The 288,358-nt window shown below is 41.2% G+C and overlaps 1 protein-coding gene across 5 annotated transcripts; it reads left to right on the top strand.

Annotated features, from left to right (window-relative positions):
- Positions 1–58,432: 58,432 nt before the first annotated feature.
- SEMA6A (semaphorin 6A) lies at positions 58,433–259,216 on the top strand. Of its 5 annotated transcripts, none has more exons than XM_048502849.1 (20): positions 58,433–58,996; positions 161,390–161,527; positions 165,433–165,550; positions 176,023–176,083; positions 178,336–178,398; positions 179,211–179,312; positions 181,925–182,015; positions 184,225–184,344; positions 189,823–189,911; positions 190,772–190,989; positions 196,692–196,823; positions 206,100–206,255; positions 207,594–207,770; positions 210,017–210,157; positions 210,269–210,349; positions 214,292–214,350; positions 218,800–218,820; positions 218,959–219,009; positions 227,320–227,484; positions 255,180–259,216. In XM_048502849.1, exons 2-20 carry the CDS (start codon positions 161,428–161,430, stop codon positions 256,367–256,369), a joined length of 3,135 nt encoding a protein of 1,044 aa, XP_048358806.1. In that variant the 5' UTR covers positions 58,433–58,996; positions 161,390–161,427; the 3' UTR covers positions 256,370–259,216. The 5 variants fall into 5 exon arrangements, with proteins under 5 accessions (XP_048358806.1, XP_048358808.1, XP_048358809.1 ...); XM_048502850.1 differs by lacking the exon at positions 58,433–58,996 and adding an exon at positions 59,437–59,568; XM_048502851.1 differs by lacking the exon at positions 218,959–219,009 and having other exon boundaries at positions 58,435–58,996.
- Positions 259,217–288,358: the final 29,142 nt, after the last annotated feature.

Genomic DNA, 288,358 nt, shown 5'->3' with positions numbered 1-288,358 from the left:
CCAGGACACGTCTCTGAGAATAATTAAAAAATACCTCAATTGACGGGAGATTGCTGGTTCTCATTCAATTTTGCACAACACCACACTTAGAGTAAGATATAACCAAAATGGCCTTCTGTCAGACTCCATTAAAACATTTAAGGGAGGAAGGCAAGGATATTTGCTTGCCCCAATGTTGTTCATTTTTTTACCTGAATGATTTGGTGGATTTCCTGAATAACTCAAAGTTCTATACTTCTAAAATGGAAAACCAGCACATCTCCATCTTGTTGTACACTGATGATGCTGTAATTTAATCTAGAACACCGGTAGGATTGAGGAGAGCTTTAAATAAGATGGCCCTCTTGTGTAATCAAAATCAACTGTTAAATCAACTTCCAAAAAACCAAAATCCTCACCTTCAGAATATGGTCCAAGATCAGAGACTGGCAAATATTGGACAATAGGATTGAACAAGTCCTCAGTTTCAAATATTTGGGGGATGGTATTGCAGGCTACAGGTGCTAAATCTCTTCACCATGACATAATGACCACCGCTGGGGAAAGGTCAGCTAACGGTATCTTAAAATTCTATACATCCCAAGGAGGCTGCTTGGTCCGGCAGCCGTCAAACTGTTCATAGCATGGGTCCTTTGGGAACTAGATTCTTTTCATTTAGTTCTTTGGTGACAGTGCAGGCAAAATTTCTTAGGTTCCAAGGATAACTTTCAATCTAGCAGGCATAGAGCAGTCTTAGGCACTCTCCAAAAATGGGACTCACTCCTCAAGCCCTCTTAGATTTGGGAATTGAACAGGCAAGAGTATTTGTCAAATATAAAAAGACAAACAGATTTAGCAATTTCTCCAGGGTACTTATCTCCGGAAAACTCAAGATATAAGGTGACCCTAGCAGCTTACCTATATTTTCTTGAAGTTGTCAGCATGAGGAGAATGTGCACACTGGTCAGATGCAATTCCCTGCTCTCTCATGTATTGGAGGGTAGGTATAAGAAAGTCCTATATGACATGTCCCTGCTCCCTGAAGGAAGTTGACTCAGTTCAGCACATGTTTTTAAATGTCCTATCTATGGCCGTTTCCGCATGGGCCAAAAACGGCGGCCTGGGGGCGGTAAAAACGCCGCCCCCAGGCCACCGTTCGCACAGGCGGCGCTGCTGAAACGCAGCAGCGCCAACCTGGCTTCCCTTCCCCTCCCTCAGGGCGGCGTCAGGCCATCCTAAAAAACAACCCTTTAAAGGGTTGTTTTTGAGGGAACTAGCACGATCTTCCCGGCGGCGCGGGTGCGATTTAACAGCACCGCCGGGAACACGCTGTTTCCCCTTCCCTGTCCCACTTACCTCTCGCTGTCGCCGCCCTGCTGGCCTCCTAAGTCCCTCCCTCGCTGTCCTCCGACCCCTGGAGGTCGGAGGGCAGCGTGGGCGGGGCTTAGGAGGCCAGGCAGGGACCAGACATTGAGGAGATTAAGTGGTGGGACAGGGAAGGGGAAGAGGCGGCTCATGAGTGAGCTGCCTCTGCCATCAAGTGCGGCAGCCCTGCTGAGGGCCGCCGCGTCATGTCTCTTGGTGCGAACGGCCTCCGCCCCCACGCCGGCAGAATTCTTGCCGGCGTAGGGGCGCATAGAGGCCTATGTGGAAACGGCCTCTGATAAGATATGTAATGAAACTATAGGCCCTGTGCTGGCCAGCTTGCATGGAAAGAATGACAAAAGCAAACTAGACTATTTGTTATTGGGCAGGGATCACCAAATTACCAGCACTGTAACTTGATTTTGTACTCTACTAGGCAAACTCTGGAAAAACTGGGGGACAGCTGGACCTTAAGAAGAAGAAGAAGAGGAAGAAGAGGAAGAGGAAGAGGAGGAGGAGGAGGAGTTTGGATTTATATCCCCCCTTTCTCTCCTGCAGGAGAGACTTAAGAGGTTGGATCATCATATAGTTCTTTTAAAGGCACTATCTAATGCTGGGGAAAGTATACCACAGAACTAAAAGGAGGCAAGGTTTTATATTTTGATTCAGAACATTTGTGATTTACAAGAATGGCTGTTTTATTTTATTTTTTGTACATTGTTCTGGTCATTGACTGTAAATAATAATTATCATCATCATCATCATCATTATTATCCATGTTGTCTCTCACATTCTGCTGTCACTATTGCACAGACATAATTATTTTTTCTGTTTAGAAACCTCATTCCTGGAACCTCAGCCATCTGCAGAGATGTGTTCTACTGAAACTCGGCCTGGAGGATTTTGTTGTTCCTAGAAAATAATTAATGTTTCAATCAGAACTCCCACGGTTCTTTAAGGGTACCAAAAGGACATTCCAACTAACTGAAGAACTAGATAACGGGTCTTCACTTCAGTAGGCTTTATTTTATGGGCATTTTTTCACAAATTGAAGAGACTTCTCTTGTGAAAGGCTGCATAATTTAATCTTCTCCTTCAGAAATGTTAATATCTTGCCTGGAGACAAGAAAAGTGAAGAAACAACAACTTAGAAAAAATCTTTACCTTCTGTGAAAATTATTCCAGTTAGTTATATACATTTCCATCTGTTTCTGTTGTCAAACAAGTGAACATCTGCATCCATGCAGAAGGCAGGCTGAAGCACCACCATTTCCTCTCCTCCCCCTTTGATCACATGCATATTCTCCATTTACCTGATCTTATCCCAACTATAAAGCATTTTTGCTCCCTGTAGCACACAAGAGGATTCCACCTGTGTCTGTGTGGCTCGTGCATATTGTTAGAGGTTTGAGTTATTACTTCATTGTAGTTTCAAAAGCCAATTTACATCTGCCAACTAACTATCCAAAATCACTGTTAATTTGTCTCTATTTTAAATAATGTAGTGAATGAAAAGCAAAATGTTTCAGTTGTTTTTCAATTGTAACTTGAAAGAAGAGTGCCTTCCTTGCAAAGATTTTCCTTTATGATAAATTAATTTTTAGAAAACCCAAAAAGGCTGCTAAAAGATGACTTTTTATTTCATTCAATATTTTCCATACTTGGAGTCATTAAAAGATAATGACATTTTGATGTTTTTTAAAAAGCTACTAACAATGATTATATCTGATGATTCAGGATTCAGTAGACTCTTCAACAATATGCTTGGAATACAGATATTGCTCTTCTTGGTGGATGAGTAGCTGATTCAAATTCTATGCATCTGAGTTTGACACAAAGTGTTGACAGTGTCACAAGTGGGTGTACTTTTCTATAAGTAAACAGCAACCTATTTTCTGAATGAAATCACAATGGCAGGTGCTACACCTCTGCACCTGTCAAGTTAAAAACTTGAAAAGCAACTTTGTGGTTGCAAACTTTCTTTGAACGTTCAGTGTTTAAAAACTGTTCCTAGCTAGTGGGTTTCAATTTTTTAAAAAAAACACACATTACCAATAGCAGCACTGCTGCCTCTTGACCAAACAACAGGAAATTCTAAGGGTTCATGTCTGGCTTTTACACACAATTCAAAACCAAATTAGAAAATATCATATTGACAAAAACAAATTAGCAAAACCATTTGCAATCCCTAAAACAAGGGATATTTGTCCCTTTAGGGGTAGAGATTAATAAATTAACTAATGAAAAGACAGCCTGAATCACTTCTGTTTGTTAATGTACATTTAGAGAATCAAATTGCTAAAATTAATGGCAGTTGGTCCCTCCAGAAATCTTTTGGCAGTGATCTATTTTGCATTGCTGTCAAGTCATCACAGTTGCATGAAGTAAGGCCAGCAATAACAGCAATGAAGGAATGGAATGACTCAACATATAATATAACTGGTACAGAAGCTCCTTTAACCAATCATTTCAGGGACAAGTTTGTTGATTCTATATAAGCATTTGTACTTGTCAATTTCCCCGTTCAGACAATAACTCACTTGAGGTGTACAAGGATTTTATTGAAGACATGAGAAAGACAGGAGAAGACAGTTCTGGCAAAAAGGCAGCAAAGCAGTTGATAATATGTTGCAGCACATCCCCACCCCCACATGTGAACCAAGACAGTTAGAAAAGTCCAGCCTGAAGGCCTGTCCAAGCCGCTGAGCTCCAAGCCCAGAGAAACTGATAAAGCAGCACCTGCAAATGCTAAAGCTCTCCTCAGCAATTCTCCCCTCTCAGCAATGACATCCTGAGATTTCCGCTCACTTTAAGACCCTCCCCCTGGCTTGCTTTGACAGGCCCGATGAAACGCTTTGATGAGTCGGGGTGCCCTGATGTCATCTGCATTCACCCACTCATTCTGTCCAGGTAAATAGCCTTTCCAGTACACCAGGTACTGCAAGCGGTTGTGATAGATGCAAGAGTCCAGCACTTCCTGGATTTCAAAGTGTTTGGCACCATCAATCAGAACTGGAGGAGGAGGAGATGGTGCTGGGTGCCAGGCGTCTGGAGAAGCGGCTTTCTTGAGAAGGCCATAAAGTGGATTATAATTGTTTATTTTGAAAAAGTGTGGTCATATTGTGTGCACGTATACTTTTAGATTTATTCACTTATGTTTAGGTTGTAGTACCTTTTATATCTATAGGATTGCACTTTTGGTAATGGGTACATAATGAGGGAAATGGCAGAGTGTATCGCGCTTCTTTTCATTGCCTGGTGGATAATAATACCAAACATGCCCCAAAAGAAAGACTCCCTGGACAATTCTCTTTGAAGTTGCAAAAACCTTGCCATGTGTAATTGGCTTTAGTTTGCAAAATATCAGAAGCATGGGAACCTTCCTGACCCATCAGGCAGATCATTCTACAAGATGGTGACCACAAAAGAGAATAATGGTGCACTGTCATTTGTTGATCTTGACCAGTTGCAAGATAGCACTTTCAGAAGACCCAGCTCAGATGAGTGGAGCTGTTGTGGTAGAGCACAGAAAGAAAGGTGGACCAGCAGATATACCTTGAATTGAACCAATTAACTGGTGGGCAGCCAAAGAAGTGATTGCAGAAAGGGGTTAATATATATGCTCAACCTAGCTGTGGCATTCATTTAAGCTAGTCCTGCACTGAGCTGGCAGTTGAACTAGATGACCTGTATAGCCCCTTCCAACTCTACGATATTATGGCATGGGCCAATAAACACAGGTGTTTGACAGTTTAAAAAAACCAATTGGATGAGGGGACTTCGCACAGATCCCACCCCTAAAATGAGTCTGCCTCGTGTTATTTCCCCAAACCGTTTTTTTTTTTAAAAAAAATCATGCTATTTGCAAGTCTTTTCAAAAATCCCGGGTTGCAAACTCTCAAGAACGAATGGCCGGGCAGGAGGCACTTTATTTGCCTCCATTTTCCTTTTATTTATTTCATGGCTTCATGGACATAGGTAAGGGGGGGTTCTCGGGTTCAACCCCCCCATTACATGTCTGAAGCTCCTCCCCCCATTTGTGTTTTTTGTATTTTTAAGTGTTGTTTGGTTTTTGGCCTACAGGGGATGGAGTTTTTAGGATAGCAGCACCAAAATTTCAGAGATTTGTTGGGAGACTCTCCTGATGATACCACCCAGGTTTGGTGAGGTTTGGTTTAGGGAATCTAAAGTATGGACTCCCAAAGGGGGTGCCCCATCCCCCATTGTTTCCAATGGGAGCTAATAGGAGATGGGGCTACATCTTTGAGGGTCCATAACTTTGGACCCCCTGAACCAAACTTCACCAAACCTGGTTGGTCCCATCAGGAGAGTCTCCTAAAGACACCCTGAAATTTTGGTGCTGCTAGCTTAACAATTGCAGGTACCCCCAAAATTTCCTCAGATTCTTCTTTTAAATCCACCCCCTTTGGCATAGATTTAAAGGGAGAATCTGAGGTCCCCAGTTTAAACATTGAAAGTGATGCTGTTTCAGTGTGGGGGATAATCCACCCCAAAACAGCATCACTTTCAATGTTGTTTTAACTGGGGACCCCAGATTTTCCCTTTAAGGTGGACTTAAAAGGATCTGGGCTCCCTAGTTTAAACACCATTGAAAGTGATGCTGTTTGGGGTAGATTCCAGCATCGCAGCAGCTGCCCATGGGGCCCCCCCGCAAAACTCAGATTTTTCACGAGGTTCCATTTTCCCTAGCTACACCTCTGCCCGGAGGGGAGGGCAGAAGGGACTGCTGGCTGCTGGCTGGGAGCCCAGCCAGGGGGGGCAGGGCTGGGGAGTCTGCCATCCATGGCCTCTGAGAGCTGCTTTTATAAGCACTGAGGCTGGGGGTGGGACTTGGGGAGGTGTGCCCCCAACCCCCCCTAAAAAATCTATACCTATATAACTGCATGGCTTACATCTGTGTAGCTATGCAGGTGCAGATGGTCATACCATGCAACATCAGCATGGCTGTGGGGGTTCATTTGTGCATGCCTGCGTAACTACGCATGGGTGGGAAGTAAATTAAAAAGAGAGACACATCTCCATTTGAAGGCATGACAGCAACCCAGATTGTTTCCGTGGGCTCCAATTGCTTCCTGCAGGGAAGCATGTGAACGCAAAAATAGGAAAACAGGTTACTTTATCCCGACTGCAGCCCTTTATACATTTGCTATGCAGAAAAAGCCTGTGATTCTACACAAACTGGAGACCTCAAGTTGACTTTAAATGAAGTCCTATGTAGAGAGCATTACAGTAATCGACTCTCAATATTACTGTGGCATGGTTTCTGCAAATGCCAATGCAGAAATAACCTATGTGTCAATTACAAGTTATATCTGACTGACAAAGAGCAGTGGCAAGTTAACTAGAAAGTGAAAACAGCATGCCTCAATTCCCTCCACTAATTTCATGTCTATTGTGCTATTCCTGGTGCTTTGGTACTTAAAAAAAAGTGAAGCTTCTTCAGTCTGTTTCCTGATATCCATCAAAGACACATTCCATATTCTAGTCTTAATAATTTTGAGGAGGCACACTGAAGTGTTTCACTTTACTTGCTGTGATCCAGCAGTCCATTTGTGCTGCTACAATGAAAGTGGTAGGTCAGCTCAACAGGGCTATGTGATTTTGTGTCTCTATTATAAATTCATTTATAACCTGCCTTTCTCCTCAAGGGGGACCTAAAACAGTTTACGTTGTTCTCCTCTCCTCCACTTTATCCTCATTACAACCTTGTTAGTTCGAGTGTGTGTGACTGCCCCCAGGTAAACCAGCCAACTTCTATGGCAAAGTGGGAATTCAAACCAGGATGTTCCAGATATTAATCCATGCTGTAATCACTACCCTACACTAGCTCTTAAACATAATTATCAAAATTGTTACTAGAGGTTTGTAACTAATTGAGGACACTCCTTACAACTAGTAAGATGTTATTTGAGTGAATTCTCCTGGCCTAAGTCTTCTTTGGCTTATACTCAAACACTTGTATGAAATAGCTGTGGCATCCAGGATTAGGAGTGCAGGGAAATTGGCATTCCTGTTCTAATGAGACCTATAAAATGCTGTGTCAATTTTGCTATAGCAGTGTGGGGGTCTTCTTATTGCAACCCAATAAGGTTTTGTAACTCTGAGCTGCAAGATAAAATATTCTGTTCTCTTACATTTAAACTCTTAAGAATTTGCTTCAAAACTTTTTAAAGGGGGGGGGGTCTGTAGAGCAAGTGCCACTGTGTGGATTCTGATTTGGCTAACACAAAGCACTCAGAGCCAAGATGTAAAAAATATCCTTTAATTTTGAGAAGTAAACATTTCTTGATGATCAAAACAGTTTTAGCTAATAGAACTTATAGTCAATCAATCAATCAATATTTTTTATGGTCATAGACCAGAACTTATCAAGTATAAAATACAATATCCACATTTACATTTCCAGACTAAAATTAGAGAATAAAATTGAGGTAACAACATTTCCAGTAGCCTATTATTTAAAACCCTAGTGTAAGCTCAAATTAAATAATATTTAAACAAGGTATAAAATTAGTAAGGTATAACAAGGTATAAAATTAAGGTATAAACAAGGTATAAAATTAGTAATCCAGACTCCATAGCCTTATTAACCTTTTGACAACTTTGTTCATGTTTTTTGACAACATAAGCGCTGAATTTTGCCACCACTCTGGTAATATTAGGGTTAGCATCTTCTAATAGCCTTTTCATGGCGCATTCCTCGGAGCCAAGAAAAATTGTTGTTGGGAGAGAGACAAACAAATTTATCCTCATTTCTTCATGAAGGGGGCATCATAGAAAGATATGTATCAGGGTCTCTATTTCCCCCATCTCACATGGACACAACCTATCAGCGTACGGAATTTTCTTATATCTGCCCTCTAGCATTGCTGAGGGAAGGACATCAAACCTGGCGAATGTGAAAGCCCTCCTATGTGACTGGATGTCCAAGTCATATAGATAGGGGGAAGGGCGCAGAATATATTTACTGGTTGGTTCAAGATTAAAATTAGGGGATGCTGTTATATCTTGTTGGCGGGCCATATCTTGGACTCTCAGTTTGACTGTAGTCTTAGCTGAAGATAATTCTTGTGTCAAGAGTGTCTTTTACAGGCCTTCCCTAACCTCACACATCCATCTAGGTTGAAAAGAGTCTTATACTATTAGAGGCCAGAGTCTTTTGCAGTTTGAATAAACTTTTAAGCCATTGATAAACTGATAATAAGAAAATTCTACCAACAACTTTCATTTGTCCCGTCTCTAGTCTTAAAAAGGTGTTCGGTACACCAGGTGGAACCTGTAGAATAGCTCTCAAAAATTTACTTTGGGTTCTCTCTAACGAAATTATCAGCGACTGTTTTTTATTGTAGTATACTCCATACGTAAGTTGTGTGAACTTACAGTCATCTGATAAAAAACCAATACTGTCCAAATCATGGTTAACCATAAAATAATAGCCTAATATGGTTAACAATAGTGTAGGCGCAGAAGAAAGAGAAAGGAAATAATAGTGTTGCCTAAAGGAGTTCTAAAGGAGTAAGCAAAAGCAAATAAACTTATCTGAAGCCCAAAGTAACTCTTCGTCAGGTAGTTACAGTTTATCAGTTTCTAGTTCCAAGTTCTAGCAGAATATTAAACCATCTCCACGGACATAACTACACACATACATTGAAAAAGCTTCTAGCCAACCTCCTCTGTATGAGACCTTAGTTAAACTGCCTAACTGCTGCAGATAGAATGTTCACTCTCTCAAAATTTCTCCCAGTATGCAATCTCTTCACAGGAAATTGGCATTCCTGTTCTAATAAGCTCTATAAAATGCTGTGTCAATTTTGCTATAACAGTGTGGAGGCTTCTTATTGCAACCCCATAAGATTTTGTAACTCTGAGCTGCAAGATAAAATACTCTGATCTCTTACATTTAAACTCTTAAGAATTTGCTTCAAAACTTTTTTATAAAAAGGGGGTCTTTTGAAAGAAGACTTTCCACATTTTAAAATTTAAGGAGAGCTTGCTTGCAATTACTATAGAAACTGAAAGAGAGAAACATTAAACTATATGATAGTAACAGTCAGCCAGGAAGAAAGAAAGAGATGAGAAGGGATGAAGAGAAAGACCAATATTACTGATTTGTCGTAGGAAGCATAGAGGTGCCTGTACAAGCATTATGTAAATCTACTTTATCATCCACATATTTAATCACTAAATGAGGTCCATTACTGCTGGGTTGGTAATAAAAGCTGCTGCATTAAAAACAGGACATGCAATTTAAATGTCAAAAACATGAAGTTACTTTCAATTTGTGATTTTTAATTAGGGTGTTGTTTATTTACATTTACATGGGCCTTTTCACCCAGCTTGGTTCTTAAGTGGCCAAGTGCAAAAGCTCCTCTCTAGACTATCCTTTGGGGTTATCCTCACCCCAAAAAGTTGTATCCAACCTTCCATCATATTCTTGGTTCTCTTTAATACTACAGCTATATTTATTAGGGAAACTGCTCAATGTCAGCTGAAGGTTAGCAAAGGAAGGCAACAAAACAGATGAATGCTACAAAAGTTGTGGGCAGCTTATTTTAATTCTGCTGGGAAATTTTAAAACACCCTGTGTTTTCATCATTCTTCTGGCAAAGGTTAACACATCTCCCAGTTTTACAAAGTGCCAGACTGCTAAACAGATCTAGCTATTGTCTCTGTGAATTCTGAAATGAATACTAAATCCAAGATCTAAGTCCACACATCAAAAGATAGTTGCAAACCAGGACATGAGAGTCTCTAGAGTTCTATGGGTTTGTTTGATTTATCAACAACATGAACCTGATCCTTTGAACATTTCCTACCCCAAAAAATTAATGGATCCCTTTGAAAGTGTAATTATAATGTGCTCCTAATTGTTTTTATTTAATTGAATTACTGCAGGCTGGGCCAGTAGCACAGGGCAATTACTTTATGATACTACAAGCTCAGAATGGCCAATATCTAAAAGAAACAATTGTCAAGTTAATGTTTAACAATCTGCGGCAGAGATTGAACACAATGTATTGTGTAGTTGTATTGACAACTGTGTTACACTATAACTGGGCATTTTAATGGTGACTGCATACATTACCTTGCCCCCTCCTCTTTTTTCATTCTCCTATCAACACAATGAACAATTACTTATACTGAAAAAATGTGGCAATTTGCTTGGGCTGTTACCACACTGCATATTATATTTTGTATTCTACAAAGAAACCTATATACTATTTTGAGAGCTTTAGAAAAGTAGTCTGAAACCAAGACACTAAAATAAGAATTATCATCTCCATTGCACGTAAGGGACAATACGCTGCATGCAAGCTGATACACATGAAGTTCTCCTCATGAGAATCTACTAAACCAATGGTCAGTCCCATCAGTTTTGATTGCACTGGTCACAAATTGCAGGTTGATAGTGGAAGGAGGACAATGGGAAAACAATGCTTTCCCAGTTGACCAAAACAATCATCTGTTAGTGGGTATGAATGCTGACCAGCTTTACCAAGGAGCATTACATTTATAGCCCATTTTTGGATTTTTTTTTTACATTGTGCTGCATCCTTTTGCAGAAAGCAAGCTGTTAGAAGTATAGAAGGCTGTATCCACATGCACAACAATTAGCTGCATCTGCTCAAGAGTGGCCTATAATTCCTGCCCTGATTTTAGGATTGAACACACAGACTGGGTCTATTCAGACATGAAAAAATCTATGATTCATGCCAACCATCTTCTAGAGTTCAAACAGAAGATTCAGCTTCTAAGCCACTGTTCAGAATACTTTGTCTGCTTTCATTTTCTATTTGTTCAGTACTCTTATCTCTCCAGAGGTAGAACAATGACTGCCACCATAGTTTGTCAATTCAGACCCCATACCAAACCATACTTACCACAAAGAAAGTTTTACAAATTACTTAAAACCATGGTTTCTGCTTCTGGATTGCCAGCCATTCATGGTTGGAGAGATGTTCTCTCCTTGAGATCTAAGTTGTGGAATCCTCCTTCTCCCAATGTTGTTGAACATTCATATACACTCTCAGGTGGAGATCATCAAGAAGGTTGAAGTTGGGTGCCACCAATATGCTGGTGGTGACACTCAGCTCTACCTCATGGTTGAAAAGCAACCAGTGGCTGGGATCTCTGCCTTGGCCTTGTGCCTGGATGACATGGTGGAATGGCTGTGGAAGTGCTGGCAGAAGAATCACTTGAAAGCAGGTCATGTGGCTGGGTGGGTTCAGGACTTGGTCTAGCCATCTTTACCAGTGCTTGATGGGGTCCACCTTACAGCATTGAATTCCATCAAGAGCTTTGGGTTGCGGCTCAACTCCTCTCTTGCCTTGGACAAACAAGAGCCTTGGACAAACTCCTCTCTTGCCTTGATCTTAGCAACCATTTGGATATCACTTCTATAAAAGCAGTAGCTGGACTGATTTCCAGGTATCACAAAGAAGTCTAAGGGCATGAAAAGGGCTGAAGTTTTCTGGCAAAGAGTCTGCTTCTTTGACATTTATTAGCACTGGTGTGGACATTAAAAATGTTCATGTCAAAAGAGATAATTACAGTTAAATCAAGTCAACAATATTTGTCATAATGTTTCCTCAACAAGAATAAATTATAAGCAGTGTCTGTGGATTTTCTCATCCAAGCTGCAGCAAGAAAAATAAAATAAAAATAAATGTATTTATTTAATTTATTTATATCTTCAATTTCTATATCGCCCGATTCCCGAAGGGCTCCGGGCGGTGAACAACACAATTCAAAGAACATTAAGCAGGAGCAAATCATACACAATACAATACATAAGCTCCATCCTATTAATCATCAATAAAACTTCTTAAAAACTCATATAAAACAGCGGATAACAATTAATAAATAAATAAACAAGAGGCATCCAGAAACCCCAATTAAAACCTACCCCAAGAAGGGGGACGGTGGGCCCCTCAATATGAGGGGGACCCTGATGTAACAGCGCCAGGGCAAAGAGCAGTGAGTGGGCACCATATCAGTGGCTGGACACTCCGAAAGCCCGGTGGAACAACACGGTCTTACAGGCCCTGCGGAACTCACTGAGGTCCCACAGGGCCCAGACAGTTGGAGGAAGGGTGTTCCACCAGGCCGGGGCCAGTGCTGTAAAAGTCCTGGCCCATGTGGAGGCCAGCGGCATCATTGAGGGGCCGGGGACCACCAGCAAATTGGCCTCTGCTGAGCGTAGAGACCAAGTAGGGATGTATGGGGTAATGCGGTCCTGAAGGTACAATGGTCCCAGGCCGCGTAGTGCCTTGAAGGTCAAAACCCACACCTTGAAGATGATTCGAAATTCAACCGGGAGCCAATGCAGCTGACGCAACACAAATAATTATATGATTCAAAACCATTTCTAATTGAATATTGTTTTATAATAACATGATCCTCATATCCCAGAACAGTCCATACTTATTCAAGAACATTCATATACATGCACCTTCTTTAGAACAAAAACGTTTCATCACATTTGAGCAGGGGCGAGGCGAGAGGGAACTGCACCCGGGGTATGCGCGCCCCCTGTACCCCTGCTGCAGTGGCACCTGTCCCTACCACGCCCCTGCCACGTCCCTGCACTGGCGTACACCCGGGGCATCGCACACACCCCCACACCCCGTTGGCGCTACCCCACTGCGGCATGGTTAAAAAGGTGTTAATAAGCTTTTTTAAGCTTAATAAACTACATATTTTACAAAGTGGGAATTTGTAATAACTTGCTGAGGGCATCTTATTTTCCACTCCCCCACTATTTCCTCTTTATCTTCCCTGAAATAACCACAACCTCTCCTTTTTCCCTTCCCATCTTTCCTTCCCTCCCACAAGCCAACCTACCTTTACCTCACCCGATCTTCATCTTTTCCTCCTGCCACACCCCCCCAGCAGTATTTGCTGTGGCAATCTATGGCCCAGTTTTGTGATGTCAGGTACACAGTGGGTTTAATTGCAAGGACATGAAGGGGCACTTCATCTTCCCCTGCTTTCCATTCCCCACACTATTTCCACCCAGTTGACAATCTCCATACCCTATTTTTCCCTGCATCCTTCTCTCCTCTCTGCCCCCCACCAATTGATCTTTTATCTGAGAGAAAGCATGGTGTAAGAGGCAGCATGGTGTAATGGTTAAGAGCAGGTGGACTCTAATCTGAAGAACCAAGTTTGATTCCCCGCTTCTCCACATGAGCAGCGGAGTCTTATCTAGTGAGCCAGATTTGTTTCCCCACTTCTACATTCCTGGTGGATGACCTTAGACTAGTCACAGTTCTTTGGAACCTTCTCACCTACCCCACAAGGTGTCTGTTGTGGGGAGAGAAAGGGAAAGGAGTTTGTAAGCCCCTCTGAGTCTTATTACAGGACAGAAAGGGGAGGTATAAATCCAAACTCTTCTTCTTCTCTTCCCTATCTTTAGCTATGCTTATTATTTATTACCTTTCTTCACAATGGGGAGCCAAAACAGCTTACACCATTCTCCGCTCCTTCATTTTATCCTCACAACTATCTTGTGAGGTAAATTGGGCTGAAAATGTGTAACTGGCCCAAGGTCATCCAATGAGATTCCACAGCAGAGTGGTGAATTGAACCTGGGTTTCCCAAATCCTGATCTGAAATGCTAACCACTACACCAGACTGGTTTGCATGGGGTGAGTGATGTTGAACAATAGGATGCAGTCAGTCCTGGGTGAATCATACAAGTCATGTGATAGCAAACTGCCTGGTGGTTGCTGACAGGCTTGGCCCCAATGAGTCCTCCTTACATGGCCAAAGGGTCTAATTCCTTCTTCCTCCCTTTACTGACAAAAACTAAACCCTGAAAGTTAGTAATACAGTGTGGTTGCCTAGCAATGGCCACTGAATATATTTGTTTCTTAAAGCTACATGTGTTGTTTCTATTGTTTTGCAGTGTTTTAAACTCAATATCCCAAATATTTTCTAAGTTTTCAGTTGTTGTTTTTTGCAAACCTGGAGTGTTTTTCAGGTTCATAGAAAGATCAATCTTGTCTCTTCATGGCGCTTTATATATCCACAGATTTGGCCAAATTTAGAATCAGATATATGCTAAATAGGAAGAAACAGCTATTTAAAAAGTCACCTGATGTGATGTTTCATCTATAAGGTCAAATATCTGGGGATTAATCAGAATGGAAAAAAATGACTTTATTTGGAATCATGAAACATCAAGGATAAGATTTATGGTGCTACAGGTTGGAAAAAAAATAGGTGGTTGAGCTGTGCCTAATATTAAATTGTATTATCAACTTGTGGGACTTGTATGGATCTCTGACTGGATAAAAAGTCCAGATCAAAGAATCATGAAATTAGAAACACAGGGCTTGAAAGTATGAATACATATTTATGGAGGGAAAACCCAGACCAGAAGAAAGGTTTGATTGGAAAAGACTCCCATGTAATATGGAGAGAAATTTGAACCAAAACCAGCACAAGACTGTCCTTCAATCTCACCTCTAAAATTTCTCATGAAAGCATATTACTACAGAGAGACAATATAGAACAATGATAACATAATTTATTTTAAAAATGATCAATTTGAAGGTGAAAATTAAATCATGACAAGAGATAAAGGATGAAAGAAAGAAAACACAATAGCCAATTTCAATTAATGTTAAGACATAGAAGAGAGTTAAAATCAGAAGGAAAAAAATGAGAGATATGACAGAGTTTGAAAAAGAACTTATCTCACCAAAACAATATTTATTTGGAAGGATATATAAGTTCTTGCTTAAATACAATAGTGAAATGGAACAAGTAAAAGTGAAATGGTGAAAGGGATGGAAAACTTTCAAGAAGAAATACTCTTCCAACAATGGGAGTGATTATTGCGTACATATATTAAATTTACTTCCTGCCAAATACCAAAAAAAGATATTGAAAATTAACTTTCCATTCTCTGCAATGACAATGTTATTATTACTGCCTAAGAATCTGCTAAAGAAACTGAAGGAGTTATGTTTGCATTTAACAACAGCAGCCAGAGTAATAATGGTAATCTGTTGGAAAGCTGAAAGATGCCCAGATATAGAAATTAGGGAGGAAAAAGTAAAAGAGTATGCTGCAGTGCCTAAACTAATGTACCTTGTAAAAAGACAATCTAAGTATGAGTTCAGTTAAAGGTGGGAATTGTATTTCTTGTATGTTGCTGAATCACTGAATTAAATAATAATAACAATAATAATATTAATAATAACCCCTCATAGGCATTCCCTTGTCATGGGGAAGGGGCTTGCATGCATCAATAATGTTGAGAACTACGCTGAGAGCAATGCTGTCTATGTTGAGAGCAACAATGTTGAGTGCTCTAGAGGGCTTCTTAAATTGACAGGGTCTAACTAAGGTTCCCTCCCACAGAATACAGTACAAAAAGCAACTAAACCCATTCTAACTAAGGGTACAACTGAGGCTTAAATATGGAAAATAGTGAGGGTGTCTCCAGGGGCATGATAGATTATAATGATAGATTATACCTTCCCCAGAGATCTGGTGGCAGTGCCAGTAAAGTGAACAGTGGAAAAGGAGAAACATACACTGGCTGATTATGTGAATGAAAGTCAAGAACAGGTATTGTTTGAAGTGAAGAACAGACATTTGCTGAAGACCCAGAAAACCAAACAAGAGAACAGAAAAAAAAATGTGATTCAAATGAGGACTGAAAGCTGGCACAACAAAGCACTGCATGGCCAATTTCTGAAGAAGATCAAGGACTAGGTGGACATCAAAAAGACCTGGCTATGGTTAACAGCTGGAACATGAAAAAAGAAAACTGAATCCCTGATTTTAGCCGCTCAAGAGCAAACCATTAGAACAAATTCAATCAAGGCCAGAATCAAAAAATCCTTGAATGGTGCAAGGTGCAGATTGTGCAAAGAAGCTGACAAAACTTTACATCATGTCCTCAGCTGCTGCAAAAAGATCACCTGGACTGAGTACAGAGACACAACTCAATGGCCAAGATGATCCACTGGAATTTATGCAAAATTTACAACATAAGAACATAAAAACTGGTGGGAACATTGTCCAGAGAAAGTCACAGAAAATGAGAAGGTCAAGATCCTGTGGGACCTTCAAATCCAAATGGACAAAGTATTGAAACATAAACACAGCAATCGAGGACCAGAAAGTGACCATCATTGACATAGCAAAACCCAGTGACAACAGGATCATTAAAAAAGAACATGAGAAAGTCACTAAATATCACAATTTGAAAATCGAGCTTCAGTGTCTATGGCACAAACCAGCTGACGTCATCCTTGTGATAAATGGCACCCTGGATGCCATTCCAAAAACACTGGGGCAGCACTTGGAAAATCTTCAAATTGACAAAATTAACATCTACCAGATTCAGAAGGCAGCCCTGCTGGGATCTGCACAAATACTATGCTGATACATTACAACTTCCTAGGCCTCTGGGTGAGGCTCAAATTGTAATAATCTGTTACGGCCTTAACAGGGGAAGGGGTTTTAGGAAAGGGATTCTCCACCAGCTGCTAAGAGTGTAACAGCACACTTTTAGGTTTTTAAGTAGCACAGGGGGATAAAACTCACGTTGGAAGCAAGAGGTTGGCTGAGGGGATCTTTGGGACTGTATAATACGGGGAAGGGATTCTGGCAAAGAATATTCCACAGAGGAACGCAAGAGTCCAATTGAGTTTAAAAGTTTTATATAAATTTAGTTCAAAAATACATACATACAGTAAGGCACAAGAGCACACACATTCAAGTTCTAGTATATAAAAAGGTTTGAAATATAGATGGAAGGATAGAGAGGGAATGGGGGTTTGCAGGGTAATACGTTACCTAACTATTCTTAAGAGTAGACGAAGTAGAAGGCAGGGATTCCACGCCAGCACAGAAACCCAATGAAGGACGAATTCGTGTCTCAACACTGACCAGACCAAGGGAGGTACAGGCCAGTAATGAGCAAGGTGCTCCAGGTGAACTAAACCTTTATAGGGTAGATCGTTCCTTGGCGGGAAAGGGAACCAATCAGAGTAAGTTTCGTTTCTGCAACATCTGTGCTGGATTTGGGGTGCTGATCTCGATGAGTCAGCTCACCTACTGCTAACCCCGTGACAATAGGGACAGAATTACATTGTTAAGCTAAATGAGGGAGGGCTGCAATGCTCCCATGCAGATTAACCCTGTAGGGTCACTGCCCAAGATATTGGACCTGAGACCAGCAGAGAAGAGGAGCAGTGTAGAAGAGCAGTGGGCCAGAAAGGGCTGAGGAGCTCTGGTTTTTCTTTACAGAGGCTTTTCTCAAAGACACATCTTTTAAACAGTGTATTTTAAACAGGGGTTTTCTCTTTTTTCTCCTTGTCCTGATTGGTGGAGGCTGCTGATTGGTGGAGGCTGCTGAAGGGGTGGGGCTTCTCAAATTTTTAAATCTTTTCAGTTAGTCTCTGGAACCAGCAGGTGTTTTACTAAATAAGAACATATTTTAAGGGAGAGTAGAAGGTATAGAAACCTTAAGAGGGAGGCGCTAATTAAAATCAGTATTTGAATATCTAAACAAAATTAGATATGAAGGCAGGAAGCCAGCAGGGGGATGGGGGCTTTCCAGTGTTTTGCACTGAGTGTCGCATGTATGACTATCTGCCACTAGGACAGAAGTCATGGGTGTGCCCTCGCTGCAATGAGCTCCTGGCACTCAAGGAACGTGTGCGTTCTCTTGAAGCCAAGGTGGCAGACCTGGTGAAGCTGAGAGAGGCAGAGAGGGCAACAAACGAGGCTTTCAGGGACCTAGCAGCTGGGTCGCACTCCCAAGGTGACATCTCTTCAGATGTCATGGAGAATGAGAGTCTGGGTGACGGACGGTGCCAGTCTGAGGTGGTGGAAGATGCTCCCTTAGATGGGACCCCTTTCTTAGCTGGTGGTCAGATAACCTCTCGCACTGAGGATACCCCTCGGGGTGGTGGGGGGCTCCTTGTAGTGGGTGATTCGATCATTAGGAATATAGAGAGTTGGGTTTGTGAGAGGCGTGATGACCGCATGGTGACTTGCCTGCCTGGTGCGAAGGTTGCGGATGTCACGCTTCGTCTAGATAGGCTGTTAGATAGTGCTGGGGTGGAGTCAGCAGTTATGGTCCACATTGGTACCAATGACATTGGGAAATGTAGCCGGGATGTTCTGGAAGCTAAATTTAGGCTGCTAGGAAAAAGGTTAAAATCCAGGACCCCCAAGGTGGAATTCTCCGAAATGCTACCCGTTCCACGCGCAGGGTGAGCTAGGCAAGCGGAGATACAGGGTCTCAATGCGTGGATGAGAAGGTGGTGTAAGGCAGAGGGTTTCAGCTTTGTCAGGAACTGGGGAACCTTTTGGGATAAGGCAGGCCTGTACAAACGGGATAGGCTTCATCTTAACCAAAGAGGAACCAGGCTGCTGGCGCTCAACATTAAAAAGGTGGCAGAACAGCTTTTAAACTGATCCTTGGGGGAAAGCCGACAGGAGCTGAGGTGACTTTGGTTCGGAATACAGAATCCATGGGGATGCAGACAGAGAGGGAGGTTTTTCTAAATTAACCACATACAAGCGAGGAGCATAGCAATGTGATAAGTGATAGTGTCTACAAAAGGCTAGAGGGCAAAACACATAAATCCCAGGTTAGGGACAGAGACAGAGTATACAAGTGTCTCTATGCTAATAGTAGAAGCATTCGACCTAAAATGGGGGAGCGGGAGTACAGAGTTTTGAAGGAGGACACTGATATAGTGGGCATCACAGAGACATGGTGGGATAACCAGTGGGATGCTGTTATCCCAGGTTACAGGCTCTACAGGAAGGATAGGACAGGGCGTATTGGGGGTGGGGTGGCCCTCTACATCAAAGAGAGCATAGTGTCACATAAAATAGACAATGCAGGGGGAGCTGATTCCTCTACAGAAGCACTGTGGATATCAATACCAGGGGTGAAGCATAGTTTAACATTAGGAATATATTATCGTCCCCCTGACCAAAGTGCACAAGAGGATTCTGAGATGGAAAAAGAAATTAGAGAGGCCAACAAAAGCAAAAATGTCATGGTAAAGGGTGATTTTAACTATCCCCACATAAACTGGAAAAATGCATGTTCAGGTCATAGTAAGGAGAGAACATTCCTGGATATGCTAAATGACTGTGGCTTAGAGCAGATGGTTGTAGAACCAACCAGGGGAGAGGTGATCCTAGATCTAATTCTATGTGGGACCCAGGACCTGGTGCGGGAAGTCAGTGTTGTTGAGCCGATAGGGAACAGCGACCACAATGCTGTCAGATTCAGTATCTCTGCATGCGAACAAGTGACAACTACTAATGTAGTTACATTTGCCTTCAGAAAGGGAAATTTCTCAAAGATGAGGGGGATAGTGTGCAGGAAGCTGAAAGGGAAAATCAAGAGAGTCAAAAATGTCCAAGGTGCTTGGAGGTTATTTAAAAACATAGTCTTAAAACCTCAGCTGGAATGTGTTCCACAGGTTAGGAAAGGCAGCGCCCAGTCCAAAAGAAAGCCACCATGGTTAACAAGGGAGGTTGAGGAAATTATTAGGAAAAAAAAGATGTCTTTTAGAAAATGGAAGTCCAACTTAACTGATGAAGAATACCAGAGAGAACACAAATGGTGGCAAAAGAGAAGCAAGTTAGCTGTAAGGGAGGCAAAAAAGGATTATGAGGAACACATGGCTGCGAACATCAAGACCAGCAACAAACAGTTCTTCAAGTACATCAAAAGCAGGAAGCCAGCTAGGGAAGCGGTAGGCCCGTTAGATGATGAAGGAACAAAAGATGTGCTAAAAGATGACAGGGAGATTGCAGAGAAGCTGAATGAATTCTTTGCATCTGTCTTCACCCAAGTGGAGGTGAGGAAAATTCCTGCACCTGAACCAAGCTTCTTAGGAGGCGAATCCGAGGAACTAGCAAAGATAGTGGTAGACAAGGAAGAAGTTCTGGCAGCCATTGATAAACTAAATGCTACCAAATCCCCTGGCCCAGATTGCATTCACCCAAGAGTTCTTAAAGAGCTCAAGCATGAAATTGCTGATGTTCTTACAGTAATATGCAACTTATCCCTGAAATCTGCCTCCATCCCTGAAGACTGGAAGATGGCCAATGTCACACCAATTTTTAAGAAAGGATCTAGGGGGGACACGGGAAATTACAGGCCAGTCAGTTTGACATCTGTTCCTGGTAAATTAGTAGAATCTATCATTAAAGATAAAATTATTAAACATGTAGAAAAGCAAGACCTGCTGAGAAAGAGTCAGCATGGCTTTTGCAGAAGCAAATCCTGTCTTACAAACTTACTAGAGTTCTTTGAGGGTGTAAACAGACATGTGGATAAGGAGGAACCAGTAGACATTGTCTACTTGGATTTCCAAAAGGCTTTTGACAAAGTTCCTCACCAGAGACTGTTGAGAAAACTCAGCAATGAAGGAATAAGAGGGGAAGTACTCCTACGGATTAAAAACTGGTTGAGGAACAGGAAACAAAGGGTGGGTATAAATGGGAAGTTCTCACAATGGAGAGATGTAGGGAGTGGTGTCCCCCAAGGATCCGTATTGGGACCAGTGCTCTTTAACCTATTCATAAATGACCTGGAAGTAGGGGTGGGTAGTGTGGTGGCCAAGTTTGCAGATGATACCAAATTATGTAGGGTGGTGAGAACCACAAAGGATTGCGAAGAGCTCCAAGCGGACCTTGATAAATTAGGTGAGTGGGCTCAGAAATGGCAAATGCAGTTCAATGTAGCAAAATGTAAAGTGATGCCCATAGGGGCAAAAAATCCAAACTTCACATACACGCTACAGGGGTCAGTGCTATCAGTCACAGACCAGGAAAGGGATTTGGGCGTCTTAGTTGATAGTTCCATGGGAATGTCAACTCAATGCATGGCAGCTGTGAAAAAGGCAAACTCTATGCTGGGGATAATTAGGAAAGGAGTTGATAATAAAACTGCAAGGATTGTCATGCCCTTATATAAAGCCGTGATGCGACCGCACTTGGAGTACTGTGTTCAGTTCTGGTCGCCACATCTCAAAAAGGATATCGAAGAGATAGAAAAAGTGCAGAGAAGGGCAACAAGGATGATTGAAGGATTGGAGCACCTTCCTTATGAGGAGAGGCTGCAGCGTTTTGGACTCTTTAGTTTGGAGAGGAGATGTCTGAGGGGGGATATGATTGAAGTCTATAAAATTATGCATGGGGTGGAAAATGTTGACAGAGGGAAATTTTTCTCTCTTTCTCACAATACTAGAACCAGGGGGCAGTGGCGAAGCGCCAATGGGGACATCCGGGGCGGCTTGTCCCGGGCGCGCCTCTGCCAGGTCACGTGGGGGGCGCAAAAACGCAGCAATGCCCCCTCCCCCTTCCCCCCTCACCGGCCGCTCGGCTCACGGCCACAGCATCCTCGCTGGGCGGGCAGACAGACTTGAGGCAGCCAGCAGGACCGTCTGTGAATGTCCTAAACAAAAGGAGGGGGCCTGAGGAGGAGCTCTCTGTGCCTCCCTTCACAGAGAGACTCTGCAGCCAGGCGAGGTGAGCCTTGTGACTGGGGGCGGGGTCAGGAGCCTGGAGGGCACTCAATCAGATGCAGCAGAGGGGGTGGGGTAACAAAGGGCGGGAAGTTGATAGAGGGAAAGCAGAGCAAGAGAGAGGAAGTGACCTGCGTTGTAAATAAGGAAGAGAACAAACGCAGCAGAGGAGAGACTGGAGAGAAGCGATTAAGGAAAAAAGACAAGGTAAGTGCTTAAGGCAGGGAGCAGCGTAGGACAGAGGCACCCAAACACCCTACCAGGGGCCCCCAGTCCTGCCACAGCTGCTGCTGCACGTGCTCTGCAGACTGAAACCTGGGAATGGATCGCCCCTTTACTCACTCAGGATGCTGCTGCATTCTGAGGAAGAAAAAACAGGGTCTCCCCACCCCTTTCTCTGGCAGCATCTCTAGGATTTCAAGCTTGCTAGCTTCAAGCCTTCAGTTTCAGTGGGTCAGAGGCAGCCAGGGACCCTGCATCCACTGAAGTTTGCTCCCCTCCCTCTGGGATGCAAAACAAATCCCCCATTTCTCTCCCGCCCTTCTGTCTGCAAAACAAACTTTGGCTGTAGTGAGGGAGGGCAGCTGCGGGGGGTGGGAGCAAAACTCAGATTTAGCACCGGCCTCCATTTTCCCTAGCTACACCTCTGAAGGTAACCCAGCAGGGTTCTTTCGCAGAGCAAGGATTTGAGCCTCTCTGATCCTGGTCTGACACTCTAGCCACTACATCATGCTGGCAGGAAGTCCAGAGAATGTCCTTTCCTCTCTGTTGGTCCTTTCTGAGGTTAAACATGAGTAGCAGTGCCATTTGGGGGAGAGAGACTATGGGGGTTCCTTATCCCTTCTGGCAGGGTCTGATGGATATCAGTCACAGTCTGATGGATATAGTGACAAACATGTTGGACTAGGACTGGACGAAGACTGGATTAATCCATTTGATTCATCACTTGGCCACAAAACTCACCTCGGGCCAGTTGTTCAGTGAGAGAGCACCTGCCTGGCATTTAGAACCACCAATCTCAAAGTGGGGCCTGGTCTTCAGACTGCAGTGATCAGTTCCCTGGCAGAAATGGTATAGACTCTATGATATACCATAGAGTATAGGATAAACAAAAATCCTACAGTGACATATTGGCACTGAGCTTATTCCCCTCCCCAAATTCTCCCAAGGCACCCCCACCAAATCTCCAGGAATTTTGTAAGCCAGAGATGGCAACCCTGTTTGCCTGAATAAGAATGCAGGCTCAGTTCCTGGCACCTCCAATGAAAGAATCTCAGTTAGTAGGCATTGGGACAAGTTCTTTCTTTGCCTGAGACCCTGGAAAGATAGTACTGAGCTAGGTGGGCCAATGAGTGAAGTAAAATGTATTGTGAATAGTTCACAGCACAGTCCTGTACAGAGTTACTCCAGTCTCAGCCTATTGATTTCATTCGGCTTCCGCTGAGGTAACTCTGCGTAGGATTGCAGTTTATGTCCACTCTCTTTATTCATTCATTCAGTGCATGTTTAGCCAGACATTCTTGGTTATATTGCAAAAAAAGCAGAATGATTTGCAAGCATCTGGGGACCAAAAAAAGAAGCATATATCAGGCAGAGAAAGTTTGTTTTACAAGACAGTCAGTTCTGACTGAGGCTGCATAAGATGCTAAAATGCTTGGAGTACTAGTGGGTGTGGCCTCAAGGAGGAGATCTGGGTTCAAATCCCTTCTGCTTGGCCCCAAAGTGCAGAGTGTGACTTTGGGCTAGCCATGGATGTCTCTGCCTTGCCTGCTCTCTAGTTTAAACAACATTAAAAGTAATGCTGTTTCAGTGTGGATTCCCCCCTTCAAAAAATAGCATCACTTTCAATGTTGTTTAAACTAGGCAGCCCTGGGTGTGTTCAGATTTGTGTGTTGGGGCATGTTCTATAATGTGATGGTGACTTTGAGATGACATGGTCTGGTCGTGGTGGGGTGGGGCGCAAAACTCAGATTTCGCCCCGGGCTCCATTTTCTCTAGCTACACCTCTGCCAGGGGGCATTCATTGAAAATGCTGGGGGAAAGAATTAGGACTAATAAAAGGAAACACTTCTTCACACAACGCGTGATTGGTGTTTGGAATATGCTGCCACAGGAGGTGGTTATGGCCACTAACCTGGATAGCTTTAAAAAGGGCTTGGACAGATTTATGGAGGAGAAGTCAATCTATGGCTACCAATCTTGATCCTCCTTGATCTGAGATTGCAAATGCCTTAGCAGACCAGGTGCTCAGGAGCAGCAGCAGCAGAAGGCCATTGCTTTCACATCCTGCATGTGAGCTCCCAAAGGCACCTGGTGGGCCACTGCGAGTAGCAGAATGCTGGACTAGATGGACTCTGGTCTGATCCAGCAGGCTAGTTCTTATGTTCTTATGTTCTTATGACCTGGGAGAGGTAAGGGGCTTTTAGGAGAACCATTACAAAAGGAGGGGGAAATGCAGAGTAGTAAGTATTTGCTGCTGACCTGTGTTTCCGAGAGAGATAAAGAATACAGTATCTGCTGGCAGGGTGACTTTCCATATCCTTTGTCCTTAACAGTTTCTATAGCAAGGTGTGGTAATCAAGCATGCTATTAACTTAAATGAGACCTCCAGGTTGCCAGGAGTAACTCATTATCTTAACTCAGCTTTTGTTAAGGTAGTTTTGACCTTTGGCTTGTGGTCAAGTGGCCATGCGGCTACCTACACCCAGAGAAGTGTTTTCCCACCTGGCTTTTGCCAATATGGTTTTAAAGCAAAATATATTTACTAATATTATTCTGGGGGTCCTTTGGGTCGTTACAGAATGGTCAACAACCAGCTAAAGAACTGGCAGCTGTGAAATCAACCCATAATAATAATAATACCAAAGGGGATTACATTTAAAAGCAGAGGGATGAATTGAATAGGTTGATATGCAAAGTTACAAGTAACTGTTCACTTGAATGTTAGGTGAGAAAGTAATATGAAAGATTTTGTCTCAAAACTGTATCATGACTTCATAGAATATTAAGATTCATTCTATTGTTATTAGTTTTTAAATATATATATTAGTTGGTGTTGCTTTTCTATATTTTTATATAAATGTCTTACTTTTGTATGTGTTATTACAAATTTTAACATGTACAAAAAAAGGAAATCGAATACATGGATTTATGATTTATTTAGAAAATGTTTCTACCACCTCTCCAGCAATCTGAATGAAGTAGCCTATGACAAAACCAATAAAACCCAACCAAGGAAGCTATTGAAAACAGCATAAAACAAATACTGACAAATACTTACAATGGTTTTCATAAAACAGTTCTCAGGCTAGCAGTAGACCATGAAATAGCTTTAAAAGATGGAATCCCACAATTAAAAGCCTGGATAAAAATTAATATTTTGGCATAGCACTGAAAGGAAAGTACAGTAGATGCCAGATGAGCCTCAAGGGGAAAGTCATTCTAGTGCATATGGTATGCAATATGTGCTACCACAGCATGTACATCAATATATGTATTTTAGCACCATGTTCTACTTGTATTATATAACCCTAAAGTTAAGAGGGAACAACTTGACCCAACCAATATTAAGATTTTCAGTCCAATTAACTTCAGCAGGACACTTCTATGAAATTCATAGGACTTGAAAGTCTTTTCTTTTTGGCTTTCTTGCCATTCAGCCCAAATGCAGCTTTGCAGTTGCTGAATCTCGAAGCAGGAGGGAGAAAACGGAGATAGCTTGTACGTGGCTTCACTTACTATGCAGACTATGTCACCCATTGTTACCAATGGTTGTTATATACTTTTTGTGAGCAAAGAAGTAGCAGGACATTATATATCTGCTGGTTTGTAACTGCTGAGGACTTTTTAATGATTGGTGAGAACTTTGCCCTACTTTCTGTTTGGAGAAGCTATCTTTGAACCAGCAGAGAAAGCATAAAGGAAGAGGCTTATATAGTAGACCAGTCTTTCCTAATCCTTTCACCAAAGACTCCTCAGGAAACAAAACAAGGAGTCACTTGTAAACCAGTGACAAGCACTATTGTTTAATGTATTCAGTTACTTATTAGTAGACCAACATAAATCTAGCAGAACTGTGTGCAAAGTCAGCAGGGGGGCCTGAATTCTGATGTTATTTTTCTTACTGCTGAATAAATGATTCCTACTATGAGCTTCAAGCTCTTATCCTCATTAGTATGTATGAAATGAGCAAAATTAGAACAAGGAGATGGAGATTGTTCTATATTTCATTTAATTAACAAGGAAAGGATACTGATTTCTGGGCAATGCCCATGGATTCCTGTTCACCTTTCTTTGTAATTAGCCATATAAATCTATCATGGCACAGAGATTTTAAAAGGTGCGCTTATCATTTACATTGCACTGGTATTCATTAGCCAGGCCTTTTCAACAACCTTCATGTTATTATGGGCTACCATCTCTAGGTGAAGTGGTGTTTTCATTACTGAATTCTTTCTTCCAGGAGTTTAAAACTCTCAGCAGTAAGACATGTTTTAGCACACCAGCAGACTATAAAGGAGAAAGAGTTTTAAATGTTATGCGTACTTTGGCGAATCATTGTCTAAGCCTTTCTGAATTCCAGAAAAATGATAATGGAAATGCAAATAAAAAGGAAAGAAGCTATTCTTGTTTGTGGCTGATTTTCCCCCTGTCTTATAATTCATATACGAAGAACAATTTGTGAACTGTAACAAATCACAGATTCAGTGCATTAAGAGCTGTTTTCATCCTAAATACTCAGCAGTTCATAACTGGATTCATAACATTTGCTTTCTGTTAAACACAAAGCACCTACACAATTGACCGATGGACATTTTTCATCAGAACATATCGGATGTCACTGAATAGCTACTGCTAGGATAAATTAAATATGTCTTTCATTAGAATTATAAATTCACTAGTGGGCCCGGCCACACGTTGCTGTGGCAATTGTCCTTCTCATCACAGTCCGCAATCCACACAGATGTCCATGCAAGTCCAATGATCCCCACCATAGCCTTTTGGGGTGGTCCAATGGAATCCCTCTTTCCCTTTTCATTGCACATTGTTATATGGCGCTGTCTTGTTTTTTTTAGTATAAGGTAACCCTTTCCATTCCACAACGGAACTGTCCAGAGTGTGAATCCCGCTGTCCATGAGGCTGGTTGACATGCACAGTCCTGGCTTGGGTAAGGCAGAACTGGGGCAAGCAGGCTATCCCCGTCAGGCAGCAGAGGCAGGGTGGTGAGGCGCTCAAATCGAGGCCAGCTCCCTGGGTTCGTAAAGGGCCACGTGCAAAAGAAGCGGTGTTGGTTTGCCCCCACCCTGCAGATTTTCTTAGAAAAAAAAGGCAAACTCCAGCTCGCTTTTAGTAAAAGAGAGCTGTGGCGAATACGGGTGAGGAAGTGAGTAAGTGGTGGTTGGATGTGAGGGAGGACAGAGTGAGGTGTGTGGGGATGAGCTGGATGTGTTTTGTGTGGTAGCAGTGGGTGAGGCACAGAGAGTGTGAGGGGGGGAACCCCACCTGACGTCTCACACGGCAAAGTGTGTATGTGTTTCACTTCCACTCATATTACCTAACAGTATTACCTATTTACTGTTTTCACTGCTCATCTCTGGCCATCTCTGCAAACATACTAAGGGCATACCAAGCCCTCAGGCCACAGATATGCTGCACAAACATTCTAAGGGTGACAGTTAAACACAACCAGCTTCATGGCCTGGTGCGCCAGGAAAAAGACGTTTTACCTGGCTCAGGTATGGACTTTCGGTGATTTGAAGGTCCGATTACCTGCCCGCAACAGGGAGGAACGTCCTGTGAAAATTTGGGGGTGATCCATCCAGCAGCTTCTGAAGGAAACCATCAGGGATAAGCACACGTTTAGATTTTATATATATAGATTGTTGCCTGCACAAATGTTCCCTAAAGCCATAAAAGAAGCAGCAGAGAGGCCCTTGCTGAAGAAATTTTCATTATTGAGAGATAATTGGGCCAATTATACCCTTTCTGGTAAGATTATTGAACAGATGTTGGCAGAGCAACTTCAGGTCCACTTAGATGACACATCTGCCACTGACCCATTTCACTTGAGCTTCAGGCCAGGTTTGGGCATGAAACAGCTCTGCTAATTGATTAACAGCTCTGATAATAAATCAAGGCAATACTTCTCTGTTAATATTTTCAGAAGTGTCTACAACTTTTGATCATTCTACTCTATTAAACTATTTGGCAGCCGAGGGTCATAGGGTTGGCAACTCCTTGTGGGGAAATTCCTGGAAATTTGGGGGTAGAGTCCAATGAGGGTGGAGTCTGAGGAGGGTTGATGCAGTAGACTCCACTCTCCAAAGCAACCATTTTCTCCAATACAGTTTATCTTTCTAGTCAGTTGTAGCTCCTAAAGTTCTCCAGGCCCACCCTGCAACCCTAGGGGATCTGTCCTCGAACTGTTTTGGTTATTTTTATCACCAAGCTTTTAAATATTTACAAGTATGAGATGTAGTGTAGTGATATCCCTCAATATATATCTCTTTATAGAAAAGTCAGTCCAGACTCAGAACCAGTGCCTTCATGCTGTGGTCCAGTGGGTTTGAAAGGAACAAGCTGAAACTGAATCCAGACAAAGCAGAGGCTATGTTGAATGGCTAAAGGGGCTGGAATATCATTAGCAAATCAAGCCCATGGACTTCACTTTCATCAAAGTGGCCAAAAAGGCTTTTCATTGCATTTAATTGGGGAAGTATCTTCTTTTCTAGATTTTATCATAGTGATCCTTGTATTGTTGCACATTACCCTTCCACTGGGGCACTAACAACATAGCCACAGTCAGTTACCCGAACATATTAAATAGCCTTGGCTTGCAAGAAAGGGAGATACTCATGGTGGAGTATATTGTCTGACACAATGAGTTGGGCTTTAGAAAACATGTCTTTCTGAAGTTTATTATAATACAATGGTAGCAAATTATTTACAAGGATAGGCAAGCATTCCCTGACACCATCCAAGTCCTTCTTCCTTGCTTTCTTCCCCTAGTAGCCCTTTTGATTTTGTCAAAAATTGAACTTTAGAATTAAATCTCAGCAGTGCATATAGCAATTAGCTATAATATTTATATAACATACTATAATATAAATTATTGAATTTCAGCTAAATTTCTGTTATCAGTATCAGTGGTGTAGGTCCCTTCTCTCTCTTTTGTTTAGTTTTCTGCCTAAGTTAATGCCACTTCTGCAGTGATTATAGGTGAACTTGCAGAAATTAAATTAAATATGATACTTATATCTTATATTTTTATCCTGCTCTTCTTCTAAACTGAGGATAGAGTGTGTTACTTTGTCCTCTTCTATTGTTATCTTCATCACAAATCTGATAGGCAGGTTAGGCTGAGAGAGAATTCTGGACTAAGGTAATCCAATAAGCTTCGTTATTAGGAATCTGAACTTGCTTTTTCCCAATCCAACTTCACTGACTCTTTTTATGATGTGTGATGCTGTTATAATATGAATTCAATAGAGTTTTTTTAATGGATTGGGACCTGTAGTTATAATTCACGCAAACTGAGAGTACATTATCAAATGTATCACTTATATGTCTGTAATGGTGCATAGAAGATACTTCAGTAGCATGCAATGTAATCCTAAGCAGAGCTTCATCATTTTAAGTCCATTGAAGTCAACAAGCATAAAAGGTGTAACTTTGCTTAGGATGGCACTGCTCAGGTTTGTAATGGGTTTTTGTACATCAGTCAGTTCTATCCTGTTCCATATTTCTACAGACAATAAGGAAGAATGCAACAACACAATAGTTCACAAAAACAAGGGAATGAAACTATTTTCATATATAATTTATAGTTTTAAAGGCTGATCACTTATCATATAAATAGTGCTGTCCCAATGAGTACACTTTGAGAATTAATAAAATATGTCACTACTCAAAAGGAGCAAACTAAAAATACATGGCTACAGATAAGGAGCAATCCAAAAATACATTTAAATTGCCTTACTATACACATTATCAATAAAAGATATGCTATGTTTTGTTTCTGTACCACAGCAGAAGATAGAAAACTGTTACTGCACATTATTCCCTATCAAGACTACAGGGGGGGAGGTCGGGCCCTGGGGCAAAATTCAGTCTTGGAACCATCCTTTTTGCAAATGCTGAAAAAGCAGATTTAACTTCATTTAATATCAAGGTAGTAAATGTTTAATACTTAGTATTCAATAACTGTACATTAAATAATAACTATTGATACTAGTTACCATAGTATCTGAAATCAAAGATGAAGTACTGGACAGGCACAATGCTGTGTGTCTATTAATCTTAGGCAATAGGCACAAACAAATACATCTCTTCTCTCCATTTCCCAGTGCTCGATCTTATCCCTAAGATACTAGTAGCCACTGTGTTAGGTCTCTAAATCTTAAGCCAATGAACAGACTCTGAAGCATCAATCAGCAGCATTTATTGATGAGGTAACAAAGGTACCATACTTGGTGAAAGCCAGTTCTGGCGAAGCTGGCATTCCCAGTCCCCATTATTCCCCACTGAAAGCCTCCCTCCTATTTCCCAAGAATTCGTGAAAAACAGTCTTTGGAGCTGAGACAGCCCCAAGATTGGTAGCAGATAATGAGAGAGCGGATGTAATTCTTTTCTCATGGGACAGAGGTGCCAAGGGAAGCCTAATTTTCTACAAAGTGTGCGAAGCCATAAAGAAAAGATCAAGGAAAGAATGCACAGATGGCAGTGGTTACATATAGCAGGCTGGTGACATATATCTCAGAGCAGCATTGGTTTGTTATTTCAATTGGTTACACAGAATTAGGAATGCATTTTAATCGCCCAGATAGCATCCTCCTGACAAACTGGTGTTGCTATGTTCATGCTAAATTTAAATTCCATTTTAGCTGTTGTATATACAACTGGATTTGGGGAAAAGGCTGCAATACAGATAAACAGTTGTACACTCACCCATGTTATGGCATTTGATATTGAAGGCAAAGAATAATTGCTCAATTTGTTATAGTTATGGAAAACTGGACAAATATAACTGGTGGGGGTTCTAAATCAACAAAGTATATTCCCCATTTACATCAAGAAATGCACCCAGCCATTCATTAGTGCTTATGTGTTATGTATGGCAATACACATCCAGATCTCAATTTGGGGTGTGTGTGTGTGTGTGTGTGTGTGTGTGTGTGTGTGTGTGTGTGTGAAAGTCTGTTTATATACCACACAAGTCATTCCAGATTTAAATGGGGATGTTCATTTTTTTTTGGGAAGTATTCCGGGACCTCTGAATCCCTCAGTACATTTTGGGATTTCAGCTGGTTTGGGGAGGGGGGATTCCAGAATTATTTGAGTATAAGTATTCCTTTTATACACCTTTTCTAGGTGGCTGTTATTCAACCACACTGCACTAAACTTTCAGGTGACATAGTTCTGTCTATCCACTATAGATCCACTTGGTTTTAAGTGAATTGGACAAACAGGTCCAATTCTACAAGATTTTGAACAAGGTGCCTCTAGCCATTCTACTTCTCATTTTTCCTGGGGGAAAAAACTTCAAAGAAGTCAACAGTCAACCACACAAAATCAACCACATACCAACATCTTCCAAATACAAACAGAATGAACAAGCTCAACAGAACCAAAGTCAAACCAGAAAATCCATACCAAACCAAACTTGTGAGAAAACCCTTTATAATGAAAACCCTTTTAGAAAAGAGAAATTTTGAGGCAATTCTCAAACAATCCAAGAGAATAGCACAAAAATAGTGCAGGAATCCCACAGTGTCAGTGTGTACTCCTCCTAGAAACATTAGATGTAGCTTTCCCAAGAAGTTAGGCTCTGAGACAGGTACAGTCTGTTCTTAAAGCACTCACTAATTTAACTCTTTCCTTAAAAGACACACTCTGAGACGTACATAGTCTCCTGAGAAACTATTCTTTTTTTTTCCAGAGACCTTTATTAGGCATATACAGCATGGGGACAAAAGGAAAAAGGAAAGAGTAAATCCAATAGAGAACAATGAAAATAGTATGAACAGAAGTCAAGGGAACCTAGTTCAAAGTGTGCAGCAAAAATTTGGCTGCAATTTCCATTATTTCAACCTTGGGATTGTTGAGCAGAAGAATCATCTTTGTGTTGGTAGAAAGCACAGAGAAACCAGTCGAGGTTAAGGCAGAGAAATCGGGCCTAAAGCTGTTATACTTCAGGCTGAACAGCAAAATGTGTTCAAGATCAGAAAGATAGTTGTAAAGATTGTGGGGATGGACCTGAATGTGTGAAAGTTGTATTTAATTAAGGAGGATTAATTCACATGAACCAAGGATTTGCAAAGAATCAAAATGGCTCTGTGTAAGTGACCAGAGGCCTGCATCTTACCAGCTTGCTAGCAGAGATGCAGGCAACTACAGATAACATCTTTGGAATCCTGTAACTACAGGTTACTATATGACAGAAGCCATATAAATTTTATTACCTTGTTTTTGTGGGTAAGGACCCACAATACGGGAGAGTTAAATCAATGTGATTAGTTAAATTACAAAGTGTTTTTCTATTTATGTTGAATGAACACATAAAGGATAATGAGTGATTTACATTTACTTGTATTTGATCATAATTCTATTGTCTTAGAATCGAAGGTATAATTGTTGTTAGAATATTTGTAAATCTTTTAAATGTTTTAACATTTCTAACTGGGAGAGAAAGGGATGTTTTATGATCTACAACTATGTAAAGTCAGAATGCTGCATTGCCTGGAGGCATAGCTCTCTCTCTCTGAGAGCCAACCAAGAATAACAGGTTATTCTTGAAGACAACAAGCTAGTTTTTATTGCTGCCCTCTGTATATGCACAGAGAGACAGCACGCACTAACAGCATGCAGCGTGTGACGTAGAATATAGGCTGTCTTTATTCGTGACCAGGAGTCAGATCTGACCAATGGAGTTTGAACATGCTTGTATCACGTGAGAGAGGTATGAACTATGATAATTGTGTGACGTGTGTATTTTTTTGTGTCTATAAAACTTGGTCCCTTTGTATCAAGGGTGTGCCTCTTGACCTTAAGAGGACACCCTGGCCAGATTCTTATGCTGTCCAGTAAACTTATCTTCTGTTTCAAAACTGTTTCTTGGGTGTTTGCTAATTCTAAGTTTTTCTTAAAACTAACTCAGCTGTGTAGGACCAGAGATTCGCTTCTGGCCCCACAAGATCTAACCACAATTGGTCCCCTTTTGAGGTCTGTAAACATGAAGGAAGATAAAAGGAAACTATTCTCCCACACAATCTAATCCTCTGGAGTCACAAACCACATCTGACTAGAATTGTCAGTTTAATGGGGGTTTCTGTCCACTCTCCCTTTCCATCTTTTACTCCTACTTTCCATCGGGCTCCTTTACCATTCCATGAGTCCTGATTGGCTGTTAGCTGCTCTGTCTTATCTTTTCAGCTTTTTAAAATAATCTGCTTCCGTTCTGAGGTTTGTTAATTGATAGTTTTAGACTGTTTATGTCTCCGGTTTATCTTACTGGCTTGTTTTAATATTGATAGTATTATTTTAACTGTAAGGAGCCTCAAGCAAGACTCTGATGAAGTAGCATAGAAATTTCTTAAATATTGTTGGAAAATGTCCACTGTTGATTTAGAATGGTTGCTATTTGTACTGTGTATATGGATAAGTACAGTTCCTCCATGAGTCTTTGGTTATAAGCTTAACACTGAGACTCAATAGTTAAAAAGAAAAGTTACAATTCCTCTCAACTATTTTATTATACCTTTCTGGATATGTCCAATTATTACCAGCACATAGTACAATGTGCATCACACTTCATTTCTTCTGCAGAAGCATTCAGGTTGGATTACACTTTATGGAAAAGCTCAATCATTCTCCCCATTCCGTCCTTTAAACATTACCATAATTTCTTCTGGAAACTGAATGGTTTTCATGGAAGTAGAGAGAAGTTGTATGTCAGTGACAAGGTCTCAACAAATTATGTGTGACTGCCATCTGTGTTCCTTTGTTGTTATTGTGCGAGAGTTTGCACTTTGCTATTTTCTGAAATTCTGTCTCAGTCCTCTTATTTGAAGAGGCCTTCTCCCAACTCTTCAAAGCTCTTTGAATTTACTGTAACTCCCCCCCCCCCCACAATTTATTTCTTCTTCTCTATCAAAGTGATGGTGAAAAAAACTCATTGTGTGAGTATTATTGCCAGGAACAAATTGTGATGGTGGGACCAAAAGGGAAGACAGATAAAGACATTTTCTTTAAACCATGGCAGCCACACTGTACTACAGGCTTCCCTTGGCAATACACACACACACACACACACACACAACTATGTAATTCTGATAAATTTGTCATACAGTGCTGCAGCCCTAGGTCCTCATGACAACCTGCCACAGAAAGCTATAAAGAGAGAATTATAGCAGCAAAATACACACATGTATCACAAACAAAATAGTATTGTGTAACCATTTCGAATATTAAATGCCATAAAAGACTCTCCCTGTCTTCAGGAGTTAAATCACTAAAAGCAGTGATTCTGATGGGTTCAGCTAATTTCACTTTCTTTGCTTTAAATTGAATCCACTCTTATTTTGATTCTATAATGGCATTTAAAATACTCTTATTATAATACTGACCCCTTGCAATACTCTCTGTTCAATTATAACAATCTCCCACTTTTCTTAGCCCCCCACAGCTGAATTTGAAATGCTGGATGCTATTTAAAGATCTGAAATTATGGTCTCCTTGAGCCATATGCATCTACTCCAGAGATTCAGACATAATTAATAAAACTCATCTTTCCTGATAGCTTCATTGGAACCTTGGTTGGATCAAATCCTGCAGAAACATCTTTTAAGGGAACAAGAAGGTTTCACAAAAATATATTTGCACATTCTTGCAAAGCATTATCTCCCCCCACCTCCCCCTCCCCACACACACATTTTGTTACTTTCAGTGAAAGCTCTTGACTATGTTTTTTAAAACTACTTAACTTCCAGGCATTATGTCATCCTCGGTTTCTTCATTTTAAAAGGTTACATCAAAGTTCCTGGAGAAAAATCTGAAATACTGCATAAAAAGAAGGGATAAGAATTTTGATATTTTTGGTCCAAATATGTTATGGCATCCCAAGCAACATTTTACTTTTCCAGAATACCAGTAATCAGGTCTGGAAAAATTCCAGATATATTCAGGAATATTCAGAGCTACATTTTAAGGCTTTTGGGACTGTTTTTCTTCAGTTTTACAGTTCCCAGGCAACAAGAAGTTCTCCTAGGCAGTGAGATCAGACCATAATCCTCTGTATCTCTCTGAGCATAAGAAAAGAAGATAAAAAGCAGACCTGTCATGTCAGCACTAGATTTTTTTTTTAAGTGCTTCTTCTGCTGCTGCTACTCTGGTCTCTGCCTTGGATTTCTACTGCCTGTTGCTCCCTGCCTGGGAAGACTGTCCTGTGCCTGATGGACATCTTCACTTTAAAACATGTTTTCATGTTATTCTATGTCTTTTAGTTTTGCCGGGGGGGGGGGGGTCACAATTGGTGGGGAAAGAGATAGCCCTCCCCTTTCTTCTTTTAAAAAGTTTTCCTTCATTGTGTTTTGCACCATTTTTTAAAGAGTTTAAAAGATTTGTACTGCTTTGTTGGTTACACTTCTTTTGGCTTCTTTTTACAATTTAATTGCTTTTCATTTTCATTGTTGCTAGTAGGTTTTTGAATTTTAAAGGGTTTGTGCTTTGTGGGTTTGTGCATTCCACATTGTTATTGTTTTTAAAAACAATAACAGGTGGAGAGCTGTGCTGGTTGGCAGTTGGAGAGCAAGATTCATACCTGAAAGACCAACTAGCTTTCCCACCTATAATCTTTTGACTGTCAAAATTATTTTTGTCCAATACTAAGTAAGGGAGATTTTACTCTCAAAAGCATATGCCTTGGGAATCCTGTTTGTCTTTAAGGTTCTACCAGTGGCGTGGGGGGGGGGGGATGGTGCCCGAGGCAAAACAGTGCCCAGGCCCTGCCTCCCGTGGTCCCCCCTACGAAAACAAAAATAATGTCTCCTGGGGGAATATTCAACTTTAATGTGGATAATGAAGAAACTGAAGTTCAAGACTTGGCTCTATAATCAACCAAAATGGAGACTGTAACCATGAAATCAGAAGGAGATCGAGACAGAGAAAGGCAGCCATGTAGGAGCTAGAAAAGGTTGTTGTGTAAGAATGTGTCACCTGCAACAAAGATCAAGATCATTATCCATTACTATGTATGGGCATGAAAGATGGACAATGAAGAAAACAGGCAAGGAGAAAAGTTTTATGGATACCATGGACTACCATGAGTTCTAGATGAAATGAAGTCTGAACTCTCCCTAGAAGTTAAAATGAGTAAACTGAAGCTATCATACTTTGGTCACATTATGAGAATAGAAGAGTTGCTGGAAAATACAATAATCTAAGAAAAAGTTGGTGGCAGAAAAGAGGAAAACCCAATATGATTAAGATTGACTCATTCAAGGAAGCTACTGCCCTCTCAACTGAAGACTTTTATGATGTGGCTACTCAAAAGAATAATATGTAAGGACACGATTAATAATCAAAGAAAAATCTTGGCAAGAAATTAAAGAAGGGAAAAACATCCAGTATACTTTTTATGTTAAACTATTTTATTAATATGACTATGAAGTATACAAGATAATAGATGCAGATCCATTCAAGTAATCACCCCAAATGTATTAATATTATTATTGCAGTCATTGTTATGTTTGCTCATGCTCGTTTGTTTCTTTTTAACTTTATTTCCCTTTCTTGTAACTTTTTATTGATAAAATAAAAATTATATGAAAAAAAGGAAGCCATAGCCTTCAGTTTGCAAGACCTGAGCAAGGCTGCTAACAATAAGATGTCTTGAAGGTAATTAATTCACAAGGTTGCCATAAGTCAGAAGGAATTTGAGGGCACTTCATACACATACATTAGTGATCACTATATTTCCCTGTACTGAGATCACAATTTTTTAATATCATGTTTCTTATGTTATAAGACTGAACAATCTGAAGTTCAATCTTCAGTCAAAACAAATTAGGATTGGAAAAAATTATCTCAGTGTGAATATCCACCAGGTAATTTTAATAAAATGCATATTTGCTGTAGACTTTTTGAGGTTATCATAAAGAAATGCATTGGTGGAGAATTTTTTTTGATGGATCAAAACAGCTTTTTAAAAACAAGCCACAGAAAATTAAGCGTGCTGCAGTAAAAAAAAAATTTCTACATCCATATCAACAGAGTAATGTGAATCCAGATGAGGCCTGGATATTTGCAGGATTATTGGTAATAAGGTCTGAGGGAAAGAGAGCTCACATCCATTTATTTCTGCCTATGTAAGAGTCGGAACATTATGCAGCCACCCCAGATTTTCTGTGCAGGAAGGCTTCTCTTCACTCTCTAATTCTCTCTTTCTTTGGTCACTTCCACCACTTAACAGATTTCTTTAGGTTTCCAGTTTGAAGGTTAGGACTGAGGCACATTCTGATATTTAAACACTGAGCTATGTTCACATCTCTCTACTGAAGGGACTAAGTTGCTTCGCACGTTAGAAACATGAGGGTTACTGCTGCTCCCTTCCTCTTCTGTTTGTTGTATAAGTGGATTGAACAGAGTCACAGACATGAGACTAGCCACAGTGAAAAATGTAGAGATGTTTAACAAGAGAATAAAAGGTGCACACAGAATATATAAGTACAACAGCCTGAACAAGAATAAAAATAAATATAAATAAAATGCATTCTTGTAAACCCTAACTGTATGCATATCACTACGGATGGTAATTAGACATAGCCAATATCATTCTTGAAACTACAGACATTTAGGAATCCAATACCTTGGTTTCAGCCTCTGTGATCACTTTGTGATCTTAACACCATGCAGTCATGGCTGCTTTCTGGACACAATATTGATTATACATTGTTGCTTAACTAAGTTACAGAGCTTTCAAAAATACTGGGTTGATGCTTATGGCTGGTATTGGACACAATTACACATGACAGTCACCCAAAATGTTTCAGCTGCCCAAGTACCCCATTAGCTTAAAGTCTTTATGCATTAAATATGACAAACATATAAAATCAGAAGTAGAGTTCTATTGTGTGATTTAGGCTCTATTCATCGCTTCTGACAAGCATGTGTGCTAGTAAATCATTTCCCCTAGCAAACATGTTTCTTGATAGACAGGGATGCATTCTGTGAAGCATTCTGTCTTGGCCTCTTTCCCTTTCCATTACTTGCTTCAGCCAAACTAAACAAAGCTGCCACAACAAAAGCATGCAGTGAAACCAGTTTGTCTGGGTGTTGATTTTGTGTATTTTTTCTTCCCATTCCTAAATAACCCATCCAGCACCTGTGTGTTTAATATTTGGGGAGTTTGTTTTCATCAGATGTCCAAAAGATGCACTGTGAGGAAAAGTGTAATGTTACATTACTAGTAGCATGACCAGCCAATATTTCCTACTCTGATTTCATGAATATGTGGCTTACAGCTCCCTACAATATGAACTGCTGGAGTTTTCAGGAAATTCTGGAGATTGACAGCTATATTAGTTGTCCTCTGAGTTCTTTGTGTGTGTTTTTGACATATTTATGTATCAACCTTTCCAATTGGAAAGACATGTTTAATTTTCTGTTTTTTTCCTCATTGTCAGAGCTTCTGCATCATCCTTATACATAATTCACTAAGGGTTAGGGATGTCCAACAGCAAACCCCCAGCCAATGGACACACAGGACTCACAAAGCTAGCTGAGCACCATGGAGGATCAGGACCCCTTTCCTTGTTCACAAGTTGTGCAGGGAAACAAGAAGGGGGGAACAAACCTATCCTGCCCTCTCCCCCACCCACATCTAGATCCCATGTTAATTTCATTTTAAATTTGGCCTTACTGCTAGTGAACACACAACAGGCAAAACAAGTGAAGACATTCCTCCACATAACTGCCATATTCTCAGAGAAATATTCTTATTAATAAGCTCTTTTTCCAGAATATCAACAGGGAGCCCCATGGGGCAAAGTGGTAAGCAGCAGTACTGCAGTCAAAGTTGCGGTCATGTCTTGAGTTAGATCCTGACGGTAGCCAGCTCAGGGTTGTCTTAGCCTGACATTAGTAAATTCTGTCCTTCTGAGGTTAGAATTGCTGGGGGTAAAGTGTAAAGACCTGGGGAAGGCAATGGCAATCCATTCCATAAACATCATTTGTCTAGTAAAATGTGATGTGGCATCACCAGGGCCGGAGCGAGGGGGAGTGGCGCCCAGGACAAGCATGCACCCTGTGCCTCCGCCATACCCCTTCCATGGCCCGGAACACCCCCACCATGCCCCGGAACACCCCTGCCATGCCCCCGCACAAGCGCGCGCCCGGTGCATCACGCACCCACCCCTATCCCCTTGGCACTACACCACTGGGCATCACTCTGTGAGTCAGTAATGACCTAGTGCTTGCACAAAGAACTACCTATACTTAAATATCAACAAAGTAAATTCTTCCCTTCCAAACACAGGAAAGAATTTCCCACAAGGTCACCACACATTGATAAAAGGTCACCACACAAGAACCTTGGGATCTAGCAGTTGTCTTCCTGGTTGTCAGAAGGAAGGAAGCATTGGTTTCAGGATGAAACTGACTCATGGACAGGGGTGCTCTTAGCCAGTGGGCAACAGGGGCAGCTGCCCTGCACTGGGGAATGCACATGGTGCTATTTCCCCAGTGGAGAGGTGCAGTTAACTAAGCAATGACTGCTCATGCAAACTCCGCCTGAAGCATGGGCAGTCAAGTGGTGACCGCTGCTCCCAGCCCTCTCACACAGGGTAAGAGCTGTCTCTTGCTTGGAACCCAGTGATGGGTAGGCATGGTAGGGGACCAGGCAGGGGCAGGAGTGATTCTGGGGCCCCTTCCTGGACATTTGCCCCAGGCATTAGAATCACTGTGATTTCCCTTTGCATGGGGACATACTGGAAGAGTAGAAAGATATGACAGTAGAAAGACATGATAGTCTCCAAAAGTTAGGGAAGAAACAAAAATAAGCTGCATGGGCTATATGAATAGCAACAATGAAGTCAGCTTCTTCTAGGGTTGCCAACCTCCAGGTGGTACCTGGAGCTCTCCTGCTTTTTCTCCAGACTACATAGATCATTTCTGCTGGAGAAAATGGCTGCTTTGAAAGGTGGACTCTATGGCACTGAACTCCCCAGGATCCACCCCCAAAATCTCCAGGTATTTCCCTATCCAGAGCTGGCAACTTTAGGGGAACTATAAATAAGAAGTAGGGAAACAATCTATCTTAAAAGTGAAACATAAACTAACGCACATACGTCACAGCTCCCACCACTTTCTCTTTCAAGCAAGAATTACAGAACTGACTTACAGTGTTTAATATTTGCCCAGATATTTTTGCTAGAATTCATAATTATCAGGATTCATTATCTGCTGATCAAACACCAAACAGCAGTCTTATAGCACAGACTAAAAGAACAGCTGATTTTTGGCATATTCCTCTAGAAGGTTCTTATCTTTGAAAGAAAACAATTATTTTCCAGATATTCAGCAACTGATTTCTCTAGGGGGAGGGGAGGGAGGAAATCATGTTTCCAATTTGATTAGCTTTACTTATCATATACGGCACTCCACGGAACAAACATTTATATCAAGACAATTTCGTAGCCATTGTCTCTTTGTTGCAGATTAAATTATACATAATCCCAAATTTTAACATCATTTTCAATCTTGTTTCAGCAACAGAGGAAAAACAAAAGTGAAATACTTGCAGTATTTTCTCACTATACAAACAATAATAGTTTCTTCTAGCTTCTTGACCAGCAACAGAACAGATTATTCTTTTCTAATCCAAAAATACTCCATAACAATAATAAAGATTTGACTGACAGTACCAAATTTGTCTGAAATTTGGGCAAAGTCTGGTATTTGTCTCCTATAGAACTGGCTTACATTGTTTCATTTCCATTTGTGTATTGCTTTCAGTCCTCACATATTAGGATCATCACTGAATAACTGCAGAGTGGTGGGTGGGAGGACAATTTTTAATGAAGTAACCCAAAGGAGTGTCTGTTCACTTAACTCTTTCCTTATCTGCAGTTTTCACCCATCAGATCTTTCTCTGATCCATTTTCTCCAGTGCCAGGATTCCAGTCATGTTTGTTGTGTCATAGAGGGGGAGGAAGGTGATGAGATAAAGTGTCTGAAAGGGAAGAATTAAACAACCCCAATCCTATACAACCACCATTCTCTGAAGCAAATTTTCCTTGCTTGCTGCTACTTTCCAACCACTTGGCAGCCCTGGGTGGGATTCTTAATTTGGGCCTAAGCATAAGCACATTATGTGTCCACATATGCCAGGTTATTCTGTGCCAGTTCGGCTGTATCACAAGATACGTGGATGCAGTTTGTTTCCTGTCATCCTCCTTCTAATTTTCCCCCCTGATTTGTCACAATAATGACTCAATCTTTCATGTTCTTTCCCACTTGGAATCATAATAAACCACCTGGTCCCAACATCCTCACCATAGTGAAGTACATCAGGCAGCAATTCAAAAGACACTTTCCTGGCAGTAATTCCATCAAACACTGTGTCTTACTTTTGAGTAGGCCTGTTTAGGCTTGATTCGCTTGGTCCATTAAAATCTGTGGACCTTTGTATACTCTTGTGATGGACTGTGGCTTCTGAGTTACTTATTCCTCATCTGACTTATCTTGCGTCCCTTTGGCTCATTCCGCACATGCAGAATAATGCACTTTAAAACTGCTTTCAGTGCTCTTTAAAGCTGTGCGGAATAGCAAAATCCACTTGCAAACAGTTGTGAAAGTGGTTTGAAAACGCATTGTTTTGCATGTGCGGAAGGGGCCTTTGATCCTTTTCAAGCCCCAACTAGCCACCTCATCATCCTTACATCAGTGTTTTACACACCAGTTCAATGACCGGCTGCCTGAACCTGGAAGTACCAAAATTGGACAGGAGGTCATAGAAATTAGTTTGTGAACAAAAGGCAACTCAAAAAGTACAATCCAACTCAGCATATTTAAACCCATTGATTTTGATGGACTGAAGCACTTAACTGTTGCCAGGGAGTTTTTATAAGTCTTCCATCTGTGTCCTATGGATTCTTTATTAGCTCCAATGGTTCCAAAGTGCTTGGCACTGTATCTGCTTTTTGTTACCTGCATCAGGTAAATCAGGATGGCCCAGCTAACCCAATATTGTTGGATCCTGGAAGTCAAGTAAGGTAGGCCCTGATTAGTGTTTGGACAGGAGACCAGAAAGTCCAAGTTTATTTTGCAAAAGTGCACTATGGCAAATGACCTTTGTTGATCTCTGGCCTTAAAAACTCTACGGGGTTGCTATACATGTCAGGTAAATCAAGACCCAGTTAGAACAGGGGTTGCAACAGAGTCAGTCCCTGCCTGTGCTGTAGCACGAGCCCAAGGATTGTGCCCCCAGAATTCCCATTAATTTCTCAGAAGATACAAAGGGAGAAAATATATTCTTGCATGTTGTTCTGACAATGGAAGTAATGTTCCAAGCCAGAAAGGATATCTATTACAGAGGTTCCTTAATAGTGCCCACCAAGTGTTTTTAGAAAGTGGAAAAGGCCAGGTAGGGCTTCTGCCTAGCAAGGTTTCTGAGTGGCCATTGGAGATCCGAACAACTGTGCTGATTTTTTTTAAGGTTGCTTTAGCAGCATTTTTGTCAATAAGTCATAAGAATCTCAACTGTATGACTGAAGGTTAAACTGTGGCAGCCACTGTATGATTGACTCTGCCTCCTGCAGCAGCAATTTTTTGTCACCCACTTCGTGGCTGAAACCAGCACACTGTATCAGAATTCCAAACATACTCAAAACATAGACAATATTGCCAACAACAATAATAACAACAAAAAGGAAAAAGGAAAAAAACAAAGTACGGTAAAACCTAAAAAAAATACAACCCATTTCACACCCTACAGAGAAAAATTAAAAAAAAATATTAAAAAAAGAATTCCAAAGATACCCACAGTCTCAAAGAGGTTAGGGACCTCTGGTGCCTCAGATTAAGTGAAAAAAGATTTGGGAGGGCCTCTATGTGACTCAGTTTATGTGAGCAACACAACTAATGTAAATAATTAATCTTATTTCCCGCTGGATTGGTTTTAAAACTGGGACAATGTAAATCTCTGTATCTATATTCTTTTATGGGCCTTACAGTGCCATCCTGAGCCGCGTTATAATATTCTGGCTCCATCAGCTTAGGAAGATGTCACTCTGCTTATGATGCACCACAAGCATCTTAACTAAAGGACCCCAATTTGGGGTCCATGGGCACCATGATGCCTGTCAACACCTTCTCTGATGCCCACCAGATATTTTAGGAAGTGGGTGTTTCAGGTGGGGCATTTGTCACAACACAACTCATAATTATTACTAACTGAATATTTTGACATCTAACAGCAGCAATGTGTTGTTAGCATTAACAGCAAAAAATCCTTATTTTAATAGTTATATGTAAAATAAAGACAAAAACAGTTCAATATAGATGTCTTCTCTGATTTACAAGTAGAATGACCTCCTGGAAATGAATCTTTGTCATATATTTTATGTATTAATGCATTATTTTATTTGTACTCTCTCTCCCCAATGGGCATCCAAAGCAGCTTATACTGTTCTCCTCTCCTCCATTTTATCCTCATCACAATTATTTGAGATAGGTTCGGCTGAGAGTATGCGACTGGCCCAAGGTCACTCAGCAAGCTTCTGTCGCAGAGTAGGAATTCAAACCAGGGTCTCCCAGATACTAGTCTGACAACATAACTGCAATTGTCCTGCACTCTACAAGCATAGTCAGGTCTCCTCTGCAGTAGTGCTCTCAGGCTTAGATTTTGGAGCATTGACAGGAGCTGGAACTGGAAACCAGTCATTGGAACACAGACAGGGAGGTAAGCAGGCTCAGCTACACTGCTGACAGGTTTTGAGCTCCTGCAGTTACACTGTGTTTTCGTTAAGATCCTGCAAAGAAGTGCTGTTCTCAGTGCATGGCTGTGGGATAGGTTTGAACACAGCATGCAGGCACTTTGACTCCTTTGGGCGTTTCCTGCACTAACTTTTTATATATTCTCCTGCTGTATCTTCTGCTTCATTTTCTTCTGGATGTACACCATTTCCTTTTTGGGAAAAGACTGAAGCAAAGAAAGTTGTTGAGTAGTTCTGCCTTTTCTCCATCCCCGTTAGCATTTTGCCATCTTCTCCATGCAGTGACTCTATCCTATCATTTTTCTTCCTTTTACTGCAGACATAACAAAAAAAAGGGCTTTTTTGTTGTTTTTAACCTCTCTGGCAAGCCTCAGTTCATTGTGAGCTTTAGCTTTTCTGACTTTCTCTGTACACATCCTGGCTATTTGTTTGAATTCCTCTTTGGTAATTTCCCCCCTTTTCCATTTCTTGTACATGTCATATTTGAATCTTAGCTCAGTTGAAAATTCTTTAGACATCCTGGTTTCCTTAAACACCTCTCATTTTTTCTCCTAATTGGAACTGTTTGAAATTGTGCCCCCAAGATCTCACTTTTAAGACACTCCCAGTCATTATGCACTCCCTTCTTTTTTAGTATTTTGACCATGGGATCATGCCCAGTAGATTCCTAAGCTTACTGAAATCTGCTTTCTTAAAATCTAGAATGCATGTATGACTATGCTTAGTATCCCCTTACCACTACTGTTTACCTGAAGACACTGATTCTGTTTCCTTGGAGACACTGATTCTGAGTCACTGGGCTGGTTGGAGGGAGTCATGACATCTATATGGTATAATGTGTATAGAAAAATATAATTATACTTCTACCTAGGATGTATGTGGTGTTTCTGTTAATATTGCCATTTTGTCAAAGAAGAAGTAACTGGATAATTATCTTCATACAGGTCACTTAGACACCATTAAAGTCAATGCCTGGATCCAGGTTTCCCTGACTAAAGCCAACATCTTCGCTATAACTGTAGATTGTCTACTTTATACACTTTATGTCAAAGGGAGGGAAGGTGTTATGGTATAGACTGATCCTGTTCGACCTCAGAAGCTAAGCAGTGTCAGTATTTGGAAAGGAGACCACAAAGGAAGACGTTGCAAAGAAAGGCAGTGCACCTCTACTTCTCTCTTGCCTTGAAAGTCCCTGGCTGGGGTTCCATAAGTCAGGATATCAGAACCAAATACCATGATATCAGAACTAATACCATGAATAAAGTAAAAAGGTATTCTAGGAGACCAACTCTCATTGAGTATTAAAAAGAAGGCACCACATATATTACAGTACAAATTATCTCTGTATCGTTCTAATCATACAAATTACCACCAATAAACATTTCAGCAGCATAGGAGACTTATGGCACAGTGGAAAAGTAAAAGAAAGAAAGAAAGAAATCCATTTAGAAGGATAAAAAGAGAGTTGGAATGCAAAGAAAAAGAGATGCCAATAAATAACATTGCAGATTGGTTCTTTGAAGAGAAAAATATGAAGGCGTTGTGATAGGAGAACAGGGAGGCAAGAAGAGTTTCATTTGTATTGTGGGTTGAAGCAGAATGGAAAATTTTAATGGGAAAGTTGGAGAGGGAAAAAGAGTCAATGCAAGTTTGGAGACAGGAAGATAGAATGAAAGGACAGAAAATGGATGGGGAGCGGATTACAAAAGAGCTTTAACAATATAACTTCTCACCACTAATAATATTTTTCAGGCAATAAGGAAATAGTTCTTTCAGTGTTTTCTTGCTTGGTCTTTTGAAATACTCCCAAAAGCTGATCTACAGTTAAGAGAACCCTATGTTTAAAAATATCCCATTGAGCTGATTTTCTTTTTACTGAGGGGAAGAGAGCAAAAGTCAACCTTGCCCATTTAAAAAATGTGCTTGTAGAAAAATATGCTAAAGGTCTGATCTTTAAATATGTGGTTATTGTACTTCAGGCTTTTAACAAATAGAAGCAGCATGGCATCTGAACAAGTGGTGATGGAAAGTGCCATTAAGTCACAGCTGACTTATGCCAATGAGCACCTCTTGAAAAATAGAATTTCTGGTGGGGCAAATGACCCAGCATCCATCCATTTGCTTTGCCTTTTCCTCTGTCAGCCATTGCAATTAATCTCATTCCCTTTTAGCACTGGGAAACTGGTTGCCCAAAGAACTATCAAATACTTAAAGGATGCTCACTGGGCCCCCACAGTGGCATACCTTGTTACTCCCACAGGCTCCCAGCTCTCTCCCTGACCTCCTTTGAATCCCCAGAACAGCACAAATCCGAAAGAACTATCCTACCTTCTGGAAGATTTTGTATTTTGATGAGCTGTAAAATCAGGAGTAGTTCTACATCATCACAGCGGTACTAAAATTTCAAATCTTCAGTGTCCAGATAGGTTAATTTTACTAATTGTCTGTGACATGGTTGCTATGGGGGCACTTGTAAAGATGCTGTTCTCAGCCAACTGAACCCTGGAGTTGGAAGGGGTCATTCAGGTCATCTAGTTGAATCCCCAACTCAATATCGGATCAGACTAGCAGGGTGGACAAACTGAGGCTTGGGAGTCACATGCGGAGCACACAATGTGCAGCTCACAAGGGAGCACACAATGTGCAGCTCACAGGTCTCCCCCATTCTCAACATATTCCCAAGTCTGTATGCCTCTGTTTTCCTTTCCTCCTTTCTTTTCTTATTAAATACATATTTCTTTCAAGATTGGAGGGGACAACTTGACTTGCTTGACAGTTGAGGGGCCTGTTCATGCATGGCAGCACACTGGTCTCTTCCAGGGATATGACTTGGTTTCTTGAGGAGTGTAGCAAAGTCTGGAGAGATAGAGGAGGCAAGGAAAAGGAGATGGAAAGGAGTAGGAAGGTGGGACTCTGCCCAGGTAGGGACTTCTGACCAAGCAGCCATGGCAATGGCTCTAGGCTAGGCTATAGAGGAAATGAATGTTTGTCCCTTGTCTCCCCAGCAAATGCTTCTAAGGTAAGAAAAGGAAAGGTGGTGAGGCACCCCCAGGTAAAGAACTAAGTGGGGGTGGGTCAGGATTGGTTCTGCTCAACCTAACCGGTCTCTGCTGCTCCAGTCCAGAAGGGTGGAGGATGTGACCTCCCTTAGTCAACTGACAGCAACATAGAGCAGGGATTAGTGATAACGGATCCTCCGAGGAAGGCATAAGGAACCTCCAGCAGTACTCTTGAGAGAGGGCTGACAGGAACCGTCATAGTCACTGTTTCTTTCTCTGCTCTTGCCACTTCCTTCCTTGGGATGGTTTTGGTCTGGAAAAGAGGTCTCCCTTGGTTCTTTCCTTATGCTTGGAAATCGCTGCAGAATCCTCACAATATACAAAATTGAAAGATAGGTGTGTGCTGTTGTTGCTGAGTTCCACATTCAGTTTCAACTTACTAAATGTAATTAGAGTAATCCATGACTTTCTCCTCTTCCTCTTTCTTTCTTCCTGCATGGTCCTCTGGATTTTCTCTCTTGGTGCTAGGCCAACCTATGGGGGGGGGGGGGACAGGACTGTTTTTAAGACTGAAGTGCCCCTACCTATTCTGTCAACCTTGCGAGGTGGCCTAGGATTGGAATGTTAAGATGGATTGCTATCCTCTGCATTGGCTCAGTATCACTCATAAGGACAGAAACTTGTCTAAACTAGCCTTCCACCAACATCAACTTGCAAAACAACTTGCCACACCTTTTCCTGGAGTGATTAGGAAAAGACAATGCCTTCAGCCTGGAAAGAAAGCTCCCATTCCAACTTCAGCCTGCCCGCTTCTGTGAGACAAAAGATATGTTAAAATGATTTCATCAAGAAGTTTCTGCCAGCCATTCTTACAACATTAATCTCATCTCCTAATTTATGACTAACCCCTCCAAAGACTATGACCCTTTCGCACAGCGGAAAAGGCGCCTCTCCACAGGCAGAAATTATGCCAGTGGAGGGGAGGGGGCCGTTCACACGGGAGCGTGCAAGCGGCCTCTGCGCAGAAGAGGCGGCTCCGCACGGATCCACCCCTTCTGTGTCCTCCCCCACTCACCTCGTCCTCCAGCGTTGGTCTGGAGGGCTGCAGGGACCTGCCCATGCTGCCCTCCGACCTCCAGGGTGGGTCTCAGCAGCCCTCCAGGCCGACGCTGGAGGACAAGGTGAGTGGGGGGATGGGAAAGCGGCGTCTTCGGCATGGTGCTGTTCGCACCACGCTGATGGGAAGGTGGTGCTTTCCAAAAACCTCCCTCGGGAAGGGAGGTGGAAAGCGGCGCCTTCACTCCGCTCAGGGTCGCACAGGACAGCGCTGCTGTGTTGCAGCAGCACTGCCTGTGTGAACAGCTCCCCCAGGGACCTGTGTTTTTCCGTCCCTGGGCCGCTGTTTTTAGCCCTGTGCGGAAAGGGCCTATGATTAAGTCAGCTTCCCCCTAAATCTAAATATTTTGGACACTCCTTTGCTTAGAACATTAAGTCTAAGAATCAAACATTAATTTTAAGTATCCACTACTTAAGTTAGATGACCTTCTAAGCCATCTGCTATTGCAGCTCTCTCAATAGTGTGGAATGTAGGTTGTTTTGACCCAGGTGGGGGAATGCAGTTCCTTCGTCCAGTAGTCTAGTGGGATGGGAGGGGTGCCATCCCTCCTTGGGAACTGGTCTGGTGGGGCGGGGTGACAGGTTATAGGGGGTGACATGGGGTATAATGATGATTGCAATATTGGCTATGCTTAGTTTTGGCACTAGAAGCCTAAATGCTCATTCCTGATGTTTTTTTCATAATAAAAAAATCAACTGAAACCAGGGTCTTGTTTCTGAACAGTCCAGAATGCAACAGCATCGTCACTTAGCGTGGCTAAATGGCCTGATCTATCTTATAAATTAGCTGCCAACCTTGCAGTCAGTGCCCACCTTTTACTGGACTGACCTCTGGTTCAGTTGCACTGCGTGCCAACTGAGTTGTACTGTGTGCCAACTTTTACCTCATATCTTTGGAGCTGAGTGCTGGCATTGAACTCTGCTTTCTGGATTCCTCCTTACGATATGGTAATTATAGTCTTTTATTATCTGAAAATCTCATTCTATCCCAGACCTATATCCTCAACACTACCTGCATCCTAGGACTGTGTGATTTCTCTGGGAGTTCTGATTGTAGATGTGATTGTACATTTGTTATTTTACTTTTTACAATAATATTGTTAAACTTTTACTCCTGACTTCTGCAGATTTCTTAAGAGATTTCTAAAGAGAAAAACCTGCAGATTTATAAAGAGAAAAACCTAACATATACACTGGTGGGAAAGATCTCATAAAGTTATCCAGCCTCTCGTTAAGCTAGGTCAGGGGTAAGGAACCTGCGGCTCTCCAGATGTTCAGGAACTACAATTCCCATCAGCCTCTGTCAGCATGGCCAATTGGCCATGCTGGTGAAACTGATGGGAATGTAGTTCTGGCTATCTGAAGTCCACCTGAAACTAGGTCTACCCTCGCTAATTCCCCAGTTCTAAAAAGGGCTGACCCCAGCATTTTGGGTAACACTCTGATGTTGATGATGAAGAGTGGGCAGTGTCCTATGGAGGTGGCTGTTCTCTTCTTGGGATCACATCCTTGGTTGGTTAGTTTAGTTCAGGGGGAAAGTAGCAAAAGCTGAAGAGATATCTTTCTGAAATTTTTATTTTTGCATAAGGATTACATGTGGATTACAACATACTGCTGTGAATCATTATATTCTTTAATGAAAGATGTGAAGTCGAATCCTAACAATCCTTACAAATCAACACCTGATGGAGCTAATTTGTATAACTGTGACATGTCAGCTGGATTTTAAATGACTCACAACAAATAGGGAGATATTTCTAGCAGTAATAGCCAATAACTATCCCTATTTTTCTCCATGTTTTTACCAGATAGTTAAGGTCTTGGACAAAGAAGTATCGTTAGCAATATCTTGGACAAATCTTGGACAATATCTTGGACAAAGAAGTACCATTAGCAATTTTACCCTGTTATTTTGTGGGGTCTCATTTAACGTTAATAAAAATTGCATACATGAATAATAATTGTATTTGTGTATGTGTATTTGTGTATGTGTATTTCTTAATATTTATACTAAGAAATGAAATGTGCACTTAATGATAAAAATGTGTGATATTGTTCTCAAATATCTGAAATGTATTTTGTGTGGTTCTTAGGTTAAGCAAGTTTGGCCAACCCCTGGTTTAGAGCAACCCTTTCAACTGTTCATTCAGCTGCTGCCTGAAGACTGTCAGTGAGGGGAAGGTCATCCCCTCCATAGGCATCTGATTCCACTGCTGAACAACCCTTACTGCAATTTTTTTTCCTAATGTCCAGCCAGTACTTTCCTCATAATGCATATCTATTTGTGTGAGTCCTATCATATGCTGCCAACATAAACAGGTCCTTGTCCTCCTCTAAGTGACAGCCTTTCAAATACTTAAAGAGAGCGGCAATGTCCCCACTCAACCTCCTCTTTTCCAGAGTGAATATTCCCAGGTTCCTCAGCTTTTCCTTATAGCGTTTGATCCTCACTGCTCTCTTCTGCACCTACTTCATTCACCTACTTCATTCTGTCCCAAGGATGTAGGTCAGGGGGGAGGTTCTCGGGTTCAACACCCCATTACATGTCCGAAGCTCCGCCCCCCACTTGTGGATTTTTTTTGTATTTTTAGTGTTTTTTTATTGTTGACCTGCATGGTGCACAGTTTTTAGACTAGCAGCACCAAAATTTCAGAGATTTGTTGGGAGACTCTCCTGATGATACCAGCCAGGTCTGGTGAGGTTTGGTTCAGGGGGTCCAAAGTTATGGACTCCCAAAGGGAGCCCCATCCCCCATTGTTTCCAATGGGAGCTAATAGGAGATGGGTCCATTTGAGGGTCCATAACTTTGGCCCCCATGAACCAAACTTCACAAAACCTGGGTGGTCCCATCAGTAGAGTCTCCTAAAGGTACTCTGAAATTTTGGTACTGCTAGCTTAACAATTGCACCCCTGACAGCAGGTACCCCCCAAATTTCCTTAGATTCTTCTTTTAAATCCAACCCCTTCGGCATGGATTTAAGGGAGAATCTGAGGTCCCCAGATTAAACATTGAAAGTGATGCTGTTTCGGTATGGGGGATAATCCACCCCCAAACATCATCACTTTCCATGTTGTTTTAACTGGGGACCCCAGATTCTCCCTTTAAGGTGGATTTAAAAGGATAATCTGGGCTCCCTAGTTTAAACACCATTGAAAGTGATGCTGTTTGAGGGTGGATTCCAGCATCACAGAGGCCACGGGAGGGGGGGGAGTGGCTCAGATTTTGCACCAGGCTCCATTTTCCCTAGCTTCGCCTCTGCCTGGAGGGGAGGGCAGAAGGGACTACTGGCTGGGAGTCCAGCTGGGGGGGTGGGGCAAGGGAGTCTGCCATCCCTGGCCTCGGAGAGCTGCTTTTATAAGCACTGAGACTGGGGGCAGGGCTTGGGGAAGTGTGGCCATTTCCCCAGGGATGGGTGTGGGCCCCACCCAAACCCTCCCCCATAAAAAATCTATACCTACGTCCCTGTTCTGTCCACATCCTTTTTGATGTAAGGCCTCCAAAACTGCCCACAGTACTCCAGGTATGTTTATCCAGAAGTGTATCCTCCATCCAGTAAGCATGCTTCCTGTTTTTTGTTACCTGGATGTAGAATTCTGCACTAGTCGTTGTTGAATTGTGTCTTGTTCATATCTACCAATTTTTTCATTGTGTTCAGATCTGGGTGGGAATCAGGACTCCATTCCCCCTTCCCCATGCAGATGAAACTCACCTTATCTGTACAAGCAACAAATTTAATGAGTCAACAATTCCCATTACATTTCATGCTGGAGAGGCTCTTTCCCCATGAGTTTGTACATGCCATTCTCCCAGGTCACCTTATTGGTGCTCTCTTCTCTGGTGGGTTTGAGGGCCAATAAGGTGGGCTTGAGGGCACCACTGATCATCCTAATCCAGCTCCGCCCAACTCCACAGTACTATTTTGTTAAAATCTTGCTCCAAGAACTGAGTTGTTCCTTCCAGTTCTGAACTTTGCCCTCCTGAAACATGGCCTGTCTTAATACTAGTAGCACCCCTTATCCCCACATCACTGCCACATGAACCAGCCAGCCTTGTTCTGCTGTTAGGACCTGTTGCCATACTTAACCCATAGGTCCTCTGTTGGTCACCTCACCCTGTTTGGTCTCATCTTCCCTGATGCTCCCAACCACTTTGTGGATACCTTTGTCTTCCCTATGTTGCAAGTGACAAAAAAAATGGCAACACTACAAGCAATGAGATGAGTGTCAAGGAAGTAGAGAACTGAACTAGCAACAGAATGTTCCCAATGTGAATGTTGTTTAAGAGTTAACTTTTTAAACTTGTTGTGATAATTATTAGATCATCATGATTTATATTTATATCCTAGACTTCTTCCCAGTGGGGATCCAAGGCACCATTGATCTTCTGTCCTCCATTTTATCCACAGAACAACCCCATGAGGTAGGTTGTGACTGGTCCAAAGTCTCCCACTGAGGTTCTATAACAAAGCGGGAATTTCAAACTGGTCATTCCAGACCTTATTACTTTATGCCTGTTCCAGACTTTCCATTGACATCATTATGACTAGAATATTTTGTTCAATTTTTCTACAAGCAAGTTTAAATATAACATCTTTTCTTTCATGAAAAAGATATACCTGGCTCAATGTACCAACGGCCCTTTCCCCACTCACCTTTGCCCGAGGGTTGCTGCGGGCAATTCCCGGCGCGCGCAATTCCTGGCGCGCGCCCGGCATCCCCACAACCCCGCGCTCTGTGCGGGGTTGTCAAAAGGCGCCATTTGAAAAGGCGCCAGAAATTCCGCACGTCGAGGGGGCGCGAGAGAAGCAGCGTCGGGGTGGCTGCGTTCTCGCCGCCCCTGAAGTGGGGAGGGCAGCTGAACCCCGCGCTACTTTAGGAGAGTAGCGCGGGGCTTAAGGAAAGTGGGGAAAGGGCCAACTTTTAGTTGAAGTCTATACTATATAAGGACATTCTGGTGTTATTTATGATTAATTCTGCAAAACAATTCACCACAGTCATAAAGATCCTAAAAAGTAATATTTATAGTTTGGAATGTATACCAGCTTTATTAATGACCATAGAGGAAGGCCATTTGGCTGAAACTCCTAGTCAAGGTTGAAACTCCTGGACCAACTCCTGGTCAGAGTTGAAAACTGGATTTTATGCCCATTTGTGTTATATTTGTGGTAATATGTTTGGAATAAAAGCTATTGAGGACCCCACTTGTGTTGTTTTTAACTGGTAGTAAAACACACACAATACATTCATATAATTTTAATTAATTATATAATTTTCATAACTGAATCATTTGGCCCTTTGTGTGGATTTATTCTTACAACACTCTCATAACTATACCACTTTCAGGGTAGGGTATACTAATTTATTCCTCTGGAGGCCAGAATGCACCATGGGGAAAAAATCAAGCTATTCAGTTCCTTCTCCTTTTTTATTTAAGTACTCTTACTAACAAAATGCATCCATCCTTTGCAATTATCCTGTTTGGTAACTTCTGTTTAAAATTTCCAATCAAAAGTAATATAAACAGTATATGAGTTCTCAATTCCTTTAGTTGGAAAATTACTCTAAATACACATTAAGTTTAAAATGTCTAGAGAAGAAAACACTTGAGCCAAGAAAAAATATTTTCCTTGTAATCTAGCATCATAGGAAGTGAATGAATTCATGTGTCATTTAGATTCTGAAATCAAAGCAGTTCTCAATTCTTGCAGTCCTTTCATTATCTAAAAGTGAAAGGCTGAAAAGCAGAACCATGCAATTATTTTAATTTTAATGCCATGCTTGTTGTAACCACACAGTCAATCTCTTGACTGCATCCAGTTCTTCCACTGATCTGGATCTGAAAATATAAATAATCTTTAAGCAATTGCACTTGTGAAGGAATCCACTGGAAAATAGATATCTTCCAAAGCACAACAAATTGTGCTTGTCAACACAGGTCAGTTGAGAGAATGTCAAAATAGAAAACAGTTTCAGGCATGGGAAAACCCCTGTGCCTGTGTTATGCATCTGAATGAAAACACCTTAAGATACAGAAATTATGAAGCAAAGTGCTTTTTAAAAGGCACTGGAATTTATGTCACATAATTTCATTCTAGTATTATTTTGAATTTTTCCAATGATAATTTCTTATCAAAATGAAAGGAGCTAAAAGGAATTGGGCAAAGGATTTAACAAAATACAGTAGAATGATTGTTGAATACAAAGGACAACGGAGTGCTGTGGAGCTACTCAGGGAACAGTGATACAGTGAGAGCACTGTTTGGAAACACTTGCACATTAGTGCAAGCAAAACAGGAGGGAGATGGTTCTTCTTTGTCCTACATGAATTCAGGTTATAGTTTAGCTCCTTCCCAGGACTTTAGAGGTTATGTTTTCTATCCCAATTTAAAATCATTGAGAAGTCTCCATGTGTTGCTCTGAATTGAGGTTCTTTCACAGTAGTTTGAATTGCTCCATCATTACCAGCTAGAAAACTGGAGGCCCAAAGTGTCAATTGGAATCCAGTGAAGCCTAGCTCCTGCATTTTTGCTCCTACAATCTTACAATTTTTTGCTCGATTGGAAATAAGTCTAATCAGAGATTTGCTTCTGAATAAGTAGTACAGGACCTAGCTTGCAAATCATTTTGCTTTTAACCAATTAATTGATTAACTATAGAGATGATTATGACAGTCCAACATAAGGCATATTTGATATGGTATCATAATCAAAATGAGGTAAACTATCAAAATCCTATCTTGGAACACTGGAATTGGTTTGTTTACCATTAAAATAACAGCAGAACCCTACCCTTTTTGAAATATTTTGTAGCAGGTAGTCATGCTGTAATGGGTTTTTGTTGGGGTTTTTTTTAATGTGGCATGTGTACGATATATTCTATTCTAAGCAACTATGTGTTAGTGTAAGAAGCTTAATGAATGAACCATAAAACATAAAGATTGATTACAATTTGATTGTTGTCAGCAGATAGATTGATTAACCCCAATAGCCAGGGAAGTAGACTTGAAGCAGAAAAGGAACAGTTAAAACATATCATTCTTCCCTAATTGCTTTGTCATCCAGGACAATTGTCTAGTAAATGGTCCACAGATCTGTGGCCATGGATTTCCCCACATCCTATAATGTAGTTTCTTGTAATTACTTAGGCCCCTTCCGTACTTGCAAAATAATGCGTTTTCAAACCACTTTCACAACTGTTTGCAAGTGGATTTTGCCATTCCGCACAGCTTCAAAGAGCACTGAAAGCAGTTTGAAAGTGCATTATTCTGCATGTGCGGAATGAGCCTTAGATTCAAATCCAAAGACCTGAAACATTACATTCCTGGGTGGAAAGTACTGCTGTATATGGAAAAATCCTGTGCGGGTTACCTAACAACGATGAGTTCAGAAGGAGGACATGAGGAAGAAGACATATTTGCAGCTTTTTAAATAATATATATTTGTAGAAGGAAGTTCTAGAAAGAAGGTCAAAGCCATAGCTACCTTTCTCCCTGTTCCTCTAGTGGCCTATGCATGTGGAAAAGCAGTTCCTGATTTATTCTTCCCCTATTCAGCTCACCTTTATGGTGACAGTGCACAGCTGCCCAAAAATTGCATGGTTGCAGTGCAGGTCTTTTGAAAACTGACATGATACTACCAGAGCATTTGCTATTTTTGTTTTGAATGATCAAGATTGGAGACAGGAAAATTATCTCTCTTTTGGATTCTCCTTCTCAAGGTGACTGCTCCATGCCTAAACTTACACATATGTGTAACTTACGTGACAAAGCAATTATGAGTGCTTCAACATATGCTAAATCTCCTGTTCCGAATCAACACCATTTTGGTTGTACAAATAGGTGTCTATTCTAATCAGTGTATCAACAGAAGATTTCCTAGGGTCTCGGATTTTAACAGTTAATAGTCTTCCCCTCAAAACAGATTATGGGTTGATGGACATAAATATGCATTACAGATCTTTTAAAATATGAAGCTTCAGTTTAAATCATCGTCACTGTTGTACGGATTGTGTTTTATTATCTTTAAAACTGTTGAAAGGTTCCTCCCTTCATTGTCTGTGAAACAATAAACAAGACATTGTCATTTAAATAAAACAACATTAAGGTAGAAGGAAACACCAGCATCTAATACTTGAAAAGTCAATATGTGCCGGTGCCCCTAATATTCAAATACAGCCACAGAACAAACAAGACAGCTTAACTTTGTTTCTCTAAGGGAAAGAGCTAACCCCGGAATTAATTTGGTTCATCTTTTTTGAAGCAATCCGTTTGCTCTGCTTAATGCTGGCAATTAAAGAACTTTTCTCAGACACAATTAACATGTAAATCTATCGCGGAGTGAGAAGTGCTCTTAAATGCTGTCGGAGGCGAGATGGTCTTTCTTCTTGTGCTCTCTCAATTTGGTCGCTGGGGGCGCTGGTGACGCTACTTATCTAAATAAGCAGCATTAGGATTAGCGGCAGCCTGTGGGTTTCCCAACCGGGAGAAAGGGGGGGGGGGAGGGGCTGGCCGGCTGGGAAACCAGGGGATTAATTTATTAACGCTGCTGCTGCTGCTGCAGCTTTTCACTGGGCTGATTGGCTCCGAGAAAGGGATGGATTAACCGTGCCAGTAGCCGCTATCAGGCTGAGATTTGGGAGAAAGGGGAACAAGAAAGGCAAAACTGATGATGAGAGGACCCGACGACGGGCGTGCCAAAGCGTCCCCAAAGAACATTGTAGTGTGATGTCAACTCCCGGGAGGGTTAAATTAGCATCCTTAAAAACTCAACAAAACAGCTGAGTGTATTATATATTGTGTGCGTCCAGAGGGCTCTGCTGGGTGCGCACATGCCTTGCCCGAATGCACCTTGGAGACAGAAGATGCCAAAGGACGGACTCGCTTCGGTAGTTGTGCAGAGCCTGCAGGCTGCCGCAGTCAGTCATACTTAGCGGGTCCGCTCCTGTCACCCAAAAAGTTATGGCATGTTGCTTTTCAATTGCTTTCAGCTTTCAGAGCAGCACCGCGGTGGAGGAACCCAACTTTGCTAGTTCGGTCACGCCTCTCGCTGTTCTCCAAAGCCTCACTAGTATGGCGTCCCCTTCTGGCCGAGGAAGAAAACAGCAAGATACTGCTGCGCCTCTCACTTTGAACCCAGCCTGGTTACGTAGGATGAAAATGTGTACGTTTTTATGACTCTAAAGGCGGGTAGAGATGAACGTGAAACAGCCGTGGAAGCAAAACCAGAAGGAAGATACATTTGTGTGTAGAAGTTAAAATAAGAGTTTCTGAAGGAACAAAACCAACTCGCAGCTGCTCAAGGAGCTGCATAATGGAAACAAACGCCTCTGTGGCAGCGTATTCTACACATGCAACAATCACGATGCACAACCAGGGCACCGAGAGTTCAGTATTTCCGTCCTAGCAAATTATTTAGGCAGGCCGGCGCGCAGTTTGCCTCGGATTCTGCTTGTCGAATACCCAGGTTACGTTTGTAAACATTTGAATGAGGGGAAACTGGGGAGAGATGGGTGCTGGAGGGTTTAAAAAAACATAACCTAATGAAATTTGGCTTGTTTCCGCAAGCCTGCTTTATTACAGGCGATGCGTTTGGGGAAACACGGTATCAGCTACTTGCCTTTCTTATATTCATGCAAGTGCTTAGAAGTGCTGCTTTGGAAACATCGTCTCCCGAGTTTGCGTCTTATTTGGTGGGAAAGGTGCAACGTGGTCATCGGAGGTAAGTGCAAGATGGCGAAACCAAACATTGGGACCATCGGATCAGATTTTCGTGAAGCATCGGAGTTCGCTGTCAATATTCCTTTAAGTCAGTGGAATCCCGGTTAAGGTGCGCAAGGCTTTTCAAGTATATTAAAGCCTGGTGTTGAACTTGCTGTAAAAAAATCACTTAGCAATTTCTTCGGCACATGTTTCCCTCTACTTACTAGCTGTTCGGTTCGTGTCGTTTGAGATAATGAAAATCTCTGCCTCGGTACAAGCTGGCTGAATTAAAAAAAAGACTTGGTACATCCTTTTAAACTTTTCCATTTGAGAAAATCGATGAACAAATCCCTTCTTACAGCTGTCTCTTGGAGTATTTTTTCCTTCCTTTTTTTAAAGCCTTTTAATTAAGCAGAGTGAGCTTGTCGTCGTGCCCTTTTTTTCTGGGCTCCATTCCACGTCTTGTGTACACGAACTGTGCGGGAAGAAAAGAAGAGGGTTAGAAACAGTTCCCCCATTTTCTGGACTGTGCCATTGGGTGGGGAAAGGCAGTTCAGTTGGCGAGTTCCTAATGCTTCCACCTCGTGCTTCCTCTCCCGCCCGCTACTCTCCACTCGCGAAGTGATTCGTTCCTTCGCGCGCCGATGTGGGTGTCGGTGGCAAGGAGGATCGGACGAGTCCGTTTCCAGAGAATCCAGCCCGGGATTTGACTCCGCCTCCAGCCCAGCCGCTTTCCAGTGACAGAAGAGTTGGGACGGAGGCTAGCAGTGGGAAGGGAGAGGCAGGGCACTGGGCGAGCTAGCGCGCGCGCGAGGGTGGCTGCTGCTGCTGCGAAGTCCTCCCCAAACACACTTCAATGACCAGGAGAGCTTGGGCGAGCCGCGCTTTCCTGCCGGGGCACGAGCAGCACCGCCTGCCTCGGAGGAGTTTGCCAGAGCCAGGCTCGCCAGCCCGGGGGGCTTTTGGCGTAGGGCAGGACCAGCCCCTGGAAGGAATTCTCGCCCAAGAGACGTCTGACGGGGAATTACTGGAGTGGCGTTTGCCGAAGGAACAACCGAGACTCTGGATCGATCCCCCCATCCCCACACCCACCCTACCCCCTTCTTTCCTCCCTTCGTGGAAGATGAACACATCGCATGTTTCTCGCGCCCAGTCGCAATACTGAAGCTGCCCGTGTAGTAATGACAAAGGATTGCAAAGGCGAGAGGGGATCGAGTTTCGCCGAGCGAGCTCCGTAAATGGATTACTAAATGGGACACTCCACCGGCTAGCCCTCCAGCTTCCCCGACGCGCGCACCGACGAGGTAGGCGAACAACTCGCGGCCGCGCGGCGTGCCGGGGCTGCGTGCATTGTTTGGGCTGGAGAAAGCTCGCCCGGCGAGGAGGAGCTGGGCTTGGCCGGGTCCTGCACGGCGGCGGCAGGACGGGGCGTGCTGGAGAGGCGCTTCGAGGCAGGCGAGGGCTCGGGCGCGCTGGATGCTGGCGCGGCCCCACTCCCCTGGCCGGGACTTCATGGGTGTGGGGAGTTAGGGGCGCTTAGGGGATTTCTGGTCAGGCTCTTCTTTACATCAAACTACCACCCAGGCGAGGACTGGGCGCATTTGCTGTCGTTTCCTTCAGGCTGGAAGCGCGCCCTCCTGTTATTCCCCCCCCCCTTTCTTTTGCTGCTGAGAAGGAGCTTGGGGCGACTTCGTCCGCCCGGGCAGTGCAAGAGGGGTGGTCGCCTGGCTTCAACAGACCCGGCGCCTTCGGTGATCTCCGTCGCTCGTCCCGTCACTCGGCACGAGGTTTCGTTGGGGGCGAGGCTGGGCGTGGAGTCTTTGTTTCAGAGACAATGTGATGGCAGAGGAGGAGAAGCGCGGAGGAAGGGACACAGGTTGGCTCTTCGGCTGCAGGGGCTGGCGGCGATGCTTCTTTGGGAAGGAGGGAAACTTAGGGCTGAAGGGGAGTCTCCCCACCCACCGCCAGGCCGACGCTTCCCCGCCCCGTTCGGCGCTCTGCCTTCTTGTGCCCACCCTGGTCCCTGAAGGGTGGTGGGGCTGTGTCTGCGGGCGCTTCCGCCGCCGCCTGTCTCCGGCTTTGTTTGCGAGGTTGGGGACAGGGGTTGACGCAAGCTCAGGGCTGCTCTCCCGGGGGTCGCGCCCGCTGTTGGGGAGAGAATGGGGGACTTTTAGTTCCCTTCTATCGGGAACACGGATGGGCTGCGCTCGGAAAAAAGATGCATGGGAGGGTGCGTTTGAGAGATATGTATCATATGTGGGAAAACAGGGACTGGTGCTGACTCCTCAGAGCCACTCAGCTCTGGCGCAGGGCAAGGTTGCTCTTGCTGCCTTTCATCGTGCACTGGCCCTGAGGGGCGCGCGCGCTCGGGCTACTTCTTTCTGTCTCGCGCCTTGAAGTCCCTCCTGCAGCCTTTTGAGAGGAGGAGTTAAGTAGCTGCTCCTCTTCCCCGACTCTCCTGGGGATTAAGGGGGGGGGTGTTTAAGGGCAATCTCAATTTTCACCTGCATCCCTCTCCCCTACCACTGCTATTGACCAACCTGAGCATGGAAGACAGCTTCTCCAAGAAGCAGAGAAGAAAACAGCAGTGGGGAGTGGTAGTATAAGTGGGAGGAAAGAAAGGTGATGGTAAATAACCTCTTCGAGTGAGTGTAAAGATAACCTGAGAGAAGGAAGTTATCAGTAGAAGACTGTAGAAGGATTTGAGGCTTGCTAAATGTTTCCTCTGGCTAAAGTTTAGGAAAATCAGAACTGGGAAGACTTCTCATTGTGTTTTGGAGATGCAGTGGAGGAGGAAAATAAATAATAGAGAAATGGGAGCCTCAAAATGATCACTTAGGAGAGCAAACTCCTTACTTTGTCCAGTCATGTGTTTAAATTTACTCATTTCAGCCAGTACACATTGGTACATGCATATCTTTTCCTGCGCCTGTAGTTTTGTCTGGAAGTTGATAGACAACTTTTCCACACCTCTTCACTGATCAGTTTGAGTCAAGAAGTAGTGATAACATCTTTTTTCAATGTAAGAACTCTGCTCTGGAACATCACAGGAACTAATATTAAATAAGAGCATTTATTTATATATTTAGCACATGTATTTACTCACATTGAAACCAATAAAACAAAACCAAGATAAACCATTAAAACAAATCAAGCCAGTAAATTAATAAAACATGTCAAACTATTTAAATAAAAAACCCAGTCAATAAAACAATCTAGACAATTGAGCATGTGCAGAGTGATCTTCCCTCACAATTTAAGTAATTGTAACTTGTTTCTATTTGTAGGGTTAGGGGAAAGATCCTCTGGTTAGAACTGATTACCTCCTATTGGTCTGAACTTCAAAACCTTTTGTGTGGAAATTAAACGCTAGCTCCCAAACATGCCATAATCACCTCTCTTATTGAGCCCTGGGGAATACAGCCAACACTAGGAAGACCTAGTGTTTTGTGAAAGGTGGTTCCAGGGTTGGATTGCACAGTGATATTTTTGTTCCCCAGGCCTTTTAAAAAGTGCTGACTAGATAGAGGGAAATACCCAGACCGAAGAAGGCAGGGTTAATGAAGATTCCCCATTAGAGAAGGAACAGTTTCTGGGAAGCTTCTTAATCTCCCTGTCCAGTGTGGATGTAGAATAGCAGAGGGGCCAGGGGGTTTCAACTACTTAAAATGAGCATGGCAGGAGGGGGCAGGGAAAGTTCTGGATGCTGGTGGTGGGGAAGGCTGCTGCTGGGAGGGATTTGAGTTGTGTGTATGCTGGGCAAGCATGAAAAGCTCTCAATTGAGAGTAATATGTCTTAAGTGCTCTGGCTGTGAATTTGCATGAGTGAAAGTGGGAGCCTGCAAGTCCCCATGTGTTGTTTTCCTTGCCTGCTGGTCTGTCGGAGAATTGGAGCAGAACTGAATAGGCTCATGGGAGAAGGCTGAGGGCTGCTAACTGATTGCTGCCCTCCTTGGAACAGTCACAACAGAACTAACAGTTACTATGCAAATGTGATCTGGGCAAAGGATTCTGGCTTATAAACCCAGGAAATCCAGTTTGGGCAGAATATGTTGCTGGAAAGTTTTAGGTTTTGTTAGTTAGGGAAATAGGTGTTTGCAGAGATAATTGGCTCACATGTCATTTTGCTTTGCAAAAGTTTAATGGAAAGTGGAGTATAAATCCTCTTGAGGATGAATGTAGAAGTCACCATCTCTTTTGGTTTCCAAGCATTTTTGAGCAAAAAGTGGAGTGTACCAGTTTTATGTAGTTGAAGTGTATTCAAATAATCAGTCATTTCCTTTCATAAAGGATATAATACAAACAGAACAGTGACAAAAAACCTCTCCCCAAATAGTCTGCTTTACAATGGCTGTTATAACAATTTTTTTTCTTCCTTGTAAGTCTAATTATGTATATCTATATCTGGGGTTTTTTTTACAATAAATCAGTCTTCTAAGAAGTGAATGGGTCTGTATAGAAACTCAGCAGATTTATACCTCTTTTAACGTTTTTAGTGCTATGACAATCAGTTTAGATGGGACCTTACTTTAGCAAAGTATATAGACATTATGGGGGGTATAGCAGGTCTACTCGGAAATAAGTCCCATTTTATTCAAGAACATAATGGAATGTACGCCTTTCTAAAATTTGCATGCAAGCATTAAGCAAGTTATATTACCTAGAAGTTATCAGCACAAATCTTAATCCGGCAAGTTTAATTATTAACCTAACATTAAATAAAATGGCAGAATTCTGTCTCCCTCCAGCTATTATTCTTTTATGTTCTGTTATTATTTGTCTGTGTAAAACAAATTGTTCAGTTTGTATTATATCCTTTATGAAAGGAAATGACTGATTATTTGAATACACTTACTTTGGTCTTGAAACTGAACGGCTTGCTTTTGGGTGTAATCACTTCATCACAAGTCCATTGATTTAATTAGGGATAGTTTAGTGACTAAAGAGACATTTGAGAAAAAGATAAATTTTGCAGAATAACTTATTTTCAAATTAGAAAGTTTTGATATTTTTCAAAAGTTCTTGTTTAGAAATACCACCTAATGGAAATTGGTGGATTGTTCAATAGTGTTTGTTTTAATTGGATGGGGGATGAGTGGAAGAAAGTCCAGTCACTTGAAACTGCTTAAAAGATTTTAAAAGTATTAACCATATTTTATATCCAGTAGTACTGCTGAAGCATGTGAGATGACAAGTGTGTAGTTCTCTAAAAAAAATAACATTGTGAGTTCTCTGTTTAGTATAATATGCTTTGGAATTTGAACTATCTCATTTCAAAATAGATAATTTCATATAAAGCTATAACTCCTAAAGACATTTGAATCTTCTGAGTAGACATTCTTTGAACAAAAGTAAATATTAAAACATGAGCTTTAGTATCAGTGACCTTGAGCCCTTCTTAGGATGATTGTGTACTGACTAATAGTAGTTTAATAACATAAGGAGAAATTTAAGGATGGGGCTATTTGTAAAAAGTTGTGTAGTGAGGATGAATATATAGGCGGCAGAAGAAGATTGGTCCACTAGCTTTCATAAAGAAAAACTCAAAGGAGCACTGAACTGAAAAAAAATTAGATATTCAGATAAGTTTTTGACACTTTGCCCTTAGTTTAAATAATAATGCATGTATTTTATGATTTAAAAGATCTTCCTTATGTGTTAAGACATTGTTCTTTAAAAAAGAAAAAACTTTTAAATAGATAAAGAATGTGTATTTGGCATCTTCAGCTACTTAATGGTAACAAAAGTAGAAATTAGCTTTTCAGAGGTTGAAGAGTAAAGCTATTGCTGTTCTGGGAGGGAGGGGCAATGATAAGGGCAAGGGTTTGTCTTCATTGATAAAAAGAAGACACCTTAATGACCTGTGAAAAATCAGAAATAGAATTGTGCACATTACAAGGAAGCATGCAGAAATAAACTTCCTTGTGTGTTTGGTAAAGGAAAGGGGAAATTTGTCATCTTGTTTTGAAAAGCTAAAATAGTCAGACACAAATACATATGAAAGGAGTTCACATGGTTTACAGCTGCAGAGACATGAAAAGGGATTTTATTGACCTCACCTAACACATCCTGCCTATTTGCTGGAAAACATTGCTGTGCTGTCTTGATGAATGTTTAGTGTACTGTAGAGGTGCTGAGCATTATGGTTAAAGATCAACTAAGTAGTCCATGAGAATTCAAAGCACATGGTAACCTTTTACATTCTTGGGACAAACTGATGCAGGCGAAGGCAGAAAGAAGAGAGAGTTATGTTTGTTATGAAATAATTTGTGATGACCCTGATCTTTCGAAGCTCATCACAGATGTTATTATCCATTAGAGTAGTTTCACTGAAGTCAATAGGACAATTTGGATCAAATGAAACAAGTCTTGTAGTATTGACAGGCTTAGAGCAAAACATTCTTGTTTAGTGAGTATTGTGAAACCATAATGATTTTAAAGGGATCATGCATTTTGTGTAAAAAACTAACAACTGCAGTGCATGATTCTGAGTGTTTCATTCTTATTGAAGTGTTGTTGAAAGCCACATCCTAATGAACCTAAAATCAGTCAGAACTAGATTATATTGAGTAAGTTTCAGATACTGTCTTAGCCAAGCAAGTACCTTTAATGCAGTGGTTCCCCCAGGGTACGTGCCAGAACATTTGGAGGTATGCAAAAAAATTACATAATGGGTTTGCTAATGTGGGGATACAATTTTAGGCAAATGGGTTGCCAAGGGGTATGCGAGTGAAAAAAGGTTGGTTGTCACTGCTTTAATTTGTCTAATGTAGAGTGTGCAGTGAATAAGTTTCATCTTTCCTCCAGCTGAGAACATAGATTTCCTCATCTCATAACTAGTATAGACAAGTGAAATGTCAGTTTATCACTGATACCTGCATAAAGTACCAAAATGTGTATCATCATAAGACCCTTCATCCCTGTGTTTAATCTGGCTCTTTTCTGAAATTCTTCATCTACATTTCCCCCAGAGCTTTTTCTGCCTTCATCAGAGCAAACCTAAATTGAGCGTAGGATTTCTTCACAGTGTCTTTAACTTGTGGGTTGTGAAGGGCTTCCAGTAATTAACTAATTAAGTTTCATAGCACCACTGCAAGATAGGTAAAAGATATACGGTGATCAGTTCACCTGTCAAAGAGATTCAGCTGTCTGTAGACTGACAGCTGCTGTTTGAGGAGCCTGCAGCCATCACAGGACAGTAACAACAACAGGAATCAGACAAGGCTGTGTTGTAGCCTGAACCAAGTTTATAAGAATAGAGGCTGTAGTGATCTGGATTCCAGTTGTAATTTATATTTATCTCAGTAAATTTTGAACACCTCACTGAAACTGTTTATTGATGCTAGCTGGCACCATCTTCTTCATCCAATAACAAAACTTCAACTCTGTAGGTCTACAACTTGTGAACTCTGTAGTTTACCAAATTTTGCTGGTAGATCACACTCACATAGTCAGTTCTGGTGCTCATGAGCTGAACTAGTTCCTGTTTTGAGCCATTTCCCCAAGTAATTTTCAGTTTATAACATTTTGAAATAACATCGCCCTACCTCACCAAATCCTATAGTTTAACATCACAGCATGGCATTTGTGGACATGGAAATAGCCTAGTTGATGTTGCTTGATAAGGCCCTGGTTTTGTCTCTTGCATCTTTCCACTAGCTGCAATGGTGAAATGAGCATGGTCAGCTCCCAAAGAAGTACATGGATTGAGGTCTCAATTATGGTCAATGGAAAGTATCCTGCCTAAATTTCTAGTATTCAGCAGTTGACTTTGAACATAAAATGTCAAGGGGTGATTCTTTTTGTTTGTTTGGTTTTTGTTTGTTACAGTTAAACAGTTAATCTTACTGAATATACTCAACTAATATATCAATTTTCCCAGACCTGAATAGCCCAAACTAGGCAGATACTATCAGATTTTGGAAGCTAATCTATATCAGCCCTGGTTAGTATTTGAATGGGAGACAACCAAGAATGACCATGGTCCAGACACAGAGGCTGGCAATAGTGAAACACCTTCAAATGTCTTTTGCCTTGAAAACCCCTCAGGGTCACCATAAGTCAGCTATGGCCGTTTCCGCACAAATGCGGAAGCGGCCGGGTCGGCGTACTCGACGCCGACCCGATGACGCTAGGACCGTCCGCACGGACGGTCCTAGAAAGAGCCGGGCAGCCGGAGCCGCAGAGCACCGGCGCCCAGCCGACCCAGCGTGTCCCTGGGCCTCTGGCACGTTGCCGAGGGCTGGGGACACGCCCCCTGGCCCTGTGTGCCTGCTCCAGTGGTGCAGGGCAGGGGGGCGTGTCCCCAGGCCTCAGCGACGCACCAGAGGCCTGGGGACAAGGTAAGTACAGGGAGCAAGGGGGGGAAGCGCCGGGAAGCCGCTGCCGTTCGCACGGCAGCGGCTTCCAGCCGGCGTTTCCCCAACAAGTGCACTTCCAAGCGAATGGCGGCCTGGGGACGCCGTTTTTGCCGTCCCCAAGCCACCATTAAACGCCCGTGCGGAAACGGCCTAAGATTTGATAACAAAAAAGTCACTTTATCCTGATAAAGTAGTTAAAATAAGTGGGTTTAAGGTGAGTTAATTTCAGTGGGACTAAACTTGCTTACATCCAAGGACATTTGGGGGGGGCAGGCAGCGGGTCGTGCTTAAAAATAGGTCAGTGGCACTTGTTTATCTGATTCGGAATTTTCTCGGAACCAATCTAATATTCTACAACAAAAATGTAGAAAGGATGTAATCTTGAAATTGATTATTGAAATTGAAATCAGTAGAGTGTTTGTGTGGGTGTGTTTACATGGAGGCCTATGAAGTGATCCATAGACATATTAACATACTTTTTAGTTACTGGCTTCCATTTATTTACTGATTGATTTGATTTGTATTCCGCCCTATCCCCGAAGGGCTCATTTGGGAGTCAGGGCACTGAATTACCTATGGTAGTCTAGAAGTTGTTATATTTGTCAGTTTATCTTTAAAAATACTTATACCATCTTTCCCCGAAAATAAGACAGTGTCTTATATTAATTTTTGCTCCCAAAGATACGCTATGTCTTATTTTCAGGGGATGTCTTATTTTTCTGTGTTCTGTTCGTCGGGCATGCTTCCAAGCAAAAACTTTGCTACGTCTTACTTTCGGGGGATGCCTTATATTTCGCACTTCAGCAAAACCTCTACTACATCTTATTTTCAGGGGATGTCTTCTATTCGGGGAAACAGGGTATATCATCTTTCTTCTTGGCTTAAGGTGGCTATGGGGGATTTCAGTTCTTTTAAGCTATTTGTGGAGCCAAATTGGGATGAAAAGTAGAGTAAGACAAAGATAGGCCTAGCTCTCCTGGAGATAGTAAATTTGTACTTAGATTGTACTATTACATTTCTAGATGAGACTTTTTGGGAGGAAGATAATTCAGTTATGAATTTTCCCACTTCAGTCTGAAATAGTGCTCACGACACATAAGCCCCTCACTGGGAACTTGGACATCAAGTATTGCCCTAGTATTCTGAAAGTGATAAAAAACAACATTGGAAAAAATTGGAACATTTGAAATATTCAGACTGTTGCAAAATAGTTATTAAAATATATTTATACAGAAAGTACTATTCTTGACAGTTAAGAACAGGGGTAGGGAACCTGCGGCTCTCCAGATGTTCAGGAACTACAATTCCCATCAGCCTCTACCAGCTTGGCCAATTGGCCATGCTGACAGAGGCTGATGGGAATTGTAGTTCCTGAACATCTGGAGAGCCACAGGTTCCCTACCCCTGGTTAAGAAGAATGAAAGCTGCTAATTCTAAATAAAGAAGCATAGGAAGAAGTGAAAAAAAGTGATGCTGGTAAAATCTGACTGCTTCCTAAAAACAGCAAGTGTATAAAACAAATAACTTAAAACTGGCTATCCAAGTGGTTTTTCAGATCCATAATTTAATTTAAACTGGTTTAATCAGCAGTTGTTATTCATAATGTGAAGCTTGTCATACACACTCATAGTTCAATAGTGTATAGAAAACACTATGCTCATTTAGCTTTCTTGAAGACTTTTTATGCATGGAATTTTATCAGCCTAAAAGAAGTATTCCATTTTCATATGAAATAATAATATTTTCTATTTAAAACCAAGTCCCAAATTGTATTTGTAGAGGTTGAAGCATGGATGGAAAATGATAAAACAGCTATTAACAGAGCTGCCAGTTGCTGCATCTCAAGAGAAAAGACATATGGTAACCCAACTGCATGCAAAGCTGACCTTTCTTTTTAAAGTATTGATAATAATAGCTATTCCTATGTACAGTATTTCAGGACAGATGCTTAAAGCCAAGCTGATTATTTTGACCCTCCCATTTCTGTTCTTTAGTTACCAAGCAAAACTTGTACTGAACTAAATCAGTTGTACCATACTGAAATAGATAGGATCCATTGAGTGTCTGTTTACTAGCCAGCAAAATAAGGCTGCTGGCATAAGTAAAAAAAACAACAACAGAATCAGGTGAATTCTATGTACAAGCTGCTTTCAGCAAATAGAGAAGGAAACTAAAGATTTTTTAATTACAGAGTTTAGTGTTGGACTTTTCTAGCGTAGGACTATGACTGTTATATTGATTGTGCACATTAGTTAAAAAGATTTTATTCCCTGCACTTTCTATCAATATTGCCATGACCACAGAAGCCTTGCAAAAAACTTCCCTGAAAGAAAAAATTGGTGCTAGCTGGTTAACTACATAACTACAGTAACTACATTCAGTTACTGAAATTTAAGATCTTGCCTCTGAATCTCTAATAAAACGTTAGAAACTTTAGAATACTTTGTCCAACATTCTTTCCAGTCAAGTAGCTTCTGAAATGGCAAAGTCTTGTAATTGTCAAAAGTGTTCCATTCTAGAGATTGTTTTCTTTGCCACTTGCATGGGAAACACCTTTTAATGGAGAGAAAAGTAGGGGAGTAGGTAGTTGTAATTTTTTTAAAATGAGAAAAACTGAAAACAATATTTTACTGATGGCTATCAAAATCTATTTAGTGATAGTTTGACACTGATGCTGTGCTAAACCTCTCCCATTCTTAAATTGCGGCCTAGTTTGAAACCGTCCTTGGTCTGTTCATCTATTAATCATGGAAGATGCTTTCTTATTCTGTTGCCATAGTTTCAGTGCCTCAGATAGCGTTGGGGTGCCTTGGGAAAGGCTTGAAACATACTAGGACTTGCAAGCCTTGCAGTTATTCTGGCAGTTGTAGAGCTCTTAAAGAACAGAAAACAGCTTCCAAACATAATTCAGGGCTGGATTAAAAGAGGCAACTTCTGGATAAGTCTCTCTGGACCTTGTTATGTGCACACCCAGCTGATGTTTACTCCAGGATTTGCTTCTTGCTGGTTAAAAAAATACAATTCAGAGACTTATGGTTGCTTTCATGTATTGCAGGGGAAGCCTCTCCATTAGAGCTGCTAAGAAATAGTTTAGTAAATTAGGGTATTTAGGGTTTATGGCGTGATCCACATAATTTGTTTTTAAAATGTCTTGAGTTACATGACATATTTTAACGAAAAAAATTGGTTTGTCGTTACAATTGTTTGTAGTTACCATTATTACCTTTATTTTAACCTTCTTTTCACTACAGTGAGCCACAACTGGTTCCCCAACGGGGTATACATAAAATAAATAAATACTAATACTGAAAAGTTTTTTTGCTTGATATACCAATGTGTCAAGCTTAAAATGAAAGGAGCTGAACTTTAATGTTCAGAGAACCAATACTATTCATTATTGATTAGAAACTGCCATTCATCCAGCATCCACAGTTGCATGGTATTAGCATTCGAACTTGTGGATACAACACTGTGAAGGACAAATGACATTAGTTTGCAAATGCGAAGATAAATTAATATATTCATATCACAGAACAGCCACCAGGACCATTTAGGAAAAATATTGTTTCAGCTTCTTTTGTTGAAGACCCACTGGTTTCCTTGAGATTTACTGCCAAAGTGAAGTTGACAATAGCCATAGAACCATCTCAGTCACATACAGGGTTAGGGTGGTTTGATGTGAACTCCCAAGTGGTATGAAAATGAGGGGTAGTGAAAGTTCTATCTGAATGAAAAGTTGTTGGGGGAGAGCAACTGTGGGCAGGTAATTAGTGAGGGGGATTCACAGGAGTGAGGGGGATTCACAGTCTCTTACCTGCATGCACTTTTTGATGTTAAAATAGAACCACTCTAGTCCACTTGTTTCTGAAGTCAGTTATGTTTTTAAACTCATGGAATTGCTGCTGTCGTATCTTATTTGACTCAGAGTCCAATTGAAATCAGTAAGACTTTTACAAAAACATAATGAACAAGAATAACTACATTTTCTTGTTGTCTTTAGTAAAGCAGCAATGTCAGGGATACCTGATCTATGATATTTATTAACATGTCTAAGTATATCCGAATTGTATCCCTTAATGAACATCAGCCTTAACATGATATGCTTTTTATATAGTGTATGCTTCTGCATATGATATTTAAAAATATTGTACAGCTTTGTTACTACAAAAATTATGAATCTGCTCCTTTCTCCATTGGAGTGAAGGCAAAATTCCCAGCATGAGCAGGTTTGGGGTTGGTGTTTTAGCAGACTTTATTTATAATATCTCAAGCTAGAAACAAATGTTTCTTGCCAGCTTAAATAAGACAGTTTCATAAATCTATCCGTTCAAGAAGAGAATTCTGCAAAGATCTATATCAACCATCATAGTTGATTCTGTACAATAGGATTGCAAACAATGTGAATATCACAGAAGCAGAACCAATCTGAAGAAGTGGTGAGTTTTTTATTTAAAAAAACTGTGAGTTGGCTATTTTTCAGTCCAGGATAAGCATCACAGTCAGTTTGGCATTTCATCATCCTGAGTAATACACTTTTTTAATATACTAAGTGCAGTCCTAAGCAGAGTTATTTATTGATTTCAGTGGACTTAGAAGAGTAATTCTGTTCAGTCTTGCATTGTGTGTTTATGGATATTTGCATTTATGTGCAACCTTGTGTCAAATAGTATTCAGCCTTGTCTTGTAAAATAGATATAAAGGCTGATAATTTGGGTTTCAGAAGCTTAGGATCAATTTCTTTTTGCATTTTAACTTAAAGCCCCCGCAATGAGACCACAAGCCATTCCCCAATAAGTAAAGAAAACCTCTGTTAGTGTATCGAGTATTGAAGAGACTCAGTTTGACAGCGAAAGGGATATGTCCTGATCACTTTACAATACTTGTAAGGGTGCAGGCTGGTTGTGCTAACAGAAAAGTGATATTAAAGAAAGCGTATCTTAGATCACAGACTGTAAAGGTTGCTTAAATTAATTCATTTGCATTTTCTGCTTTTAGAATTAGATTAGCCACAGGTTAGATATGGTTTCACTTACACACTGTTAAAGGAAAAAAGTATTTCTTGTGTAGAAGTAAGTATAATATATAGAATTTTAAACTGCACTGTTCAGACATAGTCCAAGTTTTGCCCATTGATTTTGTAGGGATTAAATTGGAATAACTATGTACTGTACTGCTATTGCCTTTAATTTATAATTTCTACGAGTACAACTTTTCTACAAAAAGAGTATTGTGAGCAGAGGGGCCGTGGCTCAGTAGTAGAGCATCTGCCTCGCGTACAGGTTCCCATGTTCAATCGCCAGCCTCTCTAGCTAAAAGGGTCAGGTGAAGGTGATGTGAACCACAGCCAGAGCTTCCCCTGAAATCCTGGGTGGTGACTGCTGGTCAGAACACACAGTACTGACCTTGATACACTGACTTGGTGTAAGGCAGCTCTCTGTTCTCATGTTCGTTTAAAACTGGGCTCCAAGTATGTTTCAATGAATAAAAGTTCTGTTAGTGTTAAAGAAGAGTTTTACACATGGGTTTAAAAATATTTCAAGGACTTTATTATACCTTCCCTCTCTTGCAAGAAGAACATATTTGGTGGAAAAATCATCCATTTCCATTTTCCAGTGCAGTGATTAAAAGTTACATGCAGTTTGGACAGGGAGAAAGAGAAATGAAATCTTTTTACCCTCCATCTTGCACTGCAGATATTAAAAGCAGTCCTTCTGCTTCAACCCTGCAGCTTGAAGGGAAGGAAGAACTTCCTTTGCAACTTCACAGTGTAGCTTTTTTGCTTCTTCTCCTGCTATCTTCAACTATTTTACTGAAGGGAGGTGAAAATTGGCCTCTGACAAATGGGCAGCTACACACTTCTTTGGCAGCTCTATGTAGATATACCTAATAGCTCTGATTGGCTGTCAGTCTGACTGTGTCAATCAAGAAAAGTCTTTTTGCTGACAAATTTAGAACAGTCTTAGCCAATAGCCAACCTAATGTGCAACTATTTACATAAATTAACATTTGCAAATTAATAACTACCTAGTGCTGTCTATATTACAGTAACTGGTCTTATGTTACTAATAAATAATTTTTCCATGTGAGTGGAAAAATATCATTTTTGATACAATATGATTATATGATATATACTAATAGTTTTAATAGTATTATTTGGTGACTTTGGTCAAAGTTGGAGGTATTTAAGCATCTCTACTATTGATTAACATTATTCTGTCCAAATAAAACCGTGTAATTGCAAAAATTTGATTTCCTCAATTTAAAATGTAAGTTGGGAACTTTATTATGTATATTGGCTTGGATCCCTCCAAAACGATCTGTGCAGCAAAGAACTTCATGCACTGAAGTACAACCCTCCTCCCTTTCCCTCCTTACAGCAGTCTTAAAATCTGTTCTTGGTGGATAGGGGACTTCCATGAACAGCGTGGAGGTCTTTGCTGTGGGGGAGGGGACATCAAAAACAACCTCCCTTGCACGTGCTCATCTGTTTAGAGTGACCCAACCCATAGTGATGTGATGATAATCATGAGCAGGGACAAACACGCAGATAATATTGGAATAGTTTTGTATTGTTTTGTGTATAGGTTTTGTAGCATGGATAGATTGACCATGAAATATATTTATATTGTAGTCACGTGTGGCTATTCCATGTAGAAATTGGAGTAAATTGGAATATGGCTTCATACTCCTCTTTACTTATTATTCCTTTGCTATTTATCGTATATATCAAAGGTCTCCAGCATTGTGCCTGTGAGAATTATGATGCCTGCCAACACCTTTTCTGGCACCTGCCAAGTGTTTTTAGGGAGTGGTTGGGGACAGGAAGCTTCTGATTGACTATTAGAGATTTGATTGGCTGGGCAGGGTTTTTTTAAAAAAATGTTTCTTTGGCGGCAGCTGCCACCACAGCACAAGGATCTGCAGTATGTTGCTGAAGTTAAACTGTGGCAAACATTTTTTGGCTGATTTTGTATTCTGTGGCAGCCATTTTGTTGTTACACCCACTATACTATATCAGAATTCCCAGTATGCCTACAGGCTCAAAAAGATTGGGGATCCCAGTATATATAAACAGGTTCTTAGGTAAAGATTGTGCCACCTAATGGATGTTTAAATGTACCGTTTGTAGGGACAACAAAATTAAACAAGACTGAAATACCTAACATGCTTCCTTTTTTTGTTCAGACGCCCATTAGCTCAATATTTGATTTATTACACATTTTCTGTCATATCCTACAAAGTCATTGTGATTCAGAATCTTGAAGTCCACCTAATATTATTTGAAGAACAGCTTTCCGAATATATTACACTACAGTGTTATAAATCACTAGTAATGTTCATCCCACCACTAGTGGAATTATGTGTACTTTTTAATTATAAATGGTAAGCTTTTACCATTCAGACTTATTGATATTTCACTATCTTAATGAAAAATATCCTAAATTAAACATCTAATATTCACTGTAATGTGTTCTAGGAAAGTGATTGTGTAACGTAAGTAGAATTTTATCTGTGTAGCTATGAATGTCCTCTAATAAACTCATACTTTATTTCTTCAGGCAAACATTGGACTGAAGAGAGGAAATGTTTAGTACAGCCTGTGGTGAAACGGGCTTGCTTTGCCTGGCAGGCCCTATTCCGCTCCCAAGCCTCTCCTGGGGTTGCCAATTTTTCCTGGGCAGGGCTAGCTTTCTCTATGGATAAATCGCTGCCACCACCTGACCGTTTGAGGAACAGCCCGCTGGGGAAGATCAGGATTCCCCAACTTCCTTGCCTACCATGAGGCCTAGCTTCAGTTTCCCTTGGTTCCCCTCTCCTGGGTTCCACAGGGCAGATTGGAGGTCCCGGAGGAAAAGCTGCTCCCCAGCTGCCAGCCTTCCTCCTCCCTCCTATTTTGATAGCACATCCAAGACAGTGGGTCATTCATGGCACAGAAAACTGTTCCCCACATCTAAGGTTTAAAAAGTATTTATTAAAAATAAAACAGTCACAGGTATATTTTTAGCAGTGCACCAAATTGAGCAAAGGAGATATGAATGCAAATCCTCTGTCTCTCTCCCTAAACATACCCTAGCAGTTGTTGAAAATAGGGTAGGCCCTTAAAGCTTAGAAGGTTGCAATTCTCAAAGAGTTCTCATTACCTGGCAGGCTGAGTGAGCTCCTTGGATGAGTACATGGTTCAAAAATGGCTGCTCCCTTCACAGCCCAGCAAGAGATCTGCTTTCTTCAGTGACCCAGCAGAAAGAGAAGAGACTGTGCCTCTCTGCTCCTAACACTTTTATCAGTTCTCTGGCCCTACCCTCCTTCGACTTGGTCATTCTGGGTCAAGCTATCTTTTCCCCTTAGGTCAGGTAGCTCTTCCTGATGTCCTTCTGGCATTTTTTAAGTCCTCCAACTCTATGATAGCTGATGGAAGAAGGGGAGGAAAAAAGGGGGGGGGATCTGTTTGCTGTTAAATTAGCATTTGGGGACAGGTTATGTACAGTGCCATCCTCAGCAGAGCCATATTGTTTTAAGTTCACTGAAGTTAATGAGCTCAGAAAAGTTCAGTTAGTGTTAGGATGGCACTGGTATGGTCATTCTGCCTGCCAGTTGCTCCTGACAAATGTTTTTCTTTTGTACCTGCCCTGCATCTGTATTACAAGGCAAACAAAAGATTTGGAGTCCTCCATTTATCTTGCAGTACTTGGTTCTGCCGTTGTGTCTCTGTGAAGGCCATGCATGGGAATGACCATACCAGTGCCATCCTAACACTAACTGAACTTTTCTGAGCTCATTAACTTCAGTGAACTTAAAACAATATGGCTCTGCTGAGGATGGCACTGTACATAACCTGTCCCCAAATGCTAATTTAACAGCAAACAGATTCCCTCCCCCTTTTTCCTCCCCTTCTTCCATCAACTATCATAGAGTTGGAGGACTTAAAAAAATGCCAGAAGGACATCAGGAAGAGCTACCTGACCTAAGGGGAAAAGATAGCTTGACCCAGAATGGCATATGCAGAGGCCAACCATGGAAGATTCCACTGCTAATCAGATCATAGGATGTTTCTTAGTTATGGGTTTTACCCACTAATTGATCATATGAGAAGGAATGAATATGCCCACTTAGCTCAATTCTCCTTTTGCTACTACAAGAGGAGGAAGCTCAAGTCTCTGAAAAGAGAATAATACTACTAACATAACAAGGAATGAAACATGAGTGAAAGTAGGTTAAAAATTCTAGCTTCTGCTATCACTATGGTTCAGCCTTTCTAAACAAAAACAAAAAAACTGCAATGTTGAGGAAAAATGGCCTAAACCAATGACCTCCCTTTGTCTTATATGCTTCATTTTATAAGTACTGAAAGCAAAAAAGCAGTAGAGCTTACCTCTTACAAGCTACCCTTTGGCAAGAGGCTTTAGCAACAAACAGTGTTGGGGATACCTCTGGTGAGGAGCCAAAAGCAATAGCCCCTTCAGGCAGCTGTTCAAGATTATGATTATACTTGGTTTCTATCCCAGAAATGAAAAATGTACAAAAGAACTGCAAGGCAACATTCCAGTGTTTCCCAAGAGCCAATCAGTATCAGGGCCAGTCAGAATCTTCAGCAAAAATAATCCAACACTGGGTGAACCTCTGCAACAAGAAAGCCTTTTCACAAGACAAAACCAAACAAGACTGCTGGTTGGGGCCAGCTACCAGGAGCATATGACCCCAAATACTACAACAGTTGCACTGCCTATGAGTCTGGTCCCAAGCCAGATTCAAGAGGTTGTTTTCATTCAAAGCTAATTTTAGCTTAGGACTGGGGTATCTGAAGGACCATCTTCTCCCATATGCTCCTGGCTAGGAATTAAGGCAGGGGTCTTCAAACTATGGCCCTCCAGATGTTCATAGACTACAATTCCCATGAGCCCTACCACTTGGCCATTCTGACAGGGGCTGATGGGAATTGTAGTCCATGAACATCTGGAGGGCCATAGTTTGAAGACCTCTGAATTAAGGTCACAGGGAGAGGCCCTCCTGACTCTTTGACAATCAAATAAACTCATCTGATGGGCAAGCAAGAGAGGGCCTTTTTTGTGTCAGCCCACAATTGTAGAATAATCTTTCTAGGGAGATACATCTGGCTCCTCACTGTCAACCTTCAGCTAAAGACAGTTGTATTTAGGACTGTATTTGACTGATTTAGTTTTTTATTTATTAACAGACTTATTTGGAGTCTAATTGGGGTCTTTTGCATGTTTTTGTAATTGTTTTATTCATATTGGTTTTTACTATGTTTTTATATCATTGTTTTTTAAATATTGTAAGCTGCTTTGAGTTCCGCAAGGGAGAAAGAGGCTAACAAATATTTCCAGTAATAATAAATAAAGAGAAAGAGAAGATTGACTGATGAAGCTGATGAAGGAAGAAAATATAGGAAAGCACTCTCATTCTCAGAATTCCAACAATGCACCTCCAAGACAAGAAATGTGCATTGTCCTTTCAGTGACAAATAATGGAGGAATTGTACATTCTTGTCAGAGATAAATATATATTTTTGTCCATTTGGTTTCCACAAATAGACACTTGTTCTCAAACTAGATATGATAGATCATGATGAGAGAGATTGCAACTCTGACAGAGGTTCTCATGATTTTGAATACTACTCTGCAGTTTGCGCCTACTTTTTCAGGTACGGACAAGCCTGGAATCATTGCTTGCTCTCCAGTCCTAGGGCTCCTCTGATACAGTTCCAGTGAAATATCTTATGAACCGTGAAGAAGATGTAGTTTTTATGCTCTGCTTTGTTCAACCTTTAAGGGGTCTCAAAATGGCTTACAATTGCCTTCACTTCCCCACAGTAGGCACCTTGTGAGGTAGATAGGGCTGAGTGTGTTTGAAGAGAGCTGTAAGTACCCCAAGGTCGCCCAAAAGGCTTCATGTGGAAGAGTGGAGAAACAAGCCTTTTTACCAGATTAGAGTCTGCTGCTCTTAACCACCACACCATATTGTCTAAAGGACTCCTAAGTGACAGGACTCCATTTTTCTTTCTACCCTCTCCCTCCAAGGGCCATGTGGTGGACATGTATGATATCATAAATGAATTATTGGTGTGGAGCTGTAACCAAACTACTTGCAAGTGTGGAGGATAATGCTAGTTCTGACCTTGGTCCTGTATTCTAAAGACTTGGTAGAATATACAAGTGTGTAGTCAGAGATTTATTCTGATTTATTATAAGACAGAACAATTGGGGACCATATCCAGTTTCCCTAAGGAAAGACCTGAAACAGTATTCTGAACAATTACTTAGAATGTCTAAAACCTTGGACATTAAGGTCGATTCTGCATGGTACCAATATACCAACATAACAAAGGGAAATATCCCAGTTTGGGCAAGAAGTTGGCACAGGTCCTGTCCCTAAAGCGGGATTGTCCTGCAATATTTCCCTCATCCCAGGTTTTTCAATAAAGGCCAAAATTGCAATCTTTTAAAAAATTCCCACGTTAAACCCGCTTCTGTGGGAACAACGCGGACACCCAACTGGTTTACTTTTCCTGCCCTACTGCCTGTTCTACCCACATTACTGCAATTTAGTTTCTGCTGAGCTGCAACTGGTGTGGCGGCCCATGAATTAAAAAAAAACCCTAAGCATTTTTTCTGTCCTTGGCAGTGACTGGAGCCCCATTACAGCCAAATGTGTACAGCAACTGATTCACAACAAATGGGCGCGTTGCGAACAATGTCCCCATTTCCTTTTATTTTTATTTTATGGGTGTTCAGAGCACACCTTTGGATGTGGATGGGACATATTGCTTTGCTCCCTTTTGGGGCAGATTTTATTATTTTGTATATCACAATGTTAAAGGGGGTGTTGCATTCTTCAAGTTTACATGTGTCGTGGTTTCAAAGCCCAAAACTTTGTTTACACACTGGAGAAATGGAAGGGGGAGGTCCTGCTTGGGCTCCCGGGGTTGCTTTAGATTCTACACCAATCAGAAGCACTCCCTTAGCAGAGGGTGGGAGTGGGCAGAAGGGAGACTGTGGTGGTGGAACAGCCAATCAGAACATAGAAAACACAGGATATTTGGGCCTGCACTTTGCATGGGGAAAAAAAAAGTGGATTCGTGCAAAGGGGCAGAAAGAAAGTGAAATAACTCTTCCAAGGAAAATGAACACCCAGTGAGGGACAAAAATGGAATAAAATAGACCTGGATGGTAAAATACCGAATGTAATCCGTTATTATTATGCTGTGCGAAATTGGCCTAAGATACTGTGTTCAGCATGTAAGGCTTTGGACCCAGTGTTAAAGTTATCAATCCATGCGGACACTATCAGTGCAGTAACCTTCTGTATTCAAGGGTTACTAGACAAAGCAGCGCTGCTTTGATTGAAACCAACTTTGTTTATGTTTTCTGTTTGTTAAACTAAAGCAAAGTACAACGTGGGATGGGAAGGATGTTCCTTTTTATTTATGTACCTTTCTGAGGATTGTGTAGTGATGTAAAGTATACAGCACTCACTTTCAAAACAGGCAATTAGGGAGATATCAGTTCTTGCTTGGGGAACATATGTTGCCATTTCTTGATCTGACAGAGAAAAGAAGTTGTTGTTTTTTACAAGCCGTATTGGTTAAATACAGGCAGACATGTTACAGATTATACAGTGAGAAATTTATTATAGTTATGTTCCTGATAAGGCTTGTGTGGCTTGGGTCTATGACTCTACTTAATGAAATTAAGGCTATAGTCAGATCTCCCAAGAGATCCTTTACTAGATGTCACAGATCCTAGTTGTGTTTTCCAAAAGTTAGACCTTAAGTCCAAACAGTACAGGTACCATTCTCATAATTTTTCAATCCAAGAACAGAGCAAACTATGTTATCATTAGAGCAGAAAAATTTTCTAAAACCCAAAAGGGAAATGAGGATGGCAGAATAAAATAGGAAAACATTATGAAACATTAATGTGTCTTCTTTCAAAAGTCTGTTATAAAGTTCAAAAATATCTCAGTGAATTAATCCCCTTATTCTTGAACTATCCAACACCTGCAACTGTTAGTTGGCAAAGTAAAATTATGACTGTAAGAACAAATACCTACACAAAAGCTCCAAGGGGATTTTAATTCTTACAGACAAAAAATATGAGTAGGGGGGAAAGACCCATACTAGAAGTTAGGTTGTTAAATTCATTAAAAAAAAACCCACCAGATTCAGAACTGTTCTATTACATGACATTTTTCATTGTGGTAATCAAATTATGGTTTGAGGCAATAGACTTAAAAGTTGGTTAGTTCCATTTCTGTGTGCAGCAAATTTCATTAGTTTCATTATGGGTATCTTCATTTCCATTCTACTATCTGAGTTATCCATAGCTCCTCAATTGTTTTACAAAGTATGTAGCCTTGGTGATTGTCTGCTTGAGACTAAAGGAATGCAACATGTTTTCATACTTAGCCAACCGGTTTATTAACAGTTCCATCAAAACACTGCAAGAATTCATCTGCAGACAGAATCTGGGTTTTACATATCAGTTGGGAGAAATCCAAAATCACTTGTGGGGCTCATTGTGCAGATCAAATAATTAGTGGCATTTGTTCAGTCCAGGAAAGCACTCTACTTATAAATGTATTAAAGTTGGAAGTTACCTTTGTATGCTCCTATGTTAGCAGACAAAGTTCAAGACAGCACAACTGCCATGTTCCGGGTTGGACTAGTAATCTGCCAGCAGAGGATGCAATTATCTGTGGATTTTTCCTGCTCTCCCCTCCCAGTTATTTTCTGATCCTGGGAAAATTTATTTGAGGAGCTATGGGACCCTCATGGACTAATAGCCCAACAGGGAAGATACAGTGGGGAAGCAGAGAGGACTCCACAGTTAGAAGAAGAGAGATATTTATTCCCTCTTCTGTCTCCTCCCTCTTACTGTAGCCCTCTAACTTACATGACTCTTTTTCTGCAGTTTTTGCAACCCTGGGAACAAACTTTCCAAGGGTTAGAAAGGACTGCTGAGGGGACTGAGCACAAGAAAGGGAGAACCCCTTCACTCAGCTTTCACAGAAAGACACTACGAAGTTGGAATTGGTGTCCCACAGGATCACCATTCAAGTCACATGGCTGGCCATATAGAGCAGATAGGCTATGTAAATCTCCCACAGAAGGTCAGGAATGGATGGATATTTGATACGTGGCATTTCCTGCAGGCAGACCTCTTTGCAAGGTGATTCAACACAAGTTCTTGAAATTCTGTTCAGTATCAGCTTTAGATCCATTATTCATGAAGCATTTCATTCCAAATCACCTGGAAAGTTTTATGTCTTTTCCTCTCATTGTCCTATTAATCAGTTTGTACATAATATTAACAAGACAATATTTATTATGTCCTTATATATCTGGGTTCAGTTACTGTACTTGACAAACACAGATTTCTTCTGCCAGGGCCCTCTGTTTTGCTCCAACATGAAGACAGTGCATCTCACAGCCTGGCACATTCAAATGCAAAAGTTTCTTTCTTGAAGTCGTAAAACATCACTGTAGGCACTAGGAAATCTACTATTGTAAGTGGAAACGTTTTATTCAGTAAGAAATACCAAAAGGCAGTCTTGTGGTGTTAGTCAAATTTTTAAATATGTTACATATTAAATAGTCTAGTTCCTACCTCTGTTACGGTAAAATCCTAAACAGAGTTAAACCCTTCTCAATCCATTGAATTCAGTGAACTTAGAAGGGTATAATTCTGTTTAGGATTTAGTGTTAATCTGTCTGGCATTTATTGGTAGTTTCTGTGAGCCCAAAAGGAAAATCCATCTATGCACAGAAAGAATACAAAAACTTTGTTAAAGGTCTGATGAATATTTATCCTTCCAGTCTTGAACTTTCTCATATAGAACTTGTCAAAAGCCTTCCAAACCTCTGGCTACATTTTATTTTCTATATCTTTCAGCAAAACCAGCCTTTTGACCACAGTGATCTATGCATGCAGAATTAGTACATTACATGTATCAAGGAATGACCCATTTTTCTTAAAAATACATAAGAAGGTAGACTTGAGACCTGACTTTGAGTTCTTACTACAGTTCCATGTTAATGAGGATGTAGTTTTATCCATTTCACTAACACTACTGATGATGAGCAAAGAGCCTTACATTACATGTCAAGTGAGTGTTGTTTCATTTACAATGAACTGACAAATTCAGAAAGTATTTTTGCCTTTTTGTCTGCTGTTAAGAGGATCTCAAAATACCTCTGCACAATCTATATTGTGATAAAGCTCTCAAAGGTTAGTATTCGTGCTAATTTCACTGGGGCACAGACACAATGGCGTATCTGCCACGGGAACATCAGGGGACAAATACCCCGGGCGCCCCGTTGGAGTCATGTGTGGGATGTGTGGAAAAATTGGCCCCCTCACTTCCAGGAAGGAGGAGGGGCATGGCTGGGCTTTGGTATGACCCACGCGTGCCACCAGGGCCAAGGCCTGCCCAGGCGGCGTGCCCAGTCATGCCCCCCCTCCTTCCCAGAAGTGGCTGGGCCTTGGCCTTCCTGTGGTGTGCCCCCCAATAGTGCCCCACATTCCCCCCACTTACCTGAATTTAGCTGGCTCCAAAAAGCAGCCGGCTGACAAAGAAGCCTGATGGGAACTACACTTACAGGAGACCTTGCGAGCCCCCCCCTCCCCCGGAGGCCTCTTCAGGTGTTGGGGCTTGCAAGGTCTCCTGGGAAGTGTAGTTCCTACCAGGCTGCTTTGAAAGCCAGCTGCTTTTTGCCACTGCTTAGACATCCTCCATTTGCATTCTTCAAGGATGACCCAGTAGAGCTTATATGCAGTGCTGCAACCCTGTGAATAACATTGTCCCAAAGGAGGCAGGCGTGGCCAAGGTGTGCACGTTCTTTTCAGCTGAGATTCCAAACCTGCAATCCACTTAATAGATGATCTTGTTAATGTCCCACACACATAGGCCACAATGATGAAAACAGAATTGTAGTGTCCTGTAACAGATGTTCATTAAGTGCTCCTCTATACCATCATATGTCCCTTCTGTATACAGCCGGGAGCTTTCCTTGGAACTCATCAGGAGAACAGAAGAAAGTGGGAGCATCCTGTTTTCCTCATAAGACCCAGAAGGGAAAATAATATTTGAGCAGCAAGGGGAGCGCCATACAATCCAGTTTGCTTGGGAATCTTCCATGACTAGGCTGTATATGTGATCAGTTCCTATATGTGGCTGCACTGATGACCACTTGATGAACCTCAGTTGCAGGCAAATACAACCCTCTTTTCTGTCCCAGGCTGCCTTCAGATTTCATCAGATATTTTTTCCAGACCAAAGATTGCAGCATGAGACCTTTAAAAAGGCACTCTGGTAGTGAGGAAAGCTGTGGCTGAGGTATTGCAATTGTTTTATTATCTGCAAGGTGTTTTGTTTTAGTTTTGATGAAGGAAGTTCAGCATGTTTGACTACACCATTTTATTTCCTCAGAAGAAACATGTGTTATGGGTTGTTGTCTTCTTGGCCTTTCCACCTGCTGTTCTTTTCGTAGAGAGAAGATCAAGTTCTTCTTTAATAACAAGTGCAGTTTCCAAAACATATTACTAAATAACATGGAATCTCTCCAAATAGTGAATGGAATGGTATCCCAGTTTACAGACCTCTTTGAACATTTCTTTATATGCAGGCATATAATGGATGTGATAAGAAGTTAAAGTACTTTGCATCTCTGTTCATTATCAAAACAGAACTTTTTCAACTTCCAAGCCTGAAATGTGCATAAATCCCCAAAGTGGGGATTTGCACATCTGATAGGCAAAGAAGATATAAAATTTGGGCATAGCTGACCTACAGTGGAACAAGAAGTTTATGAAGAAGATGCTCACAGTATCTCTGCAGCACCATAATATTTGAAGACTGGAACTAATATTTATGTGTGCTTTAAACCAGCACAACCTTCATCAGATCAACAAATAGAAAATAGCTGGTACGGTGTTTTTTCCCCCAACACTTTATCTCTATCCTAAAAGAATCTTTTTAAATTATGTGTGCTAGACTACTCTAAAGTATGCAGGAGTAGGAATCAGTAAAGGAATTGGCAGTACTTAGATGACGCCCTGACAAGTTTGTCAAGACAAGACTAAAATTTCAGTCTCACAACAGTCGAGTTTTAATTATAACACATTTTTACTTCTATAATAATAAGACCTCATTCTTAGACGCAAGCATGTTGTTTCATCTTTAGCAAGTGCTTTAAATTTGTAGCTGCCGCATATTTTTATAATATATATTTTTATCTGAACTTGTGTCTTAAGTTGTCTTGTGTAAGTGAAGAGCTGAAGGTGACATCACTTGCAAAAATATAAATAGCATCAACTCATGAGATGTTGGTACTAAAGAAAAAAGCCTGACTTCAAGCTCATTCCTTTTTTTGTGTGTGATATGGCACCAAGAATTGGTCTTAATTTTGCTACAGATTATATGCACTGATTTTAACACATGCAGTGTAATGGATATAGTAGCATAAGTAGTTTTGGGGCTTTAAAATGAGGAGCTCTTACAAAAGAACACAGAATTAGTCTCAAAGATGCCATTATTGGTGCAACATCACTTTTTTTGTGCTGGGCTTATTTCAGTATCTGACCTTCCAAACAGCATTGGTTTTCATGGAGGCAGAGGACATATTGAATGGGTATTCCTCTACCCATTAGCAAAGAGGCAGGAAACACTTTTAAATCACCTCCTCTTAGATCCCAGGGGGCCATCTTTTCCCCAGTTATTTTCCTGCCTCAGCAGGGAGTGCAGATGTTTCCATAGGCTCCTAGATTGCTAGATCCTCTTTCTCCTTTTTTCACTACGTGTTTGTCTTCTGGTCTTTCTGCCTCTCCCTCTCTAACCTTTTCCAACAGGCAGGGGCATAGAAGACACAGGCACTTCCCACAACACCTTACCAAGGCTCCGGCAGCCCAGAGCCTTGCTTCCCGCCTTTTTTTCTAAACCATCAGGGACACTTTAAAATGGCGGACAAATCTTATTCCCCACCTAGACAAACTTTTGCCCGTTCCTCAGGGACTCAGGCAGCTACAGATTCATCCTCTTCCACTTGTTTCTGCTCAGATGGGCCCCAGCCATCCCCTCAGCAGGATGAATGAGTTTGGTCAGCTGCCAAAGCGCCACCACGGAGCAGCAAAAATGTGCCTCCCTCTCACAAAAAAACAAGACCGGCGGCTCTGTGGAAGATACCTCCAGCTCCCCAAGAGTTATGGAGAGTCCATCTTTCCATCGGCGCAAAGGCTGCTGACATCGGCCCTACTCTCCAGACTAGGCAAGATCGGGGTGAAATGTGGGGAGGTGAGGGTGAGATTGCAGCTGCCTCGGCATCCCAAGACTTATCTGCAAATAGCCCAGACCTCTGGCTTAACCCTCCCCCTGCTTTTTTAACCAAGTACTTTAGAAGGGCCATGAGGGAGGAGATTGACTCCTATCACCGTTCCAGGCTAAACCAGGAACCACATAGATCCCATGCCAGATCCCATTATAGTTCTCATGGGTGGACACCCAGGATGCAAATATGGATTCCCTCCACTTCCCAGGTGATGAGGAGGAGGAGGAGGAGGGACAAAGTGACATGAAGGACAGACCAGATTGTGACAGATTTTTTTATAATGAGGATCAAACATCAGATCCCTATGAATGAAATGCCAGTTTCTTTAAACAGGAGGATCTAACAATGCTGATTTCCAAAACAATTTCTGCATTAGATCTCCATGACTCGGAGGATGCAGAGGACCCTTCCTCTGTCTCCAAGAATCAAGCAAACCCCTCAAAGGCTTTCCGAAGGGAAGTTCAGACTACTTCCATCAGAAAGAGGATAAAACATCCTTCTTCCCCATACCAGACTCTTTTAACAATCGCATCAGGAGAGAATGGTTCAATCCAGCCATGAATAAAAGTTTACCACCTTCCTTCAAAAAACTCTGTGTGGTTCCACAACATTTTCATTCCCTTCTACAAACATCCCCAGTAGACTGCCTGGTTGCAGTTCTCCACCCACGAGGTCTTGTATCCAAGGAAGGAGAGGGCAGCATCAAGGACCCACTGGACAAACGTTCAGACTGTTCTTCGTAGGTCCCATGATTCTCTACCTTCTGCCATTAAGACACTGGTACCCTCATCCACAGTGGCCAGAGCATCCATGGTCTGGCTTAAGCGTATCTTGGAAATGATTCCACCCGACCAGCAAGGTCTCAGAGAGGAGGTGGAACGGGTCATAGTAGCAAATTCCTTTATTGCAGATTCCACTTTCAACGCCCTAACCCTAGCAGCGTGCTCTATGGCGTTCAACCCAGTAGCTGGTCATAATGCTTGGCTACGCGTGTGGCAATCAGACTTGCATTCAAAATCAGTAGTGGCAGGCTATTCTTATTACAGATCCTCTCTGTTTGGCAAAGATCTGGAACAAGTACTGGTGGAAACCAGAGATAAGAAGGCAATGCCAAAGTTCGTCCATCAGGAGCGAACACAAGCATCACCCAAAACAACTGTCTGATCCCACAGGGTACTTCCCAGAACTCCTCAAGACCGTTGGCGCTCATCCTGGCAAAATCAAAACAACAACAGAGGTAACCCTTCCTTTCGTCCCTTCAACAAACAGCAGGGAAAACCTTTTCACACTGACATACCAAACAAACAGTGCTTACCATATCAGTGCATACCAATAGGTGATCGTCTCCTTCACTTCAGCACCACCTGGGAAGGTGACCATGTCAACAGATGGACATGAAAAGTGGTCACCACCGTTATGTCATCAAATTCCAAAGATATCCCAGACAACACTTCATGGCATCTTCCCTATCTGCCAAACAAGACGAAGCCAGAAGGACACTGGACTCTGTATCTCACCTACTTCTCATCCAGGCAACAGAACCAGTCCCTCCATCGGAGAGGTTGTTAGGGACATACTCTCATTTTTTACAGTACCCAAATGAACAGGAGCCTGGCGGGCCATCCTCAACCGCGGAATCAACAAATGCATCAGACTCTGCATTCCGATGCATTTGTGACAGATTGTGCATGGAATGCATTCCATGCATTTCCGCATGGAAACACCTTGACACTCTGACATGGGGACTACATGACTTCTCTCAATCTGACAGAGGAATGTGTTGTTGTGCACCGCCCTGAGCCTTTCGGGGGAGGGTGGTATATAAATTAAATATACCATTCTATACCATATTTGCTTATCTCGATTCACCAGGCATCCAAAAAAATTCCTCTGTTTTGCCATCAACTACCAACACTTTCAATTCAGAGAACTCCCTTTTGGACTGGCCACAGCCCCCAGAACATTTTCCAAGGTCCTGCTGGCTCCCATCACCCTACTGAGGAAGCAAGGGATACACATCTATCCCTATCTAGATGACCATCTGATCAGATCAAAATCCTGAGAGAAGGTGATCCAGTATCTCAACAAAGTGCAAGACACCCTTCGCTGCCATGGGTTCCTAATCAACCTGAACAAGAACTCCACAGCTCCAACCCAGAAAATCCAACATCTGGTTGCCATCATAAATACGACAACATACTCTCTTTTCATTCCAAAGGACAAAATACTCAAAATGCAATGATCAGTCTTGGCAGTGATTTCAGCACAGTCTGCTTCTCTTCTCCAACTAGCTCAGCTGATGGGCCTCCTGATCTCAGTCAGTGCAGTCAATTCCACATGAGTCCCCTGCAACAATTTCTACATCCTTATCAGATGGACATCATTCTCAATAGAGCCAGGACTCTGAGAATCCCCACATTCCTACGCAACACTCTCTGATGGTGGATGGTATGTGCCAACCTGTGCAAGGGCAAGTCTTATCTGCATCTGGACAGCCCTCAACTGGTTACAATTCAAAACTTCATCGCGAGGTCTCCAAGATCTTCAATTGGGCAAGACCTCCAAGATCTTCAATTCCATCATGCCCTATCCCTAGAAGCCGGGCATATACAGGGAGTATTAAATGACAAGACAGATTGGCTAACCAGATACCAGATTCTGGAAGGAGAGTGGAAACTGAATCCCAAAATATCCCAAAGGATATGTCAGACATTTGGAAAACCAACAGTGGATCTCGTTGCATCACCGGAGAACACACGAACTCCCCTCTTTATGAAAAGGTACTCCCATCCCTCAGCTTACGCCATAGATGCTCTCACAAGTCGCTGGCCCAACAGTCTGGTATATGCCTTCTCCCCATTTCCAATCATACCACGATTGTTCAGGAAGGAAGTGTCAATAGAATGAGCCACCATCATCATCATAGTTCCGAAGTGGCCCAGATGTCCGTGGCACTCCACCCTACAGGAAATGTCGATATCATCTCTGATTTGACTCCCGGTGGAACCAGGCCTTCTTTCCAAGGGACCAATCTACCACCCAGACTCAGGTTGGCTCAAGCTGGCTCAAGCCTGGCTCTTTAGTGGAAAAGGTTGACGACTAAAGGCTATTCAGACGAAGTAGTCTCCACCATTATGGCATCTAGGAAAAGGTCCATAATTGGAATTTACAACTCCTCATGGAAAACTTTCACCAAATGAAGCAGAAAAAATAAACCCAGAAAACCCATCAGTTGCCAATGTCCTCGAATTTTTACAACAGGGCTTTGAACTAGGACTATGTAGCGCAACCCTTAGGTGACAAGTGGTCACCCTATCCACGGTTTGCCCACTTTTCAAGGGATGACCATTCTCTCAACATCTGGACATACGAGGATTCCTAAGAGGGGCCAGGCTATCTCAACCCCCTACAGTACATAGATTCCCATTGTGGCAATTGCACACAATTCTCTCATCTCTTACAAAAACACCATTCGAAACAGTACAAACAACTCCACAAAAATGGCTAAGGGTGAAGATGCTGTTTCTGGTGGTGGTTACTTCAGCCATACGGGTGTTGGTGTTGAGAGTACTTTCAGTCAATTCAAAATTATGCTTTTTTTAATGACAGGGTAGTCCTTAGGACCGATCCTACCTTTCTTCCCAAAATATGTTCTAACTACCATCTATGTCAGGAAATAGTTGTACTGAACTTTTGTCCAGACCAAAACATCCAAAAGAACAGTTATGGCACAACTTAGACATTCATAGATCTCTTAAGGCATACATCATAAGGGTAGAAGCTATATGCAAAACAGCCTTTATTATTATATATGCAATATATATATGCAAAACAGTCTTTATTAACATTTCGCAGCCTAACCTTGGAAACCAGATGTCAAAAGCCTCAGTAAGTTCTACACTTAAGGCATGCATAATCAAGTCTTATAAGGCGGTTTCCTTGCCAATTACATTGGGCATTACTGCACACTCCATCCACAGCACTGCAACCAACGCAGCTTTCCAAAATCAGGCTTCAGTTGAAGATATCTGCAAGGCAGCTACATGGTCATCAGTTTCTTCATTTGTACAACACTACAAACTGAACTCAACAGCCTCTGCCAAGACAGTCTTCGGCAGAAGAGTCTTAGAAAATATTATCGGGGACTAATGAGGACCCACCCATATTCGGGACACTGCTCAGGGAGTCCCATTCAAGATGTCCTCCGCCTCCATTAGAACGGTCCATTAGATACTCAGCGTGAAGGGCCCTTCTCATGGATGGCAGGAGGACATCTTGAGCTTCCTTGGTAGTCTATCAGTCCTCAATAAGTCTTACATCAAGATTTACACTAATAGTTTAATCATTTATATTAGTAAAGTTAGGCACACTCTTTTCAAGGTTAGGAGCCCATTCCAATCTGTTCTATTCTATTCTGTTCTATTATAATCCAAGTTCTTATGCTTGTTCCACATTACTTCCTGTTTGCTTTATGCTATTAACTATGTCATTGTATTACTACGGTTACAGTCGTGTTCTGAGGAAAAGATGGCCCCCGGGGATCCCAGAGGAAGTGATATAAAAGTGTTTCCTACCTCCTTGCTAATGAGCAGAGGAATACCCATTCAAGATGTCCTCCTGCCAAGATGTCCATGAGAAGGGCCCTTCACGATGAGTATCCAGTGGACTGTTCTAATTCATTTTTTTCAATGTTGTGCCCTTTGAATGTCATCTTGTGGGCATTCTAAATTCCTCAGACTTATGAAAGACTTCCCCCTGCCTTAGGCAATAATAAGAATAGGGATGGTGACATAGGTCTACAAGTGGGCTAGAGCAGGCAGCTCTTCCTATCTTGCCAAGCATAGTATTCTGCTGTAGATGTTTTGATGCCAATGCAAAAATGTTAGTATTTAGTTCAGCAATGTTGAGATACAGGTTCAGACTTTGAAATTGCCATCTAAAGAATGTAAGTGCAGGACAGGAAATAGTGACATAACTCACTACTTTGCATGCAGACGTTTTTAGCTTCAATTCTTGTTCAATTAAAAATTGAGAAAGCAGATATGGCAAAGATCTCTCCTGTCCCTGAAATGCTGCTGCTAGACAGACACAATACTGGCCTACATGGACAGGACCAGCGATTTGTATATTCCTGCCAGGTTCTATAGTCTTTCTTTACTTCTGCTTCTTGGAGAAGGAGTCTTATTAGCTCCAACGGAAATTGAGCTCCCTTCTAAGTCTTGGAACACTCAGCTTTGAAGCATGCTTGAGAGAAATCTTCTGTAGCATCCATGCCTTCAAGAAAAAGCTGGTCTGAATAATGCAAAAACATGAATTGGGGCATTTTCTTCATTATTTCAAACCTTCAGTTCTGGAGTTAACTACTCTATGTCTGAAATTTGTGGATAATAGATTCATGTTAGCTGGAGTGGAAAAGTTTGGCCTGCCTCTCTCAAAACCTCCCAAGATATCAACACAAACAGGTACCTTGAAGTAGGAATCAAAGAAAAGAAGGAGCCCTGGTTTACCATAATCACATAGAGGGCCACTAGGATACGTGTGGCTACCTTTCCAGTAGTAAAGTTGTACCCGGAGTATGATTTGAAGTCCAAAGGAGGAGTGAGGAAGAACTGCGCCTTGGGCGCATGCGTGCCCTGCACCCCTACCGTGGTGCTGTCTGCCCCTGCCCCACCCCGCCACACCCCCTCCACAGCCCAGCCATGCCCCCTCCGCTGCTCTGCCCGGGGCGTTGCACCCCATTCAGCCCCATTGGCGTTAGACCACTGTTGAAGTCCTATCAAGAAACATATTTGAAGTGTATGCCTGAGTAGCTAGAACATTTCATTTGTAATTTTAAATAGGGAAAAATTAATTACATTTTTTCCATGTGTGCTCTATATGTGCTGCAACAAACCTTTAAGCGACTTTTACATTTTTTTTTCTGCTGGAATGTTATTTAAGGATATGTGTTGCATATTCATTCACATCATACAATGATACTGCATAAAGGTCTTGTCCTATATATGCAGAAATGCCTCTGTCCTTATGAGGTACTGAGACAAAATACTTGTTTAAGGTCTGAGCCCTTTATAGAGCTGTCTTTTCAACCTGCTTTTTTCTTTTCCCCTTTCTTTCTCCAGTCTGCCCTCTTGTGACCATTGTACCTATTGCATGTGCTTCTGCAAGCCTGTTTGCCAGAACAGTTATAACAAAGAAATAATTCACAATGTGATTCTTTTAAACATGCAGCATTCGTAACGTAAAGTTGCAATGCTTTTAAGCAATGTCAGAAGCCTTTAGTGCATTTAAACAGAGTGGTAAATGTTCTCATCTACAAAACACTACATTTTCTTTTGTCAACATTTGCTGTCTTTCTATAACAATGATGTTAGTGCAAAATGGCTTACATTTTTAATTCTTGTTTTCTAATTCTTGCAAAAAACTGAAGTTTAAATTCAAATAAATTTAAAAATCCCTTTCCTGAAAGAACAGGCAGCAAAAGAAAACTTGCATAGACTTTAATTTTCTTGGCAAACTTGAGAGTAAAAAATGTTAAACTTTTTTGGAAAAGTGCCAAACTCGTCCTCTTACTCCAATGAACTAGAGCTTTCCCGTCTTTCTTAAGCATTCATTCTCCCTTCACATGTTTTAAAAGAGTTGATTCTTTTTTACATAGAAAGGTTTTCATAGTCCAGAACCTAACACAACAGAAATAATTTTAACCTCATTTGTTAAATTCTAACAATCTGATCCCAAATATATTCAAAGTAATTCTGTTGGAGTTCAGTGGGCCTTGCTCTGTAGCAGACAGTGAGGGGCTTTCCAGTGGGGTCTACCCTGTGCCACTGCAGGACTGTCAAGAGAGGAAGAGAAAATTAGTACCTCTCTGTCAATACCTGTCAATGCAGCTTGTCCCAGTGCCAATACCATATAAGGTGCAGCTGCAAACTGGTAGTTTAATCAGTTGGCTACTGAGTGCTAACAACATGTTGGTTGGCAGACATCCCTATCCCCATTTCTAACTTCTGGTGGTCTCTGATAAGGGTGCATCAAATCTGACACAACTTCAGGAGTATCAGAAATTCTATTCATATAATCCACAGACTCAACACAAAACTGTTAGGCCTCATAGATTTGATTCAGTTTGAACAGTGACATATAACTGGATTCTAATTTGTTTCAGGTTCTACCTTTTGGTCTCTTAAGGCATACATCATAAGGACATTATTTCTAGTAAATAATGTTGAATGAATGAATAAAAGTATTTTTTGATTTTTTAATAGGAAATATCACTTGATAGAGGATTTATTACTGAATTCTGTCTAGATCAGTTAGTCTGGCATTGGAGTTTGCATCAAGTGAATAAAGGTGCTAGTCAGATTTGCACCAATCTGTTAGCTTGCATTGTACCCCAGAACAAGTATGGATATTTGGATCCATCTCTTAGAATAAGGTTGGATTTCTTCACTGAGTCCTTCTACCTGTCTGAAAACCAGATTTTCCAGTCAAGTGATTCATCTGTTTACCTTTGAAAGATGTGTTAATTAATAATCTCTGCACATGAGAAAGCTTAAGAACAGTAATTATACAGTCTGCAGCTTGTCCCAGTGCCAACAATAGCGTTTTCTAAGGATCAGCTCTGTAGCCCTAGGCAACACTACTGTGTCCTGTGAACAGACCCTGAAAAAGATTGTGAACATCAACAGATCTTGATATTAGTTGACAGAAGATGGTGTACAAGAAGTCTAAAGATACCAACCATGAGCCAATATTTTCTCCCAATCAAGGGTATTTTAATCTTTGTGAGTATATAGAGTTTCCAGAACAAATTGCCCAACACAGCTCTCTTAGTCAATGGGAACTGTTTAGATAGGATTTTCTTTTAAGAAAGCCATGAAGTGATAAAGGGGCAGCATTAATTGAGATTATCTGAGTATTCATGATTTTTTAAACCTTTTAAATTGGTTTTATTTGGCCTTCTGGATATAGTATCCTATCTGAATGTATGTCATTAAAAGTCAAATTTCCCTCATAATCAATTGTACCAAACTGACCAAACAAAATTGACTATTTTATCAAGATTTTTTTAATATGGTGGGCTGCTTACTTACCTCCAGACCCCATACATGACAACAATTTGGAGGAAGATAGAGCTTCTGTAGAAAGAGTGAATGGCTCATACCTGAGCTGTTACTTTTAGACAATACAACCTTCAGAAAGAAACCGTGCTACATTTGCTATATTTGGTTTAGCAAGATCATATCTCCAGTTGTTTTACTTTACTAAAGCCTTAACTGGCCTGGTCACACCCCCACATTTCTCTGAAACCTAATTCAACGTAGGTTACAATTATACCAAAATGATATACAATTAAAATCAATCGCAGCTAATTAGCTTACATAATTAAAAATTAGTAATGTTAAAAAATCTCCTGATATTTGTTGGAGGAAGAGGTTAGTTGCAGTTGCTGGAAAGCATCTGTTATTGTTTGGCTACTGAGCCCCTTTCTTTTCCTAAACTAAGTTTGACCTATTTAACCAACCTTTGGGCTGTTCTGGAAATCCAAGGGCCAATTTCATTGAACCAGCCTTCACAGGATTTGCCACTTCATCGATGGCCCTTCATTGTTAAAATAAAAAGAAGAAAGAAACCCTCTGATCAAGTTGAAATGGTGGCCTAAAAGACAGGAGGGTGTGAAAATGGAAAAATTCACGCAGCAGGATGGACAGCCAAAGCCCACTCCCCAGCTTGCCTAAGGAAAGCAAAGTTCCTGCATGCTTCTGGCATCTGGTTTACTCTTCAATTGCCTTCTGCATCTTCATCCCACAATTCGCCTTGCCACTTTCAGCCTATAGACCAGAGACCAATAGCAGCAAAGACATGTCTCCCATCATGGTTCTGGTGCTATGATGTTGCTGGGTGCCACTCTGGCACTGGTTGTTTTTGATTTGCTCCATGGAGAAGCAGCCCTGACAACAAGACCAGGATGGCAGAAGGAGAATTGAGTGAGAAGAACTACTGTGTTGTGGACTGGGAAAGGCAGGGAAGAATAAGAGCATTGGATAAAACCTTAACAAATGGAGATCTCCTTCACTTTACCTGCAAAGAGAGATAAAAAGAGCTTTTGGAAACCACAGGCATTCTCTGATCTGAGGATAGGATCCATTCTGAAGATGGGAAAATGTGTGCTTAACTGAAAATCAAACTCAAAGGGAACGTTCACTCAAAGTAAAGGAGATCTCATATGTGTAAATGGTCTCCCAGATCTTAACCTGAAACACTATGCCATACTGGCTTTCATCAGCCGCTAAAACTCTTCTTCCCCTGGGAGTGTTTAGAATGGGCCCTCGCGCCCCCCCCCCCCGAATTTTGGCCTGCCCAGAGTCTAACATGGTCATTGTCAATGTATGTTCCTTGAAGGGATGGGAAAAGGCAAGGAATTGGGAGGCCTTGCAGGTGAAAGAGCGGAGGGTGCCTCAGCCAGGAGGGAGATTAGTGGGACCAAGGAAGGTCATCTGAGGGGTCTATGCCTCCCACTTCATAGAACTTGACATTTTTTTAACATCTCCTTAGGAACCTTTAGCTCCCCCTTCTCTTTACACACCATAGTCTCACACAACTAACAGCCACCCCTTCTGCCTTAACAAGTGAGAGTTTCAGAGAGTAATATTTTAGTCATAGAAATTCTCTACTGAAAAGTCAAATTGATTGAATACAGGGACGTTACTGGTCTGCAGAAAGTTATTGTAAATTAATGTGAAGGTTTCAATATAATTACATTTGAAGAATAGTAAAAGAAGCGATCGTTTTTAATCTTTGCCTTCTTGTTCATAGCTGTGAATACATTACTACAGTGCAGCCTAAAGATGCTAGCACTTTTATACTGTCCATGTTGTATATTCTGTGATGAATTGAGGACTACAAATCTGGCAATTTTCACAAGATTTAGAAAAAAAAATGAAAGAAATGTTTCATTTTGTTTAAAATGTAACAGTTTCTTGAACAAAGCCTTTTCCTCATCAGTTGTTTTGCTTCATAAATTGCCACAAAATGCTACATTTTTTCTTTTAAATCCACACTTTTTCCGCTCCTTCATTTTTCCTCCATTGTTTTCCCAAGCATTTTGCCACAATTTCTATCTGTTTACTGAATAGTAAAAGAAGCGATAGTTTTTAATCTTTGCCTTCTTGTTCATAGCGGTGAATACATTACTGCAGTGCAGCCTAAAGATGCTAGCACTTTTATACTGTCCATGTTGTATATTCTGTGATGAATTGAGGACTACAAATCTGGCAATTTTCACAAGATTTAGAAAAAAAAAGAAAGAAATGTTTCATTTTGTTTAAAATGTAACAGTTTCTTGAGCAAGGCCTTTTCCTCATCAGTTGTTTTGCTTCATAAATTGCCACAAAATGCTACATTTTTTCTTTTAAATCCACACTTTTTCCGCTCCTTCATTTTTCCTCCATTGTTTTCCCAAGCATTTTGCCACAGTTTCTATCTGTTTCTGAGTCAGCTTCCCTGGAGTGTGAGATCGTGTTGAAATGGTCTGCATTTCTCCACCACACCAAACACCTGGCCCTTATCCATGCCCTCATTTCATCACCTAAGCTCCCTTTCACCCATTTTCTCATGCACCTTCTCTGTTTTCAAAGGGATTTTAAAAAACAAATTATCTTTGTCATATCAAACTAGTGATGAAACGTCCAGGCAGAGACACACACAACCAGGGTTGATTGGATCAGCTTTGTCAATTTCATGTAGAGCTTGCGGTGGAATGTTCAGGCAGAAATACAACGAAGCAGGTTGATTTTTGTGAAGGGTTGGCAGGTTATTCTGCAGTGTTAAAGCCCAGACACATACCAGGTCTATTGTACCAGCTTTGTCAATTTTATCTTGAATTGACAGTATAACGTTCAGGCAAAGATATGTTGTATCTGCAATGAGGAACGAGTGAGATTGCTTTTGCAGGAGTAAATTGACAAGGGACTGATACAACAATGATTGTGTTTTTGGCTGAAAAATGTGTTTCTTTGTGTATAGGGGTGGACTTTTATGTTTTTGTTCCTTTAGGTAATGGCGTTTGCTCTAGTAGGAGTTTTTTGGGGGGAGGGCTTCCATTTTGTGTAAACAGCTGGCTCTTATTCACACCACATGTAGTTTCCCAACCTCCCTTTTACCCATTTTCTCCTCCCCCTCCTCCTCCATTTTCAAAAGGAATTTTAACTTATTTTCTGTTTGTCATATTCAACTGGTGATGAAACATTGAGGTAAAGATACAAACTGGTGTGGTTGATGGGATCAGTTTTGTCAATTTCATATTGAACTGCCCATGTAACATTAGGGGAGAGAGTGATTTTGAAGCTGGGAGTAATTGAAAGAGTATGAGGAATAAATTGCTTCATGCAATTGGAGACTGCTGTAATAAGGACTGTGCCTTACTACAGACCAAATGTGGCTAAAATGTGGTTCTTTGTGGGGGGGGGGGCACTACATGTTTTTGTTTCTTCAGTTTTTTGGCTTCCAGTTTTTTTGGCTTCCTTTTTTGATTGGTAGCTCTCAATAGTAGAAAAAGAGACATTTTTGAATTGGTGTTTCAAAATGTAACTGCGCAGTAACACTATAGTACTTTTATAAAAGTTGATAAAGGGGAGATAATTGTTCTTCTGCATCATGGACAACAGCCCACCACCATCAGGAATAATATGTTTTCAGCAGTAACATATAAAATAAATGTTCCTGAAGAGACAAGGAGAATAAACCTCCAAAATGACAGGAAGTATATGGAATGATTTCACAAAAAATGTTCCAACCCACAAGATTTGGCTACTGAGAAAATATGTGCATGGAGTTATGATAATATGTATTTAGCTTCTGCCCTGACCTTTCCAAATGAATACCTTGTAAAAAATAATTAGACTCTTGATTATTGGCTGGGCAAAATACTGACATGCTCATGACGTAACAGGTTGATAACATTGGAGCCCCCCCATTTTTGTAAATGAAAGAAAATTTCAGCATTTAAAATTGGTATAAACTGAGTTTTATACATCATCTGTTTGTGATGGTATCTCATTAATCATTAGATGAACTTGCTCCTACATTTAAAGACTACAATTAACTGCCAGTGATTCAGACTCTCTTTTCAGTTCCTGTAATGTTCTGTGAATGTTTTTAGGATTGGTCTGCTGTTTCTGTTAAGAGCAAGTGCTAAAAATCTGGCTTGGCTGTAAACTGTGTGTTCCATTTGTCAGACTCTGATCCAATTGCTGGCTGTTGTAGTTGCTTTGGAAATTTTGAAATCTATAAAGGCAAGAATCCAAACATATCTTGTTGAGAAATAAGGGATATGGGATATTTGTAACTCAAGTCTTAATTGATGTATTCATGCCTCTATTATCCATGCAAAGTGACAACATTCAGAATAAGATCCTGCCTTTCTCCACTGCTGACCATCTCCCCCTACCCCCACTACAAAGCTTCCCTAGTTAAGGAGCCAGGACAGACTGAATTGGTAGCATTGTGCAGTATTAAAACCATGCTTTTATTTTTCCACTAAGAATCCAAATCCAGTTCTATAGCACAATATGTGGAAGAATTTTCACTTCATTAGGACATCAGATTTCCCTTGCTCACCCATTTATTGCTGCTGTTTCCTGTATTGTACAGTTTGCTCTTTGGGGGATTTTGATCCTAATAGTAGAAGCTTAAGAAATCATGCATCATGTGATGTGTATGTCAGTAAATTGCAGAGAGAAAAGGTTCAAAGCAGCACCTGTACTGGATATGCTCAAGTCCTGTACAGGAATCAGGTTTGCTTAGGTAGGGGCAGGATGCCAGCAACTTCTGCCAACCATTTTCAGTGTCACTTTTTGGTCTTGTGTGGAGTTTTGCGGAAGACAGCAGAAAATTATTTGCTTTAAAAAGGTTGCTGTGTTGTTTGCATTGTTTGTCTGTGATGGCAGGAAAGGGAGGAATTATTAATTTGTTGATATAATAATGAAATTATATTCTATGTAAAAAGCAGCTGCATTCTGATGGCAGCGCGATGTGTTGAGACTGCTGGTGTGATTTAGCCAAAACAAGATTTTTAAAAGCTATACTGACAAACCTACATGGGATGGGCAACAACCTGAAATTTTAAACTACTCTACAAACCTTCTAAATATGTCTGAGTGATAAATAGTTGTTATTATGCACCTTTACTAACTGCCCCTGCACTTTACCCTGTAATTTATCTTCCTGGGATTACTTCTAACATTCCATCCCTCCTCACAGAGGCAAACAGTTCCCTTTTTTAAAAAAAGACCTGTTCTGAGGAATATTGTTTATGAAGTAAAACTATTACTTCCCTTCACCAGATCTAGATTCTAGTATGAATCTTAATTTGGACAGCCATAAATTTGACTGACACTATATTGTGGTTAGATTTTGAAACAATGTCTGGCATCAGTCATTTTATCTGTTTCCTTAAACAGGTCATTTACACCAGTGAGCAGGAGGTCTGCTTACATAAAGAAAGGATAGAAGGAAATGGACTCCCCTCCTCCCAAGTGTCTCTCCCACTGTTCCCCTCCCCTTTGCGTAGTCTTTAATCAGGAAAGGATGGGAAAAGAGAAGGGCATACACAAGGTTCATTGCAGGTAAGGTGAAAATTGGGATTTCATGGTCTTCCAGGATGTTCTTGTTTCCATTGCCTTTCTTCCAGTAGCTCCCAGACAAATTCTGTAAAGCTATCACTGGAAGGTTTTAAGGTTCATGGAAAGGCAAAGTCTCGGCAACTGTTGATGACGTCTGGTTCAAGTAGAGAGTCAGATCTGGCTTGGGAGCTGTCAGTTGCCAACTTGTAGTTTTCACGAACAATTTGTTACTTTCCCACTGCAATTTACCCCTTCATAAGTAATTGCGAGTTACTCTTTTCAGAATCTCAGCACTCAAATCCTAAACATACTTGCTTGCAAATGAAACCTTCCTTAAATATCACAAGGACCTAGGTGGGGCTTGCAAATCTACTGGAATTATAACATCGCCAGACTACAGGATAAGTTCTGGAGAAAATGTTTTTTTTGGAAGGTGAACTCTAAGTCCCTCCAGCCTCCAGCCCAGAGTTGGCAACCTTACAATGACCACATGGAGGCTACTAAAAGCAATTTCTCATGTAGGTATCTACTGTGAGTAAGACAATTTTTGAACACTCAGAGTATATATGCTAGTGCATATGTTTGCGAGTTTTCTTGCCAGTGACAAATAGCCAAGCTACTGGTTGCATTAGAATGCAGGAACTGTACATATATGGGCTTAAATGTTATACATATGGTATGAAACAGCTACGCTGGTAATCATTTTGACAGCTTTCCTATTTTTCATCAGCTACCGTAATATTTATATTGTCCTAAGACTCATTGATAGTATTGAAACTTTCCAACTATATTGTTACACCCTTACATGCAACCCAGCTGAGTTAAAGTGAATGGGATGATATCTGTTGAAGTCAATAAAACTGGAGGCATTCTTCATTTCACTGAAGAAATCTGTCCATGATGTAGTGTTGTTGTCATTGACTATTTTAAATGGAATAAACTATGTTACCAGTTTAAAATACTTGGCAAATTCATTGAATGAGAAAAAAAAGGTATTTAGGCTCCCTGTGAGTTAACAAACCAGATAGGGAGAACTCTGGAACCACTGGTAATAAAACCCTGTTATTCCTGCTTTTCTTTGTATAACAAAATATCTCAGTGAAAGCAATTTTGCTCAACTGTTTTGACCTAATGCTGATTTCAGATCCAAGCACAGGAACAATAACACTCTGATGGTATCAAGTAACATTTCAAAGGAAAATGATTCCTGTGACCTTTCTCTATGCCATGTGAATATTGCTGACATTGTAAAAAATATAGCCAACCTTCCATCTTAATCATTCATTTCTGTTTTGGTTTTCATGTGCTTCTACCTGTGGTGACAACTGGGTATGAAATTAATATTAGGGCTCCACCATGGGGAGTAGATATGGAAAAAAAAGTGTTAAATGAATGGATCTGATTGATTCTCAGCATCTCATTAGCATTCAGTGAGTGTCAGAACTGATACAGACCTTGTAGGGCAAAATGGAAATGCAAATAGGTAATTTCTTTTTGTAAGGATTGGATTGGTATGTGTCTTATTTTTATGAAAGCAATTTATATGCAGCATATATGAAAAGGAGGAACATGTGCAAAATGCATGGTGAAAGACTTGAATTATTCACAGGAAATCTCACTATAAATAAGAAATTGTATAACCTTGTGAGTTTTCTGGAGGGTTTGTATCTTTTTATCTACACATCCGATAACAGGAGAACCTTATACAAAAGAAATTATACCTTTTATTAGATTAAGTACTTTTTAAAAATAATGCAAGCTTTCAGGCAGCGTGTTCTTTGCCAGCCAAGTTCAGAGATAAAAAAATTAAAAAGCTCAAACATAGTAAATGGGAACAGAACATGGAAGGTGAACATGATATACAACAGGGAACTGATCTCAATTTCATGCTCCAATATATTGTGAAACCTTCCTGTGTAAATGAAACTAACCGAATAGTGGACATGAATGAAAATGTCACAGCATGTAATAAAACAGATAATGCTGTCATATTAATTATGTTAGATTATGATTTTGAAGGTTTTTCATGGATTTTTTAAAAAAGAATGGTGAGACAACTGATAATCAACATTATAAAATTGATTTCTTAACAATTAAAATTTGTCATGATCTTGCTCAAACTTGCATGAATTGTGATCCACTAAGCCAGACACAGTCTACTAGTCATATTATATTTCTTGCTAAGCCCTTGTTTATCCAACACACAAAGCAGAACACCCAGAGGCACACCGGGGCAAAATGGCACCTGAGGCAAGACTGCGCCCACCCTGCGCCCACTCTGAAAAGCAGCCAGATTCCCCTGTCACAGACACAAAAAGACAAACCTGCTTCCTGGGGGCGGGGAGAGGGAAGGGCTGTCTGGATGGACTAGGCTGCTACTGGGAGAGTGAGACTCCTTGCTTCCCTGTCCCCACTGCTAGGACCTTCTTCCTCCTGGAAGGGAGGGCTAGCTGGGCTGCTACCAAGCGAGTGAAAGGTCATCCTCACCACTTGTCCTCCCCGCACTCACCTGGTGGCAACAGAGCCAGCCCTCCCCCCAGGAGGAAGCAGAGCCCAGTGGGATGATTCTGATTAATAGATCTGGTTAGCTTTCCTATATCAGACTAAGTCATTCCTGGCAAAAGTTATATATCAGTGTTTGTAGTTTGTTATGGTTATTTTAGGCATATAAAACTATTAGAGATGCTTCCATTTTATCTTTTCATTACAACATAACTTTGCATCTCGAACCCTGACAAACTCAAAAGAAAATTACACCATTCATTACTGCTATACAAATCATTAAAAGAAAGCCATCACGAGTCTATAAAATATCTTACCTCAAAATAAGCAGTTCACAAGCAAGGAACTTCTTACGAGGAAGGTTTTTAAAACAAATGGCATATACAACGCTTCCTGGAGAACCTTCATACACTGGGCCCAAAAACATCGGGTCGAACCAAAGAACCCGTCACTTCCACAGATTTTGCAGTTCTTACAATCAGGATTCAAAGGGGGGGGGGTGTCTCTGCAGCACCATGCTCTCACGATGGCATGGCCCTTACAACAAGGGTTTCCAGCATCTAGGCACCCGGATGTTATTAGGTTCCTAAAAGGAGTCAGCCAAATGCAATCCCCAACAATCCATCATTTTCCATCCTGGAGGCTACACGTCATTCTGTCCGCCCTCACTACACCTCCTTTTCAACCCGTCCAAACCATGCAGCTCAGATGGTTATTATGGATGAAACTGTTGTTCCTGGTAGCCATCACCTCCACCAGAAGAATCTTGAGAGTTGAGGGCACTCTCGATCAACACTAACCTGTGTACATTTCATAAGGACAGAGTCCTTCTGAAGTTGGATCCCACATTCAAACCGAAAGTAGGGTCAAATTGTCACTTAAAACAGGAGGTGATTTTACCAACCTTCTGTTCAGCAGCGTCCCATTCAAAAGAGGTCATTTGGCATAAGCTAGATGTTTGGAGGGCCCTGAAGGCATTTATCATTAGAACTGAACCAATCAGGAAGACTGAAAGTCTTTTTATTAATGCGTCTCCTCCTGACCTAGGTTTCCAAATGTCAAAAACGTCTATCAGTAATGCCACAAAACAATGCATAGTTGAGGCATATAAGGCCTCCAACACCCTCATACCTCCAGGGATCACAGCCCACGTGTAGTGCAGCTGCAAACGCGGCACTGAGAAGGCCAGTCCCAGTGGAGGAGATCTGTCGGGCTGCCACTTGGGCATCCGTTTCCTCATTTACTAGGCATTATAAGCTCCACTTGTTTGCAGCGGTCAAGACTGCTTTTGGCAAGAGAGTATTGGAGCATATCTTTGAGGACTGATGTAAACCCACCCACTTGGGGACACTGCTCGGGGAGGTCCCAGCAAGATGTCCCCCGCCTCCAGGAGAACGGTCCATTGGTAACTCACCGAGAAGAGTCCTTCTGCTTGTAGGCAGGGGAACATCTTGGCCCTCCCGGTTGCATCAGTCGTCAAGGATTATATCCAGGCAATCTAAGTCAGTTCAGGTCATATATCTATATCCCCATGGTCAGAATTAGGACACTAGCTTCTTAACATAGTCAGAGCTCCTGTGCTGCTGAATCTTTAGTTACTGATGTAGTCCTGTTACTGTTTACTGTTTTCGCTCCTGTTACTTCCTACTATTCTGTTGTGAAAAAATGTTTGGTATTGCTGTGTCAGTCGTTTACTGGAGGGGAAGATGGCTACAGGAAGTGACAGAATTCAAGTTCCTGCCTCCCTGAGGATGGGTTGGGAAGGACCCTTCTCGGTGAGTAACCAATGGACCATTCAAACATAGAAACAAACTTTGCTTTGCTGAAAACCAGAAAATAGCTTATAAGCTTGTGGTGTACAGCAGGAGGATGGGGTAGGAAGAAGGGATCACATAAATGAGCCTGATGCTCTTTTAAAGCTTATTTGCCTGGCAACAATCCCATGATTCCTACTGGTTGATTCTGCACAGCAAATGTATAACAGGCTGCAGACATTATAAATGAGCCCATTTTTCTTTTCCTCATTCACATGCGTGCCGTGCAGGCAGTGATTGGAGCCCATTGAAACAATCCAGGTTGCTTTTGCGCCTTTGCACAGAGACGCCTCGCTTTTTAAAAAATTTCCTGCAACACATGTGTTGCTGCTCAGGAATGACCCCCCAAACACACACACAGCCATGCCGATCATCCCACAATACGGTCGGTTGCATCTGTGTAGCTGCACATGTGCAACTTTCAAAATTAAAAAAGAAAAAGGCAGAGCAATGGCACCTAGATTCTCCCTGACTGTAGACGGCGCAGTGGAAGGGAAGAAAATAGAGCACCTCCTGCCTGGCCATTCGTGTGGGAGAGGTTGTAACCTGGTATTTTGCAAAAGGTTTGCTGGTTTAGCCATTTTCTAAAATCCTGGATTAAGGGAAGTAAAATGGGGCAGCCTCATTTTGGGGATGGGACCTGTGTGAAGTCCCTCCCCAAAATGGTCTGAATTGCGTCTTACACCCGTTATATTTGCCCTGTGCGGAATCCTCCACTGTTAAACCTCTCTTCCTATATTCTTCATTTGCTGTTTTGTAAACTGTTCCCACTTCTTCCTCTTTTTGTTTGTCGTTTCTTTATCTCAACCCTGGACATTCCCAGAACACACTTGCAGCAGCATTTCCATTTTTAAAAAATTTAAGCTGTTTTTCAAAACTTTCATGGCATTTCCCAGCATGTTCACTATCTATTTTTGCTTAGTAGCAGTTCTTCTGAAGACATCTCAGTAGAAAGAAATCTCTTTGTAACTATGGCATTTGAGCAAATTTTAATACTCTTATTTTCTTCTTCTGTTTTCTTTTGGTTCTCATTCTAATGCATTAAGATTGAGAACCCTTTGGAGCAAGTGCTGGATTTCTGTTTACATGCTGTACTAGTATGTAATAACAAAGACAACATCCTAATTGCAATGATTCACAAGCACTGTGTTATTATTATTATTAGTTGTAGTACAAGATCATATCATATCATTACATGTAGTTCATGTTCATACTTGAGTAATGTTTAAATATTACTTAAGTGTGTCAGTAAAGCAATCTTAACAATGATGCTGAGGAAAAAATAGGCCAAGGATAGAAAACGGTAACATCCCAGTAATTTTTATAAATAGCATATTACGTTATACAACATTTGTTATTGTTGCTGTCATTGCAGTTAAGATTCCTCCTCAGGTAGTCTTTTTGTCAGTCAATGGCTGAATATACAGCAGAAAAAGGCTTGTTTATTTGTCTGATATCTGGATCTTACAGGCAGGATGAAGTGTTAACCAAAGTATTTCATGAGTCAGTTGGGTTTGTGGTCTCCATGTGATCGCCAAGGGTAAGGTAAAGGAAAAGATAGTCCCCTGTGCAAACAGTGGGTCATTACTGACCCATGGGTGACATCACATCATAACGTTTACTAAGCAGTTTATATTTACAGGGTGGTTTGCTATTGCCTTCTCCAGTTGTCTACAATTTACATCTCGGAAGCTGGGTACTCATTTTACTGACTTTGGAAGGATCGAAGATTGTCACCGTTGAACCAGTTACCTCAAACTGACTTGTCATGAGCCAGATTTTGACTGCAGTGCTGCAGCTTACCACTCTCCACCACGGGCATAATCATGTAAATCATAGCCCCATGAATTGGCCCCATTTTGAGTTGAAGGGCCATGCAATTCCTACAGTGTCACAAGCCTGCACCCCTTTTCCATATGATCTCACATATGATTCTGTCAGGCCAGGGAAAATATCCTAACTGTACAACATGCCACATTATGTTACATTCAGCAGTTCTAAGCAAACTTGTATGGCTTTGTGCTTTGAGAGCTTGTTAAGATGGCATTTAATATATGAGAATCTGTGTTTCTTCTGTATTCTGGTTCACCATACATCTGAATACAAGACCAAAGCACTTTGATCTGATATTTTCTGATAATGCATAAAATCAGTGCAAAAGGAGTATGTGGCTAATACCTTTAAGTTTGTCATAGTATCAAAATCATGACAGCATATCCTTCATACAAATGACATTTTAACAGCATAGCTAAAAATGCAGGGAGTTATCCTTAAAATCCTTCTTCTTTACAGGCTGTGAAGTGCAGTTTGTAAATGTGACAAAAATAAAAGACCCCAGCTAGGTACAGAAATACCTTTTATTGGACCAAACTGACTTGATAAAATAGTGCAGGCTTTGTTATTCTTGTGTACTTTCTTCAGCTACAAAGAGAAATACAGGGATCTAGTGCAAGTGGCTCCTTGGGATATATTCAACACAGAAGAGGAAGAGGAGTCTGGATACCCACCCCCTCTCCTGTAAGGAGACTCAAAGGGGCTTACAAAGTCCTTTTCTTTCCTCTCCCCACAACAGAAACCTTGTGAGGTAGGTGGGGCTGAAAGAGTTCTAAACAAACTGTAACTAGCCCAAGGTCACCCAGCAGGATTGCAGGAGTCTGGAAACAAATCTGGTTCACCAGATAAGAGTCCACTGATCAAGTGGAGGAGAACATGTATCCCAGTGGTGTAGTGCCCAGGGGGTAAGGGGCGTGTCTTGCACTGGGCGCGGGCGGGGGCATGGTGGGAGTGTTCTGGGGGCTTTCCGAGGTGGGGAGGGGGCATGGCAGGGGCACAGGGCACACACAGGCACAGTTGCCCCTCGCTATAACTCTGATGTATTTTCAAAGGTTTGGGTTTCTGATCACGTGTAATAAAGTTTGTAAATATACATATAGCCCTATTTAGAAGAAGAAGAGCTTTGGTTTTATATCCCACTTTTCTCAACCGTAAGGAGTCTCAAAGTGGCTTACAAACTCCTTCCTTTCCTCTCCCCACAACAGACATCTTCCTTTCCTCTCCCCACAACAGACAAAAGACACAACAGAAGTAGGTGGGGCTGAGAGAGTTAAAAAAGAACTGTGATTAGCCCAAGGTCACCCAACTGGCTTCATGTGTAGGCAGGGGGAAACATATCTGGTTCACCAGATTAGAATCTGTCATTTACACAAAATGGTGACCTTATGTATTGAGATAGTCACACTTAAAATGATCTCTTCTTAGGTGCGACAGAATCATCAAAATTGGAATGACTGAACAGAGCTAGTGATGGACTGGGTAACTGAATCTCTATCCAGCCAATATGGAGTTGTTAACTGTAGCTCATCCCACTGACCTTAGAGTTGGTGTTGCCGCTGGTCTGGTTGGGTTAGAGCCGTGATGGCGAACCTATGGCACGGGTGCCAGAGGCGGCACTCAGAGCCCTCTCTGTGGGCACGCGTGCCATCATCTCCCCCTCCCCCCCTTCCCCCAACCAACTGACAGGAAATGGAGAAGAGCATCCCTCTTCCCCCACACCTCTCTCCCTTCTCCCGCCAGGCCCTCAGTGTAATTAGTGTAATTATTTCAGGGAGATTATTAGCATTAAACTTCAGATCTAGTTTTGGGGAAGCAGTGTAGGTAACCCTGTTATGTGATGTTAAACCCCACTGATTTTCATGGGAAGAACTTGAGTGTGATCCTTTACCCGGGAGTAAGCTTGGTTGCTGGCAATGGGGTTTGCTTCTGAGTAAACCCTCCTAGGGTTGTGATTCACCCATTTGAAACATTGCACGGTTGCTTCAAAGCAAAGCCACCAACTACCACTAAGCTTACTCCCGACTAACGCGCACCTCAGAGCCAACTGTTTTTTCTAAACTAAAACCTCAGTATTCAAGTTAAATTGCCTTGTCGGCACTTTGTGATAAATAAGTGAGTTTTGGGTTGCAGTTTGGGCACCCAGTCTCGAAAAGGTTCGCCATCACTGGGTTAGAGTCTCCGTGAAGGATCTGATATAGCCTTGTACCCTGTCTTGCATCTGAAGCTCCAAGTGGCCGCTAAAACTAAATCCAGATCAGCTTGGTCACCAGATGTGCCTCCCATAGATATTGGTGGTCTGACCACTGTGGAACATGCCTTGGTGATTTCCATGCTACACTGTTTAACACAGTCTGTAGATAGTTTTGCAGATAGTTGGGAATTTGGGAGGTTTCTTATTAATAGAAGTGAACCAATAGAAGCTTGTTGGACCAAAGCTAAAGACATTTTACTGGCTTTTATCTTGTTTCTTGGAACAGTTCAGAGTGTTTGTCTTGAAGTTTAAAGTGATTAATTAGCCTGGACCCAGGCTACTTCATTGAGAGTTCACATGTACTAGCCTTGCTTCACTTTAAGATCTTTAATGGATTCCTTGCCCGAAATCTCATCTTTTACTGAAGTTAGAACAGTGGACCAAGAAGCATTGCCTTACCAGAATGATCCCTGTTCTATGGAATGCTTTTCTCAGGAAAGCTTGTAGGGCAAATTCTATTACTTTTTGAACTTTTATTCTGCCAAGTCTTGGAGCAGTATGGGTTACCTCTCTCGTTAGTGCTGCTCCGATGACTTCCACTGTTTGGTTACTTAAAGTTGTGCTCTTAAAATTTATAGATTTTAACATGTTTTATGAATTTGTTTTTATTATGCAATAAGCCATTCTGAGGTTTCCTTTGAGACATGTAAAAGAAAAAACTAGAAATAGGTTATATATGTTTGTTAAAAATGTATTCTGTGCCAGATCAGATAAAATGAAATCTTGAACAGAAGAGGAATGTGTCTAACACTTACCTGTGACTGTTTCAAAAGCAAAGAATCAACTTAGTGATGATTTATTTGGGCAGTGATAGCTTTCAGTATTACATTGGGCTCTTGCAGTTTCACCTGTGGAAAGGTATAGTCTCTAACATTTACCTAAAAATGGATGGTTGCTGGTCAGTATTCAAGCTAGCAAACTGATTTTGGGAATATTCAGAAACCAAACAAAAGAGATATGGTAGTCAAATGGAGTTTAGGCAACATCTCAAAAGAATGACCACTGCTGCTGGAGGTGCAAGATGGCGTCCAGAGCAGTTTGTCGATCTGGAAGCTCCACAAACAACCAGCTACGTATGCCATTTGTATTTGGACTGAGGAGTAGCTGACAGGGGTCAGTGGCAGAGACCCCTGTGGGGCGTCAAGTGAGAGGGAATGCCCCGTGAGTGGCTGCGGGGGCAGCGGCCATGGCGACGGTGGCAGCTGAGACTGTCTGGGAAAGACAGGTGATGCCGCGCTTAGCTGAGGGCCGGAGGCCAGTGGCAGGGGCCTCTGTGCAGCAGTGGATGACACCCAGAGGCACCAAGGCAAGCCTCGAGGAAAGAGTTGAGCAGAGCAGAGCAGACGTCCAGAGGCACCGAGCAGTGCAAACCCCCAGAAGAACTGAGCAGAGGCACAGAGGCAAATACCGAGGGTCAAATTGAACAGTGCCATATTAGGCAGTGGAGGCCAGTGGCAAAGGCCTCTGCGGGACAGCAGGAGAAGGTGCCGCAAGTGAGAGAGGCAGTGCTGACGGAACTGGATGTTCCTGAAAGGGGGTTGACTTCTGCTGAACTTTGTCAAACCCTCCTGGACTATACCATGCTCTTTCAGATTGGGCCATGGAGCCCGGGGGCAGGGGCCTCTGTGATGTTACTTGTGAATCCATTCTATGAGCGGTGGCTGTGGTGCTGGGTGGCGGTTTCAGGGTGGATGGGGCAGGAGTAACATTGCTGGACTTCATCTTACAGCCCTATTTATGGCTTATTTCCAGTGGTGGGATTCAAATAATTTAACAACTGGTTGTTTACAAGCACCATTTTAACAACCGGTTCTGCCGAAGTGGTATGAACCTGCTGAATCCCACCACTGCTTATTTCCATAGGGAGGGGATCCTATTTCTTATTGTCTATGGTATTGTATGCTTATTCTCCTCTGTAGTTTGTAGCCTTTGTACTTCAATCTTTGTCATCTATCCCTTTGTAAATCCTGTGGGTTTTTCCCTAGCTTAGGTAGTAGTTAGTTTCTAGGCTTAGAAAGTGTGGTTTGATTTAAAGTTAAAACCCTTTTGTTCCAGTGAGTCCAGCTCATGGATGAATAAAAAGGAGGAATAGATGGTGGCAGTAGTTACAGAGCAGTAAGTGGAGCAAGTCTGATCTGAGAGGCTATACCCAACATTCTGCTAGCTAGTTTACTTGTATCTGACAGATGTGAACACAGACTCTCAGCAGCATGACTCCTCTTTTTAATATTAAGTTTGTCTTCATTTAGTCATGTTATTTGGATTGGAAGAATGTATTTTGTACCTTTTAAACATAATTATAATATATTAAGGAAACAGACATTGGATTATAATCCGTCATAGAATTTTATTGTGCAAATATTTTACCTGGTATAGATCTCACTGAACTCTCCTTAGGATGGCATTGCCAATGATTTCTATTCAGTCATTTGGGGTTAGCCAGAATTCTGCAAACGAGGACACGGGTATCTATCAGTTGCCTCTGACTCCAGTTGTTCTATTCAGTACTGAGGATTACTCCACAAGAGTATACTGCATCTCTGTATATAAAGTTCACTGAGGTGCATTGTGTTCCCCAGTGGAATAGATTTCCCAGGTCATTTCTCTTGGTTACTTCACCAGTGTCACGAGTGTCTCTGTTGATTACCTACCTGTTTCCAACCCCAATTTAATTATTTGTGCTCTGCCTCTTTAAGAGAGTGCTGTCTCCCCTATAATCCTTCCCATTTTCTTCTATTTGCAAGAGAGGCCTTACCATATGGGCCAACTCTTTCAGAGATCATAGGTGCAAAGTCAAAATGTAGGGCAGTGGTGGCGAACCTTTGGCACTCCAGATGTTATGGACTACAATTCCCATCAGCCCCGCCAGCATGGCCAATTGGCCATGCTGGCAGGGGCTGATGGGAATTGTAGTCCATAACATCTGGAGTGCCAAAGGTTCGCCACCACGGATGTAGGACCTTCTTGATTAGGGTACTGCTCCAAGAACTGCAGTCTGGCCAGTCTAGGGTTTCCAAGCCCCACTAAGGATTCTTCACCCCTAGATCCCATTTCCTGCCTCCACTACTATGGCTGGCAGGAAATAAATTACCTTAAGCAATGGAGTGACATCACCTGTGGGAAAAACCTGGAAGAGATGCAGTTCTTTCTAGGAATAATGGGCAACTCTGTGGCTTTCTGACAACTCCTAGAGAGACATGTCATCACTTTCAGGTTGTCCCAGAAGTGATCAGATTGTCACTGATGGTGTGCCTGAAAAACCTAGGTCAGCCTTGAGGAATTTTAGGAAGAACATTAAGCCTTGCTATTTCTGAAAGTATTTGTAGCTATGTTCAGTTTTATGCTGGTTTTATGTTGCATCGTATTATCGCTTTAATTGTTTTAGATGTGCCATTTTTATGGAATTTGTTACCCACCATGGGGGAAAGTCCTTAAACAAGCAAGGCAGGTCAGAAAATGCAATGAATAAATATTAATAAAAAGGATAAAGATAATCAATAGAACACCAATAAGTAACCAGGAATATCTATGGAAAATAATGATAGTAATCTTACATTAATACAAACCCTACAACATGTTCCTTCGAAGTAGTTCTAAAGCTCTTTTTTGAACTGTTGTGCCACTCTTTTGCTAGGAAGATGATTAAGTCTATGTCTGACATGCCTAACGCAACACCTTCTGCACAGCAGAAAGCTGAATTTTTAGAAAACGTAACTGGAGCTATAGTCAGATAATCAGAGATTGTAGGCTGTACTGACTGAATGTGATAGAAAGAGTTAACATAGATTGAACTACTGTTTGGATTCACTTTTCCTTATCTCACTGTTCAACAGCAGGTACTTTGGGAAATGATCTTTATATTGTTTATCAGTAAGTGCTTTATTATAATATTGAAAATAAATTCAACATGAAATGAGAAAGGGGGCAAAACATCTTTCAGGAGACATGACATTTTCACTTGGAGGATTGTAAACGGTTTAAATTAAATAGAATAAATATTTTTAGAATATTTGATAGAATAAATATTTGTGATTGAGAAACTTTCTGCTTTTTTTTTTGTTCAGTTCTCCATGCTAGGATGAAAAGGGTACCAAGAGATCAATGTAGGAAGTATTCTCTTGGCTTTCTGATGGCCCTGGCAGGGGCCTATCTGTCTCTCTCTCTAGTATTTATCAAATCTGAAGGATTTTAGTGAGTTTTGCAGGTATGCTTATTATTAATTTTGAGGCCTATCAAGCCTTTCTTTTTCTCCATATGATGTAATGGCCTGTGCCACTGAAGTCTGAATTTCTTCTGACTGGTCAAGTTGTTTTGTCTTGGACCCAGAAGACTGTGCTGTTAATTGATTGCAAGATGAAAGCAGCTTATCTTTGTGAGCTTTTTTGACTACAACTATGCAAAAGAGAAAGGGGACTATGTGTGAGTTGGCTTCAGTAAACAGAAGCATGGAGATTATGGGATATATTAAGTGGCAGTGGGCACCACAGGTAGGAATAAAATAAATATTGGATTTTGATTCTGGGCATGCCAGATATGGGATGGTGGTATAGTCCAAGGTAGACACCATGAAGGAGATTGATCATTAGATTAGTGTCATTTTAACTTTTACTCTAACAACTATTATAATGGTAGCATGGATTATGAATCTGTATCGGAAGAGAGACTCTGGGGAGCGTTTGGAGATTTTTCAGCCTTTACCTGCTGCACCCACATTGGGAAACTGTAAAGATACCATGGGAATTAGGAGGAGAGAAGGTAATTTATTGCTTAAGTTATTACTGACCTAAGATTAGGTATGCTTTTCCTTATTAACAGAAGCCATCTGTGCAAGGTTAGGTGGATCAGCTTGGCTAAAGTCCAGCAGGGGATTATAAAAATATTTTATTTACTCACTTCCATTCTTGTATGAATAGCAGTAAAGTTCAGTACTTGTCTGTGAATATGCAAACACAGAACTGCAAATATGTACTGGTTGTAAAATAGAGATACGCAGTAGTTACTAGGACAAGGAAGCAATATGAACATACGAAGATTAAAATGAATGAGTCCATGCTGCTACCAAATGATGCCCATGAAATAACTACTGAATAGGTCTTTGCAAAGAACTGTATTTTTAAAAAAGTTTATAACTATGTAACATAATGGGAACTATGTAACATAATTGAATCCCCTCATGTTCTAACCCTACTGAAATAAGTGAGTGTGGACCTGATCCTTGCATATGTGGGGACAGATAAGGGACCACAGAGTTATTCTATATGACATTTTGATCTTTCTAAAGAACAGTTTAAGCAAAAGAAATCATACAGAAAGATCTTTTCCCTTGCAAATGTAGAAGCATTGGGTGCTTTCCGCAGTACTATTGTACTTTAGAACACTTCTTCACTTATCTGCCTGGCATTTACACCAATATCCTTCAGATACCAGGTGAAGACTAATTCTCCTGCAGTTGGCAGCCCAATCCAAAAGTCCCCGGCAGCTGGGAATGGCACCACTGCTGCACCACCGTGCTGGGTGGCAGCGGGAGGTTGCTAAAAAAAAAACCTGACTGCACATAGGGCTAAATTGAGTTACACCACCCTTTTGGATGGCATAAGTCTACAGCCCTGGCTGCCACATTCTTGGCCCTATAACACATGTGGAAGGCAACTAACATTGAATCCACTCCCGGGAATGCCCCAACTCACTTCCCCCCCACACACACACACACACCAGCATCCAATTGTCAGCATTCCTCCAACTGAGGGGCACCAGCTGCCAGTTCCTTCACCCTTTGTGCCAGCAGGTGTGCCCTTGCATTGCCGGAGGAGGCAAACAGCCTTTTGCCACCTCCGTCGGCCCATTCACCCACCACCACCCAAAGGACGGGGCTGTTAGTCAAAATACTCTTTAAGGTTCACTTTCTTTTAGTTTTGGAACCGGTGCTGCAATTGCTACACAGACATTAACTCTGATTTACAAAAATTCTGATTTATGCTTTCTTTTACTTGCTTGTTTCAACATACCGTTCATTAATAACAAGCAGAGAGAAGAAACATGCAGTTAGAAACAGGAAGAGGCTCTCCTGTAGTGGTTACTATAAACTTTTTAACTATTGAAGTTAGAAATTAAATCATGGGATAAAGAATTCTCCAGGAAGGTTAGTGGAGGTGAGGTGAATCCCTCATTTTGACATTATGATAAAAGGAAGGTTAGTTAAATTGTGTGTCTTTCCCTGTTATCAATTATTGTTGGAGAGAAGTGATTTTGTTATGGATTCATTTTGGAGAAAAGTCAATTAAGGTGGGCAGCAGGAATGTGAAATGGGGAATATAAATGTGGATTATTGATTCAAGCTATGAAAATAAATAAATATGCTGGAACTATTATGCTTTTTTAATTATTACTTCAGTTGTGTTGGTGGTGCTTACTGGGTTTGCTGGGTAAAGCATTTTCAAAGTGGTGTATGGGGGGGGAGTATATATATAAGGTCTTGTTGAGAATGAGGAAGATCTATTATGTTCTTTGAAGTATAAGGCCCTTTCCGCACGGGCACTGTGCGGTGGTGCGTCAGCATTAACTCATTTACAATAAACACTGAAAAGGTCTCATTAACTGGAGACTTGGAGAGCAGAGAAAAGAAAAACTGAATTGACATATATGTTATGTACTATTCTTAGATTTTTTAAAATCACCATCTAATGTTTCTGGAGCTGCCTCTCAAATCCCCCCAACTTCTGACTGATCTGCCTCTCCCTCCCCAACTTTTGGATCTGGAGGCAGGCAATGACAAAGCATCTCTGAATGTGTCTTGCCCTTCACTGATCCTTTGGGGCAACCATAAGTCAGGAGGAGGAGGTAAAGGCAGGGTGGCAAGATCTCAACTGCAGTGTACACCTACAGGCTCTCCTCCATTCCCTGCCTGCTGGGGAGCTGCACTGCACTAATAGCTCTATCAGTGTCCCCACACTGCTTGACAGAGGCAGGCCCAGCCAGCTCAGCAGCAGCAGAAACACGAGGAATGCAACTGCAGTGCACCCTCTGACAGCAGACAAGCCACACTGCTCCTCACAAAGCATCCCCAACTTTCACTGGTCACTTTCACGTGGGGCTGGAATACCCCTCCCTTGCCTTTTGGCTCACCTCAGCACCCACCCAGCAGGGCCACACAGACAGCCAGGGCCAGCAGATGGAGAGCGATGCCCAAGTCAGCGGGTTGGTGTGTCCCTGGGTGCCTGCCTCAGACTCCACCCCACAGCCTACCTGGCAACTGGTATATCCCCTTGCCTCCTGCCCAGCTAGCATGGTGGATGGTAAGTGGACTACTTCCAGTGGGACTGGCAGAGAACAGGGGGAAGAGGAAAAGGGCTCTCCTACTCACTTCTCCTCTAACACTTGACTTCAAGAAACTTCACAAAGGCTGCACTGCCATTGGCACACACCCTTTCTGTGCTGGGTGGGAGGTGGCTTCTTCTCACCTTCACCTTCTCTCTGCCATGTCCTTGCACCCAGCCAGGCATATCGAGGCAGAGCAGCCAGCTAGTCAGAGAGTCTGGGGAGGGACATGGGGGCTCTGAGGAGGAAAAGGCGGGGTGGCAAGATCTCAACTGCACTATACATCTACAGATTCTCCTCCATTCCCTATCTGCTGGGAAGCTGCACTGCACTAGCAGCTCTATCAATGTCCTCACACTGCTGAGCAGAGACCCCCCAAGTAGCATCTGGGATGTTGGGCCCCTTTTTGCCCCCTATCAAGATGCCTCTAGACTCATGGAGTATTTACTGAAAAAGGAGAAAGCAGCAGGAAGTCTCCGGCTGTGGGAGAGTTGTAGAGACAATATTTTCTATCGCAAAAATGTAGGTTAGAGATTCCAGTATTCTGAACTGCATCACTTGTGGGGTGAGAATTTGGTAGTGGAGAAGGATAATGTGGTTTTTTTTATTTTTGTGAGGCCTGAATACCAGTGTATCAGACTCTTTCTGCCAAACATACTCTAAATAATTGCTGAGAGGTCTTGTTTAACTGTTTGAAGGCTTGGTGCAAGACAGTGTTTGGTTTCTTTCAGGAGGAGTTGTTGTCCTGTGCAGATGTGATGTTCTTATGCAGATTACACATGATCTTTCCCTTTCCCTACTCTACTTGATCTTATTCTTTCTCTTAGAAATGACTAGAAACTTGTTCTCTTAGTCCTGTGTGTCTGACAGAGAGAACCTCGTCTTCACATCATATTGGCGGGGGGAATAAATGTGGCAAAATGATTTGATGAAGATAAGCAAGATAATAGTTTCAGTTCTTGTTAGTCTTTACTTGTATTTAAAGCTCTATATATACTTTTAACAATATTCATGATGCTACTCGTCTTCTTGTTGACATAATACAATATGAGCTTTTTTTAACTCTTAAAGTATCATTGTGTATGGGATAAGCAGTCGACTTCCATGTCCTCATCAGAACTAAATTTTTACTCACATAGTTTACGATAAACACTGCAATATTGACTGAACTTTAATACTGGAAATTATATTTATAAAGGGATTTGGGTCTGAATGTGGGCACTAAGGAAATAACTGATAAAGCCCTAAAACTAAGACTACACAGTGGAACTGCTGAGGCAAATGGAAAAACAAGTGAATGGTATGGAATAATAATACTGTGGAATAATAATAATATTCCAGTGGATTTGAAAATATATCATGTAATCAACCTATTATCATGTTTGGATAAATTTATAGTCTTCATACTTATTAAAGGTGTTAATTGATTGGTTTGAAAAGGTGGACATTTTGGCTCAGAAACAGAGAAGATTTCTGGAGGGGCAGCTTAGCTCTGGATCACTATTTAGTATGTTACGTTAGAAAGTATCATCAAAAAGCTCTGCTGCCCGTAAGGGGCCAGGTGAATATCAGCTATTTCCACATCAAGGTATATGTTTGTGTGGCTCAGTTTAGGGGCACTGCCAGTTTGACAGAGAATCTCAAGCTTGTTCATACATTTATTTCTGAGGAACCTGCTGTCTTAGTATCTCTTTTACGTGTAAGAAAGTCTATTTTATAAAACAGTACATAGACATTCAAGATGCTTGATAATGTCTTCACATATAAAACTGCAAACTTAACTTGATTGAAGGTAAGCTGTTTCACACAGACAGTATCTTAAAGCCATCCCGTGGAAGACTTATCACCTCCAAACTGAATATGTAAATTTACCTGTTGTTTGTCTTGAATGTTGGGATCAATTTCAGCTGATATCCAGTTCAGGGAAGTATTGGAAAGAGCCCATTGGAAGATGGACTCCTACCCCATTAGCTGATGAGTGCCATCTGGAGGCATCTGGGACATCTGTTTTCTGGGGTAATGAGTGCCTCCCTTTGGTAGGGGAAGTTGGGATGGTCTTAAATCTGCAGATATAATTGGCTGCTTAAAAATCTAAATGGTCATGCATGTCTTTTAGCCACCTACCACCATTTATAAAACCATATTTTTGGTTTATGGACAGGTTCTTGAATAAGTGGCTCCTCTTCAGATTCAGGCACATGTGGATAAGATTGGTTTTCTTTGTTCTTGCACTAAAACTGTGGCTTCTGGTTTTCTACCTGAGTATGGCACCGAGCCTGCATTGTGGTTTTTGGCAGACATTGCTTGCCTGGAGAATAGTAGGGTAAATTATATCTTGTTTATCTTGCTAGTTCTTTTAGATGCCTTTGATGCTGCTGATTTTAAGTTGTTGAGTTTATAACTGTGATTTGATAGACTACTTTCAAGTAGTTCATACTTGTTCTCAGCTGGAAGGAGTAAGCATAGTGATGGGCAATGTGATAGCATTTCCCAAGGAGCTACCCAGTGAATTTCTGATGACTTCTGTTGTAGTTTCCATCTCTTCTTCTACACATATATGAGGCCACATTATTGGATCAGGTGATGGTTTGGATTAACTGTTGGAATCCAGACTAGGCTCAGAAGGATCAGAATCCACTGGTTTTAGGTCCAGAACTTAGTGCTGATACATGGGAAATTATGGAAGGCCTCCTCATTAGAGAATATAGAAAACTGCTTCCTGTTTACAAAATATATCCATAGACTTATCTCAGATTAGGAGAATATAATTGTATTGAGAGCCAGCGTGGTGTAGTGGTTAAGAGCAGTTGGACACTCATCTGGTGAACTGGATTTGTTTCTTCACTCCTACACATGCTGGGTGACCTTGAGCTAGTCACAGTTCTCTCAGAACTCTCTCAGCCCCACCTACCTCGCAAGGTGTCTGTTGCAGGGAGGGGAAGGGAAGGAGCTTGTAAACTACTTTGAGACTCCTTATGGTTGAGAAAAGTGGGGTATAAATCAAAACTTCTTCTATTTAGGATTGCACTGTTAGTCCATTAGAACCGCCTGTTTAAGAAGTTTAATTCCAGTTCTTTTTCTAGTGCGTGATCATTGGAGTCAGTGCAAATAATGGAGTCTCTCCATGGTCAGGGACTGTTTTTCAGTGAACCTGTTGAAGCTGAATCTAGAAAAATCTCAAGTGATAACAGCAAGCTCAGTGTCTTTTGAATGATAATGTGTTTCACTGATGCTGATTAGCTTTGATTAATCGAATTGAACCCTTTTGTTTATAGCTCCATCATACTTCGACTGCTTATATACATTCATACCTTTAAGAGGAATATGCAGTGCAATCATAAGCAAAGTTATATTCTTCTAAGCCCATTGAAGTTAACCTTGCTTACGATGGCACTGATAATAGTATAGCTTTCATCATTTTGACCTTTGTTTTGCAGATTAAGAGCACAGTCTATGCAATCATAACCATGAGGCATGTAGATTACTGGGAAATGGTGTTTGGTCCCAACACAGTGACCCACTCCTAATTATATCAGTTTTTTGAGAGTGCCAATTGGAGCTTGCTATGAAGTACATTCAATCTCAGAAATTCAACAAAAACACTCTTTTGGTTATTCCTTCTGGGTCTTATTGAATTATAAGGGGAAGCTGAGTTCATCCTGGCTGTTTCAGACCTACAGAACTTTTCTTCCCCCAAAAGCATTCTTCAGAGAGCAATAAAAGTAGTATGTTTTGTTGGCCAAGATTTGTTGGCTAAGGTAATACATTTTGTAATTTGTCCTTCACGACATAATAAAAATATAAAATGTGAAGCATATGTAGTTTTTTTGTACCTTTTCCCCTTGAAATACTATCACAGATTGAAAAATGATGTATATTTTGCTGCTGTACACATTTTTCATAGTCATCATTTGCAGTGGCTATACTCTCTTCCTCTGTCCCTCTCTCTATTTTGTCTGTGCAATTCCTTATTTTTAACTTGCTGTGGTTCTTCTCCATTTTCAGACCCTTGCTGTGGGAGCACTCCCACATCAAGGAATGAGAGTAATTTCATGTCCATTTTCATGTACTCTAATTTTATACAATCATGGAGATCTACAGCTTTCTAAGACTTTTCCAGTGTCCATTATTGTGACTATTATATATTGTTGGTGTGACAGGGGAGGAAAAAGAGACCCCCCCCCCCAAAAAAAAAAAAGATTTTGTTTTCTCCTAAAAAATAGTTCTCTTCTCAGGATAGGATGTAGGATGCTGAGAGGTTTTGTTACATACTGTCGACCTCTATTTGTTGAAATACCTCCATTACAATTGACATAAAAGCTGCTCCTGGTTTGACGCCAGGGATGTAGCGCTGCTCTAAAACTTACATTTGGCTTCCAAAATACAACATATTCCTTTTTTGTCATGTATGCTGATGTACTGTTCTTCCTCCTTCTAATAGCCAATGAGATTTGAACTTGGGAGTCAGCAAAGTATAAGCTTTGTGATATACAAAAGAGCACCAGGTTTTTATCACACCAAGCTTGTATTGGAGAAAAAAAAAACCCTCTTCAGCCATTCAGTAGCTGCTTGTATTGTGCAGTTACCATTTTACTGCTGACAACATCTTGCCGTTCACAATGTAGTACCTGAAGGAAACACAGCCATACTGAGCTTTTAAAGGAAGAGCTGCCTTTGGAATGCTGCCAAAAGTTGTCTGTGATTTTTTTCTTGTCATGTTGTATCCAATGATCCTTTTACATAACATCCCATCTTTTTATTAAAAGCAGTTCTCAACTTGCTCCAAGATTTAGTATTTTACATTTTAAAACATTTTCACATCAGATTCGGCACTCACTTTTGTGGCAAACTGACTTCATTGCAATGCAGTATCTATATATGACATTAATTCTTATATATTTCAATATGTACTTGAGCTGACTTGGCTCCTGAGGGTTCCTCTGCCCAGAATTGGCCACTCAGGTTCACTGTTCCAGTGGGATCTTCACAGTCCTTTCTCACTGAGGCTCCTGAGGATTCCCCCACCCAGAGCCCGTCATCCGAAATTGCTGCTCCAGTGTTGGGGTCCTGCTGGGGTGCCAGATTCTGGGGAGAAGAATCCTCAGGCTTCTGAGGATTCCCCCACTCAAAATCCACCACCTAGAATCGCAGCCCAGCAATGACACAGGCTTTTGCAGGGGCAGCAATGGGGTGGGGAGGGGAAGGAGAACTTGGATGATGTGCCCTTTGCTGCCGCCAAAGCCCTCTCTTTCCCCCTCTCTTCCATCGCTTTCTCTCTCTTATCTCCCTCTATCTTCTTTTCTTCCTTCAGTGTGAATGTTATTTCCTTCTTCCTTTTAGTTAACACAACTAGGACTGCTCCCCCATTCCAATCTGTTGCCCCACTACAGCGGAGTCCAGCTGTGAAGTGGGGGAGGGGTGCAATTTAAGTGCACCATTTTCTGTAGCTATGCCCCTGCAGGACAAACTCATCTATTTAACATCAGGACTACAGGAACCGTAAGAACTCCTTGAGGAGACTTTTCCATTGTTCAAGAATTAATATACGATCCAGCTGTTCCAAATTACAGTTAAATTATCAATAGGGTTTGGTGGGTGAAGGGGTAACAAATTTAATCTACCAGAAACCTATATACCGTGTTTCCTCCAAAATAAGACAGTGTCTTATATTAATTTTTGCTCCCAAAGATACGCTATGTCTTATTTTCAGGGGATGTCTTATTTTTCCGCTCCACAGCTGCATGCTCTGGTGTTCTGTTCGATTGGCATGCTTCCAAACAAAAACTTTGCTACGTCTTATTTTCGGGGGATGTGTTATATTTAGCACTCCAGCAAAACCTCTACTACGTCTTATTCTCTGGGGATGTCTTATTTTCGGGGAAACAGGGTTATAATTTCAGTGTTGTTCAGCCTGTTGCAGCACATTTTTCTCTGAGTGGGAATGCATTTCTCATAGCAATCTGAGTTTTTTGCAGATTGGCCCTTTTACACAGGAGCAACAAATAAACAGCTTAAGAGGCTGCGTGACTAGTTTTTATGTGTCTTTCAAATACCACACACTCATTTTAATGTGTTATCTTTTGCATCATGAAACTACCACAAAGATCAGTCAGTTGTTATGCTCTTGTTTTAAGTTGTTTAGAATAAGAGGGGGTGAGGCAGACTGAACACTATACATACTGCTACAATTTAAATTTATACTGGGATCTAAACACCTGATTTTTCTCAGTATAGCTTGGTAGCATTTGTAAGTTAAGGGTGACACCAGTGCAATAAAATACAATTTTATTGAAACCCATTAAAATTAATTGACGTCTGGAAGTGCACAGTAATGTACAAATTAGCAAATACCTGTTGGCAATAAATAATCATTCTTATTTCTCAGGAATATTTTTTTCTGTTTTTCTGTCTCTATTTTACTTTTTTGTCAGAAATCCTCCAAAGCATTTTATGCATGCTGTGTTGATTAAATCCCTGATCCAACATGCTTAAATTTCACAAAGTGCTTTTTCAATTCCAATAATGGCAGTTAGACTGGACTTAAAGAAGGCATGGTGTATTTCATTTTTGAACTAAAAAACATTTTTCTCTTTTTTATTAAAAAAACCCCCTGTGTACAAAGGAACTAAAAACTTTGCAAGTTCGGGGTTCTCTTTTTCTAAAAGGAAGAAAAAACATTAACAGGCTTTGTTAATTTTTGGAATGGAGTTGACTTTGGAAGCTGCCAGATTTTTGAGTCCAACAGTTTTAAAACTTCCTGAAAATTATGGATTTATTATGGAAATATGGAAAAGAACATTAATCTCAGCAGCTGTAATGCAGCTTTCAGAAATGAAAGTACATTCCACAGCATATGGAATGTGTGCTTATTTTTACTTTCTGTTACTGCTGTTTCAAATCTCAAGTGCAGAATAGCTCCCTCATATGTACAGTTAATGGTGTGGTAGTATTTTCTAACAAGTGGTCCTCCATGTATATTGCAAGGTGGTATATACACTCAAAAAAACTGTGCCACATGAGTGAATACACATTTGATTTGGTGATTTGACAGGCACAGAGCTAGAAAGAAACAGTGGATTTTTTTATATGCCTAGTGGCAACTGATACTTCACAAAATAACTTTCTACTTTATACCTTACTCCCCTTTGTCTTCTCCTACCCACTGATGAAGCCCCTTTTTTGCTCCTACATGTGTGAAATAAATACACTAGTGTGCTAGTGGGAAAGCATGCTTGAACCCCAGTTTGTTCAGCAAGAAACTTCAAAAAAATTCTATGGCATACACATTAACTATATATATATTCATTTTAATGTTCATTTGGCCGGTTCAGAGAGCACTGAGTATATAGCACATCTTTCTTTCCTCTAAAAGCATTGCTTATTATGACCACATGAGTGAAACATGTACGATTAAACTGGGTGAGCAGATCTAAGTGAATTGCGAGGACTGAAAACCTCTGTAACACCACCAATTTAGCTCTTCTAGATCCCTATGGGTTTCTCACTCATTCAATTGTTCATGGTGGGAACTGAGAAATTTCTGTAGAAGATTTCCTCATGAAGCAAACTGTGAAATGCACAGGAATCTAGAAATGGTAAATAAACTCTCAATCTTGCACCTTGCTCTTTTGTCTTCTGATCACATAAGTAATCATTCTGATAAAACAAAGAATTTGCTAATAAGCCCTAACAAATGTATGAGTCAGAAGAAGAAGAAGAGGAGGAGGAGGAGGAGGAGGAGGAGTTTGGATTTATATCCCCCCTTTCTCTCCTAGGAGACTCAAAGGGGCTTACAATATCCTTGCCCTTCCCCCCTCACAACAAACATCCTGTGAGGTAGGTGGGGCTGAGAGAGCTCATAAGAACTGTGACTAGCCCAAGGTCACCCAGCTGGCATGTGTGGGAGTGCACAGGCTAATCTGAATTCCCCAGATAAGCCTCCACAGCTCAGGCGGCAGAGCGGGGAATCAAACCCGGTTCCTCCAGATTAGAATGCACCTGCTCTTAACCACTGCTGCTCCTGAAAATCACCTCAACAATCTTGCTACTAATTGTTGTGCACTTGCAACATGTGTGTACACACAAACCAGTGGCCTGCAACATGGTGCATGTAGGTGCTATGATGCCCACTGATGAGTTTCCTGATGTTTGACTTCTGATAATGGGGAGGGAGCAGTCTTGCTTCCATAAATATTCACTTACATATCTCTGTAAAAGTCAGTAGGAATTACATATGGGGAACAGCTGTCAAATTGTAGATTGTATTATCTTCCTCAGAGCCAGGTCTATAGAGCTTTCTTCCAGTGCATGTACAATGTCAAACACAGCTGACACTCCATAAATAATATGGATAAATTATAATAATGAACTCTGATGTATAGACCATAGTGAAGTTAACTGTCTTTTCCTGTAATCTGGTGCTGATGCGTTCCATGTTTTTTTTTCAAATAACGATACAATCTCAGCAACCCAGAGAAGCAATTCTTGTTGAGACAAGGTCTGCTTCACGTGTGGTACTTTCCCTTCACAGAAATAGCCTCGGAGCCTGGAACAGTGCCATAATATGTGTGTATGTCTGTTTTCCTATGCAAAAGATTATTCTGTGTAGAAAATGTATCATGTATGAAACAATCCTTGGATTGCCAGCATATTCTGGTCTTTCAAATGACCAATGAGGAAGTTGGTTTTTTCAATATGACACCATGCATATAAATTGTCTAGTAACAAAAAAAAAAAATTCCAGAGCCTGAACAGACCATTATATCAAAGGGAAGTCTCTTGGCTTATTTTCAAAAGGTATATCAAAAGGTATCCAACACAACTGACCACCCTTTCCCCCTCCCCTCCCCTTCCCTTTCTCTTCTTCCCCCCCCCTTTAACGACCCAAAGGACCCCCAGAATATTATTTATATATATTTCTGCTTTAAAATCATATTGGCAAAAGCCAGTTGCCAAAAGCACTCCTATGGGTGTAGGTAGCAGCATGTCAAAAGGTCAAAACTACTTTAACAAAAGCTAAGATAATGAGTTACTCCAGCATAACTTGGAGGCCCCTATTTGAGCTCTCACTAGAATGCTTGGATTACCACACCTTTGCTATAGAAACTGTTAAAAGCCAACTCAAGTGCTATCAGATACTTGCCTTCATTTCCTATTTCTTCTGGGGAACCCAGCAGGTCAACAACAAATAAGTTACTTCTCTGCATTTCCTTCCCTTTGTGATGACTCTCCTAAAACCACTTATCCCATCCTGAATCAATCAGCCTCATTCAAATCTGAATGCTGAAGGCAGAGACTGTAAGAGTTACTTTCTGTGCATAAAGCCATTAAGATAAATGCATTTTAATTGTCACGGGTTTAGCAGTAGATGAGATGACTAATGACCTCAGCACTCCCAAAGTCCATGGGAAATTACCCAGAGGATTTAGAAAAATAAAACTTAAACTCACTCTATTCCCTCACTTTCCTGGGCAAAAAAAAAGGGTGGGTGGCAAAGTTCAGTTCAATCTCCCAACACATGTGCTCCTTACCCTGGCCTGTATGCCTCTCCTTGGACTGGTTAAGTTGAGACACGATATTGTCCTTCGCCTGGATTCAGATGCTGGTCATTTGAAATCCTTGCCTTCTACAAGATCTTCTTCAGCTGAATTTAGGTAACGTATTACCCTGAAAATCCCCCTCCATTTCTATCATCCAATCCATCTTTCAAACCTGTTTATATCCTAGGAAACTTGAATGTATGTGCCTTTGTGTCTTACTGAGTGTGTGTATTTTTAAACAAATTTATATAAAACATTTAAATTCAATTTGGACTCTTGCTTCTCTGTGGAATATTCATTGCCAGAATTCCTTCCCCGTATCATAAAGTCTAAAAGATCTCCTCTTGGTCCCTCTCCTGATCTGCCAATGTGAGTTCATTCCCCCTTGCTACTTTTAAAAACTATATGTGTGCTGTTACACTTTTTAGCAGCTGGTGGAGAATCCTATCCCAAATCCCCTTCCCCTGTTAAGGCCATAACACTCCCTTTAATTAATTTCAATTACTTTTAGCTTGATTATCAAGGCACCATAGCATATTGTGGAATTGGTTGTTTTAAATTTAATTATAAATCTACTGTTGTAAGCCACCCTGAGCTGTCTATTTGGAAACGTGATAGTTTGTGTAAGAATGACCAGAGGGAAAGAAGATACAACCCAGTAAGCTACATTAATAGTCTAAGCAAACCGCAACACTTCCACAAGAGCTTTCAAGTTAGTCTTATAGACATTAGCTGAGTGGATACTTCAGTATAATCACTATTACACAGTAGTCTGTTTCATTAAGATAATCAACTTGAGAAGTCTTGTCCAAGAGGCTAAGTTTCAGGGAGCTGGCATCAAGGAGAACAAGGAAATGGGAAGGAAAAATAGGAAAAGATATAGAGAACCATTTTATTTATTTTTTTATTTTACAAATTTCATATCGTGCTTTTCTGCCTTCTTTAGGGCTGCCAAGGCAGCTGACAAATTAAAAAAACATAATAAAAACATATCTTAAAAGCTATAAAACCAATGAAAAATTAATATAAGTAAAAACCAAAACTATAACGTGCATACAAAAATGTAAAAAGAACAACTAAAACATGGGGTAGGGAGAGATTATTGAGGGAACTTCAAACAAAACAAAACAAAAGTCTTCACCTGCTGGTAGAAGATAGCAGCAGAAGAAGACCGACATGTCTTCCTGGGAAGAGAGTTCCAGAGTTTGAGCATGTGCTGTGATTGGGAAAGCTCTCTCCTAGGTTGCCACCTGCCTAATTTCAGAAGGTGGGGGCAACTGAAGCAGGATCTCGGAAGATGACTGCAGCAGTCGAGTAGGTACATAAGGTGGTCCTTCTGTAGGTGGTCCTTAGTTACGCTGGCCCCAAGTCATTTAAGGCTTTAAAGGTCAGTGCCAGCACCTTGAATTGTGCCGAGAAACAGATTGGGAGCCAATACAGGTAAGTCAAGACTAGAGTTATATGTTTCCTATGACCCACTCTAGTCCACATCACGGCCACAGCATTCTGCACCAATTGAAGCATCCGAATACTTTTCAAGGGCAGTCATACATAGAGTGCATTACAGTAATCTAGAGTAGAGGTAACCAGGGCATAGTGACCAGATTTAACCAACACGATGAATTTCTTTAATAGACAATATTTCACAAGTTCGTGTGGCTACTAGAATGTACAGCTGAATGTGTAACACAAACCCCATATTTATCCAGGTGCAGGTCCTCAATTTCATTCTTAAAGTGAATGGATGTTGGCTGTTTCTTATAACCAGATCTATGCATATACAAGCACGATATGCATGCATTAATTCCAACACATGAATAGAGTACTTTCAACGAACCAAAACTGGAACAGCATAAGAATTTAGTCTGTGTGTGTTTTATTCTGTATTAATTCACTAATCACATGATAAACAGGTGGTCAAAATGAGTGACAGTGGACAAAAGCTACACTGTAATCAAATGGCCATTCACATCTGCACCTGTTTGCCAGTCAAATGTCAGTTTGTCATATGTCTGACAGGTGGCTAAGGAACATCCAGGGCACAAAATCATGTTTGGCTGGTCAGGCCAACTGGCCATGTGAAAAAAATTATCTTATAAAAAGAATCTTACTTAGAGTTAATCTCAACAGTTGCACACTTAGCATGTATATATTATTATGAATTTAGCATTTCTTACGTGTAGAAGATTGCTAAAAGAGCAAACTATGATGCCTACTGCTGATTTCATTTGCTTGGATCTAAACCTTGGTGCTCCAAGAGATTAAAGTAAATGGCAGTTTTAGTGAAGTGTAACAGAGAACAGGTTTTGCCACTTTTCCCTACTGACAAGGAAAAAAATCAGTGAAAACACGAATTACATTATTAAATTCCCACCAACTGAACCTGTGCATGCTAGTTGCTCTTCATGTGTACAAAATATTGGAAATTATTTGGCATCAGTTTCTTATTAGGTGGCAAAAGACTAATCTGGAAATTGGATCTCATAACTTTGCCAGCATGTGCCAAATTCTGATCATGTTACTGTTTTTAATAGCAAAGAAAGTCTTCCAACATGTACACAAAAGTGCATGTTTTATTTTACTACTTTATTTATATTCCCACCTTGCTCCCCAATGGGATCTCAAAGTGGCTTACATCATTCTCCTGTCTTCCATTTTACCTTTACAACAACTTTGTGAGGTAGGTTAGACTGAGACTGTGATTTATCCAAGGTGTCATACAGAGTAGAGATTCAAACATGGGTTTCCCAACCCAACACTTTAACTACTATACCTACTGGCATTCAGAACAATGAGAGACGCTGGAAGCAATATAAATAATACAAAACAAATGAGCTAATCTGAAACTAACCACCAGAAACCTAGGAAGCCATAACAGACTTCGTTATAATAAGATAATAAAAATATGTTATAGTAAGATAATAAAAAGATATTATAATAAGATAATAAAAAGATTACAAGACCCCGACTCTAGTGCCTGCCAATCTGACCCCTGGTGGTGGATTGTCATCTTTTCTCTTAATTAATTGCATTCAGAAGAATTTCTTATTTAGAGAATAATTCTTGGTATCGCTCCTACAATATGTGAATGTGGAAGTCTCATTTGTTTCAGTGCCATTCAAATCAAATCAGGATTCATAAGACACAGTGGTTAGGGCCTAGCTAGGAGCCAAATTCAAGTATCATGCTCTAAATAATCAAGGCAGTTCATCTGTACATTGATTCAGTTTCCTGCACTTTTTCGTTGCTACTAGGGTTGTCACTTCCAGATTGGGAAATACTTGAAGGTTTTAGGGTGGAGCCTGAGGAGGGGAAGGACTTCAATGAGATATAATGCCATAGGCTGCACCTTCCAAAGCAGCCACTTCCTCCAGATAAAGTCAACTCTGTCGCTCAGATATCAGTTGTAATAGCCACCACCAGGCAACCTCAATTGCTATCAAAGCAGGAGATCAATCAGTGTGAAATGCTTTAAGCCTGCTACTTAAGCTTTGTCACGTGCTGAGAACCTGCAGTCCTTCAACTGCCTGTTATAAATCCTTAGTGCTTTTCTCCTACTCTATGAACATTGTCTCTCTTGTGAAGACCAAGCTGCTTCTGGTTACACTTGGTCTGCTCTATTCCCATCCTCATCTAGCTGGCATCCCAACTCTGCAGCGTGCTTACCAAGCCTTGATGCTCTGCATGATTTGTGATACCAGCATGACTCAACCTTTGTCATTTTCCTTCTCAGAGCTATTATCCTGTCTTTGCCTTGATTTCCCGTTTCTTGAGAGCAGTTTTCCAAGCAATGTATTCTGCTGCAGGGGGAAACAACCACTCCCATTCTAAGCAGATCTGCTCAGAATTCAACTTACTGGGACTTGTATGTCCATGTGTTAAGTGCTTTCATGTCTCATCTGATTTAAGATGACACTATGAATTAATGACCTCTAAAATAGCCTATTGATAACAGCCTTTTTCAGGTCTTGCAAACTGAGGGCTGTGGCTTCCTTGGTTGAGTCAATCCATCTCATGTTAATTGAACCAAGCCAACTCATCTCTTTTCCTTTAACTTTTTCTAGCATTATTGTCTTTTCTGTTGTCTTCTCATAATGTGACCAAATTGCCTCAGTTTAGTCATTTTAGCTTCTAGGGAGAGCTCAGGCTTTATTTGACCTAAAGCCCACTTATTGGTCTTTCCGGCAGTCCACAATATCCGTAAAATGCTCCTGTAATATCACATTTCAAACAAGACAGCTTTCTTCTTGTCAGCCAGTGGGATTTACTTCCAGGAAATTGTTCGTATGATTGCACTGAAAAAGCAGCAGTTAGCCATCCACAAACTTGCTCTGTTTGCAACCTGATATTTAATTATTCCAATAATTAATAATAATTATAATAATTGGAATAATGTAATAATAATTGGAATAATAATAATTGGAATAATTTCTCACTCGATCTTATCTTGTTCATTATCTTGTTAGTGGCTGTCATCAAACTGTACTAATGACTCTAAGTACTATTTTTACCAGCAGCAAAAATAGAAATCCTGAGAAGGCGAGTTTCTACAAAACTTTGACAGTTTCTTTTAAAAATTGGCCAAAAAAGGCTGAGGAATTAGCCATATACTGAAAAAAATGTCAGAGGTGATTTCACTGTCTATATAATTGTAATGCTTTTAAGTTATGATTTATTATTGGTACATGAGTTGTAGGATAAATCACTGAGTGGAGTGATTTTTGCCCATAAAGAACCAAAATAGTCCAGGTACTGAAGAAATGAATAGATCTTAATTTGGAGTTAGATTCTGTATCTTAACATAGGCACAATGCAATATGAAGCATGTATACTCAGAAGTTAGTCCCACAGAGGTTAATAGGCTTTACTATTTCATAAGTGTGCTTAGGATTTCAACCTTGGTATCTCAACTATTGAGTGCTATGTAGTTTTTTTACTTTCTGTTGCTTTTTATAACATTAGGCCAAATCACAGCAAGCCAAGCACAGCCTGCTAAATATGTATGGTGGCCCTTTAGGAGTTTGGAAGATTGTTAAACCCTCCTGTTTTTGATTCCTACCTAAGGAAGCATAAACAGGGTTTGTAAAGCAGCTGCCAGCCCATAAATACATGGCTGAGCCTGATGGGCTTTGTTCTGCTTGGTGGGTCGTAAGTTGTTCTCGCCTGCTACAAAGGAAACTGCTGTTTCTATTGTCTTCCTAATTAGAAATATCTTGCAGTATCATACGGAGAGACAACTGTGTTCAAAACTTGTATATCAAGACTTGGTTTTACAATTTAAATGAATCCTGAAAAATAATTTATAGTTTTTGTATTTTAAAAACTGACATAGTCAGCTGACCCAAAATAATTTCCTATACTTTTTAAAGGCATGTATGACAATTAAAAAAGGTCTGTGACCTAGCCAAAGTGAAATGGCAGATGTACAAGTGAGTTTTTGTCACTGCATTCATTTCCAGTCAAGCAGAAAACAACTGTTGTACCACACCTACTCCCTGTGAGATCGGGACTGCTTATTCAGCTCTATACTCTAAGCAGAGAAAGGAAATGAAAAAAAGCATGAACCTTAAAAAGGTGGGGGGGGGAGGGAGGTGGTATGTTCTGTTCTTTGTGAAGAATAAGACTGTAGAATTTGTTAATTACTTTGACTTTGAAAATATGTCTGTTAATAGGTAGCGTTGGATACCTTTTCCAGTATCAGTGCTTCCTGGATCAGAGTGATCTGCCACTAGACTGAAATAAAGGAATGCATGAAGCTGCCTTATACTAACTCAGAGTGGTGGTCTGTAATGGTCAATATTGTCAGCTCTGAGGGTCAGTGGATCCTTACCTACTTAAAAAAATGTAAAGGTTCATTTCTAATTAGAGATGCCAAGGATTGAAGCAGTGACCTTCTACGTGCAAATTACATGCTCTGCCATTGAGCTATAGTCCCTCTAAAGCAGGGGTCTCCAACCTGCGGCTCTCCAGATGTTCATGAACTACAATTCCCATCAGCCCCTGCCAGCATGGCCAGCTGGCCATGCTGACAAAGGCCGATGGGAATTGTAGTTCATAAACATCTGGAGAGCTGCAGGTTGCAGACCCCTGCTCTAAAGCATAAAGAGGAGCTTCATTTCAAGTAAAACTACTCAATAGAATGTTAGGGACCCCCTAGTGGAACCAATGATATTATACAAAGAAGGGGAAGACATTACAATGGTGGATTCTGCACAGCATATGTATAATGAGTTGCATTCATTATAAAGGAACCCATTTTCCTTTTTCCCATTCACATGTGAGCCCTTCACCTGTTCAGGCAGCAATTGTAGCTCATGGAAACAATCTAGGTTGCTTTCGCTCTTTCGCGCCCCCCCCCCCCCCACACACACACACACAGTTTGTATAACATCCTACACCCGTTATATTTGGCCTGGTGGAATCTACCAATGTAATTTTGCAGAGTTTGATGGGAATATAAGTACTAAGGCCTGCAAAACTCCAAGACAGACATGGGTGAACTGCATTTGCTGCGTTAATAGTGAATTCCCTGTTCAGCTCAATTCAGAAAAAAAAGTTAACAATACGGGAAGAATGTTAGGTGTATTTGACTTAATCTACGGAAAATACACTGTTGCAGACTGGAGATTTGGCTTTGATTTTGAAATCAAAACGTTATCTCAGAAATCATTTTTTTCCATGCAAAATTGGCCAGTTTTGACCATTGTGATTTTTTATTTTGGCATAACCTAGATATGTATTGTCTACAGCAAATCTCATGAGGCTTTTAAAAATTATATGAATATTTCATAAAGGCATGTTTGAGCTGAATGAGTTTTCTGTGTAGAACAAAGAAGGAGGCTGTGCAGGCATTGTTTCTGACTGTATTTTTACTGGATAGTTCAAAGACAAGATGATATATTGTGAGGGTTAGCAAAAAAATCTTTTATTTGATATACATCCATTGCACAGACCTCTGCCATTCACTGGAGAATGTTTTACTTGATTAGCAGAATTCAATCAACTAATCAAATAGGTTTTTAATTTGGATGTCAGCTATAGGTATAACATGTAGTACGAAGCGGATTTTGTGGTTTCTTAACTGTTTGGCTGTGGCCTGATAGTTTTAGCTCCTAATGTTTCATCCACTAAAAACTAAAACTACCAGACCACAGCCTCACAGCCCAGAAAATCCACGACAACCAGTTGATGCTGGCCATGAAAGTCTTCAACAATACATGTAGTACTAGTATGGTTTTCTGGAATTTTACAGTGAGTACAGTGTGATCAAGTACCCATAATTTTGGTAATTTTCCTGAAGTTAAAAGTTACTGAGGAGCAATCAGTGCTTCTTTTGTCATGAGAACAGATAAAAGTAGTATTGCAAGAAATTGAATGAAGGGCACAGGTGTTCTTGCCATAGAAAGAGAAGAACACAGGATTTGCTAAAGCTAGAACATAAAGACAGTTTGGTCCAAAATTCGAGCTGAAATATTTGTAACAGGGTCAGAGATGGGGCAGACATAGAACTGAAAAGGGAACAGCCAAGCAGAGGCGTAGTTGAGGAAAACTGAGCCCGGGGCTCCACATTTTCCGCCGCCAGCATGGGCCCTTGTTCCACCCCCCGCACCCCACTTATCTGGCGGGGAGGGTCACTCACCAGGCAGCACACCAAGAAGGAGGCTGCAGTGGCACGCCCCTCTCTCGGCATGCAAACTCCACCACGGCCACCCCTTCTGCACAGCCAGATGTCCCCATTGCAGCTACACTACTGCAGCCAAGCAGCTGGAAGCCTGACTGACCATGGGGAAATTGTCATATACAACTGCCAACAAGAAATTAAAAAAAATACCACATGAGAGAGCCAGCCTCCAGTGCTTCAAATGATACTGTGGACACAGACAAACAGCTGGTGATCCAGTGTTGGGAAATCATGGGAAAACAAACTTGAAAAACTGATCTTTTGAATGAAATACAGACTGGTTCAGGAAATCTTCTAATTAAAAAAATATTATGTTGCCCCTTGCTGATGAAGTTATTGCTACAATTTCCGTGTACGGTGGATTCTTATGATAATGTGAAAAATAAGATAAAAATGGTCTGAAATTGCTTGATTGGGAATAATTTCAGTGCTGATAGACCAATATATTTATTGAAAATGGTTTGACTCCAGATCTTTAAGACTTATCACCCAACAAAAATGCAGTCTTAGTGTCACATGCTCCTTCATGTCACAAGTTTAAAAATGGGGCATTAAAAACAACATTGTTTTCCTCCCCAAAGAGTTGATTCCAAAAGGTGATGCTAAGGAGATTTTGTTATGGTGCTTCATTGTTTTGCTGAGATGTATTTATGATATATGTACATAATACACAGTCATGTAATTGTGCATTGATGGTGGAATAGGGCAGCCAGTTGGCCATTTGCAGCAGGCCCTGCCTGTTTTCAGGCAAATGATAGGGTTGCCAGGCCACCTCCCATAATGCGAGATCTCTCACTGGCACCCCTTGTAACTCACCACCACTCTGATTGGCAGCAGGGAGGAATTTTTAAAAATGGCATTGCACATGGTGTAACGTTGCACTACTTACAGGGAAAAACCTGGTGGGAGCTTAGGAATGGGGACATGGAAGGTGCCATGATGATACATCACTCTAGAAATCCAGAGTTTCTGCCATTCCTAGAGTAATGTGACATCACTTCCGGCTTTCCCAGAAGTGTCACCATGGCACATTTGATACCAGTGATTCACCCAATGTCCCCAACCCTCCTAGATTCCCACCACTCTTGTAAATTAATGGCGGGAAAAATGGAGGGAATGGCATTGTGGATTCAGTGGCCTCACTTCCAGTTACTGTGCCTGCAACCCTCATAGGAATTTCTCCATTCTCTGTGGTCTTTGCTACTGAGTTTGGCAGAATTCATAGAGCATTATTGGAAGAGCATCATCACTTCAGGGTCATCACCAGGAAGTGATGTTGTCACAGCAATGATGTTCCTCCTCCCCATATTTCTCCTCAAAACTCTTCAGAATTGCAAGCACTCGGCTGGTAACCATATAAGAGAAATGGAGAGTTTGCAGAGGTAGAGGAAGATGAAATGCGGTGGGTAGAGGAATGTGATGGGTTCTGGAAAAGGAAAAAGAGATCTTAAAGGTTAGTTTTTATTTGAGCCTAGTTGGCCCTTTTTGGAGTACCTGTTTCTCCCTTGTTTTTATCACTATCTTAATAACCCTTTCTGAAAACTATCATACTTACTGGGCTGAGCAGGGCTGGTGTGCTGCTACAGCAACATGCAGTACTAAGGAGGCTCAGACCTGGGCTGCTGGCAGTTTGGCAAAGAATAAAGTCCAAAGTTACCAATTCCAAGGGAGAATCCAAAGAGAAGTCAATCAGGCCAGGAGTCAAATGCCAGGAATGCATACAGCAACCAGGAAAATCCAGGAATCAAGGTCAAAAGCCATTCTGTTGTCAGTCAGGTCTGGAGACAGCAGTGGCATGCAGACAAGGTCAGGTAGAATCCACTTTGCAACCACAATTGCAGTTCCTGCCCATGGCTTTTTTATTCCTCAGAGCTACTTGCCTGGGACTGCTCCTGCAAAGGTTCTGGGTAAGCCTGTAGTCTTGCTGAGCGGCATCTCTCCTTTAAGGCCAGTCTCAATCTTAGGCTTGCATCTGTAGACTCAGAGCTGCTAGCATAATCCTCAGCCCTGGTGATTAGTTCTGAGCCAGAAGCCTGTTTGGGTTCAGGCTCTACCAGTTCAGCTGGCTTCTCTCTGCAAGGCTCCATTAACTCTTCTCAGGCGAGCTGACAGCTGCACCAGGAGCTTCTTCAGAGGAGCTGACAGTTGCAGCAGGGCAGCCATGACAGACGTTGGCCCAGGTCTCCCATTGCTTCCAATATGGCCTCAGCCTCAAATGCCTTTTGGATTTTCCGTGAAAGTAGAAAAAAAGAGCTCAATATAAACTTGGGATAAAGCGAGCCACAACTTGTCGATAATGGGATGTTGCCAGTGAGATGCTGCTAAAAATGGTTTTCTATGACAAATGTTTCCTGCTAAATGGAACTCTAGGAAACATTTAGAACACCTGTGGTGTAACGAAAGCGAAGACTTACTGCCACCTCCTAAAAAATGTGGGTTGGGATTTTGTTAAATGCACCCAACAATTCAGAAACAAAAATGTTTAAGTAAAATAATATTTTAAGGTTTATTGAGAGCTGCGCCTGCTCAATAAACGAAAGTACTGAAAACGCATAAGCAAAGGTAAAAATAACAGTTTAAAACATTCGGTAGCGTAGCTTTCCTTACAGCAAATTCAAGCAAAGGAAAACAAGAAATATAACTGATAAAACTAACTGGCAGAGTTTAACGACTTGAAAATACTTAAGATAACAGGCAGGACTTCAAAACAGAGTAACAGCAGTGAAGGTAAAGACGAAAATAAGGAAAGAGAGATAGATAATAATGAGAGCGTTGAAAGGCAATTATACACAGACCAATAATGCTCTCATGGTAATTTGCTGAGTCAGCTTGGCAAAAAGTCATAGTTGCTAACAGGTGTAAATGCTTAAAGAGATGGTTAGAGTCCTAATTACAAAGAACACAATCTACAGCTGGGTATAACTTTTAGCTGAAGCAGCTTCAGGTTGGAGAAAATTAAAGTGGTACAAACAATTTCTCCACACATGGAAACTGTTGAGGATTGTGAAGCAATAATGTGCAGATACCTGAACAAAATAGCCAGGTAGTACAGTCATCTAAGTGTTATGTGCCATGATCAAATGAAATGGCATGAAGAGGTCATTTTGGGCAGCATTTCTATGTTGACTAATCTGTTATTTGGTTCCAATATTCCAATATGTAATTTTGTCAGTAATACTACTTTGAAGAAGTTAGATAGAAATTCCATCCTGAAACTCATGGTATAGTCCTAAACAAAGTTGAATTAATGGCTAGCTGCTAAGGATGGCACTGTAAGTCCCCTTTTCTACTACTATATTCACAAAATGTTTTGGGATATAATTTTTCTGGGGCACATGCAAACTTTTAATATTACAAAGGCATACAAAATTACATCCCATCCATACAATCCATATTGTTTCTGAAATGGCATAAATAGGCAATAATATTCTGAACCTCCATGCCCCAACAAAGTGTACCTGTTTCTCCTCTGCATTCAAGCTTAGACCCAGCTTGCCTCTCTCACAAATTACTGCACATACCTCCAACTCTCCATAAATTCTTAAATCCTCAGTTGCAGTTTGTTTGATGAGGACCTGTTTGATAGTAGTTCTATTTCGGCCAAGAAAGCCAATGTGATTTTGGGCTGTATCAATAGGAGTATAGGGTCAAGATCGAGGGATGTAATTGTACCTCTCTATTCTGCATTGGTTAGACCTCATCTGGAATTGTTTACAGTTCTGGGCACCATAATTCAAGAATGATATTGACAAGCTGGAATGGGTCCAGAGGAGGGCAACCAAAATGGTAAAAGGTCTGGAGTCCATGCCCTATGAAGAGAGACTTAGGGAGCTGGGGATGTTCAGTCTAGAGAAGCGAAGGTCAAGGGAAAACTTGATAGCTATGTTTAAATATTTGAAGGGATGCCATGTCGAAGAGGGAGCAAACTTGTTTTCTGCTGCCTCAGAGACTAGGACATGGAGTAATGGATTCAAGGTGCAGGAAAAAAGACCTAAACATTAGGAAGAACTTCCTGACCGTCAGGGCTGTTTGACAGTGGAATTCACGGCCTCAGAGTGTGGTGGAGTTTCCTTCTTTGGAGATTTTTAAACAGAGGCTGGATGAACATATGTCGGGAGTGCTTTGATTGTTCCTGCATTGCAGGAGGTTGCACTGGTTGGCCTTTGGGGTCTCTTCCAACTCTGTGATTCTATGATTTCATCCAGTTTTTAGATCCATTTCTAAAACATACTTACCATAAAGCAGTTTTTTTTTTAAAGGATGGCCGAACAAGTCACAACCTGCATTCATGTTGCATGATTGAATAGAACATGGAAGTAAGGAAAGGGGATGAAAGTGAGTGGCAGTTGTGGGGAAAATGTAACATTTAACCAAGATTGGGGGGGGGGGGTGTTTACAAGCTGTATGCCACAGGGCCGTAGGTTGTCCTGCTCAAAGGCATTTTAATACATGGTAAACCTGTATGATTTGCCTAACATAAAAAATCTTTGACCCTGAATTGTAGTATGTAAATCAGCCCTAAGCAAGTTACCTCTCCTTTTAGAAGCAGAACATCCTCTGACCCAGTCTCCTGTTTTTCTTCTGGAATAAGAGTGTGTTCTGCTTCAGAAGGCTTTAAGAGCCACTGAAAATCCTATGTTGGTGTTATGGATAAAATGGTCAAGTTTGTCCTCGCATACATTAGCTAGGAATGTTCTGCCAATTTATTGAGGTGACATTTATTGAAGTGTTCATTGCAGAACCTGTGTCTGTTCTTGAAAGGGCAGGGAATATTTTGTTCAGCAGAAAAGAGTGACTGCCAGACTTGTTCTTCCAATTACCCAGAGTATGGATTAGACACTCTGGTCTCCAAAATCTAGTTTATCCATCATTGCTTCAGGTTCTCTGGTCTCTCACTACAGCAGACATATCCCAACTAAGCCGTTCCAAATGGGAGAAGCATATAGTCAACAATGGAGGCTGATTCCGCATGAGCCAAAAACAGCAGTGTGAAAAGGGTTAAAAGGGTTTAAAACGGTGTATACTGTTTTCACACCATTTTCACACCGCTGTTTTTGGCCCATGCGGAATCAGCCAGAATCATTTTTATTGCTTGCTTCATTTATGACAGTTCCAGTGGCACTTTAACACAAAGACGTCCTTTTAAAAAGAACTTGAATGAGTATCTCTGGCAGCTTGTATGTGAATGTATAACTGTTCAGAAACCCTTGTTTTACTTGAGTACTGAAGGGTCAGGAACATCCAAACAAATTGAAATAGTTGTATTGTCGGATATCTGTGAAAATAATCTTCATTCAAGATTAATTGTCTGTGTCTGAAACTTTCTACAAATCACTGATGCATGGAAGATGATCACATGTGAGGGATTTGCATCTTGATCTTAAAACATATTCACTTTTCAGTTCCTTGAAAATGTCCTCAGAATTGCAACTTTTATTTACATTAGTCACAAATGGATCTAACAACATTATTCAGAGGTGTGGATTTTTAATTAATTTGTTGCCAAAACAGGCCCCACAAATTTCAGAGGAAGTTATATAGAAAAGCACAATCTTGTGCATGTAAGCTGCTGTATTAACCCAAAAGAAAGACAACATTAAGGTAAGATTGTCCTGTGAAAAGATTACACACTAAAGGGTGTTTTAATTACTGTACATAACTGTAACTTGTCCACATATTTAAGGTGTTTGCCTTTCCTTTTCTTGGTGATAATGTGGTGCTGGGGACCAGTCCTAGTATAATGTATGCATTATTTCCTGTTATTTCCTGTTACTAAGAATGTTGTTCCTACTGTGTTCAATGGCCCTTTCTCCCTAGGACAGGGGTAGGCAACCTTTCACACCCAAAGAGCCATTTGGACCCATTTTCCACGGAAAAGAAAACACTTGGAGCCGCAAATACTTTTTGACATTTAAAATGAAGATAACACTGTGTGTACACACACACACACACACACACACACACACACACACACACACACACACACACACACCCCTTTACGCTTTGTATAAAACATCTATTTCTACACTGCAGAAGAATTCTCTTCTAATCCCAGCTTCTTACTCTGGGATGTAATAAACCTAGAAAGCATGGTAGTGTCACTGTTTTTGAAGGCAAGGTTATAGTTATCAAATTTTCAAACACACTGAATTTATTAAAATTTGGAAGCAAAGGATTCTGAAATATTTGCAAAACTTTTTAAATGCACACATCTGAGACGACTGCATCTGTCTCTTAATATTCAGAATACTTTGTAGAACTTTACAGCCTTTTTGCCAACCTTCTTAACAACTCTACCGATTGAAAGGGCACACGACTATCTCTTTGGCGCAGCTCCCATTGTTGGCATGGAAACTCCATTCAAGCTTACTTGTGGAGTAAGTCCTGAGTTCAGCAGCGTTTCTAAGTAAACCTGTATGAACTCTAGGACCAGGAAAGGGGACAACAACCCAAATACACAGTTTTAAAAGAGCTCCAGAGACTTTCTAACCCCCATGCAGCAATTCAGAAAGGACTTGGGAGCAGTTTCCTGAGTTTGCACCTCTCCCTCAAACCTCGTCTTGCCACAACTACATGGATGAGGTCTGCAAGCTGGCAGAGAGGCTGGTGACTTTGGCTGCCAACGAGGACCAGGCTGCACAAAGTTCTCCTTCCCCAGTTCAGCCACTCATTTTGCCTCAGTCAGGAGGGAAACTAGGCAGGAACTGTGAGGCTGAACCCTTCCCCTTTCCAGCTGCCGAGAGGAGGAGGGAGAAGAGGAGGAGCGCCCAGCCGAGCAAACACACAAAGCACACAACTCAACTCTAGCCTGGAGGTGAGGCTCCAGCATGCCCAGCTGCTCCCCCAAGGTGCTCCCACTTGCAAAATCTGTCCTCGCGCGCCCCGCATCCCATTTCTTGGTGCCTCACTTTGGAAGGTCCGGCTGCTGGGACCTGCCACACTTTCAAAATCCATCCCCCAAGTGCATGCGCCCTGCATCCCATTTCTTGGTGCTTCTCTTTGGAAGGTCGGCTGCTGGGACCTGCCCCACTTCCAAAATTTGTCCTCTACACGCACCACATCCCATTTCTTGGCACTTCTCTTTGCAGGGTCCCACTGGTGCCTGACCCGTTTGAAAAATCCGTCCTCTGCGCACGCCGCATCCCCTTTCTTGTTGCTTCTTTTTGCAAGGTCCTGCTGGGGACTGCAGCTAGGATGGAAGCTGCCTGGGGGGTGGGGAGGGGAGCTGGCAGGAAAGAAAGGATAGCTTCTCACCTTCCCTGGGGGCGGCTTTACTTCAGCACCGCCCCTCCCAAAGTCCCGTTTTGAATGCAGCTAGGCAGAGGAGGATTCAGGCATGCTTCCTTTATTTTTGCATAGTGTGGAAGATGAGTTTTGCAGAAGGAGCTAGGTGTCCATCTGCTGGGCACGAGCAGCGGTGGAGGCGGGAGGAAGAGTCCGAGGGAGTCTGTGGTTCTAGCCTCAGACAGGACCCAAGGGGAAGGAGGGAGGGTGGGGCCTGGCTGGCTGGCCCCAGGAAGGAACAGCCATGCTGGGAGCCGCAGTACAAGGATGAAAGAGCCAAATGCGGCTCAGGAGCCGCTGGTTCCCGACCCCTGTCCTAGGAAGTATACATAGAATCGCAGCATACGTTTCTTTAGGATTGCAGTCTCAGTTCTTTAGAAAACATACTGAAGACAACAAACTACTAACATTTATTCAGTTCTTTAAATACTAAACCAGAATACTATAGTATTTGGGCAAGTGATGTGGAAAAAAAATTAGAATATGGCAGCTGAAGGACACTATTGTTCCTTCATTTTCATTTTTGCTGTCTCCCTGAGTTCATGTTTGTATACTGATTGCTTATTGTTTCTGTTGTTGTTGTTGTTGTTCAAGTGAACACTCTTTTTTTAACCGATTTTTGAAGTTGGAAGCATCAAAAGACCAGTTTTAGAAACACATAAAGGAGTACATTTATATATAAAAAAAAAGTTCTTCGAGAATAGTTTGCTTACCTGTCCAGTGGTTACCTGCATTATATTGATCCATTATCTTGCTTTCCTGAGGAAAGTTTGCTGTTGTCATTGGCAAGATTCCTCTGTTCAAGTAGATTTCAGACTCTGTGAGTGCTGACAGTCGCCACCACTGTTGTGGAAGCAGTGCAAAGCTGGGATGTGGCTTAATCAAGCTGTGATTTACATTTCAAAACTGATGAACATTTTTTAATGTTAGCATAGCTTTGATCAGCATTTTGGGCTCTGTGGCAGCAATATATGGAAAGTTTCAGTCACTTTTAAAGTAATGCTGATTATTTTTGAAATGCTTGCTTTAGAAAGTTATTTTTCTTAAGCTAAATCAAGCAAAGCTGATGAGCCAGTTTTCTGAATATACCACATTAGCGTAAGCCAACATTAGGTATCTGTAATTACAAAAGACAGGCCATGTGCTGTAATTACTCAACAGTTGACTTAAATGTGACGATTTGCATTTCTGTGTTTGTTAATTACATTAAAAGATTAATTTCCCCCATTTCTAATGGAATTCTAAAGAACTCTTCTAAAAACAAAGTAAAGGTTGAAAAGCAAATGTTGAACAATTTATTTTTTTAAAAAAAATTATCCTAATGTTAAATGTTGTGGCAGAAGTCCAAAGGTGCCCTTGTGCCAGATGGTATGTTCACTCTTCATTTCTCATAGCATCTTCCCTCATTTAACTCCCAAACATTTCTTAAACTTTCCTTTTCTTCAGAGAGTGCCTGGCTAGTACACAAGCAAAATAGCATGAATCTATGTTACTTTGTTTAGGTTGCGAAATTCTTGAGATCTCATTAACTATCAGCACTGCTAAAAATTCAGTGTATATATATTGGACAGGGAGGGGGGGTTGTTTCTTGCAATCACTGTAACTTACTATTTAATGGAGGGGATAACAGCAGATGTAGGAATCATTATTTAATGGTAGTTTGAAAATAAGACATGTTAGGACTAAAACAGATTTGGGACTTATGGCCTCTGGGTTGGCAGCCATTTTGCATAACCCAAAATATTCTGATGACTAGTTGTAGTACTGGGGGAGTGGGGCACTCTAAACATTCTCTGAGCTATGCTTGAGTCTTGGTTTGGGGAAAAAACTCTGAATTGGGTTTGGTTTTTTGTTTTGTTTTTGTTCCTGCTCAAACTCTGAGATGACGTCTATGAAGATATATAGAACTTAATCTCAAGAACAGTGAGGGAGGTTTTTCTCAGCAATGGAAATCTGGCCTGGAGAGGTTAACATTAGAAAACTGCCGAATTCTGATTTTTTTTCTGCAGGCATGCAACCGTGTTGCTTTGTTTGGTTTTATTTTTGTTTTCTGAAAATTTTAATATATGGCAAAGGTCTGAGGGTATTAACGCTTTTCTGCATCTTTCTGTTATTGTTAGAAAGTCAAAACTATGTACATCTTCTAGTCTTGCACCCTGACAGCACTTTTGCTTTCACAGAGTAAAAGAGAGTACAGAAGGTCAATTGACTTGCTGTATATACTTGTGTATAAGTCAAGTTTTTCAGCACATTTTTTGTGCTGAAAAAGCCCCCCTCGACTTATACACGAGTGAGGTGTATTTTAAAAAATATTTTAGGGTTTTTACTTCGTCAGCCACCAGGGGGCACAGTTTTTAGGCTAGCGGCACCAAAATTTCAGGGATGTTTCCAGAGACTCTCCTGATGATACCAGCTAAATTTGGTAAAGTTTAGTTCAGGGGGTCCAAAGTTATGGACACCCAAAGGAGGTGCCCCCATCCCCCATTGTTTCCAATGGGAGCTAATAGTAGATGGGGCTACATTTTGAAGGTCCATAATTTTGGATTCCTTGAACCAAACTTCACTAAACCTGGGTTGTATCATCAGGATAATCTCTTGCTGATACCAGCCACAGTTGGTGATGTTTGGTTGAGGGAGTCCAAAGTTATGGATCCCCAAATTGGGTGCTCTCATCCCCCGTTGTTTCCAATGGAAGCTAATAGTAGATGGAAGCTAATAGTAGACCCCTTTTGAGGGTCCATAACTTTGGACCTCCTGAACCAAACTTCACAAAACCTGGGTGGTATCATCAGGAGGGTCTCCTGAAGATACTCTGAAATGTTGGTACTGCTAACATAAACATTCCTCCCCTGACAGGTTGTGTGAATGTCCCTTCTAAATGACACCTGTCATGTGCAATTTTAAAAATATGTAGACTAAAAATAATGAACTATTCTTTTAAAAAGCAGGGTAGTTTTGAGTCACAGTGAATAGGCATATTCATTCCAGTTTTTATTGTAAGATCCATTGTTTAAAACCCTTCCTTACAAAAAAGCTAAGGTTTTTGGACTTTTAAAGTTATTGTTGATACCATATTGTTCTTGTTGACCCTCTTTTCCACTTACAGAGCTAGTTTACTGTTTCTTTGAAATAAATATTCAAAAACATTTAACCTACTGATGCCTCAATTAATGTAATTTTATTGGTATCTATTTTTATTTTTGAAATTTACCAGTAGCTGCTGCATTTCCCACCCTTGACTTATACGTGAGTCAATAAGTTTTCCCAGTTTTTTGTGGTAAAATTAGGTGCCTCGACTTATATGCGGGTCGACTTATACACGAGTATATACGGTACTCAGATATTTCCCAGGCAAAAGTTAGAACTGGGGAGGATAATGTTCTTGCTAGTAGTGTGCCTGTTTTGTGTAAAGGGTACTGAGATAAAACAGCCAAATATATATTTAACATAGCGTCCTCTCTTTGGTTTTTAAATCAGTTCAAAATAAGAACATAAGAACATAAGAAAGAGCCTGCTGGATCAGACCAGAGTCCATCTAGTCCAGCACTCTGCTATTCGCAGTGGCCCGCCAGGTGCCTTTGGGAGCTCACATGCAGGATGTGAAAGCAATGGCCTTCTGCTGCTGCTGCTCCCGAGCACCTGGTCTTCTAAGGCATTTGCAATCTCAGATCAAGGAGGATCAAGATTGGTAGCCATATATTGACTTCTCCATAAATCTGTCCAAGACCTTTTTAAAGCTATCCAGGTTAGTGGCATCACCACCTCCTGTGGCAGCATATTCCAAACACCAATCACACTTTGTGTGAAGAAGTGTTTCTTTTTATTAGTCCTAATTCTTCCCCCCAGCATTTTCAATGTACCCCCGGTTCTAGTATTGTGAGAAAGAGAGAAAAATTTTTCTCTGTCAACATTTTCTACCCCATGCATAATTTTATAGACTTCAATCATATCCCCCCTCAGACGTCTCCTCTCCAAACTAAAGAGTCCCAAACGCTGCAGCCTCTCCTCATAAGGAAGGTGCTCCAATCCCTCAGTCATCCTCGTTGCCCTTCTCTGCACTTTTTCTATCTCTTCGATATCCTTTTTGAGATGTGGCGACCAGAACTGAACACTGTACTCCAAGTGCGGTCGCACCACTGCTTTATATAAGGGCATGACAATCTTTGCAGTTTTATTATCAATTCCTTGTTGAAGATCAGCAATTTCATACTTGAGCCCTTTAAGAACTTTTGGGTGAATGCAATCTGGGCCAGGGGATTTGGTAGCATTTAGTTTATCAATGGCTGCCAGAACTTCTTCCTTGTCTACCACTATCTTCGCTAGTTCCTCGGATTCGCCCCCTAAGAAGCTTGGTTCAGGTGCAGGAATTTTCCTCACCTCCTCTTGGGTGAAGACAGATGCAAAGAATTCATTCAGCTTTTCTGCAATCTCTTTGTCATCTTTTAGCACACCCTTTGTTCCTTTGTTATCTAACGGGCCTATCGCTTCCCTATCTGGCTTCCTACTTTTGATATACTTTGGGACTGGCCCTCCTGCTATGTCCCCTGCAGAGCATTGTGCTCAACTAACCACAAGTTGCTGGTGATCCCATTTTAACCAAGTGTAAACCTAAAGAAAGGTTCCTGTTCATTCCTAGAATATTTTGGGGGAGGTGGTGCACATGGTGCCTGCTGCTCTGCAACTTTGCTTCACTTTATGTTCCAGGCCTGGAAGATATGTTTGATGGTGGCCATAGAACAAAGATAATTGAGGCAGCTAACAGTTTAAGGCTAACCTGTCTGACAAACCTTTTGGTGTTTTGTGGATAATGATGCAATCTGAAAATGCATCAGAGTATCCTTTTGACTTAAGTGATGTTGTTGTGGTATCCTAGTAATCTGTTATTATCTCTTGATAGTAAAACAGCCAAATAAGATACCCTACTTTTTGGTACACATCATTACAATTAATAATAGAGTCATTTTCAAGTATATTTAACCAGTTATTGCCCTAGATTTTTGGGAAACATGCATACTTTCTCAAACAGTTTTACAGAATCAACATTAAATATCTAACAGTGGCCCTGTGTTAAATGCTAGATGCTTGCATGAAAACCTAGTTTGCATCCTTCGGAGCAGGAGTCCCCAACATGGTACCTGTGGGTGCCATGATACCAGCCAACATCTTTCCTTCCAAGTGTTTTTAGAAAGTGAGTAGGGCTGGATGAGGTTTCTGGTTTGCAATTGATGATCTGATTGGCTGTGCGGATTTTTTTTTAAGTTGCTTCAGCAGCAGCTGCCACCATAGCAGAAGGATATTTACTGTGCTACTAGAGGTAAGCTCTGTGTATGCAAGAAAATATTTTTAAACAATATGTTTGTTTTTAAAAAGCATACTTTTAAACAGTTTCTGCTGGAAATATTGAACAGTTACTATTACAGTTCTGTATGACCTCACTCCCTGATCTTTTTTTAGTTGGTTCTGCCTTTTGTGGTGGCCATTTTGTGACTGACTACATCTTCTGTGACACCCATTTTATAGTTGGCCCACCAACCTCTGTCAGAATTCCAAAAGTGCCTGCAGGTTCAAAAAGATTGGAGATCACTGCTTTATAGAAAGTGAAGTTCCCATTGAGGCCCTGCTTACAAGGGCTAAAATAGCTACATCTGTGGGCAGGAAGAAATGTATGAGCCAGCACAAAATTGGCAGATCTCATGATTCTCTCTAGGAAAGTGGACTGCCAGGATACCACAACAGAGCAGAGGCCAATCTGCTGACTCCCTGGAAATTTAATATAACTACCTACAATGTCTTAATATAGGTTTCCGTAATGGAAAAAAGTGAAGGATGTTTGTGTTGCAAGCATCAGACAAGATTGGAGTTAAGATAAGGCTATGGATCTGAACATTACTAAAGGTGGTGAAGTTGTTTAAGTGTGAGACTGGCATTTCGTAAGCCTTTCACCAAGTCTGGAAGCAGGCCAAAGCATGAGCACTCATGTCTTTTGCCTCAGCCATATGGATACAGGTTTGCAGCTTTTATGGTTAAGCATTTTGTTCACCTTAGAACACACCTTATAGTTAACTCTGAAGCACAAGCTTGCTTCACCTCTTCTTTAACCACTCCTTCCCCAAAATACTGCAATCCCAGTGAATTGTGATAATAGTCTTAGAACTGATTGAGCTAGATTTGTGTTCAGTAGCACCTTTCCACTGGTTGTGACTTTATTCCAGTTGCTCTTAAATTGTGAGTTGGGACCCAAAAAGCAAGTCCCAACTCAGGATGGAGGAGAGAATTGAAAGTTAGCTGGGAGAAGAGACTTGGGACAGCTCCATATGTTGATAAATTTTAAAATAAAAATAAAATATAGTTTGGTATTAGCTAATGTGAGATGCTTGTAGAGTAGCACTAGGGTTGTCTAGCAACCAGTGTGAGGGTTGGGGCAGGGATATAGGGAGGATGCAGCATCTGTACTACAATGGCACTTCCAGTGAAAACCCTCTGGTGATGTAGTATAACTTGTGGTCTCTTCCAACTCTATGGCAGATTCTGCATGGGCCAAAAACAGCGGTGTGAAAATGGTGTGAAAACGATGTAAATCCTTTTACACCATTTAAAACCCTTTTACACCGTTTTCACACAGTTGTTTTTTGGCCAGGCAGAATCCACCTATGATTCTGTGAACTCTAGAAATCACTGTAAATTATGGCAAAGTTGTAGAGTTTCTGGGGTTTACGTGGCATAGCATTGCAGATACAGTTGCTATTTTTAAAACATACTTCTCTTACTCTGTTTAGAGCACCAGCAGTCCTTAGTAGGTCTCAAAAAGTGCAGTAAGTCTTGAAGTGAATCCCAAAAAGTAGAGTAAGATTAGAAATGGATTCCACCTTCCACAGATTTACCTTGTCAAGTCGGCAAGTTCCTGGGATCCATGCTGAGATTATGAGGAAAGTAAGAGACCGCTATCTGAGGGATCTACATTAGTTTTTCTCAGTAGTATCTTTTGCCTCTTGAACCATTTGTCATTGTGAGTTAACTCTGGTCTCTAGTTCTGCAAGAATAGAGGACTCTCAGCAGCCAATTTCATGCAGCTCCTCAGAATGTTGGTAAATGATCTAAGAAATTTGGATTAAAATTGTATGATGTCAATACAAAGAAACAAGTTTTTGAACTTCAAGAATGACAATGTATGGACTGCAGATGATACAAGTCAGAAATCAAAAGCTTTTGAGTCCCATCTTTCCCTTAAGGTAGAAACTTCAGTCATTGTCTGAAAAGTGAAACAAACATTAAAGCAAATGTAGACCATAAATCTGCAGCCGATGGCATTACTGAAAAATAGTTGGCATAATGGCTTCTATTATATTTTCTGGTTCCACATATTGTAAACTGAAGACCAAAACCAACAGGGTAAAGAAATTCAACATTTTTTTCATCTTGACTTTTACTGCCAGATAATTTGCAAAGAGTGAGCTTTTCCCACTCTATCATGAATGTAAACATCTGATTTTGAGGGGGAAAATCTCACTTGGACAAACACAGACCATAATTTGATAGTAAAATCAAATCCACTTACACTTATCTTGACAATTATAATTTATTTTGTTAAAAGCAAACTCTATTTGGTTCTGTGAATTAATTACAGCAATGTGGCAGTACAGATTACATCTCACAATCTGTTTGTTTTCAGAAAGTGTAGAGATATATTTAACATTTGTTACAAAAGAAGGGGTCTAAGGGAAATAGGCCAAGGTTCACCAGTAAAGCACATATTAGGCCAGGGTCTAACTCAGTTGAGCAGGTACAATCACGATCCTTGTATAGACTCCTGGGTATGCCCCACTGTATGCCCTATGCCACTCTGCCTTGAAATCGGACATCTATTGGAGACAAGGGCCTGGCTTGTCACTTTTAAATTCTGGTTACGTCTGTGTTTCACTTGTAAAGCCACCACTCTGATTAATAAGTCACTTCAGCTTTTCCATCAATCTGAATGGTGGGGCCAAATCGAATCCAAAATTCTTAAGCTGGGCTACTCTCTGGATTCCTTGACCGTATTTTCATCCAAAGAAATAGTTCAACTCCTGAAAAGGAGGCTGCTGGATCAGGAGCACCACACTGTAATTGAAAAGGCCACAAGATCTTGCTCCCCTCTTGCCCTGGGTATTCCCTGTTCGGGAAGCAGGAGAGCTAAATATCTTCATAAATTAATCCCACCCAGGTCTCGTAGAGCAGTGATGCTGGCCTGCTGTAATGCTTTCCCATCAGCTGTGCTATCAGGGAGGTTTGCCAAAACTCCCTATCAACAAAGGCTTTGTGCATGTAATGGGGACTGTCCAGACTTTATAGTACATATTTTATTATACTGTCCCCTCCTTATGGCACCTAGAACAAAATGGCTAACTCTGCTGTTAGCAAAAAAAGAGCATGCATCCGATTTGCAGAAGATCTTTTTTATTAGATAACACCAGCAGCAAGGTAACAGATCCAGTAGCCAGATTTCTTGACCTATATATAATCCAGAGATCCAAGGGTTAACTTGTCTAACTCTTTTCTCCCCCTCTCCCTCTTGTTTTAGCTTTCAATTTATATACTGATATTGATTCATAATTTTATTTTCAATACCTGTTTGGTGACTGAATTCTCTGGTGATAGCATTGTATTATTATGCCAAAAAAAGGTTGTTGAAGTTAGACCAGGGGTTCCTACCCTTTTTGAACCTGCAGGCACTTTGGAATTCTGACATAAGTTGTGGGTGCAGCCACAAATGGTTGCCACATGAGGTGGAGCCAGCTATAGAATGACTGCTGCAGGAAGCAGAGGTTGATTCCACACAGGCCAAATAGAACAGGTGTAGGTTGCAATTCAGACCATTTGGCGGGGGGGGGGGGACTTCACACAGGTCCTGTTGCCAAAATGAGTTTGGCCCATTTTATTCCCCTCAACCCAGGATTATCGAAAATTGCTAAACAAGTGATCTTTTTGCACAATCCCATGTTGGAACCACTTTCGAGCAAACACAACTAGCAGGAGACGCGTTATTCCTCTCCCTTCCACAGGAGTCCAAAAGACCCACTAGACAAAAGGTCTGACGTGGTGCTGAGGAGGATACACGAGTGGCTGGCAACGTCCATCAAGGCACTTGTTACTTCATCCACGGTGGCCAGGGCATCCACAGTGTGGATCAAGCACCTCCTGGACATGGTTCCATCTGATGATACAGATATTAGAGAGGACTTGGAAAGAGTATTGATAGCAAACTCCTTCTTGGCTGACTCCACACTAGATGCAGCCTCCCTCTCTACACGCTCCATGGCATCTGCTGTGGTAGCAAGAAGAAACGCTTAGCTGAGAGCATGGCAAGCAGACCCTCATTCGAAGGTTGTTGTCGCAGGGTATTCTTTCCATGGTGACAAGTTATTTGGTCAAGAGCTCGACCAAATCTTGGTGGAGAATCATGATAAGAAGAAGTCTCTACCCAAATTTGTAAGAGAATTCTCCCCAGTCCTTTCACAGGTCATCTTTTCAGACCCAGACGACCCTCCCCAGATTTTCTAGGGATGGCAGATGACCAACATGGCAGCCACAACATTCCTTTTGTGGCAGAGGATCCTTTCACCCCTTCAACAGATCAGGCAGGTTCAACGGGTCGGATAGAACCTCCAGGCCATGACTGGCCAGGGGGCCCGGTCGGCAGTTGACTAAGGCTTCACTTCCATCAGAGATGGTAGGACCAACATGTCAACGCCTGGATCAAACAGGTCGTGTCCGTAGGATACACCATACAGTTTCTTTGTTTCCCTAGACCCCGCTTCATGCCATCACCTGTGAGCCATCAGCCCATCAAAGCCTGAAGAATGGAGGCTGCCATACAACATCTGCAAATTCAAGCAATCGAACCAGTCCCATCTGCAGAAAGGACCCTGGGAGTTTACTCTCACTTTTTTACTGTTCCAAAAAAGAATGGTGATTGGTGAGCCATCCTGAACCTGCAGTATGTGAACAAACACATCCATCTATGGAAGTTCAAGATGGAGACTCTTCGATCAATTATGGAAGCCCTGAGACCGGGAGATCTGTTATCATCTCTGGACCTCACAAAAGCTTACCTGCATGTGCCAATCAATCCAGCTCACAGGAAGTTCCTGAGGTTTGCCTTGGGTCAACATCACTACCAGTACCGGGCACTACCCTTCAGACTGGCAACAGCTCCAAGGATAGCTCCAAGGTTCTGCTTGCTCCAATTGTGCTTCTCTGTCAAGAGGGCATACACATCCACCCTTATCTGGATGACATCCTAATTCGATCCAGATCCCACGAACAAACCCTTCGAGACCTGACAAGAGTCATCCAAGTTGTGGAAGAATGCAGCTTCTAAATAGATCGTCAAAAGAGCTCCCTGGATCCCAAAAGGCAGCCCAATGGAGCATCTAGGAGTCATGATATCATCGGCAACGAACACACTATCTCTTCCCAGGGACAAGGTGCTCAGGATTCAGCAATCAGTGTCTTCACAGCAAACAGCAGCTTCTTCTACAGTTGACCAGTCTCCTAGGGCTGATTATATTAACCATAGACATGATCCAGCAGGGGAAGGCTCCACAGACCCCTTCAGCAGTTCTTCCGGCCGTACCAGTGGGACATAATAGAGAAAAAAGATCAACCTCTGAACATTCCTTCCCACTTAAAGGACAATCTTCAATGGTGGATGTCCAGATCGAACTTGACAAAAGGCAAAGTGTATCCATTCCCAGATTGGGCCCAGGTATTCACTGAAATAAGTCTGCAAGGTTGGGGAGCAACCCTGGGTACACACTTCACACAGGGAGTGTGGACGAGGGAGGAATCTCATCTACCCATCAACGTGTTAGAGATTCGGGCCATCTTCCTGGGATTACAATACTTCCAGAGTGTCACCAGTCAGCATGTCTTAGTCAGGACTGACAACATGTCAGCCAAATTTTACATCAACCATCAAGGCAGGTCCAAGGAGGCATTCAAAATCCTGGTGTGGGCAGAATATCATCTTCTGTTGTTACATGCGGAACACATCCAGAGGAAATTGAACATGACAGCAGACTGGCTGAGCCATCAAACCATGAGAGAAGCAGAATGGTCACTCAACAAGAGAGTGTTTAGGACCATAGTGACCAGATTCGGGATGTTGGCAATAGACCTGTTCACAACATCTGAAAACAACCAGGTCAAAAACTTCATGTCATGGTACCACGAATCCATAGCATGCGCCACGGACACACTGACAACTGCCTGACCATTCCTTCTTCTCTATGCCTCCTGCCCCCCCAGTTCCAGTTATCTCCAGGCTCCTTCAAAAGATCAGGATGTAATGAGCACAAGTTACATTGGTAGCTATGTTTTGGCTGAAACGTCCTTGGTTTTCGGTGATCCAGGAACTGGCAGAGAACCCCCAATTCCATCTTCCTCTCATCCTTGACTTGCTGGTCCAGGGCCCCTGTGGCATCCCAATCCTGCATGGTTTCATCTGACCGTGAAGGTTGAAAGGGCAAACTTGAGATGAAAAGATTATTTTGACAAGATGGCTTCTACCTTACTAGCCTCACATCGCCAGGCCACAGTTAGAATTTATGATTCCTCTTGGAAGACCTTCGTGACATGGGGAAGGAGGAATCACATAGACCCAATGTCTCCAGGCCTACCAGCAGTCTTGGATTTTCTCCAGAGGGAGTGGAAGCCGGATTACGAAGCTCCACTCTGAGACGCCAAGTGGCAGCCCTTTCCACTGTCTGGCCCTCCTATCAGGGGGTTTCAGTCTCACGTCATCCCAATGTGGTGCAGTTCCTTAAAGGAGTTTGTCAGACCCAGCCACCAATAGTACACAGGTTTCCATCTTGGAGGCTGCACTCAGTTCTGCAGGCTCTCACCAAGTCACCTTTCAAGCCTGTGCAGTCGCTCCATCTGAAATGGCTTAGAATGAAGACACTTTTTCTCATTGCCATCACTTCTGCCAGATGTGTCTCTGAGCTCTGAGCCCTGTCAGTCAACTCTAATCTGTGTACCTTTCACAAGGACAGGGTCGTTGTAAGAACAGATCCCACATTAAGGCCCAAAGCTAGTTCTTCATTTCATTTAAATCAGGACATTGTTCTTTCTAATTTTTGCCCTCAGCCATCTCATCCAAAGGAAAAGCTCTGGCACAATCTTGATGCCCATAGGGCACTTAAAGCATTTATCATCAGAACTGAGAACATCAGCCAGACAGATAGCCTCTTCATTAACATCTCTGCGCCAAAATCAGTCACCAGATGTCAGTGGCTGCGATCAGTAATACTTTAAAGGCCTGCATCATTTGAGGCCACAAAGCTAGCAGTTTACCAGTTCCAGCGGGGATCACTGTACACTCCATAAGATGTGCCTCTACCAACACAGCTCTCAGAAATAGAGCATCAGTTGAAGATATTGGTAAAGCGGCAATTTGGTCCTCCCCATCCTCCTTTGTAAGGCATTATAAGCTCCAGTCTTCGGTGGCTGCTGAGATCACCTTTGGCAAGAAAGTGTTAGATCACATACTAGAAGACCATGTTTAACCCTCCCTTTTTTGGTGTGCACTTCTCTAGAAGGCCCCATCAAGATGTCCTCCGCCTCCAGGAGAAGGTCCATTGGACACTCACTGTGAAGGGTCCTTCTCCTGGGGGATAGGAAGACATCTTGGCCCTTCCTGATTTAATATGTCTTACAGTGGTGCTCTGTCATTCCTAGGACATGTACAGTTGCTGTTAAGGTTACCATTCCTAGTTTAGATATTATGTTATTTCCTGTTACTATGTGTTATTGGTTCTTCGTTTATCTGCTCTGTCAGTCAAATACTGGCTAAGATGGGGTCCACTGGCAAGACAGGAAGTTAGAAAAAAGTAGTTCCTGCCTCTCAGAGAACAGGGTATGAAACACCCATCAAGATGTCCTCCTATCCCCCAGGAGAAGAACCCTTCACACTGAGTATCCAAAGGTCCGTTTTTTTAAAGTACTGTATGTTTAAAGCATTGCTGCATATGAGATGGGGACCTAGTTTACTGAGCATGTAGAAGATCAGTGACAAATACTTCCAACTATAAGATTACAAATAGCAGGGTTAGGAAAGACATTTGGCTGTGTTGGCAAGCCACTAATAGTCAGCACAAGCAATACCTAGCTAGAAAGACTTGACACCGCATAAGAGAGTCTTGTATTATATTTATAGTGAATGGTTCCTTCCTATCAGCTTAGCATAAAATGCCTTAGAGCAGCAATACTTACTTCAGCAGTTTACAGAAAGCCACATTCACAACTATCATCCGCGAAAAGAGCCACATGATTGTCTACATACTGTTCACTATACCACCAAGCACATACATTCATATTTAATATATAACTATAACCTTACCGAAGTACCTCAGAGTATGTAGGGTTGTCTTTCCCTGTCATTGTGCAACATTAGCCAGTTCTTGATTAACTGGAGTGATGAAAAAGGCTTTCTTCTCTGCCTTCCATCTCTCTCAGTATCAGGCATAGCAGATCAGGCAAGAGAGATGGTTAAATTGCCAAGACTCCTGCAGGATTTAATGTGTTTTAACTGAAATGTAATATATTTTTATTGGGGTATATGGATTTGTTTGTTTAAACGGTACACCGCCCAGAGCCCTTAGGGGATGGGGCGGTATAATAAATCCAACTAATAAATAATAAATAAATGATAGCGAGCTAGTCATGGAAACATTGGAATAATGTCACCACCACCATTGTAGCCAGGTTGCTCTTTCCCTGCATGAGCGTGACTGCCATGCTGCTGGTGGCAGTGACTGTACTTTCTATCCTCTCAGCAGCCGCTGGGATGATAATGCAGGGATTGTGGAGAATGGAGAATGGGGAGAGTCCCTAGTATGAGGCCCACATCACAGGAAGGGTTGCAGCTTACCCTACTGGGTAATGGTCTTTCTCATTTACCTTGAACATGGGACTAGGGTTACATTGGGAACCATGCTCAGAAGAGCCACAAGTGATATGTCAAAGAGCCACTGAGTGGGTGCCATTGTCTTAGGGAAAACAAAACCTTTGACAAAATAATTGGTAATGTTTCTTAAGAATTGTAAATATCCCCTCAATGAACCTTAAGTGTTAGGAAATGGCTCTGTATCAAGACTAGAAGATCAGAGAGAGCTTCAGAGAGATCCTGCTGTGAACTGGGTGAACCAATTTGAGAGTTTAGGATCTCTCTGTCTCTCTCTCTCTCAGGATCGTATATGGGCTAACAGACTTGCTGACTTGAATGAGTGCCTCTGTGCCTTCCCTGTGCACTGCATGTGCATTTGAAAAACAAGCAAACACTACGTCAGAAGTCTCCAGTGCTCTTTCTTCCTGAAGGAATCCCACAAGCAGCCGAGGTCGTCCTGCCGGAGCTGAGCTCGGAGGGCGGGATCACCTCAGCGCCTCTTCTGCTCTTCGTTCCTGATTGGCTGTTGTGTTACGGCGGGAACATGAATGTGTGTTCCTTTTTGTGTTTTTTACATAACAGCAACATAGCCACAAAGCAGTGCTCTGCGTATCTAAAAGCGGCATTTAATGTGTGCTGTTTATATGTATGGCTGTCACTTTGTATACAAGAAGGTTTTTTTTAAAAGGCATGCTTTTCCCCGCTGTGAGTCTCCCGTTCTGCGCATGCCCAAAACACTAATCTTTGATTGGCTGAACAGGAGAGTCATGGCGAGGAAGATTCCCTACTTTACCAGCTTTGACCTGAGTTCGACCTAGGTTTGCAGAAAAAGTTGTACCTCCCTGGTGGATATGGAAATTTGACCGTGAGAGAGGACAGAGCTGGAATGGACCCGGATCGAACTCAGTGGATGTGGAGAGTTCCTAGGTCGAACCTAGGACTATTCTGCAAGTGGGGAATTGACCAAAGATTAACTTGGCACAAATATTGGTCAATAAATGCCCCATATGATGCTATGTAACATATTCACTAAGCCCCTTTTGTAAGCCTTTAGCAGGTGACATACAATTGAATGCGCTAGCCGCTAGGCCAAGTCTTGGCAGATCTAATCCTATGAAGGCTCTGGTTGCATTGAATAGATCTGGGCCATAATGTTTGGCATGTGATTACCACTTCTGAAAAGCTAATTTTGTGCCTTCAGCTTAGTAATGTGAATGTCCAGTAGGAAGGGAGAGTTTAGTGTACTAAGAGCACTTTGGTAGATAACTGGAGCATTTGATGCATAGGACCTGTGTGGAATTAAGAGGGTGCTCAAAGTGTTTAGGTCCATGCAGAGCTGTTTTTCTCTTTTCAATGTCTACCATGTGTTACTGCTCTGCTGTGGCTTTTTATAGGTACACACATATTCTTTTTGTTTCATTTGTATGAAGCCCAGCAGTACATACTATATATAAAATAAGGGATTTGGGTTTGATTTAGGTTATGATTTTTTTTCCAATCATTTTAATTGGATCTAACATTGTTTACTCATTTCGCTGTTGCTGTGCATTGCTCACTAAAGATGCAATTGATCCCAAGGGGCATAATGATGCCAAGATAGATTTTGCTTTATTTAGAAATTGTACCAGCTATGTCTGGAAAGGCACAAGGGAAAGATTAAAGATTTTATTTTTCCAGCAAAAATGTTATGCAAACAACCATCTTAAGACAATCCAGGTTTTGTGCATAATGCCATATATCTTCCAGTTAAGAATTCCCATATTTGTATCATTAGTATAAAAATTATGTCATGTATAGTAAAGCTTGCAAAGAATAGAATCATGAATGTGTGGCTCATGGTGAACTGAAAACATAGGGAAAACTGGGCACATGATTCCTGAGATTTCACCTGATCATTAGAGATAGCCAATGCCTTGTCAATGCCCAGAATTCAGTATGCAGCCTGTCTTCTTCAGTGATCAAAGGACTTGTAGAGAGCAATCTTAATCAGAATCCTACTGTGGTATAGTCAACAAAGTTTACTCCCAGAAAAGTGTTTTTAGGATTGCACAGATAAAAGCTGCTGCTGGCTTAAAGATAATATTCAAATTGTCCAATGTGGTACAATGTCAGTAACTCAAGCATATTAAGAAATGGCACTGTCAGAAAATGAACACCCCCCAGCTCTGGACTTGATTCTGACTATAACCTTTATTTTAATTCCTCCTCAAAGGCCTGATCATCTTGAGCAAGATTTGCATTACAACATAGCATAAGTGCTAATGGGTGAATGATTATATTGAATTGCTACTTACTTATTACTGTTTCTTATCATACAAGATATATTCCTGAAAAGAAGAATCTAGATGAACATAGCTGTTTCAGAGGCATCAAATTCTGCTGGGGATATGGAATCAAATCTCTGTTTAGTCATGGACAATTTGAATATTATCTTTAAGCCAGCAGCAGCTTTTATCTGTGCAATCCTAAAAACACTTTTCTGGGAGTAAACTTTGTTGACTATACCACAGTAGGATTCTGATTAAGATTGCTCTCTACAAGTCCTTTGATCACTGAAGAAGACAGGCTGCATACTGAATTCTGGGCATTGACAAGGCATTGGCTATCTCTAATGATCAGCCTTGAGCCAGCTTATTTAGCCCAGGTTATCTTGAGGGAGCAGGAATTGGTAGGAAAAGTACATATCATGCAGAATTTCATTTTATTATAATTGCTTTTATTTTAACATCAGACTTGGCTAAACCACAGGAAAACATTGTCATTGTATTCAGGGGTGGATTGGGACTGGAAAATGATCCCCACCATTCCTGCCCTGGCCCTCACCCCCAGAGGCAGCCTGCCTGCCAAGTGGGCCACCTCTTTCCAAGCCTTCACAGGGATCTGGTAGGCTAAGAGCCTTTGCTTTGCGAGCCACTCCTCCCTCCAGGTTATATAATCCTCAGGTGTGCAAGGTGCCACCTCCACTGGGCTTCAAAGGCTTTGGGTGCTTTAGTCACCACCTTTCCTGGCCCTGTGGCCCTCCAGTGGCCCAGGTATCTCCTTGCATGGGCAGGCTAAGTGTTACCACCATGTGTGGGTCCTTCTCACCATGGGGCTAGACCAGTTCAAGTAAGGGGGGAGGTCATCAGCCTACCAGGAAAAGTGTTGGTGGCCAAAATGGCCAATCTGTCCCTGGTTGTATGCTTGCAAGTATTTTATTCTAAGGTATACCATACACATTTCATAACTGGAAAGTACTATTCAGTCTAAAACTTTGTAGAAACATAGGGAAGTGTTGCCTTTGTTTTTGACTAATGCTGCTTCTTTGGAGGAATAATCGGTCATGCTGTATAATCAAGGGCTATAAATATTAGAACAATTGTGTTAGGTCTTAATTCTTGCTTGTAGAAGAATATTCCATACTGAAACCCTATGAATCAAGAATACCATCCAAGGAGCGCCATTACTTGTGGCTCAGGTGATTTACCTTTCTGCCAGCTGTAATAAGAATTGTAAATTGATTCAGTAAACAACCTTTAGTGCCTACAATTACTGTTCTCCTATTTGGACATTGCAGCTTCACCCTCCTTCCCAATTTCCATGTATTGAAGAAGCCGAGAGTTGCTGATGTTTCTGTTCCATTGTGATAGGAATGGTTTCCAGAAGTCAAATGCCAGCTTTAATAATCAATCTATTTTCTTCAACATCAGGTCATTCCAACGGACTGCCAGCAATAATCTTTTTCAAAAACTCAGTGATGACACTAGTACAGTTTAAGTTTGTAAATGGGAAACAAGTTCATTCATAACAATTGCAACTCATAAATATTCTGTGCAGAATCCACTCATGACTATCATTGTGGATGTATATGTCAGAGTCATACAGAGCCCTTGTATTGCTGAACTAAGACTGGCATGTAGCCCTGACACTTGTGTGTCTTTGGGCTCTGCTTTCTCAAGGAGGGCCATTACTGGATTTTCTGTCCAACATTTTTCAGCTTAAGAAAATATTTCTTTAGTACCGGTATGTCTTATTCAACAAATGCATATGCAGACAACCTTTACCATGTCCACTAATTGTGTTTGCAGTTGAACAAAGCTGTATCATTTCCTATCAAAATGCAGGAAAAATGGGGAAGGAAACATGCATGGAAAACAGCAGTGAACACACATGCTAAGGAGTGTCAAAATAAATCCAGAAAAGAGCAGTCACTTAAGGAGTCTCCACATTGTGTGCCTTTTTCATGCAAGTTTGGAGTGTCATATTCCATAGCATCACTTATGAGATTGTGCTGGCAAGCCTAAGTATCCAACTGTCCGAGCACTTGTCTGTTCCTTTTTGCCAAGATGATCACTGAATCCCCATTTCAGGCTGTCATCTTGCACAGCTGGATATTATTTTTTGTATATAGCTTTTCCTCCAAAATCATATCTCCCCAATGGGAAGCATATTATGAAATTATGAATAGTGCAGAGAGAATAATAAAAAAAACTTTCTTTCAAAGCACTAGAGGTCATCCGATGAAACCAACTAGCAATAGGCTCTCTCATTAATTTTTGTTATTTTCCCATCATAAAAAATGAAAAAAACAAAAATACATATTCTATTGTAGGAAAAAAAGCTTGTATTTGTTTTAAGAGATAGGTGATTGTCTTGTCTCCCTGTGGCTAACATTACCAAGACAACCCTGTTTTATGGTCTTCCAGGTACCAAAATGTTATAGGGGCAAAGATCAAGATTTATTTGCTATTACTTGGTTATTTTTTATTTTTCTTATCAAATATATCCAATAATCTATGGACTTTGTATAACAGAACTTCCCTGTCTTGTTGCAGTCCATTGGCACCATCAAACCTCACCATCACCACCACCATATTTTGTTCTTGAATGTCCGTGGTCCTTCAGATTCAGAGAAGTGACAAAGTTGAGGTGTGTAGTAGAAGGGGGAGTTGGCAGAAGTCACAACTTTCTCTTCTGTACGTGGAAATGCCATTCTATTGGAGTACCTGAGAGTTTCAGTACACACCATTTTCTGGTCTAACCTGTTTAACTGCTTTTCTGTTGTGACTTGTCTTTATTCCTACACTGATTTGAAATTTTTGCTGGTTGCTACTGAGTTGTTTTATTGCTGGATAGTTGTTTTACTTAATATTTCATGGTTGTATTTTGTTTAGATGTTGCAAGCCACCTTTAGCTGTTTCTTCTGGAGAACTAGGAGAAAAACACACACTAAATGTGTGTAGCATGGTGGCCAAGTTTGCAGATGATACCAAATTATGTAGGGTGGTGAGAACCACAAAGGATTGCGAAGAGCTCCAAGCGGACCTTAATAAATTAGGTGATTGGGCTAAGAAATGGCAAATGCAGTTCAATGTAGCTGAATGGAAGCACCTTGAACTGAAAATGATCATGGTTGAGGCAGAACCAGAAATACATCCAGTGCTCAGGAAAGATGGGGTTATGGAGGTACACCTCCATGGTGTCTATTAAGGTGAGAAACTCCTACCAGTTGTAGGCATTCCATGATTGGCCTGGAGGGTTCCATGCAGTGTCTCATTCTCACGAACTTGCTGACAAACTTGAGGTTGAGAATCACCCGCCCTCCAATCCCTATTTCTCCTGAGCACAGTGAAAAATATGGAGTAGACACTGCCTCCTCTTTTGAAGACTGGAACCGGCTCAGTGGCTTTGATATCTAATAGATGTGGGACTATGACTCACGTTCTTGTTCTTTTGTCTCGGTTTTGGAATGGGGGGCTAACGTGATTGGGAGGCATCCAGGTGAATTTGATCTTGTATCCTGATGATATTACCTCAATGGCCCAGCTGTCAGATTTTTACTGGATCCGTTTCTGAGTGAATCTGGTGTCAGGCCTTTCCTGACTTCTTGTCCTAGTCAGGCCTATAATTTCTGAAGGAAAAGTTGTGGTTGAATTGGTTCTTTCAGAATTGTTGTCTGGGTTAACTCCAGTTGTTCCTTTTGGAGTCCTGTCAAAATTGGGTATAGTGTGATGGGAACAAAAGGACTGCTGTCTGAAGGAACACCTGTCTGATCATCTGAGACTCTTTGGCACAGCCTTTGTTTTGTCCATAGTCTTAACTAAGATTTGATTCAATGCTTTGCTGAACAATTCCCCCCACCTCCAGAAGTGGTATGCCAACCTGATCCTCTTCGAATAATGGTTGGCTTACCATGCTTCAGCCCACACCATACGACAGATTGCTGCCATTGAGGCCATCACTCTGGCTGGGAAGAGTCAAGTGTCACATCTGCAGAAAAGGCAGCTGCCTTGAGCAAGCAAGTTGTGCCCTTGTGTAGTCTGTGTTTATTCTTGTGACGGCCTTGCAGGCCCACGTGCTTCACACATCTTCATGGTGGCTTGGTCCACCCAGCAATCTAGGCTGTCTTTAATGTGACCACCCCCATTTTGGGAGACCAGGCCATATGACTGCAGGGCAGCAACCAGGGCTTTCACCAGTGGAACCTGCAAAAATTCTTTAGCATATCTAGGTGAGGCATACAGTTTTTTAACGGAAGAGAAAAATTGCTTATTTGCCAAAGGTTTACACCATTCTGCCCTTAGTGGTTCTCAAAGAAAGAGGAGAAGAGAAAGACTTTCTTTTTTAGAAGACCCATGTGGGGGAAAAAACCCTCTGCATTAACTGTATGAGTGACTTAATTTCAGGGTCAGAAGGGACTTCTCCCCCTCCCGGTTCTTCCAGGTAGATGGCTGCCATACACCTAGATAGAAGATACACATAGTCTTCTGCTTTGAAAAATCTGGCCTCTTGCTTAGGGACTTCACACTCATCCACCCTGTGTTCACCTTCAGAGTAAAACTCTCCCTCCTCCTTTTCAGACTCACTTTTAGGAGGGGGTGGAGGTTCCCTAGAGGGCCTGGAATGAGTTCTTTTGAGAATGGCTTTGGTGAGCCAGGGTTTGCCCCCCCCAAGGTACCCCCCCCATTACAGCTGGTGTCCTGTTTGAGAAGAGAGGTGGTGGCACAACTCAAAGCTCTGGAGTACAGTTCCAAAATGCCTTGCCGAATGAGAGATTTGACTTCCTGGGTAGCTACACTACCCAGGCTTTCATCTTGATCATCTTGCAGAGAGTGTTGTTGGGGGCTAAGAGTCTCTCGGACTGCAGCTGCTCCATGTGATAGCTTGCTGGAGCCCTCAGAGTCTTGGGAATGGCAGCTCTAAGTTGCAGTGGCCATCTTGCAGTGGCAGTGGCCATCTTGTTCTATTTCACGTGCCTAATTGCCAAAATTGCCAAAATGGCCACTGCGTCTTTTTCAGCCTTCAAAGCAGTCACCAAAGGCATGTTACAACTGCCAGAGAAGAGTCCATTTCATCCTCTGATAGGAATTCCTCAGAGTCTGAGCCCTTGTACATGGCTCAATGTAGCTAGCTCAGGGTAGCTGCAAGGAGAGAGAGGGAGGACTCTCGCCACTGCAGCTTGAAGTCTGTTAGATGCTTCAGTCATCTCTCTGAGGGTTGGAAGAGAGAAATAGGGGAAGACAAAAGAAAGAAGAAGCTGGGGAGGGTTAGGATTAGGTACAAACAGATATACAGGTAGACATAGGAAAATAGAATTTTAAAAAATCCAGATTAGCATGGTGAGAATCACCTATTAGATGTCCTCCAATTCAGGGGAGAACTCTGAGTAGACCTGTTTAGCATGGCACACTTGGTCATACCCCCTTGCTGTTGTAGAAAACATTAATCCCAGGGATACTTTCATCAACATTTATTTTCTCAATATGAAATGATGCCAGAATGTGGTCTAAAGGAACACAATGTGAGAACATTCCTGAAGCAAAGTAGATGTAGACTGATCTGTGCCTGGATGGGAGACTCCTGGGAACAATATTAAGGGCACTTTAGATTCTTGTGAGAAAAGTTGGGATATGAATGTAATAAATAACTCATATTTTATTTGGGAATAAATGGTTAAACTAGTCAAATGTAATGTTTGTAAAATAGGCTTTCCTTATTCTAAGAACTTCAGTTACCTTCCGTGAACCTCTCTCTCTAACTGTAGGACATGAGGTTTTATCTATATGGCAAAATTAATTTCTGCAGTGTTTCCAACTGGATAAACAATTAAGAACCGCTGTGTCTGTGAAATTAAATGTTGATATGAAATACTCAGGCCTTGTTAATGGTTTTTTTTGGCATGAAGAACAGACACATAGGTATCTAATATTAAATGGTATTTCAAAAGAGCAAGTTAGCACTTTGTTTGCCAAATGAACATTCAAAAGCTCTCTTGGTTGCAAATCTGACTTTCTGTGCATAACTTTAGAATGAATGACAGGCTAGTGAAATAGCTTTGTTCAGAAAGATAATATTTGGCAGGCTCCATCAAAGGTTTAAATATGGAAAGGATTAAAAGAGATCCTCACTATTTACATTGATTTATTCTGCAGAACCACACCTCCAAGAAATTTGCCTGGGAATTAGGATCTGAGTGCCATAATGTACAGAGTTCTCTCTGACTAAATCAGAATTTTTAAGATTTAGCTTTTTTTAAAAAAATGGTGAATTTAAAAAAATCCCTGGAATGCATCTGTTGGAAAGTAAGAGTGAAACTTTTGCTTTCAGACCATTTCATTTGTCCTTATTTTCACTACAATTGGAGTGCTGTTTTTTTATGATATCTAAATTTATGAGTCCTTATTTTTATGGTAAAGTCTCATGACACATTCAATGTACACCGTCATCCATCCCCTCTACCACCACCCCCATGTTGCTATACTTGATTTATACTATCTCTGTAGATAGATGCTTTCTCATCAGAGTAAAAAGTAAAGAGAAAAATTCATTGTTAACTTGAAGCTAAAGTTGCCAATCTTCAGGTGGGACCTGGAGATCTGTTGGAATTACAAGTCACCTCCAAATGGCAGAGATCAGTTCCCCTGGGGGGGAAAGTGGCATTATACCCTACTGAAGTCCTCTTCCACCCCACCCCACCCTAAAGGCTCTGCTCCCAGATTTTCCCAGCCTGGACTTTGCAGTCCTACTTGAAGCATCTTTAACATTATTGAAAAGCAAGGTGTTGCTACCACTATATGTGTCTTGTCGGGATGGTTTTCTTTTTTCAAAATGAACTTAATTTATTATTTTATAGTGAATGCCTGAAGGGCAAAAGAGATCACCTTTGTTATTTGTTGGCTATTTGTGGAGTGTTTTTGTTGATAGTGGCTGAATTTGAGTTAATAGAAAGCTCTTATGCCCTCATTTGTCTTTCACAGGGTGAAGTGAAGAAGTAAAGTCTCCCAGCTGAACTACTATGAGGTCAGAAGCCCTGCTGCTATATTTCACACTGCTACACTTTGCTGAGGCTGTTTTCCCAGAAGATTCTGAGCCAATCAGTATTTCGCATGGCAACCGTGAGTATGAAAGGCAGGGAAACTGTGCTAAGATTTCTTTTTCCGCAAGCTTTAAGTCACGCCTTATTGGTCAGTGAGATTTACAGTGCAATCCTAAACAGAGTTAAATTCTTCTAAGTCTGTTGAAGATAAGGAGCTTTGAAAGGTATAACTCTGATTGGGATTACATTGCTGAAGACTCAAGTTTTAGTAAGCCAGAAGCTATGCCTTTTTCCTGTCAAGCCTCCTCAGAAATCAATAGGAGTAACTTTGAACAGGAAATAATCTCTTGTTTTTTTCTTGTTCATCTCTCTTAAAGCTGATGTTCTCCAAAAACATCACTTTCAAATAGTCTTGTTCCATAACTTGGTAGACTGTTTTTTTCTATGACTGCCAAAACAAAAGCTATTCCCTAATAAGAGGAATTAAATGTACTTTAGATAAAACTCTAATAAGAAGAATTTAATTGCACGGTTCCTTGGAGAATTCACAATTCACTATCAACATTACTAATTTTGTATGTGTGTGTTATTGTAATATATACACACCCAGACACAGCCTTTGCAATTGTAATGTGAAGTAGAATTTTAGAAAACAAATAGTTTCCATTTTAGACCAGCTGGATGTGGCAATCTGCCTGGAAGATGATTAGCACAAGGTTCTGTTCTGCTGCCCGTTAGGACTGAGACATGTTGATAGGGAAAGCTTGCACAATATCTGGCTGTGCTACAACAGTTGTAAAATGCATCATATAAACCTTTGTTTTCACAGTTGCTGTACAAAACTGAAGTGCCTTCAGGGCCTTTCAGGGCTCAGTAGTATGTAGTCCATACCAGAATCAGCCCCTCCAAGTGGGATAACAAATGGCAGATCAAATATCTAAGTTGCTTTGGTAAGCATAAACTTATATAGGAGGATCAGGAAGAATAATGAAAGTGTTGGAAGCCTCCATCTGTTTCTTAATGCTTCATGCATACATTCTATATATTCAGCCAGTTATGAAGAAATAATTGGCAGTCTCAGAATGCAAAGAGCCAGAATTATAAACATAGACAAAGTGTGTTAAGCGAATGTTTGGCCAAATACAAGTCAGCTCTGAAATATCTGCATGGCAGTTAATTCTGCTCTCTGGAACTAGGCCTACTTATCACTTAGTTTCTTCTCTGCAGTATTTCTTCATGTAACGTTTTGAGAATGATTTGTTATAGAAATAAAATGTACTTCAAAAGATACACCATTGGCATTAGAGACACCATTGGGTGTCTCTATTTAAAATATTGAAGCAGTCCATGTATAAGCAAATATGGTCATCCCTATAACTGTACAATGAATATGTTCATTCTAGTCAGTCAGAATACCATGTATGTATACTTTCATGGTTTGTCAGATTAAGAAATAAGTTGATTTGCTACATGTTTATCTTAGTCCATGATGGAAAGAATTAGACAAACTGCTAGATCATCTGAGAGGAGAAGCAACATTTATCAGGTCACATTATCAGGTCATCCTTCACCTTGCATTGTGTAATAAAACTCTTGTGTTTAAGCTATGTGGGGGGTTCGTTTGCTGATATTTTTTCATGTGGTGAGTGCTTCCCAGATACCATTCACATATATACCAGGTCAGTGATGTTCTTTATATGAGATTTATTTATTTCATTTGTATATTATTTATTATTTATTAATAAGATTTTTACCCCACCTTTCTGCCCTCATAGGGCCACTAAGGTGGCTACAAATTAACACATACAAATTAAAATCTCACCTTAAAAGCCATTAAAACAAACACCCAAACACATAATGAAAACAATATACCATATATACTCATGTATAAGTTGAATTTTTCAGCACATTTTTTGTGCTGAAAAAGCCCCCCTTGATTTATACGCGAGTCAGGTGTATTTTAAAAAATATTTTAGGGTTTTTATTTTGTTGGCCTCCCGGGGGCGCAGTTTTTAGGCTGGCAGCAACAAAATTTCAGGGACACTCCTGATGATACCAGCCAAGTTTTGGTAAAGTGTGGTTCAAGGGGTCCAAAGTTATGGACCCCTAAAGGGGATGCCCCCATCCCCCATTGTGTTCAATGGGAGCTAATAGTAGATGGGGCTACATTTTGAGGGTCCATAACTTTGGACCCCTTGAACCAAACTTCACTAAATCTGGATGGTATCATCAAGATAATCTCTTGCTGAGACCACCCAGGTTTGAAGAAGGTTGGCTCAAGGGGTCCAAAGTTATGGACCCCCAAAGGGGGTGCTCCCATCCCCCATTGTTTCCAATGGAAGCTAATAGTAGATAGGGCTACCCTGAACCAAACTTCACCAAACCTGGGTGGTATCATCAGGAGGGTCTCCTAAAGATACGCTGAAATGTTGGTACTGCTAACATAAACATTCCTCCCCTGACAGAAGCATTTAACCTACTGATGCCTCAATTAATGTAATTTTGTAGGTATCTATTTTTATTTTTGAAATTTTCCAGTAGCTGCTGCATTTCCCACCCTCGACTTATACACGAGTCAGTAAGTTTTCCCAGTTTTTTTGTGGTAAAATTAGGTACCTCGACTTATATGCGGGTCGACTTATACACAAGTATATACGGTACTCTGCCTTTCCCCCTAATGTCTTTCTCCCAAAGCAGCTTGCATCTTTCCTGTCTGTCCTGTGAGGTAGTTAAACTGAGAGGGCAACTGTACAAACAGGCTTCTGTGGTACAGGGGAGATTTGATTCTGGTTATCCCAGATCCTAACCTGACACTCCAATCATTCCATCACATACCGTATGTTTATTTGTCCTTTTCATCATACACACAACTCAGTATGTAAGGAAGACCCTCACTGTGGAGGCTGTGTTTGTATGTGAAGGAAGATAAAGTAACTGAGTGCTGCACAGAGTGCCTAAATCACATTTTACATTATGAATGTAGTAGGGGGGGAGAAATTTACACCTACTTCACGTACAGAGTATCATTAGATTGGTAAGTGTGTGAAGTAAATTTTATAGTGTAATATGAAAATCTCTGTTACTGATAAGCATACAGTATTTGTTTGTTTGTTTGTTTGTTTAAATTTTATGCTACTTTTCCACCCAATTCAGAGTTTCCAAGGCAGTGGACATTTTTTAAAAATTCAGATATAAAAGAGTATTTAAAATACAAAGATCTTGTATTTAAATAAAACATTTGAATAAAACAATATAAGTCCTGCAGCCTTGTCGTCTTCGAGCGTTCTCAACCCCACCCATGTGTCATCCACATGGGCGGGGGTTAGGGGCACTTGGAGAAGACAAGGCAGCAGGACTCGTCATCTTTGAGCGCCCTCGACCCCGCCCATGTGTCATTGACATGGGCAGGGTTGAGGGCACCCAGCTCTGCCCTCCACTGCCCTCTTCCTGATCACATGGGGGGCCGATTTTGCGCCCCCACGTGACCAGAAGAGTGGCGCCTGGGGGCAAGGGGTACCCCTTGTCCTTAGGCAAATGCGCCACTGGTAATAATTTCAGGCAACCTGTGGAGCTGCCACTTTCATACTTTTGTTCTAATCACTAGATAACAGGGCTAGTGCAGCTAGCACAGCCTTTGCTGCGTCCTGTCAAACATCTTTGTGATATTGGAACATGACACACATGCAAAATCCAGCTATAGAGCAATCTGTATAAATAAAAAAGACAGTCAGATATATATGTTAAGCATCTGCAGGGCCCAGAGTTTCAAGCAGCTTCATGCTGTGAGGAGGTGGGGGAGATGTGTTATTTCCTAAGAACAACCATCTCTTTTGTGAAACTCAGAAGAAGAAAAAGTTGTATAACCTGTTGAGTCTTGGTGTTTTAGCCTACATACTGAGAGAGAAAGCCAGAGCAGCAGAAGCTAGACATGGGAAGAACTTACTTTTTTTTCTTTCTGCCCCCATCTTGTTCCTCTTTTCACAGATACAAAACAATATCCGGTATTTCTGGGTCACAAACCAGGACACGACTCTGCACAAAGGCACAGATTGGACATCCAGTTGGTCATGATCATGGACAGAACCCTCTACATTGCTGCTAGGTCAGTTATCTGTTCCCTATTCCAGAGTTCAAACAAATCCCAGCTGCCAAGTCCTCATAGCACAGAATATCGTAGTTTCACAAAGTAATTTTGACAAATTGTCTCTGATGGTCTCTGTTCTTGACAGCTCTTGTTTACTTCCCCTCCTCTCTCCCTGGCCCTAACAAGAACACTCAGCTGGCTTCAGAAAGTTTTGCCCTGTCCCTATAAAGATGTTGGGTCAAAAATGTTAAAACTAACCAAGATCTTGTGATAATGACCAAGGAGGAGAGGAAGGGGAGAAAAGAGCTGTTGGAAGCAGCAACAAGCCAAACTATGAGAGGAAGAATTTGTGTTTTAAAAAGATTGGAGGGGGGGTCTCTTAGCTTGGCTGCAGCTGCTTCCCTCAGCTCTTTTCTAGGCCTCCCTCTCCAGCCATAGTCAGAGGGGAACTAGGCTGGCTCTGCAAAGCTACAGCACACCATTATTGTTAGGGTTGGGGCAGATATTCATGGAATAAAAAGGTGTAACGTAACATTCAACATGTTATTAAAGAACTGAAGCCATGAAGTATTATATCTCATGAGAATGGCTTCACTGAGCTCTTAGGGGCATCTTTGTGGGTTAACCCCAAATCTTGCTTGATTAAAAGCAATATATTAAGTGTTTAAAAATGTGTGTTTAAAATCTGGATTAGAAGTCAGTCTTTTTGTAAGGGCAGGGGAGAAAAAGAGAGAAAAAAGCCGTCTCAGAACTCTTTCTTTTAAACTAAATCAGGATGGAATTATACTTTACCGCCTAGCATAACTGAGGCACATGGCAGTAAGCAACAATTACACTAGGGGAAGTAAAGTTCTCTCAAAATAATAATTGGATTATGAGATTGGGCTGTACTCTTCCATTGTTTAGCTTGGGGCTGTTTTAAATTCCCTTCCACAAGGGATTTTAGAATACATTTGTATGACAAGAGTTGTATTATTCTTTCAACTAAAGGTTAATACTAGGTGCTTTTTCTTTCTCTTTATTTTTTGAGAAAAAGTTTTTTTTTAATTTTAACTATTCCACTAACTGTTTTGGAGAAAAAACAAAAATAATTCACATTGTATGAGCACATATTTGAAGAAGAATTACATTTTAATGTTGCTTCAGCACTATGTATATTTTACAGCAGAGTGAAGTGATAGTCAGAATGAAAAATCATGTGTACATTTCATTTCAAGTATTTGGCAGGATTGAATTTAATTGGTATTAACAGCAACTAATTCTTCAACAAACATTCTGCCTTGTGGTCTCTTTGCAATCCCCATGTGTGATTTTCTGTCGAGGCCATGCAAGGAACCTTACAAAAAATGTCATAATGGCACAAGGAACTATACAAAAAATGTCATAATGGCAGACAGTATTCTTGTTTGTAAAAACATAGTTTAAAAGATTGGGAAAACCTATTAATTTAATAACTAATTTGACTGATTTAAAATTGGTCAGGATTAGAAAGAGTAAACTGTGAATTGCTGCAATAATGTGTCAATGCAATATGAATATTTCTTGACTGACACTTACCACATGACTCAACTGTTTGAAAATGCAAGTATTGGTCATGCAGCTGAACAAATTGGACTGAAATCATATAAAAACTGCCTCCCCCCCAATATTAGCTGGGCTAATATTCTGAGGGACCGGGGAAAATACAAAGGTTGCTTTTAAATTTCAAAAACAGAGTCTTTTTTTGTGATTAGCATGAATGAAAATGTACAAATAACACTACTTTTCCATCTTGGTAGCCATATAAATCCAGATACAGTGGCAAATATGCATCTGATCAGAGATGTTTATCACACAGGCTTGTAAAGACATTAATTGAAACCATTTTTGGCATAAATCCCTAAGCTACTGTATCAGATGTTCCTTTTCGTGTTGCTAGGTTTTTTTGAGTCGTCTCAATTTAGTCATGTTAAGTATACATTTGTACAAAACTATCTGAGAACAATAAAACCAAATTACTAACAGCTATTGGGGCAGTAGCGTATTTACCTGGGGGACATGGGACACCCTATGTCACTGGGGGCGCAAAAATTTCAGGTTCATTTGTGTGTTTTTTGTATTTTTTAGTGTTTTTCCAGTTTTCAGCCTGCAGGGGGCGCAGTTTTTAGGCTAGCAACACCAAAATTGCAGGGATTTTTCAGGAGATCCTCCTGATCATACCAACCAAGTTAGGTGAGGTATGGTTCAGGGGGTCCAAAGTTATGGACTCCCAAAAGGGGTTCCGCATCCCCCACTGTTTTCAATGGGAGCTAATAGAAGATGGGGGCTATACCTTTGAGGGTCCATAACTTTGGACCCTCTGAACCAAACTTCACCAAATCTGGGTGGTATCATCAGGAGAGTTTCCTAAAGATACCCTGAAATTTTGGTGCTGCTAGCTTAATAAATGCACCCCTGACAGCAGGCACCCTCCAAATTTCCCCAGATTCTCCTTTTAAATCCACCCACTTCTGCATGGACTTAAAGGGAGAAAGTGAGGTCCGCAGTTTAAACATTGAAAGTGTTGCTGTTTGGGCACGGATTCCACTGGAGGTGTTTCGTGAGAGATGATGCTGATATTCGTTTGGTAAATGTTTTGCTGGGGGTGATTTGTGAGAGATTTACATGCTTAATACCCACTTGCACTGGCTTGGAGCTGTTTCTCAGGCTAACAACCTACCTCATAGGGTTGGTGTGAGGACAAAATTTGGAAAGAGAGTTGGTGGGGAGAGAGCCATGTATGTTTTGCTGGGGGTGGGAGGTGTTTTGTGAGCTGGTGCAAAAAATCATTGCTTGGTCATGGTGGGGGAGGGTGGTCGCCCATATGGAGGGGGGACACCAAACTCAGGTTGTGTCCTCGGGGTCCAATTTCCTAGATACGCCTCTGTATTGAGGCATCTCAGAAAATACAATTTTTGTTTGGGAGTTAATCTTGAAGAATTTTCTTGGATTTCAGACAAAAACCATTTGGTATTTTTAAAATCACAGTTATTTAATGTCCCTTCTGGTCTTAGGAAGGAAGGAAAGGAGTGATATAACTGGAAGAGTTTCCAGGTTTAGTTATACAATTATATTTGGTTTTTGAAAAAGCCCAGTAAATATTAGAGATTTCAGTCTTTGAACCCATCCATAATAATCAGGATGTTGGTTTTCTTTCCACTATGAGATAGAGTGTGCTCAGAGCCAACCTACATAGTTTCTTGTAAGTCATTAAAAAGCCTGGTTACCCGCTACAAAAAAGCAACTGAGGACTACTTCCACTCTTCCAATTTAATTCTTTTAAAATGTAATGCTCCTTTGTCTGGAGCATCATGTGGAAAAAAAGGGGATCTTTCAGATGATACTGGTATATTTATAGTGTAACAAATGCATATCTGTGACTGTTACCCACCTGTTGTCCTCAAATTGAAAGAGGTGGAATTTCTCCAGGACTCAAACCATGAAATTGTGTTTTTGTGAAAATACTGGCCTGGATCTTAACCTCCCATTTTGGTCACACTAGGTACTACTTCTCCATTTTGGTAGCCGTATAAATCCAGATACAGTGGCAAATCTGCTAACCCTACATGTGCTCATGGAAGAGGGAGAAGGCAATTTTTTGCTGAATCATCTCTCACTTTAACCACAGTGGATCTACTGACCCACGGGAACATGATTCTGGAAGACACAGAAGACTCCATCAGGAGTCAAATAAGTTGCCATTTAGCTGGAGCAACTCTCTGCACTGTATAGGCAACTAGCATCAGTGTCATGTGCTCTCAGTAGCACATGTAGGGTTAGCAGACATGCTGATCCTGAGCACACAAGAATACTGCGCGAACTGTGCAAGTGTGACTATAAGAAGGTATTAGTGTCTGTGACACTAGTGAAAAGCAATACAAATGGTGTTCCTTTCAGGAAATACAAGTATAGTGATAGAGTGCTTGCTGGCTACTACTGATCTTGCTCCTAATGTTCAGATTTAGGGTAGTGTTGAGAACATTATAATTAACATTCAGAATCAGTTTAGTCATGATGAGGAGAATCCATATTTGTATTTAAAATGGGGGTGACGTGTATATTCTTTATAGGAAACTGACCAGGAAGGTGAGGAGAGTGAAACCTGTACTTTCCTTTTTTCACATTAATATATCCTGTTTTTCAAAGTGTTTTTCTCCAGTCTGATTCTAATACTAAAACTACACTGTACTGCAAGAAAGATTGCTAGCTCCAGGTTGGGATGTTTTTGGAGATTTGGATGCGGATCCTGAAGAAGAAAGGGTTTGGGGAGGGGAGAGACTTGTTGGGTTCCATGAAGTCCAAGTCCCTTCTCCAGTGGTGGCAAACCTATGGCATGGGTGCCAGAGGTGGCACTCAGAACCCTCTCTGTGGGCATGTGCAAACAGAGTTCCTCCACACACATCTAGGCTGGCCTGGGCCGCTGGGCTCAATTATTAGCATTAAACCTAAGACCTAGTTTTGGGGAAGCAGTGTAGGTAACCCTGTTAAGCACTATTAAATCCCACTAATTTTCATGCGAAGAACTAAAGTGCGATCCTTTACCTGGGAGTAAGATCAGTTGCTGGCAATGGGGCTTGCTTCTGAGTAAACCCTCCTAGGGTCATGATTCACCCGTTGGAAGAGTTGCATGGTTGCTCCAAAGCAAAGCCACCGACTACCACCAAGCTTACTCCTGAGTAACACACACCTCGGAGCCAACTGTTTTTTCTAAACTAAAACCTCAGTATTCAGGTTAAATTTCCATGTTGGCACTTTGCGATAAATAAGTGGGTTTTGGGTTGCAATTTGGGCACTCAGTCTCGAAAAGGTTCACCATCACTGCCCTACTCCATCATTTTCTTCAGGAGAACAAATCTCTATAATCAGGAGGTTAATTTTAATTCTATGAGATCTCTAGCCCTCCATCCCCCCTCCTGCCAGCCTGGAAGTTGACAATGCTAACTGCAAGATAAATGCTTCAGACAAGCATTTATCTTACAGTTCAGTGATGTCAGACTGGGGAAAGATCAGCACTCTTTACCAGTGCAGTCCACTTTTTTAATTAAAAATAGATCCCATTTATATACATACTACTTGAATACATGGATTCCCCAGACACACATCTCCATTCATAGTTTGGGCCCTACATGAAGCACCAGGTCCAGTTATTGCTCTACATACTAAAGGAGTTATTTGCAATGTACAGAAGTTTCTGAATGGATAATTTACTTGAAAAACATTTCTTGAAAATGAAATTTGGCCTTTAAAACAAATGTGTCCACAACTAGCGAGACTCCAGCAGTCTCTTCCAATGAGGCCTCATTCTTTCATGTACCTTTTACTTTTCAAATAGTGACCTTGCTTTGTTTCTGTGTAGAGGTTTTGCATTTTGTTTCACTGAAGCAGGGGGAGGAGTATTTGGGGTTTCAACATGACATTATCGTGCATTCAATTTCTGGGTTTTCTCTGGCTTCACTGTGCAATTCTTCAAATCTTCTTGAAAGATCTTATTCAAAGCCGGTTTACTCACATTACAGACAGATATAGAGATTTCTACATTTCTTCACATCAAGTGCCATTTCACATCACAGACACACACGTACACACATATACACACCCTGCAATGGAAAGCAATGTTTAATTTATTTTATTTCATTGTAAATTGTGTTATTCTGTATCCACATCTGGAATATTCATTGCCTCTACTTCAAAAGCAGGAGTGTGGTTTTTCTACTTCAGCAGTCTGTGTCCATTATTTTGGAATGAGATATTGTGCTTTGTTGAAAAGCTAAGGCTTCATCAGTCCTAGCACAGATACAACAATAATAGTAAAGTGTGGAAAGTTTCATATACTGGTAACAAGTTTGAAGAAATGCCAATGAAATATCTTCCTTTGAGCTGGTAACATGTATTAATAGTTCCCACATGGAATTTTCAAAGGAGGCAATTATTTCTTAGAGTACTTCATGTCATTAAATTGTAAACTGCAAAGGGCCCTGTCTGGTTAGTATTCACGGGATTCACTATGCTCTGTATACTTTCTTAAACGACCAAATCAAGGGAGTTTAATTAGCCCAACACCATCAGGCAACCCCTGGTTAGGGATGGATGAGGACATGCAAAGTTGCAGAGTATTATTGAAGGCTTTCATAGCCTGAATCAACTGACTGTTGTGAGCTTTCTGGGCTGTGTGGCCATGGTCTGATAGTTTTTGCTCCTAATGTTTTGCCCACCTCTGTGGCTGGCATCGTCAGAGACATGTCATGTTAAGATGTATTTCTTTTTCTACACAGCCTGGAAAACCCACAACACTCATAGTTGGAATGATAAATAACTTTTCCATTTATGGCTCTCAACTGATCTACTCCTGTCAGCTTCACAAAACACACAACTTTGCAGATATGCATTGTGTCTTTGTCTGCACATTACTTTTGAATACCCTGTCATTCTTCATAGATGCTTGCACAATACTTTGGTTCACCCCCACCTGAATCCCATGCAGTTGTGCACAGCTAAGGTCTGCGGTGGGTGGCCAGCAGGTCAAAATGGAGCCAGCATTATTTAAATTTCCTTCCTCTACATGATTACGCCATGGCAACAATCTACAGTTCTGCTGCCTGGAGGTGGGGAAAACAGAAGTGCTAGGATTGTCTATTTGTGTAAGAATAAATTAATTAGCAAGTGCTGTGTAGATCCTGCAAGCAGGATGTAATGGGGGTTAAGCAGCAGCAGGGAACACAAAATAGCACAGGAGCTTATTGTTATTAGTTTAGCAAAGCATAACTAGAACTTGACAGTTCTGCTATTTGCCATTGTGAGAACAGCTGTGGTTTAAATAACACATGTGGAAATGGTTTCTAGTTATCTGGAAATAAAATTTTATTCAGATAAGCCCAGGAACTGGCCTCTCCTTCCTTCTGGGTTGATTGGCAAACCAGTCACTAAGTCATTATAAGGCGGCACTGTTAGAATGGAGCTTAGCAACCCAAGCCTATTTTGAAATCTTCCTGCTTTCATTTTTACCGGCAATTAACATATTCAGAGCTCTGCTAAAAGAGGGCAAGTGGAACATTTTTTAGGCATTGCCAGTGCATAATAATCACTTCTTAATTTACAATTCAGATTTTTGGTCTACTTTTCAACACAGAACAATAGTGAAAATACATCATGGAGCGGGGAAACAACACTCAGCACTATGTTGACTTCCGTGGACTTAGAAGGGAATAAGTTTGGTTAGGACTGCACCTCCGAGCTCACCTTATGAAAAGCTCTCATGATCTTAACTTAACGGGTAGTTCTGTTCTTATTTATTAATCCCTTTCGGATCACTCGGTCTCCATTAATAAATTACTTGTCTCCAGCAAATAATAAGCATCATAATAAACCTGTTTTGTCATTAAATGACAATTTCTTCTATAGACCTTGGATATACAGAAATGAAAGAAATATGCGCACACACAACTTCCCAACCTTGGCATCATACAAAGCAAACTGCCTCCAGTGTGGTGTCTGACAGTAGTATCTTGAAAGCTGGATTCTGTTGACATTACTGCTCCTGTTCTCCACAGGGGGCGGGGGGTGTTGCTTATTATTAATCTTGTAGCAAAGAATGTTTTGAGTCTGCTTCAGTTTAAAAGTCTAACCTTGTTTCCCCAAGCCTGATAAAAACATAGCTAATTTTTGGCAGCAGAGACTTCTAAAATGGAAAGTCTGCTTTCTGCTTTCAACAGACTTCTGCAGACCCTTTCAAAGCATTAGATCATTTACTTCAGCTATATTTTGGAGAAACATATTTCGGTTAAAGAGATGACATGTATTTAAAAAACACCTCATTTTTTTTCTTAGTTCAATAAGGTTCCACCAAGTTTTGATTGGATTAAGTAGTTTATATTCTGATCTTTAAGACAAAAACACCTTTGTATTCTCCTCCACATAGAAGGAAATATTGCTGTACCTGAGCTTCTGAGTTCTGTTTTGTATTTCCAAAGGAAAAGAATAGATAATTTTCAATAGAACCCAGTTCCCTGCTAAACAAGGAAGAACATTTGAGCTACTCATGTTAAACATTCATTTTTCCAGGCAAATTTTCAAGTTTAATTTGGCCACTAGTGTAACAAAAGAAACATGACTTCTGGAAACAATTTGGTTGCTGTCAGCCTTTCTTTTTCACATTATCAGTCAAAACATTTCCACTAAGGTTAGAGAAATAGCCTTATAAAAAGAACAAATAAAGCCTTAACCTTTCTGTAACTTCGGATAACTAACAATGGTACACTGAATACCATCTCAAGATCCTGACAAAATGTTACCTAAGCAAGCTTATAAAGGATACATATACACCTTTGGGCACCACTTCTGTTGGCACATTGTCCAAAGCCTTTCATTCAGAGGGGAAAAGACACTGATATTGCACAGGGATCCCCTATTCTGCACAAACAGCATCTGCTTATAGAGGACAGCAAGAAAACCACTATATGAGTGGTACTTCTTATGTGCAGTAGAATCTCTGCATGTGCTGTACAGTTATTGAATCATAGCTCTCATCCTTTACTCTGAGAAGTGCAATTTTAGATTGGGAAGCAAGATTCAAGTTCAGTGGCCCCTTTGAAAATCAACAAGATTTGCAAGGTATAGCTTTTGAGACTCAAAGCTCCTTTGTCAGGTACTGTGTCTTCTGGACTTGAATTTTCTTCTATTGTAGACCAACATGACTGCCTACCTAAAACTATATCGATAGGAAACTCTACACTTTCACTGGGTATATAGAGAATTTTAAAATACTGGCTTCAGGAAAATTATTGATTGATTGATTTATATCCCGCCCAATCCCCGAAGGGCTCTGGACGGGTTACAACAAGCTTAGAACATTAAAATATGGCACTCAGCTCAAACTGGCTGAACACATCATTAACAACCAGCGACCCATGCTGGAAAATGATTCTCTTCTCACAGTCAATGGGAGGCAATGGGAGACAGTCTCCAACCAGGGCCTGCAACAAACCAAGATCTGTCCTCATATCCACTCATTCACTTGTTCATTTCCCAAAGCTATACATGCCCTCCAATGTCAACAGTGCCCTTCCACTCGAACACTGCACATATAGCTCAGTCCCTCCTGTCTCCGCTATCTCCGAGGCTTCAGCTGTCCCTTCCCGACTGACCGCTCCCTTTTTTTCTCCAGTCTTCACTGAGTTCTTCAATTTTATTTTTTTGTTTCACATCTCCCGCCTGCTCCAAATTCCGCTCCTCTCACCGGCTCTCAATCTGCCATTTATTACCAACTGTTTCAGCAGTATATTCAGAAGTCTTTGTTGTTTCTTTGTGGTTGTTAGGATTGTGGATCTATTAAATGCTTGTCTTTAGCCTTTTTTTTTTTTACAAAATGCATCACTGGAAAAGAGCAGAGGTGAATCTAGGCAAACTGGAGCCCAGGAACAAAAGCTAAGTTTGGTGGCCCCCCACCCCCATATGGGCAGCCACCCTCCCCCTCCACAACCAAACAATGATTTTTTGCACCAGCTCACAAAACACCTCCCACCCCCAGCAAAACATACATGGTTCTCTCCCCACCAACTCTCTTTCCTAATTTTGTCCTCACACCAACCCTATGAAGTATTGGGTATTAAGCATGTAAATCTCTCACAAATCACCCCAGCAAAACATTGACCAAACAAATGTCAGCATCATCTCTCATGAAACACCTACAGTGGTATCCACCCCCAAACAGCATCACTTTCAATGGTGTTTTTACTAGGGAGCCCAGATTCTTCTTTTAAATCGACCTTAAAGGGAGAATCTGGGGTTTCCAGTTAAAAGAACATTGAAAGTGATGCTGTTCTCCCCCACCCTGAACCAGCATCACTTTCAATGTTTAAACTGGGGACCTCACATTCTCCCTTTAAGTCCATGCCGAAGGGGGTGGATTTAAAAGAAGAATCTGGGGAAATTTGGAGGGTGCCTGCTGTCAGGGATGCAATTGTTAAGCTAACAGCACCAAAATTTCAGGGTATCTTTAGGAAACTCTCCTGATGATACCACCCAGATTTGGTAAAGTTTGATTCAGGGGGTCCAAAGTTATGGACCCTCAAAGGTGTAGCCCCCATCTCCTATTAGCTCCCATTGGAAACAATAGGGGATGGAGAAACTTTTTTGGGAGTCCATAACTTTGGACCCCTGAACCATACCTCACCTAACTTGGTTGGTATGATCAGGAGGATCTCCTGAAAAATCCCTGCAATTTTGGTGCTGCTAGCCTAAAAACTGCGTCCCCTGCAGGCCAAAAACTGAAAAAACACTAAAAAATATAAAAAACACACAAACGAATCTGAAATTTTTGTGGCCTCTCTGTACCGCCATGTCCCTAGGCAAATACGCCACTGGAAAAGAGTGTATGTTGATTTTGATGGGGGTTGGTCTATCTGATAACAAAAAACTTTCTACAAAAAAATGAACTGTGTTTATCTTGGTGTTCAATATTTTCCTTTTGTTTACAGGGACCATATTTATACTGTTGATATGGACATATCACATACAGAAGAAATTCATTTTAGCAAAGTGAGTAGCTTTCTGTCATTTGGAAACTAGTGACACTTGGGAGGAAAATGGAATAAAATGGAGGAAAGACTTTGTTCCTCGCCATTTTCCAACAATGCTTTTGAAATTTGCAGTGATCGAGGAGAATGGCAAACATAAATCACAATGGGGAAAGCTGGAAGAGCTGCCAGTCTAGTGTAGATTTCCAATCGTCGATTATCACTCCAAATTCTAATTTTTCACTGGAATTTTGAATGTGAAATTTTTCTGTAGAATTAAACCAGATATCTGTTTAATTCTATAGAATTCTATAGAATTTCTGTAGAATTATACCAGATATCTGTTCCAACCTTGCTATTCAAAATCCTTTAGCTGGAGATGCTAGGAATTGAATTTGGGACCTTCTGCTTGCCAAGCAGTTGCACTAACACTAAGGCCATTTCTGCATAGCACAATTATACTGGGTTGGAACCGGTATTTTACAAACTGGGTCTATTTTATCTCAGTTTCTCCCTCCGCACAGCTGCCTGTTTTTTCCCAGGAGCCGAGTTAAGACCAGGAGGTAATATTCCATTTTGTTCCACACAAGCCTGGGGCTTTTGTATTTACACTGCAAGTGCATCCCCGCATGCGTAAACATCACCCTGTGTCCCACGGTCTAATTGGCTGTTGTTTTGGGACGGCAGCTTGAATGAATGTCTCTGCCCTGTTTTTTTTGCAAACACAACAACAATAACAATTTCTGCCGACCACTCCCTAACACTACTGGATTCAAACTGGCTGTTTCCCGCCCAAGGACTGTGATGAGTCGTGGCCACCCCCACAAAAATGCAGCGCCTCTTGATTGGTCAACCCAGAGTGGCAAGGTGGGAAAAATAAACTGTTTCTGCTCCCATGGTGTTTGTATGGCAGCGGGGTCACCCCAGGATATTTGCGATTTTTGAAAATCCTGGGATAAGGGAAATATCATGGGGCAACACCAGGGCAGTCCCACTTTAACACCGGGAACCGTGCGGAAACTTTGCACCAACCGAGATATTTCACTTGCCCGTCCCAGGATATTAGGACAATGCGGAAAAGGTCTAGGTTACAGCCCCTCCCTTTCTTACTGTGTAGACAAGTTTTTACATGAAATAGCTGTTATATGATCTTCTAACAGGAACATCTTAAAGGTACCAAAGTTGGAATGAAAGCACACCTCACGTCTTTGAATCATTATTCATGGAAACAATCGATTACACCATCGTCACAGTGATGATAAGCAAAATTAGGCAGATTAATGGACCTGAGCAGCAGTAATGCTGCATCACTGATAAATATTTCCATTGCTAAAAATGCTTAATAACTGAGAACTGGGTCAATTTGTTCAGCAAAAATTGTCCAAAATCTTAAATACAAATTTTACTGTATTAAGATCACGATTGTATGCTTTAATGGGGTTTTACTTTACTTGCTGATTGATATTACTCCCAGCTACTCAGAGGGTAATGGCTTCAGCTGTCAACATTTTTCACCCACTTTAGTATGACTTATTCAAAACTGGGCTGCTATTAGCTGAATTCAGTGTATAGAGCAACAAATAAGCCAATTTGGAATTTATTTTCAGCCAAAGATTTCAAAAAGAACTGTTGTCCACTAATGGGACTCTGATAGATAGGAAGGGACTTCCACAGTCTGTGAGATGCTTTCAGAAAGTTAACTTGTTCAGTATGCAGCTCGTTCTACAAATGGATCCAGGTAATGGGCTAGGCCAGGGGTCTGCAACCTGCGGCTCTCCAGATGCTCATGAACTACAAATCCTATCAGCCCCGCCAGCATGGCCAATTGGCCATGCTGGCAGGGGCTAATGGGAATTGTAGTCCATGAACATCTGGAGAGCCGCAGGTTGCAGACCCCTGGGCTAGGCACACTTTGATTTGATTAAAAAATAGGCTTCTTAGCGTTACAAGTACTAATTTGACTAAACAGTGGCAATCAGAAGATAAGGAAATACTTCCCAATCGTTTATCCCTTTTTAAAATGTTTGCCTCTTAATACATTTGCTTTGCAGAATATTGTATTTTTGTGCTTTAATAGACAGCAGTCAAAAATTAAGCTGGGTGTTCTACATCCATGGTCTTCCACTATCAAGGTAAATTAATCATGGCAAAAGAGTGCAGAAAGCTTTCACTAAGTATTTATTCAGCAGCTAGTTTTCCCTCGGGGACTCTTACTTTTGAAATCAAACAAAACGACCTCTGGGCTCTAATTGATTTCTTTCTTGATCCTGGCAGAAATTGACATGGAAATCCAGACAGCCTGATGTAGACACATGCAGAATGAAGGGAAAGCATAAGGTATGCAATTTTCATTTCTCTTACAGCTGCCACTCTTGTTTAGTTCCTTGACTGTTATCTCAGACTGCTCTCTGTGATGCAGAATGGATCATGCCATTCACTTCTTAGCAAGTGATTGCTTTTTCCATCAGCTTATTGAAGGTTTTAATTTGCAAAAAATAGTTTGTTTCTAATGTGATGAAACATTATGACAGCAGTCACAGCAATATCATGAAATACACAGGAGCATGGGGACTGGGGACTGCAAGGTATACTGATGTTGTTTAATGATATTTTGAGGACCTAAACACCACTATCCATTTTTCATTGGTAACTGAAAAATTGTTGTCTGTGTGTGTGGGCTTCTTTTTCTCATTACAAGAGTGTTCTTAGAATGATGCTAATGCAAAATGGTATTCACTCTGGATAAACTTAGAACAATTAGAAGGGGTTTTTGAAATCTTTTTTCTGTAACATCAGTTTTATTTCACCAAAGCTCTTTTCACTAAGCTGATATTTACTAGCATTTTGCATTAGGGTGAAAAGTTGGAGTACCCTATTATTGAAAAAAGGCGCTCCATTTAAAAACATTCATCTAATCAATGACAGTGAAGACCTACATGCATACAATATAAATAGTTTCTGGTATCCAGTTTGTTTTAATACTGATAGAAGAGATTTGTGGCCTTTTTAAAAAGGATTGCTGAAGTAACTCCCACAGTAGACCCTTTGTAGAAAGTTTCATTGTAATCCTAGGGATGAAATTACCTTGTACAGGTGAAAACAAGAATGTTTGTAACACATTTGCTCAAAAAGTATTTCTTTTTTTCCAGGATGAATGTCATAACTTTATTAAAGTTCTCCTTAAAAAAAATGATGATACGTTATTTGTTTGTGGAACAAATGCCTTCAGCCCCTCCTGCAGAACTTATAAGGTATATATTGCATTTGCATGAAACCATATGCCATCTGAGAAATATTGTCATAAATTGTCATAATGTACTGAAATTCAAAAAGCGTTAGTATAAATTTAACTCTGTTTGAATGATCAGAAATCCATTCACACTTTTTCTGACATTAGCTACTGTGCGGAAAAGCAAGACGTGGCTACCATGTAACACTAACCAGTGTATTTGTTCAAGTTTGAAGTCTTTGCTCACTAAAATACTGGGAAATGTTATACACACGTGGTTCCACTGTGCACATTCCCTGACTCTGAAGTGAATGGTATTCCAGCAGAACTTCTGCTTATATGGAACTCCATGTGTGCATATTTAGCCACCATCTTTTTTTTTAAAGGCGTGCCTTAAACAATTTAGGAATTTTTTGTAACCCTTCCAAATATGCATTTGTTGCTGTATATGTGTGTTTATACTGCTCTTTCTTACAGCTTGGTAGTTCAAGTTATTCCCCCTGTTTGATGTTAATTAAAATGTTCAGCCTGACAGACCTGAAAGTAGATGCCTGAAGCAAAGGATGTTTAACTTGCTCAAACATATGGAAGAAAGAGGGTGACTGTTGTGTTGTACCTATCACAGCAGCCATAAATGTAGCCAGTAATGAGATTAGGGCAACAGAAGACTGACTTGTTGAAAAATGAAATAGTCTGCACTGATCCACTGCAACTATTCATCTGTCTAAATTTCCTCTTACTGAAGCAGCCTGTGGAACCAGTTAAATCCCCTTCCTATTCCAGTGACATTGTCACTATTCTGGACATAAATAAAACCATTTGTCCTATGCTCATTTATTTTGTCTTGGCTGTTCAAATCTTGTACTAAACTCGCCTGCGTTCACTGAGAGATGTCTAGTTATATCAATAGGCGTTAGATCAGGCTTTACTGAGCAGACTAGAGTACACTCCGTTCATAATTTCTCTGATTCCAAAAAAACTTCTGCAGGCCACCTCTTGGAAACATTCCTACTGATGGAGAAGGCAAGATCAAAAAATCCAGGAACCACTCCAAGATTATGACTTCTACAATGCTACAAATGAAAGAGAAAAGCAGTCATAAAAGCAACTGCCACATTAGGATTTATAGTCGGATGTTAAATATCATGGCATGAGCCATGTTAACTCAGCATCTATGAAAGCTTTCACTGGGTTTATGTGTTAACGGAGTCTAAATTCTGCCCCATAAAGTACTGAATTATGGCCACAGTTCAGAGGTACATGCAGAGTGTATGGAGGAAATGAAGAAAAGGAACTTTTAGAAAAACCTAGGTTTTCATGGACAGATAGGTTCAAGTCCAGTAACACCTTGGAGACCAACAAGGGGGGGGGGGGTGTTATAAAAGCTTGTGAGAGTCAAAGACCCCTTTGTCAGTTATCTGACAAAGAAAGTTTTGTGTCTCATAATATATAGACCCAGGTTGATTTCCTCACCTGTTGCTATTCTGTCAGTAACCCTGCATAATAGCATTTCAAGGGCTCCCAATGGATCGGTTGGCCTAATGAGTATCAAGGTACTTGAGATGTACTGTTCCAATGGTACTGTCATCTCTCGATACTGTCTTGAAGGTAAAGTTTTCCTTTTACCAATGCTTTTAAATACTTTTTCATACTAGTAAAGCCACAACTGATTTTCTACAGAGGGCCTAGAGAGACAGGATACATGACAGGAAACAAATTATGATGAATTATCCATTGCTTGCATTTGGTCTCTCTAGCACATGGGACTGAAAGTTTATTGGATCAGACTAATGGTGTTTAAATGGCTTATTATCCCCAACTAGTTTTTCATGCTCTGTATCTTAAGCTTACCTCTGTGGAAATAAATTGAATATGCGTGTGGATCTTAATCCAAACAAAAGAGAAATCACTGCTGAGTAATCTTGAGGCACACAAATCTTATTCTTGTGGGTGCTACAGTTGTTTCCCATAGCTTTTACTATGAACCTGCTGAACCTGCTTTGTACTGAGTTCGTTATTTGTATAATTACTGGTACCACATGGAGAATTAATTTCCCAGGGGTTGCGTTTAAGGACCTGATTTACAAATACTACACAGATTCATTATTGACAGACAAAAAGGAGCTTTGTGTATGACAGTGGTTCAAACCAGCATTGCCAGTGTCCTTCTGAAAGGGGAACTGACAAGTAAAAAATTTGATTACAATTATAAATAGTAGGAGGAAGAGTCCCGGAATGTGAAAACATGAGCATGCACGTTACCCTAGTACTTTCTCTTTCAAGGGCAAGGCTAGTAGTCATTCTGTGTAACACTCCTCATCATTTAAGGTAAACCTTAATTATTCACCAGAAGTCAAAAACTAATTAGTCTGAGCTACAATTAGACAAAAAATAATATACTGATTAATATAGGAAAAAAACAAAGAAGATATTCAGGGGCTATACTAAAAGGTTTCTTTTCTTGACAGATGAAGTTTAATAAGACAGTGTTGCAGTGTTCTTAATACATAGCAAAAACTGTTGAAAAGAAAAGAGAAACATGAACCTGGCTGCTTCAAAATGAAAACCGTCAGAAGTCCTAGCAGGGGCCATCAGTTCTGTTCCTTTCTAAATGGATGTTTGTTTGTTCTACAGAGAGATACTCTGGAGTTTCTGGGAGATGAGTTCAGCGGCATGGCAAGGTGCCCTTATGATGCAAAGCATGCCAATGTTGCACTGTTTGCAGGTAATAAGAAAGAGGAAAAATAATGTAGTTATGCATAGCTCAGTGCAATTTTTAATTTTTCTCGCATACAGAAGATGATGTATCACATGAGTGGGGAGAGAAAAAATATTCGTTCATGATGTAACTGGGAACTAAGTAGTTGATGGCAAAGAAATAAAGTCTCTCTATTTTGTAAATCACTATTTGCAGTTTTATGTACAACAGTATGCTGATATAACATAGTGACAATGTGATGTGGAAAACCATACCAGATCCTGCTTCAGTTATAACCATACACACGCATAGATTGTAGTGATAAGTGATCATGCATAGTTCCAGTCTTTCTGAATTAAAATAGAAGAACGGTAAAGGACAAACCTGGTGTTATTAAGCTTCTTGATGTTTGTTACCAGCTGTGGCAGAGAAAGGTTGTGAAATGAAGTCTCGCGGTTTAATCATGATTTATTATGCATGCAATGAAATGCAATTAACTCTTAATTCTTTTTGCAGTAGTTAAAAAAATTGAGTGCTTATTAGTGGGGTTAATTTGGGCCATTGATTATAGAATGGCATTTTGGAATTTTGCTCTTTATAGATTTATGATTAAATTGTCTCATTACTGAAATTATGTTATCATGAACCCCAATGATCCCATTTCAGATTTAGCTATAAAATATTCAGTAGTATTGTGAAAACCACATGGGATTTTCTCAGATGCTTTCAGAAAGTATAGTTTTGTAAAAACTACCTGCCTGCCTTCTTTCCCACCATCGTCCATAGATATGAAAAAATGCACTTGATTGTGTACAATCTAACATCCATAAGATAGATAATTGTTGATTTTCTGGTTTTTTTGAAGCGGCTCAGAGCATTTGAGTCCATTAAAATCCCTAAAACTTGATTTGCTTATCTGCTTGCATCACTGGTGTTGGTATTATAAGAATTTGTGGAACTTACCTGGCCTGTTTTTTGATGAATCTCATTTCTATGGACTATTTAGGCTTTTTCCAGACCAGAACTTTGATTGCATTTCAGTGTAATTTAAAACCTTTGGTTTGGTATATATGTGCTTTCCTGTCTTTGAACTGTGGCCTTTCTCTTTTTTTTTTTAACATAGTCTGAACATGCACTCATTTCATTTGACCATGAAATAAGGACAGGGATGTTTTTGTGACAAATAGTGCAATGCTCAACAGATATAAACCTTCTACGCCAATTGTTTAAGGATGTAGCTCTTCTTAAAATTGTACTGAAAATCATAAAGTGACCTTGTTTGGTTTTTGATAAAATACATTAGTAGACAAAATCATCATTGATAAGAAGAATCAATTCAATGGTCACCACTGTTTTTGAAATGTTTAATATAGGAGAGAGGAATATTGGCCAGAAAAATGGAATGATTAAAACACCATGCCAAAGTGTATACCACTTACAGTTTGGGCGAAGTATAAATGTTTGCACTTTTAAAATAAGAAGAGGAATGCTAATAGCGACAGATCCCAGGAATGGTGTGACCTCCATTCCCCCCACCCCCCCCAAAAAAAACAATCAGCAGCCGATAGTACCACAGTTTCTTTAAGTTCACTTATTTTCTATGGGCACAGGTCTTTGACATCTGTAGAATCAAACATCATAGACAAATTGACCTGACATTACTTGACATTTGCTATCTAGCAATTTTTTAATATAGTCTGAATTCTCAGACCTCAAAAATAAGAACTAATATGTAACTGTACATTGGAAAATATAAATACATCTCTTTATTAGAATCACTACAGAGATGAATAATCAGTGTGGGTATATGTGGACAAGAATAAAGTCCTCTGTGAGATCTTAAATCTGGGATTCATAGCATTCATTGCTCTGTGTCTGGGATCTCTATCAATGAGGAGAAAGACCAAGAAGAAGAAAAGTGTACTGGGCTGTGTGTATTTATAAAAATATGTGCATACTTACTGACTCATACAACACAGTAGTTCTAGGTGGGTCCCATTATACTGTTGAAGGAAAATAGTCCAAAATGGATCAGTGCCATACATTTCAGTGCAAATAAATCTAATCATCCAAAGTACAAATATTGGGTAATCACTATGATATTGAACAGAATTTTCATTCCAAAGTTTTCTGGAACTATTTTTGATGACATATCACACTGATTGAAGAGGAAATTTAATTTAATTGTGTTCCTTCCTTCTCTGCCTATCTCTTTCTCCACTCCTCATCCTGGAAGAGGGAAAGCTATATTCTGCCACTGTAACAGACTTCCTTGCAATAGATGCAGTCATTTACCGGAGCCTTGGAGACAGCCCAACTCTGCGGACAGTCAAGCATGATTCAAAATGGTTGAAAGGTGAGCAAACAAAGGAGGGGAGGAGTGGGAAAGGGCAGCACTTTTGATTACAGACTTGGATTTCTGACAAGCCTTGCTGTGTCATTTTACTTATGTTTCCTGGGCTACTTTACAGTCCAGCCCCCTCTTACCTCATTTAATGATATTTACAAAGGAAGGATGTTTAAAGCAATTGGCAGCCATACTTCATTTCAGCAATGCCTTCTGTCAGGTGAAGCGGACTAAATTACTTTCTTCACTTGTATGTTTAGTTCAGTGGTTTTTTCCTCATGAATCACAAAATATTGACAGAAAGCCACAAGAGGCACCAGAATAGAATGTGTTATATCCAGTGGTTTTTTAAAATCCTACAGATGTTGTTATAGTGTGGAAAAGATGAACTATTGGGAACAGATAGGGAGTCTTTTGGAGCAGTGGTAGAACCAGCAGCCCCTCCCTTTGATTGTTCTGGGCAGCTATCAAAGTTTTATGAGGTGTAGATAATTTGTTCTGCAACATTAAGATTCATCAATAAAAATAAAATAACCAAACTGCCATTTCACTGTCATATAATACTTTAGGTGCTGCTGAATTACATAATTTGTATGTTATAAATAACCTAATTGAGGGAGGGACAACAGCAGATCTCGGAAGCTGAGCAGGGTCAGTACTTAGAAGGGAGATCACCAAGGAAAACATTGTAGATGAAGGCACTGGCAAACCACCTATTCTTTTCAATTGTCCTGAAAACCCCTTGCTGAGGTTGCCATAAGTCAGGTGTGACTAGATGGCACTTTGCACACACATACAAATCACCTCATTGTTAGGACTGTATCTGCTCATTCTTTTGCAGCAGCATTCTAAATGGATGTTACATAGCATTTCAAGATTGTGGAAAGGGTTTTGTTTGTTGACAGAAATGAAACCAAATGTTTGGAAATTATGCCTTGAATCTCTATTTTTCCTTTAAATTAGTAAATGTTTTACAGGTTAAAAAGTGTTTACTACTTCTGCATGTGATTAGGGCCGGATGTTAATTGTTTGCAGAAAAAATTAACCCAGATCCTACAAAGTTAAAAAATGGTACCCAAGGAAAATTATGCAAATTAAATACTTTTCTCTCTAACTTGCATAATTTATCCTGCATTAAGGATTTCAGTTTTCTTCCCACCCCCAGACAATAAACAAAGCAAGGTACGAGAATATGTAGTTTTGATACAGTGTGGTTAGAACAATGGATATAACAAATATATCATGGATATAACCATGATAAATGTGCAAAATACTGAATACTTAACATATATCAAGGAGAGATCTGCCTGTATTGTCCTCTGATTTCTCAGCTGTCCGTTAGTTTATAAGACATTATTGATACCTTTGTAAATTGAGGAATAAGGCGCAGAATGAATACACAAGTTAGGATTATATATTTGCTGTCACACAATACACAAACACACTGCATTACCTGCAGTTCCATACATCTATGGAAAAGTTGTTTGGAGGACCCTATCTGATATCTTGAGTCAGAGGTGTAGCTAGGAAAAAATGGAGCCAGGTGCAAAATCTGAGTTTTGTACCCCCACCCCCCCACCCATGGGCAGCCGCTGTGATGCTGGAATCCACCCCCAAACAGCATCACTTTCAATGGTGTTTAAGCAAGGGAGCCCAGATCATCCTTTTAAATCCACCTTAAAGGAAGAATCTGGTGTCCCCAGTTAAAACAACATTGAAAGTGATGCTGTTTTGGGGTGGATTATCCCCCACCCTGAAACAGCATCACTTTCATGTTTAAACTGGGGACCTCAGATCCTCCCTTTAAATCCATGCCGAAGGGGGTGGATTTAAAAGGAGAATCTGGGAAAATTTGGGGGGTGCCTGCTGTCAGGCATGCAATTGTTAAGCTAGCACCACCAAAATTTCAGGATATCTTTAGGAGAATCTCCTGACAATACCACCCAGGTTTGGTGAAGTTTGGTTCAGGGGGTCGAATGTTATGGACCCTCAAAGGTGTATCCCCCATCTCCTATTAGCTCCCATTGGAAACAGTGGGGGATGGGGCACCCCCTTTGGGAGTCCATAACTTTGGACTCCCTGAACCAAACCTCACCTAACTTGGGTGGTATCATCAGGAGAGTCTCCTGAAAAATCCCTCAAATTTTGGTGCTGCTAGCCTAAAAACTGCCCCCCTGCAGGCCGAAAACTGAAAAAACACTAAAAAATACAAAAAACCACAAATGAACCTGCCATTTTTGTACCCCCTCCACAAGGGGGCGCGCGGTGCAATGCGCACCCCCTTGCTCCCTGGTAGTTTCGCCTCTGTCTTGAGTGCTTGTTTGAATCCTTGTCTTCTTAGCTTTTAAAAGCTAGCCAGGAAGTGCTAATTCATTGGAGGTAAAACATGAAAGATGCATTGTTTAAGGAGTAATCCAACTTCCATGAAAGAAGTAATGGTTAGGACTCTCCTGCAAAAATACCCCATCTCTTTCTTGCAGCTAAAGATCTTCATAATTGCCACCATATTGCTAACATTTTTTTTTGGTGGGGGGGGAGGGCCAAGATGTTCAAGTGACATCTCTATGCTTTTTTGTTGGATTTTTTCAATGAGAAGTACACAACCCAAACATTAGTTGGGCTATAGAGGATCTTAACTAGAGCAAAGTAATTCCCTCCATGATGGTGCCGGTTCTATAACAGTCCATGCAATTAATAAATGTACACAGCTCTGAAATCCTTGAAGGAAATGCAAGATAGAAATGTACTACCCAGATAGAAGGTGGTGTTGGGGAATGCTCTCTTGAGCCCATGGAATTTCTTCTGCAGGGTCTTGCAGAATTCTATCCTATCCCCCACACTTTTCAACCTCTACGCAAATCCACTGATAGTTTGGAGTAAGATGTCATCATCACTATGTAGATGTCAGCTAGTTCTAATTTGGTGTTTCATCTGATCGGCTTTTCATCCACCACAGTAAGTCAAAGGAGTTGAACTAAAGAAAACAGAATTAGTTAATGAAATGAATATATTTATTCATTGTGCACCAATTGATGGCTAAAAGCAAAAGGCATGAGAATTAGGCTTCATGAAAATAACAGCAGACCTGAGCCTTGCTGAGATAAAAAATATATCATGCAAAATAGATGAAACAGGAATTCCACAATAACCCACTAAAGACCAGACTCTTTTCAGCCTCTTGGGGATTCCTCAGTGGTCACCAATATACAAGCTTAAAACCCCCATCCTATAGTATAAAATATTACATATTTTAAGAAGCCTGACCAGGAGGTTGCTCACTTTCTATTATGTGTGGCTTAATATGTATTTCAAAAATAATACATGGGTCTTATATTTTATATCTGAGGGACCATGTCTCCCCGTATTGCCCCGCTAGGTCCCTTCAGTTCTTGGAGGAGAACCTATTGGAGGTCCCTGGCCCAAGAGATATCCAGCTGAACTCTACGAGGGCCAGGGCTTTTACAGCCCTGGCCCCTACCTTTTGGAACAGGCTCCCTAAATAGACCAGGGCCCTGCGGGCCTTGCAAAGTTTCCACAGGGCCTGTAAAACGGCCCTGTTCCACCAGGCATTTGGCCAGCCGGGCTGAAATCGTATACCTCATTTCCATCTAGGCCTCTCATGGACACAGAGGGGAAGGGAGGGTTTTGTGCCATCTGTTGTAGAAATGCTCCTATTTTATGATATTTCTGAGAATTGTTTTTATCCTGAATTTATTTTAACGTTGTTGATTTTTTTGCTGAATTTTTGTTTATTTTGTTGTTCACTGTCAACACAAAAATATTATATAGCCCAGTATAGGTTTTACCATTCTTGTAGGATATAGTGTCATCAGCTAGAAATCTTTCAAATCCTATTCAGTTTTAGTCTAAAATTAACAACAGAAATTATTTGCTACTTTTATTTTTTTAACTAAAAAAGTAGTAGGGTCTAATTTTGAAAAGTTTTAGTGTTTCAGGTCCACAAATAACATATTTGTTTAAATTGGTTCTTTCATGATCAGTCCTCCATTTACAGGTGAAACTATTTCTTATTCTTCACGATCTCTGGTTTCACATGTACACGAACTGGTTGATCCATCAGACAGCTTTTTTTTTTTTGGAATCTTCTACAGCAAGCTGAAAGTGACTGTGGTGGTTGCCCACCTAATGCAAGGGAAAAAATGTGCATTTGCTGAATGGGCAAGGCACATCTTTTTTCTCAGTTCTTCATTAATTACTGCTGCAGCAGCAGTAAGGGTTTTCCTCTTCACAATTTTTTGTGAATGAGGGTGTCAAACAATACATCTAACTCTTAATGAGGCCAGATCTGTGGATACTTAAATCTGGAGTCTGAACCCATGAAAAGACAAGACGGTTCTTTCTGCAAACCAGAAAAATGCCCCAGGTTTGCAGAAGAATATAAAATCTTTTTTAAAAGAAAAAATAGTTTGGGGTTAGACCTTCAAATAAAAGAGTAGTGCATGTAGCTTTAAGTAATGGATGTCCTCAGTGGCCATTGCTAAGCAACCATGACAGTATTGCCAGTCTTCAAGCCTTGGCTTCTGTCTTGTGAAAGGAAGGGAGAAGTGCCCTTTCCAGGGCTGTTTTGGCCTTTGAATGAGAACTCACCTGGGCTAGATTTTACAGCAGTCACTGAACAACTTGCTACCACCCAACTAAACATAACTCACCCAGGTATGGTTACTTCCAGCTATTGCTTGTAACTAGCAGCCACCATTCAACAGCAGCTACCCCATGAAAACTGGTTTAGTATAGTGGTTAGAATTTCAGAATAGAATCTGGGAGACTCAGGTTTGAAACCCTCTACCTATTGTGGAAGCGCAGCCTAACTCACTTTACAGGGTTGTTGTAAGGATGCAGTGGGGGAGAGGAGAATGATATAAGCTGCTTTGGTATAAGTAAAACATGTATCAATATAGGCAAAGATGGGGGGCCACATAAAAGGCAGGTGAGAGTTGGTGGGTAGATGGAAAGGAGAGTGGAAGCAGGAAAGATGAGAATATTTAGGCTGCCAGGAGGAGGCAAATATGAAATAGTGGTGAGGGGATGCAGGGGGAAATGATGTGCCCTTTGCTGGTACCCCACAGTGCAGCTGGGCCCAGCAGCCACCACTGAGCAAACGAGCTATAGTTTTCTATTTAGAAATTGCCAGGGGAAGGAAAGAAGGAAGGAAGCAAAAAATGGGGAAAGTCTGTTGGTGCTTTCAGATTAGAGGGAAAGGAAAATGAAATGCCTACTTGAAGTCCATGTGAGTTCCCATTGAAATCAATTGTCATTCTGCTCTGCAGTAATCTACCGGTAGTTAGTGTCATAAGGATACGGCTGAGTACTTTCCTACCTAGTTCCATTGATTTCCCAGTTTGTCCATACTACAAGTCTTCCTGAAAAAAATAAAGCAAATTTTGCCATATTTATTCTATGCTGTATTGCCTTGGCTAGCTTTCATTTTTATATGTAAATGATCAGAACAATTTGACTTGTTTTCAGAGCCTTACTTTGTCCAGGCATTGGATTATGACAACTATATCTATTTCTTCTTTCGAGAAATCTCAGTGGAGTACCACAGCATGGGAAAGGTAAGGGAATGAAAACTCCTCATAGACCAGAATGGATTAGAAATGACCTTGAAATGAGGGCCATAAATCACAGTGACAAGGTCATTGAGAGGATCCTGCTGCTTATGGCCAGGTTTTGGTTGGAATGCACTGTTACACTTCTTTGATATAAAACATTCTGGCTTATGATGGCGACAAGATGGGAAATTATTTTTTTCTTCTCTCCATTAAGCTGGATAGCATATGGCAAATTGATTTAATTCAGAGCTCCAAATAATCATTACAAGTCTGACTTTGAAGGAAGGAAGCAGCTGTATTTAGAAGTCCTTCATTAGAGCAACAGAAGTAAATGGAAAGAAATTTCAGTCTGGCCATATCACAAGAACAACGGATGCCCTTACTGAAAGCATTTTTTAAAAATATTCCCACAATAAATTTATTTTTAAAAGCTTATAAGGTTAAAAAGAGCAATATAAATAAAAAGCCAGATTAAGTTTGCATAGTTTTTTAAAAATGCTGAAGATAACTGCGCGCCTCAGAGGCCAGCAGTGTAGGCCACATGGATGGCAAATGTAGAATGTGCTTTGTTTGCCTAAATAGAGAGTCGAGTGATCTGCATGAAAAATGAGCTTGATATGTGGCTGAGAACTGATCTAGCTGTGTCTGAAATGTCACTGTCTTATCTTTCATAGCACACAGTCCTAAAGCTGAATTTTCTCCTGTTTATTTGCCACAGATTAAGTGAAATGTGACATCTTATTAAACATGCTAGACTGTCATTTCTATCTTTTCAAAGGATGGGTGGGGGGAGAGTTCCACTGAAATCTTTTGGATAACTGGTCATTTCAGTTTTGTATTTTTCCTTCCTTCTCTAACTGTAGGTTGTTCTCCCAAGAGTCGCTCGGGTCTGCAAAAATGACATGGGTGGATCGCAGCGAGTTCTGGAAAAACAGTGGACTTCCTTCCTGAAGGCACGATTAAACTGTTCAGTTCCAGGCGATTCACACTTCTACTTCAACATACTGCAGGCAGTTACACATGTTATCCATATCAATGGCCGAGATATCGTATTGGCCACTTTCTCCACTCCTTATAACAGGTAACTTCTGCAGGAGTCTTTCCTCCTGTGTTAGTACTTTTAAATGTGTGTAATTATTATTAAAACATTACAGATGGATAAAGTGCTATAATATACTGATTTGTGTGGGCAAAATATGTACTGAAACATAATCAGCAACCACACACAAGAAATCTTATAATGTTTCGTAGTACAATAACCTGTGGAAAGAAATAGACTCCATTTGACTAGTTTTTGACATGGAAAACTTCCTTTCCTTCCTATCACTGGAATTTTTCACTTCTTAATCATCATGTTTTTGCATGCGCACCTAATGTTTTGGAAAAAGGATGTGGGAAAGTAACCAACTATATTGGACATACAGTGACCCATCTTATACGCCCACTGTAACACCAGTGTGGTGTATCTGGACATTTTAGAATGTTCACAGACAAAGTGGATCAATATTCTGTGCAGTGCTCAACCACAATACAGTCCTTCAACCAGTGCCTTATGGAACATTAACTCCAAACTGCCTTCATGCATTGGCATGAACCTCCCACTAGTTGTTGCTTAGCTGCTCACCATGTAATGTAAAAGTGATGAAGCCCATGTAAGTCACATAATGCTCAGTATACATATGCTTCCCAGTGTGTAAAATGAGGCACTGCATAATCATTTGTATTGTGAACATCTTACATTCAGAGAGCAGTACAAGTTTACCCTTTGGAAGAGTAGTCTGAGAATGCATAAACTATTTGTGCTTCCACTGTTGAAATTTCTGTGTAACATGTGAAAGAAGAAACTCAGAGGTTCTGAAAGCAGTTCATTTGGAATGTCTGCTGCTCAACTGTATTGAGATGCAAGGGATTTGTGAAATGAAACAGACCATCCTGGAGCAATCCCCTTGCATTTATTTATTTAAAAGACTTATGCCTCTTTACACATCTGTAATTGAAACAGCTCACACTGTATTGACAAATATTAATATACCCAGCACTTTTGTTTTTTTTTAAAGTGCCAGTACTCATATACAAGTTTGCACCATTTTCCGCCAGTTGCCTGCTCCCAAGGGTTCACTTTCTCTGCCTCTGGCTGAGTGGGGTGGACCAACACGTAAGGAGCAGAATGTGGGAGAGCCCCCAAAAAAGGTGCCAGTAAAGAATATTGTAACAAAAACAGCTCTTAATACACCAGTTACTCTTAAAATGCCTTATCCCAAAACCTGCAGGAATCTATAGCCATAATAACAGACTAAGAGAAGAACCATAAATGATAAAAACACCTCAGATTAAGGTGAAACTATCAAAGTGTCTAAAGAACTAAATATTAGAAGCTTAAAGCTACAACGTAGGACAGCATTCATACTGGTAGGAAGTTAAACTAATTCCATGTGTTCCAAACTCTTGGAAGAATGAAAGGTTTTTGCCTGACTCTTGAAGGAATGTACATATGGTACTGAACAGACCTTGTCTCTGGTACACACCCATCCACACAGAACAAGACCCTTGAGGAAAACCTCACTGAGTAGTCAGCTACCTATATGACATGGTAGTTCTTCAGGCACACCAGTTCCAGACTGTATCAGGTTTTATAGGACAAATCCAGTACTTAGAATTTGGGTTGGAACAAAATGGTAGGCCAGGTATTTTCAAAACTGACAAAACATATTTCCTGTGAGTTATACCTGCTAGCAATCCAGCGTCCACATTTGACCCAGTTGAAGCTTCTGAGCAATCTTCAGAGGCAGCCCCCATAGAATGAGCAGCATTGCGGGAGTCCAGCCATGATTTCAGTAGTGTATTTTCTTGCTGCATTAAACTCCCTATGAATCAAAAAGTAACTATTATATGCCCAGTAGGAATAATTCTTCCTTATCACATGTTCTTCCTTTATGTGAATGGATATATCTTAACTCTTTCTCTGTACAGCACCTAGTACAACAGAGACCTGTTCATGGTGATGTCCTTTGGTTACTGTTGTTATTCAAGTAACAAATAAACGTAATGGGGACCCTTATTTTGACATGCACAGTTTTTAGGTCAGCTAATAAAAAAAATTTACAGCATCACCTCATCTGTTAAGAATTTGTAAGTGCTTGTATATTACCACACACTTCCCAATAATTTATAGTAACATGCTAAGGTCTCCAGGAAAACCTTGGCAAATATGCTAATTAAAGAAAAATTACTGCGGTAACTAGCTGGGCCTGTTTCCTTTCCTTTTCTTTATATTAAAAGGGACATTTGAGGGAAGAAAGAATGCTTCACTTCACATATGCAAATTGAGTATTGGCTACCTCATGTCAAAGAGTGACCTTAACAAGGTCAAAGACAGACCTCCCACTGCTGTGAAATGGAGAGAAAGTCCAGGGCATGTTGCTTAATAACTAGTATTGACAACAAAATTAGAGCTGCTTTAGGAATGAAATTAAATTAAAATTCAACCAAACACAAGTAGTAGATTCATTTTATTTGAAAGAAAATCAAGTGTAATAGGTCTTTTGCCAAAAGCCCTAGAAAAACACAATATGAGGCTGACTTTTTCAATGTTTGTGTTGTTGTGACTTTTCTAACTTTTATAAACATAATCAGAGATTTAACATACATTAGCAATTTATTCCTTCAGAGCAGTACACAAATTACTGTTTTTCTTTCTCTAATTATGCTGTTGGCTAAGTAAGAAGCAATGTTTTCCTCCTAGAAATACTATAGACCAGGCTATCGATGGAGCAACCTCCTGATCATCATCATACACAAAGCTAGTTTGTGAGTTCTGTCTCTCTGACACACTTTATCTACAATGGCTAAGAAATTAAAGGTAGGGTTGTGTCAAATACCCAGTCATCTTTTCTGAGCAGCAATGTCAGGTGTCTTCAATAGGATCCAACAAAAATTAGACAGCACAGTAGCAAAGCAGATAAAAGTGGAACAGATGCCAACACAATAAAAATGCTAACACTTACCAAATGGTGAGATGAAGCTTATGTAGCTGGGTTCCTGCTGCCTAAGGCATAACTGTCAAACTTCTCATGAACAAAGAGTTGCTTAGGTGTCAGGGTAGATCCAGTGAGTTCAGTGGCTTGTTAGTACAAACATGCTTCAGTAGTCTCTAGGTGCATAATGCATATATTCATGCTGTAAACAAACTAGAATGTGTAAACTGCCTCATCTGTTACAAGATGGAAGCAGGTACATGGTAGATGACCAGTATGAACTTACTTCTAATGTAATGTGATGCAGCCCAAGGCTACTAGCACGGACATCAGCACAGACTACAGCTGGCACTTTTTTTCATCCCTTCCATTAACATTGTAACGCAAGTTGTGATAGGAGTTTCTGAGGTGCCTCTGTTGTACCAAGTGAATATGAAATTTACCAGAGGGCCCAGGTCTCATGTAACTAGTCCTTAATGACAAAGCCCCTTTCAAATATTGTTATGTTTCTCCCATCAGAAACAAGAACCAAGCAGTATCTGTGGTTTCTAGTTCTTCTGCTAAGCAAAATCCTATCTTCAAATACTTTCATTTGTCTTCATGGTCTTATGTGCAGTCCCACATGGAACTGCACAGCAAGTTTTTCTTCAGGCATTCCTGTGGCAACAGAGTGCTCCCTCCCCCTTGGAGCTGTGAGTGGGAAGGTTTCCCACTGAAACAGTCACGAGTTTGGAAGGGGAGGGAACAATCTCCTCAGTTCTCTTTTTGCCACCATGTTGAGAGGAAGTGCTTAGTGATTGCTCTTGTTTGTTGGCCTAATTCCACAAGACAGTGGAATTCACTGCCTCAGAGAGTGGTGGAGTCTTCTTCTTTGGAGGTTTTTGAACAGAAGCTGAATGAACGTATGTCGGGAGTGTTTTGAATGTGTGCTCCTGCATGGCAGGGGGTCAGGCTTGATGGCCCTTGTGGTCTCTTCCAACTCTATGATTCTATGATTGCCACTCTTACTGCCTCTTATGTCTTGGTGAGGGAAATATCCCGGCCTTTTGTAAGGCCTGCTCCACACCCTGAAGGCTTGCCTAGACAAGGTATCGAGGCTGAAGGCTATTTTGTACGAATGCTCTTTGGCACCAGATATTTCTGTTCGATCTGAGGATAAGTAATCTAAGACCCCTTCAGTTGCTTTGCCTCCAACTGCTCAGTTACCCACTTCAGGGCAAACTGACAGGGACCTATCCCTATCTCCTTCATCAAAGGCCAAGAAGCAGTCCAAATCTACAGAGTGGGAACATTCCCCTCACTGCAAATCTTCCACCTTTGTTCGAAGGTCAGCTTCCACATCTTAACCAAGGAAATTGCCAGCTTCGCCAAGGGTCATAAGTCAGGTCATCAAGAGGATTGACATCAGTCATCACCTTCTCTTCTTTTAAGCAAGGACATCACTCGTAGATTGCCCAGCTGATGCACTAACTCATCCTGCTATTCTGTTTGGATGTATTATAGTCTTCCATCTTAAATTAGGATTAAAATTCTCACCCAGATGGCACTTTCTAGCTAATCAAATTCATATAGCACAAGTCAGATGCAGATGTAGTACAGTAGATCATGTGTAACAACAAAGGCAAATCAGTGAATAAACGATACTTCAAACCCATTGACTAAAAGATACATCTGAGCTCTTCTGAATATGGTGGTGTAATACTGTAATTCTGTTTAGTGATTGCTAGTATTAAGTTACAGGCAAATAATCAGAAAATGCAGATTTGAACTTTAGTTAGTGTTAAGGCAAAGCTATCTTTGCTTTTCCAAACTGTTTACAGTTGACTGAGTTAAGCAAATTCTTACTGAGAGGAACTCAGCCAGAAACTTACAGGAAAATCGAATGATGTTCAGAACCTCAACAGATGGATAATGGTATTTTGCTAAACTTTCAGGTTGAGTGAGGTGCATCAGTATGCAAAATGTATCTACTCCAACTTCCCAATGGTTTCTAGAATGCAAGGAGACATAAAGCCATGGCTGTAAGATAGACAGCCTAATCCAGAGTGGGGGGGGGACCAAATCCCCCTCTGGATGTGACGTGGGCTCATGCCAGTGGAGGTGCCCTCCTCAGGGCATTTATGTTGGTGGAAGGGCACTTATGCTGCTGCAGAGCCCTGAGACACCCAACTGCAGCACCCAGCTCTCCACTGGCACTTCCCTGCTACTCCAAGTTCATGGGAAGAGAGCCGACCTTAGTTGGCTTCCACCACCAGTTTGGCCTTCTTGCAGCAGTGGACTGGGACTCAGATATATGCCTCTTCCCCCTGTGGGGGAGTTAAAGGTAAGTTTTTTGAAAACTTTTTGGACTTACCATGCTGCAAGAAAGCCCTTTGGAGTGGGCAAGGCAGAGCTGGAGTAGCACTGTCCCCGCCTGCATGGCAGCTTTGGATTGGGCTGTTAATCTTAAGAATGTGTTGAATTTACAGCATGACTTTCTATCTAGACAACAGGCTGTGTTTTTTGTTATTCAGTAATTCCTTGGTACTGTGAGTCATCAGAATTGTATCTCATATTCTTCAAAATTACTGTAATACACTGTTGTTTGTATCTTTTGGAAACAAGCAGAACTGACAGGAATTGACTGTCTATTGATGTATCTCAAATGTCTACATGGGGATAGCCTTTTACTTTTAATACCCAAAGGTCAGAAGGTTCAGAACTGAGTAGCCTCCATTGACAGGAAGACTTCTGTGCAGCATGTTTCTCAGACAAAAAATTATGCATAACTTCTGAATGACTAACTATTTCTGGAAATGTCATATTGCAGCATCCCTGGCTCTGCTGTCTGTGCTTACGATATGCTTGACATTGCCAATGTATTTACTGGGAGATTCAAAGAACAGAAGTCTCCAGATTCAATATGGACACCAGTTCCTGACGAACGAGTGCCCAAGCCCAGGTACTTTTATCTGCTAAGTGTGCTGCAGGAAAGATGTGAGAGTTTTCACAATCCACTCACTGATTACCTGGTATTATCATATGTTGTAATCCACTTACTGATTGACTGAAAAGTTTTTTCTCTATAATCCACCTTGTAAGAAGTCAGACTATGAATGAAAATAATAATAATTGCAACATTAAATAAGATGCAAAACCAAATGTTGAACATGACAGTATAATTTGAGTGCAGCTAAATGAGTATAGCCTCACTTAAAAAGAGTTTGCTCAGACAATAGGAAGAAAATGGTGCTTCTAGTCATCTAATATGTACCATTCCTACATACAGGATATGTTCAGGCTGTGATACGGGAAACAGATTCTCAGTTAAACATGAAGTGGGGATATTGCACAATGGAAGCTGCACATTCATACCCAGCATGGGCTTGGTCTAACCCTCCTTCCTAACTGCCTATAGATTAAAGAAAGAAATGCAAGAGGCTGTTGCCTGAACAAATGGGCAGAGGTTTTTCTCTCCAAATGGGACATCAAAAGTTGGACTGCTTTACTGTCTATGGGAGTTAACCAATTAGTTGTGCTCTTCCACAGAAATAAATTTAATTTCCCATTTTGATAACAAGACAAGGAAAATATGTAGAAATAAAAACAGCCCAAGCATGGTTAGGTTAGGGACAGAGACAGAATATACAGATGTCTGTATGCTAATAGTAGAAGCCTTCGTTCTAAAATGGGTGGTACCGCCGTCTACGTCATAGAGATCATAGTGTCACATAAAATAGACAATGCAAGGGGAGCTGATTCCCCTACAGAAGCACTGTGGATATCAATACCAGGTATGAAGGATAGTCTAATATTAGGAATATATTATTGCCCTCCTGACCAACACACACAAGAGGATTCTGAGATGGAAAAAGAAAATAGAGAGGCCAACAAAAGCAAAAACGTAGTGGTAATGGGTAGTTTCAACTATCCCACATATACTGGAAAAATGCATGTTCAGGTAATAGTAAGGAGAGAGCATTCCTGGAGAGCATATGCTAAATGGCTGTTGCTTAGAGCAGATGGGTTGTGGAACCAACTAGAGGAGAGGTAATCCTTCTGTGTGGGACCCAGGACCTGGTACCGGAAGTCAGTGTTGTTGAGCCAATAGGGAACAGCGGCCACAATGCTGTCAGATTCAGTATCTCTGCATGCAAGCAAGTGACAACTACTAATGTAGTTACATTCACCTTCCGAAGGGGAAATTTCTCAAAGATGAGGGAAATAGTACGCAGGAAGCTGAAAGGGAAAATCAAGAGAGTCAAAACTGTCCAAGATGCTTGGAGGTTATTTAAAAACACAGTAATAAAAGCACAGCTGGAATGTGTTCCACAGGTTGGGAAAGGCAGCATCCAGTCCAAAAGAAAGCCATCGTGGTGAACAAGGGAGGTTGAGGAAATTATCAGAAAAACGATGATGTCTTTTAGAAAATGGAAGTCCATCTCGACTGATGAAGAATACGAGAAGGAACACAAATGGCGGCAAAAGAGAAGCAAGTTAGCTGTAAGGCAGGCAAAAAAGGATTATGAGGAACGCAAGGCTGTGAACATCAAGACATGCAACAAACAGTTCTTCAAGTACATCAAAAGTAGGAAGCCAGCTAGGGAAGCAGTAGGCCGCTAAATGATGAAGAAACAAAAGGTGTGCTAAAGGATGACAGGGAGATTGCAGAGAAACTGAATGAATTATTTGCATCTGTCTTCACCCAAGAGGAGGTGAGGAAAATTCCTGCACCTGAACCAAGCTTCTTAGGAGGCAAATCCGAGGAACCAGTGAAGATAGTGGTAAACAAGGAAGAAGTCCTGGCAGCCATTGGTAAACTAAATGCTACCAAATCCCCTGGCCCAGATTGCATTGGAACCAGCAGAGAGGAGTAGCAGCAGAAGAGACTTGGCCAGGAAGAGCAGAGTGACCTGCTGGTGTTCATTTTGGAGGGCTTTTCTCAAAGCCACAGCTTTTAAAATAGTGTATTTTAACAGGGGTTATCTCTTTTTCTCCTTGTAAGGCTGCTGAATCTGGAAGGTGAGGGCTTCAACAGGGAAGTTAACCAGAGTCTACTCCCTTGTCTCTCTTGTTCCTGAGGTGGGGCTTTGTCCTATGAGAGGTGGGGCTTTTTGTCCTGAGAGGAATTTAGGAGCTTTAGATTCCAGTCTCTGGAACCATGGCGCCAAGACTCCTAATCCAGGCGCCAAGACAATTTTAATTCTCCCTAATTTTTTTGGTTTTAAATTAATCAAGGAACATATTTTGACATGATAGTGCGTTGCAGTGGTGATAGCTCCCAGGGGCAACTGCTGACTAAAAGCTTAATATTTAAATATCTAAAACAAATCAGATATGGAAGGCAGAAAGCCAGCAGGGGAATGGGGGGGCTTTCCAGTGTTTTGGCACCTGAGTGTCACATGTATGACTCATCTGCCCACTAGGACAGGAAGTCATGGAGTGTGCCCTCGCGAGCATAATGAGCTCCTGGCAATCTCAAGGAACGCATTAATGCGTTCTCTTGAAGCCAAGTGTGGCAGACCTGGGAGAAGCTAGAAAGGAGGCAGAGAGGGTGACAGACGAGGGCTTTTCCAGGGGACCTAACAGCCCGGGTCCCACTCTAAGCAAGGTGACATCTCTTCTCAGATGTCAAAGTGACAGAGAGAATGAAGGCCTTGGGGATGGAGGAGTTACGCTAGTCTGAGAGGTGGGGGAAGATGTCTCCCCTTAGATGGGATCCCTTCCTTTAACTGGTGACTCAGCTATCCTCTCGCAGACTGGGAGGGATACCCCCTCGGGGGAGGTGGGGGCTCCCCTTGCTTAGTGGGTGATTCGATCATTAGAAATGTTAGCAGGAGTTGGAGTTTGTGAGAGGCGTGATGACTGCATGGTGACTCTACCTCCGCACCTTGGGAGTCTGAGAAGGTTCACCCATGGATGCTCACGCTTAAATCCTTAGATAGGCTTTTAGACAGTGCTGGGGTGGAGTCAGCAGTTGTCAGGTCCCACATCAAAACCAAGCGACTATTGGGAAATGCTTGGCAGGAGGGGTTCTGGAAGCTAAATCTCTAGGCTAAGTTAGGAAACAAGGTTTGAAGTCCAGGACCTCAAGGGTGGCATTCTCAGAAATGCTACCCGCTCCACGTGTAGGGCCGGAAGACTAGGCAAGTCGGAGATACAGAGGGTCTCAATGCGTGGATGAGAAGGTGGTGAATTTATCAAGGCAGAGGGTTTCCAGACGGTTGTCAGGAACTAGGGAACCCTCTTTGGGACAAAGGTAGAAGCCTGTACAAACTGGGGATCGGGCTTCATCTGTAACCAAAGAGGAAATCCAGGCTGCTGGCGCTCAACATTAAAAAGGTGGCAGAAACAGCTTTCTAAACTGATCACTGGGGAAAGCCGACAGGAGCTGAGGTAAGTGATTTCTGTTCGGAATACAGGTATCTATGGGGATGCAGACAGAGAGGGAGGTTTTTCTAAATCAACCACATACAAGCCGTAGGGAACATAGCAATGTGCATGTGGACAAAGGGATAGGTGTCTACAAAGAGACTCTGAGGGTAAAGCACATACAAATCCCAGGGTTAAGGATACAGAGACTAGGGGTATACAGGTGTCTCTATGCTAATAGTAGAAGCATCTAGGCCAGCCTAAAATGGGGGAGCTAGAGTACAGAGTTTTGAAGGAGGACTTTGATATAGTGGGCATTACAGAGACATGAGGTGGAGATGAGGAGAACCAGTGGGATGCTAGTTATACCAGGCTACAGGCTCTATAGGAAGGATATTAGGACAGGGCGCATTAGAGGGTGGAGTTGCCCTTTACATCCAAGAGCCGCAGATAGTCTCACATAAAAAATAGACAATGCAAGGGGAGCTTGTTCCCCCACAGAATCACTCTAGATAGCAATTCCAGGTTTGAACGACAGTTGAATATGAGGAATATATTATCGTCCCCCTGACCCAATTGCACAAGAGGATTCTGAGATGGAAAAAGAAAAAAAAAAAATTAGAGAGAGACCAGCAAAAACAAAAATGTAGTGGTAATGGGTGATTTTAACTATCCCCATATAGAGCTGGAAAGGAAATGGCATGTTCAGGGTCATAGTAAGGAGAGAGCATTCCTGGATATGCTAGGAAAATGTGACTGTGGCTTAGGAGCAGATGGTTGTGGAACCAACCAGGGGAGAGGTGGATCCTAGATCTGAATTCCTATGTGGGACCCAGGACCTGGTGCAGGAAGTCAGTGTTGTTGGAGTCGATAGGGGAACAGCCGCACCACAATGCTGTCAGATTCAGGGTATCTCAGCATGCTAAATCAAGTGGCAACTACTTCAAATGTGGAAGTTAAGCATCTCGCCTTCAGAAAGGGAAATTTCTCTCAAAGATGAGGGGGGATGAAGATGCTGCAGGGAAGCTGAAAGGGAAAAATCATAAGAGAGTCAAAACTGGTCCAGGATGCTTGGAGGTTATTTAAAAACACAGTAATAAAAGCTTCAAGCTGGAATGTGTTCCACAGGTTAGAAAAGGCAGCACCCAGTCCAAAAGAAAGCCACCATGGTTAACAACAAGAGAGAGGTTGAGGGAAAATTATCAGAAAAAAGAAAATGTCTTTTAGAAAAATGGGAAGTCCAGTTTGGCTGATAAGAAGAATGTATGAGAGAGAAACACAAAATGGTGGGCAAAAGAGGAAGCAAGTTATAGCTGTAAGGGAGGCAAAAAAAAGGATTATGAGGGAGAGCAGCATGGCCTAGAACATCAAGACCAGCATCAAACAGTTCTTCAAGTACATCAAAAGCTGAGTGGGAAGACCAGCAAGGGAAGGGGCGGTAGGCCCAAGCTTAGATGACAAAGGAACAAAGGGTGTGCTAAAGAGATGGCAGGGAGATTGCAGAGAAGCTGAATGAATTCTCTTTGCATCTGTCTTCACCCAAGAGGAGGTGGAGGAACATTCCTGCACCTGAACCAAGCTTCTTAGAGGAGGCTTAATCCGAGGAACTAAGCTAAGATAGTGGTAGACAAGGAAGAAGTTCTGGCAGCCATTGATAAAGCTAAATGTTACCAAATCCCCTGGCCCAGATTGCATTCACCCCAAAGTGTTCTTAAAGAGCTCAAGCATGAAATTGCTGATCTTCTCACCTTTTAATATGCAACTTATCCCTGGAAATCAGGCTCCATCCCTGAAGACTGGAAGATGGACTAGATGTCACACCAATCTTTAAGAGAAAGGGGATCTAGGGGGACCAGGGAAATTACAGGCCCGTCAGTATCTGACATCTGTTCCTGAGTAAATTAGTAGAATCTATCATTAAAAGATAAGAAATTATAAAACATGTAGAAAAGCAAGACCTGCTGGGAGAAAGAGTCAGCATGGCTTTGCAGAGGCAAGTCCTGGTTCTTACCTGGAAACTTACTTCAGGAGTTCTTTGAGGGGTGCATAAAACAGGCATGTGGGACAGGAACCGGTGGACATTGTCTACTTGGATTTCCAAAAGGCTTTTGAACAAAGTTCCTCACACCAGAGACTGTTTGAGAAAACTCCAGCAATGAAGGGAATAAGAGGGGAAGTCCCTCCTATGGATTATTAAAAAAACTGGTTGAGAAACAGGGAAACAAAGAGTGGGTGTAAAATGGGAAGTTCCTCCTACAATGGAGAGAGATGTCGGAAGCTGGTGTGTCCCCCCAAAAGATCCATATTGGGACCAAAGTGCTCTTTAACCCATTCATAAATGACCTGGAAGTACAGAAGGTGGGTAAGCGTGGTGGCCAAGTTTGCAGATGATACCACAAATTATGTAGGGGTGGTGAGAACCACAAAGGATTGAAGTGCGTCCAAAGCGGACCTTGATATGGAATTCATTAGGTGAGCGGAAGCTCCAGTGAAATGGCAAATGCAGTTCAAGTGTAGCAAAATGTAAAAGTGATGCACATAGGGGCAAAAAATCCAAACTTCACATACACGCTTACACAGGGGTCAGTGCGCTACTCAGTCACAGACCAGGAAAGGGGATTTAAGGCATGCCTTAGTTGATAGTTCCATGGGAATGTCAACTCAATGCATGGCAGCTGTGAAAAAGGCAAACTCTATGCTGGGGATCATTAGAAAAAGGGAATTGATAATAATAAACTGCAAAGATTGTCATGTACCCTTATATAAAGCAGTGGTGCTGCACCAGCGACTTGGGAGTACTTGGTGTCCAGTTCTAGTCGCCGCATACATCAAAAAGGATATTGAGGGAGATAGAAAAGTGCAGAGAAGGGCAACAAGGATGATTGAGGGAACTGGGAGGCACCTTCCCTATGAGGAGGAGAGGCTGCAGTGTTTGGGACTCTTTAGTTTGGAGAGGAGGCGGCTGAGGGAGGGGGATATGATTGAAGTCTACAAAATTATGCATGGGGTAGAAAATGTTGACAGAGAGAAATTTTTCTCTCTTTCTCACAATACTAGAACCAGGGGGCATTCATTGAAAATGCTGGGGGGAAGAATTAGTACTAATACAAGGAAACACTTCTTCACGCAACGTGTGATTGGTGTTTGGAATATGCTGCCACAGGAGGTGGTGATGGCCACTAACCTGGATAGCTTTAAAAGGGGCTTGGACAGATTTATGGAGGAGAAGTCGATTTATGGCTACCAATCTTGATCCTCCTTGATCTGAGATTGCAAATGCCATAACAGACCAGGTGATCGGGAGCAACAGCCGCAGAAGGCCATTGCGTTCACATCCTACATGTGAGCTCCCAAAGGCACCTGGTGGGCCACTGCGAGTAGCAGAGAGCTGGACTAGATGGACTTTGGTCTGATCCAGCTGGCTTGTTCTTATGTTCTTATGCATTCACCCAAAAGTTCTTAATGATCTCAAGCATGAAATTGATGATCTTCTCACTTTAATATGCAACTTCTCCCTGATGTTCTCACAGTGGAGAGATGTAGGGAGTGGTGTCCCCCCAGGATCCGTTTTGGGACCAGTGCTCTTTAACCTATTCATAAATGACTTGGAAGTAGGGCTGGGTAGTGTGGTGGCCAAGTTTGCAGATGATACCAAATTGTGTAGGGTGGTGAGAACCGCAAAGGATTGCGAAGAGCTCCAAGTGGACCTTTATAAATTAGGTGAGTGGGCTAAGAAATGGCAAATGCAGTTCAATGTAGCAAAATGTAAAGTGATACACATAGGGGCAAAAAATCCAAACTTCACATACATGCTACAGGGGTCAGTTCTATCAGTCACAGACCAGGAAAGGGATTTGGGCGTCTTAGTTGATAGTTCCATGGGAATGTCAACTCAATGCATGGCAGCTGTGAAAAAGGCAAACTCTATGCTGGGGATAATTAGGAAAGGAATTGATAATAAAACTGCAAAGATTGTCATGCCCTTATATAAAGCAGTGATCCGACCACACTTGGAGTACTGTGTTCAGTTCTGGTCGCCACATCTCAAAAAGGATACCGAAGAGATAGAAAAAGTACAGAGAAGGGCAATGAGGATGATTGAGGGATTGAAGCACCTTCCTTATGAGAAGAGGCTGCAGCCTTTGGGACTCTTTAGTTTGGAGAGGAGACGTCTGAGGGGGATATGATTGAAGTCTATAAAATTATGCATGGGGTAGAAAATGTTGACAGAGAGAAAGTTTTCTCTCTTTCTCACAATACTAAAACCAGGGGGCATCCATTTAAAATGTTGGGGGAAAGAATTAGGACTAATAAAAGGAAACATTTCTTCACGCAACATGTGATTGGTATTTGGAATATGCTGCCACAGGAGGTGGTGATGGCCACTAACCTGGATAGCTTTAAAAGGGGCTTGGACAGATTTATGGAGGAGAAGTCGATCTATGGCTACCAATCTTGATCCTCTTTGATCTGAGATTTCAAATTCCTTAGCAGACCAGGTGCTCAAGAGCAGCAACAGCAGAAGGCCATTGCTTTCACATCTTTCATGTGAGCTCCCAAAGGCATCTGATGGGCCACTGTGAGTAGCAGAGTGCTGGACTAGATGGACTCTGGTTTGATCCAGCAAGGCTCTTTCTTATGTTTGTATGTTAGATGAAAAGCAGCATGCGTTTTCTCTGACTTCTAGGAGATGCTTTTCTAGCGTCTGGCTGCAGGAGCATTTTTGTCACACTTCATTTCATTTTCTATTATCCTGAAAATAATCTTTACACTTGCATAAATACTATTTCTACAAAGCATCACTGGCTTGTTCTTTTTTAGCCTCCTCATCTCCACCCAGTACAAATCTTGCTGAATTTGCACAATTTCAGTCCTTTACCCAGACGTTTGTAATTTTGTCATAATGAAACTTTAATTGCAATGCAAGAGTTGCTCAGTCTATGCAGGTCCATAATTGCTGTATGTAAACTTGCATTGTATCCTTCTCAGTTCAACAAGTGGACAAGATAACAACTGTGGAAAGAAGGAACTGTAGGAAGGAGATGGAGGAGACATGAGTTAGGGCATAGTCAGCAAAAGAAAGTAGATTTTTCTGCTGGCAGCATATGATTAGTTTGGCTCAGCTTCTATGAGAATACTGGGCAGATTCCAGGAATGAACTGAGCACATTTGTATTCCAGTTATCCAAGACAGATAACACTGTGTCTTATTAGAGGACTCTGCAGACTCATGCTTAAAAGCCTAGGGTTTTCATACTTGTCAAAAAATAAAATGTTCTTTGGAGCCATAGAAAGAGGATGTTTATTTAAATGCTGGCTAGATTCACTCTGCAGGCTGTGTTTTTATGCATCTTTATTTCACACTTTCAGAAAAACATAACATTTCCCTTTTAAATTAAATACAGTGCTTTTAAATCCAAGAACAAGAGCCTTGCAGAAGTAAATCTGGAGTGGTCCTAAAGAATTGTCCAAATCTTGCCAAACTGCATGTGTTTAATGGGTTCCATGTAGATGGATGAACTGTGAACTTGCATTTTACAAACTTCATAATCTGCTTAGGAAATTTTGGTGCCCGAATGGTCATAAATCAGTTATTCCCCTGATAAACAAAACCAAATGCTAAATTCTTGCTATGGAATAACTAGGCCCTGAGGAAAGCTTGCTATGGAATAACTAGGCCCTGAGGAAAGCTAAGAAAGTGTCAGTTGTTGGTATTATGCATTGTTCAGAAACTTCTACAAGGCCTTTAGCACAGTCTCACCTAATAACAGATGCTGTTACACACCTAATAACAGAGAGTATATGTAAAATATTTACACAATAACATTAAGTAATTACATTCCTTCCCCACTCTATCCTTTATTTAGACCAGGTTCTTGTGCAGCCTCTGATTTGCTTGAAAAATACACAACTTCCAATGAATTTCCAGATGACACTTTAAATTTTATCAAAACACATCCTCTCATGGACGAAGCAATACCATCAATTAGCAACAAGCCGTGGTTTTTGCGGACAATGGTCAGGTAAATATCTTTCTTTCAGATTCCTTCCCTCTGTTCCCTCCCCTCTTCTCCCTTCTAATATACTTTGATTTATCTGTTTTGAAATTCCACAAACACATTGGCTGTATTTGCCATAAATCTGACTCAGCCTGATCGGAAACGCGTTAAAAAAACTGAAATAATACATCGCAAAAGTTTATAATTACTGGAGGACTGCTGCTTATATTAATACCACATTAAGGAAATACTGGGACTAATACCATTTAATTTTTTCAAAATATTGTGGGAATCTGGGTGAGCAGCAGCAGTTAAATTTGTAAATGTAATCAAAAGAGAATGTTGGACTGATGGGTTTGTAATCTTGGCATTTGATACCATTTCTAATCTTACCTCCCACGTTCAGAGAAGTTACTGTAGGGATAAGGAATTACCACAGATTACGAATACTGCAGTATTACTAAAACAGCTTGGGAGAATGTAAGGATGCCATTCAGTCCAACTAGGTAGTTGTCAGCCTAGATCCCAGACAAAATGCCTGCATAAGAGTTTGCTTATGGTTAACATTTTGCTACCACAATTGGAAATTCTGGGTAAAATTAGCATGGGCCTTAAGAGTACATCCACCGGATATAAAATCTGTGTGCTAGGATGTTTTCAGGATATGATAGTTCTGGTTAGGATATATTGTGAATAGTTTCAATGTTTACACAAGTGTTCAAAGAACTTTCATCCAAGTAATCCTGTGTCTCAGTGTAAAAGGAAACAGTAACAGGACCTTCCCCCCTCCCCAAGGATATACAAGTAACTTCCAGTCTGTGGAAAATACTTGGAATGATTTATGTGTTTTGTGTTAGGGGAAAATTTGCACATTATTTTTTCCACATGTTAACTGGCATCTATGAAAACATTTATATGTTGTTAGTATATTTATTTGTGTGTCACTGGAGGAATCTGATTTCTATATCAGCATCTGAAATCATACATGTAAAAAATACATATGTAACCATTTCCACATTACAAAATACAGCTTATTACATAACTGCGGGCCAACACAGAAAACTATTATGTTAAAATCTACACAGGAAGTACCCTAAAAAGATCAAGAAGAACTTCCTTGCCTCAAAATTATCGAACAGATACAAAACTAAGATTTTCATTTCAGCCCAGCCTGGACCTGATTTTTACTGTGAATATACTTGTTTGGATCTTTTTGGGTGGCTTAAATGGAAAATTGGGGCAGGGGTATGAATATAAATTGTGCTTGGAAAATTGGTAAATAGTTATCTATGAACTGGAAAAAAAATAGCACAGCAAATAACTGGCTAAGGCAGAGGTTAAAACTGTGCTGTTTCATTTCAGATACCGCCTGACCAAAATTGCTATAGATGCTGCTGCCGGACCACATCAGGATTACACTGTGGTATTCCTTGGGTCAGAGAAGGGAATCGTTTTGAAGTTCTTGGCCAGGATAGGAAAGAGTGGTTTTCTAAGTGACAGCCTTTTCCTGGAGGAGATGAACATTTACAATCCTGAAAAGTGTGTATCATTGGTTATATATCTCTGGCTTAGTTGGTTGGTTGGTTTTAAAAACAAAATTGGTTTTGAATTCTTAAGCATAGTGCTGTCCTCACAGAAAACCAACAGACATTGAGGCTGGGTTTGGTTCTGTTTTTAATTGAATTGTGAACCAAACTTCACCAAACTTGGGGATTGTCATCAGGACAGTCTCCTGATGATACCCTGAAATTTTGGTGTCACTAGCTTAACAATTGCACCCCTGACAGGCACTCCCAGAAATTTGCCCAAGAATCTTACTTCTGCATTGATTTTTTTCCATTGATGTCAATGGAGAATTTCTGGTGCAGCCTGTGGGGTGCACATTTCTGAAGGCACAGTCATAAAACTTTCAGGGTATCTTCAGGAGACTGTCCTAATGACACCCTCCAAGTTTGGTGAAGTTTGGTTCAGGGGGGCTAAAGTTATGGACCCTCAAAGGGGCAGCCCATATCTTCTGTTAGCTTCCATTGGAAACAATGGGGGATGGGGCACCTCTTTTGGGAGTCCATAACTTTGGCCCCCCTGAACCAAACTTCACCAAACTTGGGAGGTGTCATGAGGACGGTCTCCTGAAAATACCCTGAAATTTTGGTGTAACTAGCTTTAAAAATGCTGGGTTTTTTTGTGGAACTCAGCAGGCTTCATGTGCAGGAGCAACGAAACACAAAAAACAGCATTTTTAAAGCTAGTGGCACCAAAATTTCAGGGTATCATCAAGAGACTGTCCTGATGACACCCCCCAAGTTTGGTGAAGTTTAGTTCAGGGGGGCCAAAGTTATGGGCCCTCAAAGGTGCAGCCCCCATCTCCTTAGCTCCCACTGGAAACAATGGGGGATAGGGGCTACCCCTTTGGGGGTCCACAACTTGAAGATACTCTAACATTTTGGTGCTGATACCTCTAAAAATGCGCCTCCTGCAGGCCGAAATGCAAAAAACACCAAAAAATAAAAACACATCAGAGAATCTCGGATGTTACCACAAGTTCGGATCGCACAGAGTTCGGAGGGGGCAGGCTTGGGCCCTTGGCCCTCCTAGTGTCTCCGAACCAGCTCAGCTGAACCGCCAAGCCTTGCTGCCTGTGCGCCGCCTCTTGCCAGCTGCGTCCTCAGATGGATCTTTGTGGGGTGGCAGGACTAGCAGTCAGGGGCACACATGCACCTGGCCGACCCACCTACCGCGCTGCTCTACCCTGGATGCTGCCGCTGCCTGCCGCTGCTTGCCTGCCCCCCGCATCTCACACCATTTCGCCGGTAAGGGGGGGTGCCTAAGTTCAGCTGGCAGGGAGGGGGGAAGCCCCAAGCCACCAGGGAAGGAGAACGGGAGCTCCACCTCCTTCCGCTGCCCATGGGGGGCATCCAACTCAGGTTTTGCCCAGGGCTCCAGTTTACCTCGTTACGCCCCTGTCAATGACCCCTGCTCTATTTCCAGAAGATGGCAAAAAACCTCCAGGATCCCCGGCCCACCTGATCTGAAGGAAAATTCCTTTCTGATCACTAAATGTTGATCAAATGAGTCCATTTGGACTACACTATTGATAAGAGTCTGAACTACAAATATTACCCACAGGACTATCACTATGTGTATATGTTTGATGTATTTATCTGTTTTTTATGGACAACTGTTTTATTGTAACATGGAATGCCAATAAAGGCTTGAATTGAAAATGTTGATCAACATTATGCTAGGCCTGTAAGAAATGGCCATGAAAGCCAAGCACTGATGCAACTTTCCTGCCTTCCCTCTCATGATCTGTTTTATACATTTTAATTTCGCCTTGAAAAATGGGCCACTAAAGTGAGCTAATGATTCTACTCAGAGGCTCTTTACACCCCAAATCACACCTCAATGTACCATTTAACTACATTAAGAGTGATCCATGACAAGGCTAGTAATTTGTATGAATGGGGTTGGACTCTCTTGCCCACAAGCTCCACTGGACATGCCAGAGATCTTGACGGGAGAAGGCAGGCCGGGCATGTCTTTTTTTGTCCTCTGCACTCAAAACCAAACCCATACTGCCTTCCCACCTCTTGACCATGCTCCAACAAGCCAGAATATTGGGTATATATGATATGCTGGTTTAATGTTGCCTAAAGTAATAAGCTTAATCATATGCCTCCTTCCTAAACTAAAAATGTCTGCTCTCCTGGTTTTATTGTTGCTTAGAAATATTATTGCTACAAACCAATTGTCTAAGGATTATGTGACAATCTTTTTCCAACCAGGTGCAGTTATGATGGGATAGAAGACAAGCGAATTATTGGCATGCAACTAGACAAGAAGAACAGCGCCCTCTATGTAGCATTCTCAACCTGTATAATAAGAATACCCCTGGGAAGGTGCGAACGTCATGGCAAGTGCAAGAAGTAGGTTATTCTTTGCATCCTTTCTTTCATTGTCAACTGTTTCTCAAAATCATAACAAAATATTGACAGCATAGAGTTCTAGTGTGATCCATGTACATCTCCTCTTTTAAGGGCCTGTATAGCTTCTAGAGATCCATATTGTGGATGGATGAAGGAAAATGAAGCATGCATGCAGCTCTTGCCAGGAGATGGGTAAGTTATCATTGGCTTTGGGGAATATTGGGGCTTTCTAAAATAGATTACTCAAGTATGCCTTTTGATACAGCTATAGTGAAAACCAACAGTCAGTAAACTATCACTTTAGATAAGGAAAATAAATGTCAGGTTTTTCATTGACATTCATCCTGTTTCCACAGTATTATTTTATGCAAATTTCTTTCTGAGTAAGGCCAAAAGTACATATTACATACAACACAGGGGTGTCACTTAAAACAGTGGGGGTGCCATTTCTCCAACTCTGCAACTAATGCTTTAGATAACTGAGCTTATGTTGTGATGTCATCAGATTGTGCATTTCCCATGTGTGTTCAGCATCATTAACTGCTTCTTCCAGGGAATGGAAACTCATGCCATAATGATGTCACTTACAGACTGATTATCAAGATGTAATTGGATGGAGGGTGGGAGTGGGGGCATATTTACAGAAAATGGCACCCAGGGCAAGAACTAAAATTGAGCCCCTCCCCCAAACATCATTTTTTAGATAGCTGTATCAAAACAACACCCCTCTGTTCCCTAAAATACCTGCACATACATGTGTCTCCATTCATATGCGGCATAGACATAAAAGAAAAACCATATCTGCAGTAGAAATCTTAACTTCAAGGATTGTTTTAAATTATTGATCGTCTCCCTGTCATAATTCTTCTCCTCCACCCCCCACCCCAAAAAGGAGCCAGTTCTCATAATTCTTCTCCATTATTGAAAAAGAAAAGCCTGTGAGGGCTGAGATAGTGTGTACAGGATAAACTTTATTTTGTACTCTTGAGATCTGACAATATTGGTAATAATATTATGATGTTCTGGGAAAGATGGGATCTACAGTTCTAGAAGGGGAAGGGAAATGGGAAAAGGTGAAAGAAAAAAAGATGGAGAGATGAAAATAGATAAAGAACATGATCGCTCCATTGGCTCCTGAAGCTCCAGCATCCTTGTGCCCCCCCCCCCCATTGCGCCAGTAGATGGGAGGTCTCCCAACATCTTTGACTTTAAATAAAAGCTTTTTTGCAGGGTGGGGGAGGTTATTTTCCCAATCTAAAACCTGCTTTTATCATGGAGAAAAATGACAAATCAGGGTACAATTAGTTTTACAAAATTTCCAATATGGTTAGAGTTTCACAGATATCAAGGACCACTGGAAGGACAAATAAGTGGGTTCCAGATCAAATCAAGCCTGAATACTCTCTAGAAGCTAAGGTGATTAAACTAAAGATATCATTCTTTGGTCACATCAGGAGAAAATAAAAATCACTGAAAAAGACTGTAATGCTGGAAAAAGTTGAAGCATTAGGTACAACATTGGGATTGAGATGGAGAAATAAAGGAAGTTACACTAAATAAAAGGAATAATAAAGGAAGCTACAGTTCTCAGTTTACAAGAATTGAGCAAAGTTGTTAATGACAGGATATTTTGGAGGTCATTAATTCATGTGTGTGTACAAAGTGCTGTCAGTTCACAGCCAACTTACTGCAACCCATAGGGTTTTCAAAACAAGATACTAACAGAAATAGTTTGATACTGCCTTTTTCTGCTTAACACCCCTGATGTTCCCTGGTGGTCTCCCATCCAAGTACTAGCCAGGACCAACCCTGCTTATCTTCTGAGATCTGACAAGATTAGGCTAGCCTGGGCCATCTAGGTCAGGGCCATTAATTCATAATGGTGGCACATAACACACACAAATTGTTCAGTATGCGTCTGCCCATTTCTATCAATACTATCAGTTAGACTCAGAGAATTGATTTGTTAAAGACTTGCCTAAGGCTGTTTCCGCATGGCCAAATAACAGCCCTAGGGACAGAAAAAACACCGTCCCTAGGGTGCTGGTTGCACAGGAGGCGCTTTTCTTGTCGCCTCCACTGACCTTCCTGTCCAGCCTCGCTCTGGAGGGCTGCAGAGACCCGCCCACGCTGCCCTACGACCCTTGGAGGTCGGGGGGCAGCGTGGGCAGGTTCCTGCAGCCCTCCAGAGCGACTCTGGACAGGAAGGTCAGTGGAGGGGGCCAACCCAGAGGCAGCTCTGTGTGGAGCCGCCTCTCCGGCAGGGTAGCAAGTCGGGGCCGCTCGCACGATAGCGTGTGAACAGCCTCCGAGCATCCACCGGCACAATTCATGACGGTGGAGCTGCGTTTCCACCGCCATGCAGAAACAGCCTACAAGTACCATGGCGAAACAGGAATTTGTAGGCACGTTTACCAGGTCAACCTCCAGGGCATTGTCAACTAAAGTATGCTACTGTTACACATGAGAAACAAATAAGAACTAGGTGTACACTAGAACTGGATTAAAGGGTCTGAACCAGTTTGCTCTGCTATTCTTGTGGCTGATTAAATTTCTTTTAAAAATTACAAAAGCTGCTGTCCATTGAAAACACTGGTGGGATTCTAAAGCTTCAACCACCGGGTCCCCCCCCCCCCACTCCACTGCACGCCCTCCCCCGCCACACACCCCTTGCCACCCACTTAACTGGCTGCTGTGTCCCCCCCCCTTTCTGATGTTGGGCTGGGAGGGAGATGAGGGAAGGCAGCGCCTGCAGGCCAGACTTCTTTCACCAGAGAGGACCGCGTGCCTAGGGCTGGCTTCTTTCACCTCAGAGTGGGCCATGCACCTGGGGGCCGGCTGCGTAGCCTGGCATTCTCCAGCATGTCAGCTTAAAAGCCCCCTCGCTCCCCCTCCCCTGTGGTGGTGGGATTCCAGGTGGTTAGCTACCAGTTCTGCCGTACCATTGTGAACCGGTTGAATCCCGCCTCCAATTTAAAACATAGCAATTTAAAGGGGAATCAGAAAGTGATAATCGTAAGTATGGAATTACATTATGTTGTAGCAATATTTTAAGGCTGAAAACTATATAAACACATTTCATGTTGCTCTGTAACTGGTACCCCACCTTAGGACCTCCCTGTCTGTCCACACTGAGCATGCACTTCCACCCCCACCAACCATTACTTTCATCTTACCAGTTCTTACATGTTCGTTTGGCTGGTTCAAGTGCTGATTTTATTTATCTTCTTCTTTACATTTTTCTGCCCACATTATTCCTTCTTTATAGGCATTCGTTAAATACATAATTGTTATTGGTCTTTCCACCTTGGTAAGGGAGCATCTTTCAAACTCCAAAGTTAAGAAGCTTACCGTAAAAATTCCACAACTGCAGATTATATAATTTTTCCTCACTACTGCATTGCTGTTGGGAAGCTAGTGCTCTGTCAATTCATAATGTAACTATTCCCGACTAGTTCAGAAGCATGTGAATTCATTTATACCACAAGGTTTCCTCATGGACAGATGGCTAAATTTGTTCCAGATTTATCAAGGCATACCTACCCCTGTATTTGATTATCTAATAATTATTCTTAATACACCATAGAATGAGCTCCAAACCTTCGTTTTTTAGTGCAAAATAGTCAAAAACCTTCCAGTTTTTTAGTGCAAAAATACATTTTCAGCCATTGTACATCAAAATGTGTTTTTGTTAAATCATACTTAAGCATTATGTCATACTGGCAGTGGCAGCCAGACACCCAAACTCACTGCCCTACTGAGCATTAACTGTACATGTTGTTGTGAATCTGAGAATAGGTCCTGGGCTGTGCTTGTTAACATCAGCAATTTTCAATGTCATCTGAAAACCCTATGTGAGGAATGTTAACTGGATGATTTCATGCCTTTTAAACGTTTCATGTATCTAGTTGAGGATGGTAGTTATTACAAGGAAATGTTTGCAAAGTATGGTTATCCCCTCAAAAAACACCTAGAGAGAAAAGCAACTCAGATTATTTTATACGTACACTTTGCAAGTTTTAGAAGAATAACTGGTCTCTGTCTTATCTTTTCACTATTCAGTTCTATGACTTGTATGCAGGGAGGCCCATGATTACTATAATTTACACCATTATGTTTCTTTCTGTTGCGTAGCCTGGAGTTTGAGCAGGACATAGAACATGGCAATACAGATGGACTGGGTGACTGTCAAAGTAAGTAAAACATGTTTTTACTTTTTTAATGTATCTTATACTAGACAATTTCTGTAACTGCATAAATGCCACTAGCTCAAGTTCATCAAAGATAGTCATAATAATAGTAGTAACAGCACTTAGAACAACAGACCTTTAAAAAGATAGAAAAAAAACATTCAAGGAAACAGGTGGTATAAAAATATTACCCATTTAAATGGCAATTAGGTTGGAATTAAAATCTAGTTCTGATGGAGATTAATTATAGATCACTCCTAGGTTATGCATCAGAACTCAGCTAATAGTATTTTTTATAACTTGTGCTATCTCTGATTTAGGGAGTAGAGCTGAGCTAAACTAACCAGAAAGATTGAATTCTGTTATTTTTTTTCAAGGAGAGAGGTATCTGGATAGTGGAATCATATACCTTATGTGTACTATAGTTTATTCCCAATGCCTAATAATCAGGCAGCACAGAGAGAGCTCTTTGCAGTCCTGATCAGAGCCGTTTTTAAACATGTCAATAAGTGGACTCGCCTAAATGACATTAGCATTAGTAGGAAGAAAAATTGCTATTTGCAAACAAAGTAGGATACTGCAGTCAATTAGGGCTATGAATAGGGCAGGGGATCCCCCACTTTGGGGCTCCTTCCCCAGCGCTACCCCTCTGGGGGGCGGGGGGAGGGGAGTCTTTACAGGCTTAACATGAGGCCTAGTCATCAACATTGCCAGTGTGATGTCATCACGTCATCAACAATGAGGGAGACACACTAGTTAGTATTCGGGCAAAATTCTTTGGTAAAAACAGCTTCTGCCATTAAGTTTTTGCCCAAATATCAGAACCTCTACCTTCCAGAAGTTACATCATTGTGCTGGTGATATCGAGGCCGAGGCTTCATTTTAAGACTGGTGAGACTTTACTTATCCACTCCCCTCCCTCACACAATTCCAAGGAAGTACTTGACAGCCCTAGTTGTGAAATGGGACATATAATTATAGTTTTGGGGTTCTTACATTTTGTTCCCATTCAATGGGCCTTTTTCACGATGAAAATATTCACTTCCAAACATTCAGCTCAACCCATGAGGAAGCAGTGAGTCAGAATCATGCTAGAAACTTTAAATGCAAATGTACATTTGTACAAAGTCAGTTTAAACAAATATGTGTTTGCTTTACATATGACTATGTTTGGTTTAGATTACATATCTGCTTAGGGAAATAACCACAACCCAAGAAAACCAGGTTTGGTTCCAGGTGTGCTAAACTGTATCTAACTAGGCATAATTCTGCCAGCCAACAGGTATAAAGGAAATAAGACAGGAGAGCAAGGAGCATTTTAGCTTTCTATAGGTTGTTTAAGCCATTACATTGATGTAGAACGGATTGATCCAGGTGAAACAATCTAGAAAGGACAGGAAATAGAGGAATCATGTATAATTTATACATGATGCATAAGACATCTTGGTGCTACTATCACCTCAACACAACATATTAGACTTCGAGTCAGTTAGGTACATTTATATTTAGAATGTGATTGGATACTAGGCCAGAAGTGTTTTTCATTGTGCCTATCCCAAAGTCATTTGTTCTTATGAAGCTTGAAAAGGCCTTTTAATACAATTGCAATAGTGCATGACAAACAGCATGACAAATAATGCGTCGACCAGTCACATAAAGCTTAAGATACTAACAACAGTTTGAATACTAATATGTGTAATAATGTTCCAGTAGCATTTTTAAACAGAACCACTTTGGGAGATGGGAATGCAGGCCTGGTTGATAAGGTCTTAGGAGACTTTAGACAGCAATGGAGGTTGATAAGCATAAAAGCTTCTTTTATCATTAGAAAAAGCCCTGCATGCAGAAAAGTAACATGCCACCAAGAACACAAATCAGAATCTTCTTTCTGTGACAGCAAAGAAGCAATGGGGAGGGAGGGAGGGTTGGGCAAATGAACATTCAAATAAGCAATTCCCCACTTGCAGCCTGAAGTGGTACTGAGCATCAAATCTACCTCTTGAGATGAAAAACACACCCATGACCAATTATCTAATTTTAAAACCTGGGAGCTGCACTGTAGAAGTAACCATCATTCCTAATTCTTAAAAACCAGCCTCTCTTTGTTAACCTCAGGAGAAACATTGAGAAGCTCATATGCCAGAAGTCATTTAAATTACTGCCTCTGTGCTAGGTCTTGACACGGAACAGCCATATTTTAATTCCTTCAGTAGTGCTTAAGGATAATTCAAGGTGCATCTTCAGCTTGTCTTAAATATCTTTATCTTCATAAGTTTAATTTATTTTAATTGGTTAGAAGATGTCAGGGAGGCCAGACAGCGCATGATTAAACAGGCAAAACAAAGATGGCTGGAATGCGTTAGAAAACACTTCTGGTCTGATCCTAAGCACATGTACTATGAAGTACATTTCACTGCATTCAGGGACCTTTCTTAAGGGTGAAACCTTAGATGTAAACCCTGAACATATAAACCTAGAAGCAAATTCCACTTATAAGTAAGAATAAATTATTTCGGAGCTGCTAAGCTGTTAACTGTTGAATAGTTAAACCATTGTGGTTGTACAGGTAGCTCTACTGAAGTCAGTAGGAACACTCCGGGGAGTACCTTGAAGATACCAGCTATTTCAGTGAAGATGAAGACTTCTGAATGGTTTTCCAAAACTTTGGGAAATCATTACTTACTACATAATAAATTTAATGAAGCTATATCATGGAGTTCAAAATACTCTGAGATTATGGTGTTTTGAGTGAATTAAAACATAAAACATGTCAGCTTAATATTGTTTTAAGCTTTGTAAAATAGCCCCAACAATCACAGTCTTACTTATACTGTTTGCAATGAATGAAATACAAGAGGTAAAGTTTTGGAATTAGCATATACTGACCCTCTGAGAAACTTAACTTCACTGCCCATAACACCAGCAATTTTTAAATATGCCATTTAGTTTATAATTGAAGTCCATTTTACTTACTTGCTTTACATCAGTCTAACTCTCTTCTACATCAGCTTGTTCTAGAGCAAATGGCTTTGGTGGCCAGGGACGATACCGCTGCTGTACAGCTGTGCCACTTCCAGAGGGCTTTGAGGCAGTGCTGGGAGTCAGGGGAAAAAAATTCCCCAGTTGCCTGAAAAGCCCTCCATTGCCTGAAATGGAGTTATGTCACACACCCCACCCCACCCCCCAAAAAAATGCCGCAACATTTCTGGCACCAAAGCCTAGGTGGCAGCTGACTACAATCGGCTCCACCCCCAGAAATGCCCCAGCCTGTCCCCTTCACATTGGCATCCAATTGCAGCAACCCCTACTCCTCTTCTGGGTTTCACCATGGAGCTTTGGGGAAGCTGGACATCAGCATCCTTGCTGTCTCCGCTGGCGGAGGTGTCCGTCAAACTGGTGGAGTGGACATAGGCTTTGGACTGGGCCATTGGAAAAGTTTGGAAAGACTTACTCACATGCATTGAGGTGGTTCATTGCTGCAGTTCAGAACAAAAGATGACTTTTGCTGTATCGAAGTTTGATCCTGCCTCTCTTTACCAACGTGACTTTTATTCTACCATCTATAACAGGCTGGAATGCGTTCCATAACAGGAATTTGATAACTGATTGGTTTTCAGAGTTGTTCTCAATATTATATTTTGGGAGTAGAGTCCATAACATCTTTCATCGCATTCCTCACTCTCATCAGCACATAAGTTTGAGCAATGATTTCACATCAGATTTAATTCTTTTTTATTACGAATTCCGCCCAAACTGAATGTGAGACATGATACTACCAAAGGCCATGGCCTCATTTATTAAAATAAGTATGTTCTTTGTGTAAAAGAACTGTTTTTGACAAGTAGCTGTTCAACAGTTAATCATGTTGAAGATAGCTATCTTCCCACATACTGCAGGATCCTATTTTGTTATGCTTACTCAAATGAGTTATCTGTGCTAACCAAGTTACAGACTTAGTTTACCTACAGCCTAAAGGAAATATTAAAGCCATCAATTCTACATAGTGAGCAAAATTAATCCCTATGCACAGAGCTAGTTATTAATCATATGTGAAATTTGTTCTGAAGGCCTATGTGGCCCATTGACGTTGACCAAAAAATTGATACAACCCTGTTTATATTCTTGGCCAGCCTTGTGATCCCGCTCTATTCTTTTATGATTCACTTTTGTGGTTTATCGAGTCAGTTGATACTTTTCTCTTTCATTCAACTTCAATTATTCAGAGACATTCGTGACTGGAAGCACTGGCTTGGATCTTGTGCCTCCCTCCTACCTCTGTATCCTCTTTAAAGGTTTATTTAAGAGAAGATGCAACAGATATTATAATCCTAATCTAACACTGCCACTGTATGAACAGAAGCAAGGATATGCACAAGGTTTTGTGGATACAGAACTTAGAGCAATGTTAGAAATAATTATTTTCCCCTCCCCTCCTTTCTCTTTTTTTTTCAGATTCGTTCGTAGCCCTGAATGGTAAGGAAGTTGTTAGTCGTGTCATTGTAATGCTTGTCTGTTCAGGTCAATTTTGGAAGAATCGTGTTTCACAGTCTTGTCAAATTCTTCCATGTTTTTTATTGTTTTAATGTTGTGCCCTGATTTTCTTTTTCATAGACATTTCAACTATTTCATCAGATCATGAAATGTCTTTCACTCCAGTGTATGGTCAGTGTTTGGATTTCTTTCAAAATTCTTCCTCAAAACCTTGTATTAACTGATAGATTCAGTTGCAAAATAGATTGAATCATTTTCATTCTGGGGCCTGGTTCACTAAATTCATTATTCTCTTCCCTGAAGTGCAGTTCTTTTTGTCACTTTTTCTAAAAGGACACTTCCCTTTGAGAATTTATGATAGAGCCAAATACCTTCTATATTTACATGTTTGAAATATGCAGGCAGCTTTTAAAGAAAAGAATCTAGGGAAGGAATGAGAATACAGTGATCTGGAGACCTGATATCATTTTGGTGCACAAACTGACCAATTCAGGACTCAGTTAATATAATAAAGTTGATGCTGTTTGCCATTAAAGACTTCACATGTACAAAGCTGCAAATGACATGGATAGGTCCATTTGTACACTGCATATAAATATCTTTATAACCATAGCAAACATTTTTCTTTTCTTTACAAATGAAATTATAGAGAAATATTTCTGTTGTTGTTATTGTTAGGATATATCTAACTAAATTTGGAGGTTCAAGTTTGGAGGGGGCAGGAATAAAATTGCTTTGAGGGATGGATCTAGTTTATAACCCCTCAGTTGGCCATTGACTTGGAAGCAAGTCCCACTGAATTCATTGTAGTTAAGGTGAAGGAGAAACATTTTGATTATAGAGCCATTTTCAGGCACCTGATGACAGAATTTTGCTGCCCCTTCTATTCTATTTCAATCCTCTGTGCAGAAAGAAGTCACAAAACTGAAAGTCTTCCTGTTGTAGAAAAACATTCCTTAATCATCCACCTTTTCCATTATATTCCCTCAACTCTCTGCGAGATAAGATTGGAGCCATGGTGGTCAGATTTGTATCAAGTAGATGTGGATTAATAGGAATATAAACTGTACACATTATGGACTGCACACATTCTTCATTCCTGATTCATTGGGGAAAGGGCTGGGTAAATATTAAATAAATAATAAATACATTCATAGGAGGAGCAGGATCATGCTTGCTAACCCAGTCCTGCATTTTGCATGTGCTCATAATAACTGTGAAAGATCCTAAGAACTATTTGCAGACAACTGGGAATCTTACAGAAGGCTAGATCTTTAAGCACATGTATAGGGCCTACATACATACAATTCCCTCTTTCACAAATTATTATGAGTAAAGGCTGCAAACTCCAGATCAGAAGTTCCTGAAGATGTGGGGTGGAGCCTGGTGCTTGGGCAGGGACCTCAGTAGTGTATGATGCCATGGAGTCCACCCTCCAAAGCAGCCTTTTTCTCCAGGGGAACTGATCCCTGTCATCTGGAGATCATTTGTAATTCTGGGAGATGTGCAAGCCCCACCTGGAGGTTGGCAACTGTATGATGGATATGCGTATAAGGCAAGGGCACGGCCAACTGTCATGATCCTGCTCCTTCAACATTCTGCATATGGACTACTGAAGGCTGAATTATATGGCCTAGGCGAAACTAGATGTTCAGTTAGAAAATGTGTGGTCCCAACCCATGTTTACTAAAACAACATGAAAGAAGGGATGGTGATCTTAAAACAGAAGGAGGTGCATTACCCTTCATCCATCCAGCGATTCTCTATTACAAATACCCCCATATATGCACAACTGTTTTTTCACTTGCCACTCTGAAATCTGAAGTCAGCCTAGCTAGGGGAAAACAGCTTTGATTGGTATTCGCAAGAGAGAATTAGCACAGTATGTGAGGGAGCACACCTGTGCGAGCCCTGTACTTTCTCTTTAAGGGCAAACTACATGAGATTTTAAAATGAGTCCGCTATGAGGAACCTCAACTCACTTTCCTCACAGTTAGACAGTTAGATCTTGCCTTCCCCCTGCACCATAGCCCCAAGATAAATATGGCCTCATAGCTGTTCCTTGTCGGCAATGAAAGCTAATCAAGTCTGGGAAACTCTGATCAGAATCATTTTTTAAAAATCTCATATATCTTGGTCTTTAAATTCTAGTTCCATCTTTACTGTGTAGCAGAAATGGGACAATCCTATAGAATTTAGTATTCATAATTTACACATACATGGTGAAATCAAATACCGTTCTCTCAATAAAATACAAATGATTATGCCATAGCAATAACAGTAAACAAACAAGTTTCTTTAAAAAGCCTTGTTTCCATAAAAGATTGTAAAATTTGCAAATGACATTTGTTTGCAAGTATAGTGATAAAAACACAGGAAGACCTGTGGTGAGATGCATGACTTTTGCTTTGCATGAGGGACAGTGTGTCCTTTTAATATCAAGCATCTGTTCAGTATATAGTGAAAAAGAGTTTTTTTGTTTTATATTTCCAAACTGAAACACTGTCAGAGCAGCCATGGGTCTTGAAAAGGAAATGGGAGGTTGTGATCATGTATCTTTAATAATATATTAGCTTATTATTTATTTGTTTGGAAAATGTGTACGTCATCTCTCCAAACCTGGCCAATGGGTATAATAATTAAAATGACAAAACAAAGCCAACTGAAGCAATACAATAAGTTTTTTTAAATGCACCTATAAAAATGTTGATAAAACAAGTCAAGCCAATAAAATTTAAAAAACTAAAACAAGTTAAACTAAAACATGCCAATAAAAATAGACCATGGTATAAAAGCAACTGTCCATTTGATCCCAAAACTATGTGTAATAAATATTGGTTTTCATGGTCTGGCAAATATTCCTTTAAATGATCCATATTGTAGAGTTGACTGCTGCAAATTGCCTTCTTTTAAATGAAGTGCCTTGAAAAGGGTGTGCATTAGGATCATGACTTCTTAAGGGACAATGGGCAAAATAATTCTTCTTTAGATTTATTTTTATTACCTTATCAGGCAGTAAATCCTTGTCCTCTGAGCAACCCCAAGTTGAGAGACAGGAATTGCGTAGTGAACATGCCAGAACTGGATCTTAACCTAGGAGTCCCCTGCCTTATGTTGAAACTTTTGCCTCAACACCACACTGGCTTTTATTGTCAGGCAGTCACAATACATCTAATCAACCATTAGCAACAAAGGGCACATTAGCCTTATTCACATGTTACAGTGAATGCACATACAACCCATTTAGAGTGTAAACTTAATTTCTTTTTACACATGTGTTGAATAATTTTTAACATTACATACACAGCTGAATGTGTGATGGAACTGCATATTTATCCTTGTTTCATTTGTAAACTGAATACACATTGGTTCTTTCCTACAAACAAATGTATCTGCCTTCATTATAAGGTGTAAGCAGGGCTTCTAGGTGCTTCCTTTCCAGTTTTGAGAGAACTGCAGAAAACATTTCCTTCTCCACCCTGTCACATCACACCAGCATTTCTGCCAAGTCAGATCCTCATATGGCCACTGAGTAAGATCTTTTCTAATGCTTATACTGAACTGGAAAGCAAGGATGTAGGTATGGGGGAGTTCTCAGGTTCAACCCCCCCCCCCCATTACATGTCTGAAGATCCACCCTGTTTGTGGGGGGTTTGGTATTTTTAGTGTTTTTTGGTTTTTGGCATGCAGGGGGCGCAGTTTTTAGGCTAGCAGCACCAAAATTTCAGAGATTTTTCAGTAGTCTCTTCTGATGACAACAACCAGGTTTGGTGCGGTTTGGTTCAGGGGGTCCAAAGTTATGGACTCCCAAAGGGGGTGCCCCATCCTCCATTGTTTCCAATGGGAGCGAATAGAAGATGGGGACTACACCTTTGAGGGTCCATAACTTTGGACCCCCAAACCAAGCTTCACCAAACCTGGGTGGCATCATCAGGAGATATCCTGAAAGTTTGGTGCTGCTAGCTTAACAATTGCACCCCTGACAGCAGGCACCCTCCACCCCCCCCCCAATTTCCTCAGATTCTCCTTTTAAATCCACCCCCTTCGGCATGGATTTAAAGGGAGAATCTGAGGTCCTCAGTTTAAACATTGAAAATGATGCTGTTTCAGGGTGGGGAATAATCTACCCCAAAACAGCATCACTTTCAACGTTGTTTTAACTAGGGACCCCAGATTCTCCCTTTAAGGTGGATTTAAAAGGAGAATCTGGACTCCCTAGTTTAAACACCATTGAAAGTGATGCTGTTTTGAGGTGGATTCCAGCATCACAGCGGCTGTCCATGGGGTGAGGGCGCACCAGGCTCCATTTTCCCTAGCTATGCCTCTGCCCAGAGGGGAGGGCAGAAGGGACTACTTTCTGCTGGCTGGGAGCCCAGCTGGTGGGGGGACGGGGCAGGGGAGTCTGCCATCCCTGGCCTCGGAGAGCTTCTTTTACAAGCACTGAGGCTGGGGGCAGGGCTTGGGAAAGTGTGGCCAGGCCCCCAGGGGATGGTGGGGGTGGGGCTCCACCCTCAACCCCCCCATAAAAAATCTATAGCTACATCACTGCATCATAAACATTCCAACTTTTCATGAGTTTGCTCAAAATGCCTAATAAAATAAGATTAATTTCCTTTTGTTAGGCAATAATTTATCTCTTTTTGACTGTCATTACAATCATGCAAAAAGAGTCAGTTTAGCATGAGAAGGAAAGTATATATTTCAAGTTATTTTTGAATGATGTTTTTGGCTTATTAAGAATAAATAAGTGAACAGAAGACAATAACTATCATTGTACATACCCTTTCTTTATTCAGTCTCTGAATTATTTGGCATGAGCACAGCCAAATAAATCCTATAATAATTTACAAAACAGTTGATAAAAAGTGAAATGCCTGTCCAATTGACCTTTCATGCATAATCATTTAATCTATCCAACATAATTAGATATGCATGTCACCTGTTCAGTCAGGAAGTCAGAAGCACTTGTAGGAGCACTGGTGGATGGTTTCTCCATGCCATTTTTTACTTTATGCATCCATTTTAGTGAATCAGGCCTTCATTCTACCAACACCATCTCCAGTATCCCTCTGTAGTATTGATTTAACTTTCCCAATTCATTGTCTCTCTAGGTTGCTCTAGTTTCTTAACAGAATAGTATCAGTGGTGGGATTAAAATAATTTAACTACCAGTTCCGGTTGTGGCAACTCAATAATTTAACAACTGATTGTTTACAAGCACCATTTTAACAACTGGTTCTGCCGAAGTGATGCGAACCTGCTGAATCCCACCACTGAATAGTATGTAGCACACTGTAACTGCTGTAGTTTATTAAAACCAATGTCAAACATGTATTGATAACCTGCCTCAAAGTTTTCAAGTTGCTTGACATGAAATGATCTAACTGCATCCAACTTCTCATTATATCATTAGAGCTGTGAGTTTCTAATGTCATAAATACAGTACTTTCATATATGAAGCAAAATTTTAAATCAAACTCATTTGAAATATGAACATTTGGGTTTTTCTTTGAAATTGACAGAGCAATGTTTGAAAACTATTAGTATGTTGATACTTGTTCAAAAAGACCACAGTACTATTTAAAAGGTATTTATTGTATGATTGTGAAGAATCTAATTTAATTCCTTGGGAGGATCTGTATTTTAGAAATCTTTGGAAATAGTCTGCTACAACTTGTTAAAAGAACTCATAAAGCAGTTCGTGGAAGGACCTCCGTCAGAGATTCTGTGAAGCTGACTGTCTGGGAAGCCAGCACTAAGCTAAATTAACTGTTGGTCTAGCTCAGTGGTGGCGAATCTATGGCATGGGTGCCAGAGGTGGCACTCAGAGCCCTCTCTGTGGGCACACGCAAACAGAGTGCCCTTCCCCCCACACCTATAAGCTGGCCTGGTCCGCTGGGCTTGATTATTAGCATTTACATCACATTATTAGCATTTACATCACAATGTAAATTGTGATGTAAACCGCCCTGAGCCCTTTGGGGGAGGGCGGTATAAAAGTGGAACCAATAAATAAATAAATAAATAAATAAACCTAAGACCTAGTTTTGGGGAAGTGGTGTAGGTAACCCTGTTAAGTGCTGTTAAACCCCACTGATTTTCATGCAAAGAACTAAAGCGTGATCCTTTACCTGGGAGTAAGCTTGGTTGCTGGCAATGGGGCTTGCTTCTGAGTAAACCCTCCTAGGGTTGTGATTCACCCATTAGAAGAGTTGCACGGTTGCTTCAAAGCAAAGCCACCGACTACCACCAAACTTACTCCTGAGTAACACACGACTCCAAGCCAACCATTTTTTCTAAACTAAAACCTCAATATTCAGGTTAAATTTCCGTGTTGGCGATAAATAAGCGGGTTTTGGGTTGCAATTTGGGCACTCGGTCTCGAAAAGGTTCGCCATCGCTGGAGCTGTATAGAATACTCCATTATGTGCTGTTTAAACGTGCATATAGAATATACAGCTTTGGGCAAGCACAGTATCCCTAGGGTGAACACTTGCCAAAAGCCATTCATCACTGGCACTGCTCAGTAAAAGTTAGCATTTACAAGACTAGATCTGAATGAAGTAGAAAAGTGTAGTATGATTCAGCCTCATCTCAGTTTATGTTTAGTATAAAGGAAGAGACTTTATCTTGATTCCATGTAGAAAATCATTTCTGTGTGCAGTAGACTAACCTATTAGTAGCAAAGGGAATGGGCTGATTTTTTCACATTTGTGTGAAACCCTTTCTTGCCCTACTACCATCTGGTACTCATTAATTTCTTTACATAGCAATAGTTTTCCATTACCAGTGAGATCTCCACATAGTTGTAGCATATGGTTTGGGAACACATACTGCAGAGAATGTGTCCCTTGGGCAAATATGTCCTCGAGATTACCGTATTAAGAAAAGGTTTTCCTTAACCATATGTACAATTTAACCATGAAATGGCCCCTTGAATACATCTAAACGAAAAGTATCTGTACTGAGATATGACTGCCAAATTCATATCAAATCCAGGTCTAAAACATAACTGCTATCTAATAATTGCTTCATTTAATGTTTTTGGATATAACTAATTGTTTTCTTATGTGGAAAACTCATGGCTTATAAAAACAAAGATGATTTTGTGATGTTCCAAAGTAAATGAACAGGTAGGAGTAAACTCAGAGACCTATACATACTTCCATTGTTGTATGCTGCTTGAGCACTTAAGAAGGGAATGGTTGTAAGATGATTGAGAGGCTGACAGGCATGCCATTGTACAGATTTTTTTTTCCTTTTCAGAGTAGTACAAGTTACAGAAGCCACATGTTTTTACTGATATTATCGTCAGCAACCCTTTTTGGAATGTTTACAATGCTAGGCAGTAAGGTCATCAGAATGGGTCCTGAGGCTGAAACCAAGATCTCTAGCAGGTTTTTTGTGTTTTCTTTGTAGATCTTTGTGGAAGTGTTTGCCCATTTTGTTCTCTTCCCAGCCTCAGTTTCAGGAATTATTTCAGAAATCCTGAACGGCAACTCCCAAGTTTCATTATTAATGGGCACTGGTGGAATTGCACTCCTTGTCAGAACAGATAAAACATAATACAGTGCCCTTGTCAGTGTAATTCTTCAGCCTGGGGTACAGTCCGATAAATTAATCATGTTAATGATTAGCTGTAGTATCTGGTAGCTAAAGCCCCAGTAAAAACAGTGTGAATCTGACCTGCTTTCCTGCAAACTAGTTATATACGTGGAAATAATAACATAGGCTAAACTTCCTATACCATTCCCTTCTCACTAGACACAGTGTGTAACAGACTTCTATCTGTGATACACCTCTGAAAATGCCAGCCACAGATGCAGGCGAAATGTTAGGAACAAGATCCATCAGACAACGACCACACAGTCCAGAAAACCCACCACAACCAGTTGAATCCAGCCGTGAAAGCCTTCACCAATACATTCCTGTACCATACTGAAATCTTCATGTGGCTGCCAGCAACAGCTTCCACTTCTGGCACTCTGCATTGGTTTGCATACACCACATGTCCTCCAAATTCTGCTGGTTCTCCTTCACTTTATTTCCAACAGTACTTTCTCTGTCCTTTTCACTGAAGCAAGCCCACAGTCTCCCTATATAGTAAATAGTCATATTCACCCTTATGACCTCTCCTCTGATATTTTCTGAGATCTTTGGGACATGTCTTTTGTAATGATCTGAGATGAATCAGGAGCAGGACCTTCCTGGTTGAAGGTTCTAGAACTCTGTGTTTGAAAAGTCCATTTAAGGACACTTTCCTTTTGCAAAAAAAATCAGAATTTGGAATCAGTGTTTTAATTGCTACTCTGTGTAAGTATTTTCTTGGGCGTTGTGTCTCTTCTTGGAGTGTAAATCCTTGACTTAGCTTTTAAGAGCGTCTTCACTGAAAATGCTGAATATACTTCCTTCCTCTGGAAATGTTGTTTGTTGCCAGGCTACTTGTTTTCACCTTGCCTAACTGTATTTATGATGCAACAGGGCACTCCAGTTCCCTACTTCCCAGCACCACCACTTCAGACTCTCCAGCCCAACAGAGCTATGATGCTTGGGGGCGCATGCTAGATTGGAAGGATCCAGTTGGCTCATCTGAAAACACAAATCCATATGTGGCTGTTTCATCCCATAATCACCAAGACAAGAAGGGTAAGGCCTTGGAAATCATTCTTCCTGTGGTAGGGAGGGAAGAGGAGTGACTGCAGTGTAACTGCTTCCAGCTGGAGCATGGCGACATGTAATAAAAGTCTTACCATGTCATTAAAAGCTTATCTCCAAAAAAAGAGGGCCAAAGCAAAATTTAAATTCGGTTCTGGCTGTTCAGTGATGAAGAAAACCATGTGGAACAAATGCAAGATTTAAAGTTTAACGTGTTTGAGGACATCTTAGAAAGTTTAAGTTAGTTCAGATGATGATGGAAGATGATCCTCAGCTTTACGTTATTCACCATTTTCCACTTCCACCCAAGTGTATGAAAGTATTTTTGATGTTTAATTTGTTTAAGCTGCAAGCTCAAGCCACTTACTAGTGTTATGAAAATCCTACTGAAATTAAGTGCATAATGCATCAGAAAATGCCCCATATAAGTTCAACTGAAATGAACAGACGCTTTAGCTACCTCCATTCATTTCACTGGAATATAAAGAACCGGATACCATGAACAGAGCTGTTGCCATTTTGGTTAGCTTATGTAGGTTTTTGTTTTCTTGAAAAGAGTGGTCATATTTTCAAGCACTTTCACACATGTTGAATAATGCGCTTTCAGTCCCCTTTCAATGCATTTTAGCAATTGTTTGCTAGTGGATTTTGCTGTTTCACCCTGTAAAACCCAGTTGTTCATGCATTGTTTTAATATTGTGACTTTACAGTATGGCTGTATTTTTTCCAGTTCTTGGATGCTGTTAGAAGCCTCCCTTCTCCCACTCCTGTGCATTCACAAACAGGCCATGAGTGGTTAGGCACTAGTATTTATATTTTTTAATTAATCCTTAAAGCTGGGGTAGCCTGATTCTAATTAACAGTCTCCTAAATTGACAGCTGACAACTCATCCTCAAAACAGAGAAAAGAGGCATGCTAATGTGTTCTGTGGTAATGTGGTAATGCTACTAGTAGCAACCTTTTTTTAGCAGACTGTTTGAAGATAGATTGGCTCATTGTACGTGGATAGTGGCTCCAGCAAAAATGCTGTAGTCTGGGAAGTAATTTGGTCGAATCCTGTTCCTTTCATTCTTCTCTAGCTTCACATATTCTTTCTAGGTTTTAGCACAGTTTGTGCCCTGAGTTTCAGTGAGACTTCCATGTACTACTATTTTGTTTGTGGTTTGAGCTTGCAATTTAACGGTGACATCCAAAGCACAGTTATACCCTTCTAAGTTCATTGAAGTCAGTGATCTTAGAGGGGCATAAGTGTGCTTAGCATGAATTAAGTCTGTTCATGAATTAAAAGCAATCAGAAACAAGTCGTTTGTTAAAGGCGAACCTCAGCACACTGTCCTTTTAAGTCGAAATTGTGAAGCTTCCATTATTTTCAGTGGGTCTTGCAAATTTATTTAAAGTTAATTGATTGTTATGAATCCACAATCGCCTCCATTTCCAATAGGCAGAGAACAGATCTTTCAGATTTAATTCAGATTATTTGTTCTTCCTGGTTTCTAGACTTCACCACTCCTTTGCACAGCAGCTGCCTTGAAGGCAAACCAGCTGCTTTTCAAGCCATACTGCATTCTCCCTCCACTTTCAAAACAATTTCCAGTGAAACTACTCTCATAAGTATAAAGCTGACGGGCCATGATAGTTTTCACCTGAATTCAGCTCTTGATGGAGTAACACTAAAGGCTTTATTAGCTCTTGACTTGATTATTTAAATTTTGTGCATTCTTTGCAACCTAATTAAGATCATTAGCAAAGCTGGAAGCAGTCCATACACGTTAAAGCAAACAAACAATGGTGGCAGAGGTGACCGCATGGTTCTTTATCATTATCACATATCTGTGTGCTCTCCCCTCCTTCCCTTGCCCACCCCAAGCCCAAATGGCATTCAGATCAAACTCTCTTAATATTGTAAATTATTTTTCAAGGGCAAAGGAAAGAGATGTTATGCAAACTTTTTAAAAACATGAAAAACAGTGTTGCGCTTGATTTTCATTGTATTCATTTTGGATGTGGATTTTATTTTCTTTCACAAAAATATGTTATGCCTTTATTATTATTTTTTTGGCAGAGTGCTTTGTTAGTGTTATTTTTGTGGTTATGTTAATTCTGTGGCAGTGCTTTTGTCTCTGTTTCTCCCCTAGCAAAAATGACTTGCCTCTAATTGTACTAATTCTTAAGCCACTTGCTGCTTCACCTTTAATGCCTTGATGATGTCACATCCATATGTTCAGCTTTTAATTCAGCACAAGCATCTCAGGGAATATCTGGAGGGGGTATGCAAGAAATGGGGATAATTAAATGGGTTGACTCATGGGAATGTGACATTTGTGTGCACCACAGCTTCAGTAGCTAAATATACTCCGGAACTGATGATTGGAAGAACCCTTACAATTCTTGCTAAGATGAAAATGTGGAGTGCAGTGCACAGCTCATAGCATCAAAGCACATGTACCATATTCTTTCTCGTTTTTTGCATTTGGACCACCATAATACACCTTCTGCTGATGCAAGACATATAGAGGAGAGAACTCTGTAACAACCAACAATTCTTCCCTCCAATTCTTCCTAGCAAATTTTCCATTTTCCTGTTGATGTGTTCTTTGTCCTCTGCAAAAGGGAAAATGAAGATTCATTTCCGGAGTATGTGGGTTTATTTTTCTTTTGTTTCTTACTGTGCTTGTAACATTAGTTTATCTGTCATCACCTTTATGAACACACCAGTATTTCTCTCACATTGCAGTCTAACCCTCCCTTCTGCTGCCATTGTATATAGTCTCTCCCCTGCCATTTCCCATTATAGAAAACCCTTTGTGTTGAATGCTCCAAGGCTTTACTCCCCTTTACTATAAGTAGTACTACAGTGCTGTGTTTAGATCTCCTACTAACCAAAGACTATAAATGAAGAAAGTAAAGTCATATTCTCTTATCAATGACATGTCCTTGACCCTCATTACCCTATTATCCCTTGTCTACTGCTTGTTCTCTTCCTAAGAAACTGTACTATATATTATCCTTATGTTCATTAGTTAAATCTGCAGCCAACAGTTCTGTTTTCAGTTTTGGTACTTTGATGTCTACAGTCTCCCAAGCTGTCCCTTTCAGTAAAAGTGTTGGAAATGGAATCCAGATGTGTCTCACCTATACTGGGTTTGCTGTTGTTGTGGTATTGCATCAGTTATTCAAAAATTGGGCCAAATGTTAGTTGAGCCATTTATATATATACAAACAAATTGCATACCTTTTTTCATTTCCCTCTATGTCAGAACAAGTGATGCACTCTGAGGCAGTTCTTGCATTCATTTGCTGGCGCACTTCCTGAAACCAGTGGTCATATCAATGGTGTATCATTGGAGACACTTACAAGATCATGGCTCCATTTCCAATGAGAGAAAAGTGTTCACAGAAGAGAAACCATCATCTCACATGAGTTCATGGTTCTGGTATTACACAACTCACAGAAGTTATTTGTTCGCATGAGCACTGATTCCTAGGAATGAGCTAGCTGCTGAACATGAAAATTGACTCTATTTTTATGACCAATTTCACATTGTGAGCCCCCTCAGGAATCCAGTAAGCCAAAAGTGGATTATAAACCTGCAAATAAAAATAAAATTATAGGCTTCATCAGGTTTGGAAAGCTAAAAACTGTATGGCTGGGTTGAATCAGGAATCAAAGGTGAATTAAAACCACACCAATAGGCATAAATGGTTACACTGTTCATGACAAACAGCTGGCCTAATTGCATCTTACAGATAGAGGAATATTGTGACTACTATAGAGACAGTGAACTGCAGTAGACTCTAATGCATGCAAATACATAACATTAAGGGCTGATTCAAATGTTATGCTTCTCAATAGAACCCACCAAGCTTGCTTTTTTGCAACAGCACCTCCAAGATCAAGTTGTGTATATTTTGCAGTGATTGCACAGTGTCCACACCAGGACTAGTGACTACCAATAACTGGAGCATCAATATGGCAGTCCCTCTGCAAGGAATCACATAGTAGTGGCTTCCAACATGTTCTAGTATAATATTTCAATCAGTTCTGAGTTCCATAAGGTCTTCTAGGGAAAGGAGACTCCTGGAAATCTGAGATGTTCTCATAGTTCTGACTACCATTTAAGAAGTGTCAACCAAATGCTTTACTTCTGTCCTCAGATAATTTAGTCTACCCACCTACATTAAATAATTTACCAGCCCCACATCTTGCTATATATTTTGTCACTGTCACTTCTTGGTGAATAATCACTTTACAGATTTCAGAACTTCTCCTCTAAGGATTGCTACAGTAGTGGCACCTATTTTGGATAACTATCCAAAATTATCATACAAATACAGTTGCATTTTTTCCTTTTAAAAATCTTAATAAAGAACCCTGCCTCTACAGAAGTAGAAAATAGTATAACTTTATATGACGTTATATCACACTATTATTGCAACCACTAGAGCAAATCCAGTGACATAATCCACAAGTGACCACTCCAGACCACTCCAGGGCACTGAAATGAATTGGAAGTATGTGAGCACACACAGTTGTCCTTTTGTCCATTTGGCTCATTTGTTAGGTTTCTATAGCTGAAATGCTCAGACAGTGGCATTTACTCTGGGTCCAGGAGAACTCATAGCATCTGGCTTAAATAGAATCTGTATGTTCTATTGTAAGGTATAGAAACTTAGCATAGAACAAATCAGTGCTATTACGACTGAAAAGCCAGATTCACTGGTACATAGCATCATCGCCACAAAAAGGGGTGAAATAGTATATTTTGTGATAAAAGCATGTAGGTTCTTACATGCTTAGAGTGCATATAAAGTGTGAATTAATATAGCAAGACTCTGCCAATATTATTGAAATTCATACTGTCCACCAATTGTGGAGTTAGTTGATATTTGTAACAAAGATGTAAAATTTCCAGAAATTTTGAAACCATAAGGGGTGGAAAGGAGGGGGTTGCCATTTTTTTTCCTGCCAGAAAATAGAAATTTATATAATACTTTCTTATCACAACTAGATCTGTGTTCTGCATTAACAACATAAAATGCAATATATGTGTTTTAGCATATAAAATTGGTATAATAATGGAATTGAAAAGCATAAAAGCCTTAGTTTTCTATAAACAAAATGGCATATGTACCCAGTAAAAATCAAGAGATAGCATAGTATACAGTGGATTGCAGCTGTCTGGGCACATTTTACTCATTCCAATATATATATGTCAGAGTATTTTTCAGTACTCTCCAATAGAAAAACTGAAAATAAAGTCATCAGACACTATTTTGAGTGACTAAACCTTTACTTAACTTACAAAGCATTTCAGTCATTGCATAACAACATATATCATCTCATAGGATTTTTTTTCCTGTACTCCCCAATATTTCCAGTAGAAAGGTGGGGGAGTCCTCAGCTTTTCATGCTATTCAGTTGGAATGAACGAAGCTTTACTTTTAAAAGCATTTCAGTCATTTCAAAGAAAAATATATCTCATATGAGGGATATTTTGTGTGCTTTCCAAAATTTCCCAGTTTTTCCATCAGAAATTTCCCAGTGTTTCCATCAGTTCAGGAGGAAAGTCCTAATGGGGTTTCCAAATTGGTGGAAGGAGTAGGGCTGCCAATCTCCAGGTGAGTTCTGGAGATCTCCCAGAATTACAAATGATTCCCAGACTTCAGGGATTGGTTCCCCCATCTCTCCTGAGCTCCCTTCTACCACCCCAGACTCTGCCCCTAAATTTCCAAAGATGGCAAACTTAGGTAAGGGCATTCCCGGCTTTCACAGCTAGATCACTCTCACATCCATTTTCCTTAAAATGAACCATTAACATTACTGTAACAGAATTTCTCTGGGAGGTTTCCTGTAATTATCTTTAAAGCATTACAATTTTTCAAAATATCATTCTCCTTCAGAAATTATCAGCCATAGAATTAGTTTTAAATTTTTGAAGTCACCTCCATTGAACTAGCAGTGCTTCATACTATAATAGTCAACATTTACATTTCAGCACACTCAACTGGCTACTTATACCTCCCTTTTTCAAATTTATTTCAAAGAACTTCTAGTAGCAGGACACCTATTGTTAAGTGGTTGACATTGATGAACACTGCTGAAGATCCTGGAAGTTAAGCTCCTTCTAAAAATGACTGGGAATTTTGTGTAGTGTGTCAGGAAGTGGCAGCTGAACATTTACAGGGCCCAACAATAGGCAGAGGGGCAGCTGTTGATGCACGGCTTCTGTGGATAACCTTCAAGAATACGCTGTCATCAATGAACTGCCAGCAAAAGTGACACTCAATAGACTTGATGAAGGTAAAGGAGCAGAGGATATATTGATTTGACTCATCGCAAAATGTCTTAAAAGATGTAGCCTTAAGTTTAACAAGATGTTTCAACAAGGACAGAAAAGGATATATAATACTTTAGTTGAAGAAAATGCTACTAGTTTTGCCTAGAACTGCCATATCTCGACTATCAAAACCTTTGCCAGCATATGCAAATGGTTCAGATTTATTTTATTTTTCTTTGTGGAAACTGGCACACTACATCGTGTCTCCACATTTGGCATTGATCAGCATGTTCGATCTGTTTCAGCACTTCTGGAACACAACCAACATACAAAATCAGTTAAGGAGACATGGTTGCCCTCATGGCAAAATTGTAAGTGTTTACTGTAGCAATTGCTGGTAGGGCAAAAGGAACACATGACATTGGTGGAAACAAAACTTGACACCCCACAGTAAGGATTGTAGTTGCTGAGCTTGTGATGTACATAGAGGACATGAGATGACTGAACCATGAACTTCAAGCTGAATAAGGTTGCTCACTTCTGTAGTTGAAGGATATAGATGTAGTTCTATACCACCAGATTAAAACACAGATTTTCTGCACTCTGAAGACTTTAGCAAATGGCATGATGTGCTGTTGGCCTTTGATAATGCAGTTTCTAGAATTCTGGCACAAATTATGAATAAGAACAGTGCGGAGCTTTTTCTGTGCCTTTTGAGCATCATTTTGAATATATCATGCTCAGTTGCCTCTACAAAAAGCTAGAGTTTGCATAAGCAATACTCTCTGCAACATGTGACTTGAACCCAGGACCAGAAGCATATCAAGGGGAAATGGCACCCAGGGGCAACACCTCCTCTGGGCACCGCCCCTGCATGCCCCCTCCCTCGGGCTCAGGGGTGAGGCCTGGCATGGGGGGCTTGGACCGAGCTCCGCTTCTGCCTCTCTGCAGGCTGGCTCCTGCCATTCCCAGGGCAAAAGCCGACCTGCATGGAGGCCAGGGCGGGGCTCAGTGGCGGAGGCAGGCATCCCAGGTGGGCACTGCAGTCACTCGCCGCCACTCGCCACCAAGCCTCAACCACTCCACCTCCCTGCAGGGGGGCAGGGCTCAGTGGCATGCGGCTGGGGCACATGCCGTTTTGTAGCGTGGAGGGCTCCTTGTGCCTGCCCCCCCCACGTGACCAAAAGGCGTGCACCCTTTTGTCTGTTGCTGAACATTTTAAACATTTTACTGCTACATCCTGTCACACTATAATAACTGCCAGGGATTTGTACTAGGATATTGATTTGCAGGATCTTCAGAAGCTTTGTTATTGCCTTGGCTGTGCTATAAGATTTCCTAATAATACACATGAAATTAGTTTTGCTGAAATATAAACATTGAATGTTTTAGTATTAGCTATCTTGAGTTATATAGGGCTGATTTTAAGAAATCAAAAACTGCTTGAAAAATAATTCTGAGGGGTTGAAATTTCTGAAACAGGATAAAATATTCTGGTAAATGGCAAATTGGGCCCATGCAAATTGAACACAGAACTTGAGCTTTCTTATTTATTTACAGCTATCTTCTTAGGATTACAAAATTGGCTGCCATTTTAAATGTTGAGAATATTAGGAATGCCTCCGTGTTTTAATTTGAACTGTATATTATCGAGTATTCAGTATTCCAGGTGTTTATAGCACCAATGTACATGTAGAGTAGTGCACTCCTGACTTTAACAACAACTTCAAGGATGTTAAAAGAAAGTCTGTGTGATACTTGTGAACAAAAATTCACTATATCTCTTTCCATTTCATAATTTATTTTAAAAAATATTTTACTACAGATTTCTGCCAAAATTCTCTTATAGTATCATCTCCAAAGTCAACTGAATACCCTACAGCCCTAAGAATGATAAAGGACTTAATCATATTTAAAACTGTGTCAGTCTTAGTAGCAATTGCATAATCGGTTCCATCTTTGGGACCCAAGAAGGAAATCTGTTTCTAAGACACATGTGGCTGAAATCACTCTCATTTCAGTAAACCATTTTGACAACCATCATCAAAAGCAAACCATTGAGTATTCAACATTAAAGGAAAAGGCAGATTGTCTCCTTCATTGCGCTGGTTTCACATCAGTGTATTTCTCATGCTTGGTACATTAGGGTTTCCAAATAGCACTAACAAAGCAGAATTAGTCCTGTCTGTTTCCATTACCATTGTTTTCCCAACATCTGGCAGAGGACTATAACCAGAAATAAGAAATTTTGTGATTGTAATCTAAGTAATATTTTATATAGAATGTACTTAAGGAGGGTTGCATCAGCAACCTCATTATTTGAAAACATTTAAATTTCCCTACCATCATTTCAGTTAAAATCTAGGTACATATGAATTACTGAATTACCTAGATTTATTTTCCTTTAAATAGTCTTTGGCAATCAATTTATTGTAAACTGCCTTGGTAGAACAAATGTATGCACACAAGTCACAAAAAAATTCTTTTTAACTGAAAATCTAAACAGCTGCAGCCCAAAATCAGCATCTGACTAAAGGTAGAAGCAATAATACAATCAAAGTTCAGAGGTTATATAGGAAAACACATGCCAGTCTTCCTTATATCAGCTGTTACATCACTTTGGCACAACCTTTTACATGAAAGGACAGGTTACGGCCCCTTCACACAATTACGTGCAACCCATGACCAGAAAATGGAGGAAAAGAGGGGCCCGGAGGTGGGGATTTTACTATGGTAATGAGACATAGGGCAACATTACAGCTTGGTGAAAATGAAACCCTTCCACTGCAAGGTCATAAAACAATAACCCAAACTATGGCTAATATCCTTATCTCTTAGAAGTGGAACAAGAGTCTAATTCAGGGCTTATTGGAATGCATAATGTTCCTGGCACATCCTTGAAGTCACAGAGCTATCAACTCCCTGTTGAGTTACTCTCTGCAGTTCAGGAAATAATTCACACTTTAGGCTGTTCCTTTTGACAAGCAACAGGTGCAATCACCCAACCAGGCCAGATGTCCTGAAAGGTGGGAGTGAAGGTCCTAAACATAACAGGAGGTTTTTCTTTCTACGATAAACAACAAACTAGACAAGAGAAGGAAAATTCCATCTAGCCTCTATTTTGTGTTTAAAGGTAATCACACTTTAACTAAAACTTTATATAAAAATAACTAAAAAGTTTTCCATGTCCTAGCTGCTATTATACCAACTTGAACAATTTGAATGTAGTGGTTTAAAAGAGCTAGATAAACTCTCCGCCTTGTACTGTACTCTCCATTATCTTTTCCTGCCCACTGATGCGGCCTCATTTCCTTCCTCAGTACAGTAGAAAACTGAGTAGAAAACTCAGAATCTGTGCAAAGGAAACAGTTTGCCTCACCAGCCTCAGGTTTAAATTAGGCCTCAATAACAGCTGATTTCACATTTAATGGCTTGATTCTGCAGTTCAGCATAATGCGGTGTATTTCAGTTAGGAATGAATAAAGCATGTATTTAGCTAACCCACTTTAAATTAAGAGGAGGCTTATGTGTGTGAGAGAGAAAGGCTTAAATACGTTTATCTTTGATTGGATCATATGCATACTCATTAATAATAGTCCTATAAAGTGATTTATCTAGTTGCAAATATCTTGGGCTGTTTGGCAGCACAAGTCGTGCTATTGGTATGCCACAGTGCCTGAAGCAAATCCAAAAACGGGGGGGGGGGGGGGGGCTGCTTCTCATTTAAAACTGCTCAAGGGTTATAAAACCGAAAAGTAAAATTAGCATTAAAAAACTTAAAACATATTTATGAAGCTAAATTACTATGGCCTATACTTTAAATGGCAACATTCTTAAGGATATTTGAATAATTCATTTCTTCATATTAGTTTTTTTTGGTAAGTATTTAGCCTTAATGATTGCATTACTTAATCAGAGCTTGTAATAATTTTATGAAAACTAAATTTTGATATCCCCAGTGGTGGGATTCAGCAGGTTCACACTACTTTGGCAGAACCGGTTGCTAAAATGGTGCTTCTAAACAGCCAGTTGTTAAATTATTTGAATCCCACCACTGAAACTGGTTGTTAAATTATTTGAATCCCACCAGTGGATAGCCCCCTAATTCAGAGATGTGGTTTTGTTCTGTAAATTCTACAGGCAATACAGTAATTTAGAATTGTCATGTCCTGGTGTATCTGAAATTGCCAGGGCTTTACCTGATTAAATTGGTGTACGCAGTAAAACTTGGGTTTCTTCTCCAATTCTTTTGCTTATCCATGCCATCAAAGTAAGCTGCAAAAGCGATTGTCACTGTTTTTTTTGTTTTCAGTAACATATTTTTATTCCATCCTTCCTCTAAGTGGTTGATCCTGTAAAGTATTTCCTGCAGACAGATGGATTCTGCTCACAGAGCATGACGTTCTTGGCTCCTACTGCAGGCCCAAATGCCCTGTGAAAGGCTGTTCCCCAGGATCAGCATTTTCAGGGGCACTTTATACTTCTGTAGGAAGAGAGAAGAGAAAAATGTACACTCCATTTGTAAAACTCTTCCATGGAAATGCTCTGTGGGAGCTACTTCATGGTTCTCCTCACCTCCATTTTATCGTCACAGCAATCTAGTGAGTTATGTTAGACTGAGAGAGTGTGACTGATTCAAAGTCACTGTGGCCGTTTCCGCACGGGCGGAATATGGCAGCCTGGGGATGGCAAAAACGCCGTCCCCAGGCCGCCATTCGCACAGGGGGCGCAGCTGCATCGCAGCCGCGCAGCCCGCCCGTCCCCACGCTGGCATTTTCCCAGAGCGCTGGGAAGCGCTCTTGTTGGGGAAATGCCGGCTGGAAGCCGCTGCCGTGCGAACGGCGGCAGCTTCCCGGCGCTTCCCCCCCCCCACCCCCTCGCTTCCCTTACCTGCCCTCCGGTGCGTCGCCGGGGCCTGGGGACACACACCCCTGCTCTGTGGCCCGGAAGCAGGCGCGCAGGGCAGGGGAGGCGTGCCCCCAGGCCCCAACGACGCGCCGGAGGGCCGGAGAGCAGGTAAGGCGACCGGGCGACAGCGCCCAGCGGCACCGTCTCCCCGGTTCTTTCTGGGACCGTCCGTGTGGACGGTCCCAGCGTCGTCGGGTCAGCGCAAAATGCGCCGACCTAGCCGTTTCCGCCTCCGTGCGGAAACGGCCTGTGATTGTCTCTGTCACCTTATGAGGCACTGGCCTGCCTTCCACTTTACTGTTGCCACCGCCACCTTGGGTAAAATCCAGCCTCTCTCTCTCCCATGGGTAGCCCAAGGTCAACTCCTTGAGAGTGTATCATTGTAGCATGCCAAGGAGCCAAGGCAGGTGGGTAAGGACCTGCACAGACTCTCTCTAATTAAACAACTATATTTCTACAAGGCATAGACTGGGTACTACAAGAAACAGATTTAGGTGTACCAAGTACAATGAACAAATAGACGTTTGTTAACTAGGTACTTGCAATCCATGGCATCTCTGGTCTTTATTAGTTGAAGCATGATTACATCCCTGGTGCATCTTTGCTGCCCAAGGAGGGGAGGAGATACAGGGTGTGGAAAAGCAAGACACAGAAACCAGTTGCATAGAATAAAATTTGGCCACCACCTGTTTATTAATATGCTGGCTAAAGAAAACAGAGGTGCAGCATAGGGAACAGATCTGCACCAATTCCCAGAGCAGCAAGATAGTGGGAGCCATTTGGGCACTGGTCTCTGGATGAGCTGCCCTTGCTGCCCTGCAGCCCCCACCTGGGCAAGAGGTACACATGCTCACTCCACTCCCCAGGCCTCTTATGGAGGCCCCCATCAAAAGGGGAGGCCCGGCACGCAGGTTCCTCCTCCCCTGAACGGATCAGTCCCCATGCACAACCTTCCAGGCTGTGACAAATGAAATGTAAGTAACAACAAAAGCAAACGTAACAAAAGTGCAATGCCAAAAGCTGAGAAACGTAGGAGGGTGAGCGGGAGAAGCCATCAGAGTCCCAAGCAAGAAGAGGCACGGGAAGGACTGGTCTGCCCATATAAGGCCTCAGCCCCCACCCCTTCCGGCCACGCCACCTTCTCACGCTTGCAGCAGAATGGCTCAGCTTGTTGGGTTGGGTGCCGCTCTCCCTCCCCACTCCCAGGCAGCAACAGCGTCCAAGGTAATTCTCAGTCGCGCTTTATCATCATAAGATCTGGGACACTCAGGTTCAGATCTCCATTTGGCCATGGAAACTTGTTGGTGACATAGGTCAGTGACACATATTCTGTCAACATTACTTACCTTACAGGTTTTGATGTGAAGATAAAATGGAGAAGAGTGTAAGCAGTTTTGAGTCCCTTCTGAGGAGAAAGGCCAAGTAGAAATGAAGCAATAATAAATAACTGAATATCAGTTGAACAGTTTATCTGGAAATAAGAACAGCAGATTCCATCCAGTCTCATTCTGTTATAGAGTTACCCTATATTTAATCAAGAACTTTGCTTTTCTTCCACATAGAATTAGTCTGGAGACCTCTTACCTTTGATTATCTTAGGGCTACATCCTTACTCATATAGCAAATGAATTATAATGAGGGCAGCATGATATCAACCAGCCAAGAATTAGGGAATGCTGATGACCACATCACAGCATGAATGTAACCACTGGGTAAACTTCTTGGTACTGCCCTTCCAGATTATAAGGATAACCTTACTGTTCCTGGGCCTTCCTGAATTTCTGTTCAGGTGAGACAGTGTAGTAAGATTGTGCACTTGGAAGCACAACAGTGATGTTAAGTTTACCAGCTAGACCCAGTAGTAAGTTTCATTCAGCAAAAGACTGTGTGTATTCACCTCCTATCTAATCCACCCCCAGGGCTCTCCTGCTATCAATCCATGATATCCCAGCAGTATTGCAGTGTCACCACCTTGGCATGGATGTAAGACTAGCAAATATGGGGGGTGGGGGGGTGGGGGGAGAGAGAGAGAGACTTGGGAACTTCTGTCTTCCAAAATTAAGAACTGTTTTTCATTCCAGAACAATAAAGGATTCTTCTTCTCCCAAAGTAAGGGTGAATACTGTACCTATGTATGATCTTTTACGCATCAAACATAACATTTAGACCTCAAATCAGGGGCATTTAAAGATGCAGTGCTACTCAGGAAAAAATGAACAAAAGCTTATTGTACGTTTGAATCTCCTGCTTGTACTTCCACAGATCACTCTGGGGCATACTTCAAAACCAAGCTCTATAACTGCTATGACGATGTTACTGTTTGGAAGCATTCTAACTACTTCAAAAGGGCAGCAAGAGAAATATCTAAAATAAAGAAGTTTGTGCATATTAGTGCCATTAGCTGCTCCACTAGCACAATACTAATAAAAGCACTAACCAGTTTTACCCCCTCCAGCCCTATTCCAACTCATGTATACCAACCGATCATTGCAAAGAGTTTGCCAAATACAAACATCTCATTAAGCAAGCCAGCAGCAGCGTTATTGACTGACGCTCAATGCAGGAAAGACATTTGAGTAATTTGCTAGCAAAACTGTAACCATTTAATTTCTGGCTGTATTGTCTAGCTGCCATCACACTGTTGTTCTATGTCTGCAGACTTTCTGCAAGTGGCGCAAAGCAATTGTATTCTTTGCCAGCCTGTTAATATGACCTGTCCCCTCAATTGTTTGAAAAAGTCTTCTGAGATTTAGAACATCACTGCTCAAATTAAATTCACACCAAAAGGCACACTGTTGAGACAATATCCAGCTTTTCCTCCATAAAACATTCATGTCCATATTGCAAAACTCTCAAAGGACACTCTCTGGTTTGCTTAAATATGGACAAGTCAGAAGTGATGCCTTGGGCTGTTTCTCAGTGGGATTCTGATTAATTTTTCATGCTAGTTGTCCTCTTGAGTAACACAGCTCTGAGTAGAGATTTTGCCCTGTTTAATAAAAGCCTGTGACGCTGGATCGGAAAATGCTTTCAAGTAGCTTATTCTGACATCTTCAAAGAGTGACATGATCATTTTTTTTGACCTGTTGTTGTGTTTGGCTGTGATTGACATGCAAAAATAACTTAACAGCCTGTTCAGAATCAAAGAACACCAGTTCCCTTCCTTGCCCTGAGGCAGGATATCCTGCATTGGGAGGAGACAGTAAGCAGACCCTTCCCAGTATTTCACCCATCACAGAGTTTACTGGACTTCTCCCCACTAGCACAGAATGCACCATAAGCATGAAACAGAGAATGTCAACAATTAAGAGTAAAATATGTGCTGCAACGGACAAAAGCCTCCATTAAGTACAGAATTAAGGCTTGTTAAGCCAATTTAAGATCAAGGAAAGTAAAAACTGAGCTATCCCTACAGTCTTGGCAGTTATAGGCATGAACTATTAACGTACCACATGAATTAGTAAAATTATCAGAAGCCTCAACAGCCATTCAAATAATCAGTTCATCAATTGGGCACATAATGAAGATACCTAAATGATTAAATAAAATTATGGTACAAACATTTATCATTCATTTTCTGATCATTGCTGCCCCACTTCAAAGCATGCTGCATAGTTTTTAGGTTAATTAAACTTTTATTTCCACTTTCTCATGATAAAGTTGACTATCCAGCATGGCACTGTGGTTAAGAGCAGGTGGATTCTAATCTGGAGAACCAGGTCTGATTCCTCTCTCCTCCACCTGAGTGGCAGAGTCTTATCTGGTAAACCAGATTTGTTTCCCCACTCTTGCATTCCTGCTGGGTGACCTTAGACTAGTCCAGGGGTAGGGAACCTGCGGCTCTCCAGATGTTCAGGAACTACAATTCCCATCAGCCTCTGTCAGCATGGCCAATTGGCCATGCTGGTAGGGGCTGATGGAGAGCCATGGATTCTAGTTTGGCCCTCTGAACTAGTCTTCAGAACTCTCTCAGCTCCACCTATTTTACAAGGTGTCTGTTGTAAAAAGAGGAGGGGAAGAGTTTGTAAGCCCCTTTTAGTTTCCTTACAGGAGAGAAAGGTGGGAATAAACCCAAACGTTTCTACTTCTAGGCAGATCGATGTTCTTAGCTCTTTTGTAAACACCTTAACTAGGAGATTTATCTAGCATCAACAGCCTTTGTATTGATAGGCAACTGTATTTATGCAGAAGTCCCACTGTGTGTTATGGTGCTTAGCTCTAAGTAACTGTGTGAAGGAATATAGCTCCAGTGTGTTTTAGGAACAGTTCCTTGCTCATTTTCTCTGATCTTGTTTACATAGTTACTTATATAGAGGCACGTTTGTCTCCCTAGTTATCCAGGGGCTTCCCCCTCCCCCCTCCTATTCAGTTTGCCTCTCCCTTTGAGTACAACCTTTTGAACCTATCAACATGTTAGAGATTGAAGTGGCTTGTTATCGCCAGATGAATGTTCATGTCAAGACGACATGAAAAGGAAGAGTAGCTATCACTACTGACTCTGTACTGTAAATTGCTGTGAGAGGCGTTGCCTCTGGCTTAAATGATTTCATGTTCACTAAATTTGTTCAAGGTCCTGGAACCAGAGGTGGAGGGGGGGACATCCTTTCTGCATAAATTGTATACCTCCCCATCATCTTGGGAGTTTTTTAGTCTTCTGATTCTTTCTCAAAGATACAATATGACAAAGGGTCTTTTTATCATACATCTGTCTGAAAAGCAAGTTAACTTCTCAGCAGCTGTGTTGCTGTCAGTCTCCAGGTACACAACATATACCATAAGTGCCATATTCTTTGTTTTTGATTTTCCATTAAGCTAGACTTCATCAAATTCTCAGCATTAACCCTTATCAATAACAAGTTCTAAAATGAGATGATTAATTCTGGGAGCAAATGGCTGCTCTTCCTGGCCTGTTTGGCTTGCTTTGCTTTCTGAGAGTTTATTAGAGTTTTTCGAGAATCTCAGAGGATATGCTAAAGAAGACATATGACTATTAATTATCTGGACAAGTTAATCAAGGGCTGCTTAAGCAGTTCAGTGACTTCTCACTGTACTTATGGTGAAATGAAGGAGAATGTAAAGATTTTTACTAATTGGACTTTCCTTCCTTGCATGGTTTTAAAGGCATATAGATCAAAATGAAGTTTAATCCCAATGAAACAGAAGTCCTCCTGATGAGCAGAAGGTCTGATCCAGGATTTTTAGGTGTCACCCATTCTGGATAGAATTATACTCCCCTTGAAGGAACAGGCCCATAATGTTATTAGACCCAGGCCTATTGCTGGATAAGCAGGTGGATGCTTTGACCACCTTTCACCACCTTTGCAATTGGATTCATGATGTTGATAATGCAGAACAATTACTGTGCATTCCAACCCCGGGGGGGCAAAGGGCTGCAGCTGCATTGGACGTGATGGAAGGGTTACACTGGCATCCATGCCACCAACACTGTATACAGTGGCATGGATGCCAGTGTGGAGGGACTTATCCCAGCGGGTCAGATGCCATAGCACCCAAACCCAGAACCTGGGCCGTACAGCTGCTCGCCACTGTGACAAATGGCTATAGCAGTGTTCCAGGGGGCATTCCTGGAGGTGGAGCCAACTTTAGTCAGCTCCCAATGCACTTTTGGGCTAGGAATGCCCCTGCCAGTGGTGCAGACTTACGCATGCAAAACACATGGTTTAAGTCCCACGAGAGAATGGGCGACCCTCTTTCTCCCTCTTCGCTGGTGCCCATGCTGCTGATTCCCCCTTTGGAGGCAGCACCACTGCACTGTTGCCAGCCACTGCTCGACTCCCTGCCCACCCCCACCCTCTGTTTGAATCAGGCTGCCTGTCTGCATCCTGGCAATAAATCATATTCATGTGAGTGTATATTAATTGAGCTCCTTCCAGCAACAAGGAGCTCTCCAACAACAAACAGCTGGATGTATTTTAGCTCATCCAAGGCATAGTAGAAAGGCCCTAAAACATGTACAAAGCTTGAACAGAACTAAGCACAGGATTTAGAGTTGAAAGATATATATATTAAAAAAGCAAGACATCCTCATATGTGGTTCTACAAAGAGGAAACTATAAAGGAATTCATTTTTCTTGGCATTTATCAAATTACATTCATGCTGCTTTAACTCTTTATTGGATTAATTTAAATCAGCTGGTATCCTGCTACTGATTCAGTAAGACACAAAGCAATATGAAACTGCTGCTGTTAAAAACAATAAAAAGATAGTGATAAAAATAACTGGAATAAAAACAACAATTTAAAGCATCAATAACAATCAGTCATTAATGCCCAAATAATAAAAGGGACAGTGAAAAGCAAAGCATGACTCAAAGGTGGGAGTAGAAAGATGAAAAAAAAACTCAATAAAAAACCTGAGAAAAGAAAAACCTTTTGACTTGACACCGAATAGGCAAGCTGGGTACAAAAGACTCTGGGAAGGAACTGCAAGAGAGCACGACCTATCCCTGGAAGAAACCTACCTCACTTCAGAAGGCAAAGTACTCCAAGAAGATCTCTTTATCTTTTTTTTTGACTATCTGAAGTAACTATTCTATTCTATGTGCTCTTTTCTGTTAACTTTTTTTTAAGGGGGGATTAACATTAGTTTGCATATTATGATATTTAGATGCAAAGTATTATTTATTATTCCCACTTTTCCTCTGCTCTAGGTTGTTCCTTCCCAAAATTTTAGGGAAGGAAAGGGTGAGCAGACTGTTTTACATACATTTGCCTGTGACATCTATGGAAATCCCAGAGAGTTATATGTCCCCAAGGGTTTTTATGCATCTGGTGGAATTCTCTCCTGCCCCCCATCGCTGTAAAAGCCAGGAGTGAATGACTAATTTAAATGCTAGTTGTTCCATATACAATAGTATTTAATATACTGTGGTGTACACTTGTGCCTGTAACAGTTTCCTGTATAATTTAGCAGATTACAACATTTATCATAATACTGTAAAAGCTTCATCCAATTCCTGATTTGCCCACAAATCAAACCAAAAGAGCAAGCCAGGTTTGCTCGGCCAGTTGCTATCCATAGCACAGCACAAATGCTTCAGAGGTACTGGATGCAATAAAACTGAATTTGGCTTTTGCATTGTGTGCAAAATAGGACTTGCACAGGATAACATTAATCAGGAAAAAGTAACCTGGCAATATAAATCTGTTTATGCCTTTCACAACTATGTGGCAAAAAATAATTAACCAGGAGGTGCTTTTTTTGCCTCAGTTCTAAGAAAAGCAGTATGGACTGAATTGCTGGCCATCCTACCAATCTTAAAGACACACAATTATTCAAGGAGATGGTATTACCGTGCTTCCCCGAAAATAAGACAATGTCTTATATTAATTTTTGCTCCCAAAGATGCGCTATGTCTTATTTTCAGGGGATGTCTTATTTTTCTGTTCGTTGGGCATGCTTCCAAACAAAAACTTTGCTACGTCTTACTTTCGGGGGATGCCTTATATTTCGCACTTCAGCAAAACCTCTACTACGTCTTATTTTCAGGGGATGTCTTATATTCGGGGAAACAGGGTAGCCAGCACTGTAGTACATACTGCTGTAACTAAAGTCTGTTTGCACAGCTGATGTTATATCATAAATAACTTAGACAATCAGGGCTATTGTTTGAGTAAAATTGAGTTCAGTAGCACCTTAGAAGAAAAGGGATGTGCCATTGAATTGGAACTGACTCATAGCAATCCCCTTCCATGGAGCATTTCAGCCAAAACAAATGCAGAGGTGATTTTGCTATTGCCTTCTTCCACGTAATAACTCGTCTTTCTTGGTGGTTTCCTATCCAAGTACTGACTATGACTGATCCTGTTTAGAGCTCAAGCTCTGACAAGCTAGGACTATTCAGCTGGTAACACCTTAGAAACCAACTATATTTTCCAAGGTGTATATTTCTATCAGTCAAAGCTCACTTTGTCAGGTACAGGATAGAATTTTGTTTTGAATGTTATCTATTGGATCAGATTTCAATGCCTATATTTGGGTAAATATATTTTGAGGCAACATTATTTAAAGGGGTTTTACCATTTATTATTCAGCAACATGCAATGCTCAGCTTTCTTTCCCCTTTCCAGTAGTAAGGTCCAAAACAACTTTAAATACCCCCAATTGAAAAGTCTTGGAAGGAAGAGCCCTGGAAGGGTGGCAAGGGCAGAGACATTTTTAACACATAGGAACTCCAGCTTTTTCCCCTTAAAAATAGTGACTGTAAAACTAAATCAAAATCACCCTTCTGGAAAACAAAAAACTGGCATTCTGAACTGAACACTATTGATTCCAAAGCTGTGGAAGTGGAAGTGGGCAGCTTCCCACCCAACCACAGTGGGCATCGTTTCAAAATGTGAGACTCAAAATAGTTGCCATGTTCACTGCATTTACAACTTATGGTCTATCTCCTCACCATAGCACATTTAGTCATTGAAATTTTATATCCCAATTAGCAATTTCCTCTTCATCCCTTCCAAAATCACATCATATTTCATTTACCAAGCCTCTCTCCCATCTCTATTTATGCCAGCATTTGTGGGTTTATTTCATTGCCATCTGGTCGACATTATATTAGAAAACAAGATGACGATAGACTCCCATTGAGGAAACCACACTGTGTTCTCAGTTTTCCCATTGGCTGTGGTGGCTGGATTGCTGTTGTTCTAAAGACAATTTTTAAAAGTTATTTTTTAGGAAAAGAGTCTGCCTTTATGAGGAGTGGGGGGAGGAATAAGCACTCTTGGGTGAAAATCTGGTGGCAGTTATCAGACTTTGTACTAAGGGTAACTAAAATATTCTGCCAAGATTGGAACAACGGGAATCAAGTTCAGTGTCCTCAGTGGTCCAGATTTTATTGACCAAAGTTACAGATGCCCCGTTGTTATTTGTCAGGAACTCTCTCTGTTGTTTTCTGGGGCTTGTCGCTAGCTAAGAATCATTCCCATTTGGCCTGCACTGGAGCTTTTGGAGATGTGTCTTTAAAACTTCTGTTAGTTGCTTCCAACAGCCATATCTACTGGCTGGATAGTAAATATTTTGGAATGGTTTGAGTTGCAGCTATCCAGTTACTAGAATGCTTCTGATTAATTGGACTCTTTAAACAAACTTCTTGGAAAAACAAGCTACACATCACTGCAATAAAATGAATTCACATTACAGCAGGAAGAGAAAAGCACTCCAGTGTATTAGATGGAAGGTGCTGAGGCACTGACCTTTGATGTGGGAATGTGGATGAATTGCTGGTCAGGACAATATTATACATAAATACCAGCTTGTTTGTTTTCATTCGCCACAGCTATAGCAGTGATTCCACTAGAGTTCCACAGTTGCCTACTCTCTCCAACCTACTATTTTTAGACAGCTCGTACTCTAGGGCTTCTCTTTATTTTTTGCCATATCCAACTGAGATTACAAACAAAAGATAAAAGAAGGCTTCTAACAAGTTGCAACTATTTTGGGCTCACAGATTGAACATAAAGAAAAGAAACGCTATTATAAAACCCACAGACCTTGGCGTTTGTACAGACTCATGTACCAGGGAGAGTTACATAGTATCTCATGGCATTATATGCATAAAGTATTACTGTATTTGCAATCACTATAATAATATAGCTGCAGTATCAAAACTGCACAATAGCCTCAAAGCTGCCATTTAGTAAGCCACTAAGAATCAAATCAAAATTTTATCCAAATATTTCCAGTTCTAAATGCACAAATATTTGACAATTGACCCCCAGGTAAAAATTCTTAATAGAGACACATTTAATCTATCAGAGTCCAAGATTTCTGAATGAATTTATCCTTAATGTATAAGAGAATCATGTGTCCTGGCTTTTGGGAGGAGGGAAACTGGAGAAACTTGACAAGTGGAACAATCTTGTGAAGTTGACTGTCAAGTAAATGTGAGCAAGATAGTGGCAATTAGAAGAGCTGTCATTTCATAGAGTACACATTGGACCTTCTTCCTTCAGTGCCTGTGATTGGCTTCTGTCACCAGTTTTATGCTTGGGATTGTTAAATACTCACTACTTTTAGAATCAGGCTAAGGCCAGTTCAGACTTTAGTGTTAGAACAGAATTTGAAATTTTGCAAAAATGTGCAGATCTATGTATATGATCACATGCTGGCAACTGGCCTACAGTGATTTTCTTATATACACACTGGAGCAGACATGCACAGTTCTTAATCCTGCTTAAAGCAAAGTATAGCAGAGTGGTCAGAGTGTTGGCCTATGATCCAGGAGACTCGGATTTGACTCCTCACTTTGCCCTGGAAGCGTGTTGGCTGACCTTGTATCAGTCACATACCAAGAGAAGAGAATAATGTCAGCACCTTATGTCCCCATTGTGGAGAAAGGCAGGGTATAAACATATAATATAGTCCATTTCCTAGATTTGCCCACATATGACCCAGTTATAGAACAGTTTGTCAGGACCCCCCCTCCCCCCCCCCTCTCTCTGAGTAAAGTCAAACATTTAGGTGGATGTGTGGCACAGGGCCTATACCAGTTCACTTCGTTTGTGGAGTAATTGTTTATTTGGAACTGTCTCAATGTCAGAACATCCGTAAATAGTGGAAGCTTCCACATACCACACATTAAGACTTTTTTTGCATGGAGACCTCTGGGATTACTACTCATCTCCAAACGTTAGATATCAGATCCTTTGGAGAAGACAGCTACATTGGAGAACAGACACTGTGGCATTATATGCTGCTGAGGACTCTACCCTGCCAAAACCTCGCCCTACCTAGGCTCTGCTCCCTAATGGCCAGGAACTTCCCAAGCCAGAGCTGGCAGTCCTCCCTGGAAGCTCCTTCAAACAAGCAATCCTCCATGAGTATTTGGGGTGATACAGGCCCATTATTTATAAGTTGGCCCGCATATAAGTCGAGATACCTAATTTTACCACAAAAAACTGGGAAAACTTATTGACTCACGTATAAGTCAAGGGTGGGAAATGCAGCAGCTACTGGTAAATTTCAAAAATAAAAATAGATACCAATAAAATTACATTAATTGAGGCATCAGTAGGTTAAATGTTTTTGAATATTTATTTCAAAGGAAAACAGTAAACTAGCTCTGTTAGTGGAAAAGAAAGTCAACAAAAATAATATGGTCTCAACAATAACTTTAAAAGTACAAGAACCTTAGCTCAACCAGCAACCAAGCTAAAACACAAGAGTTAAAATCCTTCAAAACTGGATTTTTGGTCAGGGGAGAAATGTTTATGTTAGCAGTACCAACATTTCAGAGTATCTTTAGGAGGCCCTCCTGATGATACCACCCAGGTTTGGTGAAGTTTGGCTCAGGAGGTCCAAAGTCATGGACCCTCAAAATGTAGCCCCATTTACTATTAGCTCCCATTGGAAACAATGGGGGATGGGGCATCTCCTTTGGAAGTCCATAACTTTGGACCCCCTAAACCAAACATCACCAAACCTGGATGGTATCAGCAAGAGAGTATCCTGATGATACCACCCAGGTCTGGTGATGTTTGGTTTAAGGGGTCCAAAGTTATGGACCCTCAAAATGCAGCCCAATATAACAGGATGTTATATTAATTTTTACTCCAAAAGATGAGTTAGGGCTTATTTTCAGGGGGTGTCTTATTTTTTTTCCATGATTTTGACCTCCGTCGTAACCAGATCAGCTGCGCCGGGGAATCTGTAACTAGGGCTTATTTTTGGAGTAGTGTTTATATTTCAAGCATCCTCCAAAAATCCCAAAAAAATCATGCTAGGGCTTATTTTCAGGATAGGTCTTATTTTAGGGGAAACAGGGTATTAGCTCCCACTGGAAACAATGGGGGATGGGGCACCCCCTTTGGGGGTCCATAGCTTTGGACCCCTAAACCAAAAATCACCAAACCTGGCTGGTATCAGCAAGAGATTATCCTGATGATACTACCCAGGTTTGGTGAAGTTTGGTTCAAGGGGTCCAAAGTTATGGACCCTCAAAATGTAGCCCCATCTACTATTAGCTCCCATTGGAAACAATGGGGGATAGGGACACCCCCTTTGGGGGTCCATAACTTTGGATCCCCTGAACCAAACTTTACCAAACTTGGGTGGTATCATCAGGAGAGTCTCTTGAAAAATCCCTGAAATTTTGGTGCCGCTAGCCTAAAAACTGCGCTCCCTGGAGACCAACAAAATAAAAACCCAAAAATATTTTTTCAAATACACCTAACTCGCATATAAGTCGAGGGGGGCTTTTTCAGCACAAAAAAAGTGCTGAAAAATTCAACTTATATTCGAGTATATACGGTATACAGTTCTTTATGCTAAAAAGAGAAATTCTCCTTCCTTACATTCTTTATATGAAATTGTATGGCACATATCACAGTACAATATTTTGCATGGAAAGCCAACGGTAGTTTCAAAATGAAGCTTATAGAAATTCTAAACTGCCTGCTATGTATGCAAATATACCATTTATAAATGCATACTATATTTTATAAAAAGATGGCAGTTCTATCACATGGAAACTGTTTCTAGAGAGCTGCTTATCTAAGCATTCCATGAAGCTGAAGGTGTGTTTCAGTAACACTTGGAGATAGTTTATATGCAAAATGTGAATCCAAATTAGTCAATGAATAAGCCATATATTCATAAATGTTCGTATTTACCACAACTAGCCTTATTGTATCCCTTCTGCAACACAGATGTTCTTAGATCTTATTCTGTGCTGCTTTTTACATGCTTACTTTCATTTAAGCACTGAAATAGCATTCTAGAACCATGCCATCAGACCCACAATCTCACAGATGGAAACCAAGGTGAATTTGACCCTCTGTGTGAGCACTTGATTTTGGCATTGCTTGTGCAAACCCCAGCCTCAGTCTAGGAAGCATTACACAAAGTGGACTGCTGCTTTATTGAGCATTCACATGGAGGCCTATGCATTCATGCTAAAGGCATTCAGCACCGAGTACCGGCTTATGCCACCCTTCCACCATGCTAGTTCAATACTACGCTAGCAGCTAAAGTATTAATTGGAGTTTTGTGCGTGACTAGGAAAGGTGAAGGTATGATGTAAGAGAAATAATCCAATATGTATCTGGGTCATCACCTAGGATTGGGCTGTCCATGTATTGCCATGTATAGACCAACCAATTTTGACTGTACCAATATCCAGTCTGGCAGTGCCAATACCTTTTTAGAAATATCCACTACCACCACCACCTAAAAATAAACATAGGTGCCTGGCTGTAGCTGTGATTTACACTGAGCATGCAGGCTTTAATCCAGAAAGGGATCCATTCACAGAAGCCTAGTTACAAACAGAAGTCACCTTAGCCAAACTGGATACTTCAGTGCAACATTTAAAGGTGAGCTGTTAAAAAGAAATACAAAATGAATGGGCCTGTTTTAGAAATAATTTTTTTCTTTAAAAGTAATTCAAAATCCCTTTTTAGGCTTATATAGAACAACAGTTAATATGAAGGAGGCTGAACGGAAAAGCAGACAAGTTTTTATCTTTTTCTGTCAGGCTGTGCAAAAAGACCTCCTGAAGCAGTTCTTGACCTTTAATAATCTGACTGACACAGGTTTTTCCAACATCTCAAGTCTTCACCTTACAACAGACAACCCCCCATATACACTGAGCCCCACATACACTACTGAGGACTTAATCCTCTAGTGATCTCAAAACACTTCCGTAAGAATCATATCAACTGTACTTTAAAAATAACTGTGAGTAAAACATTTGTATTGCCTGTATACAATCTACAAGGTTAGCTTTCAGAGTGTAGTTGATTCTACAGGGCCACAACTCAAAAGGCCATTCAGAAGACCTGACCCATATTCTGATCAACATCACCCCTTGATTGAAAGAGATTTTGAGATGAAGACAACAAGAAACTTCCTTATTGGTTAATGATTTCTAGCAAGAAACCAACTGAAGGAACCTGGGAAACCTTTTAGTGTTCAGTTGAAATTAACCATTTTTATTTTCTGTTGATGCTTGATGTTTATTTTCTGTAGTGAAACTATTTGCACTGGAAAATAAAGTGAAGACCGTTCAAGTTTATACCTGAGCTAAGATGGCTGTATTGGGACTGTACCTTCTTGGTACTGAGCCACTTTACATTGCTAAGGCTAATTTACTGGATCCAAACAAAGAATTGGCACATTTTATAGGTAGTACTATGAGGTGACCTGGAATCTGTGTAAGTGCAGTTTGTGGCAACCCCACAAGCTCACAGTCTTCAAAAGAGGAGAAAGCCTGTTCTGGCACCTTCTCTTGAAGATGAGAAGCTATGTCTCAATTCCTAGAAAACTGAGAGGTCTCTGTCATTGTGTTAGCTGGGTGGGCATGAGAGGACATGCTTTCTATCCTTATACAGCATACACAGATAACCTTGACTTCTCTTATGGATCCCCGCAGGCCTCAAGACCCAATTTTAGAAATGCTAGCTTAGCATCTATTTTTAAATGGAAGACAAATGTGAAAGATCTGTGCATTATTCAGAATCTATTGATTGGGGCTACTAATTGTGATGCACATTCTAATGCACATGCGGCAATCCATCCAAACAAGAGCTTCTCTATCCTTTTCTCTAAGTAGGAAAATCTTCCTTTCTTGCAAAAAGGCATTCCATGTTCAGTCTTTGGGAGGAGATACTAAAAAGGCCCTGTGGGTACAGGAAAATGGATTGTACTCTGAGGTATGGAGGGCTGAAATTAGGGGGAAACCTTGAGATTCTACAGAGCTTTCTGTTATGAGATACAAGGAATGGCTGAGGGTGAATACATTTCATAGATATATATTCATATGTGGTTCTCTTTGTTCTTTGTCTCTTGATCTTGTTATTGTTATCCATTCAGATCATGAATGCAGAATTTGAACAGTAAAATGGCTTTAAAAAGTAGAAATGTAGTCTCTTTGCAAATGTTGTTCATAATGTCAGTAAGCACATTTGAATCATCTTTATAGAGATGGACAATCCTAAACCAGTAAATTTGGATGGATATAGCTCTACTCAGAATGACACCATAATTGTGCTAGAGAAGACCAGCTGAAGTGGGGGCATTTCCTAGAAACACAAGCAACACTTAACACCAGTTTTAGCAATAAAACAAGACTGTGAATTTGCTGGATTTTGCTTAGTGAGGATTTTTGCTGAAGTATTAAAAACCATTAAAAATGAAGTCATCTGTTGCCTGTCTAAAAAGAACTGGACACACACACACACACATTACCCCTTTTCATTTTAAATAATGTGTCTGTGAAAGACACTTGACATTGGGGCAAGAGTTTTTTGTTCTTTAAAAGAAGCAAGACATTTAACTCACTTCAGGTTGAAGTATCATCCTTCTGTCTCATTGTGCACAAAATATTCACTGTGCATTCATTGTGCTCATGGCACCTCTTTTTAAATCTGGATCCAGGAAGTGGGGGAAAAGACTTTGGTAGGAAGCTTTAAAAAGAGATGGGTCTTTGACTGGAAATGGTGATCTGGCAGAGAGGCAGTGGGTGCCGTTGATGTGATCCCTACTGCTGTTTGAGGAACACACATGACTTCCATATGTAGAGAAAGTTTTCGTCTCCACTTCCTTCCCAAACAGCAGCCATGTATACTGCATGACAAACTGTATTTCAACTCAGGCACACTTCAAAACCTATTTACAACGCAGCATAGGGAACTTCTGTTTGGAGAGGAAGTTGAGATAGAAAGCCCTCTGCACACATGCAAGGCTTGCTTATTCCTGAAAGAGCAGTGGAGACTGCGCCTGTGGCATTAATCACATCTGTTTGCTGGTTCATCATTTCCACAAACATCATGTGTGCATATAGGAGAAATTTAAGGAAGGGATAAAAGAAGACATGTGCTAAAAAATAAGAACAGGCTTAAATCAAAACCAAACACTAGTAACTCATGCTGAAATCATGCTCTCTTATAAATGAAGAGATTAGATATCAGTTTTCTTGGAACATGTGAATTTATATACTTGCAAATCTGTGCTCAAAATGAGGTCTAAATTCGCCAATACAATGTATATAGTGAAAGGCCTTCAATCTTGGGTTGATGGGTAGGGAGGAGGGCAGGGAGCTGTTCCTGTTTGTTGTAAAGGACAGGACATGCAACAATGACTATAAAATACAGCCAGAATCCAAGGAAGCACACAACTTGTTCGGTTTGTATCAGGAGGTTCAGACTTTTGAAACTAAGGAGAATTTCTAAAAATCTTGTGGTATGACTCCAGGAAGGTCTCCTGTTTGAAGGAGAGTCAGTATTCCCTCTAGGCATGTTCTAGTAGTTCTCTGGATTGCAGCCAATTTACTAAGTCATGTCATTATTATTCTGTTTTGGTCTAATCCAAGGTCATGTGGTTATGTGAAAATACCTTTGAAATGTTCACAATCAAACTGAGTTGTTTTTCAGAATGGAGAAGTTCAAGTACATGCGGTCAATTTTCTGAATGTGTTATCTCTGTGCAGGACAATTTTCTCTGTACTGTTTTGCTTACCACTTTGTGATATTTGTTTCAGGAGTGATTCGTGAGAGTTATCTCAAAGGTCATGATCAGCTGGTGCCTGTCACCCTCCTGGCCATTGCAGTCATTCTTGCCTTTGTCATGGGAGCTGTCTTCTCAGGAATCATAGTATACTGCATATGTGACCATCGACGCAGAGATGTGACCATTGTGCAGAGAAAGGAGAAGGAACTGACCCATTCCCGACAAGGCTCCATGAGCAGTGTCACCAAACTCAGCAGCCTCTTTGGGGACACTCAATCCAAAGAGCCAAAGCCTGAAGCTGTTCTCACACCCCTGATGCACAATGGCAAACTTTCTACCCCAGGTAGCACTACCAAGATGCTCATCAAAGCTGATCAACATCACCTAGACCTGGCTGCACTACCAACCCCAGAGTCCACCCCAACTCTTCAACAGAAAAGGAAGCCCAGCCGAGGTAGCAGAGATTGGGAAAGAAACCAGAACCTCATCAATGCCTGTACAAAAGATATCCCCCCAATGGCATCACCAGTTATCCCCACTGACCTTCCACTAAGAGCTTCACCCAGCCATATCCCAAGTGTTGTTGTCCTTCCCATTTCTCAGCAAGGCTATCAGCATGAATATGTTGATCAGCCCAAAATGAGTGAGGTAGCACAGATGGCTATGGAGGACCAAAATGCCACACTTGAGTACAAAACCATAAAGGAGCACCTCAGTGGAAAGAGCCCCAACCATGGGGTGAATCTTGTAGAAAACCTGGATAGCATTCCACCAAAAGTACCCCTGAGGGAAGCCTCCCTGGGTCCTCCTGGCTCAACTCTGTCTCAGAGTGGTTTGGGCAAACGATTGGAAATGCATACTTCTGCTTATAATGTGGACTACAAAAGAAACTACCCTACGAACTCACTCACAAGAAATCATCAGACATCGACTCTCAAAAGAAATAATACTAATTCTTCTAATTCCTCCCATCTTTCCAGAAACCAGAGCTTTGGCAGGGGAGACAATCCTCCCCCTGCCCCGCAAAGAGTGGACTCCATACAAGTCCATGCTGCTCAGGGTCAGACTGTGACTGTATCAAGGCAGCCCAGTCTCACCACATACAACTCACTGACAAGATCAGGTTTGAAACGCACACCATCATTAAAACCAGATGTACCACCCAAACCCTCCTTTTCCCCTCTTTCCACGTCCATGAAGCCTAACGATGCATGTACATAATCACCGTGGCAGGAGGGGGACAATAAGCGACCAGAGTATGCCCTTAAAAAGCCAGTATTTGGCAACTACGTTGCTAGTTTCAACTGATACAAACACTGTTGCTAAGTTGAGGATGTATTGCTCTCTGGGGAAAGTGGAATATTTTTTAACAATTGGGCCATGCAATCCATAGTTTGCAACTGTAGGACCCACCCCATGATGCAACTGTTCTTTTACTCAAAAGACTAACCACAAACATTGAGCCAAAAGCACACACATGAACGATGACTGTGATTCTTCACTTTCAACTGCACGGAGCATCTGGAACTGGGAAATGACTGCTTTGAAAGTAAAAAACATTGGGGAGGGGGAAATAAGCAACAGCAAAAAAGGAATTAATTAATTAAGCTAACTCTAACAGAACTATGGCAGATGTTTACTATGTGCAGGTACTGTGAAATGCCCATCAGTGTTACAGCCATTTTGTTATAGCAGATTGCCATGTCGGGTAACAGCTATTTCATAGGTTTCTGCTACTCCTCTCTTTTAATGAGTAACATGTGACTGTTAACGCAAGTAACTCCTATTATTTATTGTGCATCCTTTTGTCTTTTTTTATTCTTAAAGAAATTACTTTTGCATATCATCTGAGCAGCTCTCCAGAAGGAGGAAAAATACGGTGAAATTATGCCTATTTAACGTGAACCCATTAACTGGAGTAATTAAAACTCTTTTTTTATTTTTCCAATAAATTTACTGAGTTAAATAAGTTGGAGCTGGAATTCTGAACTTTTGTGTTTGGACTGCTTGATCTCTTTTGTGGAAATAAAAAGGGGAATATTTATTTAACTATAGGCTTATTTTGCTGGCTGGCTTTCCTGCCTCTGCGTCAGGCAGCAAACAAATAAACCAAAATCTCCTCCCCACTTCCTATCTTCCTAGAGTTAACTGTGGAAAAAGCTCTTAAGAGCTGCAATATGTGCCCCAGTGCTGTGAACATGGTCTTGTCAGTATCTAATGCTTTCTGTAAAGGCACCAGCTTGTTCTCTGCCATCTCATTTCACCCTTGCATGTGAGATGGCAAACAGAAATCCACAAACAGCGTGAACTCATTCATATGCTGGCACGAGCCAGGCAAAGATTATGGTCTTACTGCACGAGTTTTTATTTTGTTTTGTTTTTGGTGGATTATATCTGTGCATAGCCTGTTTTCTTCCACATGTAAATTTGTGCCTTATACCTTCAGTTGTGTATCTTGTGAGATCTAGTATGTAAAACCTTATCCCCCCTTTAGACTAAATTGGATATTTATTTAACTCCATCCTCACTTGCTCCCCTGAAGATTTAGGACTGCAGTTTAAAGAAGAATGTTGTGGTTACTGTAATAACATGCTGGCTCATGTGGAGACAGGGCAGTAGCAATAGGCATGGCTTCATTTTGACTTTTTAGTTGTGCCAATTTGGTTCTCAAACCACCCTTGGGCGAAATTGGCAGAACAGACACTATATTGTGGGAAGAGTTTCTCTCTGCCTGAAAGTTTTCATATAATTATTGCTAATCAGCAAGAATTCTAGGGTGTCCATTGGAGGTGAGCACTGCATGTAACTGGCTGTCATCTGACAAGAAAAAAACTCAGGCATAAAAGTGTAGCACATATACTGCATATGAAATGGAAAATAGTATATAGCAGAGTGCTTCCTGCTGTTTCTCAGTAACTGCTACTGTAACACAATTTCAGGGGAAATCCAGTTTTCATTTCATTGGTTTCCATTTATTGGGGGAGCATGTGGGTGCACAGAGTGTGTGTGTGCGTGTATGTTTTGATACTTTCTCAGTTGTTTATGCACAAGCATAGATTTTTTTAATGTTACTTTAACTGTGTCAACATGCTGAAGCAAAAAAAAGGTGTGCGTGTTTTTATATTGTGTGGACGGAATGTGCGAGAGAAGAGTAGTCTTTCAGTTTGAATTTATGAAAATAATTTGTATACTTCATTTGGATTTTGTTTGCTGGACTGAGGGAGAAGAGGTGTTTTGTTTTTGAATGATCAAGAGAAGGAAAGTTTTTAAACTGGGTAGCACATAGGTAGCTGTTAAAAAAATCAGGAGAGAAAAAAAATCAAAGGTTGTAACAAGGGTGCTTGGTGGAATCTTGCCTCGTCCTCTCTGCCCCTTAGCTAAGCTGGTTTATTTATCATACATGAACAAGCCATCCTGAAATCAAAGTAGTGCATCTGCTGAGGTGTTTTGTTTTTTGTTTTGTTCCAATTTCTTCCTAAGCTGCAGATAGCAGGGAATACATCAGGGAAAAAAGTAAAAGATCAACCCAGCTATTTCTTCCCAAGATCAACCCCCTAGAGTTCCAAAGGGCACAGTACCCCTTGCTACATCAGAACAAAGTATTCTGTCATAATGTGGAAATGAATAATCAGTGCAGCCTTGTACAGAGATCTGTCTTTGTAATATACATCACGCCAACAACTGGGTTGACCTTGAGATACCCATTTTGTACTCTTGAGTGTGTTTTCTGTTCAAATTCTTCCCTTTTTCCTCCCACCCACCTCTTTTCACCCCTTTATGTAAAGAGGTTCTTAGACCTACGTGTGCCTTTGCTTTCCACCCTTGCTATACACTGGTAGACAAAGGAAATTCAGTCTCTCATTTGTTGTAAAGTTGTACAATATTGTGATGTCAGCAAATTTCCCTTCATCTCCACACACCCCTAACATCTGATTCACAATTTAATGTATGTTGGGTTTTTCAAAAAAGAAAAGAAAAAAGATTTAAATAATAGAAAAAGAAAAGGTGGCAAGGCAAGAAAAAAAAGCTTGGTGACATAAAGTAATAAAAGCAGACTGTTGTACCTTATATTTTGTCTCCTGGTTCTTCTTTCTTTATTACTGCTGAAGAAGATGTCGAACGTTTTAATAGTAGTAGGCAGCAGTAATTAATATAATTATTGGCTTTGTATTGCAAAAGCACAGCTTATGGTAAGATCCTGTGGACCACAGCCTGCAAGGAGGGTTTGATGATGCAAGGACTTTCACCAGTGCAATTTCCCAAGTGGTGATGTTACCCTGGGGTAAGGCAACCATAATGTGCAAAGACCAGAAGTGAGAGGTCCATTCAGAGTGAGAATAATGATCTTGAGCACAGTCCTGCTTGCATCGACAGGGGAGGGTGGAGAACAGGGTGCAAGGAAGAGATATTTATTTGACCTTTTAGATTCCAACATGTTTCATGATAACTTTTGTCAGAGAATCTCCAGCAGAAACCTTGGACAATGTGGAAGCCAGAGACATTTCTGCTTGTTTCTTTCTTCTCCTACCTATTGATGCAGCCTTATTTTCTTCCCAGTTGCATAGACAGGAACAGAGATCTTCATCAACACCTTTAAATACAGATTGATGATCCTATGCTACTTAGGGACCATACAAATCATTGACAGAACTGTGAGCAGAGCTGTAGCGAGGGGGGACTGCACCCAGGGCACACATGCGCCCCTGCACCAGCGCACACCCAGCACGTCACGCACACACACACCCTTGCCACTGACTGTAAGCCATAACAGAACCCTGTCTGCATGCCGTGAAGCACAAAGGAAAGGGACAGTGGGTGACCTCGCAAAAGCTTATATAGTCAAGGTAAGTCCACAAGCTGATGAAAGAATGTGCTGCCAGTTAGCTTGCATCAGTGCACCTAGCGGTGCAGCGGATTTCTTCCTCAAATATTCACTGCGATTATAGCTTGTTGACCTGGGAGACCTTGGTTCAAATTCGTGTTTGCCCACAGCTTGAAGGAGATACTTTTCTTCTCCTTTGCAAGAGGGAGCACTGAAGATCCAATAGAATTGTACAGTTCTGTGCATTCGAAACATGATAGAGAAATGACGCAAAAGCTCACTCAGTGCTAGTTATTACAAACTTATTATTCATTTGCTATATCCTGCATTTAAGGGATTGGGGAGCAACAAGGTTTTGGTTTATTTGTACTCATTTTTGGTTTATTTGTACTCATTTATGGTTACAATATAAATGTGATTGGGAGGGATTTTATTTTAAATTCTGAGAGCCGGTAAGATTTTCATGTGTCTGGTACAAACCTATCAAATGGAAAAAACTTAATAGATGGCTATGTAATCCAACGTGAAATATGAGTTTTCACAAAAAAGGGAAGCAATCAACTGAAAAGTCTGAATTGGTGAGTAAATGGAATTAATCATTTTTCCAGTGACCACCTGTAGGTATAATGTTTTCTATACATGAACTATGATTTTAAATAAGGTCTCTTAAACAAAACACTACTTTCATCATATCATTGTATTGATCTGATCTAAAGATTCCAGAAAGCAATGTGGAGAGGTTCACAGACAAAATGCTTCTCCTTTGCAAGTTTTCTTGGTGAAATTTGGTATAACACAGGCTTAGGCTGGCAAAAGGTTCTTGGTGCATTAATTTAATAAATATAACAAAGCTAGTATTCTAGAAGAAAACAGTTCTTTAATTACATTGTTTGCCTACCACACAAGCACTATTTTGCCCCATTACTGAATAAATCCACAGGACATACCAATGACACTGGGAACCCTTGTGCTGGCCCAATCTTAAGCTAGTTTATGACATGTGAAATTTGATTAGGCTGAGAGTTTGTGACAAGACTCAAACATTTACAATGGTAGGTGCAGTCTTGTATTTAGCTAGTACTTCTGTTTTCAAGAATTCCAAGTTAAATGCAATTTCCTAAAATCAGCACCCTACCACTAAAAATAAATTATGATAGCCAAATGCAACACAACTCTTGTCTAGAGGATTGTTTTTAAAATTGCTTTAAGCGGCTAGGGAAAGTCATAACTGCATAAGTAACTGAAATCTGCATTGTGTAATATTCTGTATGGTGCTTGTTGCATTTAAGATGTCCTAATTTATACAATTTCCTAATTTTATTCCAACCTTCTTTATATGTATAATATTATGTTCAGTATTCAGTGGATGTTGGCCAGACATTGCCTGTTGTAACCTTTAGGTTTGAAGAAAAAACTACTGGTAGAACTCAGTTGTTGTGAAGGACTTCCAAATAATACCTCCTGCAGGATCGTTGGCAGAGGCCACAGCAGCTTTGGCAGGAAAACCTGGACTGCTATCTTCAAGTGACCCTCCTCAAGGTGAGAATTTCTGGCAGAGATCTATTTTTGCTAACGGTGCATTTTGACCCTTTTCTAAACAAATATTAAACACTATCATCTGTGTGGGTCTTTTATTTCACAATCCTGGGCATGGAATTATACTGTTTATCTAAGTTTTAGATTACTTTCTCAGCTAGTATGACTTCACTGAATGTATTGTCTCCTTTGAATACACTGAATGTATTGTCTCCTAGATGGAGATGAGAGTTACATATTTTGTTGATGCAGACCATTTCTTTGCTTTTCCGGGAGTGGAATGATGCCTTTAGTTTTAGATCTTGGTTTCCAAACAAATAGCTGAACAGTTTCAATTTATAATAAAGTGGGAGCATCACTGAAAGCCAAGAAGGAGCCAGCTCAGTAATGACATGAATAATGCCATCCTAAAACATTTTCCTGGCAGTAAGCACTGTTGAATAAACCAGAGTAGGATGATGAGTAGAACCACTCAGGGTAGTACTGCTGGTTCACAAATACAGAACCTCATAATATGTCATGTTTATTTCACGACATGTACATGTTGCAGAGAAGTGCAGCTGTTCCATGTTCTATCATGTGCATCTGTAGTACACTAATGGGGAAATAAGTTTGAGCACCTGTTTTTCATGAGCTGTCCCTGCTACAGGGTGGCTGGAGGCTTAGCAGCCAGGAGACAGCTTCTTTCTTGCCAGTGCCAGAAGGAAAGAAGTCCAGAACCCCCAAAAGGTGAGAGCGTTTTCTGACTTCCAGTCTGGAAAGGGCTGCAGCAGGGTTTGTAGAGCTAGAGGGCATGAGGACAGCATCCCAATCAAAACATCTGCAGCTCAAAGTGCTCCAAGCTCTCCTCTCGGTGAGGCCATTCCTGCTTGAGCATACTAAATTTGTAGCATATGAAGCAACCTGGCAAATGCTACCAGCAGAATTCACTGGGTTCCAGTACATCAAGCATAACAGAATGGAAATGAAGAAATCCTCAACTATCCTCAATGCAACTAGTCATTGCAAACACATGTCTAAGCCACAGCACTGCTTTTGGAGAAAAGATGCCAACTTTATTGTCAAAGCCAGTCAGCCTTTCCTGATTCCACTTCAAACACATTCTTTACAGAGAGACATTGTCTACAGAGGCTTTCATTAATCCTGCCAATGGTCTATAGGAGTATCCAGTTAGTGAAGGGATAAATGAGGAAGCATGATGGAATATGAAGCATTTTTGCTCTTGTTAGAAGCTAGAAAGATGTCACTGCAAGAAATAAATTATTCAGGACTGTGTAGGATTAATTCTTTAGGGTTGATGATAGGAAGAAAGCAACAGAGTTCTGAGCTTTTTAATCAATGTAATGACATGAGATTCATTGTATTAATGTACATCATGATATCCTCATTTAGTATGCTACTATGAAATATTAAAGTTCATTGCAAACCCAGCATTCATTTGCATAATCCACTGAGCTATTAGCCAACCAAAACTCTTTTATATATCAGAAGTCTGTTTGGTCTCTTTTCTGAAATCCTTGCAGTTGTAAGTATTTACCGTAATAACGATCAAATATTTCATGTGTTGCAAGATAGGGAATATTTATTTTAGTCTGCAGTAGTTTTGCAATGCAATACATTTCAGCATGAAAGAATAGAATTGGACAACAACAACAACAGAAGAAGTAGTTTGGTTCACTTGACTACAGAGGGCTTGACAGATAAATTTATTGCAACAAAAGCAATGAGTAGTGTGTTGTCATAAAAACAAGCAGGTTTATTATGATGTATGCTTTTGTGAAGTAAAGCCCACATCATCAGATGTTTGAAACATTATGTTCAGTCATCAGAGATCTACTCTCTAAACATGGGTACAGAGGAACAGGTTTGTAAATAACAGGGTCAAAACTCCATTGCACATTACATTTCCCTTGCTTCTCCTCCCGACACCTAGCTAGAAACCCCAGAGCGCCAGAGGACAAGGGCAGCTGGAAGCCATCCTGGCGGCTGTCCAGATCAGTGGAAAGCAGGGAAAGATGAGGGACATTGCTGCAGCTTTAGTCTGACAATGCACCAAGCATCTAGAATAAGAACAGCTAGCCTGGGGAGTAACTCCAGGGATGCTAAGATGTACATTTGGCTGGGGGGCAGTGGGAAGGGAGCAATATGGGGCAATGGGCAATAGCCTACTGGAAGCTAGGGCTGGAGCCAGATGGGAAGGAGTGACACAGCTTCCTCTGCATGAGTTCAAGGGGAAGTGAGTAACTTTCCTAGGGAACACACTGAAGGAAGATCCACTGATCATATTAAAGTTGCTTCTGTTCAAGTATGTTTGCATGCCTGACTGCACTCTATTAAAGAGGATATGATGGAAAAGAGACCTCTGTGCAGCCTACTGTAACTTGCCACACTCTCCCACCCCCAGCACTGGTGAAAGCCCTATCACTGTAGGCACAGGAACTTGTACAGCTTAGTTATCACAGAATTGGACTCTTGAAGGAACTTATATGGATTCTTGCACAATTCTCTCTAATTTCAATAGGATTCCACCAGGAGACACTCCTTGTGGGATTGTTTTGTAGATGAACATGTTTCTTAATATAGGTCACCAACTTCCTGGCTTGGATTTTGTTTTATAAGTGAAATTCCTTTGTATTTCCAGCACAAACATTAACACCCAGATTGTTTGCCTCACAGAGAAAACAAGTGTTAGACTTCCCTTCATGAATAGAAACAAGTGAACAATCATCTGCCCTTTTGACACTGTAATTTATACAGTGTAAGTCAGTAGGGAAGGACTATAATTGGAGTTGAAATAAGCGAGGTGAAAATTGCTAGGTAACACAGCCATCTGCATCTCTTTTAATTAGGCAAATTTATTGCCAATATTAAAACTTTAGGTTAGCTACCTCTATGATATATTTTATCCATCAAACCATTGTCCTGCACATACACCTCTCAACAGCCAACTAATAGTTAATATTATCCAGAGAGCAGAGACAAAGTATGATTTACTGTGATCATTGTCACATCTGCTTAGCGTTTTGTGACAAACTCTATTAAGCAGAATAAAGATGTTGTTAATTCAACTAGATGACTAACTTCTTTTACTGGCCAAGATGCATTTAGAAGCCCCAATATCAGGACATGTCTGGCAGCCTTTTGACCAGAACTGCTGAAGCATAAATATTAAAAAGGAACAAAAATCAATAATACTCTTTCGCTAAAGGCCATCAGAAATAAAACAGCTCTGGAATAGATGGAACCTATAATCAAGATGACCATGATGGGAAATTCAGACAAGTATAAATAACCTACGATATCTGTTATATCTAGGGGCAATTTGCTGCAGTAGTATTTTACACTAAAGGAATGTTTGATTGTTACATTAAGTTAGAGAACATACATATGGGAGAATAGGATCATGTCCATTCATGAGTTCAAGTAAAATGTAGATAGAGCCCAAATATGTGCATGGTTGAGAACTCTCTCAGATACAGGGACCTTCATCATGCATACTGTTTGTTACATATGTGAGCTATTCTCATAACTTATGCAACATAAGAGACAGGGCAGAGGGGGGAAGGGATATTTATGTGCATTTACTGTTACTTAATGAAACTTGAGACTTCTACGGTCCATTATGAATAGGTCTGATAAGGATAAAGCCAGGTGCATAATACTGGGAATTTCTGAGGACTATATCCATCCACAATATATCTGTGGGCCCAGAATTCCATATCCTACAGTTATACCTTATGCTTTCTAAGGAGGTAAAATCTGTCTTGCCATTCTGCTTGCTCTTTTCAACTTTTTAAGAAGGAGATTTACTCACACATATCAGGTGCACAGAACTGTAGTGACATGGTACATATCTTGGCCAGCTGAGGATTCCACCTGGCAGAGTGGAAATAGTTATGCCACAATAGATTACATAGTCTTTAAATTGTGTAAACCTGGGCAAGTTTTCCAGACCAAGCAGAAGCTGGAATACAGTCATGCATATCTCAATTGAAAAGAAGGCAATCCTTATTTATTCTTACTACTGTATATACTTGCGTATAAGTCGACTTTTTCAGCACATTTTTTGTGCCGAAAAAGCCCTCCTCGACTTATACACGAGCCACCCGCTGCCGCTGCCGCCCATCGTCCCCCTCACTCACTCACTCACTCACTCACTCACTCACTCACTCACTCACTCACTCACTCACTCACTCACTCACTCATCTTTTCCTTTCCCCACAGGCTCTGAGGCTTGGGTTCAGGGAAGCTGCCATTCAGGCAAGGTGTCTCTATGATTTTCTTAAAAGGGCAATGCTCCAAAGATTGCTTTAAAAGCAGCTGACTGCTCTGTCTGGCATTTCCTTGGTCACAAGCAAGGAAACCCCAAAAGCAGGCGAATGCTCTGTCTGGCGTTTCCTTGCTTGCAAGCAAGGAAACGCCAGAGGAGCCAAGGGCTGGGGCTGCTGTGGGGATCCAGGAAACGGGGGGGGGGAGCGATCTGGTGGTGAGCGGGCGCCCTGACTCTTCCCTGCCCCCACCTGCTTTGGAGTTACCACCCTAGACTTATACACGAGTCAATAAGTTTTCCCAGTTTTTGGTGGTAAAATTAGGTGCCTCGACTTACACACGGGTCGACTTATATACGAGTATATAAAGGTAATCTTATTGGTGCAGATGAGAGGTCCTGGCCCATGACCTCCACACATATAAGCCAATGAGAGAGAGATACTATGTTTCCATTCTCTTGCACAATCTCTTTTTAATGAGTGGCTAACAATAATTGTGTATTTTTCTTTCTCAGCCTATGTCCTGCTGATGAAATCCTTCAGAAACAATTCAAATTATTTTCCTTGGCAGCGCAGTAGTTTTTGAACAAGAAGAGTAGCTAGATTGAAAAAAATAAATACATGAAAGGTAACAGGTTTTATTTCATTCATGCTTTAGAAAAATGAATATAATCTTTATCATTTTTCAGAAAATATAATCTAAAATGTTGAAGCTTCTGATAAAGGAATCACCTTCATTGGTGCATCAAATTGAAGATTATCCCCATACACACCTTTAATGCTGTTTAAATCACCTGGGAAGCATCACTTTATGAGATTGAATGGTTCAAACAATTTTGTAAAGAGCAGGAGACAAAGAATTCATTTTATACTAAACTCGTTTCCTTGGAAACCAGAAAAAAATGCAACATGATGTCTCTTAGAGGTAGCTCAAGAATCTCTCTGTCTTGTGATACAGCACATTTCTGGCTAACACTCTCTTTAGATCAAATAAGGACAGGAGGTAATACAGCAGCACTGTCATTGCTTATTGTGCTTTTCTTTAAAAAAGCTCACAATAACTGAAGCAAATTTTTAACCTTTTCTGGAACTGTTTGAATTTTGAATCTATTAAAAAACTGTCCTGTATTTTGAGTGGAGATAAGACACTTGACCTGTCATCCAGCCCAATGTCTTTAAAAGTTAATAAGTCTATCCCAAAAATCTTGCTTTTGTTTGAATCTTATCACAAACTCTCAGCCTAATCCAGTGGTTCTCAACCTGGGGGTCAGGACCCCTTTGGGGGTCGAGCGACCCTATCACAGGGGTTGCCTAAGACTCTCTGCATCAGTGTTCTCCATCTGTAAAATGGATAAATGTTAGGGTTGGGGGTCACCACAACATGAGGAACTATATTGAAGGTTGAGAACCACTGGCCTAATCCATTTTACAGGGGTGTTGTGAGCATAAAATGGCATAGAGGAGAATGTTATAAGGTCCCAATTGGGAAGAAAGGCAGAATATAAATAAAATAGATATAGTAATCTGAGGCCCTTTCTGCACGGGCCAAAAGCAGCGGCTGCGGGCTGGTAAAACAGCATTTTGGCAGGGACTGCTCACACAGGCGCCACTACCAAATTGCTGCAGTAGCGCCTGGCGCCTGCCCAAACGGTGTTTTTGAATCTCGCTCAGGGAGCGAGGTATTTTGGAAACGCCGGCTTCCATTCGGTGCCATATGAACGGCACCAGGTGGAAGCCGGTGTTTCTCTCCCAGCCCTCCCAAACGCTCCTTACCTCTGGTCGCCTTCTTTTGCGTTGTGCAGGCCAGGAGACACGCCGCCTGGCCTCATTCTCCAGCGTTGTCGCTCTGGCAAGGGGGTTGTGTCCCCTGGCCTCCACAACGCAAAAGAAGGCGGCCGGAGGTAAGGAGAGTTTGGGAGCGGTGCAGCCTGTGCAAAGGCTGCACTGCTGCCACTGCTTCCAGCGGGACCGTCCATGCGAACTATGCTGATGCACCCCCTCCCCCTCAGTGCCCATGCAGAAAGGGCCATAGATTCAGAAAGATTGTTTGGGGTCTCTGCTTATATATATATCCTTCACTTTATTACATTGTTGGCCAGCATGGTTGCAGTAAGCATAGGCAGCATAGTAAGCAGACAGCATAGGCAGTAAACATCTGTTCACCAAACTTCTAGGTCAACTGCCTATCATTAGGCAACGAAAGTAGGAAGGCAGGAATTTGGTGCCTGTTGTGTACCTTCAGACTTCTTCAGCTAGTGTGCAACAGGGCTAACAGAAAAAGGCAGTCTTATTTCCACTTCAAAGCAGTATCTGTGGGCCATGCAGAGAAAGCGATATTATGTGTGAGAGGCTCATGGTGTGTGAGGCTGTCATACTGGCTGCTTGAAATCACTGGCAAGGAGCTCTGCTTCATATGAAATAGAGATCTGGCTTCTTTCCAACACTGTAATTGAATGTTAGATGTACTCTGGTCTCATGTATCAGTTTGATGCCATGCATATAGAAACCATTATTCTATGTACGCCCAGCTGATTTTCACAAGATTATATAAGCAGAAATATATTTTATTTTACTCTTACACTACATTTCCATTCTATTGGTGGCTTCCTCGTCTCTTCTTTGAACTTCATTTCTGTGAAATATTTCACTGATGCATGATAATTTGATGACTGCAGTATCACACAATAACAGATAATAAGTGACAGATTATCACAAGTTTGTATCACCTAACAAGGACATAGGTAAGGGGGGGAGTTCTCGGGATCAAACCCCCCCCCCATTCATGCCCCTCCGTTTGTGGGTTTTAAAAACATTTTAGTGTTTTTTTCGGTTTTTGGCCTGCCGGGGGCACACTGTTTGGGCTAGCAGCACCAAACTTTCAGGGATTGTTTGGGGGACTCTCCTGATGATACTACCTGGGTTTTGTAAAGTTTGGTTCAGGGGGTCCAAAGTTATGGACTCCCAAAGGAGGTATTATCAGGAGAGACTCTGGGAGGTATTATCAGGAGAGACTCTTATTGATACCACCCAGGTTTTGTAAAGTTTGGTCCAGGGGATCTAAAGCTATGGACTCCCAAAGGAGGTGCCCCATCCCCCATTGTTTCAAATGGGAGCTAATAGGAGATGGGGGCTACACCTTTGAGGGTCCATAACTTTGGACCCCCTGAACCAAACTTCACCAAACCTGGGTGGTATCATTAGGAGAATCTTCTAAAGATACCCTGAAAGTTTGGTGCTTCTAGCTTAACAATTGCACCCCTGACAGCAGGCACCCCCCAAATTTCCCCAGATTCTCCTTTTAAATCCACCCCCTTCGGCATGGATTTAAAGGGAGAATCTGAGGTCCTCAGCTTGGAAGAAGAAGAGTTTGAATTTATATCTCCCCTTTCTCTCCTAAAGGAGACTCAAAGGAGTTTACAATCTCCTTGCCCTTCCTCCTTCACAACAAACACCCTATGAGGTGGGTGGGGCTGAGAGAGCTCCCAAAAGCTGTGACTAGCCCAAGGTCACCCAGCTGGCGTGTGTGGGAATGTACAGGCTAATCTGAATTCCCCAGATAAGCCTCCACAGCTCAAGTGACAGAGCAGGGAATCAAACCCAGTTCCTCCAGATTAGAATGCACCTGCTCTTAATCACTATGCCACATTGAAAGCGATGCTGTTTCACGGTGGGGGATAATCCACCCCAAAACAGTATCACTTTCAATGTTGTTTAACTAGGGACTCCAGATTCTCCCTTTAAGGTGGATTTAAAAGGAGAATTTGGGCTCTCTAGTTTAAACACCATTGAAAATGACGCTGTTTGGGGGTGGATTCCAGCATCACAGCTGCTGCCGAGGAGGGGGGGGGCTCAGATTTTGCACCGGGCTCCATTTTCCCTCTATGCCTCTGCCCAGAGGGGAGGGCAGAAGGAACTGCCGGCTGCTGGCTGGGAGCCAAGCTGGTGGGGGGCAGGGAGGGGCAGGGCAGGGGAGTCTGCCATCGCCGGCCTTGGAGAGCTGCTTTTATAAGCGTTAGGCCAGGGGTGGGGCTTGGGGAGGCATGACCATGCCCTAGGGGCGGGTGGGGGTGTGGCCCCACCCCTGAACCCCCCCATAAAAAATCTATACCTACGTCCCTGTCACCTAAATATTTCTTCTTACACATGTATACAGAATAGGAAGTCATCCAGGGGTGATTGTCTTATGAGTGTTCATTACTTGATGACTGTACCAGAAATGGCACCACGAAGTCAACTCTCATTTGGCCTCAGATTTCTGTAAACCCAAATGTTTTTCAATGGAATCACTACACACATTCTTCCATCAGTGGTATAGAAAAGTCAGGTGAGGTATCCCCACCTAAAGACTGTTGCTATGCTGTGCCCTAAAGTTGCAATTTACATGAGAGCAAGGGACCCCCTGTGCACCATGAGGGTTCTTTCAAAATTTCTTGGCAGTGAGCCTTGTGTACAAAAAGGCATGGCACTGAGCATTTTCAAAACGTTTGCTTCCACTTCAAAGGAAATTCCTGCTGTTTGAGTGGCTGTCTTACCTGAACATAAATGACTGCTTTGGATCAACTTAATTAAATTACTATGTACATTATGGAAAGTCCTTGGATTTCTCCTCTAAAAATAGACCAAGAATACAAGCCACAGAACTTCATTTCTGCATTAAAAAAATTAAAGTATGAATCTACATCCATATTCCTTTGTAGACCTCCCAACCATAAACACAAATAAGACAGGATCTTCTCTAACATTCACCCCTTGTGTGCAAAATGCATTAAGCTAAGTAACTGCATTGGCAAGTGGTCTCTTGGGTATTTTTGTTATAACACCATTTTCCATAACTAATATGATGTGGTAGTTTCTTCATTCATCTTTATTTTTTGCCTTTCAATCAAAAGCAACAATAAAATCTCATATGAGAATTAAAGCACCAGATGTTAAAAATTGTATGAGAGGCCTCTAAAATCTTAATGCTAAGTCGAGATGAATCGTTTCTCTTATAAAAGCAGAAGATATAAGAGATTTCCATTTAAATTAACATAGAATTTGAAAACAAGCACAGTTCTCCCTTCAAATGAATTGAGAGCATTTTTAAAAATGTATAAATAATAAATGCATTATCTGCAGGATAGTCTTCTTTCCAGAAAAGCTGTATAATACATATAGGAAGTATTTGGGCCTCACTCCCTGATGGGGATATTAGATTATTTTCAAATTAGCACAGAAAATTAAAATTTGGTACAAATATAGTGCAAGACAGTCCAGTTATTAGAAAAGTATGAAAGACATATATTTATGAATCCCTGCTTAGAAATGGGGGAAGGAGACTAATTATCCAAATGGTTAAAATACTTTCATGCTAATTAGAAAACAGAAATTTGGCACATATATAGTTTAAATACCAGAAGAGTAAAAAACACATTTGTGTGTTTATTCCTTGAAATAAGGGATATGAAGTATACTTCAAAATGATAATAGCAATTTCACACCAATTTTAAAAAATGGCACACTGTATATTCATTGTCAACACTCATATTTTACAAGCAATGTCTAAATAATACCACTGCTCCTTACTGCGCTGTGTTGGAAGAAATTGCACCAGGAATGAGTGGGGCTAGTTTCCACAAACAGACCAATAACTCCTCCAGAGAAAGAAACTCAGTAACTGTTTTTATAAAATAGCACCATTCAAATTGACTTGCAGATAACCAAACGGCGCCAAGGGCTGGCTGCAAACTGCTGAACAGAATGTTAAAACTGGGTCAATCACAAGAAAATGATGTCACTTTAACAAATCATGCAATTCAGTTTAAGTTTAAAGCACTCTACTGCTAAAAGCTAAAGTACTGGAGTGAAAACATTGTGAGGTCCTTGGTCAGCATTTGTATCTCAGAGGGAACTGCTAGATCTTTCAATATATCCCCACTGTTGTATTGTTTTAGTATGGATGACCCAAATCAAAGAGATACTTTACTGGTTGAAATGTAGCTCTCAAGATGCCAATCATTTTGTGATGTATGCTCAGATTATTGTTTTCAATGTATCTAAAAGCATTCCATTTCCAGCGTTTCCCTTATAAAAAGGATATTATTTCTTTGTCAGTCAATCCTCTTCCTTTGCTACTAGACATGCTGTTGGTTTGAATAAAATTAATTAATCAAAGCCTCTTGTTTCCTGGAATGTATCACGCCCTCCAACCCGGGACTCTGGGTATCCAGTCTATGTTGCTTTTCAGGGTAACAAGATGAACATGAGTACAAAATGCACATCTTGTCAATCAATGGTAAATTACATCAGGATATATATTTTAATGCCATTGGCAATTTCCATGAGACCAAAACAACACTGTAACTCCATATTCGTGGTAGGAGGCAGGTTATGGCTGCACGCTTTACACCATATGACCTGCCTCTATGGACCACATTCAGTTTGTGGGCTCTACATCATACACACATAATTTAACAACCTTGAAGGCAAAACATACTTTCAAAGCAGAAACAAATCTTCTAAAAGCCAAATAACATATGACTCAAAAGTCTGTACAACAATAAGAGTAATAAAAAAATAGCAGACTATGGGGCACAACACACCTCATTTGTCACTGAAAAGTTGATTTGGCATGGAGACATTTAACAAATACAAAGCAGTCATACAAGGACAATAAAGTAAACAACCAAAATGCTTTTAAATATGTTGAAAAGGAAGAATAGGGATTCCACAAACTTAGCAGAACCGTAAAAGAATCAAAAATGTTAACTTGTGTAATCATGTTTAGTTAGAACTTTATTTGGACATTTATTTAGGAAGTAGATATGCTACCTCTCCAGACAGTAAAAGCAATGCAACCAGTATAACATTATGTGACAGCCCTGTTCACTCACCCAGAGGGCCTACCCCCTTCATAACCTCTCTCCCTCAGGTTCAGGATTACAAGTAGGTCATGCAGCCACATGTCTACCTAGCCCCCTTTTAATAATTGCTCCTCACTCAGACACTGCACAGAGCTATTGAGACTGGGGACTCAAACACTATTTCATTCACATGCCACCACTATTTATTCATATGTAAATATATATATGCCCCTACCTGGGTGGCCCAGGCTAGTCTGCTCAGACAGATCTCAAAAGCTAAGCAGGGTCGGTTAGTGCTTGGATGGGATCTGCACTGGCTGCCTGTCTGGAATACCAGGGTTGTTAGGCAGAGGGAGGTAACGGCAAACTATCTCTGTTAGTCTCTTGCCTTGAAAACCCTACTGGATTGTCAAAAGTTAGCTGTGACATAACAACACTTTATACACACATAAAATATACATAGACCAACATCTTAGCTGGCGGGGGGGGGGGGGTCTTTAGCCCACAGGGTTTAACAAACAAGGAAACTCCTGGAAAAGGCAATGAGGCCTAATTTGCATAGAATGTTTACTGTTTGTGGAGGGAGGGGGTTATTTGCTCAGGATGTTCACTCCAGAACTAGCCCCACCCCTCAACTGTCACTGAGTGTCATATTCTCATCAGAAAAAGATGTAAACTGCCTCTCTGAACTGTTTTTCTGTTGTGTTTCTGTAATGTTATGAAGTAAAGTTATTCACCAAAAGCAGCACTGTTTAATCCCTCTTTAACTTTAAAAAGAGTTCAACCTGTCTCCTTCTCATCAGTTCCCATTGGTCACTCTTAGGGAGAGGCAGCACCTAATATGTTTGTCACATCTTATTAATATTAAAAAAAAGTCATACAAACAAGTCAGGGACCTTTAAAAAACATTAAGCATTCTAAAACAAAATCTACGAACAGCCATGAGTCTCTAAGTAGACCATAAAAACACCATTAAAATGGAACTTTTGGGTTAAAAGCTTGCATAAAGCGAAATTTGTTGCCTTATGTCAAACTCTCAGTTCATGGAACAACTCGCTTGATGGATTCAAGGAATTGTATTCATGACAGCAGAGTAACAGCAGAAGTCAGTTCTGGCTCAATGGCGCCAAAACTGTGGATAATATAATGTAACAATCCCCACCCCTCATGTGAACTAAAGTAACAGAAAGAGTCCAGCCTGAGAGTCAGATTGACCACAGAACTTCAAGGAAAGTATTTCTCATAAACACCTGCAAATCAAAGGCAAAGCAAAAGCAGAGCACATCCCCACAGCTTCTCCCCACCCCCACCCCCTTAGGAATGGCATCCTGACAGCCTAGTCACTAGTGCCTAAACTAGGTGCCAGGCAAATATCAGGAGTGAGTCTTAGGCCCTTTCTGCACACGCAAAATAATGCATTTTCAAACCACTTTCACAACTGTTTGCAAGTGGATTTTGCCATTCTGCACAGCTTCAAAGAGCACTGAAAGCAGTTTGAAAGTGCATTATTCTGCATGTGCGGAATGAGCCAAAGTGGTGCTGAAAACTCCAATGACTACAGGCCCACTTAGAAAGACTAATAATGTAATAACAAAATCAGATTCACACGTTTAGCCTTTATCAGAAACCCAGAATCCTTTGCTGCTGCCTGCCTAGCAATACACATGCAGCACAGAAGCCAAGGTTACCAAAGGCCTGGAATGAGTGAGGCTGATCTGCACAAACTGATAATTCCTTCAGCGGCTGTTTTTGTAAAATAGCACCAGTCAACTTAACATGCAGATAACCAGGCAGTGCCAATAGCTGGCTGCAAAACTGCTGACCAGAATGTTAAAACTGGGTCAACCGCAAGAAGATGATAATATATTAACAAATCATGCAAATCAGTTTAAAACAGCATACATTTCAACACGATTTATGAGTAGAAGTTAGCCTTATAATCTGTATACGATTTTGGTATTGTTATCATGATTATATATATTAGGATTAAAATTTAAAGCAAGCCACAGCTCTCAAGTAAACCTTGAAAGATGATAAGCTTTTGCTGGTTCTGAATACTCTTTGTATCACTGATGTAAGCTAAAGAATGGAAACATTGTGAGGCCCTTGGGCAGCATTTGTATCTCAAAAGGAACTGCTAGATTTTTTTTAATATATCACCATTGTTGTATTGAGTATGGAGGACCCAAATTAAAGAGATCACTGATTGAAATGTAGATCTCAAGATGCCAATCACGTTGTGATGCATACTTGGATTATTGTTTGCAATGTATCTAAGAACATTCCATTATCAGCCTTTCCTTATAAAAAGGGTATGATTTCTTTGTTAGTCAACCCTCTCTCTTTGCTACTAGAAATGCTGTCAGTTTGAATATAATTAATTAATTAATTAATTAATTAATTAATTAATTAATTAATTAATTAATTAATTAATTAATTAATTCAAAGCCTCTTGTCTCCTGGAATTTATCCAGCCCTCCAACCGGGAGTCTGGATAGCCAGTCTAAAGTAGCACTCCTCACGTCTGTAGGTGGGTTGACACAGAGCAGGTTTCTGAAGAGGGCCTGACCTGGGAGGAGGACTAGAGACTATGGTAAGAAGAGATGCTTCAAATTCTCTGGCCCCAAGCCATTTCAGAATCAGCACTTGGAATTGTGCCCAGAAACAGACAGGCAGCCAGGGCAGATCTTTGAGTGTACCAATGATGAGATCCCTGTATCCAGTCTCCCCAACCCCTTTAATAACATAGAAGGGTTTTACATTTTGGACTAATATTTCCCAAAAATTTTCAGGCAGCTCCACATAAAGTGCATTACAATAATCTTTAGAGATTTATGGGGGAAAGATAGGAATAAAATCACTTGAGAAACGTGGGTTTTTTCCCCCCTGAATTGTTGCCTAACTGAAAGCCAAAAGAAACTGAGACAGTTATGTCATTTTTTGAGATTTTTTATCCTGCTTTTGAGCTTATTAATATTTTTTTCCCAATAACACTTATAGCATTCCAAATAAATGCACTGATACTCTTCACTTCACCTTGTGCCAAGGAGAGAAAAACCTGCAGTTTTAATGTAAGCTTGTTTCTCTCAGCTTATAGAGTTGACAACTCTCAGGCTCAGCCAGTAAGCAGGGGGCCAAGAAACAGCAGCTTTCCATCTCTTTACATCTGCCAAATTGTCAACTTGGCATAGGTCACTGTGTGCTAAATTAGAACTGATCTTTCAAAAACACAGGCTCATGCAGGCCTACCGTTGATGGTTGACATACTTAAAGTTACTTCTTTTTTTTGTTGTCTGATAGTTGCAACCCAAAGTACAGGGGAATGAGGATAGGATAATATTAAAATCTGGAATTACTTCATCCTTATTCCCAGTGACCTCTATATGTTGTTTAGTCTTGGACAATTCAAAGGGAGAGGTCTCCATGTGGGAACTGACTAAATAGCAAGGTTATCTAGCATTCAATGCTTTGTATCTTGTGTCACACACTTCTCACTAAGAGAGTTACTGTAGGAATTTGCCATTCGGTAAAATGATCATCTAGAACTTTTGCAGGGAAGGGGACCTTCTAATTTATCCAGCATAATTGAGTTTGCCGAGCAGTGAGGGTGATTACATGCACCAGCTGTAGCACACAGGCAGCCAACTAAAAAGATACATTTATTTTCAGAGTAGGTATCCTTCCTGGCCTGGCCTCACCTGGCCTGGTCTGCACAACCAACCTTTTTAAAAAAATTCTTTCTTTACCCCACCTCCATGATCCCACTTTCTTTTTTACTATGTTGTTACTTCCCATCTCCTCTGCAGGCTCTCCTGATGATTGTTTCTTGTTTGCTGCTGACCTTCCTCCACCATTTGATCACAAACCAGAACCACCTAGGCCTGAATGGATGGAGCAATCTTTGTATCCTTAAGATCAGTGTCGGTCAACTAAGTAACTTTAATTTCCCTCCAAAATTCCACCCAGCCCCATTGCTCCCTGCAAAACTTGCTCCATTATTTGCTTCTGTAGCTGGCCATTTTTTTCCTTTTTCTGTTAACCACACACATGCTCATACACAACTCAAACAGAGCTGGTTGCTGATTCTGGTTGCCTCTTGCCCTCTCCCCTGTTTTTCTGCTTGCTAACTGACCCTTGACATCAGCACTTGACCTTCTCCACAGCACTCCTTGAAGCCTGAGGTTACGATTGAAGTCATGTTCTTTACTGTTTGTGACTACACTTTCTATTAGCTGCACCCTACAATATCTACTGCTTTACTCATCATCTTCCTTCTTTTTTCCTCAGCCTTTGTATGCCTACTGCCCCCTCTCTCTATTTCTTCAGCCTGCTTCCCTTCTCCTGCTCCATCACTTTAAAAGTAGCTACTCTCCATGATCTTCCATTGCTCAATCCCTGTAGCTCATTGAAAGGCAACCTTTTTGGGCACAAGTTCCAAATGAAATACTATCCCCAAATGGTCACGTGAGGGAAGGAGAGGAGTACTCTTCCTTCAGTTCTTCTTTTGCCACCACAGAGGAAATAAGTTCTTTCCTCAGTTCTGCTGATTTGTCATGAGCCAGTCTGTGGACATTGAAGATGCTGCTGTACAGCCTAAAGACATGGTGGAGCCAGAGCTGGCTCCTCCCGAGGAGATGCAGACAGAAGCAAACGAAAACTGTGCTCGGGGTGGGCACATGTGAACCCTGTGCCCCTGCCCCCAGCCCCAGCCCACCCTGGAACACCCCAGAATGCCCCTTCCACGCCCCCTCCACAGCCTGGCCATGCCTCTGCCGTGACTCCACCCAGAGCATCACACCCACCCATCCCATGGGCACTACACCACTGGGTGCAGACAGCAACGCTTGAAGCCCTTCCCTGAAAGTCAAGGCAGAGCCTGATTCTGTGCAGCTGCGAAAGCCATCAGGAATCTCAGAGGATCTGAGTAAAGAGCCAGGTGAGTGGAGGAGAGGCAGAAGCTACAGTTACAGAGCAAAAGGAAAAGTGTCCACATTGTTGCTCTGTGAAATGGAGGCATTTGCACCTGAGGACTGAGTCCTTGCAGTATCCCAACCTCTATATAAACCATGACTTGGACTTGGCTCTGCTTGGGTTTAATAAGTATACTTCCTGGTAAGCCCTAAGTGCCTGGTCACCCTCTGGCTAGAAATGAGTGACTTTTGTTTCAAAGATAGCTAATGTTGTTGGTCAATAGCAGTGCCTCTAATGCTTGAGAGAGGCACATATTTCAGCTTCCTGCATCTCGCTCACCAAAAACCAGGCAGGATAGGGCTTTTCGTCTGAAGGGGGCCTTTATGAAAAGTCTCTTGCTCAGAGGCGTATCAAGGGGAAATGGAGCTGGAGACAAATTGTCTCCGGGTGCCCCCCCTGCTTCTGGGGCCAGGGCAAGACTCTGCCCTCCCCCAGCCCAGCTGCTCCCCACCTCCCAGCCAGCAGCCAGCAATCCCTTCTGCCCTCCCATCTGGAGAGGCCAGAAGCAACTGCCGTCCCTCAGCCACTGAGAGCTGCTTTTATAAGCACTGAGGCCAGAGGGACAGGACCCAGGGGGTGGGGCCATGCCCCCATCCTGCCCCTGGGGACAGGGCTATGCCTCCCCAAGGCCCAAGGCCTTTGTGCTTATAAAAGCAGGTCTTGGAGACAGTTCAGCCCTCGAGGGGAGGGCTGAAGGGACTGCTGGCTGGGAGTTGGAAGCAAGGGGGCAGCAGCCAGGGGGTGGCAGCCAGGTGCCCTTGATCCCGCCCATGTCAATTATTATTATTATTATTATTTTATTAGACTTAATAAACCGCCCAACCCCCAATGACATGGACAAGCTCAAGGGTGCCTGAAAACGACTGTCTTCCTGGTCACGTGGTGGGCCGATTTTGCACCCCCGATGTGACCAGATTAGTGGTGCCCAGGGACAGAGTATACCCCTTGTCCCTAGGCAAATACACCACTGCTCTTGCTCCTTCAGGAACTTCAGAGCAATGGGAGAAGAGGGCTTATTTCACTAGCCTCTGGCCCTGTATGAAAAGTCTCTGGCTCCTTTTGGCACTTCAGAGCAATGGGAGAATAGGGCTTGTTGCCTTCGATGTTGGATAACCATTCTTGTCATCGTAGCAATTCAGGAATATTAGAGCAATCTACTTTCGTCAGTGCTGGCCAATTGGCCATGCTATGGTAGGCTGATGGGAATTCAGAAGTTCCTGAACATCTGAGAGCCTGAGGTCTACCACTGGTCTAAAGATCCCGGGAGTAGGGAACCCTCGCGGCTCTCAGATGTTTGAGAACTACGAATTCCCATCGGCGTCTGCTCCAGCGTAGCCAATTTGGCCATGCTGGTAGAGCTAGATGCAGTGAATTCTCGCTATCACTGGTGCATTCCACTCAGAAGTCGGCAGTCTTTTCCTGTCATCTCTGATCTGGGACTGATCTACCTCCAGACCCACTGGATTAATGGTCATCCTCCCTTTGGTCCAGAACCATGGGTTCATTCTGTCAGAACCAATTGGAGCCATGGTACTCGTCAGAGCACTCTGGTGGTGACTTCACATCACAATGCTACTTGGAACTGGCCTTGTAGTCTTTTTCACTCATTGAAAGGAGCTGGGGCATTATATGTTGAATCATTTTCCAGTACCAATTCCTTGCCATGGCACTGTCTGTGCAATGTGTAGATTGATTTGACCCACTTTATGCAATTCCCTCAAAAACCATATTTTCCAATACCTTAAACATAAAACACCAATTCCAATGGTGTTTTCAAGGCGACAGAGGTGGTTTGTCATTGCCTGCCTCAATGTAGCAAACATGGATTTCCTTGGTGGTCTCCCATCCAAGTACTAACCAGGGTTGACCCTCCTTAGTACTGCCAAAGCCAACCCCACTTAGCTTCCAAGATCTGCAAGACTGAGCTAGTCTGGGTTATCCAGGTCAGGCTAGATATATGTATACCAGCAAATAAAAAGGCAAGGAAGATTAGGGCTGTGCTGACCACCAGGGGAGATGAGTGACAGTGACATCTTCTCTTCGGTACATTTGCAGCTGATAATTTCCTGCACCTATCTCACAGTCAGAATGTACTGAACAGCAATGCTGCACACAATGAGCAGAAGAAGCTCAAGTTGATGAATCACTAGTCCAGTCCAAAAAAAGTCCTGGAATGTGCTCTAGCCAGGCCCACCATAGCCACCACCATCTCCCATCTTTGGAACAGCCATGCTGAGCAAAATGGTCTGGCCTGCTGCCATTTGTCACGCATGCCTAGCTCTACTCTAGCTGTTTGTCTGTACCAAAACCTGGCTCACTACCCTGATTTTGTTGCTGTTATTGTTTTCTTTTGATGGTCTGTTCTTTTGCACTACTTGCCCTGAAGTCTGCAGGGGTAGTAGTGGTGTTTTGCTCAAAGCACTCACACAGTGAGCTGCTTAAGCACTTTCTGAGCTCTTTTTAAAAACAAGATTTTCCCTTTTTTAAAAAAAATTGAAATCTCTGAAGAGAAATTGAGAGAAACACAACTTCATAACCAACATATCAATCAGCCAGTCAATATTATGTATGGTTCTACTCTGAAAACTGATCTATCAGTGCTGAATAAATCCATCTTCAACCCTATGCAGACCAGGATAGCAGAAGATGTGTGAGTCACAACTTCTTTAATAGGCTCACTGTTGAACATGTGTGTGCAAAGGTAACCACACAGCTTCCCAGTGACAATAAACTGTGAAAGTCCAGTACATAAAGAACAGCATAACAAATACTGAGAATGTTTGCAATGTTATATCCACTCTGGATTAAACACTTTTGAGATTTCTAGGTAGGTCCTACATGTATTTTTGAGTATTTGTATGAGAGGGATGGAAGCGTTGGACCCTGATTTTAAGACGTCATTAAGGTTAGAGAAACACAACCCCAGCCATCTGGGACAGTCAGGAGAAATACAGCCTGTGCATCTTAGAAGGCAGGACTTGAGAGAGCACTCAGGGAGAAAACTATTGTGCATACATGCATCAGTGACTCACCCACAGTAGGACATCTTGTCAGGTGGTCCCTTCAAGTTGAACAAGAGAAAGCCAGAAAGGACTAGAGCTAGAGGCAAGCACAGCCACTTATAAAGAGAACCAAGTTGGACTGAGAAGAATTTGCCTCATCCTTCAAAGATGGATAATGGATACTGCACCCACTATCCATTATCCTCCTCTGGGTGCAGTATCAGCTCCCCCTTCACACTCATTCTGAGGCAAATCTGGCTATGAGAGGAAAACAGGAAACCCCCATGGAATCTGAACCCTGAGGCCTTCCCAGCAAGAAAACTGACAACTGTCTGTTTTGTGTTGTCATTCTTAAGTTTTTCCCAATTGCACCACGTCAATATAATATAGCTTTCTGAGATTCCAATTAGCAGGCTCCTAGCACAAATTTTAACGTGGATTTCTTGTGTAGTCCATGCAAGCAAGCAATACCAAGACAACTAAGACAACTGGACCCATGCAGGGAGGCACACATTTTCTCATTTCAGGCTTCAGCAAGGAGCATCTTCACTGGGGAACTAAAGCCACACCACTAGCATCCTGAAGGTCATTTGGATAGCTTTTTAAAACAGTCCCCAAGTCCACATGCATTGCAGAGACAGTTCTGCAGTGAACCATGATGAACAGTTGCTGGAGCCACCATCTGTTAAAGAGCATTCCTATAGGATCCAAAGCCAATAACAGAGCACGTTTGACAGTTCTGGCTTCTTTGCTGCCAAACATCAGCCTTCAACCTTGTTTCTTCTGCATTGCTTCATGCTTTATTAAAGAATAAATCCCTGGCTCCATCACGAGGGGAAAGGTTGGGAAACTTTATGTTGAAGTTCTTTTTAAAAAAAAATCTTCCACATTTTTAGAGCAAACCTCAGATACAATGAAATTTTTACTACTTTTCTGAAGGCAACTGAAGACAAAGCCTCTGTGCTCCTTATTACAACTCCTTGCTCCATTTTTGAAAAATAAAGGGTGCTCAGAAATGGTACTGGTTGAATCCGCACAGAATACAGGCTGTAATTTACTAACAGTACCCTGTTTCCATCTTTAAAATTATAAATTTAAAAATAATGAATGAAACAGCTTCACAATCTTTAGAATGAAAATAAATCTGTCCCTTATTTTACAAGGATTACCTTCTCAGATGTACATAATTCTGCACATGGGATTCCAGTGTGTAAAAATACCTGGATTATCCAGTTATTATATTTCTTTGACTGACAATCCTGTAAGCATGACAGCAATGACACATGAAAAAGGTCGAAGGAATTTCAACAGTACTGTGCAGGTATCATTCCTTATACCTGCACAAACTTCTACCCAGCCATTTACTGAACTGCTGCAATAGTGGGATGGTTATGAATATTCTCATTGTTGAAAGGAATGGGTTTTTTTAACATTGCTGGATATTAATGTTTTGTTAATTTTAACAATTTTATGCTGTTTTATTATTTTATCATGTTTTACTTTGTCAGCTGCCTCCATGTGGGTTCTCTGGAGAAGAGGCAATATAAATGCTCTAATCAAATAAATAAGGATGCATTACAGAACATTGACATTCAAGGAGTCTGATTTCCTTCCAAAGTGCAGCATCAATTAATGATGACAATCATTGTTTTATTTTTATATTCGCCTATTTTATTAATATAAAATGTGAGGCCAGCACAATATTAAATCCAAGCAATTCATATCAATGGAGAGACCACATATATACGTGCACACACATAGAAGGCTGAAACTAACACAGCATTCGTTTGCTGGGGTTGCATATGTCACACTGAGTAAATTCCAAATTCTGTCTTCTAGCTAAGAAAAGCTTACAATGCTTTGGGAAGTATTTTAACCCTTACAGTATTATATGAAAGCATACACATGGGCATATGGAGGTCTTTCATACATCTGTTGAATGCGTGGGGGAAGAGAAAGGGGATTACACATGCATTCCTCACTCCTGACATCTTGAGGTGAAAGGCAGGACAGCCCACACAAGTACAACTGTAGACACAGAGCACACTCCATATGATCTAGAATTCTGTTTTTCTATTCAGTAAGAGTTTTATGAATGTACAGTTGTATGTGCATAGCCTCTACTGTGACCTTCAAACAAATGCATGGAGATTGGCAGTCCCATTGCTGTCTCATTCTCTCCACCCCCACAAGTTCACTGTACCCTGATTATGGCTTCAACAGAGCTTTGAAGTGGCAATACTGACGTGAGTATGGCGGGGGTGGGGAAACTAAGCTCAGGGAATATCTGCTATATTTATCTATCATAATTGCCAGCATTTTAACATCCAAGGGGTGGAAAGACAGTCTGGATTTCTGCACTATAAGTGTCATAGCTTAAAAAATCAAGGGCTGTTGAAGAAGTAATACATCTGAAGAAAGTTATATAATTTTAAAAAATGCTGAGATAAGTAGAATGTTCTTTGAATATTTGTGCACATTTTGCTGTAGACACCTGCACTCACACAATGATGAATGAAGTGGCAGAGAGCTAGTTTTGCCTTCATTTAGTATGTTCATCTGGAAAACATCCCTATGATACTCTCATTCTTAGGCATAGCTAGGAAAAATGGAGCCTGGGGCAAAATCTGAGTTTTCTGAGGGGAGGGGGGCATATGGAACGGATCCTCATGAATTCATATTATTGTTGCATTGGAATGAAATGAAACCACCATGAAACTATAGAACATGTCTTAGTCTACAGGCAGCACAAAAACAATCATGCATCCCACACTCTATGGAGCCGCAGTGGTGCAAAAACCTGCTTGAAAAACACGGATCCTCATGATTTTTGCACTCATTCCAAACTCATCACAACTCCAGCCATTAGTCACATGTCTGTAAACAACAATCACACATCTCACGCTTCGTGGTGCCACAGTGGCACAAAAACCCTGCTTGAAAAACATGGATCTTCATGGATCCTCCTGATTTTTGCACTTCGTCACCTCAAAATCACCAGCACACATCACAGCTCATGCCCCTGACAATATGTCTGAACACAACGATCACACATCCGTGGCACTGCAGTGGTGCAAAAACCTGCTTGGAAAACACGGATCCTCATGGATCCTTATGATTTTGCACTATCCCCCCCAAATCACCCCTTCTCAGAACAATCCCAACTGAGCTAGGGGTGGGGGGAGGGAGGCAAGGGTTGGGTAGGGATTGGAGAAGGCGGCAAGGGATGGCTAGGGGTGGGGAGATGGGAAGGGATGGCTAAGGGTGGGGGAAATGGGTAGGAGTGGGCCGCGCCCCATTGACCTTAGGCAGTGGCAGTCCCAGGAATCCTGGCAAGGCCAGGCCAGGCCTGGCGGGGCAGGGGGCGGGGGGCAGGGTAGGCCTCTGCCGGCTGAAGGAGCAGCCTGGCAGTGCAGGGTAGGGCCAAGCAGAGGAGGGAAAGAGGAGGGGTGTGGGGCTGATTTTCCACCCCCCCCCCCCACGTCACATGAACTATGGCCACTTGGGGCATTTGTCCCCAGGCTGCCCCATGAAAGCTCCACCTCTGCTCTCATTCAAGTTACAGCCATCACCATCCATCTTTGGTATGGTGCTTGGCAGGCTGCACTAGAATGACAATATGGAAATCAGATCATCTGGGCTAAAAGGGCTGACAGCTGTAAAGGATAAAGGATACACAGGGAAAGAGAGAGAGGCCCTTACAAACTTTGAGACCCCGTTGGGAGAAGAAGGAGGGAGGGAGAGAGAGAGAGAGAGAGAGAGAGAGAGAGATATTCAAAAATCCCCACACTATCCCTCAAGCTAGGGTAAAGGGATCTTCTTATTTTACTTCGCTGCCACCATAAAAAGAAAAAAAGTAGAAATCCCCCAAACTGCTGCTGGTTTGCCAAAACATAAAGGATCCCACCTCACATACACACACTTGGTCTGAGGGGAATGTCCTTCAGAGTCCCTTTAACAAAAAGGGAGGGAACTCAAAAACTGGCTGGGATTCTAGTTACGCAGATAGGCACACACAATCCTCTCACACATAAACACAGGCTGGCACAGGGGTAACTTAAACATAGAAAATAGAATTTATTTTGAGAACTAAAGAAAGGTTTCTTAAAATACTGTCTCAAAGAGGTTCTTATGCTTAATGGTTTCAGAGCTTAAGATGTTACTTCAGTTTCATACACATACAATCACACGCAGGTGTCTCTTAAGGAAAGATTTAGCTTTGAACCAATAAATTTCCTTACACACACACAGACACTAGTCTGTACTGCTCTAACACCCACTTATCACACTTAAACACCCAGTCTAAGCCCAGGAGATTCTGGCACACTTGGCCTCCCTCTCTCCCACTAATCCTAATATGGCTTCACTGCCTCTGGACCGGCTTCTTCCAGACTGGTGATTCTGGTGATACACACAGGGGCAAGGCAGACTAGATAGGTCTGGGCAGTTTTTAAACAGCCAAGCTCCTGAAGGGCACTTCAATCTGCACCCATTCAAGGCTTCCTCTCTCTGTCAAGCATACACAGCTTAGACAGGGACTGGACTTCTGTCAGCCAACTCTGCTGAGACAGAATCCGTTTCTTCCAGAGCTAACAGACTCTTCTCTACCAAACTCTGCTCTGCTCTGACTGATCTTCAGTCTCAACTGCTCTCTGACAGACTCTGATTAGAACTGACTCTAAGTGCTGAAAGCACACTAGCTCCCCCCACCTTTGGCCAAACGTTATTGGACCTTCTCCAACCAATCAGGTGGGTTCTTTGCTTATGGAGACTTTTTCTTTACTCTGGCTGTTGCTAAGGCCTTCTCCATTAGGCCTGTTGTACGCCAGCCCTTCAGGGTGGGGCAAGTTCGTTACAACAGCCCTATACAAACCTCTTGGGTGGTGGTATCAGCGCCAGTATGGCATATTCCACTGCCTCCAAAGGGCTTCTCCACAGTGCTCCCAGAATGCTCCTAGCCACCCCATCACATTTTTCTGCACAGGCAGAGCTGGGGAATGGCAATGGCTTCCAGGGTCGGGCACCACGCAGCCATGTGGCACCTGTCTACATATCTCCCCCTTCCACCAGTACATTTGCCCCTTGTGACAGTGGGATGGGCACCCACATGGTGTAAGGTTGTACTGAGGTGAGCCCACTGTCCCCCCCTCAAGATTGGGCTGCCCCGTATGAAAATGTGTTGCTTACTCAAGGGAGCAAAAGTGTTCAAATAACAGTGTAAGAACCAAGCACTACACAATCCTGATAACCTTTGATTCTATGAACCTCACTGAAATTTGAAATTTTCATCTATGTAAACGCGAAATACCACTGTCTTACTGACTGACTCATCAACAGAACTCAAAAACCACCGAAGCCACACACATGAAATTTTGCACACCTGTTCCTTACATACTCCAGGTGCTCACTAAGAAAGGATTTCCCAAAATATTCACTTCCACTTGATTTATTACCTATTTACTGTTTTCACTGCTCATCTCTGGCCATCTGTGCGGACATTCTAAGGGCAAACCAGCCCCTCAGTCCACAGACATGTTGCACGGACATTCTAAGGGTGACAGTTAAACACCATCAGCTTCATGTCTGTTACCCAGCTTTCACAGGTTGTGAACTTATTTTTAAGGAATCTCCACCAGCTGCTAAGAGTGTAACAGCACACAACTATTTTAAGTAGCAATGGGATAATAACTTGGCTTAGCAATGCGAGAGGCAGGCTGGGTAGGAATCTTTTAAAGACTTTGTATACCGGAAATGGCTTGAAACGTATCTGCAGAGAATTCACAAAAGACCAAATTGCAGTTTAAATATTTTTATATAAATTTTGTTTGCAAGCAATCATACAGTAAGAAGTCAAGGCACATACACACAGTTCCTAGTATATAGATAGGTTTGAAAAGTAGGTGAGAGTATAGAGAGGAAATTTGGGAAGCAGGGACTATACGTTACCTAAATTCAGCTGAAGAAGATCTTGTAGAAGGCAAGAATTCAAATGACCAGCATCAGAATCCTGTAGAAAGGCTAGTGCGTGTCTCACACCCAACAAGACCAAGGGAGGTTCAGAGTTAGCAATGAGCACTGGAGTTGGGGTGCACAGTATTTCTGCACATACCCTTTTGCCCAGGTAGGAAGCGGGAACAAGTGAGTTTTAAGTTTTCCATTTTTTCTAAATTCTCTGGAATTTCCTGTATATAAGCAATGAGCATTGCTGGTACCAGAGCTAATTAGAATCTCTTCTATTGTTCTAAGTACCCGGGACAATGGGAGTCAATTGCTCTTAGATTAAATCAGGAAGCACAGAATGGCTTTATGCAGAGTAACTCTTACAGTCTCTGCCTTCAGTATTCAGATTTGAATGAGGCTTGATTGATTCAGGATGGGATCTTGTTGTTAGGGAGATCATATCTAGAGGTTGGGGAAATGCAAGGAAGCAACCATCTGTTGCTAGAAGAGATAGTGAAAATGCAGCATCTGATGCTAAAGTGGCTTTCCATATTCTTTGTCTTAACAGTATCTTTGCAAGGTGTGGTAATCAAGATCATGCCCACAAACAAAATGAGACCTCCAGGTTATGCTGGAGTAACTCATTCATTGATTTAATCTTGCTAAGCAGACCTTTTGCCGGGGGCCTGCTTTCAGCTTGGACACTCTGCTAACCACCCATACAAACAAGGAAACTGGCATTTTTCAGCACATAGCATAAGAAACTATATGAAATCCAATATTTCATAAGGCAGGGTATACAGGGGAGGGTTACATGTCCTTCATCAACTGCACTCTACCACCGCCCTCCACAACTCATGTGAACCTATTTGAAAACAAACCCATCAGTTCACAAACAGGCTGCAAAAAAGTATGCTGAACGTCACCCCGAAGTTAACAGACAGGCTATGAAAAAGTACTCCTCCACCCACCCTCACGTTAACAACACTGCTACAGCCAAATACCATCAAAACAGATTACAAACCACACTATCACCTTGGACTACTAAACATTTGTTGGGTTTTGCATATGGACATCAGATTGCTTACTGTGGAGACAAGTTTATTGCTCTCAGCCTCCGATCACCCTGTGCTTGGTGTCGTGCTCTGAAGTGGCGGGATGAGTCCCCAGGAATGTGCTGCAGTGACGGTACAGTCCAGATCCCTGCCCTTCAACCCTGCCCTGAACCTCTTCACAGCCTTCTCACTCATCGGCATCCAATTGCAGAACACTTCCTTTCTGCATCCCAAAAATACAACGGTTGCTTCCAAATGACGTCTTTTGGAGCCCACTAGGTGAAAGAGAGCAATAACACATTGAATTAGAAAAAGAAAACTACAGGAAGCTGCTGCAAAATAATGTGAAAACAAACCCATCAGTCCACAGACAGGCTGTGAGGAAATATGCTGAATGTCACCCCAAAGTTCACAAACAGGCTGTAAAGAAGTATGTTGAATGTCACCCCAAAATTCATAGAGAGCCTGTGATGAAGTATGCGTAGCGAAGCACGGGTACCCTGCTAGTTTCTCATAAACACAGGACAATAAATTTTGTTCCTAAGAAATCACTCTCCTCTGGTACATCTGTCACGCCTTCATTCATAGAACATTATTACATGGCTCTCAAAATGGGAAAAAGTCTCACAGTCTCTATGGTAGATTTAAGATATACTGCCAAACCTGTGGCAGAACATTTACTTCAGATGATTAAAAGGGATCTACTAAGGGAACACCTTTCAAACATAGCAAGGGAAGCATTACCATCCTTAAGTAACCCCATGCCCAGAATGG

Source organism: Sphaerodactylus townsendi, linkage group LG07 (assembly GCF_021028975.2).
Source record: "Sphaerodactylus townsendi isolate TG3544 linkage group LG07, MPM_Stown_v2.3, whole genome shotgun sequence".
Lineage (NCBI taxonomy): Eukaryota > Metazoa > Chordata > Lepidosauria > Squamata > Sphaerodactylidae > Sphaerodactylus > Sphaerodactylus townsendi.
The sequence above is the reverse complement of the archived record's forward strand: the minus strand, read 5'-3'. Positions and strand labels throughout refer to the sequence as shown.

Coding starts and splice junctions, on each gene's coding strand:
- SEMA6A (XM_048502849.1), top strand. CDS start 161,428: ATGAGGTCAGAAGCCCTGCTGCTATATTTCACACTGCTACACTTTGCT. Junction 161,528..165,432: donor CAGTATTTCGCATGGCAACC/GTGAGTATGAAA, acceptor CTCTTTTCACAG/ATACAAAACAATATCCGGTA. Junction 227,485..255,179: donor TAATCACCAAGACAAGAAGG/GTAAGGCCTTGG, acceptor TATTTGTTTCAG/GAGTGATTCGTGAGAGTTAT.